The sequence below is a fragment of the Lytechinus variegatus genome, chromosome 4, assembly GCF_018143015.1.
Source record: "Lytechinus variegatus isolate NC3 chromosome 4, Lvar_3.0, whole genome shotgun sequence".
Taxonomy (NCBI): Eukaryota; Metazoa; Echinodermata; class Echinoidea; order Temnopleuroida; family Toxopneustidae; genus Lytechinus; species Lytechinus variegatus.
This window is the reverse complement of record NC_054743.1, coordinates 28940379-29225433: the sequence shown is the minus strand read 5'-3', so window position 1 is coordinate 29225433 and position 285055 is coordinate 28940379. Positions and strand designations below refer to the sequence as shown.

Sequence of the window (285055 nt, the reverse complement as noted above, 5' to 3'; positions counted from 1 at the left end):
TTTAAACAAATAAGTTTCAAGAAATTGTCTAGTATCTCGACTTTTTTTTTAAAGTATGCTGCGCTTCACTACCGGTCACTTTTAGACTGAGAATACACAAGACTTTTTGACTTTATATGACTGTGTAGGTCTTTGGAATTGAATAGACTTCTGCTCGGAGTCATCCCACATCAACTTTTATTATCCCATAATGTAGCTGCTGCTTGACTACCTAATGTTTTATTGAGCGGCATTTATAAGTGAGGTGACGTTAACGAGCGGAAAACACTCAATTATAATTAATTTGTTCGATTTCCCCCAAAGCAACCCCGTTCATTTCCAATCGAATTGTGTATGGGATTCGTTGATAGAGTTGATGAGTGCTATTGCGTAATAAGCCATTTGGATAACTTAGTAAGCCTAAAGCTGAAAGGCCAAAAGGTGCGTGAACATCAGATAGTTTATAGATGTTTGGGTTAGATATTCTAGAATAATTATTTTGAGTTATGGTGAATGAAGGCAAACAAAACAGTGAACAGAAACATATACCTATTCTGTTTGCTTAGGATCAATATATATTTTCTCCTCTCTTTTGCTCTTTTCTCTTGCTTCTTAGCTACTGCCTCAACCGAATTCTTTGGGTTTTAAAAAAACCGATTTATGTTTGCATATGTATGGATGGCGGGGGGGGGGGGGCTTGGCATGCATTAAATAAACATTTGAAGGTAATTTCTACGTTTTCATACACTGTAAAAAGGTTGGGGCTGAAGCCCCAGACCCCCAGCCAATCTGGGACCCGGGGTCATGAACTTGGCACAATCTGGGTATGCTCGCATGTACAAATAGTAGGCCTATATAATATTGGTCTATACTATTTGACAGAGTGGCAAATCACCGCCTTTGGATCAATCAATTAAGGACTGACCGATTTTTTGTCAACTTAGGATTTGAATGAAGGCGTATTATAGTGTATATGTTTTTAGCAATTTGCTAAAATCATCGATTCACCAAGAGTGACTGACATACAGGCGCGGATCCAGGATTTCGTAGGGAGGGGGGCCCAAATTCGACCTGATTTTGGCGCCCCTGTGTAATTTTCGTGAAAATGGCGGCCCCTCCCTCCCCCAGGCAATCATAAGTGCCTTAAATGCATGTTAAATTATCTTATTTCATAGGCACATGAATCAGGGGCGGATCCAGCCTTCTGAATTTTTTTCAGCCATATTTTCCCCGATCGGCCGCTCGAAGATGTTTTTTTTTCGTTTGTTTCTTTGAAGGGGGTAGTCCTATAAGTCACTTCTTAGCTTTATTCTTTAAATCAACATAAATGTATACTATCATAATCCTTATTTTATAATGCCTGCGCGAAGCGCGAGCAATTTTTTTTAAATTGTATTTATTTTTCTTAAAATTTGAACATTCTGAAAAAAGATGTGCCTGCAATAATTACTGCGAACGCGAAGCGCGATTAGAAATTTTTGATAAACGTTTTGAACTGATCGGAAAGCTAGGCCTATCAGTCCTGTTAAAGATTGCATAGTTAGCCATGAAGACGTTATATATTTCAACAATCAAATAATGCGAGCGCGAAGCGCGAGCTGAAAATTTTTGACATTTCTACATAAAGAATGGAAAACTTTAATCAGTTTTTGTAATCATGAACAGGATAGCTATACAGTATAACTAAACAATTTTATGCGAGCGGAAAAATTCTAGATTTAGACCTAGAACGGGACACTCTATCCATGTTTCCTAAATCATGAAAAAGAGGGGATCTTCCCACATTAATAATGCGAGCGCAAAGCGCGAACAGAAAATGTTTGTATACGTTTTAACTGATCGAAAAGTGCCTTTTAAGGACTGCTTGCATTTAGCCATGAAGACATAACATATTTCATCAATCAAATAATGCGAGCGCGAAGCGCGAGCTGAAATTTTTGACATTTCTACATAAAGAATGGAAAAATTTAATCAGTTTTTGTAATCATGAACAGGATAGCTATACAGTATAACTAAACAATTTTATGCGAGCGCAAAGTGCGAGCGGAAAAATTCTAGATTTAGACCTAGAACGGGACACTCTATTCATGTTTCCTAAATCATGAAAAAGAGGGGATCTTCCTACATTACTAATGCGAGCGCAAAGCGCGAGCAGAAAATGTTTGTATACGTTTTGAACTGATCGAAAAGTGCCTTTTAAGGACTGCTTGCATTTAGCCATGAAGACATTACATATTTCATCAATTAAATAATGCGAGCGCGAAGCGCGAGCTGAAAATTTTTGACATTTCTACATAAAGAATGGAAAACTTGAATACAATTTACTTAATTACAGAAAAAACAATTCGAATTTGTACTGATCCCAAAATTTATCACACACAAATCCATTATTCCATAAACTAAAGACTCTAACAGTATTTGACATAAATACACTTCAAAGTTTACTACTTATGTTTAAGTACGTAAATAACATGCTCCCACCTACCTTCATTCCACAATTTTTATTCTCTGAATACATCTATTCATTCATACCCTACCCGTAACTCTTCAAATTTCCATTTAATCAACCCAAAACTGCTTATTGCGCAGAGATCCATAAGACACCATGGTCCAGATTTGTGGAACTCTCTACCAGCAGAGTCTGTAAAACAATCTTCGTCTCTTCACTCATTTAAGGCAAACGTTAAATCTATGTTATTATCAGCATATTTGAAGTAAAATTTCTGTGTCGTATCCTTTTTATCGTGAATTTATTCCTCCTTCGATTTAGTCATTACCAATATCTTCATCATGACCACCATCATCTCCATGGCCTTCATCATCATCATAATCATCATCATCAACATCATCATATCACCGTCACCCTCAGATTTATCATCTTCATCCTATAATATTGCATGAATTCATGTTTCGTATTTGAAAATATATGCCAATTCTGCTTTATAAATGTATTAATTCAATTAGTATAAGTTTGGGATTGTCATTTTTTCAAGCAATCTGCTTATGATGACAATCCTCCTGCAAATTGTGAATATCATATAGTTAATTATTTTTGTCTGGAATTATTTTTTTAGTACTCTTTATTTATGATTCATGCCAAAAATGCTAACATAATGTGATTATGTTGTGAAAAATGTATTATGCGAATGTTATGGATGCAGTCATGCAGAAGAAAACAATAAATCAAATCAATTGATGCGAGCGCGAAAGTGCGAGCGGAAAAATTCTAGATTTAGACCAAGAACGGGACACTCTATTCATGTTTCCTAAATCATGAAAAAGAGGGGATCTTCCTACACTAATAATGCGAGCGCAAAGCGCGAGCAGAAAATGTTTATATACGTTTTGAACTGATCGAAAAGTGCCTTTTAAGGACTGCTTGCATTTAGCCATGAAGGCATTACATATTTCACAATCAAATTATGCGAGCGCGAAGCGCGAGCGTAAAAAAAATCGAGATTTCGACCTTGAACGGGATACTCTATTCATGTTTTGTAAATCATGAAAGGGATGAGAAAGGGGATCTTCCTACATTAATAATACGAGCACAAAGGGCGAGCAGAATTTTTTGATATTGTGATCTGAAACTGGATAACTGAATGAAAATGCGCGCGCGTGTTTCAGATTTAGACCTAGAATCTAGGCATTCTAAACAATCTTTTATCATGAAAATAAAAGCGAGCGCGAAGCGCTCGCTTTTACGTTTGATATTCCGATCTGTTATTTAAAACACTTTGTAGAAAACTTCTAAGGTGGATATAAATCGCACTTGATAAAGAGCTGATATGTTTCATTATTACTTTAATTTTGAGACATAGGACCTTGACATCCTTAGGACATGTTATCATATGAATATGATGACTATATATCTTCCTATTCATCTTGCTAAGCGCGAGATAAAACAAAAGTGACAATTTAATTAATAAATTGATATATTAGTATTAATGCATAATGAGGGCGCGGAATCTGATGATATTATGGCCTGAACACTGAACATTTCAAGCACCTTTTTATTTATGAATAGGATGCATCATTAATTAGTTGATATATTTTTAACCATTAATGCGAGCGCAAATCGCGAGCCGAAATTTTTGATAAACTGTCATGAAAAGGGATTTTAAGTAGTTTGTTATACAATCAATATTGAGACATACATAACCGCCAATCAAAAATGCAAGCATAGCAGCGCTAGCTGATGCGTTTTGCAGGGGCGTCGATCCATTTTTCAGATTGGGGGGGGGCAAAAATCATGAAGCAACTTTCCAAAGGCAAAACAAACCAACACACACACACACACACCCATATATATATATATATGAATCATGAGATAGAGACACACATCACAGAAACAAATTAATGCGAGCGCGAAGCGCGAGCTAAAATTTTTTGATATACTGACCTGATAACAGGAAAAAGGTGCCTGTTTAGGACTGTTTGTAGTAACTCATGAGGAGAATACATATTTCACTACACAGATTATGCGAGTACTGCCGAGACCGAGCTGAGACCTGAAAGCTTGATATTCTAAGCATTTTTGGTACCAATGATTAAGATGGGTATCTACAAACCAAACAATAGATGCGAAGCGCGAGCTGAAAATTTTGATATTTCGATCTGAAAAATATTGAGTTTTTAATAAAGAACAAGATAAATAAAATAAGATCCAACAAAAGATTATTGCAAATCGAGGCGGGAGTTCTTTTGGGGTTTAAAACTGAAAACGGGTCATTCTGTTCACCTATTTAATCATGAAAAGTAAGGTTTTTTGCTACAGAAATGATGCGAGCGCGAAGCGCGAGCTGAAAATTTTTATATTCCAATCTGAAAAGCGGACATTTTGAGCACGATTTTGAATAAAGAATGAGTTGTGTATCTCAGTCTCGCTTGCTTATTTCTGTGTAACACTACAATCTTATTTTATTTTTTGCACTTGCGGAATTATTGGGGGGGCAAAACGATATGTTTGCCCCCCAATATTTTCATTGGTGGGGCGATCGCCCCCCTGCCCCAGGATCGACGCCTCTGGCGTTTTGACAATCAGACCTGAAAAGGGATATTTTGAAAACTTTATGGAATACATGAAAATAATAGGTACCTGATACATCACAATTCGCGAACGCGCAGCGCAATTGGAAAATGTTAATATTCAGACCATAAAACTGACATTTTTACAGAGCACTTTTTAAAAATCAATATATAAATCACAAAAATTAATGAAAGTTCAATTTCCAAGGAGAAATATGTTTTGTATACTGACTTCCAAACTTGATATTTAAGCTCCGTGTTGAACAAGATATGTGGATCACTTAACAGGCAATGCGAGCGCTAAGCGCGAGCGAAAATTTTATATAGTGACATAAAATATTTTGTCCAAGTCTTCCTCTCATCTTATTTTATTAATTCGTCTTCCTCCTTTCCTTTTTTCTCTTTTCTTTTCCTTCCTTTTTCTTTCTTTCCCACCTTTTTTTTGCTCTACCCATAGGGGGGTCCGGGCCCCTCGGGTCCCCACCTGGATCCGCCTATGCATGAAGAAGAGGCAATTGAATAATGGTTTTAAAATGATGTGTTCATGAATAAATGTAATATCACTTTAAAAAATAATCAATGCGAGCGGGAAACTCGATCGATTTCTATTTTAACCATTTGATGCTTTCAATTTCGTTTAAATTCTCATCAGAGTAGGCCCTGATTATGTTTAAAAATTGAACACTGCGGTTGGGGTTCAAAACTGCACCCCTAAATTTCAAATTGAACCCCTAGGGGTGCAATTTTGAACCCGCAGGGTGCAGAAATGAACCCCAACCGCAGGGTTCAACTTTTGAACCCCAAATCAGGGGTTCAATTTTTGAACCCATAGGGTGCTGATTTTGCATCAACCTTTCGGGGTTCAATTCTGAACATTTATTTCTTAGTGTGTGCAAGTAAACTTCAAAATTTCTGTAAATAATATCTGTCAATATATCCATCAGTGTTGTAAGTCAAGGCTCAAACCTCCAAGGCCAAGGCTTTAATATCCAAGACCAAGGCTTTAATCCCCAAGGCCAAGGCTTGGAAACCCAAGGCCTAAAAACCTCAAGGCCAAGGCATTTCAAACTTTCAATATATGGAACAATGAGCCAACAACAAGGCGAGAGTTCGAATATGAGTTCGGCGCCCCTACATGTAGGTCGATCATCAATTTGCCCCCCCCCCCGTTCGAACATCAATTCGGCCCAGTTCGAACATCATTTTAGCATCCCTTCGAACTCAATTTGCCTTCCCTAGTTCGAATATCATTTCGCCTCCCTAGCTCGAGTATCAATTTTGCGCCCCCCAAGTTTGAACATCGATTCGGCGCCCCCTAGTTTGAGTATCAATTTGGCGCCCCCTACCCCGAAAATCGATTCGGCCCCCCTCCCTATAGTTCGAGTATCAATGTAGCGCCCCCACTTCGAACATCATTTCGGCGCCCTCCTAGTTCGAATATCAGTTCGGCGCCCCTACATGTAGGTCGATCATCAATTTGCCCCCCCCCCCCGTTCGAACAATATTCGGCCCCCAGTTCGAACATCATTTTGGCATTCCTTCGAACTCAATTTACCTTTCCTAGTTCGAATATTATTTCGCCCCCTAGCTCGAGTATCAATTTTGCGCCCCCTAGTTTGAACATCAATTCGGCGCCCCTAGTTTGAGTATCAATTTGGCGCCCCCTACCTCGAACATCGATTCGGCCCCCCTCCCTAGTTCGAGTATGAATTTGGCGCCCCCACTTCGAACATCATTTCGGCGCCCTCCTAGTTCGAATATGAATTCGGCGCCCCTACATGTAGGTCCAACATCAATTTGGCGCCCCTACATGTAGGTTGATCATCAATTCGCGCCCCCCCCCCCCGTTCGAACATAAATTCGGCCCCCGGTTCGAACATCATTTTGGCATCCCTTCGAACTCAATTTGCCCTCCCTAGTTCGAATATCAATTTTGCGCCCCCCCCCCCAAGTTGGAAACATGAGTCCGGCGCCCCCCTCTAGTTTGAGTATCAAGTGGCGCCCCCCTCCCCAGTTCGAGTATTAATTTGGCGCCCCCAGTTCGAACATCATTTTAACATCCCTTCGAACATCATTTCAGCGCCCTCCTAGTTCGAATATCAATTCGGCGCCCCTACATGTAGGTCTAACATAAATTTGGCGCCCCTAGTTCGAATATCGATTCGGCGCCCCTACATGTAGGTCGATCATCACTTCGCCCCCCCCCCGTTCGAACATCAATTCGGCCCCCAGTTCGAACATCATTTTAACATTCCTTCGAACATCATTTCGGCGCCCTCCTAGTTCGAATATCAATTCGGCATGTATTCGGCGTGTATATATATTTTCTTTACTTATGTTTTCTTTATGTTATGAAATATATGTTTTTTGGTATTTATGCAGAGCCCTGTGGAAGACCAGCGATTTTTAATGAATTTTTTAATTGTATATATTGTGTAATTTTGCATATTTGTTTGTATAAAGCTGAACAGGCTACTCTGGATAAAGATGTGAAATAAATAAATAAATAAATAAATGTAGGTCTAACATAAATTTGGCGCCCCTAGTTCGAATATCAATTCGGCGCCCCTACATGTAGATCCAACATCGATTTGGCGCCCCTAGTTCGAATACCATTTGGCCCCCCCTAGCTCGAGTATCAATTTGGCGCCCCTAGTTCCAACATCAATTTGGCGCCCCTACGTCGAACATCAGTTCGCACCCCCGTTCAAACATCAATTCTGCCACCAGTTCGAACAGCATTTTGACATCCCTCTTCTTTTCCCCTCTCCTCTCTCTCTTTTCCTTTTTTCTTTCCCCCTTTTCCTCTCTTTTTTTCTTCCCTTCTTCTTTTTCTTCTTTTCTTTCCCCTCTTCCCCTTTTTTCTCTTTCTTTCCCTCTCTCTTTTTTTTGCCGAAGGGGGGGGGGGCAAGGCCCCCTCGGCCCCCCATGGATCCGCGCCTGCTGACATACGTATAGTTATTTAAAAAAATCAAGAGACCATTATCATATTCTTTTCTATCTTTACAAAGATCATACAAAATATTTTGCAAAATTTGAAATTAAATTACCAAAATTTTATGAAACGAAGCCCCCCGCAATATTAATTCTAATCAGATTAAAAAAATATAATTATATATTTCATATTCAAATGAAATGACATAAAAGACTAAAACACACTGAAAAAAATCAAACCGATAATCAAGAAATTATTTTGTGAAAGAACAAGTTGATATCTTCTTTAGATCGCCTGAGACAGTATTTGGTCCCGTTCCATAAAACTTGTTATTTCTATCAATTGCAAAATTTCTAGGAACTGTTAATGAATAAATTACAAAAGCCAATCAAACCGCATGGTTCGAGTTGTTTTTATCAGTTTTGATAAGAAGTTTTACGACATTCGGCCGAGAATATATTGTCCGCTGTGATCAGTAATTTGATCCGTTAGGAATAAGATTTTGTATTGGTGCATGCTGGACAGTCTGTCGTAAAGGCCTATCACTTTGCTTTATACTCTGAGACAAAATAAGAGTTTTAATATCATTATGACAAGAGTCTGACGTATTATTCACATGGAAATTAACTGTATTACAGTAAATTTCCTTGTGAATATCACACAATATACAAAAAGCATGAAAACTAACAAGGAAATCGGAAAGTTTCCCTCTGGAATGCATGGAGGTGTACGTGTGTGTGCAAGGGCGGCATCGGGATGATTTATAGTTATGTGACTCTTTTTTATGTTCTTCTTTAAGCCTCTTATTTTCTTCCACATTTTCATTACTTGAAAATAAGCAGGGAGTGCCTTTTCCCTTGAAGCACCACCCCTTCGTGTGTGTGTGAGTGTGTGAGGGGGTTCATGTGTGTGTGTGTGTGTGAGAGAGAGAGAGAGAGAGAGGGAGGGAGAGATGAGTGTGTGTTTAGGTGGGATACGTTTGTGTGTGTGAAGGGAGGGAGGGGTCTGCAGCTCAGCAGCAGCTCAAACCCCCTCCCCTGAATGCGTGCCCTCTGCAGAGCAGTTACCCCCCAGCATTCACACAATTTTCAAAATTGTGAAAATTTTATCTTACAAATCAAAGAACAATTCACTTCTATCAGTGATAAATCAACTCACTGCCCTTATTGATTTTCTTAATGCATGTGGATTCCAGCGGAAAACACAAATCTATAAAAGGCTACTTACTTCCAGCGAACTACACCAACTGCACAAACAACCGACTGCATTATGACATCACTATTAACGAGTCGTGTTCAGACGTAAGATTATAAATCAGTATTTTGTGAGAAATCATCATCTGAACATCTCGCAATTCTTATTAGGTTCTGGAACTCGCAACAGAAGACTTGCAATAAATCACAACTTGATTTTAAACCAATCAAAGGTGTTTATTTTGGACTATTCGTTTGTGTTTTAGTGTTTTTGTGTTTAACTCTCAAACTCATCTTTTTTCTGTGGTTACACAAACATCATAGTGATAATGACAAAGAGGAAAGAGTTTTCTTCAATCTTATTCTAATTCTTCATTTTGTAATAAAACATTATGTTTTGATAGTAATTTTTCTGTATAAATATTTTATTAAGTAAACCCCATTTTTTAGCTCCCATTATGTTTAAAGTTGCATGCGCACTAATCGGTTTGTAAACTTTGGTGCGATTCGAACACACAGGCTATGAAATTTAGCCATAACTAATATGCTTCTAAAGAAAAAATGTGAAAATATGTATTTAGGAACGAACCAAAAAGGCCTATAACTTTAGATAAACTGTATTGATACATAGCAAAAACTGTGGTGTTAACCGGTGTACAAAGAGGACCACACAAGTTATTTTACACCGGTGTTAAATTGTTGGTGTTAGTTTTACACCTATAGGTGTTATTACAACACCTTTTGTTGTTTCATTTACACTCTTTGGTGTTATATGTTTATCCTCTAGGGTGTAATTTTAACACCTCAGGGTGTGGTCCTCTACTAACACAAATTGGTGTCAGTTTTAACACCACACTGGCTTTTACAGTGTATCAGTGGCGGCACCAGGGACATATGGAAACACTCACCCGTTGCCTTCCCCATCCAGCTCCTATTATCATAGTCAGAAGAGGCGTACCAAGGGGAGAGGAGGGGGAGGGGGGGGGGGGGCGTGTAAGAAAGTTACAGCTTTGCCATTTCATTGGAAGTGCCAGTGCCACCTCTGCATTTCAGGAAATATATTACTGCGTAAAGAAGTTGACTGTTCATACAACACTGCTAAATACAGGAAGCTATATAGATATGTGAATCTATATTCAGTCAATCGAAAGGGGAGAAAGGCACGCTTGAACGAGACGCGGTGAAAACGCCCTAAATCGATCCTTTTCAAATTCACAAAACTTTCAAGAACAACAAAAATCCCCACTCTACAAATGTACTTAAAATGCATGTATTTTGTAGTTTTTGGTTGCGGCGGCGCGAGTAGACTTTAAAATAATTTCACTTTCCCACGCCATAGCTTTTCCCATGGCCTTCTTAAAGTGATGTACGGGCGTGTACACCGATCGATTGTGAATTCAGTCATCGCATTGTGAAACAGCCTTTCGTTTAGGCAAGGTGTTAAAAGTTGTTTCAGTCTAACGGTATTTAGGTCGCAGATGACGACAGCATTTTGTTACTTTCTGTTGTTTTGATTTGTTATTTCATGATTTGATGATCGGCAGCTTCACAGCTGTTGTCAGTACGTGACACGTGTTTATCAATACAGCAGCGTATACTTCATGCGACAAATAGGCCTACGTGAAGTTCCAGATACTAGCAGTCTATATATGTTGTTTTAATTGTTTCATAATTAATTAATTTTATGACACCTATAAAGTGAATGCTATCTTGTATCTAAACAGATTTTTATAATCTAAAAGTAAACTTTCAGACATATCAAGATTTTGAGGACAATGATTTGCTTTTCGCTATTGTTACTCTTTATGTGAATGAGTAAAAGTAAAAGATGAAATTTTGGTGTCAGGTCTGTGGTAGTACTCTGATAATATGCTGAGGTAGATGATAGACAGATAGATAGATAGATAGATAGAGAGAGATAGAGAGAGAGAAAGAAAGAGAAGAAGAAAAAATGGAAAAGAAGGGAAGAAGGGAAGAAGAAAAATTAGAAGTAGAGAAAAGAAAACGGGAGAAAATGACGTTATATTGAAGAAATATATATATTTAATGAAATTTTACTGTCAATAAAGAATATGAAATACTAATTCATTCATGAAAATTAAAGACCATATCTAGGTTGGTTCGAATTTCAAATAAACAATAAGTTATGCACACAGTGGTAGACTTCCCACGTAGTTATGTAGATTGACACTAAATTGTACTAAAAGCCGGAGAGATACATTCTTAAACATAACCTGACTTCTCATATGCGAGTGACATTTCTGTATATTCATTTCATAAATACTCTCACATGCACACTTCATTTCGGAGCTAAACCCACTTTAAATACCTTTTGCACCGGGCAGCCAGGAAAGCAATATATTAAAAAAGTAGCTGTATTATTCATCTTTAACACCAGCTACTCAATAAAATGCGAATTTGATGTCCTTTTATGACTTGCAATAAAACCCTGAATTACCCCCTACTACCGTTTTGACTTGAAAAGAAGCCTATTTGTCAAATGTCGTATTTCTTTGGCGTTTCCCACTTGCATTTTTGTCTAATTATTATGTCGTCATCAAAATGGTTGTGAGTAATGGTGATTATAATAATCTTAGAGAGAATTGGTTACGATAGTTCTATTAACAAAAGATAGATTGCCATTATGTGAAAGCTATGCGTGTTTATGTCTGATGAGGCGGGAAAGCTGGATTATTATATGGCATGTTATGCACATAAATTTCTCCTCTTTCTTTCTTCTTTAATTTGTTAATTTTCATTTCATTTTCACTCAATTGTTATGTCCCCGCAGACGAAATCCGGAGGGTGCATTTAAGCGTGCCCCTGTCCGTCCCCCCACTTGGTTTTCGCGCAATATCTCGAAAAAAATTTCATGGATTTAAAAAAAAATGGTGTGTAGGTAGATGACATCAAAATACAGGCCAAGTTTGAATTCGGAGTCCGCAGGTCAAAGGTCACAGCTCATTAAATATGCGAGTTGGTTTCCGCATGATAACTTATGAAATATTCAACAGATTAAAAATAAATTGGGTGTGTACGTAGATGACATCAAAATACAGGCCAAGTTTGAATTCGGAGTCCGCAGGTCAAAGCTCATTAAATATGCGAGTTGGTTTCCGCATGATAACTTATGAAATATTCAAAAGATTAAAAATAAATTGGGTGTGTAGGTAGATGACACCAAAATACACGCTAAGTTTGAATTCGGAGTCCGCAGGTCAAAGGTCACAGCTCATATGTGCGAGTTGGTTCAATAATATGGTATGAATTTCTGATCGCGTTAAGCGGGGTCATCTGTGTCCTTTGGACACGTCATAGTCTCTATTCTCTCTTTACTTCCACTATCATTGTACTCGCTGTCTTCTCTCTTTTCTTTCTTCTCACATTTTGTTCGCACTCCACTCTCTCTCTCTCTTTCAACCCATCTTCCTCTTTCTCTGAGCCTTATTTGTGTGTGTCTCTTTCTCCCTCTTCTATATCTGTTTCTTTCCCTTCATCTCTGCCTCCTTCTCTGCACTCTATCCCATTCTCCCTCCACCCCCTTTGGTGCTTATTTCCTGTAAAGGAAAGCCAGCTGAATGCAATATGGTGTCCTCAAAAAGTGATAATAAACACGATAATCTAGGTCAAGACAAATGGTTCCATAGTAAAAACATATAGCATTTATTAAAAAATATTGTACAAATATCATCACCTCAGTATTCACACATGGCATCAATCTCTGTTAGGAGACTCGGTAAACCACCGCTAATGGATAACTTGCCAGTAAAAACTTTTGTGTTGAAAAGAGATACGAGCATTTTGAAGAACTGATATGAAAGCTAACCAAAACTTCCAATAAAAAATGAAATTTAGATTTGATATACAATTTGGGTTATCTGTGAAGTATACATATGTCCACCACAGAAGGTGCTTAATGCATTCTCATATACTCTGTTTGATTCATGCCCTCACTCCTCAGCAGTCAGGGAATTCTCTCCTGTCGATATCCATTTTGTACCTGGGTGGAGAGTGGCAAATATAGATTCATGCCTTGTAAAACAATGGTAGTGCAGTGCAGAGATTTGAATGAAGAGCCTGATGATTCATCCATTCGATCAAAACACCTTGAGTGTTTAAATGTTGGTGTTAAAAGGTGGTGTTTGTGTTGGGTTAATATTAACACCACCCACAACACTTAACTTATCATTACCAGCACTGTCCTTGGAAAATCACCGAGTGACCTTTCAAACCACTAATCAAAAAAGAAAGTTCATTAATGATTGCAGTTCAAGTGTGATATTTTGAAATGTAATAAAATACTGATCTACTATTTTGCTCGCCTATACTCTCGGTTGAGGCTACTGCTTTTGGCTTTTCTGTTACGAGTCTGGTTCGAGACTACAGTATGCAGCCGCTGTTTGTAGTCTCCCCACATCAGACTCAAAATGGCAAAATAGTTGCAGTCTTCATCAGATCATACTGCAGGCTATTATTTAACAAGTCTATGATACATTGATATTACTTAACATACACATAGGTATATAACAACCTGATTGTTTGAGAGTGTTAACAGAATTGTGCATTCCATATTAACCTGCAACAAAAAGAGGAATCTAATCAATATTTGCGACTGATTGTGACATTTTGATTTGACAGAGACTAACAGTTACGATTATTTTTTACATATTTTTTTTATAATTGATTGTGTTATTTATTAATTTCTTCCTTTAGAAAACAGTATGAAGACTTTCTAGTAAACGATCATTTTCACAGTTAATATCATTGCATTACTTGTACCGTATCTTCCCCCTTCAACTTGTGTTTTTGTACTCTTAGCGTTTTTTCTCCTTTTTCCTACATTGAATTTACTATAATGATATATATAAAATTTTGTTTATTAACATTGTTGTGTTTTTACTGTTTTGGCGATCCAGCCTTACAGGTTTCTTAAAACCTCCATGGAAAGCCATGCAATTAATTTTATTATCTAATTACATTATTTGATGTTTCTTTGTATTTTTATCCTATTTGCGAAATAAGAATTGAATTGAATTGTTACCAATTCAACAGGTAACAATAAGAACAACAAGCTTGCTAAATTGAGGGCAGCATTGAACGATCATAATTATACAAATACAGAACTTGTCCAGAATATGGGTTATTTCTTTATAAATATGTTGATTAATGTGCATTTGATCACATGGTTTCATGAAAAGCACCACAGAAAAGACTGATGTACATTATTCACAGTGGCGGACAGTGAACCGGAGGAGACAAAGCATTGGAGGGGCACAGCATTGTTCACAAACAATACAGTGCCCCTCCAATCATTGTCTCCTCAGGGTCAAGGTACGCGACTGATTATTCATTCACTTGAGGAAATTTCCAACCTAAAGTAGGCAAGATCAAAAGATTACTTCATGTAGCCACATTTCACACAAATGTATTCTGAAGTCCACTTCAATTAGGCAATGGTCTAACTAACATAAAATTGTGGGGGAGACCGACTAAAAATGTCAAATTTTTGTGTACATTGTACGTTTCTTATGTTAACTGTGTTCTTTCCCCATGGTGTAAAAGTGAAAAAAATTATTCTAAGTTAATTTCAATGGTTTAAAGAATGACACAGAGAGGTTGGAATTTTATTGTAATGGGGTGGTGCGATAGGTCAGAGTAGAGTCTCATCAATATTTTTGTCCGACAAGTCGGATCTGACAATCTTTCCTCAATTTTGATTAGCTGAGAAGCAGTTCCTATGGTAACTGTCGGATAAAACAGACTTGTCAAATAAAATGCCTGACAAGTCCTGTCATAAAATGACCCCACATAGAAATCAGACTACAAGAAGGTTTGGATGCTCCTGAGACTTCACTGTGGACCCATTCATTCAGTTTGTCGTCATCATACAGACAGAAACATTGTACAAATCCGTCTAGGATCCAATCTTGTCTTCCATAAAGTTTTCACCAGCATATACCTGGATATGTACGTCTGTGCGATCATACTGCCATACTTTCTGAAGAGCATCCAGGATGTCACACTTTCCGCAGCTAAAGCAGTTTCCGAGGTTCCTGCACTGTCCCATGTACTCACTATGATGTTGGTTTTCATTAAATACATCAAGTCCACTGAGCACACATACAACAGTCTCAGTCCCAGAGTTTTATAAGTCCGTCCCATCCACATGTTATAACTTTTGACGTTTCATGGGGGTGCCATAAACAGCCAATGCAAACGCCGTCATGTGCCTTCAACTTGGTGTATAGTTTCGTGGTCTTCCAGTCCCACACATTCAATTTTCCGTCGGCATCTCCAGATACAATGTAACTGTAGATAATTGTGAAAAAGAACATAGATGCATTGGATTACTTTATGGCAGTTGACTGTCAATGAAGTAAATGCTGAGAATTATCAAGAGGAAAATAAGTTTGTATGCTGCTCTGATGGAAAGCTAGTGAAGATGGGTGCTATCATAACAGGGGCTGCTGAAGCGGTCTTTTAATTTCTTAGGTAAAAGGAAAATTGACTAATGACTGGTACTAACAACTAGTTGTATTGACCAGTTATCATTTTTTACAAGGATAATATATCCAATAACCAGGTTCCTCATCACGATCTTATTTTTTTCCAAAACTGTGTATAAAACGTAAAACTTACTGCATGATTGTGATTTTTTGCATGGTCAGCCCCCCCCACTTTGAAAACCATTCCACGGCCACTGCATAAGATTGGAATTTGGGGATTGTTTGATAAGAACTAAATTGGTAACATCATAAAAGGATTTAATGAAGTGAAAATAGGACTAGGATCAACAACAGCTTTAATAATGCCCGAGCAATGTGATGTGCACAACATGTTATATAAGATCATGATGAGGAACCTAGTTATTGGATATATTATCCTTATACAAAACGATGACTGGCCAATACAACTAGTTGTCAGTACCAGTCATTAGTCAATTTTCCTGTTACCTAAAAAATTAAAAGACCGGTCATGTGAGAGATTTTAGCCCATCATTTTATAAGGTTCCATTTCATATAAAGAAATAGAATAGCTTTTGTCCCCGTCCATTCATAGTGATAAGAATGAAAATGTGATTTGTACTGTTAAACAAGTGGAATGCCTCTGGCGGTCTCACCTGCATCACGCGATGCAATATAGCAGCAGTGCTGATTTTGAAAACTACTATAACTTGCACAAGATGTTCAGTGATACTTGGTTACTCTTATTTAAACATTTAATGAACTAGACCAATACACTTACAGAGATATGATGGTAATTCAACAGATACCCCCAACATGGCCAAAGTTCATTGACCTTACATGACCTTTGTCCTTGATCATGTGACCTGAAACTCGCACAGGATGTTCAGTGATACTTGATTACTCTTATGTCCAAGTTTCACGACTCAGATCCATAAACTATCAAAGTTATGATGGTGATTCAACAGATACCCCCATTATGGCCAAAGTTCATTGACCTTTGACCTTGGTCATGTGATCTAAAATGTGCACAGGATGTTCAGTGATACTTGATTACTCTTATGTCCAACTTTATGAACTAGACCAACACACTTTCAAAGTTATGATGGTAATTCAACAGATACCCCCATTCGGCCAAAGTTCATTGACCCTAAGTGACCTTTGACCTTGGTCATGTGACGTGAAACTCATGCAGGATATTCAGTAATACTTGATTAACCTTATGGCCAAGTTTCATGAACTAAGTTCATATACTTTCTAAGTTATGCTGTCATTTCAAAAACTTAACCTCAGGTTAAGATTTGGTGTTGATCCCGTCGGAAAAGCGGCGCCTATATAGTCTCACTCTGCTATGCAGGTGAGACAAAAACTTGCTCTCTATCTATCATTATTTCAAACTCTTTCTCCTAATACGATCGCTCACTGCGACTTCTCGTATTCGACTCTAAATTCTTACCTCATGTCTGGGGCAAAGTCCATCTGGCAAGCATAGCCAGCAACCATGTGACCTTTGAAGATCTTTTTCCTGTTCTGTCGGAACCTATTGATGGCGCTGTAGATGACGATCTGGTTATCCATCGACTGGCAACCCAGCCACTTCCCTACAGGTAGACAGAAAAATTGTATCCAATTCATCATATTTCAAAGTTACCTTCAAAACATATTAAAGCAATCAGTATGGTTAACCTGTTGACCACTGAACTCTGTGATTCCCATATACTTTGTACAGATACCAGCAGGTAATATATGTTTACTAATTTGTGACAATCATGAATCAAATATAGTTGATTCTTTACATGATCAGCATTTCTACTTCAAATTGGCAACACTAAAACTTTAATTTTCAATGCTGCATATTTCCTTTCAATGTTCATGAGTCAGAAATAATAAAAATTGATAAAGAATAGAAAAGAATGTACCGTTCTTTTTGCTAAAACAGTGATTTATACTAACTTCATATTGCTAACCGATAAACATTTCTAGTTGCATGTATTAAACAAATCATGGTGTGTTAAAAAAGTATGCATAATACAGTGTAATAAAAAATGAAGCATGAAGTTACATGTTTAATAAACAAGTGTGCAATACAGGAGTGTAACAGTTAACTTCGTGACCCCTGTAAAATCGGTCACACTTCGTAATTCCGAAACACATAAATTGCCTATACCTCGATGTTCGTTACTCCGAAAACGTAAAAGGGTTCGTTAATTCGAACATTTGTGGCATTATTCCGAAGGTTTGTCATTCTGAAGGTTCGTTAGTCCGAAAACGAAATAAGGTTTGTTGTTCCGAAGGCTCGTTAATCCGAAAACAAAATAAGGTTCGTTGTTCTGAAGGTTCTTGAAAGGTTTTACGGTAAACACCATGTATGTAGTCCTGAAAAGGACTGTTTGTTATTCTTTCTTCAATATATGTTAGCTCTGAAAAGAACTGTTATCAACGTTTCGACCAGCGTGTTTTCCTATAATTCCTGATGACCACCAGAACACGCTGGTAAAAATGTCGATAACAGTTCTTTTCAGAGCTAACATATATTCAAGAAAAAATAACAAACAGTCCTTTTCAGGACTACATACATGGTGTTTACCGTAAAACCTTTCAATATTCTCTCCACCATGGAAACCTTCAAAGATCATCTTGTTCTGAAGGTTCGTTAGTCCGAAACGAAATAAGGTTCATTAATCATTACGTTTTCAGACGAACCTTCGGAATTACGAACCTCATTTCGTTTTCGAATTAACGAACCTTCGGAATTACAAACCTCACTTTGTTTTCGGACTAACGACCTTCGGAATTACGAACCTCATTTTGTTTTTGGACTAATGAACCTTTGGAATTACTATCCTTCGGACATATGAGCCTTTGGAATAACGAACCTTCGGAATATCCGAACCTTGGGAATAACGAAGCTTCGGAATTACGAATATGTGCTGTAAAATCACAGTCAATCATCCACTTACCGTTATGACTGAGTGAAACACTTGGCATACTGTGCATGCTGGGGTCTGCAATGTACTTGAAATCTACAGGTATGTCCCATTCCCACACCCTCAAACTCTTGTCGTCGGATGTCGTCACAAAACGTTTGTTATTATCGACGAACGTGATGGTGTTGACAGCACCCAAGTGGCGGTCGTATTCCTGAACGATCTCATTACTTCTAATGTCCCACTGTAAAAAGCAAGCGAAGTGCAAAGAAAAAAATGGTTTTATTGCATTGCATATGTAAACTTGACATCATTCTGAATTCTCAGAGTGCATGTACTATTATTTCCTCTTGTATTTTGTCTTGCTTATTTTGTATGCCTTGAGTGTCATTTTCGACAGATATGTGTGTTACATGTATAGATAAATCTTAAATCATTTCTATTAATTTTACCCTTTCCATTAATTTTGTATTATATACATCAACATATATCTCAAATAAATGAAGGGAAAGTGAACAAGCTCACTCTAAATGAAAATTGGAATTGGAAATAGAGTTTCAAATGGGCATCCCATTTGGCACCTCAGTAGTCTTCCATACCATGACAAAGAGATATTTGTGAACACCTATTGCGAGACTAACAACTAAGTATAAAGGGGTTATTAAAAGTGTGAGGGGAGAAAGAGATTGATTGCAAATCATGAACAGTAAATGATGTTTCCTATGACACATTGGTTCTGTGATCTATTGCTCACATAGAGCAACCCGGGTGAGGTGAACGGGTACCCGGTAGGAAGAAATTCTTTGAATGCTCGAGCGCCTTGGCAGCCCAGCTAAAGCCGGGGTAATATCAATAGCAGGGCCCGCTTGGAGAACAGTTTTCAGAACTGAAGTGGCTTCTCTGGGTAAATATATTATTATTATTATAATTATAGAAGAGTCGTCAAATGAGACAATTTCAAGTAGAAAAGAACAAATTGTCCCCCACACCCTTAGCAGTGTTCCTTTAAGTCGCTGAAGTTAAGTGCACTGATATCATTCCTTTACTGTACATGGAGCTTTTTACACATTGTCCTATTCTCTAGGAAAGTTCACGTTAATGAGCTACCCAGCAAGATGGCTCTGCGGTCGAGCGCCTGCGTCATGAACAGGGTGTTTGATCCCTGGTTGTGTCATATCAAAGACTGTAAAAATTAGGAGCTTCTGACTTCTTACAATTAGATTGAATAAGGATAATAATAACATATGTTATGCAGGCTAAAGAGGCTAAAATGGGGGGAAAATGTTATTCATTATTATTATCTTCATCAAAATTAATAATAATAATATCAATGGCAACAAATCTACTATATTTTAATATTATTTAGCTAATTACCATAATATTCTACAAACCCATTAAGCCTGCCATAATCAGGTCACTTGTAATATCATGCATAACTTTACCAATGGTTTTATGAAACCAATCCCTTGTCAACCTACCTGAACTATTTTTTTGTCTGACATGCCAGCAACAAAGATGTGTTGTTTGTCTTCCTCTGGGTTGAACTTCACGCAGTACGGAACCTTACGACTTGTAAACTTCTCAATACATTGTCCTGAAAACGGTAGAACATAATGTGGTATGAATTAACAAATTAAATGAGATGCTACACTCGTATAATTCATAATTTATAAGGTATCAATTTCACTGACAGACTGATTTTTATAACAAATCATACAGTGACCAATTATTAATTTCCATTCAAGAAATAATACACCATAATTCACTCATGATAAATGATAACCTTTATTAAGATCCCAAATTATTCCACAACTTCATGTTATAATGATGATACATAGATTGTTTGTGATATTCATTTATCAAATTATATCTTTTCCTCTAGTCTATATTTCTTTCGTGTCGACAAATTACAGGCAATTTGCAATTTTGTGATAAATAAATTGAATGTATCTTCATCTTTTTAGATTTAAAAAATCTTAACTGGTTACATTCCACATACTAGTAAAAGTTTATAAAATCTGACAGAGTATGAAATTACAGATTGGTATGTACTTTCTTTAAGAGGTCAAATCTTTGAACAGTCCCATGACAAAAAAAGTATATAAAACAATCTGACTTGTGAAGAAAAATGAAGGCACATACCTGTTTCTGTGTCCCAGAGCTTGATGTATCGATCATAAGCAGCGCTAAGGAACTTGGTCCCATCGTTGTTAAAGCACACATCCCTGACTGCCTGTTTGTGACCTGAGAACGTTCGAACTAACCTCCTTTGGTTATATACCTCCCATAGCTGAAGGAGAAAATAACAAAACAATTATGGAGTCATAAGATACCTAGATAATGAGTTATACAATTTTGACAACAGAATATCATCAATCTTCAGGAAAAGCATAATTTAGGAGATAATATCATTTGTTTTCTGCATTTTCTGCACAAGATATCTGAGGTTGATTCTTCTTGATCATAATAACTTTTTCAGAAGTTTTGTTTTGTGTTAAATATCTTGTATTAGGGTGATTATGCTAACAGCACTCTTTTGAGCCTGTGAAGTCTGAGCATACACGGTGCTCATGTGAAATGCACTTTTGATCTTTGTTGCCTTCACATTTATGAAAGAAACAGCTGAAAATTGCTAGACCTGACCATCATGATACTTCCTCTATATTTATGGCAAAGATGACATCCAAATTAATTCAGTGAAATTCATTATATTTTCGCATTTTCCTTTTTTTTTTAAAGAGTCAATTAATTTTTCTATCAACCTTTTCAGCGCAGGATGAGGATCAGTTTTACTTTGTGAATGAGTTGACAATTGGCACTCAAAAAAAGTGTGGTCAGGGACCAGTTCAGGGATGGATCCAGGATTTTCAAAAAAGGGGGGCAAATATTGACTATTACTCTGAAAAGGGAGGCAAAGGTCAGAAATGGGTGATTTCAAGTTCAGTGTTGACCTTTTGGAGTTGGTGTTAGGTCAATTTTCACTCGATTATAACACCAAACATACATGTAAAATGAAGATGGTCCCGAAAAGTCAATCACTAGCTAATGAGATGTCCAAAATGTGATCTGGATCAGTTTCACAAACTCTGAATAAGTTCTGGAGCTAGGGGAAGCAATCAAAATTTCAACACCAACACCGGACTTGAAATCACCCAATGCCCCCAACCCTCCCCCCCCCCCCGATCTGCCACCGTCTGTAAAGTTAACCCAGGGTAACCCGGGGTAAGCTAAACCATGGCTATCAGTATACTAAGGAATATCAAAGTACCTTGATTTTGCTGTCCATGCCACAGGAGATGAGAAGATGTCCAGAGACTGGCAAGAGCCTGATGGCCGCCACACCTTTAGTGTGACCAGTCCATTGGTGAATGGTCTTCTTGGGGAGATAGCACTTGTCTGGAGGCAGCTCAGACCTGAGATCCACGTCCAGGTCTTGGGGTATGTGAAGGTAGGATCGACCCTGGTAGTCGTAGGCATCTTTGACTGGAAGAAAGGTTTTTGGGGGAGGAAAAAAATTGGTTGGTCACGTAGGTGGATGTTCAATAGGGTATTTGTTGTTCTGTAAAGAAGATCTAGGCAAGTTGAATCAGTTTCGAAGCTTTCCATGGTTATTGAACAACATAGTGTTGTAAAGGTCTCACTGTACTGTGTATGTTTTCTTGAAAATGAAATTTATTTGATAGAACCTATCAAAATGTGATAGTTTCAGTCAATATGTACCAACTGGCTTAACAGAAATCAGATCAAAGATGAGGAAAGGTTTTTAAAAACCCCACATTATTCTCAAAAGAAATCATACAATTTAAATAGTTGGATCTATAATGTAGACTTGTATGTTTTTTTTATACTTTGTTTCCTTGGAATCTCATACATTCATCAATCTCTAAAACAAATTTGACACCTGATAAGCCCAAATGATTCGTCTTAGATTTTTTAGATCATATGAAGTGACAGTTTAAAATTATTTAACAGTTTGTCATATGGAGTAAAACTAAGGGTCAGACTTAAAGAAAAAGGTTATTTTATAGAATCACCCTTGACCTGTAAGCTAGAACTGCTTGATACGAACAATGAAGATATAATCACATACAAGATAATCTGGGCCCCGTCTTACAAAGAGTTCGATCGATCCAATCAACCGTAACTCTATGGAAATCCATCAGTGTCATAATTTCTTCTTCAGGAAATTTGTAAAATGTCCTTTGTAAACAAAGGAGAACATACCAAATTGTCAAGAAATCAATGAATTTATTCATACACATTCATATATAGAATTTTTTTTGCACAAACATGCATTTTATATGTTGACGTTGCTGGCCGTCCATAGTTGTGATTGATCAGATCAATATCAACTCTTTGTAAGACAGGGTCCTGGTGGTATGACTTACTGTGTAGTGTAGTCTTCTCTTCGGCTGGTTTATCATCCATCATCTTGCCTCTCTTAGCTCTCTTAGCAAGAATCTCATCTAACTCTGTCTGCTCTTCCTATTGAAAAGACAGAGTGAAAAAAATTACATTTCAATGATTAATCTATTTTTGTAATATTATCAATTCATTACCAATTAAAGGTCAAGTCCACCCCAGAAAAATATTAATTTGAATAAAAAGAGAAAAACCAAACTAGCATAACGCTTAAAATTTAATCATAATTGGATGTAAAATAAGAAAGTTATGGCATTTTACAGTTTTGCTTATTTTTCACCAAACAGTGATATGCACAACTCAGTGTCATGCAACTGAGTCAGTCGATGTTGTCTATCGCTCACTATTTCTTTTGTTATTTATTGTTTGAATTATACAATATTTCATTTTTCACAGTTTTGACAATAAGAACCAAGTTGACTGTAACACATAGTATAAAACAATGTTAATTCCACATGTTCAGGGAGGAATTAATCATTTCACGTGACAATGAGGAAAACATTAGAATATTTCATATTTCCTATAATAAAATACAAAAGAAATAGTGAGTGGATGACGTTGACAGTTTCCTCATTTGCATACCGACAGATTGGGCATCTGACTGTTTTGTGAAATTAAGCGAAACTTTAAAATGTCATACTCTCTTATATTTCATCCGATTTTGATGAAATTTTCATTGTTGTGCTTGTTGGATTTTTGTCTTTCTATCAGCTTTTTGTTGAGATGGATTTGTCCTTTAATAATTACAATATTGATTATACTTCCTTATCTATAGGGTTCATCACTTAAAAGAAGTCTTTAAGCTATCTTCAAGAGTGAAACCTTAGTTACATGTACCCCAACTTTAGTAACACAGCTCTTGACAAGCTTCTGTTTTACAAGGATCAAATTCCTGTTAGATCGCAATTTACCTCACCTAGGTTGAGGGCAGCAGAATGTGGATAAAGCTGTTGCTGAAAAAAAAAACCCTGCCATGGCTGGGGTTTGAAACCATGACCCCCTGCTTGAAAGGTCCAAGTCGGAAAACCACTAAACCGAAATGCTTCCACAGATAAGGATGATAAGAGTAAGTTGTAAAATGATGAGGCTTACCTCTGATGGTTTGGCTACTGTCTTCTCATCCTGATATTTCCCCCACGGACCCTCAAAGCCCTCTATGTCTGAGGCATCTTTGTTCTTCACCCTCTTCCGCTTGTCCCCTTCCCTTAATTCAACCTTCTCAAAGACTGTCTTACCTGGGAACAGTAATACAATAATGATGTAATAAAAGCAGCCGGTATGAACATAATAACACTGACAGTATTACAATGATGATACCTCAAGGAACAGATAGCCTCCTATTTAAAGCTCAAACACACCAAGGGGAATTGATATACATGTCAAGGATTGAAATAAAGAACAGAGAAGCAACATAGTGATAATTGAGGGGGGGGGGATGGATTGGAGGGGCTGAACTATCAGAACATAACATAATGAGACTTCTCCATGAAGACCTAATATTCAACGGAAAATTTCTAATTTGAAGAACATAGGGAGTTGACAAAGGGTTTTCATTCTGTTTTGAATAGCAATATATTCTAAAAGATTATTCTCTCTTCATCCATGATTTTAACCTCCTTTGAATACTTTACAAACCAATGCAACTATTGATCACATCAACTCCTTAATCATACAAGAACAGAGCTGCCAAGTTGTATTTTGCATTTTCAGTATTCTTATCCCCCAAAATCAGTATTCTTGAAGAAACCCATCACTATTATGGTATTGCGAGGGCTAGTACAGTCTCTGAAAAGAATCTTGTATCAGTATTGAATGGGTTTCGTTTACACACAATCACAATTTCTTTTGCTGTTTGTGCTCTTAGTATACCATAGAACCTACCTTCTACAGGCTTGGTGCCCTCTTTGTTTGATACAATGTGCTTTCCACCTGTATCAACACTGGGATCAACAGCAAAACCTAGTGAATATCAGGGAAAATAAATACAAGAATATTGCAAAATCAAGTGTTAAATTGATTGTTATAAAGTTCCGGTACAGATCATATCATAAACAAACTGAATGCACTTTTCATCAACTTTGGATATTTGGAGATTTTATGCAATATTAATTATTATGCAACCCTATTTTCTTAAGTTGGTGGAAAAAAGGAGTTAAAGTTTATTGAAAAGCATGCCTAGATAGGATTATCTTCAGAAAAATATGTGTTTAAATCAGTCACTTGACAACTTGCAATCATATCAAATTCAAATACACCAAATTGCAAAATTAAGATTTAAAGAAAAAAAATGCATCTCAGGGACAGTCATCACATTAACAATACATCATTAATGTAGCTTATTGTAGCATATTACAGATTTTAACAATGTATTACTAATGAAAAAAGAATGATAGTTGAAAAAGTGAGAATATATTTCCTACCATAGCTTGAGAATGTCCTTCTTTGGTTCTCAAAATGGAAAGGATTGAGATGGGCTGGTTCTACATAGCCAGATAGAGTGTTCTTGGCAGCGGTCTGTTGTTGTGTCTTGAATGGATTCACAGGTCCTGCCTAAATGATGTAATTTAAGTACAATTATGAAACATCAAAGACCACATCAGAATAATGAACAATGGACATCGGTATGAGTAGACAGAGAAGCAGAAATAGAATATAGGTGATATAAAGCCAACCTTTTAGAAGGCAAATATTTGCCAAAGTCAAGCAATTTTTTTATCCTACAAATATCCTACCAGACCAATCCTAGGTAGCCTCCTTGGCTTCGGATAAAGGCTCATATCTTGTTTCAAGTCTTCACTCTAGTTTTTAAAAAGCATTAATTGGAATGTCCCTGTTCACCTCAGTTAAACTCTTTGTTCACAATCACAGGATATTCTCACTGAAAGATGTGTAAACTCCAAGACTTTTGGAAACTGAGCTCTCTGGGGAACAGGGCACCATAATTGTGGAACAATTATGAGATTTCAATAGATAATAATGTCTGCATCCTTAAATTCTGATGTTAAAAAAAGTAATGACATCTTAAATTTTCGTGTTTTTTTTATATTTTTTTTACAAAACTGTAGGCCAATACCCCTGTTGACCAGTATGCAAATGAATAAGTCAGTCTGTGATGTTATGCAATCAATATAGATTCATTTTGTATTTTATTTTACATGGATATACAAAATGAATTCAGATCTGATGATAGGAGGATCTCTGCCACAATCATCATTTGTAGGGTAATCATGTTTTAAAAGTAATCAAAACCATTTTTGAATATATACAATGTATCAGTACAGAAAATAAATTGATACATGTGGCGCAGTTGTGAACATCAATAGTTGATGCAATTTAATGTATACAATTCTATACTTTTTTGTGTTACTTCAGATTTATATTTTATTTTTGGCAATTCTAAGCGCTGTGATACTTTTTGTGTATAGCGCATATAAATAACCGTTACTATTATTACAAGTGGGTGAAAACACAAGACAAATATACATCAGCTTACATATATTACAGCCATTAATAATCAAATATACTAAAATATCTGACCTCATACAGCCCAGCAAGGAAGCCATCATTACTTACTTGTGGCTTGTACATCTGATCATACTGAGGATTATAAGACACAGTCTTTGTGAATGGGTCTAGTGGCTGGTGGTAAGGGTTGCTTCCAAACTGCATGAAAAATTGAAGAAAAGTACAAAAAAGATATTAATTTCTTAAGTAAATTATCATTACTTACCGATTTCTAATTCTATATATCAAAATTATTGATTACGTAAACTAATATTGCATTTGTGCAGCTAAACAGAAATAAGTTGTTTCTCAACAATTCGGTGATTGTTTTTTTATCTAGATTGAGTGCAATTTAAAACAGGGATGCCACTAGGTCACCTAAAAAAAAAACATTTCCAGAATGATTAATATCTTATTCAAGGCTCCACATTGACTTTTTTTGGTGGTGGCCCGTTCGGTCCACCAAAACCTTCAAATAATTTTTTTTGGTGGCCCATTAGTAAAGTTTGGTGGCCTGAAAAATATACAGAAAAACATTAATTAAAAAATGAAACTTCTGAAATATTCTGCAGTCATTACTACTATTCTTTTTACATCTCGTATGTAAATCATGCTAGCTGTTATTTTACTTTGCTTATTTTGTGTATAAATTGTTCTATCATCGTAAATATGAAATGATTGAAAGAGAAAAGAATTGTATCGTTCCCAGGTTGTGTGGACTTTTAATCTCCATATAGGCACACATTCATAATGGTTAAGTAAATAAATAGTGCATATTAGCAAACTCTGATAGATTTACAAAACAATGATTTTTCCTTTCTTCCTTTTTGATCGTAAAACTTAGATTATGCAGGCCCCAAATCCAGTTTATTTTCTCTTATCCAGCATATTATAGCAGGAGAAAATCACAGAAAAATATGCTGCAGAATGAGAACAATGTTTAAAAGGGGGAAATAAACAAAAATAATTTTTAGAATAATTTAGTATATTGAAAAAAGAAAACAAAAAATGTAAAATGAATAAGTGAAATAAAACAAAAGAAAAAACAAAGAACAGGAAAACAAAAATTGAGAAAAAAAAAGGAAATGTAAGAAAAATGAATAAGACAAAATTATCAAAAATGGGGAAAATTATTATTATTATTATTCAGTAGAAACATATATTTTAATCGGGCACATTCAATGGGAAGGGGTCAAATGGTTTAATCACTGTAAAAAAATGAAAGAAAAAAATAAGAAAACGGCAAAAGTTATCTGGAAAAAACAGTGAGAAAATTCCTTCCCTATATTTGACAAAATGATGGAAAAATTCCCATTTCATATCAATGAAATGCCTTCCCAAAGTATTTACTTCCTTAAAAGTGGTTTAAGAAGTCATTTATAAACAAGAAAGAAAGTAGCTGTCTATTTATTTTTTATTAGAAGAGACACAGCTTCGAAATAAACCAAATATCAACATACATACAAATGCACATGTGGGACTGTGATGTACTCACCTATGTGTTTTATGTGCATTAATGCATTTGGAAATCGGTCTTTTTGAGTCAAAAGAGAGGTCATAATTCCTCCTTTTAATGCTTGCAAATAATCAGGTTTCAGTAATATGGACTGTAGAAGGGCATTTCATTGGTGTAAAATGTGACTTTGACGTAGATTTTCAAAGTTCTGGGGAAGATTTCTTAGCAGTAACATTTCGTATCGCAGCTCCCGAGTCTGAATAGTCTGCTAGCGCACAGCTAGCTGCAGTGGTTTCATGCATGCCAAGCTCAGCCAGACAGCCGGCACGGCCGGCTGAATAATAGTTACTGTATTCTAGCGGTAGGCCTACATACTGTCATGACTATGCAATCTTTGTGTGTGTGTATTTGTGTGTAGATTAACAAAAAAGGCGCATGACGAATTGGCTTGCATTTTGAACTGTAGAAAGTTGATAAATGCATGCAAAATCGGGAGAAAAATTGCGCTACTTTGAAAATTATTGGTTGCCCGATTCGGGCCCGAGATGAATTTTTGGTGGCCCTGGGCCACCGCTAATGTCGAGCCTTGTCTTATTTATAATCAAGTTTTAAATTTCATTATTTGTAAAACAATTATTTTTATCTAGGCATATGATTTCGAAGGTGTATAGATAAAATAAAAATCAATGAAAAAAAAAACAAATTTAGGGCTACTTTTTTCTAACAAATCTAAATTACCAAAGCCAAAGGGAAATCCATCTTTCTTTGTTGACAAGTCTCGCTTAAATGCATATGGCAAGGGTTTCAAGGCAAGGAATAAGTATATGTCAAAATATTTAACACATATCATCACAAAGTCCTCAAGGCTATGTAATAGTAAGCTGTAAGCCTACACATGAAATCAATTGACAAGGTCGAGGGTAGACAGCTGGCAGCCGTCTGTTTCGAGGAGTTTTTTTCTACATTTTTTAAAAATCTTCTCCTCGTACACAGACGGCTCGCTATCGTGCAGCCACCATTAGGGGAATTGCAATGCAAAATCCCCCCGTCGGGGCTCTTCAATTTTTGTCTTTAATGAATAAAAATTTTGAAAATTAACACGACAAAAATGCAAATTAATATTCCCTCTTGGCATTAATTGCCAAAAAAAGGAGAAAAATCAAGTTAAAAGGAACTAAAACATTGACTAACCTGTCACGCAAATTCACTTCCCTGTTTTATCCAATCTTAAGTACATAAACATATGGCCATTGAGTCCCCTGTACAGATCGCGCTAGAACTTCGGTCTCTGTATTTGGTGAGTGAAGCCAACGGAGTTCAGCTGAACAACCAACATAACAGAGACCGAAGCTTTTGGTCTAGGTCGAGGGATGCACGTCCTTTTTAGTATTTTTACCCGGGGGGGGGGGGGGCACTTGACCAAAAAAGTGGTGGGGGTATGCCGGGGGCAAGACAAAAGAAGGGGGCCTTGGAGCCGGCTTATTGTAAAAAGGAGGGTCCTCGGAACGTGCTTCGTAACGACAAATGTTTGTGAAAACGGGGGGCTTGGAACGGATCGCCAGCGTGTGAGTGCGTATGCATCCTTATGGAACGGTCATGCGTGCATGATGCAGCTAGCGCGGCCACCGCCGTGGGAGCTCTGCGGCCGCTTTTCACCAAAATTGCAGCTCATTCAATGCGATCGGAGCGGCCAGCGGCGTAACGAAAAATATGCGAAGCTTTTCCTTTGGAGCGGATTTCTCTCTTCTTTTTTTCTCGATAAGAAGAAAATGCTATGCCTTGGAGCAGCTTTCTTTGTTCTTTTTCTCAACAAGGCAAAAATGCTATGCCTTGGAACGGAAATTTGAGTGTTAAAATGGGGGTCCCCTCCGAGGCACATACCCACTATGCATTAAGCCATTATATACTGAGTGCCCCCCCCGGGATTTTTACCAACATCAAGTCAGATATATGGGACAACATTCAAAATACTCACGTCACTTGTTTCGTCCACTGTTGGTGCTGCGTTCAATTGTAGTTTCACTTGCAAAGATTTAATGGTCCCATCCTTCTCAAGTGGTCTGAGATGTGCCGTCGCATCTTCGGAATTGGACTCCTTGTCACTAATATCTCCATCACTTTCGTCACTTCCATAAGCCTGCAAGGCTGCGATTGCTGCCATTTCTATTTATTTCCGACACAGTGAGGACACCCTCTACGTTCATATATTTGGTATCACATCATCACTGATCTCCATAGACATTAAAACTATGTCGGCCTATATACATCTCTTTGTTTTGATGAAACAAAGGGTCATTCATTGAAAATACCCAAAGTATGCTATCTTATTTAGAATGCCGACCCATTCGAGTCATTAATTTCCAACCATACAAACTAAGAAAAGATGGATATCAGACCGGCACGAACAAGAAAAAAGCAAAGCAGGCAATAAAGAAGTAAAAAGGAAAGAGAAAATACAACAATAACAAAAAGAAGAAGTTAGATATGAAAGAGGAGGTACATTTTTTGTAATAAAAAAATGAGTAGGAAGAAAATAGACAAAGTGACCTCCAAAAAATATAAAAATAATGTGAATGCTGCATGAAGCACCCCAAGAGTTTCCTGGGGGTGCTGCGTGTGTTATTCTCCAGTCCATACAATGGGTTTCCGGAGAGTGTCAGTCATGAACATTTTCATCCGACCGTGTTGTCAGATCTGACATCTTCCTCTGATGTTGATTGGCTGAGAGGTACTGTTACTATGGTAACTGTCAGATAAAATGGGACTTGTCGGAAAACGTCCGACGAGTCCTCTCATGAAACGCTCCCTTTATAGGTGTGGCAAAGAAAAGAAAGCAAAATAATGTGTCTGGCCCTTTTTTGTATTTTTGCTTGTCAAATTTATTTTAAAAATTACCTTCATTTACTTCAACACCCCCCTGTAAAACAAAATCGTTCACAGGGTCCTGCCTGCATGGAGAAAGAATAAAATACATGTTTTTTTTTTAAATAATGCCTTATACCTGCTTTTTAAACATAATATATTTTAATATTGATTTCTTTTATAGATATATTTTTTTCAGTGTTATTATCTGCCAAAGTTGTAAAAATTGTGATTTTTTATGATTTACAATGAAAACATCGGACAAAATGACCATAATACGGCCCCCTCCTTGAGCTCGATCGTGTATCTCATTATTTGAAATCATTATAAGTAGGTTTGTTGTTTTTACCATTCAGAAAAAATCGCTGACAATTAGATTTTTTTGTAACTTCATGTTATGCCAGTTCTATATCGCAAAATGTTCTCTCCGAATATAATATTTTCACGCTTAGTTAGACATTACTGGATTAAAAAAAATATATAGTACGTCTGCATATGCAACAAATTCAGACTGTTCACTTTACTCACTCATCCACTTTTCAGATAGTGCGTTCCGTTAAGAACAATTTAAAGGGAACTTGGAAGGTAATTAATAATGTTTTGAAAAACAAAAAGAAATCTGAATTTCCATCTCTGGTGGTTGATAATACATGTTTAACAGAACCTGGTGATATTTTGTTGCATTTTAATCAATATTTTGTTTCTATTGGAGATAGTATTCTTGATACAATACCTCCTTGTACCAAGAATCCATCAAACTTTTTAACTACTGTTTACCCACATTCATTTTTTTGTACAGCCATATCTGAAGCTGATGTTATAAATGCTGTATTGGGATTAAAAGATGGCAAGAGCCCAGGGCATGATGAAATCGATAGCAGAGTTTTAAAAAGTCAATTCATGTAATAGCTCCAGTACTGTCACATATATTTAATATTTCTATTGAAACTGGATGCTTTCCAGAATCTTTGAAAATAGCCAAAGTCTTGCCTTTATTTAAAAAAGGAGATAAACATTTGTGTACAAACTACCGTCCAGTTTCACTTTTATCTATTTTTTCAAAGGTATTTGAAAAATTAGTTTATAACAAATTAATGTCCTTCATAAACAAACATAATATATTATACAATAAACAATTTGGATTTCGATCTGGACATTCTACATGCATGGCCCTGTTGGAATTTATTGAAAATCTCAATACAGCATTTGAAAACAAAAATATTGGGTTGGGTATATTTCTCGACTTGTCAAAAGCTTTTGACTCAATAAATCACAAAATTCTGTTATATAAACTTCATCATTATGGTATAAGAGGTACTTTTTTAGAATGGTTTAAGAGTTATTTGAGTAACAGACAACAGTTTGTATCCATCAATGGTATAAATTCACAATTACTGCAAATAAACACAGGCGTGCCGCAAGGTTCAATCCTCGGCCCCTTATTATTTTTATTATATATCAATGATGTCCAATATGTTAGTCATCAATTGTGCCCTATTATTTTTGCGGATGATACAAGTTTTTTTTTGTCAGGTAAAAGTATTGTTGATTTAAATTCTATCCTGAATGTAGAAATACCTAGGATCGAAGAGTGGTTCCTTGTAAATAAGTTGGTTATTAACTCTTCTAAGACAAATTATATGATATTCAAAACAAAAAATAAGAAACTTCTTGACAATCTCAGTGATATCTTCATGAACAATAAAAGCATATTACAAGTTTCTACAATTAATTTTCTAGGAATCACTCTAGATGAAAACCTGTCATGGTCTCCTCATGTAAATGTAATTTTACAAAAAATATCTTGTGCCATTGGTGTTATATTTAGATTAAGACATTTCATACCACGTCAAATTCTGTTATATATTTATAATGCAACAATTTTACCACATTTATCTTACTGCACAATGACATGGGGCAGCTGTGCTCAAACACATTTAAATAGAGTCTTTATCTTACAGAAGAGAGCATTACGAGCAATTAATAACTCCAACCCTAGAACACCATCTGGACCTTTGTTCTATAAGTTTAAAGTACTTAAGATTTTTGATATTTATAATTTCCAAATAGCATCTTTTATGTATATGTTTGAGCACCAGTTGCTTCCTCCCATATTTACAAAATATTTTAAATTAACTGCAAATGTCCATTCATATCCAACAAGACAATCCAGTGATTTATATTTACCTTTGTTAAAATATGAATCTTCTCGAAATTCTGTTAGATATTCTGGAGTTATGTTATGGAACAAAATACCCAAAGAAATAAAAAGATGCCCATCTCTTGCCTCCTTCAAAAACAGCTATAAAAAATTTCTTATTGATGCCTATATATAAATCTGAAAGTTATAGGTTATAATTGCCTCATTTACTCCCACACACTTTACATTCTCTCTCTCTCTCTCTCCCATCTACAATTATTATGATTTTATTATGGTCTCGGGAGCCCAGCCTTAGAAAGGCCTTTGGCCTATGCTGGCTCCCTCATATTCTCATTTATTCTGTTGTTGTTCTATTTTTGTATCCTTATCTGTATATACATGTAGTGTATTCTTTGATTTGTATGTTGTATGTTTTTTAATGAGAATTTGAAATAAATTAAATGAAATGAAATGAAATGTACATTGTTATCTACCAATCTGTTCAAGTATTTCAGAAAAAGTTCGAACTCCTATATAGGCAAGTTAAGATTAGTGCCATTATGCTTCCATAGTAGAGAAATATCATTTCACAGTTAACAACACATACACAAACAATGACGAAAAACAAAAGAATCTTTTCAGTCAAATGGCACAGTTTAATACCCTATTTGTAAAACAACCGTTCTTTTCTTATTACTATCCCAGGGGCGGATCCGGCTTTCGCCAATGGGGGGGGGGGGCGATCATTCATTTCACCCATCTCAGATCGGCGCGCTCGAAAACAAAAGCAAGGACAATTTGTCATCATATGAAAACGATGACTATCTATCTATATATATATATACTATTATCTTCCTATTCCTCTTCCTAAGCGCGAGATGAAACTTGTCGATATTCCACTTTGAAAAAGGGGGAAAGTTTACAAAATAGGAATTCATGAAAATATTTGTATCGTAGTTATTAATCTAGCAAGCCCAAGGATGCATGGTTTAATACTTTTTTAACAATTAATGCGAAGTACACAAGAGAATTTATATGTATACTATACAGTGCGTATAAAAAAAGTTTACACTTTGAAAAAATCCTGTAAAATTACACATTTGTAATATCCTGAAGATTTTTCCACATTTTAACATTGGTACAGATCCATTTAAGCAAATGACGATATAACTGTCGAAAAATATTTCCGCTTGAATGAGCACCACTTACTTTTGAAAAGTTAGTGAAAAATGATTTGCGCAGAACTTTGAAATGATTATGCGAATAAAAGTAGACCATAATAATGAAGAACATGTGGAATTTCGCTAGTAAAATTGATTTGAAGATATCTTTTACCTTTTTTGACTTTTTTCCTTGCCCAAAACACTTCGAAGAGTGTATTTCGCCCCACCCCACTCCCCCACACACCGAGGCCATCGGGACGATATTTGCTTTACACTGAGCTGTGATTTACATGAAATGGCTTAGGCTTGATTTTCATTTTGTTAATCATTGTCAAGCTTGGGAAAAGTGAGGAGAAACAAGTATTTAATGAACAATGAAATGCAAACCCACTTTAAATGATAAAAACTTAGTGAAAAAATGCTGGAAATGTCTGACATAAACGTTTGTTCAGATTCAGTTATGTCCTCAGATCCAGCTGGCACAAAAAGGGTGAAGGTTGTGCTTACTAAGTGTTGAAATTTCAATTTGGGTGGCAAAATTGTTACAAAATGCTTGAATGTATCCGTTTTATTTCAATTGACTAAAAGTGCAAGGGAAATGTGTGAAAAATGTTTCGCAGGGTAGGTTTGATTTCGCCCTTTCCCCTTGACACAGCGTGAAAACGAGCATTTCTGCGCAAACAGATTTCTGCGAGCTTTACAAAAATGGACAGTGCTCACTCAAGTGTAACATTCTGTCAAAACTTTTACTTTCATTGGATAGATGAGACCCAAACCCAAGGTTATATGTGGAAAAATTGCCCACATGTTGTATATTTTTAATTCCCAGGGCTTTTTCAAAGTGTAAACTTTTTTTAGATACGCACTGTATAGTGACATAATTTTTTTCAATTTTCCAAGTTTTCCCCTCACCTTATCATTATGTCATTCTCTTGTCTTCCCTCTCTTTTGTGTTTTCCTCTCCTTTTTCTTCCTTCCTCTCTTTCCCCTTCTTTTTCCCTTTTCTTTCTTTCTCCTTTTTTTGCTACCTCCGCCGACGGGGGGGGGGGGGGTAATTGATTACTAATCTGCTCCTTGAAACAAGAAGTTTAATCTGATTTGCTAGTATACCCAGTTGTTGTGTATCCGGACGGGTTGTGTGTCCGGACGATCAATTTTAGAATGTCATTTGGAAAAATTTACAAGCGAAGTTTCATCAATTTTTAGTACAAAACGTTCGGAAATATTATAAAGAACAAAATAGATAATGATTACAAGTTATGAATTCATATTTTTAGTGTAATCCACAGACAAAAAAGAAGGCTTCAAAAAGATAAGTGTCCGGATCGACACCCGACCCCCATCCTATAATAATATAACGATCTTTCAGTTGTAAAATAATAATTTGAAATTGATCGCAAATATTTTCTTGCAACATCCCCTTAGTCTTTTGTTGTAGGGGTGTCCTTGTTTTCCCCGTCGTCTTTCTTTACTGATCTAACTTGTATTACTAGTATATTTATTTAAGTTCCCTTTTTATTTCCCAATTTTAATTTTAGATATTATTTTCTTTCAATACCTGTTTTAGTTGCCCGATGTGCGCATGCGCATTTGGCATATAGCAACCATCGTCGTCTTGTTCTCGCGCGCTAGAGATAAAAAAAGTCGAAACAAATTTCAGCTTTTAACCATTGTTCGGCACCGATATTACTGCATTTACGTTTGCGGAAGGAAACCTGTAGCTACAAATAATAATGACAACATACAGGGTAAATATGATTGATGTTTTGTGTGATCTAAGTTACATTTCATTTGGATAGTGTGGCAACTATCATTGACTTTGTTTGTGCCGAAGATTCGGCCGCAGTGCCAGTGCCTCGCTCGGCAGTGCTAGCGCGAGTTGCAGCTAAATCTACCCCAGGCCCAGCCGCGGCCCCATCCTGGAGCTGGATGGCGCTGCGCTGGCGATACGTTGTTGTTGCCGAGTGCTGCTTCGGCTGGACTCATCCTTTTTCGCCTTTCATTATGTGGGTGTAACTGTTTTGTAATTTTTATCCTGATACAATGTTATTGCTATGCTAGTCTGGAGAACAATAGATTGTGTGATTAATTGAAAAAATGAATTGAAGCCAGGTGAAAATGAAAGCTGAGCCTGAAGCCAAGGGCAAGGGCGAGGGCCAGCCCAAGCCAGGCCAAGGCATGCAGGCAAGGGCAGGCCCACTCATTCAATGAACAAGGTTATAATAATTAATATAACCTTGTTCTCAGTTATATCTCCATGTGTGACAAAATAAGGGTGGCAATATTTGGCTTATTTTCTCTTTTTCTTTTGGGCAAATGCTTGATGATTATTTTACACTGACAGCTTCCATTAGACCTGTTAATTCATACTGCTTGGCTCTTAAGTCTTATTTAAATTTGATTCTTTATATCATTTATTCTTAATTAAAAATAGAGATAAAAAAATGAAAATTTTCTTGCCACATTACTTTCCACCAATAGAGGGCGTACACAAAAATATGCCCCAAATTCAAATTTTTGAGCGCTCTGGTGAATACAAAAATTATTCCCACATTACTAATGATAAATAAATTGCAACTGTATGGAAATTAGTAATTTTGGTCACAAAAGTGATATTTTAATGATTTTTAAAAGTGTGTGTTCTATACAGCATTCGCATACCATAGTCCTACCTGTAGATTCTCCACAGGCCAGATGGTAGCAGTGAACAAGTGGGCAGGCCTAGACAGCTGGCAGCCGTCTGTTTCGAGGAGTTTTTAAACATTTTTTTTATTTCTCCTCGTACACAGACGGCTCGCTATCGTGGAGCCACCATTAGGGGACTTGCAATGCAAAATTCCCCCGGCCCCGTCGGGGCTTTTCAATTTTTGTCTTTAATGAATAAAAATTTTGAAAATTATAGTGACCAGAGTGCCAATTTATATTCCCTCTTGGCATCAATTGCCAAAAAAGCGAGAAAAATGAAGTTAAAAGGAACAAAAACAGTGACTTACCTCGGCTGTCGCGTGTCGCACAAATTCACTTCCCCGTTTTATCCGATCTTAAGTACATAAACATATGGCCATTGAGTCCCCTGTACAGATCGCGCTAGAACTTCGGTCTCTGTATTTGGTGACGTGAGTGAAGCCAACGAAGTTCAGCTGAACAACCAACAAAACAGAGACCGAAGCTTTTGGTCTAGGGCAGGCCAAGCCGCCCAAAAGTCAAAACCCTAATTTTTTTAAAGCCTAAATAAATTTTTAAAAAGGCAAGCAGAGCCAAAGCCCAAAGGCCCTTTTTAGATTTTGACGTAATTGAAATTTAATTTAGCCAGAGCTAATAAAGGGCTTTCGGTTTCGTCTACGGTCTAGTGGAACAATGACTGGTGACATTTAGAAGGGGGGGGGTAGCCTTGTCCTTGAGGACTGCATGATGGCTGATGCTATTTTAAAATATTATGTCTTCATCATGGAGCCTTGAAGTTGAACTGCCTCCCATATACCGGTTTGTATGATGGGGGGGGGGACCTAAGCTACGCACTTTGTTTTCCAAACAATAAAAACTATCCCAATTTTTATATTTCAACAAATTATATTTCACTAATTTGTGTCAAACATTGTAAAGATCATAAAAAAAATATCGCAAAACATGCCCTGTTTTCGGAACACCTCGATTTCGCCGCCCGATGTAGAAGGGGTCCTAAAGCTATGCACTCGATTTATCATGCAAAAAAATAGTATTACCTGTGACTCAATTTCGAAAATATTTCAAATTACTATAGGATAAAATGAAATTAAAGCGAATATAACTCCAAAATTCCAAACAGTTGTTGGTTTTCTCTGCATTTAGAGATTTACTGCAGCCTCTGTAGAAAAAATTGAATAGGAATCGTTCATATTTCTGCAGTCACAGTTTCACACACAGAGTGCGCATTTGCCATAAAAACTGCATGCGCGATGAGTGGTGCGTAGCTTTAGGACCCCCTACCATACAAGAGACACATAGATGGATTTCCCTAGGAAATCCATCTTTGTCTTTGAAGATAGAAATCACGTAAATGTTTGTGATTTTACTTATTTTTACACCTTCATACGCCTAATGGGTATGAAGGTTCCAAAAATTGGTTAATAAAAAGGTGAAAAATTGAAGGTTTCTTACCAGACCGATCTCGTGTAGATCCTTCGATCCATTTGTACACAATGCAAATACAATAGGCTTGACCCCTGAACTGCGTACCTTTGATTAACAATGTTTATTTATTTATTTATTTTATTTGTTTATAAGTCTTTTTTTAGTAGGGTAGCTCCATCAGTAATTGATATACTGTTGTCCTTGGAGGCCCTACAACAAAAATACAAACATATAACAAACATGAGTATAAACAGTGTACAATGTAAGTTGAAACAAACAAACTGTAAAGAAAAGAACAACACAAGGGGCCAGTTTATAAATTAAGACTGTTATAACGCCAAAATAGAAGACTAAATGAGGATTCGGATTGAGCATTTCTTAAAAAATTAGGTAAATTGTTCCAAATGAATGCACCAGCAAAAGAAAAACTTTGTTTGCCCATTTCTGTTCGAACTCTGGGCAAAATCAATCCTGTGCTTTGTGCACTACGAGTACGAATACTATGTACAGTTTCAGATTTTTTAAAGATACTTAACAAATAGGCTGGATTTTGATTAAGAAAAACAGAAAATATCATTTTACATTTAAAATATTTCCATCTATCTTCGATGGGAACCCATTTCAGTTTGCTTAAATTAATTTGGGTAGGAGTTCTTAAATTGGATCCCAAAATTATCCTGGCCATTTTCTTGTGTTGTTTAATCATGATATCTTTTGTGTTCTGAGCACAACTTGACCAGGCATTACTGCAGTATTCAAACAAAGGTAAAATCAATGCATTAGCAAGGAGTTTTAATCCTTCCAGAGGTAAGTATTTTCTTGAACGACCAAGTAATGCTATCCTCGATCCTATTTTTTTACTTGTTTTTGTGACATGTTCTTTCCAATTTAATGAAGGATCTAGCCAAACTCCTAAGTATCTGTAAGTGTATACCTGTAAAATTTGCTGTTGTTTAAAATGCTGTTCTGAAAAAAAAATTATATGGTCTACATAAAAATTACTATTCAACAAGAAATGAAATTTGAAACTTGATTAAAAAGAATTACACCTATTACATGTATAATAATAATTATTTATAATCACGTATTAGATTTTATTACTTGTTGAATAATAATTCCATGATGAAGAAGTATATGTCAAAATATTAAAAAATATCATCATGGAGCTCTCAAGGCTAGCTGGCAGCCATCTGTTTCAAGGAGTATTTTAACATTTTATTTATTTTTTAAAGTTTCTCGTACACAGACGGCTCGTGATCGTGCAGCAGTCATTAGGGGGTTAACAGTGCAACATCCCCCCCGATGGGGCTCATCGATTTTTGTCTTTATTTCATAAAAATATTCATGTATATAAGAATCTGACCAAAATAAAGATTGTTGTTCTGTTTTGGCCTCAAATGCACCAAAACAGAAAAAAAATGAACTTAACAGAAAAAAAAACAGTCACTTCGGCTGTCGTGCTACTCCTACTCCCTAGTTTATCAGAATTTAATGCATAAACATATGGCTATTGAGTTCCTGTACAGATCGAGTTAGAACTTTGGTCTCTGTAATTGGTGAGTGGAGCCAACAGAGCTCAGCGGAACAACCAGTATACCAGAGACCGAAGCTTTTGGTTTAGATGTAGCCAGGCCTACAGTTGTAAATTAAGCCATGAATTGTTTGCTTAATAACAATTAAAGGGGAAGTTCACCCTGAGGAAAACTTTGCTGTAAAAATAGCAGAAAAAATCGTAAAAAATGTTGGTGAAGGTTTGAGGAAAATCCGTTAAAGAGTAAGAAAGTTATTAGAGTTCAAAATTTTGGATTTGTGACGTCATAAACGAGCAGCTGCCCCATGTGTTATGTCATATAAAATGTATGAATTTCAAATTTTGTATGGTTCCTGATGACTTAATTTTGTTTTCTTTTCATGATCGGGTGTGAAATGATTTGTCTATTGATATACAAAAGGTACAGTGAAAACCATTTTCATTTTTCTGAGAAAATGACATTTCGTTGATTTTTTACCATTCGCTATGTAGGAATGCTGCTCGCATATGACGTCACAAATCAAATAATTGAAATTCTAATAACTTTTTAATTATTTGATGAATTTTTCTCAAACCTTCGGCAATATTTTTTATTATTTTTTCTGCTATTTTTACAATAAACTTTTTGTCAGGGTGAACTTCTCCTTTAACAAGGAAAATTTTTGAAACAGGTAATATAGTAAGACAAACAACTTTTTAACAAATATTTGAAGTTCAATAATTTGTGAAATTGACATCTCTGTTTTGAAGTCCCAGGTGAGGGGGGGGGGTACTTAAACAAGATATTCCGTATTCTGAAAATGCACCCCTTAACAAGTATTGGCGTATGAAACCCTGCCCTTAACAAGTACATGTATTGGAAACAAAATGGTACCCTGACAAGTAATTTCTGCATTGACCCCCTAGACAAATACAGCAATATTTTGAATGACAAGTTCACCCCAATAAAAGTAGCCTTAAATTGAAAGAGAAAAATCAAACAAGCATAGCACTGAAAATTTCATCAAAATAAGATGTAAAATAAGAAATTTATGAAATCTTAAAGTTTTGATAAATTTCATGTATTGTATATTCACATCCTGGTCAGTATGCAAATGAGACTGATGACATCACTCACCATTTCTTTTGTATTTCATTACATGGAATATGAAATATTCTAATTTTCTCCTTGTCATGTGAAACAAAGTTTTATTCTTCCCGAACATGGTGTAATTATCATTGTTTTAACATTTTGTGGTTGTAACAAGAGGGTCCTTATTGTCAAATCTGTAAAAATTGTATAATGCAAACAATTGAAAACAAACGAAATAGTGACTGAAGGACATCAGCGACTCTCCTATTTGCATATGACTGAGTTGTGCATATATGTATGTTCTGTTTTGAGAAAAATAAGCGAAACTTAAAATGTAACTTTCTTACTTTACATCTAATTTTGATGAAATTTTCAGTGTTATGCTTGATTTATTTTTCTCTATTGATTCTAATCAACATTTTTCTGGGATGGACTTTACTTTTTATTGTTAAATATGTCACAGACGTGATCACAGATGTTAGCTTTACCTTTTATTGCATTGGGTTTAGTACAGCCCCACCTCCCACACCTCGCTCAATTCAGACCCTCAACATACATGTAGTGTTGTGGCAAAAAGAACATCCTTTATAAAGCATTTTAATCTTTTTTTATACCTTCGCAAATTTGACAGTAAACATGTAGCTTTACTAGCGAAAAACCCCCTTTTCAGTATTTTAGTGTTTTTGACACCCTTATTACCTTACGTTTGTATTTTACGCAATGATAGACATGAGCCCTATCAGAAATTATAATCGATGTTGTGAGACTTGTTTTAACCCTCCTCCCCTCTTTCCATTCTCCCTTTTCTCTCATTCCACAGCCTGGAGATTCAAAGCGGGAGGAGTTCCGAAAGTACCTGGAGAAAGCTGGAGTCTTGGATGCTCTCACAAAGATACTGGTAGCCCTGTATGAAGAGCCAGAGAAACCAAATGATGCACTAGAGTATCCTTAACAAATTAGTGGCAATATTGTGGAAGAGCCGTGGTGTAGTGGTTCTGACTCTCGCCTTGTAAACAGAGGGTCGTGTATTTGAATCTCATTGCGGTCTAGCGTCTTTGGCAACACGTTAATCCACACTTTGCCACTCTCGACCCAGGTGCTAAATGGGTACCCGGCAGAATGCGAAAGATATTGTATGTTTGAATTTGCCAGCACCATAATGAGGCTGCGATGAATGCAAGGAATGCTCCCCAGGAAGTGGAAATTGTGCACTTTTTGTGCGGGATTGAAATGAATCTAATGACCGGGGTAATAATATGCTGTAACGCACTTTGAGCCATTCTGGGAAAAGCGCTATTTAGAAATTGGCTATTATTATTGTTTTTTATAAGTCTGTATATTTCATTTGTACATTTGATTATGATATAAAATGAATTACCATTTTCATGTAAAGCTGATTTCATATTGAGAAAAATATGCAAATATACCATGATTGACTTTTCATAGAAAATTGAATCATAATGGACTTGGAAAGTATGTTAAAATATTTTTATCAACATTATCACCATGGATTTATCGATGGATAGGGGAATAGGAAAACAAATTGATAAAAATAGGTCCTAAAGTTTTGAAGGCTTTATCAGTTGTTTCTTTTTCAGAGGCTCTTGTATAGGGCATTTCATAAAATGGTTTCTTGTCCTTTGGATTGCTTGGAGCAGATTTGAAAGCAAATAAAATGAAATAAAAAATGAAAAGATTTGGAGCAAATAAATGAAAGGAATAAAAAAAATGAAATTTGAAAAGAGGATCTTTCCAGACCCAAGTGGGAGAGTACATATTCAGGGTTCCCACAGTCATGGAAAATCCTGGAAAAATTTGTGGTCATGAAAAAAGTCAGGGAATCTGGAAAATTTGTAAAAAGTCATGGAGTTGCATTTACCTCTTGGCTATGGCAGCTTTCCAGTTTTTCGTGTCTTGCAACTCTCTTACTCTGTGATCATACTCTGCTATTATAATTGGTGTTCATGATTTCTATTTTCCAAGTTTTGTGACATCCCAAATTCTACATAACTCCCGGGACATCACGGGAAGTCATGGAAAGCAGCAAATTAGTCATGGAAATGTCATGGGATTCTGTTTTCAAATTTCTGTGGGAACCCTGATATTCCCTTGAAACGCTAGATTGCTGTTTGCTAAAAATAATCATGTTGGAAACCAAATCGGGTGACTAGTTTTTTTTTATCTTAGCTAAATTTCATTTACCTTGAATGGATTTAAAATAAATATTTGAAAACCTGAGGCTGGTGTACATGTAGTTGCAGCTTGTTGTGTTGTCTTTGTGAGTTACTCCTATTGTGTTGCTACATTTCAAATCAACGATCACCCAGAATGTCAATTGTAGGTCCGGATGATTGTTTTAAATTATTTTTTTAGTGTGTGGCACAATATGCATCATTGGCTTCTCCAGTAAGCAATGTTGTTGTTGTTGACCTTAACTTGACCTTGATTGCAGCTTCCTGAAAGCTCACATGGGTCAGTCAGGACCAGACACGGCTGATGTAGAATCTCTAAGACTACAGGTCAGTGAACTGATGCAGAAGGTGGAACGGCTGCAGGATGAGAATAGGGAACTCAAAGCAAAGGTCAGTACCTCACATCTATACATAATTAGGGTTCCTGAAGATCATGTTCATATGAAAAACTATGATATCCTTTAAAGGGAAGGATTAACTTTGTTGAAGGCAGAAAAATTTGCTTTTGACGGATTGAGAGATGAACTGTATCTTTTTGAGGACATGTATGGCATAACTGTAATCAACAATCCCTGAAAGACTGATGGAATGTAATAAGTTGTAAAATATCCAGAGAGTGACATATGTAAGCAAGGTTCTCTGTGCCTGAAAGTTTTTTTGCATTTCAGATTTTCACTGTTTTTTTTATACTTGAGTATTTTGCTATTGAAATGCTGAAATATTTTGAGGAATGTGTGCCTAAACAATGGGTATTGCTCTTCTCATAGGTCTGAATTCTAATTTAATGATTATACGTATACATCATGCACTGTGTTGATTTCCTGTAACATAAGGAAATGTATTGAAGATAATTTCCTAATTTCTGTCATCTCCACAGGTTCAGATGGAAAATCCGGAGGTTGAGCCAAGTGCCGAGAACTGAACTGATGGTGAACCTATGGGTAGGGGTGTTGGAGTCTGGGTGTGGCTGGGGTGAGGAGGGGGAAGGGGAAAGGTTGGGTTGGGTGGGTGGGTGGGTGTACATAGGGGAAAGGTGAAGAGTTATCATGTTATGCCTTTTCAGAAGCTGAATTCTGATGTATTTTGTGTGTGTGTCTATTTTATCATATTATTTAGCCTTTATTACCCCTGATCGTTGATCATTTTACAAGCAAGATTGAGGCTTCTCTTTTGATTACTTTCTAATAATCACCAGCAATATGACTAGAATATCCTTTTTATCATCCAAGATGATTGCAGATTTAATCCATCACTACTGATTTCACATGCTGTCCTGACAACACTATAATTTCATTTATACCTGTACACTTTCTTTGATAATTGATCCTTTCAACAACGAGATGAGAAGATTTCCTTTCACAATTTACACGCTCAGATATGCATGGGGAAATGGAATTCCCAACTTGTGGCCTCTTTGAAGAGTATATAGCATTTGGGTGCCATTTCATAAAGCTATTTCCTGTTTGTGATTTCAGCACAACTTTACTTCTGACCCTTTCTTGTGTTCAATCAGAAACTGTCAATTTTCTTTTTTAGCACGAGAGTTATTTTCTATAACGCTGATTAATATGGGAAAATAATGGATTTTTCCATTCAGATGTACGTTTTTATATACAAGACTGGATTTCAACTCGGCTGATGGAAATCAAAAGGATTGAGAATCTGATTTTACGCCAAAGAGATTGTAGCCAGTTGAGCTTAAGGTTGGTGTAACTTCACTCGGACAGCTTTGTGAAACGACACCTATCCCTGTGAAAAATGCTTCTCGTTTCATGCATTTTCTTCAATATTGTGTTTTCCATCAATGCGTAAGATTTCCGTCGTCTTGCATCACAGTCATGGCATTGACTAATACTATGAATTAATAATATATTTATTTAGATTTTATTATTATTATTGTTGGTGTTGTTGACAGAAACGTCTGTTTTGGGAAATAAAATACTGACATTTTTAGCATCCCAATTTATGTAACAAGATCGTTCAGAGCCAGACATAGTATCAGTTAGACCTCCCAGGATATGTACACAGAGACTGAAGTCTTGGTTCCTCTCTATCGTATTGGCAATGGGTAAAGATTTAAGAATAAAGGAATGGTTGATTTCTTTTTTGCTCTTCCATTGTTATAAGCACATATTTTTTTGTGGAAATGTTGGAACTCTAATCATTAGAGATGTAATTTTCAAGTCAGTGGCAACTTTTCTTAAGGGAGGGTTCTGCATTTTATACATGGAGGAAGAAACACCATACGCGGTCAAGACAAGTAGCAAATGAGGTTCAATAGGAAGGGTTTATACTTTTTAAATTTTCTCTTTATTTTCATCAAACATTCCATGTGTATTGTGTAAAAGGAAGCTCATTAAAACTGACTTTTAGTTGTTTTCTGTACTTTTCGAAACAGGCGAAACCTGTTATGTTATGTCCGACTACTGATGTATCTTGCGGGTTGAATATTTCATGTAAATGTGTACTATTTATTGTATCAAGATATAGCAAAGTAGAGTTGCTTTAATGTACATTTGGACATATCAACAAAGATTTGCACTATTGATTTTTGTAATTGCCCTGTTTTGAGGAAAATACAAACCCTGTATTTAAGCATAAACCTGGATTGATTGTCATTTATTAAGTTTTGTGTTGTATTATTGCTGAAAATTGGTAAATGTAGATAAAATATGAATTTACAGGAAATCTCAAAAAAGGCTATCATTACACAGGTCTTATTAAAAAAAATGCTGAACTCTGATTCGTTTTGTATTTAATATTCATAATATGGATAAAAAAAACACTGCCTGAAAAAAATCTAATCAAATTCGGGAAGACAACAAGCTGAGTACATAAAAAGTGAAATGGTTTCTTTGTTCACTTTTTATTTCACACTTATGAAGCACTAAATAATGATTTTTATTTATTTATTTTGCATGGCTTCATTTTTATAAACATACATGTATCACAAACAGGGGCGGCGGACCAAAGTTGAAAGGGGGGGGGGGGGGCGGGCACAGGGAAAAAAGGGGTACCTTTCAAAAAGGGCAATATCTTAAACATGGCAATATGCAGAAGTTTTTGGCTGGGGGGGGGGGGGCAGCACGCGTAATCTTTTTTGAAAAAAACTTGAAAGCGAGGGAGCAAGGTGACCAAGCGTATCATTGAGATGCTTGAGCAGTAAAACAATGTGAGTTTTCAAAATTTCAGGAGAGGGGGGCAACTTTCCCCTGCTCCCCCCCCCCCGCCATGCCCTCAAAACAAAGAAAAATTGCCTTTTTTTTAATTATGTGTTTTATTGGTATTCAAAATCACATATAATCACAATATTTACAGGTAATTGGAATGATTTGAAACAGTTCAAACGCAGTAAAATCACAAAAAAAGATGAAATAAAAAAATGAATGGAAAAAAAAATAAAAAAGGTGACATAAATAAAAATAAAACAATGGACGATACAGGTTACTCTAAAGGGAATACACATCGAGATAAATGAAATAAATGATATTGGTGTATTTGGATCTGTTTGTAGGAACTTTGTTTTAGCGTTTTGGTATTTTCTACAATGGAGGACATATTGTTCAACATCCTCATTGGTTTTACAATGCAAGGGGAATTCAAATAAGTTTGACGAGATCACCACGAAACTCCGCTATTAATTTTAGTCTCCAAGAGCTCCTGCAGATCATTACGCTCTCCGGTGCAGCAAAAGCTATAGCACCATCTACATTTGATGCATTATAACCAAAACCGTATTCGCTAGAGTATCATTGAATGAAATTCTTAATGTAGTGATATGAATAACAGGTGCAGGCATAACTCTTGGAAATAGAGCCTGAAGTGAATGATGGAAAGTTACAGGTCAGCCTGTATTGTATGCCTGCACCTGTATGCCTGCACCTTGTAGGCAAGGTGCTTAGAATGAATAGAAACAATTTTTGGTTTGGTTGCTAGGGTGTGTCCTGCATGAACAGGACCATTGATACATGTATTATTGAGAGAGTAGACAACATTTTTACCATGCTAAGAAACCTGGCAGTTGACTCTTCATGCTCTTCAACCTTGTACATGTACATGTAGTTTGTCTGAGAGCTGAGTATTTGTGAATTCTGAAGACCATTTAAAAGTTAAAAGCTGAATAAAGTGAATATCCAAATGATTTTCTGCTTTCTACACCTGCATCATTATTTTGTACCCTGTATGTTTCAACTGGTAGTACGGATGGGGTGCTAGAAACTGGATAAAACTCCTTGCTGTCAGACAATATGTGTGAATATTCAAGAAACTGCTACTGTGTGCATACAACTCTGATAACTAGTGAGGATAGCGTGCTTTTATGGAAAGCATACAGTGACTGTTTATCGCTCTTGCATGCACTGCGTTACTGAAGAGTCAGGACAATATGATGTCAGATGGTGCTTTAGCAAGAAGAGTGGAGGACCAGTGGTGCAGTGACATCTATCCTCTGTGTCTGCAATATCAACTAAAGGTGGAACTGGGAGCGGCAGTTTCGGAATACCGGTTTGTGATGTTTACTCCTTCTTTTTGAGACTGAGAGTAAATTCTTCGTTCTGTGAAAATCATTTGCTGACTGAGGAGCCCAGCAGAATTTGTTTGAGCTGTCTATAGCTGTTTCATCATCTAGAGAGTAGCCTTTGTATTTTGGAAAGCATGGATATTTAGGGAAGATGAAAATAGCATTTGACCGCTATAAGGAGGTTCAACACTGTGAGTAAATCTAGACCTAGAAGTACTGTGTTGAGTTTGCAACTTTTGTGTTACAGTGAAGTTTTAATCATCTTTCTGGTGCAGAATAAATGGAGTAGACTCTACTATAGAATTGCATGATTTTTTTTACAAGTCACATCAATTTGGAAGTGTACATGAATCTGAAGAACAAGAAGATTATTTTGAGAAATATGACAACCGCATCATTAAGAGAAGACTTTGAAACAATATACAATATGACATTTTGAGAGGAGACTAGTCTGTTTTTTAGTTTTGATTAATTGTAATCTAGTGATCAAGATGGCTGAAAGTTCTGATGAGTTAGTTGACAAATTGATAACGGGTATTACTAATGCCTTAAATGTAAAAGGGGGTAGAGTGACACATTTGCGTGCCCCAAAATTACCACGATTTTCAGGTAAAACTTCTTTGGGAGATTTAACATTATCACAATGGTTGGAAGAAGTGGATATTTTTTGTGATCAATGTGAGATTCCAATAACACAGAAAGCCCAAGTTATTTTGAATCATTTAGATGGGCCTGCACGCCAGGAAATCAGGTGTCACTCTGTCTCTTCAGATGATCTAGATACTTTGCTTTCTTTGTTAACACGTCATTTTGGATCTAAAGATACCACTCAAACCCTCCAGAAGAGATTTCATGAAAGAGTTCAGAAGGAGGGGGAGTCTTTGGATGAGTTTTCAAGGGCTTTAATGTGCTTGTATGATGCAATCATAGATGTAGCACCAGATAGGGAAAAAGAGGCACACAAAGGCCTTAGGGATTCTGCCCTTATTGACAAGTTTGTAGCGGGTGCACGTAGCAATAGCATACGCCTCGAGTTACGGCGTATCCGATTGGCTAACCCTGGTAAAACATTTTTAGAGATCAGAGATTATGCCTCAGATTTGTTGGAAAGCTTTGACACAAAGGTAGAGGGTACGTCCAATAAACGTGGATTGGTATATGAGGTGTCAGTTGATGATTGTCCTGAAGGGATAGCTAGTACTAGTAACATGCACGCAGATAGTAGTTTGATTCATCATTTGGTACAACAACAAGCTGCATTAGAAAAATGTGTATTGCAGCAGCAAACTATTATGGAGCGTCAGCAAGAACAATTATCAGAATTATTGGCTAGGAGACCCCAAGCAACTCCAAAGTATACCAGACAGAAACGTAATCGAAGTTGTTTCTACTGTGGTAGACCTGGTCATATCCAAGCACAGTGTTGGGAGTTACAAAAACAATCACAGAATAGGAATTATGAGTATCAGAATTCAGGTGATTTAAACGCCAAACCCCCTCTCTAGTACAGGACCGAAATGTTGAGGGGGAAACTCAGTCGGTCCCTGTAGGTGATGTCCATGTTCCTAGCACTCAACTGACACCCGATGAGATATTAGATAAGTTGGTTAAACAGAGCCCCAAAGCAGTTGTTGATTTGGCTGGTGTTTCAGTTCAATGTACATTAGATACTGGGGCAGAAACTTCTCTGATTAGTTCATCATTTTATCATGAGCATTTGGCTGACAAATTAAGTCCACTAGGGAAAGTATGTGTACAAGTTGTAGGTGCCAATCACCTACAAATTCCAATTGAAGGATATGTGGAAATTCCTCTTTCTGTAAATGACTATACCTTAGGTGCCCACTTCTTAATTGTTGATGACTCTGCCCATGGGAAGGCCATTATTGACAGTAAACAAAGTCATGTATTATTAGGATGTAATGTATTGTATGATTTGAAAGACCATGTTAATGATTTGAATGGGTCAGATGCTGAGGCTTGGAATATTGTAATGAAGTGGTTAGATCTTACTAAGCCTGTTGATTCAAATAACAAGAGTCAAAGAGAATGTAAACCAAGTCATGTTGTAAATGGTAGAACTGGTAGAAAACCTGTAGTCATACATTCTAGACAAGTGCAGACTGTAGTGTGTCAATTGAGAACCCCGCCAAATGCTTTGAAGGATAAAATGGTTGTAGTAGAAGGAAACCATGATATTGGTGAGACTTGTGTAATTTATGATACTTGTGAAAAGAGTAATGGCAAGTCAGTTACAGTTTTGATTGGGAATCTTGGCTCCCAACCCTTGGTTATTCCCCCATTTAGCAAATTGGTGAATGTGACTGAAGTGTTAGATTCAAATGAAATTATTGTAGAACCTCAAGATCAACATCTCAGTGTTTCCATCTTAAATGTACTAGTAGAGTCACCCAGTAAGGTTCCTCATAGATTGCAGAATGAGCAGGAAAAGGAAAGTAATCCAAAAGATGTGTATACTTTCATTGATGGAAGTCAATATATTTTGCCACCAGGATTAAATCTGGAATCTTGTAGGGTTTCTAGGGATGAAAAGGAAAGAGTGGTACGCCTCATTCAAAAACATGATGCTGTTTTTTCTAAGGGAGATTTCGATGTTGGTTTTTGTTCGGAAGTACCACATGAAATAAAGACAACTGATGATATACCGGTTAATCAACCATATCGTAGAATTCCCCCACATTATGTCAAAGAAGTGAAAGACACTTTAAGGCAATTGTTAGATCAGGGGATAATAGAGCCAAGTAATAGTCCTTATGCAAGCCCTGTAGTTCTTGTCAAGAAAAAAGATGGTAGTTTGCGCATATGTGTTGATTATCGTCAACTTAATAAGAAAACATTGAAAGATGCTTTTCCATTGCCACGTATAGAAGAATCTCTAGAGGCCCTTAATGGTGCAGTTTATTTTTCATCTCTTGATTTAGCTCACGGTTATCATCAGGTTGTAATGGATGCTGACTCTAGAAAGAAGTCAGCTTTTCGCGTTCCATTTGGTTTATTTCAATACAATAGGATGCCCTTTGGTTTGACCAATGCCCCGAGTACGTTTCAAAGAGTGATGGAGCGATGTCTAGGTGACATGAACTTGACAGAGTTGTTAATTTATTTAGATGACATTCTTTTATTTTCTCCTTCAATTGATGTCCACTTAGATACTTTAGATAAAGTTCTCACAAGACTAGGTGAGTTTGGTTTAAAGGTCAAAGGAAAAAAATGTAGTTTGTTTCAAAGGGAAGCTACATATTTAGGCCATGTGGTGAATGCTGAAGGCATTTCTCTAGATAAAGATAAAGTTCAAAAGGTGTTGGACTGGCCAGTTCCAAGAAATTCTGATGAGTTAAGGTCATTTTTAGGCCTTGCAAGTTATTATAGGCGTTTCGTTAGAGATTTTTCGTCCATAGCAGCACCACTTCATGATATATTACCTCCAACTGTGAAAGGAAAGTCTAACAAACCTAAACAATCCTTCTGTTGGACGAAAGAGGCTCAAAGAGCATTTGATGAGTTGAAAGTAAGACTGGCAAATGTTCCAGTGTTGAAATACCCAGATTTTTCAAGGCCATTTATTTTAGAGATTGATGCCTCTTTGAAGGGACTAGGTGCATGTTTGTTACAAGAAGATAATCAAGGTGCCCCACATCCCATAGCTTATGCAAGTCGAGGATTGAGAGGGGCTGAGAAGAATTATCCCGATTACAGTTCCTTTAAACTTGAACTCCTCGCATTGAAATGGGCAGTTGTTGATAAGTTTCGCGACTATTTGATCGGAGGTTCGTTCACGGTTCTGACAGATAATAACCCGCTTGCCCATATTCACACTGCTAAGTTAGATGCTTGCGCAATGAGATGGGTTGCCCAGTTAGCAGCGTTTAATTTTGATATTAAATTTCGTTCTGGTAAGAATAACAAATGTGCGGATGCCTTGAGCAGGTATCCCGAACATTTCTGTGCAGTAGAAGTAGAGCAGGTAATGTGTGCAGTACTTGGTACCACAGGAACAGGTATTACTAGAGCTGAACCTTGTGTTGCAGCTGTGAATCAAGGAACTTGTAACATTCCTCCAGACAAATCTTCTCCAGGGATTTTCCCATCTCTATCTCCAAGTCAGGTGACAGCATTACAAAGGTCAGACCCCGTCCTTAAGTATGTTTGGAAACGTTGGGATAAAGGCTTAGAGCCAACAGATGTAGTTAGTGGTATCAGAGAGCCACCAGAAGTTAGACGATGGTTGTGGCAGTGGTCAAGGATTGTTGAGAAGGATGGTGTTCTCTGTAGGCATGTAAATGATCCTATACACGGTGAAATCTTTCAGTACTTACTACCAGAGTGTCTTCGTGTAAGGGTTTTAGAAGGAGCCCATGATGGTTGGGGTCATCAAGGGGTCACTAGGACCTTTTCTCTTCTTAGAAGGCGTGTTTATTGGCCAAGGATGTCAGCATCAGTGCATAAGCATGTTAGTAATTGCACACGGTGTGTAATAGCTAAGGCCTCCCAACCACGCACCAGAACGCAATGAGACATCTAATAGCTTTTCGACCACTAGAGGTAGTGGCAATTGACTTTGTGAAAATTGATAAAGGACTAGGTGGTGTAGAAGATGTGTTGGTAATCACTGATGTGTATACCAAATTTACCCAAGCAGTGGCTTGTAGGGACCAACATGCTGTAACAGTTGCAAAGGTACTTAGAGATCATTGGTTTACAAAGTTTGGTATTCCTAACAGAATACACAGTGACCAAGGCAGAAATTTTGAAGGGGAGGTGGTTAAGGAGCTTTGCAAATTGTATGGGATAAGAAAGACTCACACGTCCCCATATCATCCAGAAGGAAATGGTCAAACAGAAAGATTTAATCGTACATTATTTGGATTGATTAAATCCTTAGATCCCAAGGCAAGGCATAGGTGGCCAGATATGTTGTCTCATTTAGTGTTTGTGTACAACACAACCCCTCATTGCACGACTGGAATAGCTCCATATACTCTAATGTTCGGTCGAGAGCCACTCATACCACTTGATCAGATTTTGGGCCGTACAGATTGTGATTGGAATCAAGATTTTGTTAGTCAACAATCTGAACTCCTGGAGCAGACTAATCAGATTGTGCAAGAAAGAGTTAAGCAATCTGCTGCACATAATAAAGGGCTGCATGATGCTAAGGCCCCAGCATTTGGTAAGGGCATTCCTATTGGTACCCAAGTACTCTTGAAAAAATGTGCTTTCCCTGGTAGACACAAAATCAAAGATGTATATGAGAGGGATCAGTATGTTGTCTTATGGCATAATAGAGAAGAAGATGTTTACGCTATCAGGCCTGTCAGAGGAGGAAATGAAAAGGTGGTACACCGCCGACTGTTGAGAATATCCCCAGTAATGCAATATGATGATAAACATGATGATGTTGGTTCTGAGGAGGTATCGATGTCAGATAGACATAATTCTAAGGCCCATGTTGACAAACAAAGTAGGGGAGACGCATTTTTCCCAAAACTTTGATCAATCAGATGATTCAGAGTCAGACACAGATGAAGTGTTAATTAGGGGGTGTAAACAAGGGATTGAAGATCCAAGTGTTGTCAATGTAGGGGAGATTCCTTCCACTGCCCCCATGCCTGTAATTCAGTCGCCTGTTGCCCCTGTGCTCCGTAGAAGTACACGAGTCACACGGGGTAAACATCAGAATCCATTTAGACTTCCAAAGTCTAGCATTTGAAATGTGCTAAAGACATACAAAACTTTACCTGCATTTCAATTGTTTTGAGATAGGTAATTTATGTATTTGATTATTTTTTTATAAATGTTTGATTGGAAATAGAATGTGAAAATGGTGACTTTATTCCCATGCAACCATGTGCCAGTATGTACATTGAAGAAAAAAAATGCATATCAATTTGTAATTATCAAAAAAAAATAAGAGAAGAAAAAATTCCTGAAATTTATTGATCAACATTATTTGTTTGCATGTTTGACTTCACCATTATTCCATTTTGAAGTTATAGGAAGCAGTGTCTATATTTGAAGTTGAAGCTTTGTAAAGTTGAAAAAAAAGAAGGAAAAAAATGTCACTCAGTTTTTCACTATTCCAAACATTTATAGATTAATAGATTACTTTTCTAATTTTACCAAAAAAAGAGGTCATAATACCTGTGAAAAATAATCAAACCATGCTACAATATTGAAAGTGCATGTACTATTAAATATTGTAGATTATTATGAATCATATTTCTTGTAATCTCCAGGAGGAGATTATTATAAAGTAGGGGAGAATTGTAGTGATATGAATAACAGGTGCAGGCATAACTCTTGGAAATAGAGCCTGAAGTGAATGATGGAAAGTTACAGGTCAGCCTGTATTGTATGCCTGCACCTGTATGCCTGCACCTTGTAGGCAAGGTGCTTAGAATGAATAGAAACAATTTTTGGTTTGGTTGCTAGGGTGTGTCCTGCATGAACAGGACCATTGATACATGTATTTTTGAGAGAGTAGACAACATTTTTACCATGCTAAGAAACCTGGCAGTTGACTCTTCATGCTCTTCAACCTTGTACATGTACATGTAGTTTGTCTGAGAGCTGAGTATTTGTGAATTCTGAAGACCATTTAAAAGTTAAAAGCTGAATAAAGTGAATATCCAAATGATTTTCTGCTTTCTACACCTGCATCATTATTTTGTACCCTGTATGTTTCATTAAGAAAACATGTTGAAAACAGTGGTGCTGCCCCCGTAACAACACTGTGTCTGCGTGGTAATACTATAGTTATTATGTCAGTCTAATTTTGTTTTCCTTATCCCGCAGACCATCCTCCAACATAATCTAACTCCAAATACAACCACAAACACAATCACTGCCACTATCAGCAGAAGAAACGCCATCACATCCAGCATAAAATACTCTATTACAGAGAGTTCCATTGCAGATGATTTGAGATACTGCCCGCCATATTTGATCACATGCTCTATCCAGAATGCAGCTCGTTCTCTTGCCTGCATTGGCCTTTCTTTAATGATGGCAGAAACCGTTTTAGCCACTTCTGTGTACCTTTATGATAAAAAAGGGAGGAAAATATTTTACAGATTATTTCTTGTTTTGTATATAAAAACAAAGAACCACAAGCCACACCTGGTTTCCCGACTTTAACCCACATTTGTGCTAATTTTGCATCAACCTTTCGGGGTTCAATTTTGAACCTTTATTTCTTAGTGTGCACTGAGTGGTACTCCGAGTTTAAAAATAATATCTAACTGAAAAGAATATAAATCACCAAGCAAAATTGGATCAATATATGAAGAGAAAAAGTTATTGACATGAATATTCATCGGATGGGCTGCTGCATGTTATACATTCCAACGTTTCCTTTTTTTGTGTTATAGGATTTTTATTCATCTGTTCAAATCATATCATTTCAGCCAGGAGTACCCCTTTAAATAATGTTTACCTGATCTTTCTGCTAATTTAGAGATTCTACTCTTAATTTGAATAAGAACTTACTTTGGATTGCTGATGACGTCATGTAAGGCGTTGTAGATTACGTCCGCACTGGCAGCCATTTTGTCTATCTTTCTGCCCATCCCTCGCGCTTCGACTCTGGCTGCTACGTCGAACTGATCCCCATGAAGCGGGACGACGACCACGGGGACGCCGTGGTAACAGGCTTCTTGGAAGCCGTTGTTGCCTCCTTGATAGAGAAACACTCGTGTCTTAGGATGGCCTGTGACGACCAGAAGAGATATAAGAAGACGATAAGAGATGATACTGAATATATCATCTGCTAAAATTAACTGTATTACTATACTCAAACAAGTCTAAAGAGTGTTTAAGATAAGTGTATGAGAGGTTAATGCATATGGAATAAAGGTTGATTTTCGCCCTATTTTCTGGTTCATTAATTCTGTTCTAAACGTGAACAAAAAGTTTGGTCAATATTCAGGGCTCGTTTTGTTTTATTGACTTGCTTTTGTTGTTTTTTTTCAAATGAGAGTTGCCAGGGATGCCCAAACACAAAAAATTAATAGCAATAAAGCAAAAAAGAGTAACGAACCACCTAGTGACTTACATCATCATCGGGGGGGGGGGGGGATCAAAATCTGCATAATTGGCCATATATACAGCGTTTATTCTTGTCCTAACACTTACGTCAGTGATTCCAAGATTCCAAATATTGGTATTAATAAATCATATTCAGCACAAGTGTAATATGCGCCAACTTCAAGCAACAATCGTCACCATTAAACACGACAGACTACCATTTCACACCCACCAAGAAGATCATTCTGAGGAACCCATGGCATGACCTTCACATTGGAAGGAACTTTGAGTTCACCGATCGGATCCTTCACTTGCCATATCACCTTCTGCGGCAATCTTTGGAAAGCTTCGGCAAACTCTTCGGCAAATCCCGGTTGAACGATCGTGATCTCTCCGAAGTACGTGCCGAGAGTGAACAAAATAACACCATGGTCGCCTGAGCTCTCCATGAAATCTTCCAGCTCCTGAAGATGAAAAATCGGTAATGATAAAAGGATAAGAATTTTGAGAAGAAACGTTCATATATCAATCATTGAAACCGCGAACTACAATCATGTACAGGTCGATTTTGAGAGATATGAAAACCATATAGATATGCAAACGTTAACTCAACGGATTTGGTTGCATCCTATATTATTATTACCGGGATGAATTTAAGTCTCCATGAGACACCATTTTAAGTAGGCCTACTGTCGCATAATAAATGCAATTCAATGTGAGCCGAAATGAATTTGATTAAATCTCCTACTACCAGAATTATGTATCTAATTTTCCATTCTTAATACTTCACTTGCTCTATACTGCTTCAGCAAGATTTACTGTTGAAATCGATCATATTCGTTTGTAAATATTAAGATTTACACGATAAATTACGCTAGAGGGATGGCTGGATGAACAAAACCCTACAACCAGAAAGTCAAAACCCATGGCCTATACCCAATACTATACACACCTTGTCAAGTTCTGCGGGTGGCCATGCTGTCAGCCCACCGCCGACAGGAATCACGTTTGGCACAATCGGGAAAGGGAACTCCATGACGAAGTCAAAGTTCTGGAGATGCAAATCAGCAAGTTCATGATAAAGAGACATCTTGTAGTTAATGACATTCTCAAGCCCTGTATTTTTCCCTACGCGTACATAGGCTGGTATGGCCACTCCCCCACCAAGCAAAGCATAGACAACGGATTGTAGAAGGTTGGCCGTCCGCTGGAAGAAACTCATCCTGTTGGTGAAGCCTGTGTTGAGTTCTGGCTGATATGCCGGGTTGTACGGCGAACCGTAAGAGAACAACGCCATGGCCTGAGGGGTGATTGGCGTCAGGGTCACAAGGGCTATCCTCTTGCTGTAGTTCAGGTTGCGTTCCAGCGCCGCCCGGATCATCACACCACACAACCAAGTCATATCAACGACGACGGCGTCTACGACTTCCAGACGCTTCATGAGCTCGACGTCGAGGAGGATGTCTTCACAGTCGTCTGCCATCGACTCGATCAAGAAGAAGACGGACTTGATGAGACCGTCGTTGCTTTTCCCCAACGAAAGGGCTCCGAACTCCTTCCAGAAATCTCGAATCTCTTGGACGGACCGTTTGTGATGATCGAAGACTTCGAAAGACAGATTAGAGTACTTGGGGTTCCTTGTATGGTGTTTGAATGCCCTGCTGATGAGGAGTGTTGCGTTGTGACCTCGCTGGACGAGACCTTCACCGATGGCTGCCCCCGAGGAAGAAGTGACTCCCTTCTCCGTACATGGAAGATATCAAGACATTGCTACCGGAAGCACAGGGTGATGATACAAAAAAGACAAGATAGATTCCAGATAGAGTTGTATAAATAACGCGAGATATATTCACATCCATCTTAATAAGAGTATCGGCCATTAGCCCAATTTTTTTAAATTTTGATCTTGTGATGACTTACTGAAACTGCTGAAATCTTGAATGACTAGCCGATCGATCGAACCTCACATAATTACCTCGCCTCCTTATTATAACATAGAAACCGATTTACGCTCATAGAACGTACAATATAAATGATATAGTTCGACAGCAGTGTTCTCAGAGTGCATGTGGTTCTATTATTTACATAGTACACTGTTTGATTAATGAGCTTACGTAATTCCAATCGCTAAACGTAATAGTGTTGGCTTACGATTTAACAAAAATCGAGGGGGGGGGGGATAATGAAGATTTGATAACATCTTGATACATGCACATAATTGCGGATGACAAAGGATTCAGTGACGTATATAAGAATTTTGGATTAACAATAGGGCACAGTTTTGATTCAATCCAATTCAATTCATTTATTAGGTAAAAATCGCATGAGTAGATATATACATTGTAAAATGTGAGGATCAAACACCCTATAGGAAAGCCAGAGGCTTGAAAAGCAGGGGGGATACAAATACAGTAAATAACTTACAGTAGGACTAAAATACATAGGAAATAGCAATTGAAATAATACATGAAACAAGTTACAATATTTACACTACATGACAATACAAGATAAAATAATATATATCATATAACTGTATTTGTTTAGTTTTGGTTCAGTTTAAAGGAATCACTTATATGTGGCAAGAAGATGCTTTTAAATTTAGCTTTAAATGAGGAAAGGGTGGTCATTCTTTTAAGTAGTAGGTCAAGACTTCCAAAATTGAGCCCTTTTGTCGCATTTTAATCGTGAATATGGCACATATATGTTTTTCTCTGTCTTGTATCAACACTCTGTTTTTATCAACCGTAAGATAATTATCATTGAATATAACTGGCAACATATTATTCATATATCGAAACATAAAGAGTGCTGCCTTTATTTTTATAGTAGATTTTTTTTAAATAGAGGTGGAGTATGGGCAAGATAATGCGTGTTAGAACATAGACGACTTGCTTTCTTTTAAAGTACAATCAATCTGCTGAAATGACATGAACTTGGTTTGAGCACGGAGATCCTGGGGAGGTAGAACTAAAAGTTGTGTATCTTGTGGAGGTGGACCTCAAGTGTGTGGAAAGATAGCTTTTGAAAGCAGAAGAAGGGACGCATATTTCGTTTTTACTCCATTGCCTCAGAGGAAGTGTGCACGTGCACACCCCCCCCCCACATGCAGCCTACATGCTATAATAATCATTTTAGTGGTGTCAGGGCACACGCCACTAACTATTTCCCTATAGACTCATGTGTTGAAAATGAGATATAAAAAAAATCGCCAAAATAAGTCTTAATAATTACATCATCCACACCTTTATCATTTGGTAGTTCATCCAAAATCCTTTAACCGCTAAAAACATGAAAGGGGGGGGGTATTCAGCATTTTTTTCGCTCTAACCAAGACCACATGCAAACCTGGTTGCAGTCACAGTGGTAAAAATGGTAGAGGTCGCGAAATGGCAGAGGTAAAAATGGCTGAGGTAGAAATGACAGAGGTATAAATTGCCAGTCTTAAACCCCCATGCCCAAAAATCCAAAAAACCCTCCATGTACAGTAAATTAAATAAGAAGGGTTCTGAGAAGAAATAAGAATTATTATGTTGGACTATATGGAAAGAGTAACATTTTTAAATCATACTTCAGATCTTCTGTACCAAATTGATAGCATTTGTGTTGGTATTTTTTCCTGGATTTACATGCACGGCCTTCTCAAGTCAGTTCACTTTTATAATATTCAAATTTGAAGCACACTTTGGATCCCATGCAAGTATAATACTTAAATTATTAAAGGGGAAATTCACCCTGACATAAAGTTTATTGTAAAAATAACAGAAAATAATTAAAATGATATTGGTGGGGGTTTTAGGGAATCCATCAAAGATTTAAAAAAGCTATTGGAAATTTATATTTCAATCGTGACGTCTTTTCCGAGCAATTTTCCCCATACATGGTGTAATAAAGATGAAATGTCATTTTCTTTAAAAAAAAAGTTTTTTTATATATACCAAGTTAAGTATATTAACATATCATTTCACATCCGCTCCTGAAATCATTTTTTTTTCAGCAATCACGAACCACTGATTAAAAAAGTGATAAGTATACATTTTGGTGCATAAAATACGGAGCTGCAGCTGCTCGTATATGACGTCACAGATCACTTCATTTTCTGTTATTTTCACAGTAAACCATTTTGTCAGGGTGAATTTCCCCTTCAAAATACGTCGATAGAATGGTAGAAACGCCCATAAATTTAAAGCTCTGATTCGCTACACATTTCAAATTCATAAGGTAGCAGTTATCATAGAAACTAGTTAAGAAACCTGACATTCTCTTGGACTAGGTGCAATGAGATATTGCTCTGAAACCTTAACATTAATAATAGTTATATCATTTAGATTAAAGTATATACTTATCATATCAATTCTTTTCGGATCCATTATGATGTTGGAATATGAATAATTACCTTCACTGTTAGAAGAAGTTCCTGCAGCAGAGTCTCGAGAACACCTGTAATCTTACCAGATTGCGTAATCTTACAGGAAATTGGTATTTGGTGTGTGTAATCTTACAAATTTCCTTAAATAAAACACTCTTTTCCCCTTTTTCTAACAGACCTGTTCTGTTAAATTGCAGAAAAATTCCTGTTTCATGAATTTAAAGAAGGATTCTGGTATTGCTTTCTGCAAAATCTTTTTTTATTTTTCTGTAAAATCAGGGTTTTTTTAACAGTGTTTATTACAGAACGTTTTGTATTTTTTCTGTCATCCAAGTTATGCAAGTGGTTCGAAAAAATACCGATTTTGTCTATTTCAGCGTGTTAATGGTAGTGCACATTGGTGTTTATAATAAAATTTGTTGGGTATGCATTGGAAGAAGTGCTGTTCTACTATACGAACTGGCCAAGATAAATCCTTTCATCACTCACTAATTGAAATCATTTTGGTATGAAAATGTTTTAGTTCAATCATATCAACGATATAGTATTGACCTAAGATGATGACAAAAAAATCCAAGTGATATCTAATCAGTTCATAATACTAATTTCAACGATAGGAGTCCATTCAAGGTTAATGATTATGACTGATATTACCTGGAAAGGCTCTGTATTTTCCTTGTTGATGTAGCATGTCATGATCCTTACCTCTGTTATTTTTGCCTCTGCCATCTTTACCTCTGCCAGTTGTAACTCCGTCATTTTTTACCTCTACCATTATTACCTCCCCGGGGGCAGTTATATTTATTGCTGAACATATGCGTGACCAAATTTTTTCCATCCACCCCCTACACGAGTTTTCCTAAATGTGCAAGATAACCCCCTAAGTTTTTATGGTTTTAAGATTTCCTTCCGCAATATACATGCTCAGATATGCATAGGGAAATAGTATTTCCAACTTGTGGCCACTTTGAAGAGTATGTAGCATTTGGGTGCCATTTCATGTAGCTGTTTCCTGTTTATAATTGAAGCACAACTTCTGACCCTTTCTTGTGTTCAATCAGAAACTGCCAATTTTCTTTTTTAGCACGAGAGTTATTTTCTGAATGCTAATTAAAATGGGAAAATAATGGATTTTCCATTCAGATGAAAATGTACGTTTTTGATAATACAAGACTGGATTTCAACTCGGCTGATGGAAATCACAAGGATTGAGAATCTGATTTTACGCCAAAGAGATTGTAGCCAGTTGAGCTTAAGGTTGGTGTAACTTCACCCGGACAGCCTTGTGAAACGACACCTATCCCTGTGAAAAACAATTCTCATTTCGTGCATTTTCTTCAATATTGTGTTTTCCATCAATGCGTTTAATAATCAGATTTATAAGATTTTCGTCGTCTTGCATCACAGTCATGGCATTGACTGAAACTATGAATTAATAATATATCTATTTAGAAGATTTTAGTATTATTATTAGTGTTGTTGACAGAAACGTCTGTTTTGGGAAATAGAATACTGACATTTTCAGCATCCCATTTTATGTAACGAGATCGTTCAGAGCCAGACATATTATTTTTTTAGACCTCCCAGGATATGTACACAGAGACTGAAGTCTTGGTTCCTCTCTATCGTATTGGCAAAAGGTAAAGTATTAAGAATGAAGGAATGGTTGATTTAATTTTTGCTCTTCATTGTTGTAAGCACATACTTTTTTAGTGGAAATATTAGAACTCTAATCATTAGAGTTGTAATTTTCAAGTCAGTTGCAAATTATGTTGTTTGTTGAAAATTAATGGCGACCAGTCATATTTGACTATTACTGCCAACTTGTTAGGCCTTAAGGGAGGCCTAACGAGTATAAAATGCAGGACCCTCTTAAGGGAGGGTTCTGCATTTTATACATGTAGGAAGAAACACCATGCACGGTCAAGACAAGTTAGTCCGGGTTATAATTGAGCAAGGTGCCACACGGAAAAGGAGAAATTTTCATATAGTGCTTCTAGACCAGTTTTTTACGCTGAATATGAATATATGAGGTAACCAGGCTGTATCCTGAAAATTAACCCGTGAGGGCGCTTTTTTCAAAATGGCCGCCAAATTTTCAGAACATTTGAATTTTCATACATAGATTTTGACATAAGCATTCAATTGCCACAAAATTAGTGTCATATGAAAGACAAATAAATTTCCTACAATTTGGTACCATTTATAGGGGATAAGTAGGTCATATGGCTGAGATTTTAAGTAGAAAAGTGCATTTTTTGTCATTTTTTCCCAAAAATTGAAAATTTTGCAAATACATGATTTTACATAATTCTAAGAAAAATGAATCAATGACCTTGAAATGTTCCAGAAAACTTTATTGATATACTATTATTATGTGGATGAAATTTCAACTCTGTATCATTCTTCTTAGCAAATTTATAAGGTATCAAACTTGAAAACTTCAATTTCAGAAATGTCGCTTTTTGTATGCATTTCCATAGACTAATATGTATAACATGTATAATATGTATAATGTATACTGTAGTTAAAATGAAATCAAATTATCTCCGCTCGTTAGTCACTTGGATAGTTAAGAGTAGGCTTTTCTCTATCAGCTACATAAAACAAAATGTTGGCACATCAAGGCCTAACACTCTCATGGGGTGGGGAAGTTGAAGCCTCCCCCCCCCCTTTGGCTATATTATGTTGTTGTATATTGCCTATGTTCACCCATTGAGGCAAAAAGCATTTTTGCTATACAGTACAGCCACTTTAATTACTTTGAAACCACTTGGAGAGGAAAAAGAGTATTAAGCTTTGTAGCTACATCGAAAGTAGTGACACGTACATCGAAGCCAACCCCTCTCGGGGGGGGGGGGGAGGGTCAGCCCCCCTTTTTTTGCTTATTGCCAAGTTATTTGGAAATTCACCATTTTGGACCCAACATTGAGGCAAAAAAAGCGTTTGTGCATTATAGTATTTCATTGCTTTGAGAAAGTAGTGTGTTCTACCAGCTACATAAATAAGCGCTAGCACATCGAACCCTAGCCCTCTAAGGGGCTGTCTAAGTCACCCCCTCCTCTATATCATGTATATTGCATATTTATTGAAAATTTCAACATTTTGGATCACCCATTGAGGCATATTAAGGGGCGTTTCTATATCATACAGCCAATTTTATTTTCTTGTAATTACTTAGAGAGAAAAGCGTAGGCTTTGCTCTATCAGCTACATATTATTAGGAAGCGCTGGCACATCGAAACCTATCCCTCTCACGGGCTGATAAGTCAACCCCCCCCTCTATTATGTATATTACCTATTTATTGGAAATTACACCATTTTGAATCGCCCATTGAGGCAAAAGTGCGTTTCTACTATATAGTACAGCCAATTTCGTTTTCTTGCAATGACTTGGAGAGGATAGAGTAGGCTTTGGTCTATCAGATACAAATACACAAGTGCTTGCAAAGAAAAGCCTACCCCCTCCGGGAAGTTGTTGAAATTAACCCATCCATTTTGCATTATAGCATATTTATTGAAGAATTCACCATTTTAAAGCCCCCATTTAGGCAAAAAGGCGTTTCTGATATATAGCCCTGCCACTTTTACTGCATTGAAACCACTTAGGGAGGAAAGAAGAGGTTTTTGCTTTATCAGCCACATAAAAAGAGGTGCAGGCAAATAAAAGCCTACTTCCTTCAGGAGACTGTCGAAATTACCCCCATCCTCTCCCTTGAAATTCACCATTTTGGAGCCCCCATTTAGGCAAAAAGGCGTTCCCGATATATAGTTCTGCCACTTTTAATGCCTTGAAACCACTTAGGGAGGAAATAATAGGTTTTTGCTTTATCAGCCACATATAGAGAAGTGCAGGCAAATAAAAGCCTACCCCCTCCAGGAGGCTGTCGAAATCACCCATCCCTTTTGCATTATTTTGCCTATTTATTGAAAAAATCACAACTTTGGAGCCCCCATTGAGGCAGAAAGTCATTTCTGATTATTTTTCTGCCGTTTTTCACCCTTTAAAACACTTGGAGAGAAAAAGAATAGGCTTTGCTTTAACAGCTACATATAAAGACATGCTTGCAAATAAAAGCCTATCCCCATCAGAGGGCTGTTGAAATCATCCCATCCCTTTTTTATTATTGCTTATTTATTGAAAAATTCACCATTTTGGAGCCCCCATTGAGGCAAAAAGGCGGTTCTAATAAATAGCTCTGCCACTAGTACCGCCTTGAAACTACTTGGAGAGGAAAGAGTAGGCTTTCCTCTAACAGCTACATATAAAGAAGTGGCTCTACTATATAATAGAAACACGTTTTTTTCCTTAACAGGGGTTCCAAAATGGCGATTTTTACAATGAATTTGGCAAAAATCGTAAAAAAATGTGGGGTAACATAATTATAGTCCCCTGAAGTGAGTCAGGCTTCGATATGGCAGCAATTTGTTATATATAGCTGAAAGAGGGGAACCTATTCTTTCCTCTCCAAGTGGTTTCAAGAAAGAGAAATAGTGTGTTTTATACAGCAGAAGTGCGTATTGCCTCAATGGGGCTCAAAAATTGTGAATTTTCAAATAATTAGGCAATAATGCAAGAGAGGTGGGGTGATTTGACAGCCGCCCAGATGGGTAAGCTTCAATGTGCCAGCATTTCTTTATAGAGCAAAGCATGTTGTTTCTTCCTTAATTGGTTTCAAGGCAATAAAAGTGGCAGTACTATTTATCAGAGATGCCTTTTTACCTCAATGGGGGCTCAAAAATGGTGAATTTCCAATAAATAGGCAATGACGCATTGAGGGGGCTGATTTCGACAGCCCCCAGAAGGGTCAGGCTTTTATTTGCCAGCACAAAATTATGTAGCCGATAGAGCAAAGCCTATTCTTTTCTCTCTAAGTGGTTTCAAGGCAATAAAAGTTGCAGAACTATATATCAAAGACACCTTTTTGCTTCAATGGGGGCTTTAAATGGTGACTTTTCAACAAATAGTCAAATAATGAAAATTAGTTGGGTAACTTCAAAAGCCTTCTGAAGGAGATAGGCTTCGATTTGCCAACACTTCTTTATATGGAGCTAATAGAGCAAAGCCTACTCTTTCTTCTCCAAGTCATTGCAAGAAAATAAAATTGGCTGTACTATATAGTAGGAATGCGCTTTTGCCTCAATGAGTGATACAAAATGGTGAAATATCCAATAAATCGGCAATATACATGATATAGAGGGGGGGGGGGGGGGGTTACTTAGACAGCCCCTGAGAGGGCTAGGGTTCGATGTGCCAGTGCTTATTTATATGAAGCTGGAAGAACGAAGTCTACTCTATCCTAGGTGATTTCAAATCAATAAAATGGGGTGTGCAACAAAGCACAAACGCTCTTTGGCCTCAATGTTGGGTCCAAATTATGAATTTTCAAAGAAATATGCACTATTAAGCAAAAGCCCCCCCCCCTAAGAGGGGTATGCTTCAGTGTGCCACTTGTTTGGATGTAGCTGGTAGAACAATTAAAGCCTACTTTTTCCTCTCAAAGTGGTTTCAAAGCAATCAAAGTGGCTGTACTGTAGTAGAAATGCCTGTTTTTGCCTCAATGGGTGCTTCAAAAAATGGTGATTTTCCAATAAATAGGCAATATACAACAACATAATATAGCCAAAGGGGGGGGGGGAGGCTTCAACTTCCCCACCCCATGAGAGTGTTAGGCCTTGATGTGCCAACATTTTGTTTTATGTAGCTGATAGAGAAAAGCCTACTCTTAACTATCCAAGTGATTAACGAGCGGAGATAATTTGATTTAATTTTAACTACAGTATACATTATACATATTATACATGTTATACATATTAGTCTATGGAAATGCATACAAAAAGCGACATTTCTGAAATTGAAGTTTTCAAGTTTGATACCTTATAAATTTGCTAAGAAGAATGATACAGAGTTGAAATTTCATCCACATAATAATAGTATATCAATAAAGTTTTCTGGAACATTTCAAGGTCATTGATTCATTTTTCTTAGAATTATGTAAAATCATGTATTTGCAAAATTTTCAATTTTTGGGAAAAATGACAAAAAATGCACTTTTCTACTTAAAATCTCAGCCATATGACCTACTTATCCCCTATAAATGGTACCAAATTGTAGGAAATTTATTTGTCTTTCATATGACACTAATTTTGTGGCAATTGAATGTTTATATCAAAATCTATGTACGAAAATTCAAATGTTCTGAAAATTTGGCGGCCATTTTGAAAAAAGCGCCCTCACGGGTTAATTTTCAGGATACAGCCTGGTTACCTCATATATTCATATTCAGCGTAAAAAACTGGTCTAGAAGCACTATATGAAAATTTCTCCTTTTTCGTGTGGCACCTTGCTCAATTATAACCCGGACTAAGTAGCAAATGAGGTTCAATAGGAAGGGTCTATACTTTTTAATATTTCTTGTTTATTTTCATCAAACATTCCATGTGCATTGTATAAAAAAAGCTCATTAAAACTGACTTTTAGTTGTTTTCTGTACTTTTCGAAACAGGCGAAACCTAACGCATGGAGGTGTGTTTTAATGTTATGTCCGACTACTGATGTATCTTGCGGGTTGTTATTTCATGTAAATGTGTAGGGGAAGGCGGGGTAAGTTGTGACAGTTTTTGCTTTTTGCATGTTAGAATTGATATGATTAATAATCTTGTCGAAATAAGTACCTTGCTTTGAAATTTAATTCTTCTGAAATATTTTCCACCTATATATAACTTTCTATCCCCACACTGAAAGTCATCGTGACCTTTGAAAAAAACGATGTCAAATGGCTCAACTTGCCCCATATATGGGGTAAGTTTGAGCCACCTTCTGGGGTAAGTTGAGCCACAAAAACTATGTACAAAATGTATGAGGGGAGAACCAGCATGTCAATTTTTTGTTTAAAGTCTTTTCACTTGCTAATTCTCTATAAATGCTAACATCAATTAAAAGGAAAAGAGCAGTCATGTAAATTTGCTCCTTTCAGCCAGCATTTCAATCGATTTTTATGGTTTGTTTGTTTTTTAAGATACATTACCATAGGAATTACCATGGCTCAACTTGCCCCATGCTGTTTGGCTCAACTTACCCCAGTCCGAACTTAGTGCGATAATTTTGTATCCACACATTTATTATGCATCCATCATATAAAAGACTATGACAAGAATGAAGATCCATACCTGGACTAATAATGTTGTTATCATGTCTTTATTATATTCAAAGATGTGTGTGTTTATAAAGCACTTATCTATTTCACACTCTTTTTTACTTTTTTGGCTGAAATTCATATTTTTCCCTCTAAAAAAATACTTTTTGTTTCAAAGTTGAAAACAATGTGGTGGGGTTAGGGGTTATGCTATGGGTCATCAATACATGACACCACCACAATGTCTGACTCATTCATTATTGGCCTGGGGCTGGTGGCTCAACTTGCCCCTATGCTCAACTTACCCGCCTTCCCTACTATTTATTGTATCGAGATATAGCAAAGTAGAGTTGCTTTAATGTACATTTGGACATATCAACAAAGATTTGCATTATTGATTTTTGTAATTGCCCTGTTTTGAAGAAAATACAAACCCTGTATTTAAGCATGAAACTGATTTGATTGTCATTTATTAAGTTTTGTGTTGTATTATTGGTGAAAATTAGTAAATGTAGATAAGATATTGATTTACAGGAAATCTCAAAAGGCATAGGCTACCATAACAAAGGTCTTGTTTTAGAAAATGCTGAACTCTGATTCGTGTTGTGTTTAATAATGTTCATATGGATAAAAAACACTGCCTGAAAAAAATCAAATAAAATTCGGGCAGACCCAAGCTAAGTACATAAAAATTGAAATTGGTCACTTTTTAGTTCACACTTATGAAGCACTTTTAAATTATTTTTGTGTTGATTTTTTTTGCAGAGCTTCATTTTTATAAACATACATGTTTCAGAGACAGGGGCGGCGGACCAAAGTTGAAATGGGGGGGGGGGGGGCATAGCGAAAAAAGGGTACCTTTTATTTTAAAAAAGGGCACTATCTTAAACATGGCAATATGCAAACATTTCTTTGCGGGGGGAGCATGTGTAATTTTTTTTTGAAAAAAATCGAAAGCGAGGGAGCAAAGCGACCAGGCCTATCATTGAGGTGCTTTGATGGTGATCAAATTTTCTGCATTATGTTCTGGGAAATTAACTCTTTTTGAGGTATAATTTAGCCTGGAGCATCCCTTTAAAACTAACACGCATACATTTTCTATTATCATGGCACAGAACAGGGTACCCTTGCAGAGGCCGCGGGAGGGGGGAGGATTGGGGAGCTTCAACCCCCCACTTTTATACAAAACCATGTACAAAAATGTAAAATGACCATATGATTGTGTTTTTTTGCATGGTCAGCCCCCCCCCCACTTTGAAAACCGGTCCTTGGCCCTTGCCTTGAGGCAATGACACTTTTTACCCTTCATGGGAAATACAGTGGTTATACAGTGCACATAAAAAGTTTACACTTTGAAAAAGCCCTGGGAATTAAAAAATAAACATGTGAGTAATTTTTTCATATATAATATTGGGTATGGGTCTCATTTATCCAATGAAGGTAAAGTTTTGACAAAATGTTACACTTGAGTGAGCACGGTCCATTTTTGTAAAGCTCGCAGAAATAGTGGTTTTCACACTGTGTCAAGGGGAAAGGGTGAAATCAAACTTACCCTGTGAAACATTTCTCATACATTTTCCTTGCACTTTTAGTCAATTTAAATAAAATATACATTCAAGCATTTTGTAACAATTTTGCCACCCCAAAATTATATTTCAACACTTAGTAAGCACAACCTTTACCCTGGATCTGAGTACATAACTGAATCTGAACAAAAGTTTTTATCAGACATCTCCAGCATTTTTTCTTTAAGATATTATCATTTAAAGCGTGTTACATTTCATGTTTCATTTAATACTTGTTTCTCCACATTTTTCCCAAACTTGAGAATGATTAACAAAATGAAAATCAAGCGGTAACCATTTCATGTAAATCACAGCTCAATGTAAAGCACATATCGTCACGATGGCCTCGGTGTGTGGGGGAGTGGGGTGGGGCGCAATGCACTCTTTGAAGTGTTTCGGGCAAGGAAACAAGTTTAAAAACTAAAGATATCTTCACATCAACTTACTAGCTAAATTCTATGTGTTCATCATGATTAAGGTCTACTTTTATTCGCATAACTTTTACAAAGTTCTGCGCAAATCATTTTCACTAACTTTTCAAAAGTAAGTACTGCTCATTCAAGCGGAAATATTATTCGATAATTTATCGCCATTTGCATAAATGGACCTGTACCAATGTCAAAATGTGAAAAAATCTTCAGGATATTTCAAATATATAATTTTACAGGGTTTTTTCTAAGTGTAAACTTTTTTTTGATACGCACTAAGAGTTACAAGACTGAGACCTCTGTTTTTTATACCGTGGCTTTATTCCTTTCTATCTGTTTGATTTTTGCTTTTTTTCCTTCCCCTTTTTCACTACTTGAAGAAAGATCATTGGTAAAAAAAAATACACTCTTTAGAACGTCTTCAATACCTTTTTGAAGAATTCGAGAAAATTAAAGGAAAAACTAATATTTTGTGGATGGGTCAGGATAATGACAGACCTCAGACACAGTTGTTTGGGAATTAGTTCAGCATATAAGAATTTTAGGTGTTTACTTTTCTCTTAATGTTATAATAAAAGAGGACATGAATTTCAAAGAAATACTTAGTAAAATAAAAAGATTCTTGGGTTGTTGGTGGAAACAGAGACCTCACACTTATGGGGTAAATTCATTTGTTAAAAGTATATGCATTGTCAAGCTTAAACTTTGTTTTGTCATTTATAGTGGTTCCTCAGTGGTATATTTTTTTTTTAGTAATCTTTTATTCTCTTCTCTCATAAAACAAAATTGAACATAGTAAAATATAACATTCATTACAAAGTTTGATTTGAACTTACAAATATTATGGTTACATTTGACAATTCTTAACAAAAATGAATTTAAATAATGTCATAAATAAATTCTAAATCAATTCAATTTGTTGTAAGTGTCTGATGTACATTCTTTTCTCTTACATTTTTATATATACATAATACATATGTTAATTGAAGAAAAACAAAGTGCAGCCTAAAATCGAATTATTCACCATTTATCACAAAGAAAACTCTGTAAAGAAACCTGTAAGTTTATCAAAATATAGGATTTATGAGAAAAGATTTACTATCTTCGGACCTTCCCGCACACTCACATCCCACCCCCATCACACTCAAAACCGATTCACGCACAAACACCCCCTGCCCACACACCCTAACACACACACACCCACACCCGCACACACACCCTCACACACACATACCTCCACCAGATCAAATGCATTTCATCTGTCCGCATAAGTGTTAAGGCAGCTGTCATGAAAATAAGTGCCATGCATTTATTAAAAACAAAAACAAATGGATTCGGAGTGCCTCGTCATCATGAAGTATGAAAATTGTCCCACTTCCTCAGGTGACCGGATAATTTTCCACGTGCCTCTGCTATTCTTTTTTCCTCCTTTTCATTTTCCAATATCTTTTTCCTTATCTCTTGAGGGGTTGGGGGTCTTCTTTTAGCCTTACTATGCTCAAATATCATAAATTTAATTAGAAAGATAATATGATTTAGTAATTGTTCCTTCCCTATATCAAAAACCTTAACTCCAATATGAATATCCTACCAATTAACATTTTCTATTTGACGTAATTTAAATAAACAACCACAGTCTTTCCATAAAGTTTTTATGTATTCGCAGGTGAAGAATATGTGCTCATATGTCTCTTCACATTTTCCACAGAACGAACATAGATTATGTGTTGATAATTTAAATCTAAACAAATATTTTTTAGTATATACAAGTTCATACAGCAATTTAAATTGAAACTCCCTTAACTTGCTATTTAAGGTAGCTACCCTAGGTCTTAAAAATATTGTATCAGTATCTTTTTCAGAAAAGTCATATATTCTTTCAATGTTTTTAACAGCGCATGACCTCTCAGATTTCATGTTTAACAAAGCTTTATAGATTTTCTTTGATGTAACATTAGCTATTGTGTTCACATTTCCATGAAACATAAATTCGAAATTTAAAACTGTGTCCCTGCATGTGTCTGTTTTCTTCAAGAGACATTTCCACGTTGCTGGAATATTTTCATATACTGTGTGGAGATATTCTATCTCATCTTCTTTTAATCCCATCCTCTGGAAGGCTCTAGATGATTTAAAATTACCCCTGTCATCAACTAAATGATGTATTTTATAAATATTTTTAAGAAATAAGCTTTCTTCAAATAGCATATTTCCGTCCAAACGAATAAATTTATTATTGAAGAATATCTCTTTTTAAGCAATATTTCTTTCGTAGCACCCCATATTTCCAACATGTTTATGTAAAAGCTTGGTAAGGACAATCTGCACAAATTTAAAGATATGTTACTAAAAAGTATTAGTAAACCTCCAAAATTACGTGTCCTATTTATAAAAAATCATTTCCATCCTATTTTCGAATCTCCGAGTATGAGTCTCTTTAACCACATAATCCTTTGTGCAAATACAAATAAGTGAAAATCTATCATTCTAAGCCCTCCTTTTTCGTAATCCATGCACATAATGTTCCTTTTTATTTTGTCTTTCCCATTCCATAAAAATTCAAACATTAACGTTTCAATATCATGAAAAACCCAAGGTGGAACTGGGGTGAGTGACGATACAAAAATTATTTTCGAGAGTGCAAATGTTTTCAACAATTGAATTTTTCCCATTAGAGTGAGATCTCTCTGTTTCCACCAATTCAACAAATTTTTAATTTTGCTTAAGATCTCTTTATAATTTATCCTTTCCTGTACCTCCACATCCAATGAAAAAGTTATACCCAATATTTTAATGACTTCTACTACTTTACCAAAAGGCATACTAACGTTTTCTTCGGAGAGGGGGCCTAACAGCAAAATAAAGGTTTTGTTTTTATTTATTCTCAAACCTGATATTTTTTCAAAATTTTCGAAGGTTTGTTCTATGTTATTTATTGATAATGTATCTTTTATGAAAAGGGTCATATCATCTGCATAAAGTATTTGTTTAACTTCAAAATCACCAAAGTGAATTCCACGTATATCGGAATTTTTACGAATCGAATGAGCTAAGACCTCGATACATAAAATAAATAAATAGGGAGAGAGCGGGTCCCCCTGCCTTACCCCCTTTTCAACGCAGAAATACCCTGTAGATATGCCTCCATTAAAAACACAGCTTGAGGCTTTATTATATAATGTTTTAATCCACCTACACCAAGATGCTCCAAAACCGAAATGACGTAAAACATTTTGTAAAAATAAGTGGGACACAGAGTCGAATGCTTTTTCAAAGTCTATTGCCATTAAATAGCCAGGAATATTATTTTGTTTCGTATAAAAAATCATGTCGTCTATTAACCTTACTGCCTCTCCTATATTTCTGTCTTTTATATATCCAACCTGATCAATATAAATAATTTCATGCAATACTTTTTTAATTCTTATTGAGAGAGCTTTTGCTAAAATCTTATATTCGGCATTCAGCAATGAAATTGGCCTGTAATTCTTAGTAAACAAAGGGTCTTTTCCGTCTTTCGCAAACATAATAATAACTGCTTGTTTTTGATGTGCCGAAAGTTCCCCCTTAGAAAAAGATTCATTCAAAGCTTCTACTATCAAATCTCCTATTATAGACCAAAATACTAAATAGAATTCAACACTAAGCCCATCGTTTCCCGGTGTTTTATTAAGTTTCATTTGTTTTAAAGCTTCCAAACATTCACCTTGAGTAACTTTTCCTTCACAAATGTCTCTTGAAGCCGGTTCTAATTCCGGTATATCTTGAAAAAAGGTATCTTCCATAATCTCGTGTTTTTCGCCTTCCTGTTGCGAGTATAATTTACTGTAAAATCTTTGTATTTCTTGAATTATTTCATTTTGATTAAAACTGATTTTTCCTTCTATCATTAGTTTACGTATTACCGTTTTTCTTTTATTAGATTCCATCAGTTGAGTAAAATACCTTGTATCTCTTTCACCACTTTCATAATATGATGCTCTAGATCTTACCTTCACTCCCTCATTTACGTAATTATAAATTGCTTTTAATTCATTTTGTTTACCTTCTAATAATTCTATTTTTTGCCTGTCTACCTTTCCTAAAAGATCGTTTTCTAAAACCAATATTTCTTTCTCCAATATCTTTATTTTTTCTTTCCGTATCTTAGCCTTTTCTTTAGAATATTTTCTTGTAAAACTGCCAATTTTCATTTTTAGAAAATCCCAGAGAACTCTCTTATCTGCAATTTCTTCTTTAAATTCTTCCTTCAATCTTAAAATTTCTTCTTTCATCTTTTTCTTAAAATCTTCATCGTTACATAAACTATTATTGAATTTCCAGTAAGAACTTTTAAATTTTAAATCAGATGGCAGATTATAGCAATGCAACTGAACTGCTGAATGATCTGGTGCTAAGGATGGAAGTATTTTACAATTTGAAATAATCTCTTCTAAAGTTTCTGATACAAACCAATAGTCCAATCTACTTTGCATGAAAGGGTTCATTTGTTTGTAGGTATATTGTTTTTTAATTCCATTTCTTTTCCTCCATATATCTATCAATTTATGTTCAATCAAAAAATCATTGAAAAGAGATTCAAATTTGGAATTCATATTTTGTTTACAAGTACCCCTATAATCTAGGTCTTTATCTCGTATCGTATTGAAATCTCCTCCTATTATTATGGGGTAATTATTCTCATTTATTCTTTTTAATGTTGTATTGAGCTTCCTCAAAAAAGTTATTTGCTCCGATTCTTTCCCACGAACTGGGAAATAAACGTTTGCTAAAACTAAATCAAACCCCTGTATGTTGCATTTCCAAATTATAAACCGACCTTCTTCATCAGCAATGACTTTTAAAACTTGGGCATCTAGCTTAGCATCTACAAGTATACTAACTCCTTTACTATGACTCGTACCATGACTGAAATATATATTTCCAACCCATTGTTTTTTCCACCTCTCTTCGATATCTTTCGTACTAAATGTCTCCTGTAAAAATACAATATCTGAACGTTTATCACGACACCAATCAAAAATTTTTCTCCTCTTTGATTCTTCTCTTATCCCTTTTACATTTAGAGAGACGAAATTACAATCCATGGATATCTTACTAGTGCTACACTCCATATAAATTATTTATAAGTAATAATATACTTGTCCACATTTTACTGCTTCTAAATACTGACGGCGAGGCACTTTCAAATACACATCTGCTATCCTTGATCCTAACATCATTTTCACTGAGACGTCCACACCCATGCGGACAGAGAGATACATAAAAAACAATAACCATACCTTCCCCACAAAGACACACCTCCCAATTCACACACAACAAAGGGAATCGCCATAGTGTCGTAAGCATTAGAACTTAACCTATAATTCCCGTATTCGCCGCCCCCCCTCCCGACACCTAGGAAAATGAATTTAAACAACAAAACGAGAAAAAAAAACATTAAAATGAAAGGAATCAAATGCCAAAATGTAAAAAAGAAACCAATGCAAATATATGAGACATAAAGAATTGAAATTAAATACCAAAATGATTTGAACTAATATCAAGTATCTTTCATTCTTTTTTTCTTTTATATATTATTTACAATATCTTTAATAAACATGACATGCACGTTTCTAAAAAAAGAATAGATTTCATTTTTTTCAAAAAAAGGGCATCAGACCCGAGAGATTATGACCTGCACCCGCTAACGATCCCTTTCCATTCTCACTATAAACCCCATGTCAGGGACTGCTTCCCCTTTAATAATTGTATCCCATTAAAAATATTTTCGATACAATGATTACCTTTCAAAAAAGCACAATTTTAAATAGACGACATCTTCGCATTCATGAAAGTTAGTTTTCCCAGGGTAATAATGAGGCGAAGTATTAATAAAGAATTAATTATAAACAAAAAATGCCTGAAAGGCCGTTTTGTCAACGGTTTCCTGACTATATCTTAATCGAAATATAGGACATCCCCCTACAATAAGTAAGTATACATAAGTATATGCCGAGGTTGAAAGATCACATTTGGATTTTTATGGTCAGGAAAAGATCGGATAAAGAGAATTATGTACCAGGATTACTCACAAGGTTTAAAAATGATGAATTTAAGTTGCTTATAAAGATTACTTATTAACAATTACTTTACAGAAAACGGGATGCAAGATGGAAGCTGTATTTTGATGTTTGTTTTCGATCAGGGGGGGGGGGGAATTTCTGTTTCTATATGTAACTTTGACACTTCGAAATTAAATTTAAAAATGCCGCCATTTTATTCAGAAATGATGAAGGCTTGGCAAGATCTATTCAGAGGAGGCTAACCCAATTGTATTCAATAATCATAATATTTGTATAAGAGGTATAACAATTTTTTATAGTGATTTTCCAACAAATAGGCAATATGCAACATGATATAGACAAGTGCAGGGGGGGTGACTTCGCCACCTCCACCCCCATGAGAGGGTTAGGCCTTGATGTGCTAACCTCGTTTTATGTAGCAGATAGTTAAAAGGCAGAGGTAATTGTAATTGCAATTAATTTTTAACAATACATTATACATATTATACTATTAGTCTATGAAACTGCATACAAAAAGCGACATTTCTGAAATTTGAGTATTCAAGTTTGATACCTTATATACGTGCTAAAAGGAATGATACAGAGTTGGAATCACATGATAATAGTATATCAATGAAGTTTTCTGGAACATTTCAAGGTAACTGATTTATTTTTCATAGAATTATGTAAATTCAGGTATTTGAGGTATTTGAACAATTTTCAATTTTGGGGAAAATGACACACAAAAATGCAGTTTTTACTTAAAATCTCAGCCAAATGACTTACTTATCCCTTATTAATAGCACCAAATTATAGGAAATTTATTTGTCTTTCATATGACAATGATTTTGAGGCAATGAAATTTTTATGTTAATAATCTATGTACGAAAAATCAAATGTTCTGAATATTTTGCGGCCATTTTGAAGAAGTGCCTTCTCAGGTTAATTCTCAGGATACATCCTGGTTACCTCGTGTATTCATGTTCAGAGTAAAAAACTGTTCAAGAAGCATCATGTGAAAATTTCTAATTATCTGTGTAGCATCCTTATTGCTCAATTATAACCAGGACTATATCCAGTGCACCAAAATCTATAGCTCCATCTACGTTTATTGCATTATAACCAAAACCGGAGCAAACTGGTTCGCTACAGTATTGAGTTTGTGTAAAAATCATTTGAATGAAATCCTTAATAAAAACATTTTGAAAATAGTGGTGCTGCCCCCGTAACAACACTGTATATGCATGGTAATACTCTAGTTATTATGTCAGTCTAATTTTGTTTTCCTTTTCCCGCAGACCATCCTCCAACATAATCTAACTCCAAATGCAACCATAAACACAATCACTGCCACTATCAGCAGAAGAAACGCCATCACATCCAGCATAAAATACTCTATTACAGAGAGTTCCATTGCAGACGATTTGAGATACTGGCCGCCATATTTGATCACATGCTCTATCCAGAATGCAGCTTGTTCTCTTGCCTGCACAGGCCTTTCTTTAATGATGGTAGAAACCGTTTTAGCCACTTCTGTGTACCTAGTAAAACAGGGAGGAAAATATTTTACAGATTATTTCTTGCTTCGTAAATATATAAAAACAAAGGACCACAAGCCACACACCTGGGGCACGTTGCATAAAACTTTTTACCTGAAAAAACTCAGGTTGCTTTTACCAGAATTTTTGCCCTGTGTTAAAGTCAATAGCAGAAATCAGACTAACCTTAGTTTTCAGTTTTTACCAGAGTTTTCTCAGGTAAAAAGTTTTGTGCAACAGGCCCCTGGTTTCCCGACTTTAATCCCAGATTTTTCAACCCTTCTTGGATGGATCACTGAAAATGTAATTATGTTCTCTTTTGGCATTCATGAAATCCTGCCTCGCAAGAGAAAGCTTTATCAAAACAGAAAAAAATCAGTGTTTGTGAAAACAAAACGGAACGTTTCTTATAAATGTCAAAATATATGTAATGTCAATCGTTTTGGTAAGACAGATATGTAAAAAAAAAAGATAGCATTTGCTGCTGATGACAAGCTTGAGGAAATCGAGGAAAAAACAAGCTTGGGGAAACTGATCCAGTCCTCCATCTAGAGAAGAGTGGTCATTTGTATTTATCCATCATCCACTTAGCGGTACTCCGAGCTTAAAAATAATCATATCTAAATTGATAAGAATGTAAATCACCTAGCAAAATTGGATCAATATGTGAAGAGAAAAAGTTAATGAACTTTCAAGTTTATCAATATTTTGTGAAAAAAGTTATATGCACGTTGTCATGAGCATTCATTTGATGGGCCTTTCTTGTGTTATATGTTTATTTATCTGTTCAAATCATATTATTTCAGCCTGGGATGGAATACCCCTTTAAAATAATAGTGCATTCCTAATCTTTCTGCTAATTAGAAAATGTAATTATCTTAATTTGAATATGAACTTACTTTGGATTGCTGATGACGTCATGTAAGGCGTTGTAGATTACGTCTGCACTGGCAGCCATTTTGTCTATCTTCCTGCCCATACCTCGCGCTTCGACTCTGGCTGCGACGTCGAACTGATCCCCATGAAGCGGGACGACGACAATGGGGACGCCGTGATAACATGCTTCTTGGAAGCCGTTGTTGCCTCCTTGATAGAGAAACACTCGAGTCTTAGGATGGCCTGTGAAGACAAGAAAAGATATAAAAAGATTATAAGATATGATCTTGAATATATTATCTGCTTAAAGTAATACTCAAACATGTCTAAAGAGTGTTTAAGATAAGTACATCAGTTCATGAAAGGTTCAGGCGTATAGAATAAAGGTTGATTTTCGCCCTATTTTCTAGTCAAATGGATCGTGGTTCATTGATTCTGTTCTAAACATGACCAAAAAGTTTGGTCAATATTCAGGGCTCGTTTTGTTTTGTTGGTTTGTTTGTGTTTTTTATGAGAGTTGCCAGCGATAGCATTTAGAGTTCAATTAACCCAAACAAAAAAAGTTAAAAGCAAAAAAAAAAAAAAAAAAACCCACGAAAATTGATGGGGGGGATCAAAATCTGCATAATTGACTATATCCAGCGTTTATTCTTGTCCAAACATTTACGTCAATGGTTCCAAATATTGGTATTAATAAATCATTATATTGAGCACATGTGTACAAGCAACAGCCGTCATCAACAATCGTCACCATTAAACACGACAGACTACCATTTCACACCCACCAAGAAGATCATTCTGAGGAACCCATGGCATGACCTTCACATTGGAAGGAACTTTGAGTTCATCGATTGGATCCTTCATTTGCCATATCACCTTCTGCGGCAATCTTCGGAAAGCTTCGGCAAACTCTTCGGCAAATCCCGGTTGAACGATCGTGATCTCTCCGAAGTACGTGCCGAAAGTGAACAAAATAACACCATGGTCGCCTGAGCTCTCCATAAAATCTTCCAGCTCCTGAAGATGAAAAATCGGCAATGATAAAGGGATAAGAACTATCAGAAAAAAAAGTTAATATATCAAACATTGAAACCGTGTACTACATGTACAGGTAGATTTTGAGAGATATGAAACCCATATAGATATACAAAGCAACGTTAACTCAACGGATTTGGTTGCATCATTGATACTACTTTTATTGCCGGGACGGATTTAAGTCTCCACGCGATACCATTTTAAGTAGGCCTACTGTCGCATAATAAATGTAAATATTTTGTGAGACGAAATGAATTTGATTTTCTCTTACTACCAGAAGTATAACTTTCCTTTACTCCACTTGCTCTATACTGCAGCAAGATTTACAGTTAAAATCAATCATATTCGAACAATTATGATAGAGGCTTGGGTTGATGAACAGAGACCTTCAACCCGGAGGTCAAAATGCCTGGCCTACCCAAAACTATACACACCTCGTTAAGTTCTGCGGCTGGCCATGCTGTCAGACCACCACCGACAGGAATCACGTTTGGCGTAATCGGGAAAGGGAACTCCATGACGAAGTCAAAGTTCTGGAGATGCAAATCAGCAAGTTCATGATAAAGAGACATCTTGTAGTTAATGACATTCTCAAGCCCTGTATTTTTCCCTACGCGTACATAGGCTGGCATGGCCACTCCCCCACCAAGCAAAGCATAGACAACGGATTGTAGTAGGTTGGCCGTCCGCTGAAAGAAACTCATCCTGTTGGTGAAGCCTGTGTTGAGTTCTGGCTGATATGCCGGGTTGTACGGCGAACCGTAAGAGAACAACGCCATGCCCTGAGGGGTGAATGGCATCAGGGTCACAAGGGCTATCCTCTTGCTGTAGTTCAGGTTGCGTTCCAGCGCCGCCCGGATCATCACGCCACACAACCAAGTCATATCAACGACGACGGCGTCTACGACTTCCAGACGCTTCATGAGCTCGACGTCGAGGAGGATATCTTCACAGTCGTCTGCCATCGACTCAATCAAGAAGAAGGTGGTCTTGATGAGACCGTCATTGCTTCGCCCCAACGAAAGGGCTCCGAAGTCTTTCCAGAAATCTCGGATCTCTTGGACGGACCGTTTGTGATGATCAAATACTTCGAAAGACAGATTAGAGTATTTGGGGTTCCTTGTATGGTGTTCGAATGCCCTGCTGATGAGGAGTGTTGCGTTGTGACCTCGCTGGACGAGACCTTCACCGACTCCTGTCCCGACGAAGAAATGACTCCCTTCTCCATGCATGGAAGATATCAAGACATTGCTACCGGAACCACAGCGTGGTGATAGAAATAAAACAAGATAGATTCCAGATATGGTTGTATAAATAACGCGAGATATATTCACATCCATCTTAATAAGAGTGTCGGCCAATTGTCCAATTTGTTTTTATTTTGTTCTGATGATGACTTATGAAAACTGCTGAAATCTTGGAATGACTACCCAATCGATCGAACTTTACATAATAGTAGTCTTATACATCTTGTAGGAAGCTTTCCCTCAGACCACTCGCGGATGACAAAGGATTCAGTGAGGTATATAGGGTCACCCCTTTAAAGAATGTTGGTTATAGGGCACAGATTTGATTCAATTCAATTCATTTATTAGGTAAAAATCGCATGAGTAGATATATACATTGTAAATTGTGAGGATCAAACACCCTATAGGAAAGCCAGAGGCTTGAAAAGCAGGGGGATACAAATACAGTAAATAACTTACAGGAGGACTAAAATACATAGGAAATAGCAATTGAAATAATACATGAAACAAGTTACAATATTTACATAACATGACAATACAAGATAAAAAAATATATTAACTGTTTGATTAGTTTTGGTTCAGTTTAAAGGAATCACTTGTATGTGGCAAGAAGATGCTTTTAAATTTCGCTTTAAATGAGGAAAGGGTGGTCATTCTTTTAAATAGTGGGTCGAGACTTAATCCAAAATTGAGCCCCTTTGTGTTTAATAGAGTTCGTCTGTCGTAGTTTTAAGCGTGAATATGGCACAATTATAATTATTCTCTAACTTGTATTAACACTATGTTTTTTTATCAACCGTAAGAAAATAATCATTGAATATAGCTGGTAACATGTTATTCATATATCGAAACATAAAGAGTGCTGCTTTTATTTTTATAATAGATTTTTTTTAATAGAGGTGGAGTATGGGCAAAATTATGCGTGCATGTTAGAACATAGACGAATTGCTTTCTTTTAAAGTACAACCAATCTGCTTAAAGGCATGGTCACACCGCCCGAGCGTTGTTGGAGCGGTCGTGGAGCGGTAGGGAAAGAGGGCCGAATTTCGCTCACAAAATTGGGGGAAAAAATCGAAAAAAGAAATCGAAATCGAAAATGCGATGGTGAACGGTAGCGAGCGGTGATGATTTTTTTCTCTCAGCTCTACGACCGCTCCAACAACGCTCGGGCGGTGTGACCACGCCATAAATGACATGAACTTGGTTTGAGCACGGAGATCCCGGGGAGGTGGAACTAAAAGTTGTATCTTGTGGAGGTGGACCTCAAGTGTGTGGAAAGTCAGCTTTTGAAAGCATGAGAAGGGACGCATATTTCGTTTTTACTCCTTTGCCTCAGAGGAAGGGTGCACGTGCACCCCCCATGCAGCCTATATGCTATAATCGGCATTTTAGTGGTGTCAGGGCACACGCCACTAACTATTTCCCCATAGACTCATGTGTTGAAAATGAGATTTTTAAAAAAATCGCCAAAATAAGTCTTGATAATGACATCATCCACATTCTTATCATTTGGTAGTTCATCCAAAATCCTTTAAACGCTAAAAACATGAAAGGGGGGGGGGGGGTATTCAGCATTTTTTCGCGCTACAGGGGCTCTAACCAAGACCACATGCAAACCTGGTTGCAGTCACAGTGGTAAAAATGGTGGAGGTCATAATGGCAGAGGTAAAAATGGCTGAGGTAAAAATGACAGAGGTATAGATTGCCAGTCTTAAACCCCCATGCCCCAAAATCCAAAAACCCCTCCATGTACAGTAAATTAAATAAGGGTTCTGAGAAGAAATAAGAATTATTATGTTGGACTATATGGAAAGAGTAACATTTTTAAATCATACTTCAGATCTTCTGTACCAAATTGATAGCATTTGTGTTGGTATTTTTTTTTCCTGGATTTACATGCACGGCCTTCTCAAGTCAGTTCACTTTTATAATATTCAAATTTGAAGCACACTTTGGATCCCATGCAAGTATAATACTTAAATTATTAAAGGGGAAATTCACCCTGACATAAAGTTTATTGTAAAAATAACAGAAAATAATTAAAATGATATTGGTGGGGGTTTTAGGGAATCCATCAAAGATTTAAGAAAGCTATTGGAAATTTATATTTTAATCGTGACGTCTTTTCCGAGCAATTTTCCCAATACATGGTGTAATAAAGATGAAATGTCATTTTCTTAAAAAAATAGTTTTTATATATACCAAGTTAAGTATATCAAAATATCATTTCACATCCGCTCCTGAAATAATTTTTTTTCAGCAATCACGAACCACTGATTAAAAAAGTGATAAGTATACATTTTGGTGCATAAAATACAGAGCAGCTGCTCGTATATGACGTCACAGATCACCTTATTTTCTGTTATTTTCACAGTAAACCATTTGTCAGGGTGAACTTCCCCTTCAAAATACGTCGATAGAATGGTAGAAACGTCCATAAATTTAAATCTCTGATTCGCTACACATTTCCAAATTCATAAGGTAGCAGTTATCATAGAAACTAGTTAAGAAACCTGACATTCTCTTGGACTAGGTGCAATGAGATATTGCTCTGAAACCTTAACATTAATAATAGTTATATCATTTAGATTAAAGTATATACTTATCATATCAATTCTTTTCGGATCCATTATGATGTTGGAATATGAATAATTACCTTCACTGTTAGAAGAAGTTCCTGCAGCAGAGTCTCGAGAACACCTGTAATCTTACCAGATTGCGTAATCTTACAGGAAATTGGTATTTGGTGTGTGTAATCTTACAAATTTCCTTAAATAAAACACTCTTTTCCCCTTTTTCTAACAGACCTGTTCTGTTAAATTGCAGAAAAATTCCTGTTTCATGAATTTAAAGAATGATTCTGGTATTGCTTTCTGCAAAATATTTTTTTATTTTTCTGTAAAATCAGGGTTTTTTTAACAGTGTTTATTTTTACCTTGGCCATTTTTACCCCTGCCATCTTTTCCTCTGCCATTTTACCTCTGCCATTTTTACCTTTGCCATTATTACCTCTGCCATTTTTACCTCTGCCATTATTACTTCTGCCATTTTTACCTCTGCCATTTTTCCTTCTGCCATTTTTACCTCTGCCATTTTTACCTCTGCCATTATTTCTTCTGCCATTATTACCTCTGCCATTTTTACCTGGCACCTCCCTCTCTATGCCCATATGAAAAAAAAATGATCAGGGGTCCGTTGCAGAAAGAGTTGCGTTTAAACGCAAGCCAAAAATCAATCGCAAGTCCCGAATGCGCGCTGTTGATTGGTTGAAAATCAAGTTGCGCATGGTTTTTAGAGTTGCGATTGATTGCAGCTCTTACTGTAACGGGCCCCAGATATGCACCATTGATTTTAAAGGAATATTTTTCCAATCTATAGTGATGTGCGTCCGGCCGTCACGGTTCAGTTTTGATTGTGATGCACTTTTTTTTTTTGCTTTTTTTTTTTTAACAAGTGCACACATAGTAAGCAACATTGCATACAGCATTTCCATTTATCTGAAAGCAGGATAAAAGAGCATTCCAGATTAAATGCCTTGCTCATTGGCATAGGTGCCACGGCTGGGGATCGAACCCCGGACTTTCCAAGTATAGCCAGGCGCCTTATACCACTCGGCCACGGTTGGTTTATCTACGAGTGAGTCGAATAAAAGATGATTTGTAAATTGATAATTAAAGGGATGGTCCGGGCCGGAAATAGTCATATCTAAATAAATAGAGCAAAATTCACAAGGTGAAATTCTAAAAATTTCATCAAAATCGGATAACACATAACGAAGTTATTGAATTTTAAAGTTTATCAATATTTTGTGAAAATAGTTAGGTATGCACATTGTCGTGAATATTGATTATGTGGGCTGAAGATGTCATATCCACACTTTTTTATCTAATGTTCTTACATGAAATCATGATTGTTTTATTTTTTGTACATGTGTAAATGACATGTCTCCAATGATTATGACGAAAGTTGCGCAATAAATAACGAATGCACTTAGTCAGTTGTCATTCCAATTGTTTTAGTTCTTGGTACAAATTTTTTGAATAAACCTAATTTCATATAATAAAGTACAAAACAACAAGTAGGGATATGACATTATCAGCCCATCTAATGAATATTCATGAAGACATGCCTAGAACTGTTTCACAGGAATAATGCAAATTATAAAAATTCAATAACTTTGTTATTTGTTATCCGATTTGATCAAATTTTCAGCAATTTGCTTTGTGAATTTTACTCTACTTATTGAGATATTAATATCTTCAACCTGGAGCATCAGATCAGAAAACAAAACTGAAGTACACTTGACAAGTATTACGTTATTATTTGAACCCTATAAACAAGTGAAGCGATCATGGACGTGGTAACAGACGTCGGCTTTTACCGCCCCACCCCCGTCACCTCACTAAAATCGGACACTAAACACCTAAAAAGAGTTGGGGATAATAGGTGCCTCTTTATTAAAACATTTTAGTCTTTTCTAAGCCCTCGCAACTTTGACCGTGAACACATAGCTTTTCTAGCGAAATATATATAATGATAATAATAACAATAATAACAATTTTTATATACCGCCAATTCGCAAATTGCCTCTAAGCGGTTAAGAAAAAGGAAATATGAAGTAAAAAGAAAATAGAAATACCGTTCACAACAAAGTGTATCAAAACTAATATTACAATTTACACCAGATCATGAATAAAAAAACACCATCAAATGGCCCAATAAAACATAATAAGATCAATATAAGATTTAAAAAGGTATACCCTCGTCTGTTTTCAGTATTTTAGTGTTTTTAACAATTGACACTTATTTCGTTACGTACAAAACGTGCCTAATCTTGAAAAAGAGATCATCTTACATGTCTTACGTGTTTCTTTAGACACGCATGGGATCCATTCATCAATGGAAGTGGCCCCGTGGGTCATTGGGGGCGATGTCACATACACTGTAAAAACTGTAGTGTGCGGTAAAACTGACACCAATTTGTGTTAATAGAGGACAACACCCTGAGGTGTTAAAATTACGGTTACACTTCGTAATTTCGAAACACGTAAATTGCAAATACAGTTTAAAATAATTTTCAGGAGAAGCTCTTAATAAAAATGACATCCCCTCCAATACAAATCATATTATCTGGAGGTTACTCGCACGCGACCAACACACTTAATCCCCTGCATCTTTAAACCATTTGCTTGGGCAGTAATTGCTCAGATAAAATCGAAATTAAGCAAATGCTTGATCCGGGCGCCTATGGCCACAACACACACATGTATCATCGTTTGTTATTACTTTTATTGCATAAATTCATGTTATCTTGCAAGGACAACACCGTTTTTTTGCCAAAATGAATTAATTTTATAATCGGAAATACGAACCTTATTCAAATTTCGGATTAACGAACCTTATTTTGTTTTCGGATTAACGAACATTCGGAATTACGAACCTCATTTCGTTTTCGGATTAACGAACCTTCGGAATAACGAAGCTTCGGAACTACGAACCTCATTTCGTTTTTGGATTAACGAACCTTCGGAATAACCGAAGCTTCCGAATTACGAATATATGCGAAAATTACATCCTAGAGATTGAACATAACACCAAAGAGTGTAAATGTAACAACCATAGGTGTTGTAATAACACCTATAGGTGTAAAACTAACACCACCAATTTAACACCGGTGTAAAATAAGTGGTGTGGTCCTCTATGTACACCGGTTAACAGCACAGTTTTTACTGTTTATAATTATCCTTTCTGCTTGAATGATTAGAGAGGGTCAGTCTTTTTGAAGTTCGAATACTGCAGTTCGTAGTTCCTTTCTGTGCATGATCAAAAGATTCTACGCATGATCAGAAGGAGGTCATTTGTACTAAAGTGACATGGTGCTTTAAAATCTAATGAGAAAAGCACCAACTTTGATGTCTTGATTATTCATATATTCTTTTGAATTGTCGTTTTCATTTACATCCACATAAAACAACAATGCTTCCACGAACGACTGGTATTTCACAGTTTGTCAAGTACATTGTGCAACATGCTAAAATATGCATTCAAAGTAGGAATGCAACAAATACCTTCATTAAGTGTTCATTGGTGTGCTATTCTAGTCACCTGGTCTATTCAATTTCTTCATCCTGCTATGTAAGGCAAGCTTACGTAATATCTTGCTTTGAAATCTGCCTATCATGATGCTTGAGTCCACGATGGCATGTGTTCTACCTACGTTTAGCAGCACCCATCCATCTTCTCAGGGCATTCTCCCTTTTCTCTTTTTTTGGGGGGGGGTGGGGAAGGGTGGATATATTTTAGGACGGGTTGTTTTGTCCTATAAAAACTATATTTTTTTTGATAACTTCGTATTTATTTTGTGAGAATTATTTCTCTTTTTTTTCTGATTTGATTACATATGTCTGTATTTGTACTCTGTTATTGGTTTTGTTATCTATTTTTGAGGGGCCCACATTGTACAAGCATTGCTTTTTAGTGGGTCCCTCCATTTCCCTCTTAATTTAATTTCTATTGAAAAATAGTATACTTATTTAAAACCTCCAATGTGTTGCCCAAATCGTGTAAGTTTTTTTTTCACAACATATGTATTATTATTTTTGTTTCTTTGCAATGGATACAAATACTTATGATTATATATATGGCATACAATTTGTTTTTGTTTGATGGAAGTGAAATTAATAAAATTGAATTGAAATAAATAAAATTGAATTGAATTGAAATGAAATGAAAGAAATGAAAGGTAATTTGACCAAAATTGCCCATGAAGTAACTACGAACTGGTCTATTATCATCTGTTCACGAAGAAAGACATCTGACAGCCGGGTCAGGTTATCTATAGGCATGAAGGTCACTATCGGGAAGATTTAATTGGCGGTACGTAGGCCCTCTATATTTTTGGATTTGATATTGTCTGCCATAAAACGAGAGATAAAATATTAATTGTCGATTGATTTCAAAGGTAGTGAAGTCAATTTAACCAACAAATCCTGCGGTTGTATATAAATTGATGTGCCACTGAAACTGGAAAAATAGAAGCAGGTATTCGCGGGAACAGGCAGGTATGTGTGTTAGAGCTATATAGAGCTCCCTTTAAACAGAGATTCGTGCACTGCATGCGTTCATCGTCATTTACACATTCACTGAACACCGGTAAGGAACATTATGCAAAGCAGTGCAGTTGAACTTGATTTTGTGATCATCGGACATTACATCACTGTTTATCGAACTTCGCTTTGGCAACTCAGCTTTTACTTCTTAAATTCAAAATACATACATGATAATGGTATGCAGATGGAAGCAATATGTGCTGTATAGGCCTACTTCATGCTTTTGTGAGCTTCTTGAATTTTCGAGGATGAATGCATATTCGCACGCAAGAGTGTTTATAACGATTATCGAAACATACATCTATAGACCAAAACAACGTAAATTGCATTTGTTAAAGTTATTCATGCACACAAGTCAAGCCATATCTATGGGCTTTATAGGCCTGCACAGTAAATTGAAATTGAATGCAAGAATTCCCATATAATGCAAGTAGTTGGTGCGAGATCATTGCATTTATTCCATCTTGGGAGTCGCACGTCGTTGAATGGAGGAAAACGGTACACAAAACAACGTCATCTCTCATCAATGTCCTACATTATTTGGATTTTTTTGTGAACGGAAAGGTAAGCTTTTGCTATGATATGAAAGAATATTCCTTTTCAATTTTCGTTCGGAATGCATGCAGACCTTATTTTAAAACATAGGCCAGTATTTTCCAGCAGGTAAATTCCCGACTTGGGGGTGGGGCCGGGGGGGGGGGGCACTCAATTACATACAGGGATGTTCTCGCCTTGCATGTCAGTTGTAGTTCCTAGGCATATAATTTCCACCCTTTTTCCATTGACCATCCCGTCCTTTCTAAGCCCCTCATTTCTGGTATCAGTTCAAATTTGTTATTAAATTCCCGAGTTCCCATGCAAGCACCCCCATTTGTAGAGGGTCAATCATTTACTTCTTAAGCCCCTCATGTCATGATTCCACGTATGACATTTTCTACGATGGAAAATTTGCACATTAAAACCAAACCTAAAACCCAGCCTCCTAACAACAAACTATTACTATACCTTCCTGACTCTAACCCATGCATGCCCCCTGAGATATAAAACCGGTGCAAATGTCGGCAGGAGCCTATTATGTCTTGACACCAATAGCAAATGAACTCTATATGGTTTCAGATTTTGGGGCCGCCCCCCCCCACCCGGCACACCCCTACCCTTTGCTCATCCTCGGCTCATTCCTATACGAAAACAGATTTAAAAAGGCACATATCCTAGGGCAATGCCAATGTGGGGGGGGGGGCATGGGGGTAAGGAACCCTAAATCGGCTGACAAATAAAACCGACTCTGAACGATGGAAAACATTTCTTCGTATAAATACCTGTGTTAATGAGTTCTACTAAACATTTGAAGCCACTTCGTAGTTCCACTCTGCACAAGTGCACATGATCAGAGGAAGGTCATTTGTGACATGGTGGTTTAAAATTTATGAGATAAATACAAGCTTAGATGTCTCGATTATTCACATATTCTTTTGACTTGTGTTTTTCATTTACATCCGTAAAAATACAACAATGTGTCCACGAACGACTGGTATATCACAGTTTGCCAAGTACATTGTTCAACATGCTATATTATGTATTCAAAGTAGAAATGCAAAAAATACCTTCATAGATTGTTAATTGATGTACTATTCTCGTCTATTCAATTTCTTCATCCCGCTATTTAAGGCATGCTTAGTAATATCTTGCTTTGAAAGCTGCCTATAAATAAATGAAAATTCATTTGATCAAAATTGTCCATGAACTAACTACGAACTGGTCTATTATTCTCATTGAAACTGATTCGCTGGTGTATCATGTCTGAAAACTGATCCCTTAAACCTAGGCCTCTTGTTGGGTGTTGGTTTGGAGTTCAAAGGCTTCATGTCGTTCGAGTTGTCGTTCATGCACTGAATATACACTATAGACTTTCGTCCGGCTTAAAGTTCAAGTCTACCACATGCATCATAATTATCATTGTTGGTTTAATGAAACGAGAATTATCAAAATCGTTATGCCCTAGAACAAGGCATTTTGTCTTCATGGTTATATTTATGAAGATTCTTTATGCACCACTGTTCAAAATGTCTCTGTTGAAAAATATCATCCATAAACCATTTTGTGAAATAAGCGAAAATTTAGAATGTCATCTTAATATCATTTTACATCCAATTTTGATGAAATGTTCAGCGCATTTTAGTTTTTTGTTTAGATTTCGATTATCTCTTTTTTGCCAGCTTGGACTTGACATTTAAATACTGCTATATATACTCTATGTACTACAATGTGCATGTAGATATGATTTGACACACATGCCAAGTAAGGAGAATAAGGGGAATGCCAAGGGACTCTCATGTACTCGTTTGTTTACTTGTCCCTTGGATGAACGTTCCAAAGGTCTTTCAAGGTGACGACGAACAAGCACATGCTAATACCTTGGTCACATTTGCTCTACGGCGGCCGTACGGCGAGTCGAAAACAACCCTTTAATTCATTTTTATTCAAACCACCTATATTTAGCTGGTACAAAAATGTTAAAACGGCTGTTTTCGACTCGCCGTAGAACAAATGTGACATGGTATTAAAAACATGTTCAAGTTTAATTGTATCTTGAAGGGCATCTTGACGCGATATTATATATTTCAACTACAGCTGAGGTGTTTGCCGACAAATTTCTGAGCGAGCGCAGATTTTTTGAGCTTTTTAAAATGAAATTCTAACTGTGTGGTCATCAAGCATATCTTATTATTTTTCTATTTCCCCTTTCCCCCTCTCATTCCATTTTCTTGGTGGTGGAACTTTTTGGGGCCATTATCCATGCAAACACCCAAATTTCCGTACCTCCGTGTTTTGTATGAGTATATTTGAAGGGCAATCAAACGTGGACTATGTAGGTGGCGGTTTACAACTGTTGCCTCCGAAACCGGGCAACTTTCAAGAAGTTCTTGTGTAGCTTGGCAAAGTTTGATGAATCCGCTTTCAGTGTGTTAGCAATGCCTGTTGGATTGTGATTGCCGTATTTGCAAAATCAATATATGCTCCTACACTTCTCTTTGTTAGCCATTGAAAATCAATTGCCAAAAGTCTGTAATAAAGGGCTACATATAGCCCCCCCCCCCCTGGGGGGGGGGGAGTCAAATGTATTGCTGTACACATGCATGACCAAATTATTTCTAAACAACGCCTAAACGATTTTTTTCTCAGTTTGCACAATAACCCCCTAAACAAGTTTTTCGCTGGCTTCATTTTCAAATTTGGCCCCCAAACCAGTTGTCGCCAGACGCTATCGATTGGGACCAAAGACGAATTTAGTGGTACTTTGACAATTTAGCATATCTTTTGAACTCAAAATCAGCTTAATCAGTAAAACGGGCACTAGAAGATGTCATGAGGTCAACATGGTCAAGGGAAACAGAATTTTTAAATCATAAGACCTAATTTATTTGAGTATTGTTTGCAAAATTACAACTGTATATCGATTTACCATGATGGATTTTTAATTTCTGTGCGAAAAAAGGACACAATATTTAGACTCCGGTCCCGGATAATGAGGGCATGCAGACTGCATAAATAAGGTCAAACTAAATATATAACGAAACATATACGGATTGTTATTGATACGTATGGACATTTAGGCGGGGGGCGGGGCCGGCCGGGGAAGGGGGAAGAGCAAGCCTCTCCAGCCCCTCCCAGAAAAGGCAGCTGGAATTTTTGGGGGACGATATGCAAACTACAATAGATAACGAATCAATGAGGCCGATATATTTAGCTAATCCCTTCCCTCCAAATGTGTTTGTAGGGCCGTCTGCACCATCCCGAGTTTTCAAATTAGCGCGCTATTTCTGATCCGGCAAATTATCCCGATCTGAAAAATCTCGAGATTGTTTGTAATGCAGACGCAATTATCGCGCTAGTTCGTAGGATTAATCTCGAGATTGCAATCCCAAGTCAACTCGGGTTTATTTGCAAAATAGCGCACTATTTACGAATTATCGCGCTAATTCGTAGGTGCAGACGCACTCGGGTTTGGACTCGGGTTAATTTATTCATGACCTTCAGTCCATAATGCAATTCGCGTTCCATTTCCGCCTTGGTAAAAACATAAACAGCGATTATACCGAACGCATGCGAAAGTCAACTTTATCATAGCGTTCATCAATTCCCCAATCAGCAACGATGGTGTCAAGCCCCCCGTGAATGGATTTTGGGAGAGACCAGACCGATGGGGGAGGCGCTCATTATCGACGATGGTCATAGTCAATAACAATACTGACAGCATTGTCGTCTTATTCCTTCGCAAAATGTGAGCAAATAGCATTTCTTTCCTCCCCTCTCTCTCTCTCCCCCTCTGTCGTTGCCTCGGAGTCCGCCATCATATTAAACGAAGAAAACTTCACTCGCTTATAATTATAGCGCGGCTGAGCTGAGAGGATTGTTGCATAACAACGGTCGAATTCGGCGAAAGAGTACATGGACTTGATTGCATATCGCGGGAAGCGCGTTTCCGTTTTACACCCTGGCGAAGGCATTTTCCGGAAAAGTAGCCAAAAAGCGACTAGTGAAGAGTCTACACACGTCGCTGGTTGCATGCAGCGTGCGACACAGGCGAGTCCACCACCGCATGCAATTTGCACAGTTACTGACAGAGTTCCTCGGCACTTCATGTACAGAGAGAGCGGCAGTCAGGAGTGAAATCCGAACATGCTTTTGCAGTCGCGTTGTTTATGATAGATTTTTTTCTAAAAATGAATTATTAACTAAATGAATAGAATGACAGACACAATCAAAATAAACAGATACTTATAATGGAAAGACAAATTGAAGTTTGATGGATTGATACACTTAGAAGCTGCCGAAAGATAGATATAGAAGACGACTGATAAATAGATAGAGACAAGATAGACAGACAGATAGAAATAGAGAGAGAGTGGTGGATAGATAGATAGAAAGAGAGAGAAAAAGGGAGAGGTGGATGGATAGATAGATAAATAGAGAGAGGGGGAGAGACATGTAGAGGAGGGGGGGGAGAGAAAGAGAGAGAGAAGGATAGATAGATAGATAGAGAGAGAGAGATGTTGTAGATAGAAATATGGACGGACAAAGAGAAAGAGAGAAAAAAGACAGGCAGAATTATGCTAGAGAGGGAAAGAGATAGAGAATTTGAGAGACAGATAGATAGATGTTGATAGATAGAAAGATAAAGAATGAGAGAGACAGAGAAGATAGACAAATTAACAGATAGATAGATACATAGATAGAGAGAAATAGAGAAAGACAGACAGATGGATAGATAGAGATAGATAGATGAGAGATAGATAGATATTAGATAGATAAAGAGGGAGAGAGACAAAGAATATTAACAAATTAACAGATAGATAAGTTAAAAAATAGATAGATAAATAGATAGAGAGAATAAGAGAAAGACAGACAGATGGATGGATAGATAGAGAGATACTAGTATTAAATAGATAATTAAAGAATGAGAGACAGAGATTATTAACAAATTAACAGATAGATAGATACTCTAGTTAAAAAATAGATAAATAGATAGAGAGGAATAGAGAAAGACAGACAGATGGATAGATAGATGGATAGAGAGATAGAGAATTTGAGACATAGATGTCAGATAGATCGAGAATGAGAGAGAAGAGCGACAAATTAACAGATAGATACTGTAGTTACATAGGTATGTAGAGAGAGAGAAATAGAGAAAGACAGACAGATGGATGGATAGATAGAGAGAGATAGAGAATTTGAGATAGATAGATGTTAGATAAAGAATGAGAGAGACAGAGAAGATTATTAGATAGATAGATACTGCAGTTACATAGATAGAGATAGAATTTGAGAGATAGATATATAGACAGATAGAGAGAAAGACAGACATCAGCAAATCGGCAAGGCAAACATTCGTATTGAACCTGCAAAGTATAAGCTCAGCTGCATTTGCAACTGCAAGTACAGTATGTTCTGCGGATAACTTCGATACATCTCTATGCTTCGGTGCGGACTTTGGATCGCGCGCTCAGCTGATAATGTAAACAAACGTAGACGTAGACTCTTCACTAGTCGCTTTTTGGCTACTTTTCCGGAAAATGCCTTCGCCAGGGTGTAAAACGGAAACGCGCTCGCGGGAAGTTATTCAAAAGCGCGGGCCGTTGAAACTCCAAGATCGAAAGTGCGCATGCTCGGAATATCGGGCTTGTTGCCTCGCTCGAGCAAGAATCGCTGTTCGTGCGATGGTGGAGACGGGGTTTCTTGAATCTCGAGATTAATCGCGAAGAGGGCTGATCGGGCTAAAATCTCGAGATTGAGCAAACTCGGGATGGTGCAGCACCGCCTTTAACAAGGTGTAATGTGTAGTCTATTACATCTTGTAGAGAGCTTTCCCTCATACCACTGGCGGATGACAAAGGATTTAGTGAGGTATATAAGGTCACTCTCTTCAAAGAATGTTGGAACAACAAGGGCGCAGGCTGATTTGCGCACGGGGATCCTAAGGAGGTGGAACTAAAAAGTGGTATGGGGCATGGGGGCAGAAATTCTAGGGGAGGTGGGATGGGGGAGGGGGGGGGGGGGGGCGTCCCCCTACCCAACATAGTAGGGGGACACAAAATGTTCCCCGACTATTTTTGTTCTTTATGGATAATTTTTGGGGTAATAACCTATTTTTATATTCTTTTTTTTTTGTTTGTCAAAATTATTTAGGTCGAAACGACCTGACATTTGTGGTGATAACCTTCTTTTTTTTGCTCGTCAAATTTTCCAGCCCCTGGACCCCGTACCTTTCGGGAGAGATTTCCGCCCTTGGTATGGGGGAGGGGGGTTGTATCTTGGGTGAGGTGAACCTAAAGTTTGGGAAGTCAGGTGTTGAAAGCAGAAGACAGGATGCAGATTTCGTTTTACTTGCCAACGTCGGAACTCCTCTGCCTCAGCAGCGGTAATGAAGCCTACATACTATAATCAGCATTTCAGTGGAGTCATGGTCCAGGTTTGATTGTGGTGCATCACTGTTTTGGTCCATGTACTAGTGAGTCGAATAGGTAATTTATTAATTAGGTAATTCGTAAATTTATTGATTCGGGAATAAAGCTTGATGTCTAGGAGGTCGCATTGTCTTGATTTGTTGTAGGTTAATGAACATTTATGATGCCGAAAAATACAATTCAATACCAAGTCAAGTTTTTTTTTTCCTTTGAACGGCAGTATACAGCCCGCCACCAGCATGATTTGATTTGATTTCTATCACATAGGCCAACAGAGGCATATATTGAAGGGATATTGGTTTATTGTGCATTTCTTACAGATATCCATCGCGGGCATAACAGACGTAGCGTTATATATTCTACAACAGTGAGTCACTGTACAAGTTGATCCACCAAACAAAATGAAAGGTAAGCGAATGTCAGTTAAAAACGTTATTCTCTTATCCTCCCCACCCCCGGGGGCCACTTCCATTGACGATCGGATACCATGCGCGACCACGGGGTCTCGGAAAGTACCCTAAACACCTATTTTCCATATTCTGAAAATGCACCCATTAACAAGTATTGGTGTGTGAAATCCCGGGTGAAATCCTACGCTTAACAAGTATTGGAAAGAAAACGATACTATTGGCAATTCCCTGAATTGAACCCCTATACAAGTACAGCGACATTTCAATTGTTATGTTACGGACGTCGGTCGTACCTTCACCTATACATCATTGGGTTAGTTCAGCCCCACCTGCTACACCTCGCTGAAATCGTAGTTGGGGCAAAAAATACATCCTTTATAAACCATTTAAGTCCTAATCGTTTATACCCTCGCAATTTTTATCCTAAACACGTAGTTTTTCTAGCGAATATATTAACCCGTTTTTCATTTTTTTAGCATTTTTGACACCCTTATTTTTTTAAAGCATTTTTGACACCCTTATTACACCCTTATTAGGTTACGTACGTAACGTGCCCTATCTTGAAAAAAAAATCCGTTTTACGTGTTTTTTTTTGGTCGCGTATGGTGTCTTTGTCCACTCGTCAATGTAAGTGCCCTCCGGGCGCCACCCCCTGCCTGGCGGCTTATTCCGCTAATTCATATCCCCCCATTTTTTCCAAGGTATACCCTCAGTCCGATGGTTGTTTGCCTGCATGGCGTTCCTAGGGAACTCTGTCGTTCTAATGATGCGACTCAACATCAGCGTTGCCATGGCAATAATGGCGGGGAGTGGTAGTCATAGTCATCACAACTCATCGAGTCCGCCATTTCAGATGACGATGAACGGAACCTATAGTGTGAGCTTATACCCTGCGCCCCCAAGTGACATATCGAATGTTAACACCAGTGGAAGCAGTGCTTCAAAGGTAACGACCAATCTATGTTATTAACTTCAAACTATACCTCTCTTATCTGTGCCTAACAGAAAAATTTAAAACGCATACACCCCCTCCCATCAGAACTAAAAAATGAAAGTAATTACTTATAAACTCATCGTTCATGAATCGTGAACCTCTATTGTATTCATATAAAATAGACCGGAGGGGACTGCTAAAAGATTAAGCTTATCGGTTGAATGTTTTGCCAAAAATAGTTATAATATTTAATCAAATAACATATCTTGTATTTTCTTATCTCAGTGTAAGTACATTTTCTACAGTCATATATTTGCATAAGTCTAACTAGCTTTGTCTTCATAAATTAGTTTATACTATTTCCATATTTTTTGGTGTGTTCTTTTTCTTGTCTATAGTCACAGAATTTTTTTCAACTCTTGAAATGTTTTATAGTAATAAGTTAATATATTTAAAATAGAACAATTACAATCTTTGTATCTTCACGAGCCCTGATTGACTGCTAACGGATGAAAGGCCAATTTGTACTATGTCTGTGAATTGCCCCTATGGGTGGTTTTTCAAACTTGTTTTTATCTTCTTGAATAACTGTCAGTTTTTGCAACGCACTTGAATATGGAGTAAACATGTATGTTTAGGTGTAAATAAACCAAAATCTAAAGCTTTCAATGGCTCATCCGTATCAGTCGCGTACAGATGTGTGTGTGTTGGGGGGGGGGGGGGCTTGGGGTGCTTGCAACCTTATTTTTTTCACTAATTTCGGAAGAAAAAAAGAAAAATTAATGAAGGGAAAGAGAGGATATGATATGATATTATGTCAAAATCTTTCACTATTGGACTTTTATAATAAAAATGTCGAAAATTTTGCTTTCTCGCATCTTTATATATATTTTGCATTATATACCATACCTGGCCCCTACATTTTTTTTTTGGCTCATTACATCACTGATCCTTATGTTGAGAAATGGAGACAACAGTTGAAAATGATCGATGCTCGCGTTCACTTTGGAGGTGTCGTGGCCGAGTGGTCTAAGGCGCCTGGCTATACATGGAAAGTCCGGAGTTCGATCCCCGGCCGCGGCACCTATGCCCATGAGCAAGGCATTTTATCTACAATGCTCTTTTATATCCTGCTTTCAAATAAATGGAAATGCTATAATTGGTAACTAGGTGTGCACTTGTTTTTTTTTTTTTTTTAGATTTGAATTTCCCTCTTGAGTTTGATAAAATTTGTTTAAAAAAAAATTCCCTCTTGAGTTTGATTAAATACAAAGAAAAAAAACTTAACCATTTTTAAAAGTCTCATTGAAATATTTGTTGGTTTTAGATTATTTATGAATAACATAATTTGATGAATAATAATATTCCGCATTTATATAGCGCTTAATACATCGGAGCGACTTATCTAAGCGCTTTACAGATTATTACTACCCCGGTCATCGGATCCTTGCATGCCCGCATACAATGTATGCAACTTCTCGACTCCCTGGGGAGCATTCCAACAAGAGTTCCAAGACTCAATTGCTAGGCATACTACATGTAGGCTTAGTTTCACATCCTACCGGGTACCCATTTAACACCTGGGTGGAGAGTGGCAAAGTGTGGATTAACGCCTTGCCCCGAAGGACGCGAGACCATGGTGAAATTCGAACGCACCACTCTCTCACTCTAAAAAAATGAAGTGCTAATTCAGCTCTTAAAGAGCGTGTATAGTGACTGCACTTCGGAGCGCTGATTTTTCTCGTTAAAATTTGAACTAGACAAAACAGCACTCCGAAGTGCAGTCACTATACACGCTCTTTAAGAGCTGAATTAGCACTTCATTTTTTAGAGTGCTGATTACAAGGCGAGAGTCAGAAGCGCCACACCACGACGCTTCCACACATTATAATAAAGCTCTATCTACGGAGATACGTAAAAGACGTAAATGCCCTTTAAGAAACATGCTGTTGTCGTTACGGGCCCTATTCGTAGAACAAAACGAGTATATACGCAAGACAAAACATATAAAAACTAATAAAATGTAAAAAGATGGAAATACGTCCTTATTTCATACAAAGTATAGACACAATGTATTAAAAGTGGTATAATCATGGACCTAATAGGTCCATGGTATAATACAGCTATAGTGACCACAATGACCCCCCCCCCTCTAGAGTATGTAATTGCTTAGAACAAATTATTCATTTTAGAATATTTTACCGCTCTTGATTGATAAGATTTGGGGAAGAATCCGATATCATCTTCAAAAGCATAATTATGTTTTCCTGTTTAAAAATATCACCGATGCTTCCCTCCCACAGGAGATCGCACAAGCCGAGTCAGAGTTCAACTGGAGTAGTCACATCCAGGAGCTTCTATTAGCTGCATTCTACATCGGGTATACCTTAGGCAACATACCAGCGGGATGGCTCGCAGACAGATTCGGAGGAAAGTGGATCGTCTTTGGAGGGGCATTTGGCAGCGCTGTTTTTAATATTTTGGGGCCGTTAGCGGCTCGATCCAGCGTCGAATTATTTTTTGCAACGCGATGTCTGGCCGGATTTGTCGAGGTAATTTGTACGTCTCCGGGTGTGAAACCCAATGTACCCATAACAGGCAATGGTAAAACACACACAAAAAAAGAAAGAAAAAAAAAATGAAAAAAGAAAGGAATAACTAATTAAAGTAAAAAAAAACTAAGAAAGAATAAATGTAAGAAACAAAGTAAGAAAGGAAGTCAGAAGGAAAGTCAGAAAGAAAGAAAGAAAGGAATAGATGAATAGAAAGACAAAATGAAAGAACGAACCCCCAAAAAAGAAGAAGACAGAAAGAAAGAAAGAACGACAGAAAGAAAGAAAGGAAGGAAGAAAAGAAAGAAAGCAAAGAAAGCAAGGAAAGAAAGAAAGAAAGGAAAGAATGAAGAAATAGATGAATAAAAAGACAAAATGAAAGAACGAACGAAAAAAGAAGACAGAAAGAATAAATGACAGAAAGAAAGGAAGGAAGAAAAAAAAGAAAGCAGAAAGTTAAGAAAGAAAGAAAGAAAGAAAGAAAGAAAGAAAGAAAGAGAAGAGAAGAAATAGATGAATAAAAAGACAAAATGAAAGAACGAACGAAAAAAAGAAGACAGAAAGAATGAACGACAGAAAGAAAGGAAGGAAGGAAGAAAAGAAAGAAAGCAGAAAGCAAAGAAAGAAAGAAAGGAAAGAAAGAAAGAAAGAAAAAGAGGGAGGGAGGAGAGTGAATGACAGAGCGGGTGATGAGACAGAAACAGTACCAATTAGATCTTAATTATTTCAACAAAAAAGCTTTTTACTCAGAATAACAAAATCTATCACGATGCTTTATCTTTTGCGAGAGGAATCAAGAATAAGGCCGTCAAACTGAAAACAAGGCTCATTCTGAAGTGCTGAAATTGAGGGGGTTTGTGAAACATTGTAACAAAAGAGGATTTTATTTCTCGGATGAAACCAATTATGCTTTGTTAAATCAGCCGAGAATCAAATCATTCGAGGTTTAAATCTGGATCGTGCAAGGATAGAAAATATTACACGAATACATTTTTTCTTTTTAAGACTTGATTAGGAAATGAAATATATAATAATGTTTAGGGACCATTTATTTTTGATCTTCGATTGCATTAATCACTTAGAGATGTTGATCGAGTTCAGATTCACCATTACATCTAATTTTGTTCACATCATTGACAATGAAAACACAAACTAATCATAATTGCTTGCAGATTCTAACATCACTTACAATTGTAATGAAGGTCAATTCCAAACATTATTTCCGACTCCAGGATATCGGTGTAAACTTGGCCACCACCACTTCGCGCTTCTCTTCTTCACCCAATCGAAAGGTTCATCGATTAAATGTGAAGTGAAGCAATAATGTTATCATTTCTTTACAGGGTTCCTACTTTCCTGCCCTTTACCCAATGGTGAATAATTGGTCACCAGTCAAGGAAAGAACGCGAATGATGGCACTTGTTGTTGCAGGTAAGAAAGTAAGACGATAACATTCGTATTATTGTATCTTTGCTGTTACAAAATAATAAAAAATGGCTGCAAAGTTTGTAGAATACCAATACAACAATATATGGAGTAAAGATGGAGCGGGCTTGTTTGAGGAAGTGGAGCCTGCCCTCCCCCAAAACAAAATCCACAGCAAACAGAGAGAGAGAGAGAAAGGAGAAGGAAAGGAAATGGGGAGGGTCAAATATCAGTGGTATCATTTTATGTAAAAATCTTTATAAATTAGATTTTTGTACTAAAAAATGAAAAAAAAATTTTACTTGCTGACTTCGTTCATTCACATGTTCTCATAACTCTCTCCTGCCATAACTGGCTCCACTAACGTACCTATAGGGGGAGGGGGCAGGGGGCAGATTGCCCCCCCCCCCTGACGAGTCACAACTGATCCCTGACGAGCCAGTGGCCCCCTCCTTGAAGACTTTGAAGTTGAAGATCTTTTTTTTTATTTTTTTTTATTTTTGCTAGTCAATTTTTTTTCTGGTACGAAATCCTTTATTTGTGGTTGGAGACTTTTTTTGCTTGCCAATTTTTTTAGCGGACGATTTTGCCCCCCCCCCCGGTGGAAAATACTAGGTACGCTACTTCAATGTGTAGGCCTAAATGTTTGCAATTTCAATATTCATTTTGCTAATTATTGAAATAACAAAGTATAGCTAATTACAATATCAGAGCTGGTGGAGACTTTGTTTTGTAAAACAAACTAGAAACTAGTTGGTTTTTTTCTTGATCTTTTTAAAGGGTTTGCATTTGGACCGGCTCTTGGGCAGTCTATTTCTGGAGTAATTTGCGCTAACCTTGGATGGCCTGCAAGCTTCTATTTTGTTGGTAAGTGGCTTGTTATTACCACGAATCTTCCTTTAATTCACGTAAAACATCAGTCTCTTTACTTGTTTTGTACAAAAATGTTAAAATATACAAATTTCGATTGCGTATAGCCCTCGATGTGCACAAATCATAGTAATTTATCAAAACCCATGGAAAAGTCGACTGTTACGTTATGTATTATGGTTGATTATCAGTAGAGAAAAGAAATCATATATCCAGCTATATTTAGGAGCCACATTAGATATGTATGTATATATAAATATATATATATATATATATTTCCGACAAAGGAAATTACAATTGGTATAGTGTCGAAAATCTGACGGTCAATCGGATCGGGGTCGCCCTAGCCACTAACCCGTCTCTGTGGTCGAGCGGTAAAGGCACCTGCATCACCAATTTTTCCAAATGGTAGATAGCTCTGGGGAACCTTGATTTAAGCTACGCCTACCATTGTTCTCTTCATCCATTTCTTTCACACGGTATTTAAATAAAAAGAGTTGCCAAAGCTGTTGTACATGCATAACTTCACACACACACACACATTTATAAATATAAATATTGGTTGATTGTCGTTAATATATCCTCGGAAAACTCAAATTCGAATAACGATGGTAATCTCTGTTTTAATTTTTATATTTACGATGTAATTGTGGTAATTATACAATGTTTGTTACAAATTAACAAGATTTTGTTTTCTTATTTTAATTTCTTAATTCAAAGGTGGAGTTAGTATCTTATGGGCGATTCTGTGGACAGTGACAGCTTATGATCATCCAGATAAACACCCTTGCATTAAACACACAGAACTTGATTACATCGAAAGAACAAGATCAAAAAGATCGGTATGATACAAGAAAAAGTTAAATTATGGATATGTTTTATTGCTCTGTATCCGCCAATACACAGCAAAAACTGTTGTGTTAACCGGTGTACACAGAGGACCGCACCTGTTATTTTACACCGGTGTTAAATTGGTGGTGTTAGTTTTACACCTATAGGTGTTATTACAACACCTTATGTTGGTACATTAACACTCTTTGGTGTAATTTTAACACCTCAGGGTGAGGTGTTAAAACACCAGTTTTAACACCTCAGTTTTTACAATCATGGTAACCTGAACTATGCAGTAAACGTTAGATTACTTGTCACCTTGTTACGCTCGAGACAGTTGGCTTAAATACAAAATGTGGCATAAACATATAGGCTTATCAGAAATCACAAAAAATCACAGGAAATCACAATATTTGAGGAAAAAACATGATCTTTTTATTTGACATACTTATAATGGAATATTACTGATAAAGGGGTAGAAGCATGGTTAGAGTTTATTGAAGAGCCTTATCAATGAAATTGAAATACCAAATTGGCCTGTAGCCAGTCAAATGCACAAATTTCAGTACCATTAACAATTCTTATTGATCGAAAGAAAGAAAAAAAAACATGGCGCCGGCCTGGGAAACATTCATGAAGACTTGTAATTTCTCACAGCCAATCAAATGGAAGGCATTTCAGTATCCCCATTGGAAATAAGCCATCTCGGCTTTCATGGGCAATCCTGTCAAGGTATACACTACTGTTCATATTTTCATGTACTTGTTCATAGTTACCTGACAAATAAAATCAATCAATCATCTTATAACACTATGTTAGTGAAAATCAATTACAAACCTGAAAATTTACCCGTTTAAGAGTGCTTTTTGATAGACATTGACTTATTGTTCAGACATACATTTGTAAATAGTTTTTGTTGTTCAGCTCTCATGCGCATTAAGCATCGAATCAAGATCAGTTAGTGCGCTATACGATTCTCACGTATTATCACTATTATTTTTATCATTATTATGAAACGCTACCCCCATCCCACTACCTTCCGGGGGCATTTCATGAAAGGGCTTGTCGGAAGTTTTATCCGACAAGTCCCATTTTATCAGACAGGTACCATAGGAACAGTGCCTCTCAGCCAATCAAAAGCATGGAAAGATGTCAGATCTGACAACTTGTCGGATGAAAATATTTATGAAACGCTCTCCCGAAGTATATGCGTATACATGTTCGATGTGCAGGAAAGTGAATTTCGTCTCTCATTTCGTCATGTAAATCCGGGGTGTAAATGAACGACTTTCGGAAATCTAACTTAACTTTGAGAATGACACTCGCGTGTTTAGATTTTTTACCTGATGGACTAGCTAAACATCTCGCATCAATTAACCCAGCTGTTTCATGCGAATACCTCATGCATTTCATTTGCTTTGGGGGCCCGGTGAACAATTTTCACTTTAATTCTATAGAAATACCTGGTATAATATTCAATTATGACAACTATCATGACCTGCTAATTGTATTGGCCGGATAATGACTCCAAAATGGCCTTCGATCATGACAAACTCTTAATTGATTGATTAAAAAAAAAGAGAGCAACCGCTGGCATGCATTTTAACACCCCTTATTCTCATAACTCGCATTTATCTGCACGCACAAGGGTAGGGGGATATAGGCACATTTCCCATTTAAAGCTTGACCTGCCCCCCCCCCCCCGAGTTCGATTCCCGGCCCACGATACCTGTGCCCGTGAGCAGGGAATTTAATTTACAGTTATCTTTTTTTTTACTGCATTCAAAATAACAGAAAAAGTTATGTGCGGCCATCTTGGTAACTTGAGTATTGAACTTGTTGTTTTTTCAAGAAAAAAAAAACTACTTCATTGTGTGTTTTTGAGCATGGTCAATATTGAACACATGATTGTGAATATATAATATCATCTCATAGAAGCAATTATCTTTCCTTATGAGCCAACCGGTGTGTTGGCTCGGTTGGTAGAGCGTCCGTCTCACAACCGGAAGGCCGGGGGTTCAAACCCGGGCCGCGTCTGTTAAACACGCGTCAGACCAAAAGACCTTAAAAGATGGGATTTGCTGCTACCCTGTTTGGCGTTCAACGATGAAAGGGATAGAGCCTTGTTGATTTGCCGCTGCACAACGGCTGCCGGGCCCACGAGCAATTGGGCAAAGCAAACTTTCGGAGTATTTCATGTCTATTTCGAAAAATAAACTAAGGATTTTCTTTTTTTTCCATTTTCATTTTTTTTTATATTCCAGAATACGTCAAAGGTACCAATACGGTCGATCTTACTATCCTTGCCTGTCATCGCTTACGCCATTACACTGTTCTGTATTCCTGGATTTGTGTACTTCAATTTGGCGTGCAATCTACCAATCTACTTCAAACACGTATTGCAGTTTGACATCATGTCTGTAAGTGCTTAACGCATGGGCGGAAATCCCAGGGGGGGGGGGACGTATCCCCTACTCAAAATAGTAGGGGGCACAATGTCAAATGTCCCCCTTCTATTTGTGGTCTTTTATGATAGTAAGAAATACATCATTCAAAATCGAAATAAAAGATTATTTTAGGACGAGCTTACTTTTGGGATGATAAACTTACTTTTTTTCGATTGTCAAATTAATTTTCGTCGAAATAACCTTAAATTTGCGGTGATAACCTTTTTTTTGGCTTGTCAAATGTTCGATTTTCCAGCCCCTTGTCTCCCTACCTTTTGGGAGAGATTTCCGCCCTTGGCTTAACGCATTTTCCATTATTTTATTTGTGCTTTGAAGGTTGTTTTACGAAGACTGAAATTTTTAACCATAAAAACAGCAACACTAAAGAGAAATAATTCACTTATGGAGTGTTGCAAGAAACTTGCAATTGATCGCAAGTCAATTTCAGGTCTCAAAGTCAATTGGAAGTCACGGATTTCATTGATCTATGGATGGTCTGCTTTCTGCATCAACAAGTATAAATTAATTTGCTTTAGTTGAAATAATCAATTGTAAATTTGCAACAGAATATTTGCGATTGATTGCAAATATTTTCTTGATTGTAAAAACGGTGAGTGCATGAGTTTTTGCAGACTTGTATCAATCTGGTATGAGTATTTAAGTCTCAGACCGGCATACGTCCAGGGCTCGAACCTCGAATCTCTGCATCAATTTGCACTGTTTAAGCACTTTCCACGGAGTAGCTGAAGTAGTAGTAGTAGTACTACTACTACTACTACTTCTACTACTACTACTACCACCACCACCATCACTACTACTATTACAACTACAACTATTACTACTACTGATAATGATGATGATAAAATAATAACAATAACAACAACAACAATAATAATAATCATTATTGCCATTTTTATCATCACTACACGATTCTCAGCGGTATTTTTATCATTTTTTTCAGGTGGGCTTTCTTACATCAATCCCATATGTGTGTCAATGGACTGCGTCACTGCTTGCGTCATTTATATCAGACGCACTGATAAATCGAAATATCTTAAGTAGAACCTCGGTTCGAAAACTTATCATATGTTCAGGTAAAACAAATATTCTTGTAAACCTTAATCTGTACGTTTAGCCCTAAATTTCTCTGGTATGTCTGACCTGTATTCGTCAAGAAATCACTTCGGTATCTGCAAACGGGCCCGGGGGGGGGGTGTTTCATGAAAGTATCCAGCACTGACATTCAGTGCTGGAGATGTCAGTTGATTCCATGGTTTTGATTGGCTGTGAGGCACTGGCGTCTTCCTTTTACAATGACAATTGTCCGAGAAAGTCCCCAGGCTTGTCTCAGTGCTGACAACTTTTAAATGAAATGTTTCCCTGTTCTGTTAATATTCCCCCCCCCTCTTTCCTCCCTTTCTTCTATTTTCTCCTTTCTCCTTTATCAAAAAAAATCTCTCTCGCTAATTTAAAAACCACAGAGCCCCCCCCCCTCTGGAGAGCCGCCCCTATATCCAGCCAAAAAAACATCTTTCTCTCTTATTTTATTCATCAGGAGCAACGGTAATGGCTGCGTGTTTTTTGTCGATCTCCTTCATCGTGAAAAGCGACTCATCCGTCATTGTTATAATCGTGATCGTCATGTATGGAGCTATGGGCGTCGTCTTCTCAGCCGTCTTCGTCAACGCTATGGACCTCGCCCCCAGCTACTCGGGGACGGTATCCGGTATCAGCAACGCGGTCGCTGTCTCCTCGGGGTTCATTGGTCCCATTGTGACGTCACTCTTCACCGAGGATCAGGTTCGAAATGATATCCCAAACATGGTATATTCATACCGTAAACTTTAATATGGGTAATCATAATGCGGAGGTGTGGCTGTGTGAATAAACACTGGGCGTGCCTTAAGAGGTCAGAATACGAAATTTGCCAAGATAGGCGCTACAGTAGCACCTGTCAGATTCTAAAAGAACATTCCCGGAACTGCAATTCTCAGAAGGAAATGCATAAAACATTTAACTTTTTAAAAATTAAAATCATGACATGCTCAGCAGACAAGTCCACCCTAACAAAAAGTTGAAGTGAATAAAAGGAGAAAATTCAGCAAGTATAACCCTGAAAATTACATTGAATGTCAACTCAGATAGTTATGTCATTTTAAGATTTCGCTTCGTTTCACAAAAAAACTATGGCCAATCCTGATCGGTATGCAAATGAGCAGACTGATGACGTCACTCACCAATTATTCTCTTGTATTTTATTGTATGAAATATGAAAATCTAATTTTCTCCTCGTTGTCATGTGAAACTAATTTTTTCCTCCCTGAACATGTGGAATCATTAAAGTTCATGATTTAGTGAAGTTGGCCCTTATTGTCAATCTGTAAAATTCTAAATTCAAACAATAAATAAAGGAAATAGTGAGTGAGGGACATTATCAAATCTCTCATTTGTATGTCACCGAGTTGTGCATATAAACTGCTTTGTGCAAAAATAAGCGAAACTTTAAATTGTCATAAATTTACCATTTTACATCTGATTTTTATGAAATTTTCAACTTTATGCCAAATAAATTTTCACTATTTATTCAGACAAACATTTTCCTGGGGTGTACTTGATTTTGAAGGAAAACCGCATTTTATCGACTGAAAATTTGAAACTTAAAAAAGTCATGACTTCTTTTCACCCGATTTGAATTTTCAGCGTTATCATGCTTGTTTGATTTTTCTCTATGTACTCGAATAAACAATTTTCTGGGATGGACTTGACCGTTAAGCGGTTTTGAAGTTTTACGACCTCTGTTTTACATGCCTTGATTCACATATTCAAATGCCCTTTTTACACAGGATTTTCTTAACCCTGGACTATCGCTAACCCCGTACTATCCTTAACCCCGTACTATTTTTTTTCCTTTTCACACATGCCAAATTGTTATTGCTAACCCCGGATAAGGAAAGCTTGCTTTTTACACACGAAACTCGCTAACCCCGGACTAGTGGTTTTTGTCGATCATTCGTAGTACAAGTGCTTCACTCGTACACTTTTTACACACGCTACAATTTCCTTAACCCCGTACTATAGGTGGGGCCAAATTGCCATTTAGCCCCACCTATAGTACGGGGTTAAGCTTAGCCCACTTTCGTTTTACACATGCGATCTTAACCCCGTACTATTGCTCTTAGCACCGCAATTGGTGGGATAACCCTGCTTTTTTGCAGGGCCAAATAATCCCGTACTATAGGTGGGGTTAGCCCACTTTGCAAAAACGCTGTGTAAAACGAAAGTGGGCTAAGCTTAACCCCGTACTATAGGTGTAGCCCCACCAATAGTACGGGGTTAAGGAAATTTTAGCCTGTCTAAAAAGGGTAATAGTTACATCGGAAGGAGAAACCTGTGGGTCAATAGTGATTCAGTTTGCTTTTCACCTCCCAGGCACAGGTGATGCCAAAACAAAATAATAATGATAAAAATAGTTTGATAATAATAATAAAAATATTAATGATTTCTTTTCTTCTTTCTTTCTTTCTTTCCTTTTCTCTCTCTATCTTTTTTTTCTTTCTTTCTTTATTTGCTTTTCTCTCTCTATCTTTTTCTTTCTTTATTTCTTTCCTTTTCCCTCTCTATCTTTTTTTCTTTCTTTCTTTCTTTTTTTATTTCTTTCTTTCTTTCTTTTTTTATTTCTTTCTTTCTCTATTTCTTCCTTTCTTTCTTTCTTTCTTTCTTTCATTCTTCCTTCCTTTCTTCCTCTCTCCCTCCTTCCCTCTCTTCCCTCCTTGCTCCCTTCCCTCCTTGCTCCCTTCCCTCCTTGCTCTTCCATTCATCTCTTCCATTCTCTCTTCTTATAATTTCCAGACCGACCCCGCTGGTTGGAGGATTGTATTCCTAATCACCACCGCTGTCACCCTGTTCGGTCCCCTCGTGTTCCTCATCATCGGGTCGGGTGATGTTCAACCCTGGGCTATCATGGCCGACGAAGACGTGAATGAAATGGACAAGACGCGACCGGACCAATTACCAGATGAAGATGTTGCCATGATAAAAAGTGTTAACTCCAATGAAGCGTGAACATGACAAATGAACATGACAAAGTTTGAACGAGAGTGGGAGTTTTGTCAAACTCCCTCTCTCGTTCAAACTTTGTCAAAAGACGGGTCGAGTTATCAGTAGTTACCACTCTGAGGCCAGGCACATGTTGTGGACGACAAGACGACAAATTTTCATGAAATGGAATTTGTTCCCAAGGGAGAAATTGAAATTAGTCGGAGAAAAGCTACGACTATTTTTTTAATGCAGCCACATCAAGCATGTCAGGTGGTATGACTTCCGAACATTAGAATCTTGAAAGATCACAATTCCACATCGCAGCTCTTTCCAATCTTATCATGAGAGATACATATTATGCCCAAAAAAAATTCTCTCAAGATTGTGCGATTGACTATTATCGTGATACAGCAATCAGCGAACGTCTTCCAATTTTTGTATGGTTGTGCAATACTGTGAAATGTACTTTGTTAAAGGGGAAGTTCACCCTGAAGAAAACTTTGTTGTAAAAATAGCAGAAAAAATAGTGTGTTATGTAATATAAAATGTATGAATTTCAAATTTTGTATGGTTCCTGATGACTTAATTTTGTTTTCTTTTCATGATCGGGTGTGAAATGATTTGTCTATTGATATACAAAAGTTACAGTGAAAACCATTTTCAATTATCTGAGCAAATGACATTTCATTGATTTTTTACCATTCGCTATGTAGGAATGCTGCTCGCATATGACGTCACAAATCAAATCATTTAAAATTCGAATAACTTTTTAATTATTTGATGATTTTTTCTCAACCTTCGGCAATATTTTTTATCATTTTTTTCTGCTATTTTTACAATAAACTTTTTGTCAGGGTGAACTTCCCCTTTAACTCAAACTAGCGTTTTTCGCAATTATTGTTACTGCTTTATGAGGTATTATTTTATGATTTAATTCATATATATATATATATATATTTATATTTATATATTTCAGTTTATATATTGTATTCAATTTCATCTAACGTATTTTTGAGGCTTCCTTTCTTCCAATTATATTTTGAAGGTTTTCAAGGTGATAATCTAGTCTGTTGGGCAAACCCTTCACTCGAGTTGAGGGTCTGAATGTGCAGCCTACTCATGCCTTGTGTACTGAAGGCTCAGCAAGTTTTGTATGTGCTAGTCTTTGCGTGGAGGCACACTTGTTGATCAAAGTTCCAATAACTAGCCATATTATTTTGCGCATACAAAGTATTTTACCTTTTACTATAATAGTGTATCATGGTGCTGGCAATTCCTTCTTGGATTTTTTCAGGGAAGTATTAGCCTTGATATGAATAATAAATATCTAAAAAAAAAATAATGAATATATCTTTGTCAATATATTTGCTGCGTTGACTGTTTATTTTTTCTTTCATTCTTCTGCAAGCAGTAAGAGAGATTAAAAAAAGAGAGGAATGGAGAGAGAGAAGGAAAGAAAGAAGCCGACAGACATACAAGGGACAGAGGGAGAGAAAGAGAGGGGGGGGGGTAGGGAAATGAGGTGGTGAATAACTACTTGAACCATGGACCTATATAGGTCCATGCTTGAACATAGGCCTGTCCATCAAGTTCGCGTGTCAGTCGTTGACTGTACTTCTTGTGTTGTACCAATTAATGTCAACTGTTGTAACTTATAGCCTTGTTGAAAGGATTTGTTGTGGAGCTGACATACTGTGTGGTACTAGAAAATGTGGTTGTTGTAGGTGCATCGGTTGGTGAGGGCTGGGATATGAGGTGGTGACGAACTACCATCGAGTTCATCCCCCCCAAAAAAAAAAATCTCAGTCCCTTCTTTTATGCATTCAATAAAGTCGCAATATAAACAAAAAACTGCTGTCGAAGATCTTAGTGCTAGCTTTACTCCAAAGTCTATTTTGTGCCATGGTTAAACTTATTATTTGGAATAATTTAATACGTCTTTTCAAAATATCGCGGAACCTCGTGTCTAAGCATTTCTCATTCCAGCAAACGTGCGAACATTTTCAACTCATTTGACGGAATGTAATAAAATAGTCCGAGACTTATGATCAAGATAATTGACTTCAAACATAATTTATTATTTTTTTAAGCTATAGAGAGAATATAGTATGATAAAAAAGTTTATTTGTTTCTAAAATACAGGAATGTCGAGGAGAATATATACAGATATTTTAATAATGCACTCACCACTATTTACAATAGCTTCTACAAAATATTCACAGCAAATAGACACACATTCACAGTATGGAGTAGATTTTAAGAACACTATTAATTTCTATACGATAAAAAAACCGGTCTACAGGATTGGGGTCCAATCAAATATTAGAATGACAAAATATTCATAAATTTGTGAAAATATCTTACAAAAGTTGTTATTTCAAATTTCTGGATGGGGCAAGAGCATTTATAATGCACTGTCTGGTTTGGGGCTGTTTACCGGATTGTATTCAGTAAAGATGGTGAAATAGCTCATAGGCCGACAAAGCACAAACTACAATACCCATAGGGGGCAGGGAGTCAGTTGCCCCCCACCAGAAATTTTCAAAGCATTATCATTTTTACTAAAAAATTCCACACAATTTACCAGAAAGTGAGTACAAAATCCTTCGATTTCACTACAGAAAATGCAAAAGTGCCCCCAAAGACAAACGCGGTCGCTTCGCTCCTTCGTTTTTGAGTTTTTCTTTCAAAATTGTTTATGCGTCTTATCTTGCCCCCAGGATTATGAGGGGGGGGGGGTGAGCTACCATTGAACTACCATTCCGTACTTGAGACCTAACAAAAGACGGATCTGTGTATGCAAATACTCTCAGTTAATTCTTAGTTAGGCCTATATAATTTTTTCAAGTGTCGGCGGTTGTTGCATCTGTGGGAGTTGCGGTCAACTCTTCAGTTGTAACCTCTGTATTTTCGGTGTAAGCACCTGCTGTAGACCCGGTCTGGTCCGACGAGTCATCGGTGGTCAAGATCGAGGAGTCAACAGTCGTCATGGAATACGTCAGCTCATCCTCTTCCTGTGTTGTGACCTCTTCCTCTGTTGTGACATCTTCGTTTGTTGTCGAGACATGGGAATTGGTTGTTGTTGTGGCTGTGTCAGCCGTTGACTGTATTTCTTGTGTTGTACCCATGTCAACTGTTGTAGCCTTGTTGGATGGATTGGTTGAGGAGCTGACAGATTGTGCGGTACTGGAAGATGTGGTTGCTATTGGTGTTGAGGCCGGGTTAGCAGTTGTTGCAGATGTGGAAGACTGTACTGTAGACTCCGTGGTTGTTGTACGTGTATTTGAGGTTGTAAGGCTTGAACTGCTAGGAACTGTACTACCTTGTGTTGTGTCAGTGTTTGAAGATTGTGTGCTCGATACACCAACCGCTCTTGAGGTTGTAGACTTAGTGGTTAAAGTGGCTGTAGAGCTTTCTGGCTGCGTTGTGACAACTGCTGCTGTAATAGGTGAATTAGTTGAAGTTAACGTTGATGCATCGCTACCAGATGCTGTGGAAGCAACTCCTGCTGTGGCAGGTGAATCAGTTGACCCTAACGTTGCTACACTGTTGTCTTGTTGTGTGGTAGCATCTCCTGCTATGGTAGGTGGATATGCTGACGTCAAAGTTGATGCAGTGCCGTCTGATTGCGTTGTAGCAACTGCTGCCGAGGTGTGTGCATCACTTGATGTCGAGCTTGCTGCAGAGCTGTCTGGGTTTGTCGTGGCAACTCCTGCCGTCATGGCCGTGGTAGGTGCATTTGCCGACCCCAGAGTTGTGGAAGCCTGTGTAGTCGCGGTTTCTGGTGAGTTTACAGGTTGGCCGGTAGTGGCAGCAGCAATAGTTGTAGGAGCATTTGTTGATATAGCTTCTGTTGCAGGTGATGTTGTTATCGTTGCTGCGGTTGTGGTCTCCGATGATGAACTGCCAAATTGAATGTCTGTTGACATAAGATTAAAAAAATATTCAAACACATCAAATTTAATATATTCACATTAGACATGTTAGACGCGGGCGCACTGATATCCTCCATTATTTCGGATAAGTCAAGCCCACACACCTGAATTGATGAATTTAAGTGGGGCGCATATACAGGAAGGGGGAGGGGGCGCCTCTCTTTTGGACCCAAACTTCATACACGTAGAATACCATGTAATATGATTAGTCCCCTCATGTGACCCCTCCACCATTGAGTAATAATGATGAAAGCAATTTCCCCTTTAATATTTGGTTCACCAATTACGCGTTTTCTAAAGTAACATAGACTGATGATGTAATCTTTGTATTGACCAGGGGAGCGCGTTTCAACAACATTTTTGTCCGACTAGTTGTCAGGCCTGACAACTTTCCTTGATTATGATTGGCTGAGAGGCACTGTTACCATAGTAACTGTCGACTAAAACACTACTTGTCTGATAAAACGTCTGACAAGTCCTTACATGAAACGCTCCCCTGGAGAGCCTTTGATCAACATTTTTTGTCCGACAAATTATCAGATCTGACAACTTTCCTTGATTCTGATTGGCTCTGAGAAGCACTGTCTCCATAGTAATTATCGGATAATAAGACATGACTTGTCGGATAAACCGTCTGACAAATCCTTTCATAAAATACTACCCAGATGTGTTCATATAATAGGCTTACATAATTACATTTTTGAAAAAGTACGTGGTTTTGAAACTTTATCAAGTTAAATTTTCAGTCAAGTCAACCAAAGCGATAAAAACAAAACAAACCTGTTGTAAAATAAACAACGACCAATGTTGCTCCCACTATGAGCAGGGTCGAAAGAACAGCTATGGAAGCAACCAAACACACGGTACTCCCTCCTCCCCCGGTTGCTGCTCCACCTCCTGCCCCTGCCCCTGCTCCTGCTCCTCCACCCCCTTGACTAATGGCTCCATATTGGCTCCCGTCATTAATGGGGTGGACCCTCGTGTGATGCCGGGGTGAGTATCGGGGCGCCTCCCGTGGGGAACGTTGTTGGTAGTCGTAGTTATTGTTGTAGTTGTACGGCTGTTGGTCCTGCGTTGGGCTCCATGCCTCCCGGAGAACCCGCCGTGGATTGGAGGATCGCCGATAGCCCTCGGAGAACTCGCTGTAAGAAATAAGGGGGCGGCATGATTGAAAAATTGAGATTAATTCTTCTGTATGTATTTGATAATGAAAGTAATCTTCCAGTTGTTCTGTATAAGCTTATCATGTTTCCCCTTTCTTATTATTCATCATAAAGTTAGCCATTGGGCAGATCATTACAGTATGTTTAAAAAATAATGATATCTTTTAACTTTAGTAAATTGAGTGAATTATGCGGTGACTTTCCAAATACGATCCTTCTATGCAGAAATCATCAAATTGAGGAAAGAGGAAACGAAGAAACCCACTGAACTGATAATTTAATGTAGAGAAATGACACGTTTCCCTCCTTTATACACATAGGCCTGTATTCTGAAGTCGGGTTTAACTTAACCTCGGGTTTAAAGTTGTGGTTTAAGTATGGATAGCCAATTGATGCATAAATAACTAACAGTAGAGATATCATTATTTCAGCTCATTTTGCTCTTAAATCATTCATAATTGTCTAGGAAGTATAAATAAGATGATTGTCTTCACCATCGATGCATCAGGAAAGAGCACAGTAAACATAAGAAACCTCCAACTTAAGAAAAAATTGACACTTGGCTTCCCATAATTTTAGCACAGAGTTAGACCCTGGTCTAAGTTAAGCCTGACTTCAGAATACGGGCCATCGAGTTTTAATGCCTAACTTCTGTTTCCGCTATATAACAGAATTCTTTTAAAATCGACTGAGAGTAATCCAGTCAACCAAAATATTAGAATGAAAAAAATAGAGACAAAGCCAATTAAGTCGATTAAATCTGGTTAAAGGTGTTCAGCCTGTCAGAATATACTGGATTTATAATATTTTGATATTTGAAATAGCTTTAACAAACTTTTTTTTTCATTTAAACTTGCAACTTTAGTAACAAAAATTTACTGAATGTGATTTTTTTCAATATGACACTCATAAAGATTTAATGTGATTGAAGATACAATGAAAATGGAAAGAACCATTGCAGTATCAATCACATGAATTATTTGAAACACACGATATACCACGAATACCCAAAAGATTTAATAGGTAATATGATCGAACAATGAATAATCTAAAATTTGAAAAGTAATATAATGAATGAATATCAGGTTCAGGGCTTTATTTGCATGATCTGAAATATGTATATATCTATTTTATATTTCATATATTATATAAAGAGATTACTGTACGTATATAAGATGAAATAATATACGAGGCCGCCATCATTATGAAGCCTATTCACTCACTATGGCGGTCTCCTGTATTCTTTTAAATTATCATCTTGTTCTGAAGAAAATGTAGAATACAATCTTGTTGAGAATTGTTTGCACTACTAATACTATTATTTTGTTATGTTACCGTTGTATATTGTATACATGTATTTTGAAATTCTGATACTGATGAGAATGCAGAAATCAAATCAAATTAAGAATTGAAAAGATAATCACAGTGTTATTTTTTTTAAATCAGATTTTCTTTCGACCATAAAAACCTGACGGGGATTTACCAAGCTCGAATATTTACCAAACTCTCTGTCGTTCATGCACAGTCAGATAAAAGATACAAATACACAAAAAAAGAGAAAAAATAGGAAAAAAATGTATTATGGTCAAGATGTTAAAGAATTCTACTAACCTTGATGACATGTCCGTGGCCTCTACATGGAGATAATCATTTTATTATTATAAAACAGGAGAATATCAGCCCATCACTCTGTTTAGTCCAATTTAAGGGGCATCATGGAAAAAGTAAATCACATTACCCAGAATTCCTGGGACAAATGCATTAACCACTGCCAAAATGATTGCGTCTATTTAGAGCCGTTACTATACAACTAAATATATACGTAAACATCATCTGAAGATAAAAGAAAGGGGCACTGGTATACGAGTAAAAGGAAGAGTAAATAGGCAAGTTGCTGGAGGGATTATTTGTGGATGGGCTGTGATTTCAATGCGAAGAAAGAGAAGCCAACTAAAGGGGGGACAAGGGGTGAAAGGGAAGGCTAGACGAGAGGGGAAGAGAATAAGAAAGGGGTAAGGACAACGGGATATCGAGATGGATGAGATGAGGGAATTAAGGGAAAGATAGGTGCAGAGAGTGAGAGAGAGAGAGAGATGGAGAGAGGGAGAGATACAAATAGATAGACAGAGACTAACAGAGAGATGGGGTACACTGTAAAAACTGTGGTGTTAAAACTGACACCGATTGGTGTAAATAGAGGACCACACCCTGAGGTGTTAATACAACACCCTAGAGATGGAACATCGCATCAAAGAGTGTAAGTGTAACAACCATAGGTGTTGTAATAACACCTATAGGTGTAAAACTAACACCACCAATTGAACACCGGTGTAAAATAACTGGTGTGGTCCTCTTTGTACACCGGTTAACACCACAGTTTTTGCTGTGTATAGTGTAGTGTGTTTGCATTTTCATGCATGTGTCACAGAAAAGATTGAAGAGCTAAGAAAAGGTGACAGAATGAAAAAGAAAAACCGATAAGAGGGGTCGATGGAGCTAGAAAGGAGTGGGAAAAGTATGAAGGGGAGGGGGGAGGGGAGGGAGAGTGAGAGAAATTCAGAATTGGGCGATCTCGCAAGAAGGTGCTTTATTGTTATCAGACTAATTCTCACGCTATTCTGAACATGTTTTCAAACACCTAACATGAGTGTGCAGATCAGAAGATGCTCATGAAAGAAATGCGGTGTTTGATATTTGCTCGTCAATTCGTGTTTGAATCAGAACAGACGACGATTCAATTGGACAAAAGATCTCTTTGATCGAACCCATAATCATCGAAATATCGAGAGTATTTGCTGATTCAAGGATATCTTAAGCCAAAGGAATCTGAGACTGAAGTAAAATGTATAATTTTCTACTACAAATACCCGCTTTTATATAGCGCTTAATACATCGGAACGACGTGTCCAAGCGCTTTACAGATATATTATTACCCCGGTCGTCAAGTGTGCACATCCTCCACTCCCTGGGGATTATTCCAGTCAGTCGCCTGTGAGGCGCACACAGTACTGGACAAGCTACAATGACTTTCACATCCTCCACCAAATTAAAATAGAATGATGATTTATTGAGCACAATCACAAATGAAACCGGAACTTCGGAAGCATGACTTTGTTTTGTCACTTTTTTGATAAATCTTCACTTATTTTTCATTATGACGAGCATTAATTTGTTTTTAGTGGTAAAAAGAAATGAGACAAGTTGATAATGGAAGTTTAAATTCTATCGGACAAACAATAGGAATGTTATGATTTGTTTACAAGATGTAAACATTAGTAATCACTTTTATTTGCTCCCATGCATTAAATGGCTGAAAAAGTTTTACTTCAAAGTTGAAGTTTTACTTCAAATTATATTTTCAGTTCATGTTTTTTAAGGACAAAGATAATTTTGTTTTAGTATTTATTTCTTTTTCAAATATATTTTGAATATAAAGGGGATAATAGTTTATGGAAATGGGGATACGATTTTGTATCATACTACAGTGAATAATCGATAAATAATCAATAATCAAGGAACAATTTGATTTGATTTTGATTTTATTTCTACATAACAATACAATATAACATAGATATAACAAATTATATTGACAATAAATCAGGCATATATCATTTCGCATAAAATTAGTAGCAGAAGATGGATTGCCATTGTAAGCAAAAAATGCTTGAAAAATATGACAAACCGAAACATGTATTGACCACATAATCATATTATGAGTAGAATGGATAATAACGAATTATTAAAGTATGAATTAAATATAATATAAAAAGAGAAAAAAATCTAACAAGCCAACACTTGCTATAATAATCAAGGAAAAAGGCCAATGATAACGATAACTGAAGATGATGATGATAATAACGATGATGGTGATGATGATGGTGGTCATGGTGGTGGTGAAAGTGGTGACGGGGGTGGTGGTGGTGGAAATAATGATGATGGAAAAGGAATAATAGAACACGATTATGACACAAGAAAGTTTACTTTACATATTCCGATAGTAACATGACCAAGAAGAAAAAAAATAAAACAAAATCAAGGGACAATTTAAGTTTTCTTCAAGATGAAAATCGTGAAAATACCCCGCGTCATATTCGTTAACAATAAAAAGACGCGCAAAACGCTGATTACTACTGTACGCTCTATTGTTACGTCACCAAGTGGTGTCACAGTAACAAGTGTTACGCGTTACTGTTTTACAAACAGTTCATTTCTGACTTGTCAGAGCTTATGAATGGTTCTAGCTGATTTCTCTGCGAGAATATAGCTTTTTCCTTACCTTTCGGAGTGTTACAATTCGACTTATCATGGGTACTTTACAGAGCAAGTACCAGGCACGCTACAAATATCTGAAAAATAAGAAAGATGCGGTAAGATTTGAAAAAGAAATGATTTGACCGAGTAAAGATAACACCCCTGTCATTAACATAAAATCTATTTCTTAAAGTGCTTTCTCTTTGCTATGGAATAGAATTCCTCGTTCTTACTCATTTAATGGATTTCTCAAGCATTTATTTCAAAATATTGAACTATGTTGGGCATTATCAAAAGGTGTTTTATTCATTTGTGAAAATCATCGAGGACTAGATCAGACTATGCGAGTGTAATTCAAATTGATTGGGCAAGTTAAATTGCAACAGGCCTCCTGAACTTAGCAAAGTCCATCGACTTGAATAATTTAATATATCGTATTTATGTTGCACTCACAGTTTCATTGCGACGCAAAAAAACAGTCATGAATATTTGTTTCCCAGCAAGACATTTTATAAAGATTCCGTGCTACAATTTGTTAATTGCCTTTCTTCTTGATGTATGAAATACGGAAATGTAATAATCTCTTTCATTCGAAATTGATATCTAAATACAAATTACCCCCCCCCCAAAAAAAAAAAATGAAAGTACAACATGGATTGGGATACAGGCATCGCTTATTAAATTTTACAAACTAGTACATGTTTTATATTAAATCGAGAAAATAGATTTCATTCTTTTAAGATTTTAATGAATAGAATAGAACTGGGTTGAATTTAATTCATTCTTAGATTCAGGATCTTGATCGAGAAGAGACAGATGACTATCAAATCCAGTCAGAAGGTAATTAATCCTCTCCTCAATCATCATACATTCATGCATTAATCAAGTAAAGCCAATTAGATGTTTTATTCATAAATGATTTTGTTTATTTATTAATATATTTTTTATGGGGGGGGTGGTAAACTCCATTCCATCGACTTTTGTATGAGGAAAAAAATGCCAACTAAATTATTTATGAATCTAATGGTGAGGACAAAAGTAATCTATACAAAGACGTGTATTTCCACGTTCTACCATTGACTTCTACCATCAATGTTTTTTTCTTTCTTTCAAATATTATTGTAATCACATGTCAAATTCCTTATTGTTTTTATTTGATGCTGTCTCCCTCTATCTCTGCCCCAATTACACAAAATCCAAACTGCACACAAAAATGAACTGATTTTATTAATTCTTAACTAAAAAAAAAATACTCCTCACCCTGTCTTCTATCAAGGGCGGATATCAGGAGGTATACCAAATGGTTTACATATATATTTTCTCCCAAGCTCCCCCCCCCCAAAAAAAGGGATAAAAAAAGCCCTCGGCCTCCTGGGTCTGCTCCTGCTCCTTTCTTTCCTTCTCTCGATATTTCTTTCTCCCTCTCTCTCCCACTCTCAAGCTTTCTCAACCCATCCTTTCTCTTTTTTATACGAACTACAATCGTCACCTTTCACGACGTCATACACTATTAAATTATTTAAATTTCTAAACATTTTTTTTCTATCAGTTCCTACTGAAGTCACTGGACCTTGTGTCGCTCCCTTGGCCACCATGGAGGATGTAGACGATATCCCTATCTCTCCAAGTCCATCTCTCTTTTCAATGCCTCCATTTGATGACGTCATCAAACGAATGACGTCAACCAATCAGAATGCAGATACAACCGACCCGAGTAAGTAGTTAGAGAAAGTTATTTTTTTCTCTGTATTATCCACAAGATGTTCTTACCTTTTTATTAATTTGTACAAGTCATGATCGTTCTGAAGTTCGCCTAAATAATGATCCTTTTTGGGATGAGAGTATACCCATGTGATTTTGAAAAAGGGTAATGAACTTGTATTTTGAAACCCGCCCTTTAATCTTTACTCTTATTTGCACATTAGGATATGGAGCGATATCGGTCATGCAAATTAATCAGACGAAATCGTATTGATTCAGTATGTGGACATATGCATTTTTATTATCACTATCAATATTTACTGCCTTTATAATAAACTTAACAAAGTGACACCTGCGTTCCTCAACTTCAGTCCGAATTATTTAGCGGAAATCATTCCATCGATGGAAACGCCATTGAGCTTTGACAACACAACCATTAGTAAAGTGTTTCAATAAAAATAAATTATTCACCTATACCATCATGTTTATTTTGGGGGTCTTGATCAGATGACTACGACGGGGAATCCATCACTATGAGCGAGTTTAACGAGGATTCCATCTCCCTGTCATGGGCGACTTCCTTCAGCAGTAGCACGGACATCGATGATCGCCTCAACCAAACCCCCACCGACATCGTCTCTGAGATCGATGATGATGATGACGAAGACGATGAGGCAGTCGAGCCTTGCCCTACGAAGCAGGATAAAAACAAGCCGCGCTCTATCAGTAAGTACACATTCATTTACTTTATAGACAGGAGTGGGTCCAGAATTTTCTGGGAAAAAATCTTCTGACATGCAAAGAATGGAGTGTTAGGGGGACTTTCTCATTTCCTGATATATATGAGGCATAATGATAATTTTCTTTTACGATTCTTTAACAAAAATAATGGATTGGACGCATGCCCCATGTGACTTCTTGATCCTGACCACATTGTAAATATCTGCATGGCGCCGAACCCGGCTCCGAATATAGCATCTTTGTCACTTAAAATGCTTGAATAATTACAGCTTTCATGGCACGCAACAAAAACAATTTAAGTCTTTTGTGTAGTTTTGGTATTTCAACTATAATTATGCGTTATTTCAAAGGGTGATGTATTCAGCCGTTATTTCATTTTCTTTTTTACATTCAACGTTCTTTATCACTTTCTCTTTCCAGTTAAGGGTTTTCGTAAACGCCTCCGTCGTTACAGAGAGAGAAGGGATCGGAAGAAACCCAAGGGATGGGTTTGGTGGACGCCAGAGGGCACTCTTTGTGTTTGTGTAAGTAAAAATAATTATTACTTGGCCATATAATAAACACTTCATTCGAAGAAAGTAATAGATTTAGATGAAGAACGAGCAGGAAGAGAAGAAGATGATGAAAAAAGGGGAATTTACAAAGGTAATGGGGGCGGGGGTGTAGAACCTACGTAAGAAAATCATTTTTCAACAAAGCTTATCACTATATTTTTGATAAAGATTCTCGCTTGATGCACGTTAAAGTGGATTCACCGCTTCCAAGAGTACGGATATGTTTTGAGTATTGCTAAAGTAAACTATGTCAAGTAAAACTCTCATCAAGCCTAACATACATTTCATGTTTCCACGTATCCTTCTTTCCCTCTCTCCCCCTCTCAACCTTTCTTCCTTCTCTCCCTCTTTCTTTCTTTCTGCCTTTCTCTCCCCCTCCCTCTCTGTTTGTCTGTCTCTCTCTCCAGGATGAAAATGGTGAATTCTATCAAGAGCATCACGTGGTTGATAAGATGAGGTTTCGACGAGGTGGTAGAGAGATCCTTCGCTACTGGGTTCCTCAAGAATGCCGATGCTCAGATTAAAATCATATTATCGCCTCAATTTGCATTTCATTTGCAGTTCATGTCATCTTATCTGCATTCAAATAATAAATGTATTTTGCATACATTTAAATCGATTTATATTGACTTTTATTTTGTATATTGAAGGCTGCCTTTGTGATTGATCAGAGGAAATTATTAATGAAAAACTAGATTGTAAAGAATGTGAGGTGTGAGAGAAGGGGTCGTCGAAAGAGAAAATCAGTGGTAAAAAAATGATAGAAGAAATTGGGAAAATTCATTGTTATAAAAGCTCTTTCTGGAAGAGAAATTCCACAGAATCCGATGTGCTTCCTGTGGTCATGTTTATAAATTACATTCGTCAGGTACAGAGATCTTCTTCAGAATTGAATCGGTAAATGATTCAGAAAGAGAGAGAGAAACTTTGGGTTGAAATGATATTAATATCCCATTTTATATAGGCTATAAAGAATTAAAAATCCTGAAGTAGCAAGAAAATGTCAAAAAGAATATAGAAATGAAAGAAAGGAAAGTCGTGCTAATATACGTAAATTCTATTGACATTTGACGACACAAAATCAAGAGACATACAAAAAACATTCATTAGATTTTTTATTTTTTCAAGTGTACAAAGATCATGTTATTGATAATGTTTTACGAATAGGTCCTGCATTGTAATTAAGGGAGAAATAAATGTTATCTTAAAATTGCAACACAACATTGCATAAAATTTACATAGTATTTGGTATCATATCACCCAGCAAGCATACATGTTCCCATTTTACCCAATGTTGGGTAAACTGTTCTTAGAATGTAGAGCATATCAATCGAAATGGATTTATTTTTTTGTGGCGGACCAAGGGATCGGGCGATATCATACAGACGGCCCTTGCCCTCCAAACTTAGTGTCAAAGTATACAAAAAAATAGTTTGCCATAAGGTATACAGGGTTCGGAAAATGTTGCTCGCTCACTTCGCTAACTCACGATTTTGTTTCTACGCCGTATTTTTGTCAAATTTGTCAACACTTACGTATTGACCACCAGAGGTTTCAACTCGATGGCAATTTTTAATTATTTTTTGTGTTGGATTGACCATCAACCTCAGCCCCTCCCGCTGCCCTATAGAGCCACGCCTCAGGTGCTGCATTAGGTCTATATATACTTCAACGTTTGTTCTAAAATGGTTCATGTAGCTTATATACCTAAAGGGGAATCCAGCCTTGTCAATGATAGAGAGAAATTAATAAAACAGAATGGAGAGGGTTAAAAAAAAAAAAATCAGACAATAAGAAAATCATGGTTGTTTCAATGGACAAGTCCACTCCAACTATTACACTGTAAAAGTGGATTTGAGTAAAACGAGAAAAATCCAACAACACATTTTTTTTATCAAAATCGGATGTGGAATAAAAAAGTTCTAAGATTCTAAGGTTTCCTTAATTTCACATCTTGGACCGCATGCGAATGAGGGGAGTAATGACAGCTGCATCAACCACTATTTCTTTTGCATAACTCTATAAGAAATATTATAATTTTCTACTCGGTACTCATCTGCTCACTGTCATGTGAAACAAAAAACTATTCCTCCCTACACACGCGGAATTACAATTGTTTTAACAATTTTGGGTCATTCAAAATGGTCATTACTGTCGAATCTGAAAACTCGAAAACTTGTATAATTCAAACAATAAAGAACAGGGAAAATTGAGAGAGACACATCGTCTACCTTCTCATTTGCATATCATCGAGTTGTGCATTATTTTGTATTAAAAAATAGCGGAACTTCATAATGTCATCATTCTTATTTTACATTCGATTTTGATGAAATTTTCAACGGTATGCTGTGTGATTTTTCCTATATTGATTGAAATCAACATTTTTCTGAGGTGGACTGAACTTTTACAATTAGCATCCCTGAGACTATGTAAATTTCAAATCGGCAACTGGGTAAATAACAATCCACAGGTCACTTAATCAGGGAATTGTAGTTTTCTCTTAATTACCTATACTGCTCGGGCAGTATTATAATCAGAGTAGAACGTTCTCATGAAAGAAAAATAATTATAATTTGAAATGAAACTGTTGTAGAAATGTGACATTTAGCCATTTTATGGATCGGAGTAAATGGAAAGAGTAGTCCTTGCCCTGCATCACTATACGACATCTCATTATGCAGCCAATTTCAAGTCTCCAGTGATATAGTGATTATCATTTTTTAGATTTAAAAAAATGATAATTTCCTACTGATTGTCCGGTTTTGAACAACCTTTCATTTCATTTCATTTATTTTTCGATTTCCAACAATCATTTACATTTACGATAGTTTTGTTGCATACATCTTGATATAATTATAATCAATAAGACAAAGAAACTTATTATGTATAATAATCAAGATGACAGGACGGAAACGGAGGATGCTGCTAAAAGGCGAAGCTTGTAGGATGCAACCTCCTATAACATATACGTATGAACAATGTAAACAAAACAGAAATACAACATGGTAGAAATTTGAATTTGAACCTATCTGAATGAAAAGTTTAAAAGAAAAAAAGGAAAAAAAGCAAGATCAATGGTCTTTCACATATTATATCTACTTCTCTGATTTTAGTGTTTCCTCTAAAACCTCTTTTTTATTTGGGTTGGATTCCCATTTAATGCTAATAACAAGAACAACCATTCCTTCTAATCAAGAGCGGTTACTAAGAGATGATTCCCTCCGTCTGTCAGGACAGTTTCCCCGGTGGTAAAGGACGAGTCACTGGACGCAAGAAATGCAACGAGTTTAGCCACTTCTTCAACAGTCCCAGTTCTGCGCATGGCATGAGTTTTCTTATGGAACTCCAGCCACTGAAATACATAAATCAGAAGATATGTATTAAAGGTCAACTCCACCTCAGAAAAACGTTGATTGAATCAATAAAGAAAAATCAAACTAGAATAACGCTGAAAATTTCATCAAAATTGGATGTAAAATAAGAAAGGTGTGACATTTTAAAGTTTCGCTAATTTTTCACAAAACAGTGATATGCACAACCCATTGGCATGCAAATGAGACAGTCGATGATGTCCCTCACTAAATATTTCTTTTTTTTATTGTTGTAATAATACAATATTCATTTTTTTTACAGATTTGACAATGAGGACCAACTTGACTGAACCGTATAGGGTATTAAATAATGCTAATTCCACATGTTCAGGAGGAATTATTCGTTTCACTTGACAATGAGGAGAAAATTAGAATATTTCATATGATAAAATATAAAAGAAATATAGTGCATGAGTGGATAATGTTATCAGTCTCCTCATTTGCATACCGACAAGGATGTGCATAAAATATCTGTTGTGTGAAAATAAATGAAACTTTAAAATGCCATAACCTTCTTATTTTACATCCGATTTTGATGACATTTTCAGTATTGTGCTTGTCTGATATTTATCTTTTTATTCAAATCAACTTTTGTTGGGATGGACTTGTCCTTTAAATATACTTAAGTATTTTTATGATATTCATTCTAATACATAAAATTCAAAAGGTAAGCCAAACGAGCCAGCATGAATCAACATTTCGGGTAATCATATCGGTTTCTTAATGATTTTGTCATAAACTTTATTTACATATAAAGATGCAGATGCAAAATAAAAGCTTGAAGTGAGAGTGGTCTAACTCCATCCACAAACTTTGTCATAAGACCGTGCCCACATGTGAAAAGACATACTCTCACGATTTCGCGGGCTTGCTGAAATTATCCTACACAATAATGAAGAAATGAGTATATGCATGTGCCTAATGCAAGGGGAGGGGGCACCATGCCCACTGTCCTTTTAGGGTTATACTGTTAAACAACTGATGTGAGGTTCATATAGCATGTATAGTGAACAGCGTTGTATAAACTATTAAACACCGTTTTTATTGTGTAAAGGTAACGGAACAACACACCTCTTGGACTTGCTCATCTGAAAGTCCTGCTCGCGCCGCTATTTGAGTAGGAATTACACCAGGGCTGTAAAAAAAAACAATAAGCATACACACGTCTTTCATTGGTTGGGATGACGAAATGATAAGATATTGAAGCATTTTCAATAAATCCCCGGGGGCCACTTCCATTCACGAGTGGATACCATGGGGTCTCGAAAAGCAACCTAAACACGTATTTTCCATATACTGAAAATGCACCCCTTAACAAGTATTGGCGTGTTAAACCCTACCCTTAACAAGTATTGGAAACAAATGATACTTTTGGCAAGTATTCCCTGGGGAGCGTTTCATCAATATTTTCATCCGACAAGTTGTCAGATCTGACATCTTTCCATGATTTTGATTGGCTGAGAGGCACTGTTCCTATAGTAACTGTCGGATAAAATTGGACTTGTTGGATAAAACGTCCGACAAGTCCTTTCATGAAACGCCCCCCTGAATTGAAGCCCTAAAACAAGTACAGCAATATTTCAATTGTCACAGGCGTCAGTCGTCGGTTTTAACTTTACCTATTGGGTTTAGTACAGGCCCACCTCCCACACCTCGCTCAAATCAGACTCTAAACATGTAGTGTTAGGGCAAAAAGGACATCATTTATAAAATATTTTAATTTTGTTTTATCACCCCCGTAAATTTGACCCTACACACGTAGCTTTCCTCGCAAAATAGATACCACTTTTTCATTATTTTTGTGCTTTTGACACCCTTACCACGTTACGTACGTAACGTGCCCTATCTTGAAAAAGACATCCTTTTTACGTATTTTTTTGGTCGCGCATGGTATCCACTCGTCAATGTAAGTGCCCCCCGGGACTAGATCATAATAATTCACCACTTTCACCAGCGTATACACGAAGGTAATAATGCTAGCTCATCATCATCACTTGTCCTTTAAGAAATTGTAAGTGAAGGACATCGACTGTCTCATTTGAATGTCACTGATTTGTGCATATCACTGTTTTGTTAAAAATAAGCGAAACTTTAAAATGACATAAATCTTACATCTGAAATAGTAAGTGAGGGACATCATTGACTGTTTCATTTGCATGTCACTGAGTTGTGCTTATTATTGTTTCGTGACAAAAACTTCCAACCTTACATCTGATTTTGATGAATTTTTCAGCTTTATGCCAAATTAATTTTTCTCTATTCAATTCAAATCAACATTTTCCTGGGGTGGACTTGACTTTCAAGGAACTCCGCATTTTATTGACTATAAATAGGAAAAAATACTATTGTTAATCACATATTGTTTTCTTTCAAATAACTCTCAAACTATGATAATGTGATTTTTTAATTCCATATTTTTCAAGTTTTTTTTAAAGTAAAATTTGGTGGTCAAAGGTATCTAAGGCTTGCTTAAGTCCATAAATACTCATTATATATTCTATGTTTGCCATTATGTTTGTAGATTTATCGTATAGGGCTAGTCAGTTGAATGTCTTTTCCTGAATCTTGATTTCGTTTGAATTTAGAAAATAAAAAGTATCTAAGAACTTAAAAAAATTATGCTGCAATTATTCTCTAATATTTTGGATATGCTTCCTTTACATTATTTTTCAAGTAAATAAATTTATTGCCGAATTTAGACCCCCTTTATCATTACCATGATAGTGACGTAACAAGCCAAAATCTTAAGGGGCTAGGTATTGGGTATCGGGCAAACTTTCTATATAAAAACAAAAATGCGAGCAAGCAAACAAAAAATTGCGAGAGATTTTGACATAATCCGAAAATAATGAAATATTTCCCCCTATACTTTCTGACTTTCCCTTTCTTCCCTTTCTTTCTTTGTTGTCTTGGTCTTCATTCTTTTTTTTTTGGGGGGGGGTAGTGCCTCTAAGGCCCCATCTGTACACCAATGGACTATGATTACCATAATTTTCAGGTCCTGAATTGTCAGAATAACTTGTTTTATGATGAAAATTAAATTGATGTTTCAAATGAAAAGGATTCAACTTTGCGAAAAAAAATCTTCGCAAACTTACTTTACTGCATTAACTCTGACTCCTTGAGGTGCCAGTTCTGTTTCGTGAAAAATAAAACGCATTAATAGACGAACGAAAAGAAACAACCAATATGTATACATTACATTATGACAGTCCACTATCTGCCCTTCAAGGCGTTGTAGCATAATGGCGCTAAATCACTCAGAAAAGAAATTGTCGAATTTCTCGGTAGCAAAACGAGCTTCATTTTGCAGTGAAATTTTTTTTTTCTTGTCAAATTTACTTCAGCACCCCCAGCAAAAACATCGTTGCCAGGACCCTGTAAGTTCTCAAATCGTACACAGACTACATCTCTATGATCATAATGTTTAATTTTTAAAAATAAAAATATGATTGAAACACCCGGACTTTGCAGGAACTTTCGCATGGCAAAAATAAACAAATATTCGAATGGTTACCTTCTCATACCGTCATTTGCCCTTATCCACTTTTTTTTAATTTTAGAAAAGCACAGAGCTACATGAGTCTTGGGAGTGACCAAGATAAACATACCTTCAGCGATACACCTTGTCATGTGATTTAGGGCTGCCTTACTTAAACCGTAGCTTAACGCCCTGATCGGAGGCTAAAGAAGCAATGATAAAGATAGTGGGTATGAAATTTAAGAAAGTAAAGTAAATATTTACAATCACAATTTCTGTTTCTGTTTAGGGTAACTCCCGTAGGAACTCGGCTGGACAGCGTTTTTGCTGGTAAACGCCAAGCTGGTATGATATCAAACTAAAAACTTCAAATAAGTAATTATTTTCGACTTTGAACTAAAACACGACAGTGGACTGGTGCTATGGGCAGATAATGCAGATAGGATATTTTGGTTGTAAGGTGACAATAATGCATATTTTAGATTTTTCTTGTGTCTTAATTCTCCCTACTTTCATCAGTCTAAGACCTCACAGTATAAGCTCAAATATTTGGGGAAAAAAAAACAACTAAAATTTTCTTGGTAAAATAAAAATGTAACTGTGCCGAGCCCCTAATCTTATAACCTTTGATGTACTGCACTAAATATGTCTTCTTCTAAGATTGATCAAATGCGTTTTTATAGAATATTGTGTACAAATTCAAGCGGGCAGTCTTTTTTTCATATCAATGTAAGTGTACTATTCCATTTAAAGTAGAAATATATTGAAAATCGTAAAACTGGAGAATCATATATCACAATAAAGGAGAAAATAAGGAGAACACGATGGTGTACATCATTTATCATGGAGACGGATGAAACTCAGTTAATTGATAGTTTAAAGTTCTCTCTCTGAATGCTTCAAACACGCAGAATTACGTCCGCGAAATTGGGGATTTTTTATGACGTCACTGTCTGTACGAGAGGCGTGATTGGCTCTCCCACGTGAAGCTCCACTTGCATGCAAAACCTGTTGCAAGGGTACATTTTCTCCACATTGTCACTGAATACTTCGATCCCGAAATGATCGAAAGAAAACCCAGAATTTTATCTAGATTTGGATTTTCAAACTGATGATTTTGAGATGAAGAGAATGATGATGAAGTGAAACAACACAGTGACGTAGTTGGAGGTAAATTGGGGGAATTACGCCGATGATGATGATGAAAATTCAACTTGCAACACAATCACAAGTAAAGTCATGTACATACCGATTCGCTACCAATTCATGCTGCTGGAAGTGCTAGCTACACCGCGCGGGCCAAATTGAATTCATGCTGAACATGAATAACCACATCCAGACAGTCTATCATAAGAAGGAAAATGATATAACTGTACTTACAAACAAGTGAATAATCCGAACCTGAAGGCAAATCAACTCAACGAATAGTACCAGACGATATGGCATATGCACTGACGATAAACTTCATCCGGCTGGATAGATTGTCACTCGTTCTGTTAGATGTAACTTTTATCTCATTAATTTGACAAAATTACGAAACTCGGGGAATTATTATTCTATATAAAAATATAGTAACATCTCATCATTTTTTGAATTACGATAAAACCTGTTTTGAAGGAAAACGTTGAGGTAAATTAGATGTAAAAGATCATCCCATCATGCGTAGCATTATGTGATCGTAAACAAACCATCACAACAACACATGCCGTATTGTTTGCTCGCCTTGGCTGAGACTGAGAGAATAGATCTATGCACGTTTTGCACAGCTCTCAATCAGCAAGGAAGGGATACGTGCATGTTTGCGATGGTTTGTTTGCAATGACATACAAGCTACGCATGTGGGGGGGGGGGATTTAAAAGTAATTTTAGTTTATCTCAACGTTTTCCTTCAAAAGAGGTTTTATCGTAATACAAAAAATAATAAGAGATGTTACTATATTTTTATATATAGAAATAATTCCCCGAGTTTCGTAATTTTGTCAAATTAATGAGTTACAAATTACATCTAACAGAACGAGTGACAATCTATCCCAGCCACATGAAGTTTATCGTCGGTGCATATCGTCTGCTGCTATTCGTTGAGTTGATTTGCTTTCAGGTTAATTCGGATTATTCACTTGTATGTAAGTACAGTTATATCATTATTTTCCTTCTTATGATAGACTCTCTCTGGATGTGGTTATTCATTTTCATGGATTTAATTTGGCCCGCGCGGTGTACGTATAGCTACCACTTGTAGCAGCAGCTGCATGAGTTGGTAGCGAATCGGCATGTACATGACTTTACTTGTGATCGTCATGCAAGTTGAATTTTCATCATAATCATCGGCATTGTTCCCCCATTATTTACCTCCAACTACCTCACTGTGTTGTTCACTTCATCATCATTCTCTTCATCTTTAAAATCATCAATTTGAAAATCCAAATCTAGATAAAATTCTGGGTTTTCTTTCATTTCGTGATAGAAGTATTCAGTGACAGTGTGGAGAAAACGTACCCACGCAACAGGTTTTGCATGCAAGTGGAGCTTCACGTGGGAGAGCCAATCACGCCTCTCGTACAGACAGTGACGTCATCAAATTCCAGTCAATTCAGAGACCGATGCGAGGCATATTTCGGAGGGGCATTTTAGCGTTTTTTAATCGGCGATTTTCACCTTTTTGTATTATTTTCGGTATTTTTGAATGACCCACTGATGATCCCCACATCATTACCTTTCCACTGATATATAATAAGACCACATTCATAATCAATATATTTCTCCTTTAAGGTTGTAACTTCAGGCTGTAAAAACTCCATTCATTTAGACACATTACTGTGTTTCTTCCCCCCTTCTATTTTCCAAATTATTTTAAGCAAAACTAGATTAATGCAAGACGCATGAATGCAAATTACAAGAAACTAATTAAAAAAAATAACGATTTACACTCACAGTTCTGATTCCATAAACGCTAGAATTATTAACAACAGTGCCTGTCAAAATAGACGAATAAAGTTAATGTTAAAATGATTGTTATCATGACCATAGATCAAGAAACTATACCCGACTCCCCATAAAGTTCTCTGCTATTGACCACATCCGGGGATAATTAAAGCGAACATTGGCACGTGCATCGCATATGACGCTTAATCTCCAAGATTTTTTTTTATTATTCGCTTAATAATTATATCGTCTATCATGAATATCATATTCTAGGTGTTAAAATAACTTTGCACTAACCTTCAAATATTTCGTTTCCAAAATAGCTTTCTATTAGAAACTGACTAATATAACTGTTTTTCCTATGTTCACTTCTTAATGAAAAGGGGGGTCTTATGATTTTTTAATAAATAGATATTTGCTTATCATTGTTCAACCTGTTGAACGAAAATCATTCATTCCGACCTTTTGACGCGATTAAGTATGGAGTTAGAAGATGGGTTAGCTGTAGGGGTGCTCTGACATTCACTGCAAAGGTCGTATCAAAATTTTCCAATGATAACGTCTCTTCCAAGCCTGCTTCAAAGAAAGCAGTTCCTGCGTTGTTGACCTATAAGAAAATAATCAAAAGTGATTTCAGAATGTAATGAAAAGAGGAATAGCCCTTGTATTTTACTAGCAACATGCCATTCGTTGTTTCATCAAATCTATAGAACCTTAAAGGTATTGTTTAACTTTGTGAGCAGTCGATTTAAAAAATTCTCAAACCAAGCTGAAACATGTGTACAAGTGCATGTATTAGAACTAATAAACCCTGAAAACAACCATTATTGAGAATACAAAGCTAAAACCAGAAGGCAAACCCTGATTTTGTAAATAGGTGTCTTATAGACGCCTAAATACTACACATAAGTGTATGGGATGAATTTAAAATGGTGTTTCCGGTCACTTTATATTTCAATTTTTGAAGCACGAAATAATTATTTTCGAACGCAATTTTTCTGGGCTTCATTTTTGTAACATATCACAGACACAGGTGACAACCCGGGTGACAAGTGTGATCTTCTAGCTCAGATTTTTTTAAAAGTCAAACAAATGTTAACCAATATCACTTTAAGTGCCATGATTATACAATTGTATGATTCATCGCCGAGACATATTAACTCGTTTCCTAGACTTATCACTCGATCCACAACTTATTATTCTTGTTGAAGTCATGGGGATGTGTTTGTAAGTCGAGGGAACGACTGAGTAAGTTTGGAGTTTGGAGAATGAAAATGTTAATGTAACATCGGGGGCTTTGTCACAGCAAAATTGTATGTTGTGTGACCCCTCGCTTTTTATCTTCTTCCTCTTCTTCTATTTCTTTTTCTTCTCCTTTTTATTTCTTTCCTTTCTCTTCCTGGTGTCGTACAGACCTGTGGAATGTCTTGGTAGTGTATTTACCACACCTTTACTTTGTGCGGTGCTGATTAACTAGTACGCCGTGTTACAATGTCAATACACAACGGAGTTACAAAATGTATCTATGCAAGATAAAGATGATCCTAGTGCTGGCGCTATCCAAACAAATAACCACCGATTACACGAACAGTCGACCTGTGACGTTGATTAAAGTTTGCCACCTTCAAACATATTGAATTGAAATAAGCAGCAGGTTTAAAAAATAATTGTTTTCATGTGTGCTGACAAGTTTGAAACCATTGCCCTGGGTCACTTGCCCTTTACACATATGAAAGAGGTGGACAGAATGATGATCAATGAACAACATAATCAGTGAAACATGAATGTACAGATTTTTGAACGACTTTGTTCGAATATCAAGACCAATTTTGGCACATCTTACCAAAATGTCAAGCTGGTTGAACTTCTGTATGGTTTGGTCTGCAGTTTTCTTCACATCGCTTTCAACCTCAAAGTTTGCCTGAATTGTTAAGATCTATGTGATTGGAATTACGAATATAAGAATCTTGAAAATTAAGATTAGAAAAAGTGATTGATTTTGTCATTCGTCAGTTTGATAATGTTATACTGTCTTGAAAAAATATTCATATGTAGGCTAACTTGTATTCCACCCAACCTACGTAGTCCTATACTATTGAAGAGTGTTTGTATATCTTCACAAGGAGAACTTCTTGCTCCTATACAAAGCATTGATTAGACCTCATTTGGAGTATGCTCATGCAGTATGGAGTCCATACTTAAAGAAACATATTCAAGCAATAGAAAATGTACAAAGAAGAGCCACTAAGTTGGTACATGAGGTTAAGAACCTCCCATATGAACAAAGATTGATTCAACTAAAACTTCCTACATTAGCTTATCGCCGTGCGCGAGGAGACATGATCGAAACATACAAGTTATTTCACAGGTATGACCAGGAAGTAGTGCCAGATTTGGGACAGGTGCAGGGGCCTACCAGGGGTCATGATAAAAAATTGTACATTCCGAGGTCAGTAACTGAGAAACGTAAGAATTCCTTTTACATAAGAATGAGGAAACCTTGGAATAGCCTAAGTAATGAATTAGTAAATGCACCCAGTGTCCACAGCTTCGAGAATGGATTGGATAAGTATTGGAGATGTGAACCTGTGAAGTTCAAGTTTGATGCTGACCCACCAGGACATGACCCGGCCAACCTAAAAAGGAGACAGAATTTGGAACTGAATATAGAGTCTTAAACTGCGTTCAGAAGCATCCATAGGTATCCATAGGTATAGTGTATGTTCTAACATGGGCCATACTAATCAGACATTACAGGGAATATAAGTTTTATAATAATGATAATAATAACGTTTTGTTTACTTAGGGTAGCCTATTTAGTAAGGACCTGCACAGCATGTTGTTATTACCCTTCTCCAATACTACTGAGCGCCGATAGCAAAAAGGCAAGGTCCCATTTTGGTCCAGTCATTTTATGTTTTCACTTGGAACAAATTGCAATAGAATTTATTCCAATGCAGAACATTTCTTTGAGGTCCATAGAAGACCATACTAAAAGTCCCAGAAGATCCGAATAGGGGAAAGTGTTCTAATTTGCATAAACATATATGGTTAATTTTGGTCATATTCGCTCATTAATACGTAGCAGACGACGCTAGTGTATACTATGTACTCAGACCCGATTACAAATCATGTCAATTTCGGCCTCGATATGCTACACACATTGACTTCCTTAAACTATCGCTATATCATAAATATCAGTAAGCAAAGATTTATACTACAAGAACATTGTTACTATTAACATGAAATGCATAAATTCGATTCTATTTGGACTGTATTAATTGTTTAACATGAAAGGGTCTAGGTACAGAAACTATCATATGCTAGTCACGTGACATTGTACACCAAAGTAATGACATTTTCTGCTTGCTCGATCTCAGAGTTCAAGAGAAGAATAAGATGTAGCTATTAGACCTGCAACATCCTCTTATACTACTATTAAACTATATACCGAAGTCACCTTTTCCGTATTTCGATGCGCCGTATTTTGCCAATTTAAGGGAAAATCTGTCAATTTGGAGTCCCTGAAGAGGGAAAGGTCGATGCGCTGATAGACTAAACCTACTCATCTTTGAGTTTCAAATAATAAAAGTGACTTAACCATAAAGTAAAAATGCCTTTTGCCTGAATAGGGGGGGGGGGGGGTCAAAAAATGCGATTTCGTTTTAAGAAAGAGGAAAAATTAGCAAAAAGGATGGAGAGACTTCGGGAACCCCTAAGGGGAATAGGCTTTGCTGAGCCAGCACTTCTTTATTGTAGTTGATAGAGGAAAATCTACTTTTTTTTATCTCCAAGTGGTTACGAAACAATGAAAGATGTTTGCTATAGAGCAGAAACAACGTTTGGCCCCAACAGGGGCTCCAAATTGGCAGATTTTCCCCATAAATTATAAATAAAATAAGGAGGGGAAAATAAGCAAAATGGGTGGGGAGACTTATGGAACCCATGAGGGGGTAGGCTTTGCTGAGCCAGCATTTATAATGTAGCTGATAAAGGATTTTTTTTATCTCCAAGTGGTTACGAAACAATGAAAGCGGTTTGCTATATGTATATATATATATATATATATATATATATATATATATATATATATATATAAACATTTTTGCATCAATGAGGGTTCCGAATTGATAGATTTTTCCATAAATAGGCAAAATATGGAAAAGGGATGGGTGATTTCGGTAAACCCCTGAGAGGTTGGGTTTGCTGTGCCAGCACTTCTATGTATGTAGCTGATGGAGGAAAATCTAATTTTGTTATCTCCAAGTGGTTCCAACGAATAAAAGTTGTCTAGTGCAAAGGGGAAACGCCTTTTACCTCAATGGGGCTGCAAAATTTTACAAGAAATGGGCAAAATACGCTAAAGGGGTGGGGTGATTTAAGCAGCCCCCTAAAGGATGTAGGCTTTGATGTGCCAGCACTTCTTTATACGTAGCACATAGAAGAAAGGCTACTCTTTTGTTTCCAAGTGGTTTTAAAACAATAAAAGTGGATTAAACTGTAGCAGAAACATCTTTTGCTTCAATGAGGGCTCCGGATTTATAGATTTTTCCATAAATTGGCAAAATATGGAAAAGGGGTGATTGACTTTAGCGAACCCCGTAGGGGATAGACTTTGCTGTGCCAGCACTTCTTTAAATTTAGCTGATAGGAGAAAATCTATTTTTCATCCCCAAGTGCTTACAAAACAATTAAATCGGTTTACTGCAAAGGGGAAACGCCTATTGCCTTAAAAAAAAAATTGTGTGAATTTTCCAAAAAAATGAGCAAAATACAAAAAGGGGTTGGTGACTTCGGAAGACTCCTGAAAGGGTAGGATTTGCTGTACCATCACGTCTTTGTATGTAACTGATAGAGAAAAGCCTGCTCTTTCGTCTCCAAGTGATTTCAAGACAATAAAAGTGTTTTTCTTTGTAGCAAAATACCGCTTTGTCACATTGGGGGCTCCAAAAAGCACGATATTTTTAATAGATGAACTACGGATAAGGTGGGTGACTTTGACAAGCTATTGCGGAACTATGCCGTGATGTTCTTGAACGTACGTAACTGCATGCAGCATGCAGAGCAATGCATCCTCTAACTTTTTCTAAGAGATTTCATTAACATAAAAGTTACTTTAATATGTAGAAAAAGCCCTTTGCCCGCATATCAATTTAAGTTTTGGTCTGTAGGCATGGTAGAAATATTTAATTTCAAACAAACGAGTTTATTGTATTTGAGAATTGTGATGGTCAAACCATCACAATTAAGTAAAAGCATATTTTGTTTCTCATTATTATGCTTACTGTTCTTCATGAATGGTAAAAATAGCTCTATTTATATCACTTTAATTTTTTTTGGTGTGTAATCATACTGTACATATACATTGTAAAGAGCACAAAACAAGGCATAAATCATTCTAGGGCCTCGAAACATTTAATTAGTATTTATATTTTGTACTTTGGCTTAGTAAACTGATTTTGTTACTCCAATCTTTGATAAAAATATCTATTTGAAGATTGTACATTTTATGGGAAAGCAAATGATAAATTGTTATTATGTTTATCTCTGGGTGTTTTGATTTAACCCATGACCTGTATGATGTATCATTGCAACTTCCATAAAGCACTCAGACTCACTAGTCTCTTATTCACAGGTGATAAACAGTCCTAAGTGTAACTTAGGCCATGACGATAGTCCGTAGCATTTAGTCCAGGATAGAAGAGGCATAACCTTGTTTTTTTATATATACAATATTTTTTGATGGTTTCTTGTCAATTCGAGGGTGCTGATTACGAATCTGAATGATGCCACTCGTGTAACCTTGAGCATTTTCCGCAAATTGGCAAAATCCAATATGGCCGCCAAAATATGCAAATTACCCATGAAAATCATAAAATTGTCCGCACATTGGCTGTGAAATGCATGAAATTGTGTGGCAGGAGTGAAATACAATCTTAAAAAATAATTTTTGACAAAATATTTATCTTCCTGATATTCAAAATGGCCGCCATAGGCCATTGTTTACACTATCATGTACAATATGAACTTAGGGAAAACTAATTTTCACAAAAATGAGCACTAAACTGCAAAAATCGCGATGTATGAAGAAGTAATATATGCAAATCATCATTACTAATGAGATATATTACTTATTATGTCAAATATGGGAAAATTGCAGTATTTTGATATCTAAAATAGCCGCCACTGGCCCAAACAGTATTGCGTACAATGGCAATGGGGGCCAAATAATTCTCAAGAGTGATCACTAAAATGCTTATTATGAAGATTAAACAGTTGGAATACTGACTATAAACATAATTATTAACGGAATATATTACTAATATGCCATGTATGTGGTGAATGTTGTATTCTGATATTCAAAATGGCTGCCAAAGGCCCTAAAAGTATTATACAGAAATGAGAAATGAGAGAAAAGAAATCACAAGAGTGAGCGCTAAAATGCATATATATGTGATAAATTAATTGGATACTGTCTAAAAACTTATTTTCTTACGAAATATATCATTCAGGTTTTAAGTTTGTGTTAAATATTGTATTTCGACTTTCAAAATGGCCGCCATCGACATTAACCGTATTATGTACAATGCAAAGTGGGAATCCAATATTCACAGGAGTGAGTACCATAAATGCACGTAATAGTGATCTATGAGTAAAATATTGTCTGAAAGCATAATTTCTATTAAGATATATCATTCATTCTGCCAGTTAGGTGATAAATACGGTTATTTTTAAGTTAAAATGGCCGCTACAGTCCCTTACAGTATTATACACAATATGAATGGGAACAAATCATTTGAACAGAATTTGGCTTTGCTTGGTCAAATGGTGATGTATGAGTGGAATGTTGTCTGAAAACATGATTTATAACAAAATATATCATATCTTATGTAATTTAGGTGATAAATACTGTATTTCAACATTCAAAATGGCTGCCATATGCCCTTTTTGTGAACATGATTTGTCTCCACCCAAAATGTATAATATTATACGATAAGTGCCTATGGTGGCCATTTTCAATTTAAAAATGCAGCATTTATCACCTTAATTACACAACATTATGATATATCTAGTTAGAAACCATGGTTTTAGACAATTATTCACCTTTACATCACAATTCACAATTATATGCAATATTTAGAGTCAAGCAAAGCCAAATTCTGTCAAAATTATATGTCCCATGTTACAATGTACACAATACTTTTAGGACCTATGGCAGCCATTTTGGATTTCAAAGTACACCATTTATTACAATAGACAAAGACAATATCTTTACCCATACATCACAGTTATATGCATTTTATGATTCTCACTCTTGTGAAAATTAGTTTCCCTGTTCGCATGTTACATAATTTAGTTAGGGCTTGTAGAGGTTATTTTATGTTATGTTTCTTACTCGTGTTAAAATTAGTTTCTCTATTCGCATTGTACATGATGAATATAGGGGCTATGGCGGCCATTTTGAATTTCAAAATACAGCATTTACCACATAAATGGCATATTATGTTTTTAGTCAGTATTCCACTCGTTTATCTTAATAATATGCATTTTAATGCTCAATCTTCTAATTTTTTTGGCCCCGGCCATTGCCATTGTACATAATAGTGGCAGTGGCGGCTATTTTAGATTTTAGATATCGAAATACAGCAATGTTCCCATATTTGACATAATAAGTAATATATCTCATTAGTAATGATGATTTGCATATATTACTTCGTTCATACATCGCGATTTTTGCAGTTTAGTGCTCATTTTTGTGAAAAATAGTTTTCCCTATTCATATTGTACATGATAGTGTATACAATGGCCTATGGCGGCCATTTTGAATATCAGGAAGATAAATATTTTGTCAAAAATTATTTTTTAAGATTGTATTTCACTCCTGCCACACAATTTCATGCATTTCACAGCCAATGTGCGGACAATTTTATGAATTTCATGGGTAATTTGCATATTTTGGCGGCCATATTGGATTTTGCCAATTTGCGGAAAATGCTCAAGGTTACACGAGTGGCATCATTCAGATTCGTAATCAGCACCCTCGAATTGACAAGAAACCATAAAAAAATATTGTATATATAAAAAAACAAGGTTTGGTCAATTTCCTATGGGGCCTATCCTGGACTAATTGGCCGCATATAATGTACAACAATAGTCTACGTAATTCAAATGCCTTCTTGGTTAAATCATAGAGCTATTACTAGCTCTATGCTTAAAAGTCTCCGTATTTTTAGTACGGTTTTCATTGTCAATGTGAGTAGCAAGTAGGATGAGATTCAATGTACAGACTTCACTTTGTCGTACTTCAACATTTATTTATTCAGTTAAATCTTAAAGTACGTTTGTACAGCAGCTAGTTTTATAATTAGATATTAATAATAGGGCTGGATGCTTTTAACATCAGTTAATCCTTTCAGTTACGAGCCTTACTCTCGCATAATTTTGTTTATAGACATAACATTTTTTTTTTTAAATCCTGAATTCAGGACTTAGCGCAGGTCATTCCAATATGTTATTGCGGCCAAAAATGATTGTTTTGTTCCATGTTCTTGTTATTATGTCTTGTTTTCATGTTACCCTTTTTTGTTTTTTTCCTGATTTTATATCGTGTTATGCAGCTAGTCAACAATGTCTTATTTCCATATTTTGTTGCAATTTACTGTTGAGATTAAAGAGCTATGAATACTGTAATGGCTGAATTACCTTTTGCTGAAACAAACGACCTTGACTTGGACATTCTGTTTAATTCGTTGCAAACTGCTGATCATAATCCTTTATGTGAACAAAAATGAGAATTCAATATTTTTCAATCCAACCAATTAATCAGAAATTTTACAAATTGTGAAAAATATGAAAGACAAGCGAAGTATGGGACATGATGAAGTTAGTAATTTCTTGCTGAAACATATCATAAATGAAATTACTGAACCTCTAGAGCACATTTTCAATTTATCTATAAGTCAAGGTGTTGTACCGGATGCAATGAAAATCGCTAAAGTTATTCCGATATTGAAGAAAGGTGATCCTTTAGACTCCAATAATTATAGGCCAATATCACTGCTATCGTCAATTTCCAAAGTGTTAGAAAAACTTATTTTTGATCGTACTATGTCGTTCTTTGTAAGTAATAATGTTTTCGCAGATTCGCAATTTGGTTTCAGACAAAAACTTTTTATAAACTTTTTCACTACGGTATTCGTGGGAAGGCCTTGGAGTGGTTTAGAAGCTATCTCATAGGAAGGTCTCAATTCGTTTCTATTAAGGGTGTTAATTCGTCTTTTAAACAGCTACCTTGTGGTGTCCCTCAGGGATCTCTCCTTGGACCTTTACTTTTTATTTTGTATATGAATGACTTTCAAAACTCTTCTCGGGTCCTGTCATTTACCCTATTCGCTGATGATTCTTCCGTTTTCTTTTCCCATAAAAATCCAAATATCCTATTAGAAACAGTTCATATTGAACTCAGACTTGTTGGAGAATGGATATGCGCTAACAAACTTTCCCTTAACATAAATAAAACTCAAGGTATGTTTTTCAGTAATTCTATTTCACAGTTACCCAGTAATGTTTACATTAATAATACTGTTATAGATATAGTTGATTCGTTAAAATTTCTTGGTCTTATTATTGACAATAAACTTTCTTGGAAAGAGCATAATTTGAATTTAAGTAAAATGCTTGCGAGGAATGTTGGGGTAATCAATAAACTAAAATCGTCATTTCCTATGCATATTTTGAAAGGTTTGTACTCAACACTTATCCTACCTTATCTGAACTACGGTATACTTGCATGGGTTAAGTCACACAAATATTTTATTTTTCAACAATAAAATATTAAAGGTGCATGATTTATATAATTTCTATTTTATAGGGTGTTTTATGTTTCAATTGAACTCAAATGCTCTTCCTCATGCTTTTACATCACTATTCCAAAAGAATCAACATTTGCATACTTATCCTACCCGACAGTCGTCATTCTTTCACTTGCATAGGTTGAGAACAGTACTTAGGAAAAGGACGATAGTATATACTGGTCCAGTTTATTGGAATTCCTTGGATATGACACTTAAGCAACTACAAAATTACAATATTTTCAAACATCACTTGAAAGCAAAGCTTCTTCTTCGATATAATGAAACAAACTGAAATTGCTCTTTATTGGCATGCTCTATTGTATTTTTGTCCACAGAGCTTATTATCCAAAAGTTTCTAAAATTCTGTTGGATGGCAGCTGCTTATTATTTTTTTCTTTTATTTCTTCGTTTCTTTCTTTCTTTCTTTCTTTTGTCACGTTTCTGTGTTGGTTTGTTTTTGTCAGTGTAATTTGATTGATAAAATGTTGTCACGTGTATTATTATTAATTTGTTATATCAAAAGTAATGTATAAAAAGGGAACCTTATCTACAGCAAGCATTTTGCTTCTAAGGTTTCCTCCACTTTTCCGTTTTATGTACTTAAACATGTATTAATATGTATTGATTAAGAATGCTTGCTATTTATACTTATATAGTCTACGTGTGCATTGGTTGCTCAGCTTAGTTATGTTAGTTATCAAAGTTTTGTAACATAACGGATTTGTGGAAATAAAACCTAAATAAATGAAGTAATATACACCTTTGTATCGCTATACGTCATTGTATAATACGCGTGTTAGTCACACCAACAAAGGCGAGGCAAGGCCGATTTAATATATTGTACTGTCTTCAAAGGCATGCCACCGATCGCGTTGTAGTCGATCTAAAAGAATGACTGGGACACGAGGTTGGTTTTTGGTGTCACTTTATCGCAATATCGCATAATATATTCGGATGTATTTTACATTTACATTAGTTGTTGATGCTAATGATAAAGCAGAAAGATTTCAACGCACATGTAATTTTTTGACCGAAAACATGGAAATTTTAACATAATTTCTCACATTTTGCGAAAAATATAAACCGGACAGTCCCAGAAACGATTGCAATCGATTTATGATATCTTAATCATAGTGAATTGCGTAATCATTTCAAGATTTTTTCATTATCTGTACAAAAAAATATTAAGGATAAGGCATATCAATTAATATTGGCAGCCATCTTGGATTTATGCAAATTAGATGCCTTTCCCCTATTCTGCAAGTTTGGGACTTTTAGTATATTGTACTAGGGACCTCACAGAAATGCATTGTGATAAAAAAATTCTGTTGCAATTTGTTCCAAGTTTGGTCAAAATTTGGGCTAAAATGACTGGGCTATGTCTATAAAGTCTCTGGTATGACTCGCCCGAGGATCGAACCCACGACCTCCCGTTCATGAGGCGGACGCTCTACCAGTGAGCCACCATGACCGCCCCCATTGTTATATATTGCTTTCAATAGAGAAAATTCAAGTATTCAATGGCTTGTAAAATTCATATGTAGAATTAATGAATTGCTCAGAGTCATAATCACTTGATCTCTTTCTAGACCTCTCTCGATACATTCTTCAACAACTGCTTGAAGATTATCCATGTTCCGACCTGTCAAGGCTAGTCGACATCCAAGAGAGGCGAAATAGCGGGCCACACCTGCTCCGATACCCGAGCTAGCTCCTAAAATGATTATCCAAAGGAAACAAATAGAATATAATCATCTTTGAAAAAGTAAATATACCTTCAGTATAGTAAAAAATTATTTTAAGAGGATGACCTGTAATGTTTAGAATTAATGTAGGACAAATAACACACTTAACTTTTAAATTGCTATTCTACTAGACAAAATGGCTTCGAAGTTTCATCTTGTTGAGTCGACATAACTACCACATCGTATTATTATACAAATAATGCATGCAGCCGATGATACGAGTGCGTTAGTTAATGCAGAGCACGCGAGGTTTCTATAGATAGGTGACGCACTGTGCACGAGCCGCTGGCGGTCAGTGCCCAGTGTGCACCATCTGAAGAAACCGATCGAGCTTTCTCTGCATTTACTTTTACCCACGACAGAGCAAGTGCATTATTTGTTTTTATAAAATAGCGACTCAGAAACAAATTCATAAACAATTGCAGTACAGTTTTGTTGAACTTTTCCCTGGACTTCTACCGCACTGGTATGCCTGAGCGTGCAATGACAAAATAAAGTTGACATATACAAATATTACATAATATTTTATTATTTATTTGGCGTCACCTGTGCCTGGGAGGCGAAAAGCGAACTGAATCACTGTGACCCGCAGGTCTCTCCTCCGATATAACTGATTGGGGGAATGGCAGGTGGACCACTACACCGGGGTTTCCCCCTACTCTTATACGAATAGTGCAATGGGTTCTTAACGTGCAAAGGTGGTGACTCTCCTCTACACGGGGCCTCCATTTAACGTCCTATCCGAGGGACGGAGTGTTTTCCATTGTAACATAGCCTGCATCTATGATACATGGGAGAGACGTTTACACACAAACGCACTGGCTTCAGTCATCCGCCCGGGGTGGACTCGAACCCACGATCTTTGGTTCGACGGGCAGACGCGTTACCGACTGAGCCAACACCGCTCTCTCGTCAATATGTCAAAGTGGCAACCATCAAACCCTTAAACTTGAGACCACCATCAGGCCGCGACAAGATTGTTGGTCCTTCATGGAATTTTAAATCAGTTCAATTACATATAAGTTATATTTCACTCAATATGGTATCGAACTCATTGCATTATCACATCATCAACTGACCTGGGGAGCGGGCGTTTCATCAACATTTGCTGTTAGTCCAGGATAGAAGAGGCGTAACCTTCATTTTTTTTTATATATAAAATATTTTTTAATGGTTTCTTGTCAATTCGAGGGTGCTGATTACGAATCTGAATGATGCCACTCGTGTAACCTTGAGCATTTTCCGCAAATTGGCAAAATCCAATATGGCCGCCAAAATATGCAAATTACCCATAAAAATCCTAAAATTGTCCGCACATTTGCTACGAAATGCATGAAATTGTGTGGCAGGAGTGAGATAATCTCTGAAAAATTAATTTTTGACAAAATATTTATTTTCCTCATATTCAAAATGGCCGCCAAAGTCTATTGTATACTCTATTATGTACAATATTTTTTTTCATTTTTCATTTATTGGTTTCTGCAACACTTTTTCATGAACATATCAACAAAGAAAATACAATAATAATATACATATAACTGACAAGCAAAACATACAAAAAAATTTGCATTTTCGATTAAAACATCGATTATTAGAAGGTTGCAGGGGTTGTCACTATAAGCTAAGCTTGACTGCGTGGCAACCCCACGCAGTCAATATATAAAGAGGGAAAACTAGCTTTCGCAAAAGTGAGCACTAAACTGCAAAAAATCGCGATGTATGAACGAAGTGATATATGCAAATCAATATTACTAACAAGATATATTATTCATTATATCATAAATGGGAACATTTCTGTATTTTGATATCTAAAATGGCCGCCACTGGCCCAAACAGTGTTGCGTACAATGGTAATGGGGGCCAAAATAATCACAAGAGTGATCACTAAAATGCATATTATTAAGATTACACGAGTGGAAAACTGACTAAAAACATAACTGTTAACGAAATATATCATTAATATGCCATGTATTGTGATGAATGTTGTATTCTGGTTTTAAAAATGGCTGCCAAAGGCCCTAAAAGTATTATGCAAACAATGAGAAAGAGGGGCAAAGAAATCACAAGAGTGATCACTTAAATGCATATATATGTGATAAATTAATGGATACTGTTTAAAGACATATTTTCTAACGAAATATATCATTCAGGTTTAAAGTTTGTGTTAAATACTGTAGTTTTACTTTTTGGGCGGTTTGGTGCTCATTTTTGTGAAAATTGGTTTTCCCTATTTGTATTTATTGTACATAATAGAGTATACAATGGACTATGGCGGCCACTTTGAATATCAGGAAAATAAATATTTTGTCAACAATTATTTTTTCAGAGTGTATTTTACTCCTGCCACACGCTTTCATGCATTCCATAGCCAATGTGCGGACAATTTTAGGATTTTCATGGGTAATTTGCATATTTTGGCGGCCATATTGGATTTTGCCAATTTGCGGAAAATGCTCAAGGTTACACGAGTGCCATCATCCAGATTCGTAATCAGCACCCTCGAATTGACAAGAACCCATCAAAAAATATTGTATATATAAAAAACAAGGTTTGGTCAAGTTTCTATCATGTCTATGGGGCCTAGCTATCCTGGACTATGTCTGGTTATTTGTCAGATCTGACAACTTTCCTTGATTTTCATACGCTCAGGACAGTTCATGATGGTCTGACAATATAGAACGAGACGGTTTTTTAAATCCTTATCTTACATTAAAAATATATACTCCATTCATACTCTTATATGATCATTTTATAAAGTATTCAGTCAGTAGTCACTTACCAGTGATAAGGGCCACTTTTCCTTTCAAGGATGCCCCAAGAATAGATGGACTTCCAGGTGGTGCTGACATTTTTCAATCCGTTGAAACCAAGTTGCTTAGCTTGCCGAGATATTTATGTATAGGTCCATGGATAGACTGAACTGCCTATAATTTTTGCCGGTAAAATACCCAACGGACTTTGATCATATTATTAATGTTAACAAACCTCTTTGGTTCTGCATGTATGTATATGCGCAGATTTTGATAAAGGAGTGTAGGGAAAGGCGGGTGTGAGCCATTGAGCCATTTTTTTGCCTTTTTCATGTTAAAACTCTCTGATTTATAATCTTCTAGAAATAATTACCTTGCCTTAAAATACAATTCTTGCAGAACATTTCATTACCTATATATTCTTCCTATAACATTCTACCCCCACACTAAACGTCACTGTCACCTTCGAAAACAAATGAATTTCAAATGGCTCAAATTGCCCCACACATCACACATGGAGTAAGTTTAGCCACCTTCTGGTGTAAGGTGAGTCACGAAATCTATGTACAAAAGGTATGGGACAAGAACTAGCATGGTATTTTTTTTTAAAAGCCACTAACCCGTCTCCGTGGTCTAGTGGTTAAGGCACCGGCGTTCAAAGCTGGGGGGCCGGGTTCGATTCCCGGCAGACACACTTTTTTTCGGTATTACCAATGGTAGATAGCTCTGGGGAACCTTGATTTAAGCTACGCCTACCATTGTTCTCTTCATCCATTTCTTTACAATATATATATATATATATATATATATATATATATATATATATATATAAACCCCTCAAAAAAGTTCTGCAACTCAAGTTTGAGTGCTAATAAATTTCTTAGTGTGCCATCATTTGTAAAAGTGCTATCATCGGAAAGTATGATTATTTCTCTTTACGATCATGTGTCATTTGTAATGCTAGTGTTATCATGAAATACACATGACATGATAAATATGCAGCAATGTAAAAAATTAAATGTTGCAAATTTCGTTGCCATGCCATGTTTGAGTTCTGCAACTCAAACTGTAAGTTTGAGTGCTAGTAACTTTCTTAATGTGCCATTATCATGTGTAAAAGTGATATCTTTAGAAAGCATGATTATTCTGCTTTACAATCATGTGTCATTTGTAATGCTAGTGTTATCATGAAATACATGAAATACATAGACAAGATAATACGCAGCAACGTTAGAAATTAAATGTTGCAAAATGCGTCGTTTCCAATAGCGAATTTCTAATTGTTTCGACGATGGACCGAGTGCATTCACTGTCACCTGCATGTTAGAAATTCTATACAAATGGAGACTCTTGTTAGAAATCAATGCATTTTGCAACATTTTACTTCTGACTATTCTCCATGTTCAGGGTGACTGCATATTCCATGATTACATATTCACAGTAAATAGCATGTCATTGTAAAGAGGAATAATTCAGCTTTCCAATGATACCAGTTTCATTTTTTATACTGCATTAACCAAAAAGATATCATTCCCCAAAACTGAGTTGCAAAACTTTTTTTGAGGGGTTTATGTGTGTGTGTATGTGTGTGTGTGTGAGAGAGAGAGAGTTTGTTTGTTTTGTGTGATCGAGCGCCTTTGAAAGTTAATTCATGATTTTGCCCCCCCCCCATCTGAAAAACAGAACGACGCCCCTGCCAAAGACATCCTTGCGGCACACCACAAATAATAATGTATAGACCGGAAGAGCTGTAGTTCAGGTGACAGGTCGGTAGAAGGCAAGAAGTCCTTCACAATTTTAATACATTGTCAGGTAAAATCATACTCATGATGTGAAAGTTTTTATAGTAATATCAGTATATCGTAGTTTATCATGATGTTATTTTTTCCATTTACAATTTTCTTCAGATTCTGTATAAAAGGTAAACGTAATTTGAAGTAGGTCTACATTACGATTCATATTAAGTGATAATGATACGTTGTAATTTCTTTATATTATTGAAATAAGATGAAAGAAATGATACAAAACATTACGATAAATATAATGCTACATGCCATGTTATTCTTTTTTTTATTGGAAAATAACTTATTTTAAAACGAAGAATCTATCGAAAAAGGTAGCAGTTCGAAAAGAGTATATCTGTTATATTGCTAGCCCATCTGTTAGCAACGCTGACCGAATAACACATGCAATAATCATAATGGACGAGAAAAACCATCCTGAGTCATATCAGTTGAGTGGATACCTGTTTGAGCAAGCAGTCACCTCATCAGTACATTCTGCCTTGCTGTCGAAACTTGGTGTAATGTTTCATGTATTGCCTTCTGTAAGCTAACAAAATAATGATTATGCTTTCATTGCCAATAAAGTTTTTATTGTTCACTCACAGTAGCGGACGTGACTCGGAGGAGGCAAAGCATTGGAGGGGCACTGTATTGTTTGTGAACAATGCTGTGCCCCTCCAATGCTTTGTCTCCTCCGGGTCACGGTCCGCCACTGGTCCTCCGGCTTCTTCATGAGTTTCAATGTGTGGTATCAATCCAGAGAGCGCATCCTCAGACAGATGTTGCTACTGATGACGGGCTGAGAATGCGCGCCCTTCACAGAAACAAATATAGTAATGCTTGCTTGTGAAATATATATATATATATCATATTTTAAATGTGCTTTTGCAAGGTATGCTATCAATTAATTCGACCTTCAGTGCACTAAACTGCATGTGCGACTACCAAAGAAGAACAAGATGTTTGCAAATTTTAAGGAGCCTTTTGTTAGGGATTCTTGAAGCCACCAGATAGATCGAAGTAAAAACATAAACAGAACCCTAACTTTGAATAAATACATTATCAAACTGGCATTAAAACACATTTCAATTTAGATTCTTGTAAAAAAGAGTGGACTGTATTCGCTCAAATGACAAAATAGATCTTTACGAGCATGACAAGAGAAGTTGTAAAGTCTGCAAATACATATAATTTTTTGATTTAGATATAAATTGTTTCATCATTTTTTTTTACAGTGGGCAGCTTCAAATCAAACTCACGTGTTCAGTAATTTCTGAATCGGGTGTCTCTAAAATCTAAATATGTCTACCTAAAGTTAAAGTATGCCCTGACATCGCAACAGCTTATTGCATGCATGATTCCCACCGGAAGAGTGTTCTTCTTCAGGAGCCTCTCATGCATGGCAGCCATGAGAAAAGTGGGGTTCATCATTGTTGGCCGATTAAAAAGAACTAGAGTAGTTTGAGCAGCATTGACGAAAGACATTCAGTGTTGTTATTTCCCAAAACGCAACTGAATACAAAGACTCATCGTGCGCGGCGCCTCTCACCCGACTCCAATACCCCTTTCATTAACCCATCCTCAAAATATCCGCCTAAGAGTAATGCGGATAATTCAATAAAGATTGCATTCACAAACTCCGAAAATAATCCGCAGTATTTTCTTACGAGCGCCCGACCCGAAAAAGGCGGATAATTGTCACGGCAACTGCACACGCCCCCTCCGATGGGGTTGCGTTGCAAAAGGGTGACCTTGAGACCGCACCATGGCAATTATCTGCATTACTTTGGAAATGCGTTCATAAAGTCAAAATCTGGTCCCGATGCTGCTATTATGCGGATAATTGCAGCATCGAAATAATGCGGATAACTCTGGTCCTCCTCCGATTTTACAACCAAATAATGCTGTTAAAATCCGCATAACTGGGTTAATGGAAGGGGTATTGGTCACCTGCTGTAAATAATGTAGCCAACAATGATTGAAGGCTCTCTCGCTCAAGTGACAATTGTGCAAGTCTTGTGTGAGGGCTTACTAATACCCCTTTCATAAACCCCATTAAAATGAATTAGGCGGCTAATAGCAGCATAATTTGGTCGTAAAATTGGAGGAGGACAAGAGTTATCCGCATTACTCTGATGCTGCTATTATCCGCATAATAGCAGCATCGGGACAAGATTTTGAGTTTATGAACGCATTTCCAAATTATGCGGATAATTGCCATGGTGCGGTCACAAGGTCACCCTTTTCCAACACAACCGCATCGGAGGGGGCGTGTCCAGTTGTCATGGCGATTATCCCCCTTTTTCAGGACGGGCGGTCGTAAAAATAATGCGGCTTATTTTCGGAGTTTATGAACGCAATTTTTATTGAATTATCCGCATTACTCTTAGGCGGCTAATTGGAGGATAGGTTTATGAAAAGGGTATAAGTTGTTGATCGAAGTTTCAATCAGGGTCAGTGCTTGCAGACTAGTTAATGGTTCCATGGTCCAGCGATCACCGAAGCTTTTTTTTCTCACCCTCCTCGGCAGACAAGCTTTGTGCGAGGCTTTATAAGGCGACGAAAGCAAGCAAAGCTTGAACGTACGCTGATCCCAAAGGTCAGAAATCCGGAGCAGTTTTGTATGCTGTGTACAACCAGCGTGCACGTGAACTTCATTATTCTTGAATTTTGTTTTCAGGAATGATTTGATATCTTTTTTTTTTACTCACTTAACTATCGCTATCTAAACTTAACATGGGGATGCCCCATACTTCAAAGGTCAGCATGAATATAAAGGAATCGTGTACCCTAATGTCGTCTTGGATTCCAGTATCGAACGACTTAAGTCTTTTCAAGTGCGAGACAGTGACATCTGGATTTTGACTTTCCCCAGAGCCGGTAAGTAGGGAATTCCCCATTTTCGATAGTTGCTTTGACAATCTGAAATCTAGAAAGCTCTGTAAAAGTTTCATGGTTGTTGGGCAAGGTAATAAAAAGGGGAAAAATCTGATGTGTCTCATGCCTCAATTTGTTTATTGATATTGTTTAAAGAAAACTGAATAATGCTTTATTTTTAATGTTTTGTTCATTCGGTCGATTTTCTTGAAATCGCAAGCCGTCATTAAAATTGCATGTGTGGGACTGGAGAACGATTAAAACAACAATGCAAATGCACAGGGGTTACGGATTTTTCACAGTTTCATTGAGGGGAAAATATTACTGGTATTACAAAAAAGCGCTATGTGTTATCATGTCTGCTACAGCCTACGGGCTTAAATTGGCACTTGCGTTATACAGCTAATTTACTACCAAAAAGTCTTCAAAACACAATCTAAAAAAATAATTTATAATCTGGAATCTTTCATCGGTTGGGGATGGTCAAATACAGCAGACCGGACCTACAGAATTTTTTCTACGATTGATTCCATTGACTACACTGTACAATCAATCGCAAAAATCAAGCATACGATCAATCGCTAACGTTTGTGTAATGGAACCCAGGATACACTGGGGGATATATTCAGTCGCTGATTGCGTGATCACCGTGAAAATTTGCACACTCGTACAGCCGGATATAAAGATTGTGTAGTAAGATAAGAAAAAGTTTTTGTTTATATTTTCTACGTACTTGATTAAGCAAATAATCGTATGAATTTTGCGTCAAATATGTATTTGCCTTTAACTTAATTTATATAGCTACATGTAGTATAATGCTAATGATATTACATTTCTAACAAACATCTAAAAAAAATGTCAAAACATGATTAATTTCCTTTGTATTTTATTGTTTTATTCTGTGGTATTTCTTATCAAACTTTTTTTTTTTTCGATGAAATTTGTCGGGAACCCTTTTGCGTTTATAAATATCGTTGAAAAAAATGTATTTGTACCAATAAGGTAAAAATAATCATACATTTGTGTTTTGTTTTATTTTTGGTTGAAAGCACAATTTGCTTTGAATGACGTCTGTTGGGTCGGACATGCACTCACAAAATGTTGCGTAATTTCGGAACCGCGTCGCCGGGCGCGAATTTTTTTTCCGTACTTTAATGCGCAATAAACCCATGTGCGCATGCGTTTGGACTTTGTGCCAAATTTGTACTTCGCCTCGTTCTCAAATTCAGCGCACACGGCGTAGTCTTTGAACACAGACTCTATTTTCTAGTATGACGATCCCACGTGGAATTATATGGTACTATACGAGTCTGCATAGTTGTATGATTCAGACCCTAATGTATACAGGCAGACTTTATTATTCAGACCCTGCAAGCTCCGTGTATTGGAAATGTATTTCAAACCATAAAATTTCATCAAAATCAGGCAAGGAAGAAGAAAGTTATGATCTATTTTAAAGTTTTTATCATTTCGGTGAAACAGTTCTTTGCATTTCTTCATGAATATGCAATAAGCAAGCTAATGACGTCATATCCTCACATATTATTTTGTATTTTATGATATGAAAGTATATTCATTCAAATTTTGTTCACCAAGAATAGAAAAGATTTGATTGACATCTGATTTAATGTGTTGAGTAATCATTGCTGCAAATTATTCTGTTAAAAGAGAGACATATCATACACACATGTATGAAAAAAAGAAAGAAAGTAATCTAAGAAAAGGGAAAATGGGTACATGATGCCATTAGCTTATACCTCATGAATAATCATGATGGCGCGCATATATACAGGGTATCCAGTCCATCAGGGAAATCAGGGAATTTTGATTGGCCAAAATATCGAACGAGTCAGACTAGTATTTTATACTACAAAAATTTCTTGGCGAAAACAGAAAAAATCAGGGAATTTCGTTTTCTTGAAACGAATCCTGATATAACTGTTTTCACAAAATAATTTGCTAAACTTTGAAATTTGATAACTTAATTATTTGTTATCCGATTTTGATGAAAATGTCATGATTTTGCTCTCTGAATTTTCTCTTTTACGGAGTACCCAAGTACCTACGATGTAATGTAGACATTAGGGTCTGAATCATACAACTATGCAGACTCTTATAGCACCATATAAGTCCACGTGGGCTCGTCATACTAGCCAATAGAGTCTGTGTGCAAAGACTACGCCGTGTGCGCTGAATTTGAGAACGAAGCGAAGTACAAATTTGGCACGAAGTCCAAACGCATGCGCACATGGGTTTATTGCGCATTAAAGTCCGGAAAAAAAATTTGCTACCCGGGGCTGCAAACTTGGTATCAAACGATTTGCAAGACATGAAAGTAAAGTCATTGAGCGGCGTGGTCTAAGAATTTCGCGTGGCGGCGAAGTGACGAAATTCTTCGTTCGGAGTTATGTTGACCCTCACCCCCAAAAAAAAAATATGTAAGGGTTAATCACTCTTGTACAATAATATTAAAGCTAGTAGAACGATTTTTAAAACTTTGAACTTTTGTGGAAAACTTTGGAAACTTTGTGAAACAGCACTTAAACCATACAAACTTGAAACTTTGACCAATAGGTACACATTGGATGATGGAGATTATTGGCCTTATTCTCAGCGGTGGTGACCCAGACAAAACAGACCGATCTTTATACTGCAGTACTGTAGAGATGATCAACTTAGATCAACATTTCCCTCAAACCAAAGAAGAAGAGAAGCTTCACCCTCTCGACATGTCCCCGTTCTTGGACGTTATCGAGAGGGCGCCCTCCCCAAGAGTCATGCTTACGCATCTGCAGTTTAATCTTCTACCACGTGACATACTCAAATCCAAGGTTTGTGTCAAAAGATTTCATTTTTTGTTCTCTTATTTAACCACCATAAAATAGTGTACATCTTGATAATTTATCGACTAATCTTACTATGAGCTGAAACGATAAACTATGTTTATATTTATGAAGAACTATTTCTTAACCAGTTTATCCATCCTCGGTCGACTTTTCATCTTGAATTCGACTCTCATTTTGTCACAGCAATGATAAGTCATTTGGTCAATTTAAATCGAACCATGGACAAACCATAATCACAAAATTAGCTTTTCTAAATATTTGTTCGTTTTAGGGTTAAAAAATGGCTTATGTACCCAGTTTCCTTCCCATTTTTAAAAACGTAGGTGGCGCATATGTGCACGAATTGAAAGGAATTGACAAGTTATTACTTCTCATTTCTTGTGAATGTTACAGATCGTCTATCTGGCCCGTAATCCGAAGGATATGATAGTTTCGTGGTTCCAATTCGCTGGGAAGAACCCGGCCATTCCATTGACCATGGATAGTGCGATTGAACAGTTCGTCACTGACAGTAAATACTCCAATCTTCATCAATATATATTTTTAATGGAAGCTTAAAAATGCCACTCAGATGTTCAGACAATCATCTTGTATGTCTACAATCCTTGAAAAGTTGATGAGATGATGATATCTTGGAGCCCGTCATGTCTACATCGCGTGGGAGAGATAATCAGGTGTCATGATCTCGTAACTCGTCATGCCTACATCTTTTAGAAGAGATGATCAGATGACAAGTCATGATCATGGATCCAAGATCTTGTCATCTGATCATCTCCACAGGACGTTGACATGACGAGATCCAAGATCTTGTCATCTGATCATCTGTCCCACAGGATATAGATATGATGAGATCCAAGGTATTGTCTATGATCACCTTTCCCACAGGATGTAGACATGACGAAATCCGAGATCTCTTCATCAGGGGCCCGTTGCAGAGAGAGTTGCGTTCAAACGCAAGCCCCCCCCCAAAAAAAAAAAAAAAATCGCAAGTCCCAAATGAGCGCTTTTGATTTGTTGAAAATCAAATTGCGCATGATTTTTAGAGTTGCGATTGATTGCAACTCTTTCTGCAATGGGACCCTGATGGGTTTTTTTTCTCAGGGACGTGTACATAACAAGTTTATTCTCTGAACATCTGGGTGGAACTTTTAACCTTCATGATTATCATTGTTATCATATTATCTATGTAATTTCTCTGTAAGATTGGTTGCTGGCTCTATCCGTATTTGTTTGAAGTGAGCATTGCAACCCCCAAAATTCTATGTTGCAAAATCTATTGGGGAATGGCGTCTGTGGTGATTGCCTTAATTCTTTTTGTTATTAAAATTTTTAGTTGGTTGCTTGGCATAACTTGTTGTCTATACCACTGCCTCATTATACCAGACTGGTCAGTATTACTGATGTAGTTTTTTACGAGCTATTTGGATATGTTTCTGCCTCCGTTGTTGATAAAGACAAAACAATGCTGAAATGGTTAAGATCTACCCCAAAAATTGGAATTTTGAAAAATATGGTTTGAATTGGACGAAAGGTTGTTTAAGTATATAGGAGTACCATGACTTGGATAAAGTTGTGAAATTTTACTTTGAAACAAATTTAAAAAAGAAACGGAGGATAGTAAACAATTAGAGGAAAAGAAACCAAAAATTATGGGAAGAGTACTCATTATCAAGATGCTATTTTTTAGTCAAATAATTAATGATGTTTTGCTCCATTACCTCGTCAGATTGTGAAGAAACTTGAGAAAATAATTTACCACTTTTTGTGGACCTCAAAAGTTGACAAAGCTAACTGCCTTTCGACGATAGTGGAATTAAAATGTTTGACATTCAGAAAATGACAAACAGTTTAGGATTGAAATGGGTTGGCAATAATTGTTGATGCTACTAGTTGTTTTTTAAAGGATTTTGCCTTATTGAATTTTGAATCAATTGGAGGTGTCAGATTCGTCCTTAACTGTAGTATGGATAATTATCAAACAGAAAAATGGTTTTGGGATGATTGCTAAAGTTTTATATTGAAATTATTGAACGGTGGTAGCACCTGAAAGAACCGGTAAAAAATTTGTTCTCAAATAAACAGATTCTGTGATAAAATGAATTTATTGTCTATGATAATCAACCACTTTTTATCTATTTATTTAGAATTAAACTATGAAACGAATGTACTTTTCATATCACAAATCTTTTAATCTAAGTTGTTTTCAGAGCCAACACTGCTGCATTATTGAAGCCAATTTATTTATTTCATTGTTTAATCAGAAATGCAATGGGGTCCATGGCCAGTACATGTTCGTACGTTCTGGGAGCTAAAAGATCACGAGAATGTCACTTTTCTTTTCTATGAGGATTTGAAGAAGGTAAGTCGTGAAATTTGTGACTCCCAAGCGTGATGATATAAACTGTGTTGATCTCCCCATCACCATGGTGGTAGAATCCAATACAGATCCATGTAGGTATATAGGCATTATGGGGTGAACTGATTGGCTATGTGTCCCGGGGGGCCACTTACATTGTCGAGTGGATACCATGCGCGACCAAAAAAACACGTAAAAAGGATGTCTTTTTCACGATAGGGCACGTTACGTACGTAACGTGATAAGGGTGTCAAAAACACAAAAATAATGAAAAAAGGGTATCTATTTCGCTAGGAAAATTACGTGTTTAAGGTCGAATTTGCGGGGATGATAAAACAAAATTAAAATGTTTTATAAAGGATGTCCTTTTTGCCCCAAAACTTCGTGTTTAGAGTCCGATTTGCGCGAGGTGTAGAAGGTGGGGTCGTACTAAACCAAATAAGGTAAAGCCGACGACCAAAGGACCCGTAACAATAAAACATTCCTGTACTTGTTAAGGGGTTCATTTCAGGGAATATTTGCCAAGAGTATCATTTTGTTTCCAATACTTGTTAAGGATAGGGTTTCACACGCATTTTCAGAATATGGAAATTACGTGTTTAGGGTGCTTTTCGAGACCCCATGGTCGCGCATGGTATCCACTCGTGAATGGAAGTGGCCCCCCGGGCTATGTGTGTTTCTGCGAGTGTGGGTGTGTGTGTGTGCGTAAGGGTGTGTGTGTGTGTGTGCGAGGGTGGGTGTGTGTTGGGGTGCGTGTGTGTGTGTCTGCCCTCGTTCGCGTGCGGCTAGTGGACGTGTGAGAATCACTGACCTCTACTCGTGGTTTGGGTCACCGATCTGCGTATATACAGATATGTGTATACTGATCAGCATGATCAGTGGGTCAGTGGTGTGTGAGGCGTGGTTTCGTGTATGTTTTGGGGCAGACAATTGACTTGGATAATACTTGTTGAGCTTTAGGTTGTATATGAAAACTATGGTTTGTTCTTTACTTTGTTGTAAATGCCACAATTCTGATTACCATTGCCGGAGTAGTTGTTGGTGTTTTTATCGTCTTATTTATTCATAGGAGCCAGCAAAATACATTGAGAAAATCGCCAATGGTATTGGTCACCCTCTGTCGGTAGAGGTTCTACAAAAAGTGGTAAACTTTAGCCATATTGACTCACAGAAAGCTACTTTCAAGAAATTGGAGGACACTGGAAAAGTAAACTATGTAAAATCATCCGGCGCGTATGCTTTCCTTAATAAAGGTAACACTTTTGTATTTCACAGTTATAGGTCAAGTCCACCTCAGAACAGTGTTGATTTGAATCAATAGAGAAAAATCAGACATGTACAATGCTGAAAATTTCATCAAAATCGGATGTAAAATTAAAGTTATGACATTTCAAAGTTTCGCTTATTTTTAACAAAAAGAACGAGCCAGTTACATTCAAATGAGAGAGTTGACATCACTCACTTTTTCTTTTTTTTGTTTGAATTGTACAATATTTCAATTTTTATGAATTTGACGATCAGGACCTCCTTGCCTGAAGCAAAAAAGTTAAATAATGGACTTCCACGTGTTCAGGGAGGAATGAAACTTAATTTCACATGACAATGACGAGAAAACAAAAATATTTCATATTTCATATAATAAAATACAAAAGAAATAGTGAGTGAGTGATGTAATCAGTTCCTCATTTGCATACCGACTGGGATGTGCATATAACTGTTTTGTGCAACGAAGCGAAACTTTAAAATGCCATAACTTTCTTATTTTACATCCGATTTTTATGAAATTTTTCTCTATTTATTCATATCAAGATTTTGTTGGGGTAGAATTGTCCTTTAAGGACGTTCCACTTTTATGTTTGTGTGCATCATGATCTGCGCATATTTCATACTCTGAGCGCTGATATCACAATGGATGAACTGGTGCTAATCAGCTGTAGGGATGTGTCATGAATTCACCTGGGGAGCGTTTCATCAATATTTTCATCCGACAAGTTGTCAGATCTGACATCTTTCCAGGATTTTGATTGGCTGAGAGGCACTGTTCCTATGGTAACTGTTGGATAAAATTGGACTTGTCGGATAAAACATCCGACAAGTCCTTTCATGAAACGCCCCCAGAAGACATGATTTGTTGACAATAAGCCTATTCTTACAATACCATTTTCAAATATAAATATATATACAATATATATAATGTATACATTGAATATTAAGTTTTTCTGTTCATAATGGCCAACCATATAATGTAAAATTTGTATTATCGTTAGTAAACGTGCACGTCGGAATAAATATGATACCATCCTACTATGCTTGTGAATAATCTTGTCGTTTTTTCCATTCCATCTAGGAGTAAGTTTTCGTTGGAAAGAATTCTTCACTGTGGCGCAGAACGAGGCCTTCGATGAATGGTATCAAAATAGGATGGTTGACACCGATCTCAAGTTTACATTTGAATGATTAAGAACGGACTCTAATTCATTATTATTATTATTATGGAATCTGAATGCAAATCTGGAAGCTAATTTTGGAATGAATTTCGATGACATACTTTCATTAAAGCCGTTTTCGGTTACAAATATTTCGAGAACTTAAACAGAACATTATCGGTCAGCCGACCTGAAACCATTGTTACAATGGTGACTCGTCATTTTTTTCAAAACAAGATGCAGGAATGAAGGAAAGACAGTCCCATTCATTAGTATGGTCCGCCAAAAGTTTCAAATGGAAAAACAGTAAAGGAAATATATTAGTAATGGTCATCATTGACTATCATCGAGATCATAAAATGGGTCGGACATACGCCAATCAAGCTGAATGAATGGGGATCGATCGCAATGATTGACATCACTTAACAATTAAAGATACATATCCAACATAACCATACAGTTGTAATCATCGTTTTTTAGTCAGCAAGTAGTGCTTGATTTCATTTTTAAAGAAAATCCGTACGTAATCGATTACAAACTATTACTGAATATCCCTATTATACATGGATTAAAAATTATTCAATTAACGTTATTTGCCGTTTCAAAACCATGCGGAAGATATTTGAATAAACCTTCTATTTTGTTACAGTATAAATATTCCTACTAAAGAATGCCTTGAAGGCATACACAGAGAAGAAATCGACTGGATCCTGTTCGAGGTTATTCCACTCCTAAATGTTCTTAGGAAGAAGGAAGAGGCATAGGTCTGATGGCTGCTGCAATGTTGTGTCCTTGATCGAGATCCGGGGACCGTTTCATCAACATGTTTGCCCGACAGGTTGTCAGATCTGAAAACTTTCCTTGAACCTGATTGGCTAGAAGGTACTGTTATCATGGGAAGTGTCGGATAAAACGTCCGACAAATCCTTCATGAAACGCTGTTGTTGTTGACAGCTCACTGAAGGACTACAAGGTGATATCAACTATAGGTTGAAGCAGATACGATACACTGTACGGCATATCAATTAAAGGCGGCTGTGAAGGCGTCTGGTGTGCAATAATGGCCACTTCAGGTTTTCAAGCATGGCTGTTACGCTGGATGTTCGGTTGAAGTCACAGTTTACGTAGCGTGCACACCTTCGTTGTACCATTTGGTTGCACCATTTCAATCTTGTTGACGTTCCTCTGTGTGTGTGTGTGTGTGCGTCCCATGCTGTTCCAGCATATTCCACCACTTGGTGTATAGTGGTGTGACCATATTTCGCGCGTTACCTTATTTTGCGCACTTTCGCACATCCAAAAAGTAATGAAAATCTGATGACGACCAACAGAAAAGCGACCTTGAATTAGGTGAGGCCCATGGAAATCCAGCTTCCACTTTCTTTCTCATTCCTGCAAGCTATCAAGGTCTCCATGTACAGTCTCGTAACGGTGACCGTCCTGATGCGTCTTTACAGCATGTAGTCATCAGCAAAGAGGCGTAATTTTAAGTGCATGACACAATCTGGCAGGTCATTGGTGTAACTGAGGAAAAGCAGCGGGCCGACAGTACTACCTTAAGGCACTTGATGTAATCATCGTCTCCTGACTACCCTGACCCTCGAGTAAAACCTGCCGAGTACGACAACTGAAAGCTTTTGACCCACTGCAGAGTAGAGCCACGTATATTAAGTGGCCAACCTTGTGAAGGTTGAGAAACTTTGTCAAAGTCTAGTAAGATGCAGTTTATTTGCTCAATTTTCATAAATCCTTTGATATCTACGATATATTAAATCAACAATCAAACCTAAATAAACTTTGTGATGTTTTCTGTTGGGTACGGATGTAAGATGGTGACTGCTTAAGTATGAGGAAATGAAAAGCCATTAGAAGAGAGGGATTATAAAAGGGTACATTTTGAGAAGGACAATGGGCCTACAGGTAGGTTAACATGAGCAATGACCAGGTGATGGCACTCGCACATTCTTATTTTGTGACAAAGTTTATAAGTGGATAAGCCTCCAGACTCTCAATCACAGGGTCCCAGACTCAAATCCAATATTGACACTCTCGTCCTTTGACAAGGCATCATCTACAATGGACACTCTCCATCCAGGAGTAGTAAATGGGTAGGGTTGAGCTAAAGGGTAAGTTCAGCCACCACACCAGGCCAATTACAATTGACTCAGACATTGCAGTGGTGCAATATATTGATTATCTCTAACGCCAACACATTGTTTGAACAATAAAATAGAGTATAGTGTTTGAGAGAGGGAAAAAATTTCAGCCCCCAAAAGTGATAAGTGTGAAATAGATAGCGCATTATATATACCCACATCTATTTTTTTAAATACAGTAAGGACACAAGATGACAATATAGTTAGTCTAGGGGTCCGTTGTAGAAAGAGTTGCGTTTAAACGCAAGTCAAAAAATCAATCGAAAGTCCCAAATGCGCGCTGTTGATTGATTGAAAATCAAGTTGCGCATGATTTTTGAGTTGCAATTGATTGCAACTCTTTCTGCAACGGGCCCCAGGTATGGATCCTCATTCTTGTCAGAGTCTTTTACATGATAGGTGCACGGGAAATGTGTGGATGTGGAAGTACATGTATGGCATGAAGCCAATGATGTGCAGGCAGAAAGGACCAAATTAGAGGTCAATTCAACCCCAGCAAAATATTGACTTGAATGAGTACAGGAAATCAAACTAGCTTAACACTGAAAATTTCACCAAATTCGGATGTAAAATAAGAAAGTTATGGCATTCTAAAGTTTCGCTTATTTTTTTCACAAAACAGTGATATGCATAACTCAGTAACATGCAAATGAGCCAGTCGATTATGTCCATCACTCACTATTTAGTTTTTTTATTGTTTGAATTACACAATATTTCATTTTTTAAAAGATTTATTCACAGGGACCGACTTGACTGAACCATATAGTATTAAACAATGCTAATTCCACATGTTTAGGGAGGAATTAATCAATGTTTCACCTGAAAATTATGAGAAAATTATATTTCATATCTCATATGATAAAAACAAAGGAAATAGTGAGTTGATGATTTCATCAGTCTCCCCAACTGCATACCGACCAGGATGTGCATATAACTGTTTTGTGAAACTAAGGAAAACCTTGGAATATCATAACTTTCTTATTTTATATCCGATTTTGATGAAATTTTCAGTGTTATGCTTCTTACATTTTTCTATTTTTATTCAAATCCATTTTTTTGTCGGGGTGAACTTGTCCTTTCACAAAACAATTATTCTACTTTTACATGTTTCAGGGGATGTTAGTATTTATTGATAATTAGCAAGTGAAAATACTTTTTAAATCCAAAATTGTAATGCTGGTTCTTGCCCTATAGCCTTTTTTACGTAGTTTTTGTGCCAGCTAAACTTACCCACAATGTGGTTCGACTTACCCCACGGGTCGGACAAGATGAGCCATTTGCATTTGAAAAAAAAATGTTTTCCAAGAATTAGATTCTAAGCAAAGATACATATTTTAGCAATATTATTAGTCATATCAGTCCTAACAGAGCACCTAATCAGATAAGCCGTGCTTAACCCGGAGTAACAGTATGCAGCTGCTAGAATTTTTTTTTTTAAATTGATATTGGTATTATCATCATTTTCAGCATATGAAATAGATCATGCGTCTTGCTCGAGTGGAAAATGAAGGCGAATGATATAGGAAATTAGGAGCCTTCAAATTTTTATCCGATTAACAACTAGATAAGCCACAGGTGGTAGAACTTGAAATTGGTGCAATTCTAGTGCTCTCCCAGCCAAAACAATGTCTACATGATTTTGACTTTTCTTTTTAATATCTGCCTCATATTTTTCATGAAGACGATGCACCTGATATAATCCTATGAAATCATCATTCTCATGAACTATGCTTGCAAGCGTAAAAAATGTTTTTAATGCATCTACGGATAGGATCATTGGATTGATATAGTATATTTATACAATATTGACTGGCCTTGAGGGGAACATCAAATATATTGCCTGCAAAAGAATCATATTGGCCCGAGTCTTAAGACGAGGGCAATATGGGTCTTTTAAGGGCAATATATTTGATGTTCCCCGAAAGAAGAGCCAGTCAATATTTTTATTATAATCCAAATCAGATTTCTAGAGCAAAATCATGATAATGGTGATATTTCTTTTAAAAAATAGAGTTCTATTGTGTCATGTTAAAATCAGGGTCTAGGCTCTGCACTTTACCATTATGACGTACTTGCAAGCGCTCGGATCCAGTGATGTCTTTATTACATGTATGACGTATATTGTTGGTGCGCAGATCCTTATGAAGCGTATCTCTTTACACGCATCCTCAAATGCCCGGATGTGAGACCAGGGAAAATACAAAGGTATATTTTGCGTCGTCTCTGCATGCAAAGTAAATATGCGCATTGAGACCGAGGAAAATACAAAAAATATACCTATCCCTTCGCGATATAGGGCAATACGCTTTTGTAAATGACCAGCTCAGATGTCTGATACGGGTGATAATTAGTAATATGTTATACACATAAAGGAAAATCTATATGATTCAGAATCTGAAATACTAATGTATTTTTTAAAGCAACCTCTGTCAAAATCCAAAAGAGCAACGGAAAACTTTGTATCCAAACATCGTTTTAAAAAAATCCCAATAAGCCAGTTCGTAGTTCCTTTCTGCGCATAATCAAAATATTCTACGCATGATCAGAAGAAGGTCATTTGTACTAAAGTGACTTGGTGCTTTAAAATCTAATGAGATAAGCACCAACTTTGATTCTTGATTATTCATATATTCTTTCGAATTGTCGTTTTCATTTACATCCACAAAAAACAACAATGCTTCCACGAACGACTGGTATTTCACAGTTTGTCAAGTACATTGTGCAACATGCTAAGATATGCATTCAAAGTAGGAATGCAACAAATACCTTCATTAAGTGTTCATTGGTGTGCTATTCTAGTCACCTGGTCTATTCAATTTCTTCATCCTGCTATGTAAGGCAAGCTTACGTAATATCTTGCTTTGAAATCTGCCTATCATGATGAAAGAAATGAAAGGTCATTTGACCAAAATTGCCCATGAAGTAACTACGAACTGGTCTATTCCAAAAAGGAAACAAATGGCCTGTCTATGTTTATTGGTCCCTGACTATGGTGTATTGAATCATAATAGAACTATACAAAATTGTCAGAACAAGGTCAAACTCCATATACATGATATAGTTGACCTGTCCTGTAGAATTTCAATAGGTCGGATTTTAGATCAGATTGCTTAGAAAACAATTCAGAACCTGCAGAAAACTCTATGGAACAGATTAAAACAATGTCGGCACCATCTCCAGTTCCATCCACTCCTGGGCCTGGGACATCGTTGAAGGGGAAAGTTGCCCTCATTACAGGTAAATAAATAACTACCGGTTGAAGATAAACATACATTTTGTATGATCTTGCTCGAGTACCTTTGTTCAGAATAGAGTGTTTTGAAAAAGCAAAATAATACCGGCCAGTTCTACACGTACATATTGTGCTTGTAAAGTGCGTCACTTTAGATTATACATACATGTGATTAATGTTATGGTACTGCAATGTAAAGATGTATCACTCGGTGACGTAACCAGCGCTAAAGCAGTCATTTCGATTGTGTGGGTTATGATCCCACTGCTGCCACCACACCAATACCTTTTATGTTTATTGTTGGCCAAGTTCAACCATTTGCCAATATGTGTTACGGTGGTCGGCTGTTTTCAAGCATGTTCAGTCTCAGATCCTAAAAAAGATGGATTGACTTTATGTAAAGTGTCTGATGTGTTTGATTTCGTCTGCTTTGGCGCAGCATTTCTTAGGACATGTAGGATGGATGAGGGGTCCAATTTGAAAATTATGAGAAGATAACTTGTTTTTGCGTATTCCGATCAATATCATGGGGACGGTGTGGGCAGTCAAAGACATAAACACGTATGGCTATATCAGTATGTTACTTTTATTTAGCGTTCCTATTGAGCTAGCTGTCTTTGGATATCACCGAGTTGGGCCTTCTGCTAAAATATACTCCCCTGTGAGATTTTTGTTCTTAACCTTCTTTTGGTTACTTCGATAGGAGCTAGCTCAGGTATCGGAGCAAGTGTGGCCCGCTATTTCGCTTCTCTTGGATGTCGGCTAGCCTTGACAGGTCGGAACTTGGATAATCTTCAAGAAGTTGTTGAAGAATGTATCGAGAGAGGTCTGGAAAGGGATCAGGTAAATATACTACCATTCATTGGATAAAGTATCGGACACTCTCCCCAGGGTGGGAATTTGACTAGTGGACGTACCTATCGTGTTATTGTGTGTAATATACCTAGGGAGAGTTTCATCAACGTTTTTGCCCAACAAATCAGATTTGAAAACTTCCATTCTGATTGGCCAAGAGGCACTGTCGGATAAAACGTCCGACAATTCCTTTCGTGGTAATATCATTGGATGACTATGCAGGGTGTGCGTCTAATCTAGATTTCATGTACTAGCCTACGATCTTTTCAGGTCACTACTCAAGTCCTATGAAATGAAAAGTAGGATATTGCTTGACTGTTAACTGTACGTCGGATGTTGGCAGTACATGGCTTTGGTAGAAGGGGAAAGACTTAAAGGTGTTGCATCGCCTGTATCCTATCTGTCATTGCAATAGTCCCGCCAACCCTGTTGTGGCCCCATTATACATTGGGGCTTTGTATCGTCTTATTCCAGACATTCATCATCAGTAACAGATTATTTTATCATGTTAACATTCAAAAATTGCAATTGGAATTGTGACAGGAGTCGCAGGATGAAGTAGGGGTTTATTCCTATTTGGTCTAATTCCAATTCGTCCAATTGCTAACTCGTCTAGTATCATTTGTTCTACCATCAGATCGTCCAATATCCACATGGTCTAATTGCCATTTTGTCCACTCACCATTTCGTATAATGACCAGTTGGTCAAATAGCCATTTAGTCCATATACCATTTGGTCTAATTAGAGTAAGTGTTAATTGTGCAAAATGAATAAAAATGAAACAGATATCAGACTAACTGGTTATGAGACGAAATGGTCATAGACGAACTTTTGATTAGACGAAGTGATAATTGGATCAAATGGTATGGACCAAATGGTTGTTAGACGAAATGTTGATAGACAGAATGACATTAAATGAAGATAGGCCATGGGATGAGTGGACGAGTTGGCAGTAGACGAATTGGCAATTTACCGAAGTAGGCGTATTGAAGGAACCAACGCGTCGCGACGTACGTGAACGTTCCTTCTACGCCTCTCTGACGTGCAGTCTTATTATTGAAGAAACAATGAAAATGAAAAAAAAGAAACTGAGGCAATCCAACTGATTTTCTGAGAAAGTGATTAATTTTCATGTATTTCCATATACATAGATATTGCTCATTCAGGCAAATTTTGAGGATGAAAGCGATGTGAAGAAAACTGCTGACCAAACCATACAGAAGTTCAAGCAGCTTGATGTTTTGGTAAGCCTAAAGCATTCCTCCTTGAATTTTATTTTTAAAAGCTGAATTAGTGGATCCTAATGATTGTGATTGGTTGCGTGCGTGCACAAAAAGTCGTCACCTGTGATTTAAGTATAATCAAGAAAAACATCGTTATGTAATAAAACATTCAATACACATCATTTTGCTTGAAATTTGAATAATAAAACTTTTATTTAAACGCCCTCAACGATGCGTCTTTAAAAAGTTGACTGAGTGCATTATAAATCCATCCAGTTCTATTCGACCACGTATCAGGTTAAACAAAACACTGATAGACATGTTTCTTTAATCGTACGTAGATCAACATATCACCTGAAATTCCTGAATGTGTGTAATGGACTAATTGCAATACAAATATTTACCACGCGCTCATTTCAGTTATCTTTACTCTAATTTTAAGGTCAAAATGAACAAGTCAAACTAATCTAAAAAGTGATAATGAAACTTATGATAGAAAACGACATTGTTTCTTTTTTTTAAATTTATTGTCTTGTTCTCATGTTACTTGCTTTTTATCGGGTACATTTCCATATCACCATGATCATTGGCGGCGGAAGCCCAAAAAATTAGAGGGGGTCTACCTGAAATTTTGTGATGGACACATGTAAACAAATTTGACACACAAAAAACGGTCATCAACTAAAAATTTAGGGGGATCGTCCCCCCACCTCAAAGTTTTTTTGGGGTGGAGGGGGGGGGTCTGTCCCCTCCCCCCGCTTCCGCCGCCTATGACCATGATCACATATTTATCAATAAAGTTTCATACATTTCCTTTCACATAGGTTAACAATGCAGGAACGGCTTCTTTGGATTCAATCGAAACATTGAAATTAGAAACTTTTGATACGATATTTGCCGTGAACGTAAGAGCACCCCTTTATCTAACCCATCTACTGGCTCCACACTTAATCGCATCAAAAGGTCAGAATAAGAACATTTAATGCATCTTCAACATAAAAATGCATTTTTTAGGTTCCCCCACATTTATTCAAACATGAAAAATACACATTTTCATGTGTTACTTCTTTGCACAAGTTTCCTTTAGAAATTAATATGAGGTTATTTCCTTAAACATGTTCGGAAAAATAAGATGGTCGAACAGTCCGAAGTATCCTTCTTTCAATAACACCCATTCTTGGTTTTGTTTATTTGTTACCAAAAGCGTCAATATCTTTAGAAAAGTTATTTTTCAAAGTATTTTTTCGATACCTTCTATTTGTGTTCTATTTATTTTTCTGTTTCGATAGTTACGAAAAAAAATATGTGTATAATTTAAACAGTTATCTTCTTCGGAGTAATTTGAAAAGTATTTTTGGAACAATCATTAAGATGTTTTCTTTAAATCTACACGTATTTCTGCATTTCGTTACCCATGTACACTCCCCTCCAAAAGTTTGGGAACACCTGCCTTCAGTGTGTGTTTTTCAAACTTTGGTAGACTTTACTGAAGTTAAGCCTCATAGTACAGCTGTATTTTTCTTTTAAAGTGAAGGCTATACACCAGCGTACATTTTATCATTGATTCAAACAAATTCAAAGGTCTTAAGAGACGTGCAGCTGCCAAAGAGGGCAGGCTACCAGTCAAGATGGCATTCTCTAAAAAAATGCTAACTTCCTTTAACATTGTTCTGTTTGTGGTTCTATTCTGAAATTCTTCCCATTATTTTGTGAATGTTACAGCAGATGTCCTCAGAATTTGTTGCTCAGTATTGTTCATAAGACAGATGAATTATGGCAATCTGATTTTTTTATCCTGGAAAACATCTGAACTTGACAAATGCCTAATCCTTATTTAAAGAAAATGCATGGAAGTGGAGTAGACATCAGTGCAATTTGAAATTCATGAATTCAAAAGTTATTCAGAGTTTTTTTACACTTATTCCAGTGCACCTTCATTTTGCCTATTCAGTTTTTCTTAGTCAGAAGTCAGTCACAAAATTAAAATGGCTAATACAAGACAGTTTTCTTTGGAAACCCGTCAGTCAATTGTAGTTTTGAGGAAAGAAGGCTACTCCATGCGATAAATAGCCAGGAAACTCCAGATCAGTGTCCATGCTGTTCACTACAGCCTGAAACACAAATTAAGAGGCCACTGGGTCTAATGGGGACAGGAGACGAAGTGGTAGGCCAAAAACAACATCTCCTGCTGAAGATAAATACATTTGGGTGAGCAGTGTGCACAACCGTTGTCTGACTTGCCCACAGATTACAGCTGACCTCAACAACACCCATGAGATGCCTGTATGTTCTTCAACTGTTAGAAGACGTCTCTGTGTAGCAGGGCTGATGGGCCATGTGGCTTCAAGGAACCACTCTTCAAAGAAAAGAACCGGAAGAAAAGGCTTGCTTGGTCTTTGGAGCAGTGGCAGAAGGTTCTTTGGCCTGAAGAATCAAAGTTTAAGATGTTCGGCAGCAAGCGACATACCTATGTGAGACGGCGAAAGGGAGAAAAGATGATACCCCAGTGCATCAAGCCAACTGTGAAACATGGTGGTGGTAATGTCATGGTTTGGGGTTGCTTTGATGCAGGAAATGTAGGCAGCTCGCACAGAGTAGACTCGGGTATCCTCAACCAGCATGGCTATCATTCAATCCTACAGCAGAAGGCCATCCCTTCAGGGAAACGCCTGATCGGAGAAGGGTTCGTTTTCCAGCAGGACAATTACCCAAAACACACGTCAAGACTATGCAAAGACTACTTGAAGAAAAAGGAAGAGAAACAAGTCCTGGAAATCATGGATTGGCCGCCCCAGTCCCCAGATCTCAATCCCATTGAGCTGGTTTTGGAAATATAGACAGGAAGGTTCGAGAAACTCGCCCAACAAGTGAGACTCATCTGTACGTGGGAGATACTACAGAAGGCATGGCAGGGTATTTCAAGTGACTCCCTCAAGAAGTTGACCAACAGGATGCCGAGAGTGTGTCGTGCTGTTATTGCTGTCAAAGGAGGATTCTTTGATGAGAAGGCAGTCTAATTGGAACACTTTGAAAAAGAAAGACATGCCTTTACGTTAAATTTCATTCTAGATTTTATTTTGTTTGTTAAAGTATCACAAAAACAAAAGAATAAACTGTAAAGCCTTTTTGCAATAAATGAGTTTCCATGATCAAGAAAAAAAAACTGATGCCCTTTTGATTGTTATTGTGGTTATTTAAAAGAAATATATGATTTATTGTCTTTTATGTTTATTCAATAGAATTTATTTAAAAAAAAGTTTCCATATCAGTGACACACGTTCTTAGTATTGTTTAATTTCATTTTTGTGTCTAACTTCTGACTAGGAAAAGGAAAAATGAATGAAGTTGCACATGTATTAGTGTAAAAGCTCTGAATAACTGCAATAACAAAAGAAGTTAGCATTTTGAGAGAATGCCATCTTGACTGGTAGCCAGCCATTTAAGAGAGTATAAATTTGTTTGAATCAATAACAAAATTTACACTGCTGTATAATCTTCACTTTAAATCAAAAATTCACCTGTGCTATGAGCCTGAATATCAATAAAGTCTACCAAGTATAAAAAACACACACTGAATGCAGGTGTTCCCAAACTTTTGGAGGGGAGTGTAAGTGTAGGAAAAATATGATTATTTATAATACAGATACACAGTATGGATATGAAATAAATACCTCCCTATATATGTCTTGGTTCCAATAATTATGCCAGTCAGTTTAAATAAAATAATCAGTTTATTGTTTTGAAAAAAAAGACTAAGTATCACTCGAAAACATTTTTCTAAACAGTGATCATCCAACACTAAAGTTGATGATACCGATTTTATTCTTGTTTATGAAGGCAGTTTCAAAATGTTGACTCTGCGCTGGGTGTATGAAAGAGTCCTTTATCGAAAAAAAAAGCAACAGGCATCACTGGAAACTCCAAAGAGAATTGCCCTAATTTGTAGTTGTATATCTAACGACAATTTTGATTGACCGTGCTTCTATTTTGACAGGCACTGTTGTTAATAATTCGAGCTTATATGGAATCAGACCCGTGAGTATGATTTTGAAACTTGCAAGTTCATTCTAGTGCATAGTAAAAGTCTTCATTTTAATCGTGGGTAAGAAGGGGTCGTAGAAAATGTGTCTTTATTTTAGATATTTTTTTACGATGAAAAATCAAAACATGATAAAGATGATAAAAAGGGCAAATAATACTAGATTATATACAGTTTAGATATTGGATTTGATTACACTATCCGAACTCATACCACATCCCAACTTTCTTTATTATTTTTGAACTCTTTTAGATGCCATCGATGACAAGCTACTCTCTAAGTAAGAAATCATTAGATCACATGACAAGATGTATCGCTGAAGGTACGTTGATAAAATGGGTACAAATGTTCTTCACAATTAGGGATTGGATGAGGTCACAAAATATTACAATTCATCAATTTGTTGTTGTTTTTCCCCTTCGCAAAGTTGCTTTTAAACCTTTTCCAAGCGTTAGTGTCGTTGAGTACAGCCTACGTGTGAAAAAATGGACTAGAGGTGGGTGAGTGTGTGTGTGTGTGCGTGAAGGAGGGTGAGTTGGAGGTGCCGTGGCCGAGTGGTCTAAGGCGCCTGGTTATACATGGAAAGTCCGGAGTTCGATTCCCGGCCACGGCTCCTATGCCCGTGATCAAGGCATTTAATCTACAATGCTCTCTTATCCTGCTTTCAAATAAATGGAAATGCTATATGCATTATTGGTAACAAGGTGTGCACTTTTTTTTAAGTGTGTGAGTATGTGCAAGAGGGTGCGCGTGTATGTGTGAGTGAAAAGACGTGAAGAGATGTGTGAGTTGCGTTCGTTTGTCAGGGCATCCTTTAAGTATGAATGTCAGAAAATTTCATAAATTCCATGCAAACGTTGAATAGTATTTTATACAACAAGCACATTGAAATGAATCTTAACAATAGTTTAACAATGGTTTTTTTTCTTTTAGACAGAAACTAAGAAAGTTAACAGTCATGACAATAAAACACCAAGGAAACACAAACGTTAAGAAAAGATAAGGATTTATTTGTAAAAACAGAAGGGTAATTTATAATGGAACGAATCCAAAACTGAGGTCAAAGTTGTGCAAACATTAAACATAATGATAACTTTAAGATAAGAAATAATGATAGTCTTCTCAGTAGTAAAAACTTTTAACGAATTCCAACAGTGAATAAAAATGAGCAGCATTCAAAATATTTACTTAGTATATTATGTACATAAATGTTCCCTTTTGAAATATATATCATGTAGTTCTTTTTTCTTCTTTTTCACAATTTTAATAGAATTGGCACCTTATGGAGTCAGGGTTAATGCAGTGAAGTAAGTTCTCAAATATTTATGTCTTCGCCAATCGAATGCAACAAACAATGCCCTTTATGAATCAACCTAGACCACTTGGGTTCTCGTCCATATTTCATTTATAAATTTGTCGAGTTTTGGTTTATTAGTAGCATTGCTTTCAGTTCACCACCCCAGTTTCATACTTTCACGTGCTCTTTCTTATACTGCTTTTCTTTTGAAATGTAAATCCGTATATATCTCATTTATATTACTTTGTATCATGTTTGAATAAGGAATAAATAAGGAACTGAATAAAATTTGTTCGACGGATGGCAGAATGTGACGTTATTTGGCTAGATCTGTATTTGAACCAAATTGTAGAAGGTCTATTACACAAACTCCCAAATACTGTTCAACTTGTTAACGTGCCATAAAAGCATCAGTAGGTCTATCATTAAATCAAGTACAGTGGAGTTGTATACATTTGAAGAAGGGAGGGGCATTATTGCAATAATTGGTTTTATGTACCTAGGCTTTACACAATGACGTGATGGAGCGTAAAAACTGACCGTGATCTGTTGATGATCATTGAACCTTATCCCGAATAATATATATATATATATATATATATATATATATATATATATATATATATATATATATATATATATATATATATATTATACATACACTGTAGAGCGCTTAGAGACTTCTGACAAAGTAAGTATTAAGCGCTATATAAGCAAGTATAATTATTACTATTATTAATATATATATAATCAGTCACGTATAAATTCCAGTGGCGGACGAGAATCAGGGTCATCTTGGATATATATTTCAATGTTATGTCTCAGTTTCATGGTAGCAAAGTTTGATTCAATCACTGTATGACATTGATTTTTATTTTATTGGAAATTTGTTTTACTGGCGTGTTTTTTTTCTGTTACCACAACTGAGAGCTTAACTGTGTGATAATTCTACAGGGTTCATTTAAAAATCTGCTTGAAACTTGTATTTTTTCTTCCCCATCCTGTGTTATCCTCATTTTTTTCATAGCCCTGGTGTCATTCCTACTCGAATTTTAGAGCGAATGGGAGTTACAGATGAGGCAGTTCAAAAGGTATGTTCACAAAGCCCATGACTCACAAAGGTCTTTATTTGATCGTAAGATAATGAAGAAATAAGAGAACGATTTCGATTGGTAACTCGAATATAATTATGCTAATGCAGTATATGTCTGCATGATTGAGCTTGGTTGGAAATTGTCATTTAATGACTAATTGCAAGCTTTGTTAAATGAACCATATAATTCTAACCATGTCAACGTAGAAAGTATTTTTTTACAATCGATAACCGATGTTTGATCTGGACTTAGAATTACTGCAATGGTAGACGAAATCTTCATCCTTTAAATAGTATGGACCCTGCAAAAATAGTTGCTGAACTAGCGACGGGAATGAAATGTATGCCTTCACTCCCTAGGCATCTAATATATTTTTTATATTTAATGTGATCTAATATGAATCGATTATTAATTTGATATGATTCACGATCTATCAGAAATTTATTAATTTACCAAATATATTGTTCGCTACTCGTGATTTTTTCCGGAAGCATGAACTGCTTTGTTTCCTCCCTCCCCCCCGACCCGTCAATAATTTTTTCAAAAATTCAACTGCAAGTCTTTAATGCGCCGGTTGAATGACAGTTGCGATTGATATTTTTTTAGTCACGTTTAATTGCGATTTTTTCTGCGACTGGCCCGGTACTGCAATTTCTTTTTTCTTGTAAAGTCTTTTTTTTTTCATGTGTGTATTTCAGACCATGTTTGAGTTTTGTAAGAAAACTCATGCCATGCGCAGAACTGGGACTGTTGACGAAATCGCTAAAGTTGTTGCTTTCCTCGCATCCAGTGACTCGTCCTTTACCACGGGGGAATCACTCCTAGCAGATGGAGGGAGTCATCTCCTAGTCACTACAGTCGATTAGACATGCATGGACCTACTACATGAACTAGTAGATCTGCACTATTAACAGAAAAGTAGATTAAACAGCAGCAAGTATATTGTCATGATTGTAATCGCAGTAATGTAAGAAGCCTCAATTTATTCAGTTCTGCACAGTTACCTATAAGCATTTTGAATAATAAAGTAATAAGAATTCTTCGTTCAGTAGCTGACATAATTAAAAAATACAATATTCATAAAGAATTTCTACGACTGGAGGTATTTTAACAACGGCCTCAACGCTAGAGAGAATTCAATCGAAATTCTGTCTGTCTTGCATTGTAAATACAGACTGCTTACACTCCTGTGTTAACAAACATTCACATATTTTACTTTCATTTGTTGGTTGACGATTTGATTTGTTTGTTATGATCCTTTTTGTATATTATCAACTTATGTCACTTTTTTCTTTTATATATATTTTTGAATGATTATTCACAACTAGTTTAAGAATATCTTTAAAGTTCGGATCACTCTCACCCCTTAGTTTAGTATTATTTCCTTTATTTGTTTTTAGCACTATTTTTGTTCTTACACTAAGAAGAAGCAGCACTAATTAAAACATTTATCTTTCATCCATCAATCTCATGTTATCACCACGAACATTATCATTGAAATGTTTATATTGTATTTATGTTGTTTTTATCAGCCTATTTCAGGTTTGGGTGTGAAATAAAGAAGAAAATAAGTAAAATAAAATCTCAATTTCATTACAATCATACTTGCATCTTTTATTAGTTTTGGTGGTGTAACTTTGGCATTTACTTCAAACATTTCCCAAATTATGAGGTATAATGACAATAATAATAATAGCCAATTTTTATAAAGCGCTTTTCCCAGAATGGCTCAAAGCGCGTTTTAGCATATTATAACCCCGGTCATTTGATTCATTTCAATCCCGCACGAAAACTGCACAGCTTACACTCCCTGGGGAGCATTCCTTGCATTCATCGCAGCCTCCTTATGGCGCAGGCAAAAATCAATCATACAATATCTTTCGCATCCTAGCGGGTACCCAATTAGCACCTGGGTCGAGACTGGCAAAGTGTGGATTAACGCCTTGCCAAACTGCCAAAGGACGCTAGACCGCGGTGGGATTCGAACACACCACCCTCTGTTTACAAGGCGAGAGTCAGAACCACTACACCACGGCTCTTCCACAGCATCGTTTGTAAACTACTACATTTTAGTCAGTTTTCATAATCTATGGTGCGGGCAAGTGGAGGCACAGATCCTTATTGGAAGGGGTGAGGCATTACCCCACCCCGTGTCGCCACTGCAGGGCAGGCATTCTTGCACTTTGGCATATTTCTCTCTAAGTCAATTTTAAAAGCAATTTGAAATGAATCCTAATATATTTTTTTTATTATTGGATATGGATTATAACATATGGACAGTCAATTTCAAACATTTAAACAATTTAATAATTTCAAACTTACAGTCAATGATCAATCAAATACTGTTAGTTTACAATCAACATTTGGTATTACAAACGATTTGTTTTTCAGTTCTAAGAATCTTTCATAAATCAATATCAAAGCGCTGTTAGTTAAATAAGTTCAACACTTTAGCATTTAAATTTAGTTTGTAATTTTTAATCATAATTTATTCATATGTGATTGATTATAATTTGCATGTATGAAACCACTAAGTGCATTTGATATCAATTACATATTTCGAATATTTACAATTGTTTTACAATCTTATTTTTGTTCATATGAACTATGACATACACTTATCAATCAATAAGTCAATCAATCATGATGACAATTAAGTCTACCAGAATATTGAAGGGAATCAAGCATGTTTTAGTGGCGCCGGAAACGCAGTTTCTCTAAATAATAATTATAAATCAAGACACTTATTCAGAATATAATTAAGCATTTGAGAAAGTGGTCATTATTTTCGCCTCTCAAGCAGGGTGAAAATGCAAGTTTCATATTTCGTCCGGCTCTCTAAATTGTTCAAGTGCCCGCTCAAGCCTTCTCCAACAACGCTCTTCATTGAAGTTCTCCCACTCCAGGGTGACCAAGCGATCGACTAGGACTCTCAGGGTTTCTGGCAGTTCATCCAAGAGTACTGGGTCTAAAATTATCAAGATCAGTCCCGTTTGCTTCAGGTGCGCTGGCCCAAGATCATCCCGATGCAAGAACTCACACGCCACTTCAAGTGCCTGCTTGCATCTGGCATCTTGGACAAATGCCTCGCTGATGACGAAAATGGCGCACCTACTGGCGATCATGGATTCGCGCAGATTGTTCAACTTCTTTGCACCTAGACGGAAATCGCGGGTCAACGGAAGGCATAGATGGAAGTCGTTCGGTGGGTCTTCAAGCCTTGGTCGGAGACGGTCGTCGACAAAATTGCTCTCCCGGACGTGGTTATAAACAAGAGCATCAAACCTGATATCGGGAGCCCTTCTGTTATTGAAATTGACGAACCCGTGTCCAGCAAAGATAAAACCTCGATGAAGATGTCTCAAGCGACGAAATGCGATGAAGGCAAGGAATCCAAACATAACACCACCACTACTAAGAACACCCAAAACTATTGATATAACGCGTACAGATTTTCTGTTCTTCTTAATAACCACCGGTACTTCGGTCGGTAGGTCTAAGCTCCTGAGGCAAAGATCTCCATAAACATTGTCAAAGGTTTTTCCCAAGTACCTAAATGGATAGCCACATGAGTAGGTACATTTTACAGACCCCCATGTAAAGTCCAGAAGATCGTACGATGAAAATGACAGGTATAATTTGGCATACAACATAAAATCACAAAGCGCCTTGTTACATCGGAAAGGGTTGCCGCAAAGTCGGATATTGACTAAATTTGATGAGTTATACAAAACATCTAAAGAAATATTATCAATTGTATTGATTGCATTTCCTTGGAGTTTCAAAGAGGTCAGGTTTGGCATGAATGCAATAAAATCAAAATTCCGCAAATCTGAAATGTTGTTGTAACTTAAATCAAGTTCTACAAGGTGGATAAGGCTTTTCATCGTAGAAGGTATTACATGAAGTTTGTTAAGGCTCAAATCGAGACTCTGAAGATTCTCAATGGGATCAAATACGCCATCATCAATAGTTCTTATATTGTTATTCTGAAGAGTCAATGTCTGCAATTTACTTAATCCACTAAATGAGTACCTTCCGATTTCCAAAATGCTGTTGCTGCTCAAATCTAGTGATGTAAGGTTATAGAAGTCATTCATCCCGTTAAAATCGACACTCGTCATCCTTCTTTGGTAAGAAATTTCTAACTTTTGCAGAGAATTCGCAAATGAGTTTAGAGCTGTTGGAATATTTTGTAACCCATTCTTAAAGAATGTTAGCTCTTGGAGATAAGGCATCTTTTCAAAAGCCTCATCATCTATCATTCCAATGGTGCAAGTTGAAAATTCTAAAGAGTGTAGGTTTGGAAAGGCTCTCCCCAACAAACCGTCTCTGAGATATAGCGATCGGTCTTCATCTGCGTCACGTTGTGTGATGAACAACGATGTTGCGTTTGGAGCGTTTATGTTTGCAAAGGGGTATGAGGTATTTAGCTGGTCCATAGAACAAACAATTGATGTCCCGTCGTATCGGCAGCTACAAACTGGACACGTATAGTCATCATCTTCAGCAGCAGAAGAAGATGCGATCTCATTGGTTGTTGGTTTGACACAAAGTACACTTAAGATCACAAGCAGAACAAGAACCTGAATAAAAAGATTCGAAGTCATTTTCAAACAAACACCTTTAGTGGATAATGAAGTCATTTTTAGTCTTCGGGTTTCAGTCACTCTGTAGTTTAGAGTAGTGGAGGAGAAACACAATTTCGAGCCTTTTCTGGCCGTTCGTCTATTTTGCTTTCGCTGTTTAGGGTTTTAGGCAGGGCACTATGAACAGAGACAGCTAGAGTAAAAGAAATAAGAGAAGGAAACACTTGAGGACAATGACGATGGTGATGATATAATATTGATGATAAAGACAGTAATGATAATGGTAATGTATTATAAGTGCCTTTTTGGCTTTGTCCCGGCCCCAAACGGAAATAGTTTCACCGCCCCTGTAACAATAATAATCATGATGACATACACTAATGAAATTGATGTTGGAAATAAGAACGAAAATGATGATAGCGGCAACAATACAATACGTTAATAACACTAACAGTATAATTTTATGATGATATTTAGATTTTGTACAGCGTAAAAAACGTGCATGATTAACCTTAAATTCAATAAGAGAAAACACAATTACCCATTTTGCGAAAATGAATGCAAGGACCTTTTTGATTTATAACCCCCCTACAGAGATTCAGCATTATCAAAAGCAAAATATTCATGTAATTCGATCCAGAATTAATTCCCCTGTGATGTTTGATTTCTTTTTAAAAAGTCAGATGCTATGTGATGGCAGCTGTGTATGACTCTAGTCAAATAGGAATAGAGCAACAGTTTCACCCAGTGCGGCCCAAGTATAGGCGGAGGAATAAATGGTAGTAAACGGGTTAATTTGTAGTATCTGATACATAGCAAGTTTATCGCGGCAATGCGAGCTTTAAAAGAGACTTCTGATTCAGCATGATATTCCTTTTATATTTCTAAATGTTTAATATATTATGAGCATACGATATCGTTCAAAAACTTATTTTGAATTAGAAATACATGCCTCATTAATATCGACTCTTCTTGAGCATTATATGCCTATGGGATTCATTCTTACAATACTATGCTCAGTTAGTCAACGATGGTGGGGCGAGCGTGGGTTCCGGCTTGGGTTATACATCATTAATGTCCAATGAGTGAATAAACAGGGGATAGAAAAAAAGGGGAAAAAATCAAAATATTGCCCCCCCCCCCTGTTCCGCGCAGTCCCTGATTATAATTGCTATCAACAGCCTATTCTTGCAAATCATACAGTCATGAAAGTGACTCGCATGACCCATCTACAGCCTAAGAAATAAATGTTCTTCACCATGCATGTTCACTCGATAATATTGGCCCGATTGTGACAGACCAACCCCCTGCTCCCCGGCCTCAGGATTCCCGTTGACACGATTTTGAAGGTGTATCACAAAATTTTCCATAGAAAAGGACATACTTACATTTCGCTTCTGGCGTAGGTATAATGGTCAATATTATGACAATATCAGGCGAGTCAAGTTGATGGAGATTAAATACACCAACATTTACATCTGCATGCTAAACTGATTCGTAGATTGGGAAATCAACGCACAACCTTGTAACAACCGCGCCTCTTGTGAAACCAAAAAATTAAAGGTCTAATTCAACAAATAAGAAACAACCCTTACCTCTCTTTTATTTGCCTATTTATTCAGGATATGCAACAAGAACCCCCCCCCCCCCCCGAAATTCGAAAATAGGGAATTTCCATCGCCGTATTCCTCTAATATTGAAGCACCCAAAAGTCAAGATGTACTATAACATTCTTCTTTTCTTTACATTTCCAATGTAGACCTATGTTATAAAGCATCAGTAGAAATATTCATATTTTACAACCATCATAATTATTGTCATATTGCTCTGGAAATGGAATGATCGGTTGACTGAAATGGCTACTGTATATGAGAGGAATAATCTGACAGCTGTGGTTTAGGTATCCCTGTGTCAGCTAGTTGTCAACTCGTGTGGTACCAAAAATGAATCCCTGCAGAAAAAAAAAAGTTTTACAAAATATCATCGTGTACATATTTGAAAATAAAACAAATTTTCATGAATTAATTGGTGCGTTATTTTTAACATGAATATGGAAGAAATATTGTGTAACCCAGCATTAGCCTACCCCTTAGTGCATGTAAGGCCTATAGTAATTAAAATCCAGTTTAGACTAGGGTTAAACCAAGATTTGAAAAAGGATGTGTTTATAATGCGGGATGCAACTTTAAACCACCGGGAAAACGTGACTTCCGTGACTATTTATTTCGAAGGGGGAAACGAAACCCTGAAATTCATATAAACACAAGTAATTATTGGACGTCAAGTGTTTCGATGGGTTTCTCTTCTTCATTGTCTTGGGGTTTTCGGTGTCCACCTTAATTAGTTAGTTTTAAAGGAAACCAAAACCCAAGAAGAGAAGCAATCTTATTGGAAAGAGTAAAATGAGAGGAACAACTTAAAAAAGTTTCATCAAAATCGGTTATGAAGTAAGCAAGTTATGGACGATTAAAAAGTCTTGTTGTACTTACTATTTGGATCCTCAAATTGGCAAACGTGCTTCAGATTGGCTGATTTTGTGGACAACTCTCCATTTGTTTTGTACACATATTTTCAGATTTTCCCCTTTATTTTACATATTTCACATTATCTCCTCCTGACCTTGACATATATGGTGTGGATTATATTTTCCCATGACATATGTTGTGCTCAGAAAGAGGCAAGATGCAATTTGAAAGATAATGAGGAAAATCTGAAAATTTGTGTACAAAACAAATGACAAAATCAGCTATTTTGAAGCACGTTTGCCAATTTGAGGATGCCCATAGATAGTACAACAAGAGTTTTCAAACTCCCATAACTTGCTTATTTCAGAACCGATTTTGATGAAACTTTTTTCTAATTGTTCCTCTCATTTTACTCTTTCCAATAAGATAACTTCTCTTCTTGGGTTTTGGTTTCCTTTAATAGTCACAGAAGTTTTACATTTGGCATTTGATCAACCCAGGTCCATGGCACATATAACAATGACAATATAGGCCTACATGTACTTGTGCAATTAGGAAAGGGTATACATCACGTGTTACATAATACTAGTAGCATATAAGGATACATAAAGTAGAAAATTAAACTACAAAAAGAGTAGTAGGTAGCTGCATTCAAAATAGACATGAAAGATGGGAAAAATAATTCTAAACAAAATATTTGTAATAACTTTCCTAAAAATGATATAAATTGTCTTCAAAACGTCGAAATAGCTGTTTGATACTAATAATAGATATGTAGGGCCTATATGTCTTGTCAGGTTAAAACATTATAGTACATTGTCATCATTTCGGTAAAATATCACCCCCCCCCCCCTCCAAAAGTGCAAAAACAAAAACAATGATAAAACTTCACTAGTCTGGGAACACAGACTCGAAATAGTCCATTTACCGTATCGATGCAGTTCGAGACAATGACATGGTATAATCTGTTAAAGAATGAAGATTAGACTCAGAACTCTCTATCTATTTAGAATGAAAAAAAAAACACCAGCACACGAATAAATCTAGCTAGCCTATTACTGATTCAGACTCTACTTATATGCAAAACCGAAAATGGGTCTAGGTACTAGGTATCTGCAGACTACTCAAACTCCGAGCTTTGCGAGTGAGGTACGATACCAACGAAAATGATTATGATGACATGCATATCTTTCCATTATCATTGAGACAAAATGGATCGAAATACCAGCTTCCCAATAATAACTGGCCGAAGGACATTGGCATTATCGTGATCCAAGTCCCCGGTGACTCGGATCCACGGACAATTTTTCACAACGTAAAACATGTCCTACCTGTTTCTACCAACCTCCATCGTAGTTGTGTGTGACTTGTCTCTTTTCAGTCTCCACCAAAGATTGTAGAGCGCCGCGTACGCGCGCTCTACAATTTTTGGTCCATCTCAAGTTCACTTTATTGGCGTTATAAATCAGATCGAATTGCATCTATATACTTCTTTTCAATCGCTGTTGCTTTAGTTGGTAAATTATACTTTTCATATAAATAAATCATATTATATTCATCTTTTTATGTTTCCCACACTGTGAAATTTGCTTTATTTCGTTTTCATTTTTACTAAAATCGGCCCCAAGTATATCCCTCGAACAGTCTCAATTGCTTTATTTCGTTGATTCCTAATTTACTAAATAAATCAGGATTGAATCATCTTTTCAATCTCCATTGCTTTATTTCGTAAATTAGTACTTTTCATATACATAAATCAAGAGTATATTCATCTTCTTATGTTTCCCACACTATGAAATTTGCTTTATTTCGTTTTCATTTTTACTAAAATCGGCCCCAAGTATATCCCTCGAACAGTCTCAATTGCTTTATTTCGTTGATTCCTAATTTACTAAATAAATCAGGATTGAATCATCTTTTCAATCTCCATTGCTTTATTTCGTAAATTAGTACTTTTCATATACATAAATCAAGAGTATATTCATCTTCTTATGTTTCCCACACTATGAAATTTGCTTTATTTCGTTTACATTTTTACTAAATAAATCGGTCCCGAGTATCCCTCTTCTGCAGACATTGCTTTATTTCGTTTATCCCTAATTTACTAAATAAATCAAAATTGCATCTACTTCTTTTCAGTATATATAGGCTTTATTTCGTCGTACTTTTTAATTATACTATGAATAAATCTCATTATGTTTGTCATGATTATGCTTTATTTCGTCTATCACGATTTTACTAAATAAATCAAAATGCATATCTCTTAACTGTCTCCATTGCTTTATTTCGTAAGGTACGTAATTAGAATGTCGGTCTATAATTACTCCTCGTGATTCAAGTCCCTCTTCATCCGAATTAAACCACTGTGTCACTTGTTTCCTATTTTCGATGATGAATTATTAAGATCAATAGAATTGAATTAAAACAGTATATATACTACTCCTCGTGATCCAAGTCCCCTCTCCTAAAAATTCAAAACGGCAATTAAACCGTTGATATTCATCTACCCCTCATTTCCCTCCTCTTCAAAACCACTCTGCCACTTTTAGACAGTTTCCTAGAGATGATTAATAAATATTTTCGATAATAAGAATCATTAAAATCAATGAAAATCACATTAAAGACACTATTTAACTGTCTAAAGAATTGAATTAAAACAGTATATACTACTCCTCGTGATCCAAGTCCCCTCTCCTAAAAATACAAAACGGCAATTAACCCGTTGATATTCATCTACCCCTCATTTCCCTCCTCTTCAAAACCACTCTGCCACTTTTAGACAGTTTCCTAGAGATGATTAATAAATATTTTCGATAATAAGAATCATTAAAATCAATGAAAATCACATTAAAGACACTATTTAACTGTCTAAAGAATTGAATTAAAACAGTATATACTACTCCTCGTGATCCAAGTCCCCTCTCCTAAAAATACAAAACGGCAATTAACCCGTTGATATTCATCTACCCCTCATTTCCCTCCTCTTCAAAACCACTCTGCCACTTTTAGACAGTTTCCTAGAGATGATTAATAAATATTTTCGATAATAAGAATCATTAAAATCAATGAAAATCACATTAAAGACACTATTTAACTGTCTAAAGAATTGAATTAAAACAGTATATACTACTCCTCGTGATCCAAGTCCCCTCTCCTAAAAATACAAAACGGCAATTAACCCGTTGATATTCATCTACCCCTCATTTCCCTCCTCTTCAAAACCACTCTGCCACTTTTAGACAGTTTCCTAGAGATGATTAATAAATATTTTCGATAAAAAGAATCATTAAAATCAATGAAAATCACATTAAAGACACTATTTAACTGTCTAAAGAATTGAATTAAAACAATATATACTACTCCTCGTGATCCAAGTCCCCTCTCCTAAAAATACAAAACGGCAATTAACCCGTTGATATTCATCTACCCCTCATTTCCCTCCTCTTCAAAACCACTCTGCCACTTTTAGACAGTTTAATAGACATGATTAATGAATATTTTCGCTAATAAGAATCATTAAAATCAATGAAAATCACTTCAAAAACACTATTTAACTGTCTAAATACTCCTCGTGATCCAAGTCCCCTTCCCGTGTTAAGTTCGTCCAATTTCCCATAGGAGGGGACTTGGATAACGAGGAGTACTATTACTCGTGATCCAAGTCCCCTCTCCTAAAAATACAAAACGGCAATTAACCCGTTGATATTCATCTACCCCTCATTTCCCTCCTCTTCAAAACCACTCTGCCACTTTTAGACAGTTTAATAGACATGATTAATGAATATTTTCGATAATAAGAATCATTAAAATCAATGAAAATCACTTTAAAAACACTATTTAACTGTCTAAATACTCCTCGTGATCGGAGTCCCCTTCCCGTGTTAAGTTCGTCCAATTTCCCATAGGAGGGGACTTGGATAACGAGGAGTACTATTACTCGTGATCCAAGTCCCCTCTCCTAAAAATACAAAACGGCAATTAACCCGTTGATATTCATCTACCCCTCATTTCCCTCCTCTTCAAAACCACTCTGCCACTTTTAGACAGTTTAATAGACATGATTAATGAATATTTTCGATAATAAGAATCATTAAAATCAATGAAAATCACATTAAAAACACTATTTAACTGTCTAAATACTCCTCGTGATCGGAGTCCCCTTCCCGTGTTGAGTTCGTCCAATTTCCCATAGGAGGGGACTTGGATAACGAGGAGTAGTATTACTCGTGATCCAAGTCCCCTCTCCTAAAAATACAAAACGGCAATTAACCCGTTGATATTCATCTACCCCTCATTTCCCTCCTCTTCAAAACCACTCTGCCACTTTTAGACAGTTTAATAGACATGATTAATGAATATTTTCGATAATAAGAATCATTAAAATCAATGAAAATCACATTAAAAACACTATTTAACTGTCTAAATACTCCTCGTGATCGGAGTCCCCTTCCCGTGTTGAGTTCGTCCTATTTCCCATAGGAGGGGACTTGGATAACGACTAATAGTACTCCTCGTTATCCAAGTCCCCTCCTATGGGAAATTAGACGAACTCAACACGGGAAGGGGACTCCGATCACGAGGAGTATTTAGACAGTTAAATAGTGTTTTTAGTGTTATTAAATTTGTCTTATTTAGTGTTTTGATCATTGTTTCATCAACTTGGAAGAATATACCGCCACAAGAGTGAAAAGAAAGAGACTATTTTTGTCGTTTGAAAAAGTGTCCGAGTCAGTTGTTATTGTGTCAATGGGAAAACGTGTGGTGGAAGGAAGTCCCCGCTCAGTGAGAAGTTTCGCACCGTTTCGCATCGCGAACAATAGATTTCTTTTGAAAATCTTCCAACCGTGGATTCTATTGAAAGATTGCTGATATTTGAGGTGTGTCTCAAGTTTGTCCCCAGTGACTTGGATGACGATAAGGCCAGGACATTGAGTTTCAGGGATGAAAGGTCTATCCGTGAGGCTGTGTTTGGTAAGAAATTACATTGCCTTCGATACCTTTTTCGTCGCTGTGTCCCACGTATTGGATACGGTGTTAGCATTCCTAATCCTATCGCAAATACATTGCATTGCATTTTTTGCAATGCATGCCATTGTTCACTTGTCCATTGCAACCATCCTGTCTTTGGGGAATCTACAGGTAGGACTCACTCACACAACATGCGAGGTTAGTAATACTAACCTCGCACAACGCATGTGATTTCATAGTGGACTTTGACATTTTCATTCATCACCAGATCACATGCACACACGAGTCGAATGTGAGGGAATGAAACACGCCACACTTTTCCATATTTCTCCACTATGACTCTTGCAATTGAACATTCGTATCTTAACTTCATTTTAAAAAGTAATTATTTATAAAACTGTTTTTATCGCTTACCTCCAAATATCAACCGTTCAATCCGTCCTTAGTTATCCTTGATACTGCGGTGGAAAGTACGCAAACAACAATCGAAAAGCAGTTTTTCCTATCAAACATTCTCGATTCAAGTCGTCAGCGCATAATAGGAAATTATACCAAAAATCAACAGGTTGCATCTCATGTATATACTTATTGGTAAAGTACGCCATCTTTTGACAAGATGATGATGAAAGTGGATTGAACGAGCAAGAAAATAATGCTGATCGCCTAGAATGCAGCTAGCTTGCAAAACCGTAAACAAAGGTATACCGTAAACAAAGTACCGTAAACAAACGGTAGGCACTTAAGAACCAAGTTTGAAAGGACACTCGTAAAATTACGTCACTCTCGCTGATGAATATTCATTAGATCGTGGTCGTGCGTGTTCAATACAAACTCTGCATGCATGCACTCAGTGTGTATTGAACACGCACGACCACGATCTAATGAATATTCATCGGCGAGAGTGACGTAATTTTACGAGTATCCTTTCAAACTTGGTTCTTAAGTGCCTACCAGCTTGTGAATAATATCGCGCGCCCTCTTTAGGCAAAAATTGATATCCACGCTGAGCAGAAGGTATCTACGTGAAGATCACGAAAAATGCTCTTATTTTCTTTAAAAAAACAGCAAAGAGAATTCAACAAACGATCCATATGGTTCAGTAAGTATCATAGCACAATTAGAATTCTTAGCTATTAGGCCCGTTTCGGGTACACGTGTACACGCACGGTCAAGTCAGTGCACGTGTACTAAATTCCATCACCGTGTACACGGTAGCATCTGCATAAAGCTTGCGTGGGACTGTAAAGTCAGTGAACAAGCTCACAGCCTCACATTAATTCTTAGTTCTCAGACACTGCACATGTTTTAATCACTAATATGTCAATATATTTCAATTAACCTAGAGTGAGTTTACTTCCAAAATCGCCGATTTAATCCACATTTATTCTGGAAACTCAAGTTTTTGTACCACACGAAATGGGTATGCTCCGGTCAGTGCAGGGCCCTAGTTAGCGCCGACTTTCGTTGGATGGCATTTTGCATACTGTACCGTACATGCATGCACAGATTGCTGCAGAATTGAGTGTAACTGAAGTTATCGATTGATTTTCATTATTTTATTGCCAATTTGAGGAGCGTGTGTTTGTAGGCTTGTAGCACATGTTTATAAGCGTATAACACGTAACTGGAGCAATGATCGCTGTCACAATTGGTGATTCTCAAATTGGCTCTAAAAGTGATTGAAGAACGCTTTCTCGAGTCTCCAGTTACGTGTTATATGCTCATACACATGTGCTACAAGCCTACAAACACACGCTCCTCAAATTGGCAATAAAATAATGAAAATCAATCGATAACTTCAGTTACACTTAATTCTGCAGTGATCGTGGTCTGTGCATGCATGTATGGTACAGTATGCAAAATGCGCATCCAACGAGCGTCGGCGCTAACTAGGGCCCTGCACTGATTTACTTTTGCATTTTTTATTAATTTAATGCGCTGCTAAGCTGAGTAAACTTTTTAATTGCACCAGTTTTTGTGGATTGATACTTCTAACTTCTCAGGTAAGCTTTAAAACCGTGACTTAGGCTACATGTAGGAAACACTGAAAAAATACCGTAACTCACTCTCACTCAGTGTTTACAACGTGTACACATGTACACGACCGAAAAACATGCCGTGTACACGTGCATCAAAAATGGACTTTCAAACCGGGCCTATTAGCTATGATGTAAAGTAATAGTTATTTTAGTAAAAAGGGTGTGAAAGATTCGCGTGCACCAGGTGCATATGAATCCTTTGCATGCGAGATGATTTGAAACCATGGGTGGGTAGGACTATGGTATGCCAATGCTGTACAGAGCACACACTTTAAAAAATCATTAAAACATCACTTTTGTGACCAAAATTTCTAATTTCCTTACAGTTGCAATTTGTTTTCATTAACATTGACAAGTCATTAGACTTGACTTGGGAATAATTTTTGTATTCACCAGACTCCAGAGCGCTCAAAAACTTGAATTTTGGGCATATTTTTGTGTACGGCTTCTATTAATGGAAATTATGTATGGCAAGAAAATTTTCAATTTCAATGTCTATTTTGAATTAAGAAAATGATAATTTAAAGAATCAAAATTACTTCAGTCAGAGCCAAGTTGTATGATGAATAGGTGTAATGAAAACTATCAGTGTAAAAAAAAATCAAGCATTTGTCCCAAAGAAAGAGAGAAAATAAGCCAAAAATTGCCACCCTTGTTTTGCCACCCATGGAGATACAACAGAGAACGTTGTGGTGCGCGCCTGTAATCCACGTTATGTGGGGAAGTTACAAATTAATGCAAAGCCAGAGGTCCGAGCCCTGGTCACGTCTTCAGCATGTTCGGATGTAGACAGCTGGCAGCCGTCTGTTTCGAGGAGTTTTTTAACATTTTATTCTCGTACACAGACGGCTCGCTATCGTGCAGCCACCATAAGGGGACTTGCAATGCAAAATCCCCTGTCGGGGCTATTCAATTTTCATCTTTAATGAATAAAAATTTTGAAAGTTATCACAACCAAAATGCAAATTAATATTCCCTCTTGGCATTAATTGCCAAAAAACAGAGAAAAATCAAGTTAAAAGGAACAAAAACAGTGACTTACCTCGGCTGTCGCGCAAATTCACTTCCCCGTTTTATCCGATCTTAAGTACATAAACATATGGCCATTGAGTCCCCTGTACAGATCGCGCTAGAACTTCGGTCTCTGTATTTGGTCAGTGAAGCCAACAGAGTTCAGCTGAACAACCAACATAACAGAGACCGAAGCTTTTGGTCTAGTTCGGATGTATCTCGAGCGAAGTTTGTGCAGGCTCCACTCCACTTCACTACCGCTACACTACTCTCCACCTAACCGAACTTTGAGACCGTGAACTCGATCTGATATTCCGACAGAGGTGGGATTTTATGGGGGGAAATATGAAATTCATGCAACATCACAATCTTTAAAAACAATTAAAACTAATATTCTTACTTTACACAAAGTTTCACCTCTTCAGAGATGCCAAGCTAAAAACGTTATGCGTGAGATTTTCATGACTCGACGACTCTGTGCGCGCGCGGCCAGTACTTACACTCGTACGTTGCAAAAAGGCGCGCGCGCATGAGAAATGGGCTTCAAAACCATGCGATGCACGCACGCGATTCATCGTATCACGTACTAGCTGTGCGCTGACTGCACTCTCGATTCGTCTCGAGTGCTGGGCTAGACGCGAAGGCGGTCGGCCAGTCGTATAATCTGGCGTATAATGCTACTTTTTCTTTTTTTTTCTGTCGGGTCCCGATGCGTGAGAAAAATGGGTGCCATGCGTGAGATCGTGAGACGGACCCTGAATGCGTGAGTCTCGCGCACAATTATGCGTGAGACTTGGTAGCTCTGCCTCTTTTCCATGCTTCTATCAGTCTCAAAATTGGTGATTTAGAGCCAACATGAAGTTCCTGACACATAAATAATTGGCTGCCGATTTCAAAACATCGCATGCAGATGCGATATGCGCGAGGTACCGGATTTGGTCTGAGCTCGGACCCTCGATAGATCCAGCAAATTAACCTTGATATGTTAAGTAAAGTATGAACATCATGGGATATACAGTAAATTAACCTTGATAGAATGTACAGTACAGTGTAGACAGTACAGTATGTCTCTATGTATATACTTGCACTTAATGCTTTTATATTCAGATGTTTCTATTTCACTTTTTGAGGACCTGCTGACTGACTGTTGTCGATCTGCATGTCAAAACCTGCAACTACAAAATGAGATGCTGTCAGCATTTTAAAGTTAAATAATGAGAGAGTTTAAGCTGAAATAATGCACTACTGTAATGCACTTCCATATTTTGTGTGTGAATTGTTCTTAATGCTTGATTGGTGTTTATGTTTACATGTGGCAATGTTTTGAATAATTTTCTAAAAATGTGTTGTTCATCCAAATACAGGCAGTAAGGACTTTGTTCAACGAATGAAGCTTGATACAACACTTGATGTACATAGGGGATGTGTAAGTCTTTATTGTATTCTGATCACATTACTTCCCCAAAGAGAATATCTTTAGGATGGAGAGTAACTTATGGGTAATAATATAATGTATATCTTGATACAATTGCGTAGGTTTGATTATAATGAGAATTTGATTTCCTCCAATGAGTCAGATGGCAATGAAAATGAGTGAAAAAAAAGTAGATTGAGATAAAATAGATGAAATTTATCTTCATTAATTGGATTGCATTATTAGGAATTATCATTATTCATCTGTATTTTTCTCTTGTGCCACTTTTCTTCATTTTCTTTTGTTCATCCTCATTTTTCTTGTTCCCTGTCTTTCAATTTGCTCTTTTATCTCAAAATTCATTGTCCTTTAAAGGGGAAGTTCACCCTGACAAAAAGTTTATTGTAAAAATAGCAGAAAAAATAATGAGAAAAATTCATCAAATAAAAAGTTATTAGAATTTCAATTATTTGATTTGTGACGTCATATGCGAGCAGCATTCCTACATAGCGAATGGTAAAAAGTCAATGAAATGTCATTTTCTCAGAAAATTGGAAATGGTTTTCACTGTAAGTTTTGTATGTCAATAGACAAATTATTTCACACCCGATCATGAAAAGAAAACAAAATTAAGTTATCAGGAACCATACAAAATTTGAAATTCATACATTTTATATTACATAACACATGGGGCAGCTGCTCGTTTATGACGTCACAAATCCTAAATTTGAACTCTAATAACTTTCTTACCCCTTAGCGGATTTTCCTCAAACCTTCACCAATATTTTTTTACTATTTTTTCTGCTATTTTTACAACAAAGTTTTCTTCAGGGTGAACTTCCCCTTCAGTTTTAATTCATGCCAGCTCTTAAATCAATCAAAGGCCATTAAAGCCTCTGGCCATGGTTGCCGAGTCTGCAGGCCCAGACCCGATTGACACTTTGATCAACATGTTGGTCCTTACACAAGACTAGCACATTGCTGTTTCAAATGTCAGAGGCCCTCCAGTGCATAAGTCATAGGTTATGTATTCAGACCTCTTAACTCAAGTGGAGGGTTTGCACTGTTAACTGCATGTTTGTAATGGATGCCCTTTTGACTGGCCTTGATGCCTCTTCCGCTGGTTATTGAGATTGTTGTCGCTCTTTGTACTGTTTTCCCATTTTTGTTGTTATGACCCCATTGTAAGAGTGACATTGCTCTTAGTACACTGTGTAGAGATTTAAGGCTCCATGTCATAATCTTATCCTACTTTGTAAAACTTTTTTTTCCTTTTTGTATGTTTTCGTGAAATAAATCAACATAATTTCATATCTACAAGATTTGAATCATTCAAAATAAGTACAAAATTAAAAAAAATAGTGATGTAAAAAAGTTTAAGCATTTAAAATATTGATAAACAGTGATTCAAAAAAATGGGGCAGAAAGAAGAACTGACATACCGGATATGGTTTCCCCTAATTTACCAATTCTCCTTTATTCCTTGCTCCCCAGGTCAACACGATATCATGGAATGACCGAGGTAGTCTCCTTTTGTCTGGATCAGATGATAAAAAGCTCTGTTTTACAAACCCATACACCAAGCAAGTACAGGCATCCATCCCGTCGGGTCATAGGTCAAACATCTTCAGTGCAAAGTTCCTACCCTTTTCAAACGATAGGCAGGTAGGTGGAAATAAACAAGATGGAGAGAGAGGTGAAAAATGTGATTGGAAATGGGGAAAATTACTTTTAGGACTTACTACAGATACAGTTCAGGAAAAGTTCATCCTGATAAATTGGTTATTCTCATTGCTGTCAACATCTATACTCATGTTGGCAGTTCCAAATATAAAAATTTAAAATCCTCAAATTTGTTTACCTTTTATATTGTGTTCAGGGGAAGTTCACCGTGGGGCCCCGTCTTACAAAGAGTTGCGATTGATCCAATCAATCTCAACTATGGAAAGCCATCAAAGTCAAGATAAAAAATTCATGTTTATTTAAAAAATTCTAGATACAGTGTATGAATGTATAACCATAAATTAATTGATTTCTTGACAGTTTGGTGTGTTCTTTGTTTACAAAGGACATTTTGCAAAAATCCTGTAGAAAATATTATGACACTGGCGGATTTCCATAGAGTTACGGTTGATTGGATCAATTGTAACTCTTTGTAAGGCAGGGCCCTGCTGTTGACAACTTAGTTATTCTCATGTTGATAGCAGTTATTGTTCCTGGCAATTTTACTCAAGTAAAAGAGCAGCTTTACTCACGTTGGCAGGTTCAAAAATAAGATTTTATAAATCCTGTAATTTGTTTGCCTTTTATATTTTGTTCAGGTGGTTTCTTGTTCCGGAGATGGCTGTATAATGTTCAGTGATCTGGATAATCCAGACATGTATGGGCAAAACTCCTTCAACTGCCATTACGGAACAGCATACGAGGTAAGTTAGAAGGACTCCTGAAACCCCCCACCATTTTGTCAAATAAGCTTTTACTATATCTTTACATGTATGTTAGTTTTTCTAAGAAAGATAATTTATGTAGCAAACAGTGCTTGTGTTTAGGGATGTCACTGCGAAGAGCCTTGATACATGGCGCCAACTATTATTACGTTGGAAGAATAATTGGCAATTTTTACCTCCTGAAATGCATGATTTTCTAAAGATTCCCCAACAAAAAATCAAAAGTGTTAAAGTATTCAGCTTCTGTGAAGATTCCTACTTTTTACCTAATTCATTGTCGTTTCTGGTCTAAAAATGTTGGCAGCTAAGTGGGTATATGATTGGCTCCATCTATTCTGCTTGGGAGGTCAGGGGAGCTTTTCATGAAAGGACTTGTCTGATATTTTTAACTTACAAAGTGTATGTTGTACTGGACAGTATTAGTGAAATGCTCTCCAGATCTTGTGGGTTGGTTTTTTGGTTACTTATGTTTGTCATAGGGCAATCAAACATTTACTTGCCCAACCTTGCAGAATGCCAGCTGGCCATATTTGCTATCATTCTGTCCTGTGGGGTCTGGCTATTTTAACTGCTTTAGCTAATTAGTAACTGTATCTGATAAGAGTAACAATGCTTTTTTTAATGTTTTTTTAACCCCAGGTTGTGACCTTACCCTCGGACCCCAATACATTCATGTCATGTGGTGAAGATGGGAATGTTAGATGGTATGATCTACGAATCAAGACTAGCTGTTCAAAAGAAGAGTGCAAAGAGGTATCACTTATAAAATGCATTTATGTGTAATCTCTTGGGTTACAATGAACTTGGTAAATCCTGAGGAAAATTTAAGGAATGAAAGCCGAAATGGATGAAAACATGGATGATCGTAGACGATTTTGAAGCTGATGCAGGAAGTGCATTTGCTGTTGCATCATTTAAGTTTGAGAAGTTGTGGAAATATGGTTTTTGTTCTTTCTCTCACAGCCATAAACTATAATACACACAAAAAAAATTGTGCTGTTGATTTCTCATCTCCATATATCCTTTTAGAATGATGATTGCCTTAACATTGTCTTGTTTGGTCATAAAAAGGTAAAAATAAATAACTCCAAAGGGTCATGGAATTTAGAAACTCATACAGCCATCCTCTGTTTTCATAGTTTTATATCAGTGACTCTGAACAGGAGAGAGAAGAAAGTGATAGAGTCATGAAATGTATAAAAAAACTTCTACAAATACAGAAATAAAAAATCCTTTATATCTTGTGGGGATTCATGTTTCTCATTACAAATTATAGAAGAGATTTTAAAGAACTACTTTATTTTCTTCCCCTGCTACCCTACAGTCACACCAATGATACAAACTCCAGGGGCCCCATTTCATAAATATTGTTGTAATAACACATTTACAACAACAGTTAAAAGCTACTGAAATCTTTCAATCTGATTGGCCGAAACTATATTTTGTTATAGAAATCATGCATTTGTTATTGTAACATTTCTTGATGATACGGGATCCAGGAGCCTGTTTCATAAAGAGTTTTAACTATTGTAGCTTTGTCATTATGACAGGTTCATCCACCAATAACAATAATCGCAAATTTACAATAGCTGTAAGTATTTGTGAAACAGGCCCCAGGCCAATCATTTATCTAGTCTGTGATTTCTAATATATATTTTCCAAGATATCATCAGTCGGTTTGGAGTCAGTTTCATTGATTTGACTGACTGGAGCATAAACTGCACTCTATACATTTTCTTATATGATGTCTCAAATCTTGACTCCCCTTGTTCTTCAGATTCCTTGTTATAACGATTAAGAGCATCCGAGGAAAGTACCCTCGTGCGTCTTGAGCATGATGAACCCCAACAAACCTTTTCGGTCACTTCGGTCATCTGACAAAAATCTCTTGGTCCTACACAAGGCAACATATTTCTTACACTTCAGTTGTGGCTCTCTTCCTCGTAGCTTAAGATCTCATTCCTCTCTCAGTTCCTTTGAAATAGCACTTAGGACACATCTCTTCCGCAAATAGTAACCAATCTGATTTTTACAGTTATTTTGTTGATAGTTAAATTGGTAGTTATATTATTTAAGTTAGTTTATAAGTTACGTTTAATAAGTGATGGAGTTTGGTTAGTTAATATAATCCATTAAGTTTTAGATTGTGTAATGTAAATCACTTAGGGTTAGAAATTTGAATAGCCGCTATATGAATGTTGAATTATTATTATTTACAGGATGTCATGATCAATTGTCGTCGTGCTGTGACAGGCATCTGCGTGAATCCTATCCTACCTTACCAGCTTGCCGTTGGTTGCTCAGATAGCTCGATCAGAATCTTTGATCGGAGGATGTTAGGCACCAAACTCTCAGGTACATTATCAGCTTAAACCACACTTAGACTAGGGTTTAGCTAAACCAGGAATACAGGCCCTAGAGGTTTGCATGGTGAAGAAGAAGAAGATTGTATTGGTTTTACTGTACACCATGTATTCTCTCGTGGGAATCAATATCAGCTCATTCTGCTGTGTGTGTGTGTGCAATGTCTGTTGTATGCACTTAATTATGCCAACCTTATTAAAGACAACCTTCCCGAGATTAGATAATTGCTTAAATTTTCAAATTGGATTCGGCTTGGTACCAAACTCAAAATGTTCATTCTTTTTGTGTTTTTGAGGTTACAATTTCTGCTGTATACAGTTCATTATGTAGTCGACTTTCCATAGACTAAAAAGTCCCTGAGTAAGTTTTCAGGTCACGTTATGCAAAATATGGGTTGTTTACTTCTGGTAAGCCAAATTTTGAAGTGAAAATATTGTGTTCCCAAGAATTTTGAATTGGCAGAGTTGAATTCCAGATTATGTTGTACATTCAATTAGATTTAAGGGCAAGGCTGCTTCTACAGGGCACATAATTATATTACAGGACAACTGGGATTTTTTTTTAAAGGGTACCAACATATCCAAAGCTAATGAAAGGTGCAGTACAAATTGTCAGTAGAAAAAACAACTGTTTGAAAGACCACCTCAAATTTCATTGGATTGCACAGCCATCACCCGCTTTCCATTATGACATCACAAGCGTGATAGTGTTTTTGCTGATACCAGTAATAACATGATTCTATTGTACAGGGAACCACGTAGGGCGTGGTATGCAGGGTATCCTGTGCCGCTTTTGTCCGCCGCACCTGCAGAACAAGTACACCCGACCTACCTCTCTGTCCTACTCTGCCAACGGTCAAGACATGCTGGTTAGCTATTCTTCAGATTATATCTACCTGTTTGGTACCAATGCACGATACAAGGACCACCATGAAGCAACCTGCGGGGCGGAAGACGCTGGAATCGATGTGCTAGAAGCTGATGAAGACGATAATGATGAGGTAAGGTTCAGTATGACATCAAGGATGAAGCGGATCATGATTGATATATCGAGAATGCGCATTTGACCAGGGGACTGTTTCATGAAAAGTTTTGTCTGTGGTTTTCACTGACTTTATTTGCTTTTATCCAATCAGATGCGTGGATTTGTGCAGTTGGTGAAACCACTGAGTATTTAGTTCAAGAACACCCCCCCTGACATTTATTTTTCCAACCATGCAATAACCTTATGACTTTTCATGACTGGTCATAAGAAAACTTAAAATCATTTTTTTTTCCAGTCATGACTCTAAGAAGACAATGATTTTATGAAGACCTATATCATTCATTGAAGAAAAAAAAATTCACATTTTATTTAGCATTATTCACACTCATTAGCTACAAAAAAGGTCAAAACAATGTAGTGTTTTTCATAGGGAAATCTTACTTATACGTGTACTGTCACTGATGATTATTATCCATATGACTTCTTTAGTGAGTATTAGATTGCAGACACTTTCTTTGAGTCATGTAAATATGTGTAATTACATCAGTCTTAAGGTCAAATCCACCCCAGAAAAATGTTGACTTACATGTAAATAAATAGAGAAAAATCAATCTTTCTTAGTTTATATCTTATTTTGATGAAATTTTCAGTGTTATGCTCGTTGGATTTTTATCTTTTTATTCAAATCAACTTTTTTCGGGGGTTGATATGTCCTTTAATAATGATGCTTACAATATTTTCAAACACGATGCCTTATATGAATTCTGAGTGATCCAAATCTTTAAAAAGCTGAATTTTAGTGATTTTAAACTTACATTAGGTACTTTAACTATGGATGTGATTATTGTTGATAAGTCTTGATTCCAAGCTAAGCTTGTCATTTGACTGTGCTTACAGGATACCGGTCAGTATTAGCAGGTTGTTTCTAAGCATGGCAGTTACCAACACATTTCCTTTGCAAAGGACGCAACGTGAGTGACCACTTTGACGATCCAACCTTTGAAAGGATATGAAAATGCCTTTGACTATCTTCATTCTAGTTGATACTTAAAGCCAAGATACAATGGGTGATTTAAAGTTTGGTGTTGACCCCTCAGTGTTTAATAGTGCAAAGTCAATTTTGACACAAATTCAACTAGGTTTTGAGCTTTCAATCATAATGAGTTTTCTATCATTTTGGGAAACTCAGATTTGGCTTTCCAACGAGAAAAGACAGCCTAAATTGTATTTCCAACACCTGTACCAACACTAAACTTGAAATCACCCAATGTCTTTGATGTTCATATGTTTTGATATCAAGCTTGCAGCTGGTAATCCAGTGAAGAGATTACGATTGAGGGGAGACTGGTCGGATACGGGGCCTAGAGCTCGGCCTAGGAGTGAGCAGCCAGAAGGTATAAACAAATCTCATTATAATATTGGAATGTTCAACAGCTATTTTGTTTGCTTTATATTGGAATGGGAATTGCCCCCCCCAACAAAAAAATATTAATATTAACACTAATGATAAATAAAAAAAAAAATAAAAGAAAATAAGATAAGGTGAAATGATTAAAAAGAATAATTGAACTAAAATAAGAAATGAATTGAAAAAAAATGAAAAGTTGGAAATTTAAGAATTAAAAGAAACTTAATTTGTTAAAAAAAAGAAATTATGCAAGAAGTCAAGCACATTGCTGAAAATGACATTAAAATCAGATTTACTGTAAAATGAATAAGTTAACACAGCATTGCTTATTTTCTCAAAACTGTAAAATGCACAACACAGAAATGTAAAATATGAGGGAGCCAATGATGTGACAGTTTCACTTTTTCCTTTGTTTGTTATTATATGAAATGTAGATTATTTCAACTTTTACAGATTTGACGATACTACCCTCTTGATTAAATCAAATAAAACAATGGTGGTTCCACATGCATGTATAGTATTCAGTGAGCAATGAAAATAATATGTTTCACATTAGAAAAATAAAAAACATCTATATGGTAGACTTTCCCCCTTAATTGTCAGTTACAGTATTCAGTGAGCAATGAAACTAGTTTGTTTCACATTATGAGAAAAATACAAAACATCTATTTGGTAGACTTCCCTCTTAATTGTATTTAACCCTAATTCTCCCGGGGGGGGGGGGGGGGCATAATGGCCTCCCCCCTCAACAATTTTCGCGATATATCTGCTGCGCGAAATTTTTTCACCTCGCAGCTCACTGACTTTTTACATTCAAGTCTCGCGCAAATTTTGAGACCAAAGTTGTGACGCCCGGGTATGCGGTTACGACATTACGCAACATTATGCAAGTGCATGTCAGACCCAAAATTGCTCATAAACGTGATTTCATGTACAAATCCAATGCAAATTGCGTATTTAGCCAAAATTCATAAATGTATCATTATTTCTACTTTTACTGATTAAACTCAATTAATTTTGCCTTGTTTATGATCAGAATTATGTCTGGAACAATTTCCATTGAAAAAACAATAAAAAACAAAAAGTAAAAAAACAAAGAAATACATAAGAAATTCATAAAACAATAAAATACATAAGAAATTTATTTCCAAACCAAAGTTTTTTTGAATTACGATTGTTAAGAATGCTACAAAGAAAATTTTTACCAAAAATTAGCATTCTAGGAGCTTTATTTAGTGAATTAGAGCAAAAAGTATGATTTATGCATAAATTAGCATAATTAATTCATATAAAATAAAATCTCATTATTTTGGAAAATTTTACCATACAGCCTTGTAGATTACATCGCACACTACCAGCATGCAAATTTTTGCGTCGCTCGCGCGATCGGCGGCCGAGATCTTAAGGGGGGGCCATAATGGCCCCCCCCGGGAATGACAAGAATAAAAATACCCCGGGAGATTTAGGGTTAAAGGAGAACACCTTTTGTTGGTAGGTTGGAAACAGTAATTGTGAGTTTGCAAGGATTTTTTATTATGTAGGTAGAATATTGTTGTATTCACTTTAAGTGATTGCAATACCGAAACACATATGCTTAAGTTCAAAATATAGATAAACCAATACCTGTAGCCATAATATTTATGAGAGTTTGTTTTGCCTTCATTATGTCTGTATCATGGTAGGTGAGCGACCAAGATCAACAATGGTCCAGAGGATGTCTGAGATGCTGTCCCGCTGGCTGGAAGAATCATCTTCATCGCCACGAAGGCCTGTCAGATCTGGTCAGCCGGGTGTCATAGGCTCTTCCTTCTCAGCCTCTTCTACAGCCACATCAGCAACACAGTCAAGTACAGTGGTAGCATCAGCGACAGCTTCAACAACAGTGTCAACAACAGCAGCAGCTTTGGCAACAGGTTCGACAACAAAATCAAGTACAATGCTAGCGTCAGCTTCAACAACAGTGTCAACTACATTAACAGGTTCGACAACACCTTCAACTTCAGCGGCCGAACCAGTGACAACCGAAGCATCAAGTTCACAAGCTCAGCCCAGTAAAAGGCATGAAAAGTTTGAGGAAAAGGTTGGGCCATCTGGAGCAAGAGACTCGTCAAGAACACAGGACGTTGTTCCTGAAGCTGATTCAAAGATGCAAAGGCAGTCCGGGAGGATGCCAGAGGTTGATGAAGCGAAGGAAGAGAAGACTCGGAGGGAATCACTTGGTGCAATGGATAGTGCAATAAAGAAGGAGAGAGGGAAGGAGATGGACAGAAGAGTTCATCATAGAGAAGATGAAGGACAAAATGACTCAAAAAGGAAAAACCAAAGAGCACAAAGCGTTCCGGAGGCAGCTACTAGACGAAAAGATGAGGAAGGGCCAGAAAGTTGGAGGAAAGGGCTGAAATCGAGAGGGGGTCCTACAGATAGTCTAGAAAATAGATCTCAGAAAGGTTCAGATGGAAAAGGCAGAGAGGCAAAGTCGTATGTGGAAACGCAAAAGTCAGAAAAAGAAAGAAGAAAACAGGATGAAAAGAAGAACGAGGAAGAAGAGAAGAAAGGCATCTTTGCTCTTGGTGAGAGGATGGAAGACAGGAACCCTATGGTAAGAAGTTGACAGAGCGTGCACTTTTTACAACAAGGATTCCCCTATACAGAGATGCTTTAAGCAGAGCTGTAAAGACTCCCTGATTATTTTTTGAGAATATCTGAGAGTCAAATAATTTTATTATGATAAACTAAACATGGTGATTTTCAATTTCTCTTCGAATAATTCATTGACTACCTTGAAAGATTACTATTAAACACACAATATTATTTTGTATTTTTAGACAACTTTAAAGAGCAAAAGTCATCTAGATGTTAGTTCATGGTAGAGGGTTTTTCAATATTAATATGGGGGGGGGGTATACATTTATTGATAAATTGCATATTATTTCCTTTTTGTTGTTAAACTATTGAATTTTGTATTCATATTAGAAAATTTTGTGGGAATTTATTTATATTCCACAATTAGCCTAGGCTTACTAAACAAGACAGTCTTGAGCACTCACGATCACGGAAGAAGAGCATTCTTGAGAACCCTCCCAACGTACAAGCTTACACCAAACCCTGCCCTGACAAATCTCAACCGACATCATCTAAAGCTGAGGAGACCAAGGAGCAAGGAGGGGACCGAGAAGAGGGGAGTCAGGGGGGTCAAATGGAGGGTGATGGGGGAAGAAGAAGAGTTGACAGGAGAGAAGAAGATGAGAAGGAGGAGAAGAGGAAGAGCAGAAGTTCAACCAGCTCCATGCAGAGCACTGAATCAGGAACTTCACAAAGGTATGTATTTCCTTCATCAAGACATTGATCCACATTGTGCTGCCATCTACCCAGGTGAGGTGAATGGGTACCCAGTAGGATTGATAGAGCACACCATAGATAATGTAATCATCACCTCATAAATAGTATATTTTGTTAGTCTTCAGTCGTATTTCTTTCAGATGAAAGGGTTTCTGATTAAATCACTTCCCATTATTCTTCCAGCACCTCAGCAAAGTATTTCTTGATATAAGATTTTCACTAAGGATGCATATTGCATGTATGTTTTTGTCTTGCGCAGCAAAGGTGAAATGCGAGACTAAACCCGGTGCTCACTACACGATCCGTTGCAATCGGATTTTCAAAGAAACTGTATATTATTAAACAGCGTTTGATATTTGGTGTCTTGGTGATTGGTGGTGATTTTTACCTGATTGCTAAGAGAGCATTAATGCCTGTATGCAAGCAACCAGAGGACCTAAGGCTTAAGGTCCCCTCCGAAGGACCTGGTACTGAGGATTAATGCCTTACCAAAGGGCACTAACGCACCGATTGGGAATCGAACCCTGGTCACCGGAATACGAATCCCCCGCTCTACCGACTGAGCTATCGCGCCTCCAATATGAACATTCCAACCTATAAAATCTTAAAAATAGTGGTATGAAATAGTGGAGTCAAATTCCAGCCCATTTAGAGCCTCCATGAAGGAATGAAAGCAAATGAAATTCCAAATCCTGCTGTCGCCATCATCGGCTGGGACTTGAAGCCGATTCGGACTTACTTCAACCACATGGCTTGAAGCAAAGTAGAATTCTGACTTTATATCTATATCTTGTTACAATGCCACCAAGCTATTTAATTGATTCTTTTCCTTCTGTGTTCTACTTGTGAGTAGCAGCCAGTCCATGACTTGTAGTGAATCTGACAGTGATGAAGAATTGGAACTAATGGGAGCAGAAAGACAGAAGAAAACACCACATCAGTTAGATACTCCTACTGAGTGAGTAACCCATGGATATTACCATATTCTCTAGGCTCTTATACGTACAACTTGGAAAACCAATCTGTTATAATGGGACTAAATTTTCTTCTCATTTCGAGGAAATATAATCAGGGGTGCGAGAGTTTACTTTTTTTATTGTTAACTTATTTCCAGCTTTTTATGTACTTTCTCTGTACAAAAGTATAGGAATTTGTTCAATTTCAGCTATTTTCATTTGTGGTCCCCTATTTGATATAAACAGCTCGTCTTCATTATATCCCTGAATTAATTTAGCATGTAGAGTGTTAGTAAACATATTTCACAGTTATTCAAAAGTTTTTGTTGCGTGAGAGGCTTAAGTTCACTTTAATTCTTGTCTTCATTTCTATCATGCAATTTGTTTTAAGGAGTTTTAAGAACTCTAGAAATGTAGATTAGGTAATAGCAATCCTCCCTATTTATATAATTGCAATCACTCTTTTCGTTCTCTGTAAGCAGACCTAGACAGCGTGTGAGGTCAGAGGCCGAGATGAGATTGAGGGAGCTCTTCAAGACGAAGAAAGAAGAACGGGAGAAAGAAGCAGAGATTATCAAGAACGTCCACTCCCCATCCATCGAGATGGTTTACAAGGGACATAGGAATTCAAGAACAATGGTAAAATTATGGTTGCATTGGTATTACCAGGAATAATTTTGCCAATCGATATTGATTGATTGCAGTTTGCCCTTTTATGACAAAAAGTGGTGCCAAGCACAGAGCTGCCAACCTGAGAAGGAGCATTTCACTATTTTTGAAGCTGAAAATCAGTATTTCGGTGAGGAAATCAGTATTTTCATAAAATACCATAGGACCACACATACAACTGAAGCTTTACAAATCAGTATTTTACATGAAACTATCAGTATTCTTCTCGCTTTTCAGTACTAAATACTGAAAACCAGTACTACTTGGCAGCTCTGCAAGCATCATCGCAAGGTTTTAAGAGACAACATCTAAGGTATCACAAAAGTATATGCAAGACTCTCTGTGCAGCAGTCATTCAAACAATTTGCAGCAAATTGTGACAAGATACCAGGAAAATTATTCCCTGGTATTATGCATCTCATTGATATGTTTTTATTTCTGAATAAGGTAGTCTCCTTTTCCAGTGGTATGTGTCATTCTGAAATTTGACATTGTTAAGAGTTAATAAGTAGTGATTTCCAGTTCGGAACATCAATTGTTTGATAAAGTTTACTTTTGATTGAATAAGCTACAGAGCCTCTCTGACTCTGTCTCAGCAAAATATTATTGATAGTTTTAAGGTAATAAAGATTTAGTCCATCCTTATATCAAGGTGATCCTCATGAGAGCAAAAAATCAGTGAAAGTTTCAAAAATATTCTGACTAATTTTTTCGGGACTAGTCAAGAGTAAACTTGTGGTTGATTTCTGGATTTCTTTTTTTGTTGTTGTTGCTGGTGTGATGTTTTATTTCACCAATCATCATCCTCACAAAACACATAAGCATGAAGTATGAACAATACGCAAAAACAAAGTCCTTTGCGATAACTTCGCTATCCAAATGACATTGTGTGGTGGGATATAATGCAAGTGCCTTGGTGTGATTCAGGAAAATTTTTGGCCTAAGAGCGTCCAGCTCCACCTCCTTCACCACCACCAGCTCCTCCGCCGCCACCTCCACCTTGCCTGTTCTGACCAGTAATGGCCTCTGTTTATCATTACTTCCCCCAGCTATTTTCAATAATTATTTTCTTACGGTTGATAAAAAACATAGTGTTAATAGAAGACAGAGAAACAATATATTTGTGCCATATTCATGCTTAAAAATACGACAGACGAATTCTATTAAGCACAAAGGGGCTCAACTTTGGAACAGTCTTGACCCACTACTTAACATGCTTAAAAGAATGACCACCGTTACCTCATTTAAAGCTAAAATTAAACAACATCTTCTTGCCACTTACAAGTGATTCCTTTAAATCAAACCAAAATTAAACAAACAGTCATATGATATATTTTGTTTTGTCTTGTCATGTATTGCAAATATTGTAACTTGTTTCATGTATTATTTCAATTGCTATTTCCTATGTATTCTATTCCTACTATAATTTATTTGCTGCATTGGTATCACTGTAATCTATTTGTCATGGATCCCCCTGCTTTTCAAGCCTCTGGCTTTCCTAGGATGTTTGATCCTCACATTTTACAATGTATATATCTATTCATGTGATTTTTACCTAATAAATAAATTGAATTGAAACGTTTTATATAGATTAAGGAGGCCAATTTCTGGGGTGATCACTACATCGTCAGTGGATCAGACTGCGGACATATATTCATCTGGGATCGATATACAGCTAAACTTGTAATGCTGCTAGAGGGCGACAAACACGTCGTGAACTGCATTCAGCCCCACCCTGTTGATCCCTGTAAGTTCTTCATGACCGTAATGGACCGTAATTTAATTATCACAGTTGATCCGTGCCTCAGAAGTGTCTGTGGCAGAATGTGCATCGATGAAAATAGTTGCCTTTTATTTTTGTTTCTTTGCTTTTTTAAATTATCCAAAGAAAAATGTTGATTTAGCCTGTATAATGCTCATCAATTTCAGATTTGACATAAAAGTCTCAGATGTACAGTACATGTATCACTGTACAAATATTCTTTATGCTGACTAAACGCCCCAAAAACACAACAACAACAACAACTCTGCCCTGAACAAAATTTTGTGTGCTTTTTTCAGATAATAATAAAAAGAATGAAAGCACATGGAGAACTATTATTATGCACTTTATAAATATCCTCTATAATTATTATGATTGCACAGCTTTCGATGAAGCCAATAATAGCACTCTGAAATAGAAGATATTTTGGTAGAATGAGAAAGAAAGAAATGAACTACATGTATTTGGTATATTTTCTGGCTCAACTGCTTTGTTTTGATTTTCCTTTCACGTGAGGGTTTAGCTTTCCTCCTCCTCTAGCAAACTTCAGAAAAACAGTATTTGTTTCCATGATTAATTGTTTTTGTTTTATAACTAACCGAAGTGTCCATTTCTGTTTTATTCATTGTAGTACTGGCTACTAGTGGTATTGATTACAACGTGAAGCTATGGGCACCCATCGCACCTGAGCCATACTTCTCTGAGAATTCAGCCGAGGTATATTGATTGTATTTTTAATTGGTTGGAAAGATATTTTAGTGTTGCTGGTGTATTAAAACCTTAAATCTCAAAATTAAAAAAGTAAATAAATGAGGACAGCTCAGATGTGGCTTCTTTTTTTCTTTAGTTATAACTTTCATGTACTAAGCAACCTTCTGTTGCCTAGGAAGAGTTCTCTATGGTAATCAGGAGATTGTGTAGAGACTGTAGAGGTAGGAACTATTTAACTTTTTCCAAATAGTATTGATTTTTTATTATTTAGAACTGAACATGAGAACAGTACTGATCATTTTATGCAAAACACTGTTTTCTGAACATTCAGTTTTGTGTATAATTGTCCTATGGTATTTTTTAAATTTCTGATTTCCTGAAATATATACAGAGTTGCAGCTACTAAAATACTGAAATGATCCTGTTCAGGTTGGCAGTTTGGTATTTAGGAACAGGTTGATGCCAATCACCCAAAATGGAATCAAATTTTATGACTAGTATATTTCTTACATAGCCTCATAAAAGTTACATGTCTCCCAGTGCCGGAAAATACCTGAAGCTGGCAATGGAATGTCAATGATGGGACAGGTCAAACTGGTGTGTCTCAATTTTGTTGTAAAACTAGTATCTTAAGGTATTTTCAATACTGAAGAAAAAATAATTGATTCCCATGACCGACATTGATGTTTCTTTAACGTTTTATATCAGGTGATGAGAATCAATGAACTGATGTTGGAGGAGACGAGAGATACTATCACCGTACCACCATCATTCATGCTGAGGATGCTAGCATCACTCAATCATATTAGAGGAGGTAACTATAGCAACATGATGCATTATTGTCATCAGCAGTGGTGGATTTCAAAATAGAGGGGGCGCAGATGACAGTTTTTGTCTCACCTGCGACGCAGAGTGAGACTATAGGCGCCACTTTTCCGACGGCGACGGCGTCAACATCAAATCTTAACCTGAGGTTAAGTTTTTGAAATGACGTCATAACTTAGAAAGTATATGGACCTAGTGAATAAAACTTGGCCATAAGGTTAATCAAGTATTACTGAACATCCTATTAGAGTTTCATGTCACATGACCAAGGTCAAAGGTCATTTAGGGTCAATGAACTTAGACCATGTTGGAGAAATCAACATCGAAATCTTAACCTGAGGTTAAGTTTTTGAAATGTCATCATAACTTAGAAAATATATGGACCTAGTTCATGAAACTTGGACATAAGGTTAATCAAGTATCACTGAACATCCTGCATGAGTTTCACGTCACATGACCAAGGTCAAAGGTCATTTAGGGTCAATGAACTTTGGCCGAATAGGGGATATCTGTTGAATTCCCATCATAACTTTGACAGTTTATTGATCTGATTCATGAAACTTGGACATAATAGTAATCAAGCATCACTGAACATTTTGTGCAAGTTTCAGGTCTCATGATTAAGGTCAAAGGTCATTTAGGGTCAATGAACTTTGGCCGAATCGGGGGTATCTGTTGAATTACCATCATAACTTTGAAAGTTTATTGGTCTAGTTCATTAAACTTGAACATTAGAGTAATCAAGTATCACTGAACATCCTGTGCGCGTTTCAGGTCACATGACCAAGGTCAAAGGTCAATGAACTTTGGCCGAATTGGGTGTATCTGTTGAATTACCATCATAACTTTGAAAGTTTATTGGTCTAGTTCATTAAACTTGTACATAAGAGTAATCAAGTATCACTGAACATCCTGTTCGAGTTTCAGGTCACATGATCAAGGTCAAAGGTCATGTAAGGTCAATGAACTTTGGCCATGTTGGTTTTTTTTTTTAATAACCATCATATCTCTGTAAGTTTATTGGTCTAGTTCATAAAAAGTGGACATAAGAGTAACCATGTATCACTGAACATCTTGTGTGAGTTAGAGTAGTATTCAAAGTCAGCACTGCTGCTATATTGAACCGCGTGATGCAGGTGAGACGGCCAGAGGCATTCCACTTGTTTGTAGATTTAGATGGATTGATATGTAGAATGTGTGATTCTTAGGGGTGCATGCCCCTTCCGCCCCTGCCTGGATCTACCATTGTCATCAGGGATAATGGAAAGGAATGAGATTAGGTTACTTGGTAATGGTTAAGGAGAAGATGAGGGGATTTAGGAGGAGAAAGAGCAATACATGTTCTTTGATGCGAGAAATGGAAGGTGAAACAATTGATATGTTTATGTATGAAATAAGGAGGAAATGTGACGGTTAGGGAGAAAGGAGAGTGGGAAGGAAGGGTGGAAGACCAAGAGGAAATAGAAAGATGAAGATGAGTAAGGATGAATTGGGAATTGAGGAAGAGGAAAAATAAAAGCAGACAAAAAGGTGGGAGGATGGGCAAAGGAAGGTGAGGGGAGGAGGAGAAAGTGGGAATGAGTGAAGGAAAGATTGATAGCAGAAATGTTTTCAAACCCTAATCTTGGCGTATGACATTGATAAACAAATCATACCACCAGTTTTGCATTGCTTTCATTAGACCAGAATTTATTTACAAGAGCCTTAGCTGTATTTCTTGTTGATATATGACTTTTTATCTTTCAGACCGCAGCAGATCTAACGAGCCTCGGTCTACCAGTGACAGCTCCGATGATTAGACCAGATCCAGTGTCATCATGCCTGGTCTATTCAACACTTGAATGCTAGGACCTGGTCCTGCTTGTCTTGCTAGGTGTATCCATCACCTGATTGCAGGGAAAAGGGTTCTGCTTCCTTTTTTTAGCAACACTGCCATGCAGATTGCAAAATCACATGTGTGTCGGACTGTTCTGTTTCTCTATGATTTATTCAATTTATTCTATGGATTGAATAATATACTAATAATGATTGTTTATAAGTGCAATGGATCATTTCATCTTTCACCTAATGAAGTATTCTGTCCATTGCACGAATTAAAAGACATTCATTATTTGGTTTATATGACACCTAAAACAGATTCTTTTTCATATGAAATTTGTGAATTTCGATGCAAAATATGCTCATGCAGTGAGAGCTCGGTCTGTTGATTATCGTGTACATACAACATGTGCACTGCACGAGTGGTGCCTGCAATCTGGGTGCGTGCGTGCAATTGATAAGATCGTATGGATCCAAAATTGCACGATGAATGGATCTAGAATTGATGACGTCAGTGTGAAATGGGCTGAATGATCGATATCAACCAACCAATCAAATGACAAGAATCTCTCTAGGTGTCATATACATGTAGTGCATGATATGCTATTTATGCTGCAAACTGCTAGAAGTAATTCACATTGGAAAGTTTGTTTAATCAGGATAGTTATATTCAACCATCCTGAGTGAATTTCGGTGATGATTGTATTCTTAATATTTCATTCAACCTCATACGTGTACATGTAGCTATTGCTAGAGATATGGGCTGTTATAAAAATGTGTGAACTAGATACTCATCAAGCGATTGGTCAATAGCAGTCATGTGACCAGGCAATATTATTTGCCTATTATGCAATTTTTACAATGTCCTTTGAAGGTTGGTCATAAGTAAAGCTTTATCATAGATCATGGTTTTCAGATAACGATGACATGCCAACCAAACAAGGATCCATTTGATAAATCAAATACTGTGATAATACTCAAAATGTTGTTCCGGCATTAAATATAACACATGTACATGTAATGACCCACACTCGTTACTCATACTTTCAAACTTTGCAAACTATCGCCTTGTGTGTGTATAGAACTGTTTGAAGGTACAGTACTTCGTGTGGGTATGTGTATTATGACATTACACTACTATAATGTTGCTTAATTGTGCCATACAACTTTCCTCATGCAATAAGAAGGGAATGGCATGCATTGAGTAAATTTTCTCTAAGAGCAAATTATATACCTGTGCAGGTGATTAACACTGAAATCAATCAAAGCACTGATATCAGTCCCTAATTATCTCTTTCTGGGGTGAGTAGCCCATATTCCCGGGGTTCACAAAGTTTACTGACGAAAACAATGACACTAAAATGTATACTGCTTACATGTTTAGGGGCGTCAATAATTTGTTCCATGTAGTTGAATATCACCAGCAAAATATTATTTTTTTTAAACAAGTTCACACTTATACCAATAATGCATATAGCATTTCCATTTATTTGAAAGCAAGATAAAAGAGCATTGTAGATTAAATGCCCTGCTCACGGGCATAGCTGCCGCGGCCGGGATCGAACCCCGGACTTTTTCATGTATACATGTAGCCAGGCGCCTTAGACCACTCGGCCACGGCACCTCCAGCAAAATATTGCCAAAAACAGGATATATCAGCTGAAATACTGGAAGATCAAGGAAAGGGGGAATGTACGTAAGTAAGGCTTCTTATGAGTTGAATTATTAAAGCAATACAAAGCAGCTTTTGTGGTCAATAAATGGTGATTGACTTTTCATAATCAACAATATCTTGGTCTTACTGTGTTACCATGATTACCATAATCATAAAACAATTATTGAATATACAATATTTTTCAGATCGCATAGTTTTGATAATTTAGAAATACCGCTCAGCACTATTCCACTCATTGCCAATTATTTGTGTCTTAAGTACTTTTCATCTTAAAGTTTGAAATACTGCTTTGAATTTTTTGAAATATATCTCCATGTTTTGAATACAGCTGAATTCATATATCAAAATGCATGCTAAAACAGGTTTTATTCTCTGAGTATTTTTTGTTACTTTGAAATATTTTTTGGAAATTTTGTACTTCCATACAATAATTGAATATTTTTTTTTTTAAGCCATAGCTTTTGGGGGGCACAATGACACCGATATTACAAGATGAAGTATGAAGGGAGGTTCTGTGTTTGCAATCCTGAATTTCTTTGATATTGCTACCTATATGATAATAATATAATATGTCAATTTATATAGCGCAGTTACTATGTGCATATACTCAACTGCGCTTTGATACATGATATCATATTATTACCCCGGCTGTAGCTGAGCCGCCATATAAATAGATGCTAAAGCATTCAAGGAAAAATCCCACCAGGTACCCATTCACCTCACCTGGGTCAAGTGCAGCACAATATGGATAAATTCCTTGCTGAAGGAAATTATGCCATGGCTGGGATTCTAACCCACGACCCTCTGTTTCAAAGTCCGAAGACTAATCCACTGGGCCACAACGCTCCACGGAATATATTTTATATTTTGAAAGGTTACATGTGAGTGTGCCAAATATCTCACCAAATTTAGAGAAAAAAATCTATTTGAAACTCTACAGGTGTATTTGTTTAAATGAAATGACAGTCTTGTCATTATGAAATGAAAAAAAAACCAATGGTACCCACTGTTTGCACTCCTATTTAATTATGCACACTTCAGCTGTTTCGATGAGTAAGACTGCATTTTTGGCTGATATTAAACATTTTCTGCCATTTTAATGCCGATTTTGACTTATGAATACTGTTCCCTCTATTGCAAGTATAACATTGGCAAAGTGTGTGTTTGAGTTTTGTCAGATGTGTATCAATCAGATATGATTAATATGTCTGGGAATGACCTTCAACGTCACCATCCAAAAAACATGACCAGGGCTCGAACCTCAGCTTCAATTTGTAACTTCCCCACATGGCTCGGATTACAGGCGCATGCCGCAATGCCCAGTTGGAAGAGGTTACATATCAATTTTTTTAGGATTTTTTAATTTATGAAACAATACAGTAATAAAATCATGAAAATCAAAGCAAAATCCAATTTAAAAAAAAGTGCATGTATGTGTGTGAAATTTTGCCCCATCAAACGTGTTCATTAGCATGTGTTGCCAAGCTTTATCTGCATGGAAATTTAGGGATTTTACTAGATTTGCAATATTTAAGATTGCTTTGTCACATTGATTTTTAATGTTACACGAACATATTATGAATCAAGGGCTTGTATTCTGAAGTCAGGTTCAACTTAAACTCAGGTTTAAAGTTGTGGTTTAAGCATGGGAAGCCAAAAGTATCAATTTTTTTTTATTAAGTTGAACGTTTCTTATGTTTACTGTGCTCTTTCCTGACTCATCGATAGTGAAGACAATAATCTATTTATACGTCCAAGACAATTCTGAATGATTTGAGGGCCAAATGAGCAGAAATATGATATCTCTACCATTGGTGATTTATGCAACAATTGGCTATTCATACTTAAACCACAACTTTAAACCCGAGTTAAAGTTAAACCTGCTATCGAATACGGGCCAAGGAGTTTTCAATTTAAGTACATGTTATACCCATAGCTTTTAGAAAAGAACTTGCCATTTTAAACAGATAGCTGAATGAGTATACATATTATTTTCACTCAAATGTTTTCATTTTATTTTCACTTGTCTTTGTAAATTAGGATTTTCATTTTTGACTGAACATATACATGTTTCATCATCCATTTGAAATAAAAATATCAGTTACTGGACAAAAAATTATTTCAATTCTTGTGAACTTACCATGTAGTGATGTAAGTATGCTTTTTTTATTCTTTTGTCTATGCATATTATTTTTAAAGACGGTTCTCATTATTGATATGATAATGAAATGCGTGGTTTCAAAGAATGCCATGAAATTATTTCTCTGAAATTTATGTCTTTCCTACTCATTGTGAACTAAGGTTTGAATTCTTGCTGCACAGAATTAAAAAATTATGCCATTTTGGGGATAGCCAAAACCAATGATATCATCTAGTGATTATGCTCTGAAAATTTTAGATAAGAATTTGCATGGTTTATTCAGTCAAGCTAAAGGGAATTTTTCAATTGTGCAGATTTGCTGTGTTGAACTACATGTACATGTAGGTTATTATTTTATTTTCATAATAATCCATCCAATACATTATTGGAGTGGCATTGAATTTTGGAGTTCCATATGATAAATTGTTAATATTGTTAGATGTATGGAATAATTTGTATCTATTTATTTATTCATATTTATATTTATTTTTTAGCAGTCTTTGCTTCTTCATCACATGCAATGTGATTATGGTAAAGAAGTAATTTTATACTGTTTTTGTTGCATATCTAACTGTTGAAAACAGTAAGGAGAGTTAAATAAAATTCATGTATGAAATCTGCTTCCTCAGTTTGGTATTTGTTAAATTTTTATATCTAACACTTAAAAAAGAAAAAACTATCATGTGAATACAGAATCTGAAAATGAAGTAAATGGCGAGAATTAATTCTATATCCACAGTGTGCACGCACCATATCCAGTGTGGCTGGCTTAAGATATTAATCCTCCCCATCTTCATTTTACATGTCAACTTGGTGAGATTAAAGTATCTTGCCGTGTTGACACACGTTTTATATGTCAACTTGGCGAGATGTTTCTCGCCAGGTTGACATAAAATGAAAAAAAAAAAAGATTATGTCACCATGCTGACATGCACCATTTCATAAGTCTTGTGTTGGGGAGTAGTCGATTTGACATTTTCCGAACCCAGAAATGTTCTTTCCGATGAAGTTTTTTTCTTGATTCGTGTTCCTATGGGGTCCTAGAACAAATTCAGCTTGGTTGCCAAAAGTTGCCGTTTGGGCAATTTTGCTAATTTGCATAAATCCAAAATGGCCGCCAGATGCCATCTTGAAAACCTAACTTTTGAACCCCTGTCCACAAAATGATGAGTAATGACTCGTTTTAGGGGTTTAGAGATGTGTAGAACTGATTTCTGTAATCATTTTTGCAATATAACGTCATCTTTAGGTCAAATCCAAGATGGCCGCCATATGCAATCTTGAAAAATTGACTTGTGTTCCCCTTGCCCCAGAATGACGAGTAATACCTCTATTTAGGGGTTTTGGAGTGTGCAGAATCCATTTCTGCTTTCTATTTTGCAATATAATGTCATCTTCAGGTCAAATCCAAGATGGCCGCCATATGACGCCATCTTGAAATATCAATTGTTGAACCCTTTGCCCCAGAATCATGAATAATAACTCTATTCATGAGTCATTAGGTATGTTGATTCAATTCATGTACTTATTTTGCACAAAAGATAATCTTCAGATCAAATCCAAGATGGCCACCAACCGCCATCTTGAAAAATTACTGTCTGAGGCTTATACGTGTTAGAACTAATGTAAAGGGATTTCAGTAAGAATACTCATTTCTTTTATTAATTCTCAAGTTCATTTCAACATTAATTGCTCAACTTAGAATGAATCCTCTTTAGGTTTGGGCTATCCATTTCGAGTGTATTTTTTTAAGGTCCATTCATACCTTTGTACTGAAGAGGCTTTTAGGGTCTTATTTCAATTTGAAAGTGTTTTATCAATATTATTTTTCTAAATCAATGTGTCCAATGATTGGTAGGCATCAGTTCGCCTTAAAAGACGATAGCGCTAGGCCTTACATTTTCGAGAGTGACTATAATAGAGCTCCACTCTAGAGTGGCAGTCTCTAGAGCAAATTTTTACAGATGAAGGAGGATGGCGCTGAGACACGTTTATATAGAGATGCTGCCCTAGCCTTCCTCCTAGGCCTTTGGTCTGCCAATTTAGCATTCCGATTATTTTCTGACGTCTTGACCCCTGTACTTAGTAGCTCTCCATAGAATGGATGGCGACTATCATCTACACCTTCATAAGTGTTAGTGTCTATGCCGGCAAGTTTTATGTCATATTTGCATGTGTCTTTAAAACGGAGGTGTGATCTATCGATGGGGTGAGACCAATCACACAGCTTACCTTACCTTGGCGAATCCAAGAAGGGATTCGCCAAGGTTTCATGGGGCAAACATGCCCCAACCACCTGAGGTGCCTTTGACTAAGGAGAGAGAATAAGCTTTTGATGCTAGCACGTACGCTGAAGGGCCTCTGTATTTTTCACTTTGTCCTGCCATTTAACGTGCATGATACGTCCGAGGCAGCTGACATGGAAGGTGTTTAGCCACTTTTCTTGGTCGGCGTACGTTTTCCAGGACTTACTTCCGTGCAGGAGCTTGGCCATGACTGTGACAGATTTTACAATCCTGATGCTTATATGCTTGTCCTGTGAAAGGGGATAAGAGACATATAGTCGGTCCAAGGTAGGTGAGGAGTCCACCATAACCAGACGAGTGTGTGCTGTTGATATACATATCTGGAGGACAGTCGGTGTCTTGAGTCTATCAGGATTTCTGACTGTCTCAAAGTCTGATGGATGGTCCAAACCCCTTACATGCGCAAGACAGGCAGCTGTTATGTATGACTAGGTCTTGTACTCCCACTTCTTGAGAGGCAGGGGCGACATCGTTTCCGTAAAACATTTCATGAATGAGAACAATCCTGACCGTGGAACAGTCTTGGGGAGCCTATCTTCTGCAGGAGGCTAAAGAGTGCACTCCTGCTGACCAAGTCAATGGCTCTTGTCAGGAGGAAAAGTCCAATAATGATTATAAAGGAAGTTAATAATTAAATCAATTTTTTTGAAAAAAAATTCGGAGAAATCACTTTTTAATTCAAATAATACTTTAAAGTCATTTCACTGGAAAAGTATGGTTGCACAGAAATAAAAAAGGGATCAAAACTCCCGAAATCATAGCCCAAACCTTGAATGGTTTAATTCTAAAGTAAGCGGTTAATGACGAAATCTATCAACCATCTGACCATCTTAGACATGACTTGACCTCGAACTAAAAATGGAGTGATTAAAGAAATGAATCATTCTCACTGTCAAAATCCCCTTACATGAGCTCCAATACATAACAACAACCTTATTAGGGACAGCACTTCTTCAAGGTTCAATAGTCTCGGAAGTAGTTTTTTTTTCTTAATATGGCGTTTAGTGGTCATGTTGGATTATTTTGACCTGGAGATGATCCTACATTGCAAAATTATGAACAGAAATTGAATAAACATACCAAATAACTCACGAAAAGAGGGATATTATTCATGATTCTGGGACAAAAACTTGAGAATTAATAAAAGAAATGAGTATCTTACTGAAATCCCTTTACATTAGTTCTAACACGTATAAGCCTCAGACAGTAATTTTTCAAGATGGCGGTTGGCGGCCATCTTGGATTTTATCTGAAGATTATCCTTTGTGCAAAATAACTACATGAATTGAATCAACATACCTAATGACTCATGAATGTAGTTATCATGCATGATGCTGGGGCAAAGGGTTCAAAAATTGATATTTCAAGATGGTGTCATATGGTGGCCATCTTGGATTTGACCTGAAGATGACATTATATTGCAAAATAGAAAGCAGAAATGGATTTTGCACACCCCAAAACCCCTAAGTAGAGGTATTACTCGTCATTCTTGGGCAAGGGGAACAAAAGTCAATTTTTCAAGATTGCATATGGCGGCCATCGTGGATTTGACCAGAAGATGACCTTATATTGCAAAAATGATTACAGAAATCAGTTCTACACATCTCTAAACCCCTAAAACGAGTCATTACTCATCATTTTGTGGACAGGGGTTCAAAAGTTAGGTTTTCAAGATGGCATCTGGCGGCCATTTTGGATTTATGCAAATTAGCAAAATTGCCCAAACGGCAACTTTTGGCAACCAAGCTGAATTTGTTCTAGGACCCCTTAGGAACACGAATCAAGAAAAAAACTTCATCGGAAAGAACATTTCTAGGTTGGTGTATTGAGCCTATGAGACTGTCAAATCGACTAGAGATAATGTATCTCGACAAGTAGAGGGCACTTCATAGCTTCTGTTATAAGAGAGAGGGAAAACAAGTTGCTAATGGGTGGTGGGGGTTCAGGGGAAAATAAGGTATGGCTTTCGATGGAGAGAATGGTCTCTTGAAAGTGGATGAAAGAGCAACAGACATCTTTCCATTCCCCCCATTACTGTGTATATATATTTCTATTGTATTCTCTTTCCTCTCCCTTTGTCTGTAGGTGTAATTGAAGAATAAAGGAGGGGGGGGGGGCTCTTTCCCGTTCTCTGTGCCCCTCTTCCTTGTAAAAAAAAAAAATGAATGTAAAGTTCTTAGACCGTAGATGGTAAGAACAGCTGAAGCAGGATTAGAGCAGGAGAGAGGCAAGTGAAGGTTGGCGAGCAAGATAGCAAAATAAACAAAAGTGGATACACCTGGGGTCCGTAGCAGAGTTTTGTTTAAACACAAGTCAAAAAATCAATTGCAAGTCCCAAATGCGCGCTGTTGATTGGTTGAAAACCAAGTTGTGCATGATTTTTAGGGTTGTGATTGATTGCAACTCTTTCTGCAACGGGCCCCTGGAAGGACTCCAAAAAATGGACAAACAAACGAGATAGATCGTAGATATATCTTATCTCTAAACAAGATTTATCACTAACAAGTCACAAAGAAACACTGAAATATTATGTTTCCTTCTTTATTTCCCAATGAACTTCATTCACCATTCCAAACCTACTATAGGCAGCCACATGAAAACATTAAGCCTTTCAAGATACACAGATCCAACACATTGGACAGTTCTCACAAATATAAACGAGACAAATAATTATTCTTTTGATTTTGTGGAAAACGAGACCATAAAGCATATGAGATTTCCATGAGGCTAGAGAAAGTATATAATCTATATACACAAAATAGAAATATAAGATTTCATGTCATAGGAAGGCAAGTACATTTGTACAATCAATTTAAATAAATGTCCCAAAAGTAATTCACATACCAGTACTGACGTTTCATTGAGATCATGTATGCATATACATTTACCAACAATAAAATGAACTATATTTTTCTTCGAAACTCAAAGTTACCTGCAGAAAGAATGGAAAGCGGTAAATATTCATAAAATTCTATTCTTGGCTTAAATGATACATGTACCACTAGACGAAAATCACGTTACATGTACTCTCTACATGTACTGTATAATGTACCTACCTGTAAAATTCTAATAATGTTACTTTCAACTTACTATACGGTACATATGCACCAAAATATATTCACCAATATGTACATATAAATAATATAGTCACTTTCAGTGATGAAAACTATACACCATAACATTAAAAAAAAATGTGGTGGCTTCTTTGTAGCATTTTATGTCTTTCCTTGCTCCAACATCATAATCACTTGCTACTTACAGAGATTGTTTTCATAAAATACGAACCTAGTAATCCTCATGCTTCATTGTCCAAAAGGCAGATATGTTTTTGTACATAAAAACCCAAAATATAATATTAATTATACGCTTCCATAAACAAGATCTAACATCCCATTTGTTTCATATGCATGTAAACTGTATCAAGCAAGCAGCATTTCATATAAATTGTAAAAGGCAGATAATTTTTTTTGTACAAATATGGAACCCCCAAATAAAATTCAACAAATTTGTATAAATTGTCTTTCTTTACATCAGTTTGTTTTTCTTTTTTTTCAATGAAAGTTTTGAGTGGTAGACTCCCTAGATCAACTCTAATTATTTAACTAATTGATTACCACATTCTTGTACCTTAAAATCCCATTATCTTAAGTTTATAACAGCAAACCTAGTTTCTGTAAATAGGTTAAAAAAATCAAGTGCAGTTTGGAAGAAAAAAAAATCCCAAATTAATCTATGTGTATACTTATACCTACAAAAATAATGTTGATTTCTTTTTATTAGTTTACAAAAGATATCCTTTGTATTCATCAAAGTTATTTTGTGACATTGACTCATGCATTAGGATGGAATGATATGAATTAGAATGAAAATGAAAAGCATTCATTACAGATTATTAGTGAAAACAGCATTGTGTTATAAAAGATTTAGACATTAAAATTTTTCCTGTTACAAAATATATATTATTGTGCAAATTAAAACACAATGAAAATATCTGCACGACATGGATTAGCTTGGTCACTATGGTAATATGCTGGACATCTCCACATGGGCACGGTGGAATAGGTTCACGAAAATGGATTAACAATCATATACAAACTCAGTTCAGTGTGTTAACAAATCACTGCTCTGGTCAGATCAAGCTAGACGGAGCATGCAACCTCATCTTCATCTATGAGATGACATGTTAAATAGCATTTGCATATTGGCTCTAAACAACTTTTTTAGTCACACCACATTGTGCAACCCCCCAAAAAAGTCTGAGAATCACCTTACTTAACTCTCAATATCAAATGCCCACATGTACTTTATTAAACCTCTTCGAAATGTTTGGTTAATTTAACAACAGTAATTGTCTGCTTGTATATAGCGCTTAATAAATTGGAACATCTCTAAGCGCTTTACAGATATATTATTACCCCGGTCATTGGATCCTCGCATGCCAACATACAATGTATGCACTTTTTCCATTCCCTGGAGAGGATTCTACGACTCAATTGCTAGGCGTACTACATAGGCTTTTGCATCCTACCGGGTATCTATTCAACACTTGGGTGGAGAGTGGCAAAGTGTGGATTGACGCCTTCCCAAAGGATGCGAGGCCATGGCAGGATTTGAACATGCGACCCTCTGATTACAAGCTGAGAGTCATAACCACTATACCACGCCGCTCTGTTAAGAGCACCTGAAATCAGTATTGGCTAAGGGCAACATTGTGAAATGAACATCAATGCTAATGGATATAATGACACAGTCCCTAGATTTGAGAAGATTGATGATAACTTAAGTTGAATGTTAGCACAAGTGCACAATGCAGACAGATAACAATTGGTAAATGTAATACCAATGACTTACATGTAACTAAAATTAAAGTGAAAATATGCATTACAAAGTTCTTTGGCAGCATAAGACTTCAGACAATTTTTTGTGAAGTATAGATATATCACGTAAAAAATATCTCAATTAATCAATCAATCAACCAATCAATCAAGTTATCTAACAAACAGACACATATTGGGCCTTGCTTAGATCAAGTAACAGCAAATAACATTGATGATGAATTTTTAGGAATGAAATACTAAATACTTTCTCATTATCAGTAACATTATACTTAAACATGTAGAAGAAAATTGGATCAATTATTCAAGGAACTATTCAATCAAAGTTCCATACATCATTTATATCATTTGATTTGTTGGTTAATGAGAATTTGGGTACTACAGTTGCTCTAATTCTACACATTCAATGGAACATTTTTTTTTCTTTTCCAAACACATCCTAAACATGACTGAATATGAAATAAAAATATTGCACTTCAGAATACCAGTGTTGATTAATTATGATCTAAGGTGATGATTTTTTTTTCTCAAGGCTTTAGTATATCATCGGTGAGCTGTGAAACTTCATCTAAGAAATATGAGGACATTTGAGATACAACAGCATTTCAAAATCATGGCTGTAGTGGCAATCTCATACTGTCTAAAACAGTCTACTAGTTCCTGCATTAATCTATGTATACTTTAAATTTTGAGCAATATAGGATTTAACAGCCCACCAACGATGTTCTACAATTCAAAGGAAAAACTATTGTGATGTCACAAATGGCAGACACGTGTAAATTGAGATTTAAATTAGAAAAAGGTGGATACAAGCAAATTTATTCTTGTGCAATATATTTCTAAGGCAAGGCATAATACTTTTGAATTAGTAGATTTTATAATAAATTGTAAGCTACATATATGTATATATCTATAAAATCTTTCAGCCTTGCCACCAAATAATGTAATTACTGATATTCAGGATGCCAGTCAAATAAACTACTGGATGAAGTTTGATGAATGTGTAATGAATGAAAGTCTATCCTGTAAAGGTTTGTCAAATAAATCATTCCAAACTTTTCATACATAATTTCCAAAATTAAAATACCGACATGTTGTTTTCAACTTCAACATAAAGTACAGTAGATATTAAATTTTTTGGACTTTGTAAAAGAAAACTGTTGATGCATTATGCCCAATGCCAGATGAAAAATAACATGAAATTAAAGTCTCACATACACAAATGAAAATCCTCTCATACAAAACAAGGGGTTGTTTCACAAAGATTTAAGTATGACCTAAGTCCCACTTAAGTACCAAGTTGGGTAGGGTATGAAAGGCTTGACTGCATTGGTCAGATCGTGCCATGAGGATGCGCACTACTGCATATCTATCAATGAGATCGCGCGTTGCATATCAAGTATGCATCGGCATTTTAGTGCGACTTGAGTCATACTTTAAACTTTGTGAAACACCCCCCAGGTATCGCTGTACTTCAGGATGTTATTAGATCTTTAAAATGTGACTATTCAAAAGCATGTTCAGATTATATTCTCAAAACCTCCAGAATGCTTTGTACGTTTGTGCAGCATTTCCTGTATTTTGAGACAAGGAAGTTCCTCTGACAAGAATAAATATCAGCTGGTTGTGTCATAAATAACTATAATATAAAGGATCTCTTCCATACAACTTGACCATAACCTACATGTCGTTTTCAAAATGCAGCCATATACATATATGTATGTACATATGATTAAATTTCTACAGGTATCTATATGCATCTATATGCTTTTAATAGGCTAGTTTTCAAATTTTATGTTTACTTCATATTAAAAAGAATCCTTGGTGACCTACATGTATGCAGGTAGTTTGTGACAGGGTTGCCAGACATATCAACAAGTGAAATTCGCTTACATGTATGCATACCAAATACCACATGTTGTGGTTTATTTAGTAAGAAATGTTTAATACCTTGGTATGCATGCCACATTTCACCAAAGGTTTCAATGTGACAAGGTTTCTATTAACTGACATTTACACTAATAGTAACCGAGATACTCCACCAAACCAAACCAAGAACTTTGGTGACTTTGTCTGTGAGTGGATGATTTGTCAATGATGTCAACGTTCATGAAATGGTCTCTAGATTCCTGGGAATGAAACAGCTATGAATCTGTACTACTCAATATTACAGTGGTTAAGGCCAATAAAACCTTACTATGTTGGATGTTAACAATGAAAAGACAGAGCACATACTGTATTTAGAGTGCGATTCCAGCTAAAAGACGAAACACAGACATTTGATTAGTTGCCTAATGAGATTCACTGACTGGGCCTGTAAATAAGACAAAACAAGCCAAAAGCTCTATACGTACTGTACAATACAAAGCCTGATCAAACCAGAACAAGCTAAAACAAGCCACAACAAGCCACAGCCCCGTGTGTACTGTACAATATAAAGCCTAAGAAAAAGCCCGAAGACTAGAATCACTGGCTTAACCAAACTTGCTTCCTCATCATGCTATAAGGAGGAAATCTCTTTCCACCAAATGCTCAATCAGCTCATCGTCAGCCATCGCAGACTGGACACCGTTCTCCTGCTTCTCCATGACGATCACCTCCTCCCCATCGTCCCTCACATTGTTTTGCCTGTTGTCATGGCTACCAGCGGTCACGGTCAGTCCCTGGGAGGTGGTCGCAGGTCTCGAGGCGGACGGCTGCCGCATGTTGCACAGGGTATTGAAGAAAGGAAGGAGCTCTTCTACCGACCGGATGTGGTGCATGGTCAACAGGGGGCGCCCTTGGCTCGCTCTCTGCATGATGGTGTGATTCAGGCTCGGATCCTGAAATACAATGCAAGAATTTGGACTTAATAGCCGGTATTCTGAACTCGGGTTTAAGTTAAACCCTGGTTTTAAGTTGTGGTTTACATGTAACTATGGATAGCCAATCGGGGCACAAATCCCTAACAGTACAAAGCTACATGTACTGTACTTTACACTCAAGTTGTTCATAATTATCTGGAAATGATAACCGAAAGTAATTTTCTTAATTATGAAAGCAAAATGAAACGAAATAGTAAACAGAATTTTTGGGTCCCAATAATTTAAGCATCTAAGTGAAACCTGACTTCACAATCGAAAGGTTGTTAGTATCAGTTACAACTGAAGTCCATGGCTTGATGGGAAACCTGAGCTGGGGCACAACATTTTTCTGCCAAGCTAACAAACAACCAAAAAGGTCAAAGATCACTATTACAGCAACTGCCAAAAAGAAACTGACAAAAAAGAGGTCAAAGGTCATATAATTTACACCCCCAAATCAGGAAGTCAGAAGCTGTCTTGATCATTGAGTGAATGCATTACACCTACCTGTTTCTTCCTGGCTCTAAGTAGTTTGGTAACTCTGGCAATATGAGGTACAAATCTGGTCTGGGAATCACCTTCATTACTCTCACCAACAAATGCCCATTTGTAACTACAGGATAGAAAATATAGACAAAAAAAAGGGTTTTAATGATAACCTACGGACCATATTTCATTAATAATGATAATAATAATGTATTTTACCCAGGGAAGCCATTTCAGTTCTAAAAATTATTCTCCCAGTGGGCCCTGCTTAACACGATAATGTTATTACTCTGGCTTGAGCACGGCTACCTTGATCCGGCGCTTGAGCATTCAAGGAATTTTTTCCTACCAGGTACCCATTCACCTCACCTGGGCAGCACATTGTTACATGTATGATCTAATGCCATTATTTGCGATACTGAATTATTTTGAAACACTGTATTCTGTATTATCATTATCAAAAGTATTGTTTTGTATTGTGTTGATATTGCATTATTTACTCAGTAAAATATGAGAATAAATTCAATCAATCAATTCAATATTTCATGAAACTTGAAATTATCATCATCTAGACTTACACTTGGAACTGAGGAAGGGATTCAGAAGGCAAGCACAGTGCAAGATCAAGGAACTTTGAAGCAGCGAGGTAGAGATTAAGGAATGTCTTCAATGGGTTGCCACCGTTAGAACCAAGCTGGAAGAAACTGACCAAAGCTGACCGTTTAGACCCGTCCTGGGCATTCTTAGCCAACTGCTCCTCCATGTGAAGAAATACTTGCACCTAGAGAATCAAAACATGTAATCTTATCAGGAGAATATAAAAATTTACAGAACAACATCTATCTCGACATACAGTATATTCCCATGGCACAAGTTGTTAACACCACTACCTCATCTTCAGCTCAAGCTGCTGATTAATTGAAATCTGCTGTAAAGTAATGGTATTCAAATGTCCTTGAAATCACACATGTTTTATCACTGATATCAGCTAAGATGATTAGGCTTAACCTATATAGCCCCGGCTATTTTGAAATTTCATAGCCGGGGGGGGGGGGGGGGGGGGGGGGGCCTATTAGGCCCCCCCTCAGACCTCGGCCGTTTATCGACCGATCGCAACTAAATTTGGTGTGTGGGTGTCCCATTATGTATTTTACAAGAATGCGTTGTCAAATTTGTGATATTTATTATCATTTTTTATTTATCTAATTAATTATGCAAATATTCAAATTTTTTCAAGGAATTTTCATTTTTTGTAGTTTTCCCCCATTTTTTGAGAAAATGCAATGGAATCAAGCATGTTAGTAGCCAGTCATGTAATCTAAAAGACAGCTCACTCAACTGTATTGAAATTGTATAATTATTAGATTATAATAGTAATTATGCGCATATGCTAATTTTTAGACTTTTAGGCTATTTTGTTGGATAATATTCTTGTTTCCTTCAGTGTTTCCAAATTCTTATGTATTTCTTTGTTTTTAATTTATTATGTATTTCTTTGTTTTGAAATCTCTATTTTTTATTGTTTTTTAAAATCTAGAATAGTTGGTGATAGCCCAAAAGAAAGTTATGTGAGGAAAAACAGAAAAAAACATTCATCTGACAACACTTTTTGTAAAACCCATACATTGTACACACAAAAGTCGATGGAAATTGCCATTTTCGGTGACATTGGTCACGAATATGTGCTATATCTCCGCGAGTGTACCCCCGATTTTCGCAAACAGGGTCTCAAAATGTGCGGGAGATGTGAAAGAAAAAAGTCATGAAATTTCAGCGTATTATTTTTTTGCATTTAGAAATTATCGCGAAAAATGTCGAGGGGGGGGGCCTTTTAGGCCCCCGGGCTATATAGGGTTAAAGGTCAAGTCCACCCCTGAAAAACCTTGATTTGAATAAATAGAGAAAAATCTAACAAGCATAATGCTGAAAATTCCATCAAAATCGGATGTAAACGAAGAAAGTTAAGACATTGTAAAGTTTTGCTTATTTTTCCTAAGACAGTTATACATGTATGCACAACTCAATGGTATGCAAATGAGAGAGTCGATGATGTCCATCACTCACTATTTCTTGTTTTTTATTGTTTGAATTATACAACATTTCATTTTTTACAGATTTGACAATAAGGGCCAATTTGACTGAACCAAATAGTATTAAAATAATGCAATTTCCACATGTTCAGGGAGGAATCGATCTGTGTTTTATTTGACAATGATGAGAAAATTGGAATATTTCATATCTCTCAAAATAAAATACAAAACAAATAGTGAGTGGATGATGTCATCAGTTTCCTCATTTGCATACCGACCAGGATGTGCATATAACTGTTTTGTGAAATTAAGAAACACTTTAAAATGACATAACTTTCTTATTTTACATCAAATTTTGATGAAATTTTCAGTGTTGTGCTTTTTGGATTTTTCTCTTTTTATTCGAATCAAGTTTTCACTTGGGTGGACTTGTCCCTTAAAGTACATACAAAAGTTCTCATGTGATTTATAATCAAACCTTTCAGTCACCCTGCTTTGTTCCATCCACTACCCAAATTCAATGCTAATACACAAATGTTTCTTCAATCAATGAGAGTATTTACCATTTCCGTGATCATAGTAGGCCATAGACCCGTCAGATGATGAGGTGAAACTCGAAGGAGGAGAACGCGGAAGAACATGAACACCTGTGTTTAAAGACAATACAAAATAATTGCATAAATGCTTAATTTTTGCATTGAGATGTATAAATAAATGTTTTACGTGAGATTTCATCAGAGTGTCATTATTTTAAGAAAAAATAAAGGGATAAGAACCATGGGTTTAAAATGTCCGCCATGGGATTAAGATATCCTTCATGAGATTAAATTTGATAAAAATGAAGAGAACAATTAAAGGAAATTAACTTTTGCAAGTTATCAAATTAGACAACAAAAAAGTTAAAGTATTTTTAAAGATTAATTTGTTCTGACAATGAGGCTGAATCATAATCATAATAATAATGTCAAGAAATAAGATATTCAAATGCTGTTTGAAAAATAAAAATCTCATTTCTTGTCTTTATCCTCCAACAAATAAATCATTCCTTTGATATAATATTAATGTCATAGTAATGTAATAATCCTAAGAATAATAATAATAATATTAATAATAATAATGATGATGAAAACAATAAATTCTTGTATTGTGTGTTATCATACATGTAATACATTAATAGTAAAGGCCAACATTACAGGGTAACAGTAAAAATCAAGAAGAATCAACAATATCCATCAAATTTTCTGCAAATTGAAAATAAAATATTGAAAAGATGACACCAAGAAAACTAACCTGTTCATGAACAACAGGGCTTTGGCTCAATCTTAGACTCTCAGCCAGTCTTTCTTGTATATCAGGTAACGATCGTACATACTGGTCTCTCTCACTGCAGAACACAACAAAGCTTAGTCTCTTTAGAAGCTGAGCTCTCTGTTCCATCTCTTGCTCCTTGCTGGCAAAGATACTCAGGGATGTGTTCTGCAAGGCTGCTACTCGAGCTGCATGGAGGCAATAATTGTAATGTGTAAGATTTGATAGCTGTACATTTATAATCAAAAGGTGCCTTTGGGCAATTCCATAAAATGATCAAGCTTTTTGTACATCCGATCCCCCATTTTTCTCAATTGTTACTTCACTTCATATACTGACCAATTCATGGCCCTTTGAGAACATTACAGACTGTCAAAGAAACAAGAAATCAAAGACAGAAAATTTCATGAAGGTCCCACGTATAGGGGGTCGGACGTACATATTTCATGGAATTGCCCCTTTACAAAACAAATTACATGTAGGACAGCCTTATTCTGAGATACATGCATGCCAAATTGCTATACTCACTCATAAGATCTTTGAACGTTGTTCTGTCGTGTGTCATGAGATTGTCAATTATGCATCTCCACCTGGAAAATAAGTCAAGGTACAAGAAAACCATTTGTACTCTTATACTCAGTAACAATCTCCATTAATATAATGTTAAAGGCCCAAATTCACAAAGGTGGTTTTGAAAACAATTGATCAAAACCATGGCTTATGCAGATTTCCAGCAAAATTACGCTTATTTACCACATATATTGAAAAATGTCCAATGATGACACGCGCTTTTGTCACATTGCACCAATATGATGCCTGTTGCCATGGTTATGCTATTTTACTAATTGGTCCACTGTTTGAAGAGTGGACTCATTAATTCAAAACAATGGACTCGTGAATTAAATAACATACTGTACCTAACCATGGCAACAGGCATCAAATTGTGCAGATATCCTGTATAAATTACGCTTATTCAAATAAGCGTAATTTATACAGGAAATCTGCACAAACCCTGGGTTCAACCGATGGGTTTAAAAACTACCTTTGTGAATTCGGGCAAGTGTGTTTCAAGATGAGACTGAAGTGAGAGGTTAATCAAAGCTGTTGAATGAATTCCAACATAAGCCTGGTTTTCCTAAAACAAGATGAATTGAACTGAAAGAATGAAGCATCTATGAGGAGATCAAAGGCATCATTCTCTTTAAGTTTTCCTGGAATACTGGTAATCACTATGACTTGATACAAGAGGAAGGAATCCTTTAAAGGTCAAGTCCACCTCAGAAAAATGTTGATTTGAATCAATAGAGAAAAATCAGACAAGCACAATGCTGAAAATTTCATCAAAATCGGATGTAAAATAAGAAAGTTATGACATTTCAAAGTTTCGCTTATTTTCAATAAAATAGTTATATGAACGAGCCAGTTACATCCAAATGAGAGAGTCGATGATGTCACTCACTCACTATTTCTTTTGTTTTTTATTGTTTGAATTATACAATATTTCAATTTTTACGAATCTGACGATTAGGACCTCCTTGCCTGAAGCACAAAATGTTAAAATAATGGAATTCCACGTGTTCAGGGAGGAATGAAACTTCATTTCACATGACAATGACGAGAAAATAAAAATATTCCATATTTCATATAATAAAATACAAAAGAAATAGTGAGTGGGTGATGTCATCAACTCTCTCATTTGGATGTAACTGGCTCGTTCATATAACTATTTTTTTGAAAATAAGCGAAACCTTAAAATGCCATAACTTTCTTATTTTACATCTGATTTTGATGAAATTTTCAGTGATATGCTTGTTGAATTTTTCTCTTTTTATTCAAATCAAGTTTTTGTTGGGGTGGACTTGTCCTTTAATGTACTAGTAATTAAGTTTACCTGCCTTATCCCTGGCAACTTGCAGTACTCATGGATATTACAACGCTGTTTGTGTAAATGACTTGAATCTTTTGTATTGTTCTTTCAATGCAATTCATCTGCAATTTCGCCAAATGCATATTCTCAAAACTTAAGTCTCACCCTCCTATGCAAGATGTATCCATCTGGAAGAATGAAGCATCTACAAGGAGATCAAAGGCATCTTTCTTCCAAGCTTTCCTGGTGTACTGGTAATCGCTAAGACTTGATACCAGAGAAGTGCAGGCACGGAAACTAGGCATGTTTAGGGCACTGTGAAATAAAATGAGAGTGGCAAAGTGTAGATTAGAGTGAAACTTGATCATTTGACATCTGAAAATATGTTAACAGCACTACAAAACCATGGATTATGCACATTTCTTGTATAATCACGTTTTTCTTTCAGCAACCTTTGCCAACAGCATGCAATTGATTGGATTTTTCTCAGTGAACACGATGAAATAAGCATAATTATGTACAAAAGTCTATACACTAGTAATCCACGGTTTAGTATCATGGTACAATTGAAACGTCTTTCAAGAATACAGGCCAATATCTATGGGGGGGGGGGGAGTAAAAAACAAAACCAGATATGAAGCTTGTGAATAATGGATATACGTACCTATGGTTCTTGAGGTATGGTGTAACATTGTGCATGATTGATGTCAGGAGAGGGACTACCTTGTCTTTCTCATCGCTGCCATACACCATGTCTAGTAATGGAGCCATCAACTGTTATAAGAAATAAATATGTGCGATTAAAATTAATAAAATAATATAGGATTTATAGAGTGCATGTATCCACCTTGCTAGGTGCTCAATGCACTCCTATATTACCCCGGCTAAGCTAGTCTACCAGATCCGGTGGTCACAGCTTTTTTGGGAATAAATTCCTGCCGGTACCCATTTACCTCACCTGGGTCGAGTGCCGCACAATGTGAGTAATTTTCTGGCTGAAGGAGAACACACCATGGCTGGGAATTGAACCCCCGTCCCTCACATTGAAAGACGAAAGTCTTAACCACTAGACCACGACGCCCCCACAATATCGAACTCACTAATAGTCTGCTACACTTTTCTGATAAACTACTCTCCTAGGGCCTGTAACACAAAGCATAGCAATCATCATACATGTAGGACTTTTTATGATTGATTGCATTGACTACAATGTACAATTAATCATGAAAATCAAGCATAATAGTAATCGCTAACTATTGAGTTACATGTATGGGACCCAGGTATTTCATGGCCCACTGTGGTTAATTTTTCACTTACAGTATTTGCTCTTAGCCAATCAGATGCGAGGATTTCAGTAGCTTAAAACATCTGGGGCCCACTTCATAAAATTTGTTTCAATAAGAAATTTGCATCAACAGTTGTAAGCTACTGAAAAATATTATGATTTGATTGGTGGATGGTGAACTTGTTATAGAAATTAAACATTTGTCATCATAATAAGTCTCTGTGAAACATTGCCCAGTTGGTAAAAATCACAGAAAAAAACTGTTCATGAAATGCCGCCTTCTTCTTCTCAGAGACTAGTGAAATCTGATAGTGGGCAATTCCACATGGGTGATGTAATTCTGTGAACACTTTTTTTGGAGTATATATATGTACGCGCCTCCTTTGTACATGTATCTTGCTTTCTATTTACCAATGAATCAAGATGAAGATGTCACTTCAATAATGTGAACTCTGTCCATCAGTTAATACAATATTTTGGTAATAAACCATCATGGTTATGGAACACGGTTTGAGGACTTACAGAGAATACAAGAAAATGGCTTCTGAAATTTGCTTGATTTAATTTTACTACCATCTACTTAATATTAAAAACAAATTCAAGATCTTTACCTCAGCAAGCAGAGTGAGAGCTTGAACGCTGTACTGTGAATAGGACTGTTGTGCGGGTGGGGTTGTGATTGGGGGTGTGGTCAACGGACTGTTGCCATTATTGACAGCACCCTCTGTAGGTGATTCTGGACCAACTGCTGAATCTGAGGCTGAAAAGGAGAAACAGGGGCAAAGTGATGGATGAATTTACAGTTTTAGGGAGCCAGGTGCGTGTTTCACAAAGCAGTTTGTTACGAACAACTTTGTGCACGACTGGAAAATATACGACTAGTTGAGGAGGATTAAGCCATACATGTACCAAAAGACACCTGTACATGTACATTCAACTTTCCTTTTTCTTTTTGCAATACAATACCACTGTTTAATCAACTATGTCTCCATGGTGTTTTGTTTCTATAATTGTCTTTCGCATTTGTGTTCAACGATAGCCGACGCAGGAATCTTTCTTTATTCAACTATGACGTACCCATGTACCAGTCCACTGGTGAACCTAGTAATGAACAACTGGTAATCATTTCTTGATAAAATTTTGATGCACACAAATTAACACAAGATAGGATCACCAGTTGTTCTTAAAGTTACACATGTACTAATAACTTACAAACAGCTTTACTGAACACCAATTTGCAAATTGAAAATTCCCTAATGACGTATAGTTGACCTACCATCAGCATCCGATTCTGAGATATGTGAAGCATTGATCTTGACGGAGACATTCCTCCTGAGCCACGTAGTCTGTTCCAGTGATGACCCTGCTATGGTGTTGGCTGCTTCCATCAGGCGTTGGCTGATCTCCTGAAGGTCTCTCTGATCTTTGCGCTCTTCAAATGGCAGAAGCTTGTGGACGATTTCATTTAGAATTCTAAGCAAGAAGGAATGGAATATACTTTTCAACATATATAGGGTGTTTAACAATGCATCAAAAATTCATATTTTCGCCCGCATGATTTGCCTGGGTTCCATGACATCTGCTCATGCAACAATTACCGTACTCCACTATAAATTCCACATCCTAATCAAGTGACTAACTTCAACCCTGGATTTAACACTTCACCTTACCCTAAATCTAACACTAAACCTAACAATATAAAACCTAACATAAAATCCTACTGCAACCCTATTTCTTAGACGAAATAAAGCCTGGAGCAATTCAGACCATATTGCACAAAGCACCGAAATCCGATGAATATCCTATTGGAGCGTTGAGCGTGGAGCTTTGTGGCCCAGTGGATTAGTCTTCGGACTTTGAAACAGAGGGTCAAGGGTTTGAATCCCAGCCATGGCGTAATTTCCTTCAGCAAGACACTGATCCACAATGTGCTGCACTCAACCTAAGTGAGGTGAATAGGTACCGGTAGGAAGTAATTCCTATCGGAAAAGCAGTGTGCGCAATGAACGCCTAGCTTAGCTGGGTAATATACATGTACATGTAGGAGCGCCTTGAGCACCTAACAAGGTGGATATGTGGGCAATATAAATACCCTATATTATCATTATTATTGTTATTATTGGGTACTATGCACAGATCATGCATTTCAATATGATACCATATTATAAAATCAAATACCCATGTGCGAAATATATTACGAGCACAGTGCAGTGGTACTAAATGATGTCATGAAGATCTACATGAAAGCCGCATTTCGCGGATAAAATTTATCTCATGAAGTGAGGCCATTATACCAACTGATTGTAGTGAGCGACATGATTTGTTTGAGGGAGAGGATATATGAAAACAATTATACTGGATGGCTCCATTTCATGGAATACCAGGGCAATGTCTTCCAAAGAGTTACGATTGATTCGATCAATCGTAACTCTATGGAAATCCATCAGTGTCACAATTTTTTTAGACGAAAGTCTTGTACAATGTCCTCTGTATGCAAAGAGAAGTGCAGTGAGCTTTCAAGAAAACAATGAATGCATGAATATACATCAGAGCTATAAAATATTTTGAACAAATATGCATAATAGATGATGATGACATTGCTGGCTGTCCATAGTTACGATTGATTGGATCAATCATTTCTCTTTGCAAGATGGGGCCTTCTTGAAATATCTAATATCCCATTCTGAGCCACTTGATATCAATAAGATAATGATTTTGGGGTTGGCCAGCATATGCCAATTTACATGTACAGTACAGTTCCATTCAGTTCAGTGGGGCATGGCAATCCGTGAATTTGACCATGACGTTGATTTTTTTTAAATCAAGCAATCAAATCCTTGATATTAAGCCCAGAGCAATTTTCGAAGGAACTAAAGGTTGTGTTTGTAATAAATGTACAATGTCTGTAAATCTACTATCAGCCAATCGGGTTGAAGGATTCCAATAACTTTTACATGTAACTCTTGATGCAAATTTGTAATAACAAATGCACAAATCAATTTCTGTAACAAAGTTACATTCATCCAATCGGATTGAAGAATTCCAGTAGCTCTTAGCTGTTGTCGCAAACTTGAAATCATAACAGGTTTTATGAAATGCCCCCCCCTGGTATGACACCTACCCAAGGAGTAAGAACTGTGCAGGAGCAGAGAGGTTGAGTTGTAGAGCATCCTTGAGTAGTCCTAGGATAGATGGCCAGGAGTCCCTGAGAGGAGCAACAGCCATCTTCTGAACATAGGCATACAGGAACTGTAGCATGCTAACCTCCAAGCCGGGTTGGTTCTACAATCAAGTGAAGAACACCATAATATAAATAACAGTTGCATTTATATAGCGCTTAATACTCTGTGTTTCTAAGTGCTTTATATTGTAATCATTATTATCGGATCCTGGTATGCCCACAAACAATTTTTTTTCTTTTATTATTACATTGAAATGAATCAATTGAAATGATAATTGCTGATTGATCCATGTTATATTTCAATGTCAAGTGGACTCGCCAGTTTCAGTTGTATACTTTTAATTCATATGTTTCCTTTTATGTTCTTATACTGACCTGGATGGAGGTAAAGGGGTGTGGGAAGACCTGTGGGTCATGGTACATTAGTTAACCTTTTCCAAACCCAGGCAGCCCCTTCATCTCTATTCCAGGTCTTTGGACTATGTCACGTATATCCTATTGTTTATGTAATTTGTATATTAAATATTAATAATAATAACAGTATGCACTTTCTCCACTTTCTGGCAAGCATTCCAACTGAGAGTTCCAAGACTCAATTGCTTAATGCTAGGCATACATACATGTACATGCAGGCTTTGATGTTTTGTCAAAGGATACTAGGACGCGGTGGGATATGAATACACGACCCTCTGATTACAAGGCAAGAGTCAGCACCGCTACACAACGCTTCCACAACACTCCAAAAGACCTTTCACAGATAGAGTAACACATGGCAATAGAATTATTCAAATTTAATTAGGACACTTGGCTTTTCAGTCTCACCTTGTCTCTGATTGTAAAGGGTGGTGCCTTGAGGACCAGTTTGATGGTCTGTACTAGGGTGTCAGTTGGTAGGGCTTTGATAGCACTCACTAACTGGACCAGGACTAACTGTTCATTAGAAGGCTGGGCCAAGACCTGGGAAGAGAAGTGGCAAATGATATAGAAACAATTCATCAACTACATCTTCAGAGATTGTCAATTATCTTCCCCTTGTTTTTAAGAATGTTCTTTTGCCTATGTCCAATGAAAGATCCAAGTAATTGTAGTTATCGTTTTACAGTAAAACATCTGTGGTGCAGGATAGATTGTACTACTATTTTAACATTGATTATAAATTTGTATTTATCAGTAATGATAGCTTTGTGAGCTTTGTTCATTTGTATTAAATTCAAATTTACAGAAATAGAGGCATCCTCGTAGGGGTGTTGCAAGTAAATGTTTTGCAATCAATTGAAAATTTCTTGCTGCAATTTTACAATTGAAAAATCAAATCTTGTTGACCGCTTTATCTGAAAAGTCCTGTTTTATCAGCCAATTAAAATCTCGATAAGGTATCAGATCTGACAACTTGTCAGACAAAAATACTGATATAATGCTCCCCAGCAATCAATTGCAAATTTGCAAATACTAGCAAGACATAGGATTAATGTGGGACCCCAAAAAGATAATCTATTGTTCGCAATTTTGTTGCAACACTCCATTTGTGAAAACACCTTTATCACCTTTCCCTTTGGTGGTTTATGCCTGCGTCTGCTATCGCTCCAGACGACTCCTACAGCTGCTAGAAGATTGGTAGAGTGATGCAAGGCTATGGGACTCAATAACTCCATGATCTGCTGTCTTACAGCCTGTAAAAAAAAGGAGAAAGAAACCCAGTCAGAAACAGTTCTTGCATGTTTTGCATCTTATCATTGTAGAAGTTTCTTGATTGACTCTGCGAAGAGATGGGTCATTTGACAGCTTAGATTAAAAATAAATGCCGGTTATGGTGAAGATTTAGAAATGAGTTCGCGTGGAATCCAATGAAATTACCACTGAAATGTTGCATGCAAGATTAAAAAATTTGTGCCCCAAAATATGAAAGTAGTTATTGTATAATTGCTGCAATATCAAAACTTCCCCAAAGTTGCAGAATTAGCCAGTAGGTTGAGAAAAGTAGCCCCTCAAATTTTTGTTTACAACATATTTTTTGGCCTTAACCATGACTGAACATACATGTATTACATTTAATGGAATTGCCCTGTTGTAGTTCACTTGCCTTTGGTGTTCCCATGCTATAACAAGGAGTCTCCTGATTCTTCTCTTGATCATCTCGACCGAGTTCAGCACCCTGCACTGCACTCCATAGACGGGATATACTGGCCATGATCCTGGGAAGCATACCGAGCAGTCCTTTCCTGGCCTCGGTCTTCGGGCTGCTCATCGGGCCACTGGTCGGTGTGGTGGCACCCTGAAAAGGTAAAAAGGCAAAGTGCAACAAAAAAACCTTTCATAACAAAATAAGCACTGGGCATCATGGTGTGAGCCTATAATCCAACTTATATTGGGGAAGTTACAAATAGACACAGATACACAAAGATGTCGCAGGACACGGCTCGTGTGGTTTAATGGTTAGAGCATTGGACTCATAATCTCAAGGTTGTGAGTTCGAATCCCTACTCTGCCATTGTCTCCACTTTGATAAACAGGCCTGAGAGTAATATATCTGTCGTCTATAACGTCAGCCACTATCACTGATTAACCTAGACGTAAAATGTTTCCGAGGTAATTGGTTACATACCAGCTTGGCGTTTACCAGCAAAACGCTGTCCTGCCGAGTTCCTACTGGAGTTACCATAAACAGAAACAGGAATATACAAAAGTAAAGGTAAAGATAGATGATTACTGACCTTAGTTTTATCTCTTGTCAGAGCACCAATCAAACTGCTGAAGATCTGAGCTGTTGGAGTGGATTCGCTCTCATTGACTGGACTGGACGCACTGTGTCTGGATGTCATCGATGACAGGCTCGATGACGACTCCAGCAAGCAGAAGTGGCAGATGTTGGTTAGACCTTCAAGCATGGTAATCACATGATCAGGGGGAAGGTCTTCCTTGTCACTGCTGAAATGATGGAGAAATATGCAATAATATGTCCTTCATTTATCACTTGCATACAGGATACTAACATATGTACATAAAGAATTACGTTCTCAATCAAATTTGTGTGCTGTGTATAGTTTAGCGTAACAAGCGTTTGGGGAATCAATAGATAAAGTTAACTTCAAGTGGAATTCAACAAGGTACATACAGGTAATGACAACTATGAAGGTACAAGTACTTTTAATCATTTCAAAATTGAGTTGAACATCTACTAATACTATTTGAATTATTGATGGCCTAGAATGAAGCTCGACTACATGTACACTTAATATATTCAGGCAATTACAATGAGCTTGACAATGATGTCTCAACAGAAATTGTTATAAAAATTATCTATATCTTTGACTATTCATAGATTGTATCAAGGTCACTTCAACCACTTGCCGATATGTATGATAACATATTATGTTTTACCTTTTACTGTTCTCTTGCATTTTGTAGACACCAGCAAGGGATTCCAGATTACGACATAGTTGACTTGTTAGGGGGATTCCTAGCTTAGGGAGACCTCTCTCCAAGTAAGGTAATGAGTCTGTTATGAGGGCTATCCAGTGCCGGTGCATGTTGGCATTATGGTGCTGCTTGAGGGCAGTTTGAACCGCAGTCAAGAGAAGACCCTGACAGGACAATCGCTCTGACTTGAGGAAGCCCATTGCAGAGTTCTGGGTCTGGAACTTGAGATGGCGGTACTCCCATTCCCCATCGTCCGTTCCTGCTGTTGTTTCTAGCGAAGAATCCCTGAGAACAAAGAGGTGATCTTCCAGAATAATGATGGTTAGGACCAGTTTCAAAAGTTGAATCTGGAAAGTTTGGGCACCCTCTGTGAGGAGTTCTGGACAGGAATCCTGTATGATTGTCTTGTCCTTGTCTGGAAGTGTAGACTTGGACTTCCTTGCACCATACACCGATGCTAGCAGACAGTACACAACAGCCTTCTGGACTTTGCACCTGACAAGGAGGTCACTGATAAAGGTTGCTAGTCCTCTACCACCATTCTTAACAACATCTACTAGTTCAAACAAAACATGCTGGAGGACTTCCATGCTTGCTGTCTGGACATCCCGGTTCCCAAGAGCATCTCTCTCTGTGGCACGGCCATCCTGCGGGTAATAGCTTCGCATGAAGTACACACAGGTGAGGATAAGAACCTCAAGATAGGTGGTGCTCCTGAAACTAAGAAGTGCTTCTTGCTCCAGCTGAGTGTAGAAATCCCATCCCGTGATGCAACGCTTATGGCGGGCAAGTAGCTGTTGGAGCTTGATCAGCTGGGGAGTGTTTGTACTGCTGATATTCGTAGATGACATTGCACAGACAAACTGCCGAGGGCATGCATGAAGGATTGATTTTAACCTAGCAAGAACATGCAAGATTTGCTCTTCATCATACACTTGAACGTAGAGCAGGATATGCTGCTGGAGCGGATGCAAGGAAGTCAGTTTCGACTCTGGCAAAAGGCGGATGCGTTTCTCATCAAATGCTTGACAGTATTCCTGAGGATATCTCCAAGTGATTTCTGAGTCACTTGTTGGTTCAGTTTCCATGCCTGACATGACCCCTTCTAGATCGTCCAACATGAACTCTTCCGATCCTTTCACAGGGGAGGAAGGTGCAACAGGACCTCCTTTGGCTCTCACATAGCCTTTAGAACTATGGTGGGTACTTGCTGGTGGTGAGGATACAGGGGGTGCTCGTCTAACGGTAGCAGAATCTGATTCATCAATTTCCTTCTCTTCAATGTTTGAAACAACCTTATCCACTAAGGCATACAGAATACTTCTGACAGCATCCTCTATTGATTCATCTACCTCTTCATTATACACATAAGAAGGTTCATCATAGCCGTCGCTGACTGATAGGTCATCAGTGCTTCCCTCTCCACTACCTCTAACCGGAGTCGCAGTGTCTGAACCCGAGTCTGTCTTCTTATCTACAGCCACCTTCCCTTTAGTACTGATGCTTAGCTTGGATTTATCCCCAACATTTGTCCCACCAGAAGTCCTCCTGTCTGATGACCTATCTGCAGCCTTTGAGGTTGGTGCACTGGCATCACTATCAGAATCACTGAAGGATGCATGCGCACTCATACTCATCGGATTGATAGTCACACTGAGGGGCTTGTGATGGAAATCTGGTGGCTGGCTGAATCGTAAACCAAGGTTACTCCGCGTCACAAAGTTCATCTTCTCATCGACGCTCGTGCAGGCAAAGACGGGATCCTGCTTTCCAGCATTCATGACAAACTTCTGCTCTCCGTCTTTCAAGACATAGAACTTGATCTCCCCGTCGACGGAGCCAATACTGTAGATACGATTCTCGATGCTGTCAAGGTGCTGCTCTCGCTCACGGAGTTCCTCCTCCATCTGCTTCCTTCGCATGGCATCCGCTCCAAGGAACTGAACAGATGCCCTGGCTGTTGCAGGGTGTAGCAGGACTAAAAGAATCGGTTCAAGGAGCCTTGCTATGTCACCACGGTTGATGGCATCCAAAAGCCAGCTCTGTGTGGTAGAACGTATCATACTGCTAGGGTGTTCCATGCTGTCAAGGACCACTAACAAGGATCTGTGAGAACAGAATCACAATATTACAATGAAAACTATCAAATTGCCACGCAAGGAATTCTACCGAGATGATAGGACTGTGCATATGTCTAACATGCATGCATTTATGGACAAGTGACAATTACGTTTTCAGGATATGCTTTGAACTGCAACATCTCTCCTATAAGGCAATTATAATTCAAATCATTTTAAGAACAACAAATTATATTGAACAGTGTTTATGTACCACTACAATAGATTACAACAGATTATGTTCATCTCATATCATGATTGTAATGGCATATGCAGGTGTATTGTTTTTGATATTCAAAATCATCTTGAAAAGTCATACATATGTTTTATGTTATGGAATTCATGGTAACTTGCCAAACAAAATAACTGCAAATAAAACAATTATCGAATAACTTATATTTACAAAACATGAAAGATAAAAATCCATATTCTCTTGTCCGAAATGAAATCTGAAAATAGAAAAACTCTGAAAATTCTTTTTGCCCAATTGATTGTGGGCCAAACAGCTACATGTACCATGCAGCATGAGATCTAGCTATAGCCCATCTTTTAAATGTCTTTTGGTTTGACACCACTGGGTTTGAACTACCGACCACACGGTTGTGAGACGGATGCTCTACCGATCCAAAGCACCGGTTAACACATACCAGTTCAGCCAATATTATACATCAACCAGACATGCATACAGTCTACCAGCATGAAGATGATGGTTTGTGTCTTACCTATCAAATGTCCTGATCTTTGAAGCAGGGCTGCTTGATCTTATCTGACTTCGTATCAAGTGCCACAGTAAAGCAAATTTAGTATGAGCTTCCAACGATCCAGTCTGCAAGAAATCAAGTGATATAGTTGGTCATTTGGAACTTACCATCAAATACAATTAATTTTTTTGTAGGACATCAATGTTATCAAAAAAACATGCATGATGACTGCTACACGATACGCACTTTTATTACTCTGTTACTATGCCAAGTTTTTAATGTTTATATCAAATGAGGCTAATAAATGAATTTTAATGCTTTTCATGAGGCTTCTGCACAAATGCACAAGAGAAGGCCAAACTAGTAATGAAAGTACAAAAGAACTATACAAGACTGCCGCCTTTCAAAATAGTATCCATAAGCTAAAAAATTTATTGCCTAAAGTCAGCACAATATTTAGTGTTGCCTGAAAAAAAAAAAGAATGCAGATTTATTCATTACATGAATATGGAATAGGTCAAAGGCCACACAAAGTTTGAGGGATAAGGGTCTGATAAACATAAACTTTAAGCATTATTTATGGAATGCTATCATAATGGATACATTGGGATATTGCAAAAAAAAATTGTTCAATGGTATATTACTGTCAAACTAATGTTTGTGATAACATGCATTTTTATATCCTTTCTATTCATGTATCTTCTTTGTAGTATATGTATACACTTGATTTATCTTGTGTTACATTTGCATGTTTCTAATAAGATGAATGGGGTAAAAATTGCTGGGATCGTACAAAACATCAGCTAGATAATACAGTATCTAGACAACTGTCTAGCAATTTTCCTCCAAATTTGAGATTTCAAGGTTGCCTCACCAACATAAAATCATGAAATGGGACCATGTAAAACCAACCTTGATATTATTTGATTACTAATTACAGTTCATTTCTTACCGTTTTGCTCTGGACCAGTGAGTTGCCAATGATGTCTTCACAGATGTAGGCATCAGGTGTAGCATTGTGAAGTTGATGAAGCAGATCTGCGCTGCGGGAATGGTAGACTGGTGTCTGAGGGCTCATGTGTGACCAAAGACATACTGCAACTCTCTATGGAATAGCAAATAGAAAATGGTAAATACAGAGTTTGCAGTGTCCTTTCTAGATCTGCACCACAGGAATGGTGCAATGGCGTCATATATGTAGGGCTCAGATACAAGCAGAGACAAACTGAAATTCTCAAAAAGTTTAGTGAACAATTTCAAAGGCTAATATTTATCATCTCCAGGGTGATTTGCCCTAAAAGGAATGGCCCAGGCTGGAAATATTTATATCTCAATAAATATAGTAAAATTCACAGAGCAAAAAAAAATCATAGATCTTTTCAGCCCAGACCATCCCTTTAAATGCCCATGGAAAATACTGAAATGATTTGCCTGTAGCAGTTAGACAGTCTCCATCACGAGCAATTTTCAGAAACGCATTAAAACTCTGTCTTTTTTGCAGTTTGAAGTTTCAAGCTTGAATCCATTAAGTGAAAAGCGCTTCGAGCCGAATACGAAAAGCGCAAGTAAAAGTACTATGCAGTATTAATAACAAATTCCTAGCCTTTATCTCACCAAGGACAACAAATAAGACCTCTGTACCTGGAAAAAGCTGGAGCTGTAGTTGAGGCACTCCAAATGTTTAGATGAGATAGCTGGGATGAGTACTACTGATATAGTCCCCGACTCGGACCTAGGTGAGTTGGGTGGATTGGGTAGAACCAGCTTACTATCTGAACTTGACATGACTGACTTGGTCAAGGTAATGAGCTCCAGAACCGTTGAGATGGCCATGGTCTGGGTGTCAAAGTCCTTGAGGAAGCAGCAACAGGTCAGAAGGTTCTGTAGCCAGTCTGGTAGGCCTAGCATACTCCCTGTAGTAGGAAATTGAAAACATATAAACATGTATGTGGGACTGTATAAATGTTTTCTACAATGTACACTGTACATTCTTGAATGTATAAACTGACTAATAGTCACTTTTGACTAATAATAAAATCAGAGAAATAATAAGCAATTCGTTTTTGTTAAAGGTGTCAAGTCACTTAAACCAATGGTTCGTAGGCCAATATGTACAAGAATGTCTGATCCTTATATCGAGGAACTTTGTTTCTGATTCCTAGTTCAAATGATAGGTTGTAATGCTCTCAAATTATCTTGGTATGAGCAGTTCATAAAGTGAATTAAGAATGGAAAAAATAAGAAAAAATAGGAAAAAAGGTAGATTATAAACTGAATTGCTCTGCAGGTATATATAAGGGTTGCAAGATCTCACCTTTCATTCTTGGTGCCTTGAGTAACGATGCTGAGATGGTCTCATTGCAGTACATTGGAAAGCAAGCAAACTCAACCAGTAGATTGCATGCTGTACTGAATGCCTGACATAGCACCTTGGATGAGGTACAACTGATAGTCACATCGACTTCATAAGAAAAAAATATAACATTTTGACTATTAAAAGAATTAAAAGAAAATATCAATTTCACACAGATTTCATAATAAATTTATTGTCAAACATGTAATACAAATATAAATCAAGAAATATATAAAAGTATCAATTTAATTCAATTTATTAAGTATTAAAAAAAAATTGATTTTAAAATCACTATTCATGTATCGGTATTTTAATCATAAAATATTCCCTTGCTATCATCCTAAAACAAAATCACAAACAGAAGGAAAAACAAAGAAATTCTGTGTTTACAACTTTTAGAATGTGATAATTATAACAACATTCCAAGGGCCAATAGACATAGAATTATTTAAGTACACTGAATTTGCTCACCTAAATACTGCCTGGCAGCCTCATCACTTGTCAATGCAGAGTCTGTTCTTGTCCTGACATCTTCAACCTTGTCACTCTTTGGTTTCCAAGGCAAATCTTCCCAGGATTTCCTCTTCTTCTTTTTACCAACCTCTGTCTCATCACTGTCTTTGTCTAAAGCATCACCACTCTCTTCTTCCCCATTCTCAGAGGGGTCTTTGTCAGGGGGAGCAACGTCACCAACCTGAAGCTTGGTCATGCACGACTTCACGATGTCCGCGTTTGGCAAGATCTTCTTGGTGATCAGTTTTGCAAAGAAAGTCTGGAAACACTGGACGCAGGCCTGCATCAAAAACATGGGAGGTCCATCCTTCTCACTCTCGCTGTTCCCCAGAGAAGATATGCTTGGATTAGGCGGTTTCCGGTCCTTTGCCTTGGCTTGTTCTGGAGTGTCCAAAGGCTCCTCCAAGAGGGAGTCCTGCCTGCTGCTAAGGCTTGTGGGACGGCGCAGACGGGTGGGAGGAGGGTTGTTCTCGCTGAACTTTTGAGGTTGCGAGGAAAGGCGGTCAAGCGATTGCACTGTCCCTAAGTCATCATCATCACTATCCTTATCTTTTGCATCAATAAGCTTACTACTCTCATCATCTTCATCCTCCAGGTCTTGGTCCTGCTTTTCCCCTTCCTTACCCTGCTTTGGTTCTTCTACACCCATCCCTTTTCTTTCAGACTGGTCAACTTCTCTTCTATGGACAGAAGCACCACCTTGTTCGCCTTCACTACGTTCATCTTCTATGACATCATATCCATTCTCTATCCCCTCCAACTGCTTCAGGAGTGCTTGAGGAAGCTGTTCTGGGTCAGCATGCGGTATCAGTCCAGTCTTGGGCTCAGGACTGGTCACCATGGATGGCTGGACTTTGGTCAGCAGTTTGAGGCACAGTCCAAGGGCATGGTGGATGTCACTCAGGTCCAGGTAGCCACAGTAGTTGGTCAGAGTCATGATTATCTTGCACAGGAGCTGTGGAAGGTACTCTGTTGGGGTTTCAGGGTAGGTTTCCTGTATCAATAAAGAGGTTGTGGAATTAATAATTAAAAATGGCTGAACAAAGCAGCTCTAAATTCATCTATACATACAAGCAGTCAATAGAAATGTCAAGTATGATTGAAAATTGTCACAGAATAACCTTATTGAGGCCATGAAACATCTTATCAAGATCAAAGGAAAAACATTAGTTGAAATTAGGTCAGGCAAGCCAAGCCTTTGAGAAGTGTATTCCAAACCCTGCTTGGGTTAACTCTGGTGATTTTTACTGCAATCAAATCAAAAGAGAATTACAAAATAAATACATTAATTTTTATGGATGATATAACTGGGTAAAAATGTTCCTTGATTTATTTAAATATTTCCAAAGAAGATAAAATACCTCTGTAACAGTTCATGCATATTTATTTCTTTATCATTTTCTTAGATCTAGTCTATTTAAAATGTATTAATAAGACATGGAAAGGAACTCACTAAGGCCACAATGTCCAGTAGAAAACTGACAAGGACGCAAAGTTTGGTACAAGTAAAGTTAGTACTAGTAGAGCTGGTTGAGACAAAGCTCTGTGCAGTACTTCGAAGCACACTATGCTGACAGCACAACTCAAACTTCTGGGCAATGTATTCCCAGATGAAGTAAGGTTCAAATGAGTTAAAGAGTAAGTTAGCAGTCTTGATCAGCTCGATGGGCTTCTCCGATCCTTGAAGCATTTCCCAGTTGGCAAAGTCTGCTTCCTTTTCGGAGGCCAAGGGCACAGAATTATCTGGTTTTGAAGGTGCCTTCCTCTTGGTACAGTGGGTGAACACTGCCAGGAATACCTCAAGGAGAATCTCATCAATGATGGGAGTGCTGATCTCTGGTTTATCCAGAAGACTGATCAAGATACGGTAAGGTTTGAAGAAGCGTTGCTTGCTGTCCATGTTGTAGGGATCCTGGGGAGGGTCGTGGAGCCACTTCCGCAAGCCCTGGATTAACAACTGCTTAGAGTGCATCTCAAAGTACTCTGACCCTTCGTCCTCGTTGCTAACCATACTATCATTTGTAAGCACACTGTTTGTCCTGCGGTGCATCTTCGCAGAATTGTCCATCCCGACAGGAGGAGCAAGAGGCAAGCTTGGCAGCTTCTTACCGTTCTCGATACCCAGCAACCAGGAGAAGAGTCTTCTATTCAAGGACATATCCCGGCGGAGTAGGACACTGAGAGATGCGGTGAGTAGCTCAGCGAGTTCATCAGACTGCAAGCCAGAGTTATGGATGGGGAAGCAGATCATGATGAGGTCTAGCACACTTCGTTGTACGAGCACCACTGCATCGTTGATTGCTGCACATACAGCTTTTACCTGCAAAAGAATTAATGCATTTGTTTCAATTAAAAATGATACATAAGATATATAGTATCACTTATTTTATTTTGTTGAGCTACATGTACCTGTAGGTCTAGCCCTCATTCAATGTAATAAAGATCCCAATAGAAAGAACTGGTGGACTGAATCATATAAACCAGTTGACTTACTTAGCGGGGCAGTATACTCAAAGCATGCACCAATTTTCAAAAAGCACCCTGATATTCAGATGTCACTTTGCTTCATTCTAGCATATCGTTTGAACATTTTTTTGAAGAAACATATTTCCCTGCCCTCTCCCCTCCCCCTTGAAAAAAAATATTGAGTAGAGAGATGTCACCTGTTCTGATTCAAAATACTTACACAGTCAAATTGGTTGGTTGCTTTACTTGCACTGTGATACATGTACTTCCATACTTACCCTAAATATCGAGGAAATATGAAAGTTCACAAAATTTTATTTTCTTTAGCAATTGACATATCACTTTATAGGACCGTACATGTATTTATCCATTCTCCTCACAACACAGTGGCAGCTACATGTACCTACACAAATATGCTTGTACATGTCAAAGGTCACATAGTCATGACCTGTCATCACAGGCAGATGCACACTTAAAATTTTAAAAATGTTTAGAACAGGTTGCCTTAGGAGGAATAACTCAGTACTCTACTTCAACCGAGTCCTCTTTCAAGAAGAATCATTCAAAGATTAAAACAGAGACAGACGTTGGTACTGACCATAATGCATTTATTGTTGCCCAGGAAGTACTTCTGTTCACTGATGGGCAGTTTCCTGTCCACCTGAGCCAGGATGAAGGAGATGGCTGGAAGTCTGACCACTGGACTGGAGAGTACACACTCCCACAAAGCACCATAGAAATTTGATTTCACCATACCAGCACATAGCTGCTCCAGTAAGGTGTTGGTCCTAGATAAAGCAAAAGAAAGAATGGGTGATTTCAAGTTCAGTATTGATCTCATGGTGCAGGTGTCTTGGTGCTGATGTTAAATTTCAAGTTTAGTATTAACCTTTCCTGGGCTGGTGTTAAATTTAAGTTCAGCATTGACCTTTTGGTACTGGTGTTAGGTCAATGTTTACAATAGCATAGCGCCAAACATAAATTGATAAGTAGACATTGAGTTGCATGCTATAATTCATGAAATTGGACAACAGAAGATTTTTCAAAGAATTCCTTGCATTAGCAATTCATATTAGTTTTATGAAATCCGTTTCTATTGTACATTCATTTGCATTTAAAGTTTAATGAAATCTGTTTCTAGTGTATATTTATTTGCAATTAATAAGTTTTATGAAATCTGTTTATAGTGTACATTCATTTGCAATAAATAAATTTTATGAAATCTATTTCTAGTGTGCATTTATTTGCAATTTATAAGTCTTATGAAATCTGTTTCTAGTGTACGTTCATTTGCAATTAATAAGTTTTATGACACCTGTTTCTAGTGTAGATTTATTTGCAATTAATAAGTTTTATGAAATAAGAAGTCTAGACAAAAATTACTTGTCACTGGTTTATCTATCAGAAGTCAGCAGATAGATCTTATGGACACTAACCCATACCTTCACACTAGTGAGAAGCCTACCACTAAAGTATTCATTAGTGATGTACCACTGTCTGTTGCCAACAGTGACATAAAGTCTACTTTCATAAAAAGAGGACTAAAACCAGTAACTGAAGTGAAATATGAGTGTGCGAGAGATTCTGACGGAAAGCTTACTCGTTTCAAAACGGGGAGGAGGTTTATCTTCATGGAATTACCGTTGGCTCCGTTACCCAATATGGTTGAAATCGTAGGATTTCGTGCAAAAATCTACCATAAAGAGCAAAAGGAATCGAGTGACAGAAACAACATGAAAGAAAACATCAGATGTAACAAATGTTTGAAAGAGGGTCATTACGCTCGCGAGTGTCGAGAGAATCAGATTACATGTTACGATTGCTCCCTTCCAGGGCATAAGAGAGGCGACCCCCGGTGTGCTGCCTTTACGGAAGGTTCTTCCCAACCAGACGACAGTGATCATGTGGTCGTGAATGCATGCAATGCGCAGATGGCTCCCGCTTCCAAATATGCCAGCGAAGATATTTGTGATGTACAGGTAGCAACTCCGCAAAGATCGACAGAAGAATTACCATACACACGCACCAGTAGTCTCGTTGGTGAAAGGTCAGGCACTGTCAAACAAATAACGCTTGACGAAGTCATCAAACAAGCGCGGGCCCGCAGTAACGAGAATCAACATCGAGTAAAACAGAAGAAAAAGAGAAAAAGAAGGCATTCTAAAAACACGCCAGAGAAAGAAGAATCTATTCGACTGAGTTCCGAAGAAGAATATGAAGATGCATATAACACAGCTTAAGAAACATTAAAACGATGGAATTAAGTATCTTGACAATTAATTGTCAAGGATTAAGAGAAAGGAAAAAGAGACTAAAACTTTATAAATGGGCAAAAGATAATAAAATTCAAATTCTTTTTCTTCAAGAAACTCATTTTACAAAAGAAATCATTCAGGTTCATGATAAATTTGATTGGAAAGGTCAGTCCTACCACTCTGTTGGAACTTCTAACAGTTGTGGTACTAGTATTCTAATAAATTGTCACTCAGTTGAAGTTCTTAATCATATATCCTTCCATGAAGGTCGATCAAATGCTGTTAACATATTATATGGTGGTGAGTCGCTATGGCTACTTAATATTTATGCTCCGAATATTTTGACAAGTAGAAGGATTTTTTTCAAGTCTTGTTTTGCCTTCTTAGATGACAATATCCTTCCTAGTGATTGTGTAATTTTTGGTGGCGATTTCAATACTGTTTTAAACTATACATCTGACAAAAGAGGAGGGATTTTGAAAGATTTTTCAGATGCAAAGTACCTACGAGAACAGTCTGAGTTAAGAGATTTCGTTGATATCTGGAGACTCAAACATCCCAACTCTATTGAATTTACTCATCAACTAATACGACAGTCTCCTATTGAGACTAGAATAGATTTTTTCTTAGTTTCTGATAGACTTAAGAATAATACTATCAGCTGCAATATAATAGGGAGATTTTTATCAGATCATAATCCAGTTCTTATAAAAATTGAATTCAACAAATTTAGAAAGGGCAAAGGTCTATGGAAACTCAATAACTCTTTGTTACAAGACTCTGAATACAAAAAAATAATTATTGCTTTAATAAAAGACCTTGGGGAAAATATTAATAATCAAGTAGCTGATATAAGATTACTTTGGGATTTATTCAAAAAAGATGTCAAACAAAAATCAATATATTTTTGTATAGATAAATCTAACAATATAAAATGTAAACAAGTATATTTACAACAAAGACTTGATTATCTTACCAAGCAGAAAATTATATCTACGAAACAGAATCAAGAAATTAAAGAAATACGAAGAGAACTAAATAATCTTTATGATTATAAAGTTCATGGAGCTTTAGTAAGATCCAAAATCAAGTGGTATGAAGAGGGGGAACGTAATAACAAATTTTTTCTAGGTCTTGAAAAAAGAAATTATCAACAGAAGAATTTGTTTAAAGTGGAACACAATGGTAAAGTTTTCACAAGTCAAAACGATATCTTGACTGCTGAGGTGGAATATTTCTCAGAACTTTTTTCAAAATCGGAAAATATAGATAGTAAGGATATTGATGATTATTTTGAAAATATTCACATAGAAAATTCATTAAACGAAAAACAAAAATTAATGTGTGATAGCACACTGACAATTCATGAATGTAATAAAGCTATCCAAAATTCAAAACTTGGTAAAAGTCCAGGTCCAGATGGTTTAACGTTTGAATTTTACAAATGCTTTTGGGATCATTTAAAAACTATTTTGTTAAATTTATTTAACCATTCGTTATCAGTTGGGAATTTATCAGTTAGTCAAAATAGAGCTGTTATTACACTTTTGCATAAAAAGGGACGAAAAGATTTACTATCCAACTGGAGGCCTATCAGTCTTTTAAACACTGATTACAAAATATTGGCATCAGTTTTGGCAGAGAGATTGAAACCAGTATTAAGATCATGTATTTCGTTCGATCAAAATGCCTACTTAAAAGGCCGTTTTATTGGAAACAGTATAAGACTTATTGATGATGTGATAAATTATATGACAAAACATGAAAAATCGGGGGCTATTTTATTTTTGGACCTAGAAAAGGCCTTTGATAAAGTTGATAGGAATTTTCTTTATAGAGCCCTTGAAAAATTTAATTTCGGTAATAAATTCATAAGTTATATAAAAGCCTTATATGCTGATGCAGAAAGTTGTATAATGAATTTAAATTGGCAGTCAGTTTATTTCCCTCTAACTAGAGGAGTGAGACAAGGTTGTCCAGTGTCTGCCCTGTTATTTTTAGTAGTTGTAGAATTTTTGTCAATTGATTTGAATAAGAATAATAACATTAAAGGTATTACTTTGACGAATAATGTAAATAATTCAGTTGAGATCAAGATAAGTCAATTTGCTGATGACACCACAGTATTTGTAGCGGATGAACTGTCTTTAAAAAAAGTAATGGAAAGAGTCCAAACCTTTTGCAAAGTTGCTGGACCATCGTTAAATGTTTCGAAAAGCTCAGGTTTTAGCTTTGGAAATTTTAATTGCAATTTTTTTCAAAAGATTGATTGGAAAAGTGTGTTTATAAAAACTCTAGGGGTGTATTTTAGTAAAAATATGTTTGATGCTTATGAAAAAACTTGGAAAGAAAAAGTTACAAAAATTGAAAACCAAGTATTATTGTGGAAATGCCGGTATTTAACATTTTTCGGAAAAGTTACTGTATTAAAATCTTTAATTCTTTCAAATATAACCTATTTAATGACTGTATTTCCCATGCTTGATCACATTAATAAAAAAGTTGAACAAATTATATTTAAGTTTATTTGGAAAGGGCGAGATAAAATAAAAAGAAAAACAATGATTGGTAGAACTGAAAAAGGAGGAATAAATATGCCTGATTTTGTCTCACAATGTAACGCCCTAAAAACAGTTTGGCTAAACAATCTATTTGAAAACAAGGATCACAATTTTAGATGGAAGTTCCTTCCTGAACTACACCTCAATTACTTTGGACCGAATTCACTTGTTCTTAAAATGTCTTTTGAAAAAGAATGTCAAATGCCTGAAATGAAACAACTTCCATTATTTTATCGTCAATGTATAATTGCTTGGAAAATGTGTAATAATAAACCCTCTTTTGAAAATACAGGTGAAGATATTAGGCAACAATTGTTATGGGGTAATAAAAACATTTTGTATAAGAATAAATGTTTGTTTTGGAAGCATTGGGTATGCTCAGACATTCTTGTTATTGGAGATATTATTAACAGCGATGGACTATTGGATATATTGCGTATTCATGCAAAATTAAAGAAAAAAGGAAATTATTTATGTGAATCGAAATTAATTTGGAGTTGTATACCAGAAAAATGGAAAAACATTTTGGTTAAAGAAAAACATTGCTTAAATCATTCAATTGTTAGCTACTTTCAATTGAAGGATCATGATCCTGTCATACATATAAAACAAAGTAAACATTTATCTTTTAAACTTTCTAAATTATTATACAATTATCTTGTGGATAAAAAGTTTATAACCCCAAATGTTGAGCAATATTGGTCACTTTATTTCAAAGAAAATCTGATTTGGAACAATATCTGGAAAGAAAAAGTTACTTTCATTGAAGAATTTCGTTTAGCTGAATTCAACTTTAAATTTTTGTATAAACTTTTGATGTCAAATGAATATTTGTTTCGATTTAAATTGGCAGAATCTCCACTTTGTCTTAAATGTAAAACTATTGACAACTATTATCACTTATTTTATGATTGCCATTATTCTAGACTCTTTTGGTTAAAATTCAGTAACTTTTGTGTTACCATCAATCTGAATATTAAAAATGTGGATATAAGTTATAAAGACATTGTGATTGGTAGACATGGTGGTAATGGACAAAACGTTATATCTTTCTTTAATGTATTACTCAATTTAGCTTCTTATACAATTTTTCAACAAAAAAGAAAATCAAATTTTAAAGAAATATTTGAAATATTCATAGAAGAAATAAAATGGAGAGCAAATATAAAAAGAAGTATTTTTTGGAAAAAATGCAAAACAAAAATTGAATAGTCAATTTAGGCATTATGTTTGCTTACTATTGAACATGTATTTAAAATTCTTTCTTGCTATATTTATAAAATGTTTTTTTTTATGTTGATTTCTAATGTATATCATGATGTTGATTTTTTATTTTTGTTCTATGTACAGTGACGATGTAAATGAGAACATACAAATAAAAAAAAAAAAAAAAAAAAAAAAAAAAAAAACAAAAAGTTTTATGAAATTTCTTTCTAGTGTACTGAGATTGAATTGTTTGCTCAATTTGGATACTCTAAAAATCAACGACATAACATAACACTCAACAATAATGGTAATTTTGCCATCCAGTAGTAACTCCCACAGGCCCATATTCTGAAGTGTGGTTTAACTTTGGCCATGGCCTATTTCTGTGATAATGTTATGGGAAAAAAGAATTTCAAAATTGCATCTACATTACATGTACATATGTTTCTTTACTTGGCTCTTTAATCATTTATTAATAATGAAGAGAACTTTTTTGGTACTTATTCCCAGTGAATTATGAATGATTTGAGTGTCAATAACCTGACAAATCAAACTTGTCCTGTTTATTAGAGATACCTGTCATATGCATGACGAAAATTTTGCGTTTAAGAGCAGTATACCCCAAGTTTCCCTTATCATCAAATCTCTTCTCAAAACCCTATTGCCCTCAAGCATGAAATTTAAGTATAGAAACACCTGTTTCTTGACCTCGGTCCGAAGATAATACACCCTAGCATCAACGGTCACAGCAGGGGGCCACACACGATGGATTGCATTCTGTTGAGTGCATGGAGTTCCATGTATACACGCGTTGATAGAAACTTTTTTCTTCCTTTCTTTCTTTCTTTTTCTTTCTTTCTTTCTTTCTTTCTCTCTCTCTTCCTTCCTTCCTTCCTTTCTTTCGTTAAGACTGTATCGTTGCGCGAGTGAACGGCATGCATCCCATATTTTCTTGCTGTACGGACAGAAACTAGATGGGATGCATCGCGGTCCTTGCATGCTAAGCATACCGTAATTTTTATTCCGCATACTTTCCTTATTTCGAGGTCTATTTTCTTCGTTCGAAATTGAAAATGGACTAGTATTGGATGTCTGAATGTAATATGCCTTTGAAAACGTGATTAATATCGAATACAATAATTTCATTCCGAAGATCCTTCTACAGGCAGACAAGTCTTACGTAATAGCACAGCTGTTGTTTATCATTTCGTCCTTGGCTCAATGCTCGTTTAGCTGGCCCGTGGTGGTGAAATCGAGACAAGGGGATTACCTGGCCAAGATGGGTTTATCGGGGTTGGAAAAGTTGTTTGAGATTTGCAAACGCAAAACGGGGTATGCGACCGCAGTTTGCAGTCCGAAGTGAGGTCGAGAATCAAACGGGAAATTTTCGTAATGTGAATTATCCATGGTTAAACCGCAACTTTAGACCAGCGTTTGAATTAAACCATAGATCAGAATGCTGGCCAGTCATTGATTCCAACTGGAAGTTGAGCATTGTTACCACGGTAGTTACCATACATGGTAAAGTTATATGTACATTACAGAAAACAGAAACTCTACAACAGTAGTCTGCGTGCACAGTCCCTTGGTTTTCGCAATTCACATAGCGCATAATGCGGAGTCTGAAGTACCAAGACTACACACACTATACATGTATGTATGTACTGTGGCTGCCCAGGGAATAATTTTGCTTTAATTCAATACGAAATTGAATAGCATTTTGGTCATAAGAGAAAAGCTCCAAACTATTAAAGTAATGCACAGTCCTATGTAAAAATATGCGATACAAGAGACTTTATGCATAGCGGTCTTTCAAAAAATGTGGAGCAAAGTGCAATGCACTATCGGGAAAATTATTCCCTGCTGCCTGAAAGAGAGTTTGGCATCTACTGTAGCCTTCACTCAAGACATGGTTTAATTTTTTTAAGTGTCAAACATGAGTCTGTGCTTGCAGACTACTGCAACAGGGCCTAGGAATCAATACGATACCTGTCAAAGAAATCAGAACCTTCCTCTAAACCTGGAAGGATGCCTTGAAGAAGACCAGTGAGGGCGGGCTTCAGGTGCTCTCCTAACGGCAGATAATGCTCCTCGTATATATTGAGGAGAACTGGCTTGACCGACATAGAGGCATTGCCCAGGAGAGGGAACAGGCCTGCGCTGTAGATAAACATATCCTGAAAGAAGAGGAATGAATGAATTTATAAAACCTGTATTTCAGAACATTTCAAAATGTTACAATAATTTGTCATCTTTAATGTAGATTTGTATGATCACTTAATAGCTTTTCGGACTGTGCTGTATGACAGGTAATCTCCAATCCAAACAATGTTTCATCTATATTTCTGCAATTCAAATAATCTTGATATACAATGGCGCTAAAAAGTTAGTGAACCCCACCAGAAAATGAACATATTTAAAGGTCAAGTCCACCTCAGAAAAATGTTGATTTGAATCAATAGAGAAAAATCAGACAAGCACAATGCTGAAAATTTCATCAAAATCGGATATAAAATAAGAAAGTTATGACATTTCAAAGTCTCGCTTATTTTCAACAAAATAGTTACATGAACGAGCCAGTTACATCCAAATGAGGGAGTCGATGATGTCACCCATTCACTATTTCTTTTGTTTTTTTATTGTTTGAATTATACAATATTTAAATTTTTACGAATAGGACCTCCTTGCCTGAAGCACAAAATGTTAAAATAAAGGAATTCCACGTGTTCAGGGAGGAATGAAACTTCATTTCACATGACAATGACGAGAAAATTAAAATATTTCATATTTCATACAATAAAATACAAAAGAAATAGTGAGTGATGTCATCAACTCTCTCATTTGGATGTAACTGGCTCGTTCATATAACAATTTTGTTGAAAATAAGCGAAACTTTAAAATGCTATAACTTTCTTATTTTACATCTGATTTTGATGAAATTTTCAGTGTTTGCTTCTTGAATTTTTCTCTTTTTATTCAAATCAAGTTTTTGTTGGGGTGGACTTGTCCTTTAAAAGTGTTCAAGCTCTGCCATCTTTTAGATATTTCATTGTGAAGTCAGATGATAAAATGTTACATTCAATGCGGTTAGTTTCTCTGGGCTTGCCAGACAATGGTAGTTTTGGGTACAAAAACTACATTCATCACTCAGCATGAAGGAAGGCATTTTCTGATGGGGTTCACTATTAAAACTTTTACTGTAGCACCACTGTATATTGCATCAAATGTACCAAAAACTGTGCATTCATTTCTGTCATGAATTAAATCTCACTTCAGTATGAAGGCTTGGTAATATCAAAATCTACATCAGAAATTCTAGATCTATAGATTATGACATAATAAATTCAAGAGAATGAACCACATAGCCTACATGTATTTTTTTGTATTGAAGGTGATCCATGTTCATGATGTATTTTGTACATCATGGAGATAAAACCAACAACTGAACATGTAACATCTGAATTCAAACAAAAGTGAATAAAAATACCTTGTAACAAATATGTGCAAACAAAAATATTGAACCATCTGTTGAATTCTACCAGATGGTATAAACTGCCACATTCCCACAATAACAATGCAACGATAATGCAGACTTAAATGAACTATCGAAACATACATGTACCATTTAAAATTCATAAGCACCTGAAATGAGGCATTGCAATAGACTTGCTCTTGTAAGTACCGGTACATACATGTACGACCAAACGTGCAATGTACAATCCCTCACTCTTGCAATAAATTTGTTGTCAAAGCATACTTTATATATACATGTATATGTAAATATAAAAAGCAACATAGCACTGTACTACCAATCTGTCAGATAAATGATACCAAAACCACAAATCAAAATGAGTAGAACCACGAAGGTATACTGTAATTTCTTATTCCAAAGATAAATGCAAGTTGTAGTAACGAATCTCAAAATGACTTTTTACAGAATCCAATATCAAAATATATGTGCCAAAGGATTCTGGAAGAAATTGTGCAATTGCTGAGAAATAAGCAAAATAAGCTCGGATTAGGGCTCTTCCGTCGGGTCTTTATTCCAGCAATAATAATATACACTGTCCCACATGTGCCTACTGTATCTGTGTTGGCAATCTCCACTGTGATTGTTTTTCAGCTTAGATTTTATGATTGAATCACAAAGTTCAATTTAACTGTACCAGATCTAGATCCAAGATGATGTAGTAATACTTAAACCTTAATAGTTTTACATACTTTCTCATGAAATCAGTGTTTTACTGCAACTACTTTTATTTAGCTTAAATTTACTCTAAATTTCCAGGAAATAATATGAAAGTTCACATTATTCTATTCTCTTCAGCAATTGACATATCACTTTATAGAATAATTCCTTTCAAAACTTACCTGACATAGTAGCTTTGGTCCAATGAATCTGAAGATAAGATCATACGTTTCTAATGCCTTGAGATGAACACCGCTAGGGAGGGCAGGGTGTGTGCACTGAGCCAAACGTTTGCCGATCAAGAGACGCTTCGGTATGATCCGGTATCGAGAGTTTGTTTGCAAGACCTATACATGTAGATATTGATACAAAATAATATTTGAAAACAACATGTAATCATTCAAATTCAAAACTTTTTTAAAATTTCAATTGATATTTAAGAAGACAACACATGATGTGATAGGGGCAGTTATCATGGTGCCTTTCATGTGAAATAATAAAAAGTACTAGAATTGAAAAGATTACATTTTGAATCTAACCCTTGTGACTGGAATAAAGTCTCTCTAATATTTTTAATAAGCATTCTATAATTACATTTATAAACATGGAACCATGTGTTGTAACTAGTGTGTAGATATGAATAATGATTTAAACTAATACAGTTATTCACTGTACATACATTGCAATTCAATACACCATTGACCTATTGCAATATCTTACCATATTTACCATATTATTGGAACCGAAGGAGTCTTTATGAAACTAAAAATGTGTACCTTAGGTATCGAATACTTTCAATTTAAAGATAACTTATTCAACGATTAGTCCAAATTGTCATGTGACACTTGTACGGTAATTAGCTTATACTCATACTTTGGAAAGCAATTCAAAGTGAAAATGAAACTTGACAAAAACAGCTCCATTTTGTTTTCCTATAATTGATGTGTTCAAACATGTACAAGGTGTCCAAAAAAGTGAGATGACATTGTTTAGTACTGTGCACCTGGCTTATTTCCATTAACATGTGAGGAAACAGTTTCATTACACAATCAACATACAATAGCTTGCATTGTTGCAATATTCAGTTATTCTTTCTTTGTGAACACCCCCCCCCCCGACTGAACATGTATGGATATGATCTACAATATTTGAAATCATAAAGAGTGGCCTCTCAATATTCATGAACAATGTGTACATGTAGCAAAAGATGCCAGTCTCTGACAATGGATTTTATAAAAAGATTACTCTCCACTGAAACATATAGTAGTAATACTTTTAAACATTTTTCTGCCATGCATTGTATAAGATAAATGGAGTATTTATATCCTCTTTTTAATAAGGGTTAAATTTGAAGGACTTTTTATTTCATAAAAAGTCCAAAAGATAAGGGAAACAACCCACACTCAGTATTGTCATCAGTTCGCAATGGTCCAAAACATGAATTATCAATACCTTGTTCAACTTGCCCAACGCCGAGATAAGATCGGCCCATTCGCTTGAATACTCAAAGGCCTTGAGGGCTTTCTCTACCGCAGTGACGTAGGCCCGGTACTTGGGCTCCGACAGTAGCTCGTTCTCGTCCATACTCATGGAGTCCGGTAGAGCTCGATGTCCATTGGGTTGACCAGCGATGAGAGGTCCCAGGCCAACCTTCGGCAGGCTCTTCACCCCGTTGTTAATGGCAGTAACTCCCTTCCTGCATTTATAATAAATTTACAATAATAAAATACATTTGAATCGATAATGGGGTAGATTTAAAAAAAAACATCCTCTTCAGTATATTGCTGAGTCCTCTTCTAAACACCTAGTTTCAATTATAGCTTTCTTTTTTTCCGGTTGGAACTTTACATGATGCATTACATACATACTTGTTGCTATATATCGGGAAAATCTCAGGCAAGGTGTGGTTAGCTTGTAAATGAGCATCCATCTTTGAGAATGCCTTTCCAAATTAGACTGACTGTTGTTCAAGGAAGTTCACAAGTCTATCCCTAAAATGTAAAGTATACTCTTCTCCTTTGTTTTCAAAATTATATCAACCTAACAGTATTACCCAAAGGATTTTTCATATACTGCATTAAGTCATTGCTTGGTAGGCCTGCAAGGATGTGATAGCCGATACACAGTATGCGTAGCAATGGAGTCTTGAACTCTTGTTGGAATGCTCCCCAGGGAGTGGGGAGAGTACATACATGTACATTGTGTATGTGCAGGCCAGGATAGATCCGATTACCAGGGTAATAAACTCTCTTTATAGTACACAAATATTTTCCCGATCATTAATAATTTGGGGTAATAATAATTACTAGCAATGTGCTTCAATAGAAAGAAAAATACATGTAAATACATGAATTACAGTAAAGTTCCAGCAGAATTTACACAAATATTTGATTATAGCCAAAATGAGAAAAACATGCACAAGTTTACCTTGAACTCAAAACCATGATAAATTTCACTTTGAAGTTTGACATTCAGTAAAAAAATAAACAGTACTGGGTGGAATACATACATGTAGCTCAACTATAGGACACAGTCACGATAATGAATGAATTGTGAAATTATGAAGCTGAATTTAATAGTGAAAGCAGAGAGAGAAGCACTGGACGAGGATATTACCATAATGCAAACAGGATCAATACTGATCCATTTCTAATCCTGCTAATCTTGTCTTATCCCAAATCACATACATGTAATAGTGCAAAAGCTTTGTCAATAATCTCCTTTTCTCTCTCTCTCTCTTCTTTTACCATCTCTCTACTTTTCATATTTCATGAATGCAAGAGCCAAACTCTTTTTTATCAGATTCCCTAATTTGGGATGTTAGAAATATCTCCATCTCTAAAAACAGCTGTGTCTATTAAAAGATGTCACAATTAATCAATGAGTTTGAAATAAAATGAGACACAACATTAATATTCCATTTTCTTTAAAAAGGGATGTTCAGTTTATGGTCAAAACTGTCTTTATTGTTACGCAAATATTTTCTTGATCATTTTAATTTGGGGGTAATAATAATTACTAGCAATGCAATTTAATAGAAACAATTAATACATTTTAATGTATTTGGGAGCCAGGAAAAATCACAGGCTACTTTTTCTCAACCTGCATACATGTAATGCACAAATCTGCAACATTAAAGGCTTTACAATTATAAGTGTAATGAATGGAGATTTCCAAGGCTCTTTACATCAGGCACTTTTCAGCATTTGGCAGTCTGACAAGCATTGATCTGGAAAGGTTATGGGCTGTTTTTATACAAATCTTGTTTAGATTTATAAGAAAGTGTGCAGAAAATTGTCAATAAACAGGTCTAAAAGTAAAGGCAAAAAATATTCAAATGGGTCATCTACTTTTAAACAGAAGACTGCAAACAATGTTGATTTAATGGTCCAAGATTATTAGAACATGAAAAATTAGTGATAATACTCAGTGTGGTGATCAAATTCTATATATATCATGGTATGTTACTGCATAAAACAGCCATAAACATTAAATTGCTTCTATTTGTTTACAGCAAAAAGTGCTTTTTAGCCAGGAATCAATTTACGTTACATATGGCCTGACATAAGAAATGCACTTAAAGAATAAAAGCATACGAGTAATTCCTCTCGGAATATTCTCCATTTGGAAATTGAAACTTCCACCAAAGTTTATCTTTTTCAGGATGAGTTCATGATGTTAAATTTAAAGATGCTCAGGGGCACAATTTTCATTATTTTTTTCCTTGATTTTTTTATTCAATTTTTCTCTCTTCAAATGAAATAAATGGAATGCTTTTATATTTCATGCCATGTTTTATTCCAATAAATCCTTTATCGACTTTATTCAACCGACTCTGTGACATTTCAAACATTTTTTGTTGTTGTTAATTCAGAGGTTTTCGTATTCTGTTGTTCGGTCAAAGATCATCTATTTATACTGTCGGAGGCAGACTCAAACACATAAAGAAGAAAATTTTTTTATGCAACTAGGCTTGAGATACAAGTATGCTGACCTTGAAGAGAGCCAGTCACCCACACAGCAGGGCAGGGAAGTTTTTAACTTGCCAAGGATATTTCTTAAATGGTTTTTAGGGAGGCATGATGACAGTAATATGATGACACATCAAGATATCAACGGAAAGATACATCATCATTTTCTTCCACCTGTGCACCACCTGTAGTCTACATTCATCAGACCTTTATACTCCTCTAGTCTAACTTTTTACTGTACTGAATATGCCTACAATGTGTAGGCATACATGTAGGCCTACATATATGCTCACTGAATAATTTTAGTAAGTGTATTTTTTAATACATTCATCACCTACAGTATATGCTCTGGTGTTACCTTGCATTAGTTCTTCTTTGTATCAACTAGGATTCGTTGCGGGTTTTCTATTTCATTTCAAAAATTGCCACCACCAATAAAACAAAACAGGAAGTATTAAATGTAAGGCTGGAGTGTGATGTATCTTGCCGAATCACACGTATTGCTGATGTTTCACAAACATTATTCTGCATCAGACTCGTCAAGGCAAAGACAAAAGCTGCAGCCTTCTCCTAGAATATAGTGGACTGTACACGGCCAACACAAAACAAAACAATGAATTTACTTACATGTATCGCTTGCGGACATTAATTCCGACATGTATATCCACAGAGGCATACAGGAACGCACTCTCACGTTTTAATTTCCTTTTTTATCTCACACAACTATCAATTCCCATAATGAGCTCCTGCAATCCTTGCATTTGACTGGCTATTAAAGACAATTTGTCCAAGAAAATCATAGATAGAACGCTCCTCAAATATTACATGTAGATCGACATGTGTATGAGGGTATCAAGCTGCTCAACAGTTGTCACAAGACAGAGTAACCTTGTCTCAAGTGGTAACCAGTATATATGTACACTGTGTATACATGCAGTCCTACATGCACCACTATATACCAGCAGTTTATCAAAGTTGCATTTCAACAAACACAAACCAGCATATTATTGAGAGTTTCTTCATCCGCAACTGATTGTAGCCTTGTACACAGAGCTCTCCAACTTGTATGAATATGTGAGGAGCATAATTTTTTTCTTTCATTACAAATGTTTACTGACATGCACATAAATGGTGACTAATCGTAGGCGTGAGCGACAGTGAGCCCAACATTGTTTATAGATCTGAAAATGCTCGAGACTAATAAAATGATACTGGGATGGAAATCACTCTCTGTGCAAGAATAATCACATCAACTTGACTTTGTCGGCAAAGAGAGAGAGAGAGAGAGAATGAGAAAGAGATGAGAGGTGTTTACATATTTCAATAAGTGTACACTTTGTGTTTTCTTACTATGTTTTTTTTTTCAAATTATGCAAGATACAGCTGTACACTTTATAATAAAGCTCCTCCCCTCTCCAAATCTGTCACACAAATCAACGCTTGAATACAACAAACTGTCCTGATATGCCTCTTTCCCCTCCTACTCCTTCTCTACTCCCCCTCCCCCTCCACCTCCTTCATTAGCTCCTCCCCCTCTTCAAATTCTCTACGGACACTTGAATAAAACCCACTGGCCTCCTGCACCTCCTTTACATTTTCCCCTCCCCCTCTTTCCCCCCCCTCCCCCTCGACCTCCTCCTCCTTCTCCCTGTTCTTCACCTACAATGTACTCAGTGCTGAAGATTTGATCTCGTATGATATAGTTAATCATTAAGCTCTTTAATTTTGTAATATGATCCCTGCTGTGCTCAAGTATTTCTTGTACATGTACAGTATGTAGACAATTGTATTGTTTTATAGAAGGAAGGCAATCTAAAATGACATAATTTTTTGTCAATTCAAGTTTTCTTCTTCCCCACCTCTCTTTCTTTATTCACTTTAAAAACAATGAATAAATATTAAAAACCATAGCCCCCCCTCGTAATGCCACTAAATTACACATTTTTAACCAGTAAAATATTGCAAATGTTCTTTACAAATTAAAAAGAAACTGAATTTGTATTTCACATTGTGAAATATATCAACCATTATACACCTACAGCTATAAAGGGGTAAATACCAGCATATCTTGATCACATGTGCACACTCCAATACTATTCACTGTATGACATATGAGAATGAAATATGATCTTTGAAATATGAGACAGGTTTTAGTTTCACAAAGAGCATATCACATGTATACAATAAAATATTGGCTCATATAACTGCATTGTTTGCATTGTGTAGTTGGGTAAATGTTAGACAGGCTTTTAGATTGTCAACATCTTCAAATAAAAGTTAAATAGGTTGATTATGATAATTTTAAAGTTCAAATTAAAATGTAGGGTACTTGTGACAGCAGTGTTTGCAGAGCGGAAGTGGGGTAGGGATGGAGTGGGGTGGCCGCACCCTTTCAGGCCATAGGGGGGGGGGGTTGTGGGTCTTGAAAGGGTTGGTTGAGGGAGGGGAGTCAAATAAACACACCCATAATCATGTGGTTGTCACGAAAATACTTTGTATTGCAGGTTTAAAAATATGCAAAATTTGCTGAATTTTTAAGGAAAAGTTCACCCTGACAAAAAGTTTATTGTAAAACTAGCAGTAAAAATAATAATAAAAATGCTGGTGAAGGCTTGAGAAAAATCCATCAAAGATTATTAAGGCTATTAGAAGTGTAATTTTAATATTTATGACTTCCTATTTCCATGTATCGTGAATTTTAAAAAAATCAATGAAATGTAGTTTTCTCCAAAAATTGTTCAGTTTTTAATGTACCTACACAAATCGTTTCACATCTGCTCCTGAAAGAAAAAATGTTATATACCATAAAAAAATTTAAATTTGATATTCATGCATTTTGTGGCAACTGCTGGTTTGTGACAGATCAAGAACCTACTGTTCTAATAACTTACTTAACCTTTGACAGAATTCTCTCAAACTTTCACCATTATTTATTAAATATTTTTATCTGGCATTTTTACCACAAAAATATCGTCAGGGTGAACATCACCTTTAATTTGGCCACAGTGGGCATTTGGAAGTTCACATTTACATGCAATTCACACCTATCATCATACGTCATTTCATGTGTATAGTGGAGGTCATTATGTGTGACTGACCGATAAAACATTACCTGACTTTTTCCTTCATTGCTGATGCAGTTCTTTCACTTTTCTTCATCATGTTTAATGCCTAGGCCTTATAATATCCTTTATCAATCCAATATGTTTAGTAATCTCCAATCGAAATGATATCCCACAATTATTGCCTGGTATTATAAAAGAATCATCTGAAATACACTGTACACAAGCAAAGTCAACTAGCAAGAGGTCAACATTCATAAACATAAAAGTTCCCATCTCTAAATATAAAACAGATTAAAGCTGGAATGTCAAAACTGTATGCATCGTGGCACTGCTATAGAACTGTGGAGTGCTTGTCAAAAAGTTATTCTATAGCACAGAATAAAAGAATCCAATGGCCAAGTCTGATGAATACCATTGCAAGTAAGTACTGTTCAATTCAGAGAGATACATTTATTGCTGGGCAAAGAGACAAACTGGCATAACCCATCCATGGACCTTTGTTGTAGGTTCATGGATAACCTCTGGCTGCATCTCCTGAGAGAGCAAGGTGCCCACACAAATACTTTTGCCTGTTTGATAAGATTTGATTCCCCAGCAGAGAAAAGACTTCTTTGGCCTCAGCTGTTCAGTAAAATTTCTGAAAAAATATGTGAGTAGGCTCATATATATGCAGAGTTGCAGTAAAGCCAGACATGCCTATGAATTTCAAATTCCTGCATGATCGTTCATGTCAAGAATTAAAGAAGCATTCATCTCTACTTATTGGCTTGCATTCAAGAAACACTGATAATGGAGCGCTCTTCTGATGTCACTTCAAAGCAATGTCACCATCCAATCCTAAAGAAACTTTTTATTTATTCCTCTGCATATCAGATTGTCCCTAAAGTTGCATTTCTAAACTGACCACCGCTTCATACATGTATATTAAATTCTTTTGACAGGCTGCATAAATTGTACAGAGCACAGTACATACATGTACAGCTGAACTACATGGTTGTGAAATCAATTTCCTCGGAAAACAGCAAACTAAACAATACTCAGAAACATCTTCTTTTCCTCTTAAAAAAGTGTTGACTGTCTAGTATTTGCGAAGCTGTATCAAAACTAGTTTGCAGTTAATAGTATGGGGTGACGTTTTGAACTGAAAAGGCCTGTTTAACAGGCATGCATGAGTGGCTTGGTGCAGGAGGCGTGACGTCAATCAATAAAGATCCTCCTGACCCAGTCTCAACTTTGAATAGAATTGTTTGAATTATTGAACTGTCATTGATTCCTGCTTGGCAATTTAATCTACATGGCTCCGTTTCAACTCTTTATGCACAATCTTAACAAGATCAGCCAATTAAATTGCAGTACTGTAGAATAGTTGTTATTTGGCCCCTAAAATGTTTAAGAAAAAGGTAAGCTTAAACACTCTTCACCTAGGACCTTATCAGGATGTGTACTTTTGGCTAGAACAGTTTCCATTATGTGTCAAATCACATGGGACAATCTATTCATAATTTTCAAACATTGTCTACAAGAAATGTGAGTACATGTACACATGTAGTACATGGATACTTGCCAGAAGAAAATTATCAAAACAATGAATATATCACAATTCAGCACATCAAAATATCAGAAATTTACACATGAACAAATGCATACAAGGACTTCAAAAACTGCAGTAATATTGGGGTGGTATAGGCACTAATCTGTGAGAAATAGATTCCTATTATTTAAAATAGCGAATCTGATGGATGATCGGCTGCACATGGCGTCTTTCTAATTGTTATGGAAGACACAGATACAGACATAATCTATATAATACACTGTACTGTACACAATGTACAAGTATCTAAAAGAATTACAATGAAAAAGCACATTTGAATTCATATTTCATTATATGCTGGAGACCCCCCCCCCCTTTAATCATGAAATTCATTACACAATTGCACTCATATTGAAATATTAATCTCTATGTATGTCTCCTTGTCTCTTACGTACTTTTTATAGGACTCAGTGAAGAATACTAAAAGGCATCTGTTTATTGAAGAACTTATGAATAGAAGTGCCAGCTGTATATACATACCAATGTCATGTACATACATTGTACATGCTTCACAGTAATCTACATGCCATCCAATGACAATAGAATAATACCATTGACTATAGAAAGAATGTCTCTGCTCTGAATTTCCAAGCCACTTCACAACCTAGCAACCAAGCAGAGAGCACCTCCCTAAAGTCTCAGGTAAAGCCTTCGTGTTCATGTGTACTTGAGATATAACAGCATCAGCGAGGTGTCCAGGTACTCTGGCAAACATTAAAGAGGAGTATTTCTTCCGACTTCTTAAACAACCTCGCAGCCAAGCAGAGAGCACCTCCCTAAGTCTCAGGTAAAGCCTTCATGTTCATGTGTACTTGAGATATAACAGCATCAGCGAGGTGTCCAGGTACTCTGGCAAACATTAAAGAGGAGTATTTCTTCCGACTTCATAAACAACCTAGCAGCCAAGCAGAGATCACCTCCCTAAAGTCTCAGGTAAAGCCTTCGTGTTCATGTGTACTTGAGATATAACAGCATCAGCGAGGTGTCCAGGTACTCTGGCAAACATTAAATAGGAGTATTTCTTCCGACTTCTTAAACAACCTAGCAGCCAAGCAGAGATCACTTCCCTAAGTCTCAGGTAAAGCCTTCATATTCATGTGTACTTGAGATATAACAGCATCAGCGAGGTGTCCAGGTACTCTGGCAAACATTAAAGAGGAGTATTTCTTCCGACTTTTTAAACCACACTGAGGAATCGTTACAGTTCAGTGTCAGAGCCTTCATTGTTCTCCTTGCGATGGACATCATGGAAATCAAGAAGGTAACTTGTGAAAACAAACGAGTACCAAAGTCGATGCAAAAAAATGTTTTTATTTTTCATTTCTGAGTTTTTGATAGCATATTTTGACCATGATGAGATTAGCCCCATTGAGTACTGTTGGCATGATTGATGATTCCTAACATTTAAAATCAGATGCATGATTGATTTGAATGGGGCTAAAATACATACATGTATGTATTATGTATAATATAGGAGCGCCTTGAGCACCTAGCAAGAAGGAAACGTGCGCCATACAAATCCTACATTATTCATAATTGATAATTTTTGTAAGTTCTTCAAAGGGATTATAAATAAAAGGGGTGAGTTTTAACATCAAGTACATTTTTCTTTTTAAATTCCATTCAAGCTATCTAAAATCCACCAAAGCCACTATTACCAAAGATATATATCTAACGTTATAAAGTCTCAGGTAAAGCCTTCATGTTCATGTGTACTTGAGATATAACAGCATCAGCGAGGTGTCCAGGTACTCTGGCAAACATTAAAGAGGAGTATTTCTTCCGACTTCTTAAACAACCTAGCAGCCAAGCAGAGATCACCTCCCTAAAGTCTCAGGTAAAGCCTTCATGTTCATGTGTACTTGAGATATAACAGCATCAGCGAGGTGTCCAGGTACTCTGGCAAACATTAAAGAGGAGTATTTCTTCCGACTTCTTAAACACCCTAGCAGCCAAGCAGAGAGCACCTCCCTAAAGTCTCAGGTAAAGCCTTCATGTTCATGTGTACTTGAGATATAACAGCATCAGCGAGGTGTCCAGGTACTCTGGCAAACATTAAAGAGGAGTATTTCTTCCGACTTCTTAAACAACCTAGCAGCCAAGCAGAGAGCACCTCCCTAGATTCTCAGGTAAAGCCTTCATGTTCATGTGTACTTGAGATATAACAGCATCAGCGAGGTGTCCAGGTACTCTGGCAAACATTACAAGAGGAGTATTTCTTCCGACTTCTTAAACAACCTAGCAGCCAAGCAGAGAGCACCTCCCTAAAGTCTCAGGCAAAGCCTTCATGTTCATGTGTACTTGAGATATAACAGCATCAGCGAGGTGTCCAGGTACTCTGGCAAACATTAAAGAGGAGTATTTCTTCCGACTTCTTAAACCACACTGAGGAATCTTTACATTTCAGTGTCAAAGCCTTCATTGTTCTCCTTGCGATGGACATCATGGAAATCAAGAAGGTAACTTGTGAAAACAAACGAGTACCAAAGTCGATGCAAAAAAATGTTTTTATTTTTCATTTCTGAGTTTTTGATAGCATATTTTGACCATGATGAGATTAGCCCCATTGAGTACTGTTGGCATGATTGATGATTCCTAACATTTAAAATCAGGTACATGTACATGATTGATTTGAATGGGGCTAAAATACATACATGTATGTATTATGTATAATATAGGAGCGCCTTGAGCACCTAGCAAGAAGGAAACGTGCGCCATACAAATCCTACATTATTCATAATTGATAATTTTTGTAAGTTCTTCAAAGGGATTATAAATAAAAGGGGTGAGTTTTAACATCAAGTACATTTTTCTTTTTAAATTCCATTCAAGCTACATGTATCTAAAATCCACCAAAGCCACCATTACCAAAGATATATCTCTAACGTTATAAAGTCTCAGGTAAAGCCTTCATGTTCATGTGTACTTGAGATATAACAGCATCAGCGAGGTGTCCAGGTACTCTGGCAAACATTAAAGAGGAGTATTTCTTCCGACTTCTTAAACCACACTTAGGAATCTTTACATTTCAGTGTCAAAGCTAGCCGTCATTGTTCTCCTTGCGATGGACATCATGGAAATCAAGAAGGTAATTTGTGAAAACAAACGAGTACCAAAGTCGAAGCAAAAATTTTTTTTTCATTTCTGAGTTTGATAGCATATTTTGGTGAAACGTGAGATTAGCCTCATCGAGTACTGTTGGCATGATTGATGATTCTTAACATTTAAAATCAGGTGCAAGATTGATTTGAATGTGGTTAAAATACATACATGTATGTATTATGTATAATATAGGAGCCCCTTGAGCACCTAGCAAGACGGAAACATGAGCCAGACAAATTCAATACTATTTATGATTATTCATAATTGATAATTTTTGTAAGTTCTTCAAAGCGATTATAACTAAAAGGGGTGAGTTTTAACATCAAGTACATTTTTCTTTTAAAATTCCATTCAAGCTATCTAAAATCCACCAAAGCCACCATTACCAAAGATATATCTCTCACGTTATAAAGTCTCAGGTAAAGCCTTCATATTCATGTGTACTTGAGATATAACAGCATCAGCGAGGTGTCCAGGTACTCTGGCAAACATTAAATAGGAGTATTTCTTCCGACTTCTTAAACAACCTAGCAGCCAAGCAGAGAGCACCTCCCTAAAGTCTCAGGTAAAGCCTTCATGTTCATGTGTACTTGAGATATAACAGCATCAGCGAGGTGTCCAGGTACTCTGGCAAACATTAAATAGGAGTATTTCTTCCGACTTCCTAAACAACCTAGCAGCCAAGCAGAGAGCACCTCCCTAAAGTCTCAGGCAAAGCCTTCATGTTCATGTGTACTTGAGATATAACAGCATCAGCGAGGTGTCCAGGTACTCTGGCAAACATTAAAGAGTATTTCTTCCGACTTCTTAAACAACCTAGCAGCCAAGCAGAGATCATCTCCCTAAAGTCTCAGGTGAAGCCTTCATGTTCATGTGTACTTGAGATATAACAGCATCAGCGAGGTGTCCAGGTACTCTGGCAAACAAAGAGGAGTATTTCTTCCGACTTCTTAAACAACCTAGCAGCCAAGCAGAGATCACCTCCCTAAAGTCTCAGACAAAGCCTTCATGTTCATGTGTACTTGAGATATAACAGCATCAGCGAGGTGTCCAGGTACTCTGGCAAACATTAAAGAGGAGTATTTCTTCCGACTTCCTAAACAACCTAGCAGCCAAGCAGAGAGCACCTCCCTAAAGTCTCAGGTAAAGCCTTCATAATCATGAGTACTTGAGATATAACAGCATCAGCGAGGTGTCCAGGTACTCTGGCAAACATTAAAGAGGAGTATTTCTTCCGACTTTTTAAACCACACTGAGGAATCGTTACAGTTCAGTGTCAGAGCCTTCATTGTTCTCCTTGCGATGGACACCATGGAAATCAAGAAGGTAACGTGTGAAAACAAACGAGTACCAAAGTCGATGCAAAAAAATGTTTTTATTTTTCATTTCTGAGTTTTTGATAGCATATTTTGGTAGAGCATGATGAGATTAGCCCCATTGAGTACTGTTGGCATGATTGATGATTCCTAACATTTAAAATCAGGTACATGATTGATTTGAATGGGGCTAAAATACATACATGTATGTATTATGTATAATATAGGAGCGCCTTGAGCACCTAGCAAGAAGGAAACGTGCGCCATACAAATCCTACATTATTCATAATTGATAATTTTTGTAAGTTCTTCAAAGGGATTATAAATAAAAGGGGTGAGTTTTAACATCAAGTACATTTTTCTTTTTAAATTCCATTCAAGCTATCTAAAATCCACCAAAGCCACCATTACCAAAGATATATCTCTCACGTTATAAAGTCTCAGGTAAAGCCTTCATATTCATGTGTACTTGAGATATAACAGCATCAGCGAGGTGTCCAGGTACTCTGGCAAACATTAAAGAGGAGTATTTCTTCCGACTTCCTAAACAACCTAGCAGCCAAGCAGAGAGCACCTCCCTAAAGTCTCAGGCAAAGCCTTCATGTTCATGTGTACTTGAGATATAACAGCATCAGCGAGGTGTCCAGGTACTCTGGCAAACATTAAAGAGGAGTATTTCTTCCGACTTTTTAAACAACCTAGCAGCCAAGCAGAGAGCACCTCCCTAAAGTCTCAGGTAAAGCCTTCATGTTCATGTGTACTTGAGATATAACAGCATCAGCGAGGTGTCCAGGTACTCTGGCAAACATTAAAGAGGAGTATTTCTTCCGACTTTTTAAACAACCTAGCAGCCAAGCAGAGAGCACCTCCCTAATGTCTCAGGCAAAGCCTTCATGTTCATGTGTACTTGAGATATAACAGCATCAGCGAGGTGTCCAGGTACTCTGGCAAACATTAAAGAGGAGTATTTCTTCCGACTTCTTAAACCACAATGAGGAATCTTTACATTTCAGTGTCAAAGCCTTCATTGTTCTCCTTGCGATGGACATCATGGAAATCAAGAAGGTAACGTGTGAAAACAAACGAGTACCAAAGTCGATGCAAAAAAATGTTTTTATTTTTCATTTCTGAGTTTTTGATAGCATATTTTGGTAGAGCATGATGAGATTAGCCCCATTGAGTACTGTTGGCATGATTGATGATTCCTAACATTTAAAATCAGGTACATGTACATGATTGATTTGAATGGGGCTAATACACATATGTAGGGGAAGGCGGGGTAAGTTGTGACAGTTTTTGCTTTTTGCATGTTAGAATTGATATGATTAATAATCTCGTCGAAATAAGTACCTTGCTTTGAAACTTAATACTTCTGAAATATTTTCCACCTATATATAACTTTCTATCCCCACACTGAAAGTCATCGTGACCTTTGAAAAAAACGATGTCAAATGGCTCAACTTGCCCCATATATGGGGTAAGTTTGAGCCACCTTCTGGGGTAAGTTGAGCCACAAAAACTATGTACAAAATGTATGAGGGGAGAACCAACATGTCAATTTTTTGTTTAAAGTCTTTTCACTTGCTAATTCTCTATAAATACTAACATCCTTTAAAAGGAAAAGAGCAGTCATGTAAATTTGCTCCTTTCAGCCAGCATTTCAACCGATTTTTATGGTTTGTTTGTTTTTTAAGATACATTACCATAGGAATTACCATGGCTCAACTTGCCCCATGCTGTTTGGCTCAACTTACCCCAGTCCGAACTTAGTGTGATAATTTTGTATCCACACATTTATTATGCATCCATCATATAAAAGACTATGACAAGAATGAAGATCCATACCTGGACTAATAATGTTGTTATCACGTCTTTATTATATTCAAAGACGTGTGTGTTTATAAAGCACTTATCTATTTCACACTCTTTTTTACTTTTTTGGCTGAAATTCATGTTTTTCCCTCTAAAAAACTTCTTTTTGTTTCAAAGTTGAAAACAATGTGGTGGGGTTAGGGTTATGCTATGGGTCATCAATACATGACACCACCACAATGTCTGACTCATTCATTATTGGCCTGGGGCTGGTGGCTCAACTTGCCCCTATGCTCAACTTACCCCGCCTTCCCCTATGTATTATGTATACATGTAGGAGCGCCTTGAGCACCTAGCAAGAAGGAAACATGCGCCATACATCATAATTGATAATTTTTGTAAATTCTTCAAAGCGATTATAAATAAAAGGGGTGAGTTTTAACATCAAGTACATTTTTCTTTTTAAATTCCATTCAAGCTATCTAAAATCCACCAAAGCCACCATTACCAAAGATATATCTCTATCATTATATATTTATTTATTTCCTGATTTGTATTCAACAATTAGATACATGTAACTTATATATGGTATTATGCTACACCTTCTTTATGTTAAATTTCAATTTGTCATTTCTCTTTGTATATAGATGTATATCTTTATAATGATTGGAAATCTATGTATGTATTGATGTATTACTGATTTATATGACATACAGTTATGAATGTTTTTGTTTATGTTACCATTATATTTTCAAACAAAATATTCATGCCATGTGAATGAAGTTTGTTGATAAATTCAATTCAATTCAATTCAACTCATAAATACCAAAGACCCCCATGGAATGATCCCTACCGAATTTTGGATGTGGAGGTATTTCACCATATCCAAGAAAGGGGCCTGGACACACAGCAGCGTACAGACATAAAGTTGCCATGGAAAACTTCAACAGGTGTGGAACCCGATTCGACAAGATACAAAAAATTTGACAGCATAACGTCCACACCTGGCATTCTGGCAACTTTTAAAAAGTGTCACAGCCAACCAGCAATGGCCATATCCATATTGCTCTTGCAAAAAGAGTAATTTTTTTTCACATACGAGGAAATCCCATTGTTATCACCTGTTGTGATTCAATAATCAAGTTTCAACAGAGTCATAATTCTCAAATCTGAAAAAACTAAAAACCTATTACTGTGACAGCACTGGCTCTCTTTTTTCCCTGTCATTTGTGAGCTGTGTTTTGTACTGTTTTGTATAAAAAGTGCAATTAGAATATTGTAACTTGCCCTGGAAAAATCGTAATTTTCTTATTTTACATATGATTTTAGTTGAATTTTCAGCTTTATGCTTGTTTGTCTCTTTTTATCAATTCAACTCTTTTTGTTGGATTTAGTCTCTCCTCTTAGAATTGTTCTTTAATTATATGCAAATGTAGTTCTACTAGTTCATATGTGTCAATCAGACCAATCCCAATATTGACAAATGATAAGTTTTGATGTAAAAATGGTAAATGCAGAAAAATTCATAAAAAATGCTGATAAAGTACATTTAAATCCTAGGAAAGATACAAGAGCTACATGTATTACTAGCTTGGTTATAAAACACATGAAACAGTCTGTAATATACTGTAGTCATTCATGTATATTCAACTGTCTATTTTGGAACAAACTTGACATCAGGGTTAACTTTTTTTGACACAAAATATATATGGATACATGTATGATGAAATCGAATGACCTTCCTCAATTGGCATTTTCATTTTCTTTTTCCCATTTCTGACATCTTTCAGAGACGGATGAGCCTACAGTACTGTACATACATGTACATTTATGGTTGTATGTTCAAACGACGCATGCAAACATGGACAATTTTTTCACTTATTTAGTGAGGTGGGACTCAATCACACCGACAACTGTTCAACATGAAAAAGACGACTGGTACTGCTCGGCAGAAAGCCAAGAGATGAAATGATCAACCATGTGCATTTCTGCGAGTCTCAAAACGGGCCATCCGAAAGTGGAATGCAGCAACAGTGAATGAGCGTATGGTAAAATCTTCCACCTCAGCTGCCTGAAATTGAGAAATTGCCAGGTAAATATTTCTTTTTCATGGTAGAATTGAAGCAAAATTAACCATGAAAACTTTGTCTTGTCCCATAAAATGGGGCCTACAGCAGAGAGAGAGAGTTTAATCTATAAAATGCAATTAAAACGCTACATATGTATGCTGCTTCTGATATGTTAAAATCAAGTTGCCTTTAATATTAGAGCTATTTCAAAGTGGTTGCAATAAACACTGACCTCACAGTCACAATCACACACAAACACTCACCCACACCCATGATTATAACCATGAAAAAACCTTAAAGATTATTCATTTCTTCTATTACTTATTATTGTTTGATCTGAATTCTCTCTTTCTCCATCTCTCTCTCTCTTTTTACATTTCTATTTTATTCATTTATTTTTTAATTTATTTTTTATTTTTATTTATTCATTTATTTATTTATTTATTATTTTTTTTTTTTTGGGGGGGGGGTTCATTGTTCGTGGTTCATTAAAGATGAAAAATAAGCCCATGTGTAAGTGGTTGTAAAGGGGATGTGGAGTGAGGGTGTCAAAACACACTTAAACATTTAAATCTGATTTATGTTTGAATAAATCTATTACTTAGCATGCTATTCATGTACTAATTAAAAAATTGCAGGAGCTGCGCTTACTATATCAACAAATTTGCAGTGTGGTTCACACTTCACAATCATATTCTTTTTTTTTTAAATTGCCCCTGGTTCCAGAAAATTGCCCCCAGTTCCTGTAAAAAGCCTGTGAGCCGGGGCAATTTTGTTTGAAAAATTGCCCCTGGTCTGCAGCTGATTATTTCAAGGCTTGCAAGCAACACTCTTCAAAAGTAATTTATTTTACTCAAACATCTGACTTTTTCAGGAATGTGCCTGTTTGATTTTCTCAATTTATCCAAATAAACTGTCATTATTAGGAAAAAAAAGAGAGAGAACCATGACAAGAAAAAAAAAAGAAGATCTAATGTTCCATGGGTAGATAAAGACTTAAGGAAATTAATGAGAAAAAGAAATATATCCTTCAAGAAAGCCAAAAGGACAAATAAGAAAACCCATTGGGAAAAATATAGACTTTTGAGAAAGTAAAAGAAAGTGAAAGTAAATTATTTGCGAAATGTTATGTAGCAATCTAAAACATAGTCCTAAACGTTTTTGGAATTTTATTAAATCTAGAAAATGTGATTGTGGTACGATAGATTGTTTAAATGTAAACGGCACAATTATAATAGAAGACCAACAAAAAGCTGATGTTTTTAATAAACAATTTAATCAAATTTTCAGTAATCGTTCAAGTCAACCCCAACCAAAATTAAAGAGTAATGTTCCTATTATGGATGATGTTCAGTGTACCGAAGCAGAAGTTTTAAAGCTGTTAAAGAATTTAGATGTATCTAAAGCACAAGGACCCAATGAATTAGCACCACGCTTGTTGAAAGAAGGTGCAGAACAATTGGCACCTGCTCTTTGCAAGCTCTTTAACATGTCTTTGTCATCAGGTGTATTGCCAGATGATTGGCAAAGGGCTAATATATGCCCACTATATAAAAAGGGTAACAATCAGGACCCTGGTAACTATCGCCCGATATCCCTTACATCAGTTGTATGCAAAGTCTTAGAATGTATTATTTGTAAACATCTTATTGAACACTTTAACAAAAATGACATATTATGTGACAATCAACATGGTTTCCGTCTTAAGAGAAGTTGCGAAACACGACTTATAGAAGCAATTAATGATTGGAGTTATAATATGGAGTCTGGTTCAAGCGTCCATATTGCTTTTCTTGATTTTGCAAAAGCGTTTGATAGTGTGCCGCATGCACTTTTAAGAACAAAACTTGAAATGTACGGTGTTACTTCTTACAATTTAGAGTGGATCATGAATTTTTTAGAGAATCGATATCAAAGAGTAGTTACAAATGGCGAATGTTCTTCATGGTACAAAATTAAATCAGGTGTTCCCCAAGGGACAATCTTAGGTCCGGTATTGTTTTTATGCTTTAAAAATGATATGCCTAATAATATTTCATCAACTATTCGATTATATGTGGACGATTGTACAATATACCGCCCAATCTATAACATAAATGATTGTAAGAAGTTACAACACGATTTAGAAGTTTTAAGCAAATGGTCTGAAAAGTGGATGCTCAATTTTAACGTACATGTATCTAAGTGTAAAATTATGAATACGTCACGAAAACATCACGATATGCATGTAACATATACATGTATGTATTCTATAAAATGGACATGAATTTATCAAATGTAAAATGTGAAAAATATTTAGGTCTTGTAATAAACGATTCTTTAAAATGGAACGACCATTGCATGGATTTACATGTATATAAAAAATGTAAAAGGATTATGGGAATCATCAGAAGGAATTTTGTTAATTGTCCAAAATCTATTTTGAAATGTCTTTTTGAAACACTAATTCGTTAACGTTTAGAGAATTGTTGTACGGCATGGGATCCTTATCGAGCTGCACACAAAGACATGATTGAACGTACATGTATTCAAAACGCTACGTAAGGATGATGTGCAAAGATTGGTTTACGAGCTATAACGTATTGTTAAAAAAGGTTAAACTGAATTCATTAGAAAACAGACGAAAATACCATAGACTTGTTTTATACTATAAAATTGTAAGATTGTTAGGAGAAAAAAATAGTTGCACACAAGCGAATAGAATAGGAAGAAATGATACTTTTAAGATGAATGTTCCTTATGCCAGTACAGACTAGTATGAAATCATTTTATCCTCAAACAATGAGTGGAATCACCTCCCTGAAATAGTAGTTAATAGCCCATCTCTCAATACATTTAAATCTTCCCTGTTGAAACATCTCCAATTAGACATTTGATTTATTATTTTAAGCAATCTTAGTATTTTTAAGAATCATTTTTTGTATCCATGGTGTTGTACTTGAACTATAATCTTTTATATGTATTTGTTTTACTTGGTTAAAATGTCATCGATATGTTTTGTACTTCGTTTTATATACCTGGGATGCCAACTTGTATGGGTTTTCCTAAACCTTGTTTGTCAACGCGAGACATGTAAATATTTTATTTTTCTGTCTGAATAAATCAAATCAAATCAAAGAAATCTATTTTACACTGTATAATTTTCATGTGAATAGAAAAGAGGATCCTAGACCAGTCTTGACTTACTCAGAGTTCTTCATGACACTCCATTGATGGCCTGGTGAAAACATTTTGATTTCTCTTTTTCTAGTTCCAACACAATGGAAAATCTCATTCCTCCTCAAACACAACTACACACAGTTCAGAAAGCTGCTATGCAGGCATCCTTCTTCCACTTCAATAGAATATATATTTCCATGAATGCAAAATTAGGGAAACAACGCTTTAATACATGCAATGCACTTGCGCATTATTAGTGATAATCCATATGAATAATAATCCTCATGTTTGAATAACATTCTGTATGATCCATACTACTAGTCGGTTTTGTAATATGCTTTCTTGTAGAGATGAGACACACACTAGCAGAATCCAAATAATGATAATTTGAAGTTTGAACTGTATACATGAATGTGAAGTGCTCGATGTACATACATGTATGTCTTTACAACTTTGTAACTAACACCTTCAAGCCTTACAATGAGAAACTCCCCTCCAATATTATAGATAAGGGTCTATCAACCTCATTAAGACTGATAAAAAAGAACCTTATCTTTCCTTAAAATACCATCATTATCTTCTGTTACGTCTGCAAGGCCATGGGATCTGTAATTATATAGCCCTCATTTTGTAATATCGCAGCTCCTAGATCAACAAGTTAGTCAACAAAATAATCCAATCTGTTTCAGACCATCACAGGTGCATGCTGTGTGGATATTTTACTAATATTTACTGGGTTGGAGCAATTTTATTCATCAATGCTAGTTCTCCCTCATGAAGTAAAATTATGCTCATTTGACCAAAGAATCAGCAATCTTGTCTACAATGTCCAAACCAGAACTCGGCGGTAATTACATGTACATGTCAAAATTTAGATTTTTCTTGAATGCAAGCTATTGTGACAGTGGGTTGACAGAAAAATGTTTCAGAACACAAACTTTTTCTGCCTTTTGTGTTTGTCTATCGAAATATGATTACTTTTATAGCTCCGAAGCATGTAACTACATGTACATATATCTAACTAGCAAAATAAAGAAAAAAAATTATCAAAATGGTTGTCTTGAATGAAAAAGAGAACATAATCCCATTAATGCTACATGTACCTGTATACCACCTCTTGATTACAGTACTTTGATATATGTACATGTACATGTAGAATGCTATTGTGAGTACTTTTGTCATTACATAAATAGTGTACGGTACCATCACTTCCACGTGTTGAAATGATGCTATTGTCATTAAATAAACAGTAGCGTACCATCATTTTCACGTGCTACTACTGGGATATATTTAGATGTGATGACATTCTGCTTTATAGGCTGAGTGCTCACTTAAAACCAATGGGTGAATCTGCAAATTAAGTGCGTGCATGGGGAGACAAAACAGCAAAGTGATGAAATCTAGGCATGTATTAATTATGACATAGATGATGATTTATACAAGTAATCCCATGCAATACTCTATATCTACATGTATGTATGTAGAACAAAATAGTTACATGTACATAAAGAGACAGGCTGTCCTGCCTACATGAATGTTGTAAATGTACATGTACACAGGTTAATTGCCCTTAATGCTTGAATTCAAGTTTGCATAAATCCAAGTGCACACTGTGCGATACTATGCGGCATGATTTTTTATCGCATTTTGCATTAATTGTGAAAGTTCCAAGAAGTAATTTTTTTTAATTTGAAGTTCGGCATAATGTTTGGAATGATAAAATCATAATTTTGCTTTACGGCAAGCCCTGTGATCTGAGTAAAGTCCAAATTAGCTTCAAGTCGCAGCAGACTATGACTTCATTACGATTTTGATATGTATTTGCTTTATTCCTACAGGGAGGCTCAAACTACATGTAGACCGAATTTCATTTTCAGTAGTCCTACTGTACCACTATTCTGAACTCTGATCGCTATTGATTTTATTGTTTGGAATGTCCATATCAATGTTAATACTGTACAATTTCTTTGAAATACGGATCGCAATGAATTGCACAGAAATTGCAATTTCTCAGACTTACATATTATGAAACACCCCCAGGTTCTCAAAATAAAGAGGGGACATGTGTCCCTTACAACCCTGTCTAGATCTACCACTGGATATTATAACTTTAGGTTTTCGCTGTACACCTTTTAGAATTTCATTGTTGCATTTAAATACAAAAGAACAAGTGGGGATACAGTATGACATCATCAGCCCACCTAATGAATATTCATAAAGACGTGCCTAGAACTGTTTCACCGGAATAATGCAAATCTTTATTTTGGAAAAATGAATTTTGTTTATCTTATCTATACGATATTTTTGTTTTCATCTAGATATCTTTCATCTTTTGTTACATTGTTTATATGTAGTCATTGTTACTGAGTATAATAGTAGACTCAGGATTAACAAGTTAAGAAACATGTTACTATCTCTCTGGACTAGAAGGGGCCAGACTTGACTAGCATTCCTACTATTTTCTGGTTCCTATTACCCATGCTTTTTTATGTATTCATAACTGATTGTCTGTAAAATTGTAAATTGGTATTATCATTGCATTGGATAATAAATAAAATTCATTCATTCTTTAGAATTCAATAACTTTGTTATTTGTTATCTGATTTTGATCAAATTTTCAGCATTTTGCTCTGTGAATTTTACTCTATTTATTGAGATGTAAATATCTCCAGCCTGGACTATCCCTTCAATAAGGATGACAGGTGAAACTTTCTTGCACATTAAAATAATCACCAATGAACATTTAATGATGAATTTCATTTTACAAGAAAGGATCAGCCTGTCATTCTTAAATTGCTCTTTTAACTTAATACAAACAGCTTTAAGAAACAGGTGTCAGAATAAAGAATTTTTATAATATTACCAAGAATGCAAGCCACAGTTTAGGGACAGTGATTTTTTTTTCAATTCCCTTATTATTCATGTTAATCACGAATTAAATTTCAGTATTTGTGAAATAATAATTTTCATTTATAACTTGTTCTTCAAAACGGCATCGCTAACCGGATGTACGTCATAACGAAGCGGCTCAAGGGTCAGGCCTATTTTCTTTGCTTTGTTGACAAACAGATCGAGGGATCTACAGGAGATCGGTCTGGTAAGAAAAGTCTAATTTTTACCATTTATAATGAAATAATTATTATCCCTTTATATGCATCAGGTGCATATCCGCATGAAGGTTCATAGTAAAATTCACCCCTACAAACTGATTTCACCCTCTAACTATCTTTGTGTACATGTGTCTCTTAAATATATATGACCGGCGGTTCAAATTTAAGACTCCATTATGAAGAAGTATATGTCAAAATATTTTTTAAAATATCATCAGGACTCCAGAGTCCTCAAGATCCTGAAAGTGGAATAAGAAGCGGTTCCTATTTTCACGATAATGCCAGCCAAACATTGCCAACCTCATTTCACCACACACAGGGTTCTAAGTTCTTCTAACTTAGGACAAGGTTATATCACATCCTTTTATTGGACGAATGTTTGCATTATCGTGATCCAAGTCCCCGGTGACTCGGATCCACAGACAATTTTTCACAACGTAAAACATGTCCTACCTGTTTCTACCAACCTCGTACGTAGTATTGTTTATCCCTTTTTTTTCAGTCTCCACCAAAGATTGTAGAGCGCCGCGTACGCGGTGCTCTACAATCTTTGGTCTAGTTACACTTTACTAAATCAGAATTGCATCTACTTCTTTTCAATCTCTATTGCTTTAGTTTGTGAATTAGCACTTTTCATATAAATAAATCAGGATTATATTCATCTTTTTTGTTTCTCACAATGTAAAATTTGCTTTATTTCGACTGCGTTTTTACTAAATAAATCAATATAGGCCCTATCCCTCTTCAGTCTCCATTGCTTTATTTCGTAAACTCATAATTTACTAAATAAATCAGAACTGCATCTACTTTTTTTCAGTCTGTACTGCTTTATTTCGTAAACTAGTACTTTTCATACTATAAATCAGGATTATATTCATCTTGTTATGTTTCTAACACTATGAAATTTGATTTATTTCGTCTACGTTTTTACTAAATAAATTGGCCCCGAGTATATCCCTCAGAGCAGTCTCCATTTAATATTTTGTTTATCCCTAATTTACTAAATAAATCAGAAAAGCATCAACATGTACTTCTTTTTTAATAGTTTAGCTTTATTTCATCATACTTTTTAAATCTCATTATATATGATTGTCATGATTATGCTTTATTTCGTCTATCACATTTTTACTAAATAAATCAAATTGCATATTGATTGATTTGATTTTGATTTGATTTATTTCCGTTTCACAGTAATATGATAAACATAACAAAACAAGGTCGAAAATACGACAAAATATAACATAATCATAGATCTAAGGAACACAATTCAGTAAATAAATTTATCTCAAATGACATTTGTATTTAAAAGTAAAAGGGAGGGACTTGCCGAAAAAAGCAAAGCTTGTACAAGAGGCAAGCCCTTATCTTGGTTACATTACAAAACTACAACAAATGAATATTGGGTCGTAATAATAATTTTGTTTAAAAAAATAAATACAATTTTTGTGCACTTGACAAAAACGTAACTGATGGATCATGTGAGAAAATATTTACGTTATACAATATTGTACAGAGAGGGGGAGGTGAGAGGGAGAAAACAGAAGGGACAAAGGAGTGCAGTACAAGAAAGAAAGATGGTGGGCAGCAGGAGCAGGTACTTTGGCTAATTGCAATTTTAAGACGGAAAAAAATGTTAAACAACATAATATACAGTACATGACTATATGTATACATATAATATAAGCACATATACACAGAAGTCGAGTATAATCAAATTAGTCATTCAGCTTGACCTGTTTGCAATGAATATTGGTTAACATTTTTTCAGCTTGCGTTTAAATATATTTACATGTACATTAGGGGATTCTTTGAAATCTTGAGGCAGAGAGTTCCAGTAGGCAGGCCCAGAGAAGACAAATGAGTGTTTTGAAAATAAAGTTCTCGTTAAAGGAAGATGATAACATTGACGTTGTCTTGTTGGGTAGCAGTGTACGAATGCATTTTTACGGAACATTTTAGAGAAAATGGCGGGGAGATCGTCCCTGCTTAATCTAAACATAAATTAACTAAGTTCGAAAAGATGTATGTCATTTACTTTAAGAATGTTATTTTCAAAAAATAAGATATCAGTATGTGATCTAAAGTGTGTTTGAAAAATTATTCTTAGAGAGCTTTTTTCTGGAGAAGTAATATTCTATTTAGTTGTGTTTGTATTGTATATCCCCAGGCAATAATTCCATAATTAATATATGGTAGAATAAGGGTGTAATATAATGTTAACAATGTGCGGGAAGGGAGAAAATGTTTGAGTTTATTAATAATTCCAATGTTTCGAGAAATTGTTTTACATACTTCGACATGAGGTTTCCAGGATAATTCCCCCTCTTCTGTCTCCATTGCTTTATTTCATCAGGTAAAAAGAATGTCTGTATAATTACTCCTTGTGATTCAAGTCCCCCTTCATCCGAATTAAACCAGTGTCACTTTTAGACGGTTTCCTATTTTCGATGATGAATTATTAGAATTGAATTAAAACAGTATATACTACTCCTTGTGATCCAAGTCCCTCTCTAAAATAAAACAGCAATTAACCAGTTGATATTCATCTACCCCTCATTTCCCTGCTCTTCAAAACCACTCTGCCACTTTTAGATAGTTTCCTAGAGAAATGAATATTTTTGAGAATAAGAATAATTAACATTAATGAAAATCACATTAAAAACAACATTTAACAGTCTAAATACTCCTCGTGATCCGGGTCCCCTTCCCGTGTTGAGTTTGTCCAATTTCCAATAGGATGGGACTTGGATAACTAGGAGTATATTACTTGCGATCCAAGTCCCCTCTCCTAAAATACAAATGGCAATCAACCCGTTGATATTCATCTACCCCTTATTTACCTCCTCTTCAAAACCACTCTGCCACTTTTAGACAGTTTCCAGGAGATGATTAATGAATATTTTCGATAATAAGAATCATTAAAATCAATGAAAATCACATAAAAACACTATTTAACTAACTACTTGTCATGATCCGAGTCCCCTTCCCGTGTTACATAGGGAGCTCCCGCCCGCTGCGCGGGAGCCCAGGACCTTACTATGTAATTGACCATACTCACAGGACTAGCGTGATTTATGGTCTAAATATTTCTCCAAGTGAATTGTGAAAAAAGAGAAATTATGCACTTACCATGATTGTATGGACGAAGGTCTAACGAGTGGCAGTTTTCTTGACATCTGGGCCACTCTGGGCACAGACTGGAACCTCAAAAAACGAAAAGTTCTCTCCTTCTACCCCCGTTTCGATCGGCCATTTTGTTGCAATTCTTAACAAAAATGGCCGATCGAGAAGGGGGTAGGAGAGAAGTTTTCGTTTTTTGAGGTTCCAGTCTGTGCCCAGACATGCCAGATTTCAGGAAAACTGCCACTCGTACTTCATTACTTACTTAGACCTTCATCCACATGATCCATATGTACAATCATGGTAAATGCATAATTTCTCTTTTCACAATTCATTTGGAGAAATATTTAGACCATAAATCACGCTAGTCCCGTGAGTATGGTCAATTACACGGCAAGGTCCTGGGCTCGGGCGGGAGTTCCCTGGGTTACACTCCACACAGAGAGAGCGCAGAGCCGAGTGTCAATTACAGGCCCCGCATGCAGCACAAAATCAAGTGTCTGGGACTGAGCTACAGAATTCTGTCTGCATGATGTGATATTACCGATACGATGTTTTCATTATTTCACTTCTGCATCATGAAACAATCTTCATAGTATCAAGTACAAATCTTAGATATTCATTCTTACCTTAAAATCTGGAGTTTCAGTTAAGTAAGATGAATAAGTATTCAACAGCAAGGGAATTCTCCACGATCTTTATAATAAATACAGTTTCAGAGGATGACGTATGTTCTCGAACAACTCACCATTGAAAAACAAAGATAGTCTTGAAGTTCAGGCATATATAGCGCGCCTATAGATACAGTGCGCCCCCCCCCCCCCTAAAAACACTTTTGAATTGGCTGCCAAATAAAAAATATATCACTTCGGGGGAACACTTACATATATAGAATCCAATAAGTCAACTTTCAAATGACAGCAAAAGGTTGGAAAACTATTTATGCTTGAGCGAGCTCTGCCCACTGAAACAAAGGGTATGAAAATTAGGGTGGGCCTGGGGAGTGGGCAGGAATTAGCCTTCTAATTTCTTTCAGTTTTTGAGTTGCAAAGCTGAGGGTGTTTTGATAAATCAATGATCAAGCATTATCAATTTAGGTTTTTAGAGAAAATTTCAAGAATTATTGAATTGAAATTTAATGCATGATTGAACATAAAATACAATTTTTCACTTTTTGGGACGCACTGTATAAGCGTCGTAGGTATCCAGTTAAAACCAATTGAAACCTGTTGGAAATCCAACTGGTTTCAATTGAATTTTGGTCCTGGGTTCTTTCTTTCTTCCTTCCTTCGATCCTTCTCTCTTTCTTTCTCTTCCTTCCTTCCGTCTTTCTTTCATTCTTTCCTTCTTTCTCGTCCTACCTTCTTTCCCTTTCTCTCTTTCCCTCTCTTTTCCCTATTTGCCCAGCTAGTGAAATCCACGGGGGGGGGGGCAGCTGGGGCAAGCTAGCTGCCCCCGCCTGCTACGCCAATGTCGTCAGCCCCTGGCTGAAAATAAAATTACAAAAGAGAACATATATAACTGATAATATATGTTCTCTTTATTATGTACGTTATAATTTTGAGAAATATCAAAGAGTAATAAGTTTGCACATGATGCGACAGTGTGACGGATACTTTTCTCTTATAACATCCTCAGTAAACCAAGGAGTTAAGCTGAGACTGAGCTTGGTGTGGCCTTGTAATTACGGTTGAAAGGGATAACTTTTTATAAATGGGCTCCCTTTTCTCTTTGAAATCAATAAAAGCCATGGAGGTATTAATTAAAAGTGAGTTGTACATTTTTTTTCAATGATTTTAACAATAATAATATAATCAACAACAAAAATAGAAGATGACAACGCAATGTACACGAAAAATGCAGCTCATATCCATGTACAGATATACGAATAAACAACCTAATATGATGACAGTCATCTTTAATTCTTGTAAACTTCTATACGCTATAAACATATCATGATCTTGTTCTACAGACCATGACAAACACAAAGTTTAATGAACATAAATCAAATTCCAATTTTCTTAGGGGATTCATTTTTAACAATACTATATTCCAGGTTATTATTACAGGCAGTGTAAGTATAGTAGCTTTTAAAAGATGGTGATTTTGGAATTCAAATGTATAAATATAATCAATAAAAGTCAGTGAGTGGAAAGAGAGGAGGGCTAAAACATTCTTGGAGTTATTTACAAATCATGCAAACAGTGGTCCAAATTTCAGACAGACCATTGTGATATGGTGATTTTTTTTTCCAAATCTATATATATTATCATCATCATCATCATGAAGAAGTGGGAAATTTTCCATTTCACATCATTTGGCAATGTTTTTCTGAGTCAAATATCAATAGGTCTATTTTATTTATATCTCAAAATAAAAAAATTGCAATATATATTTTGAAAGCCTGAAAATGCTCTTAAATAAACTGAGTGAAAAAGATAAAGCCCTAAAACTAGTAAAAATTCCAGATAATAAATAAGATAAATTAATATGGGATTAAACAGTTTTGCATTATTTTGTAAAATAGTTGTATGCATGTCACCATAAATATGCAATAGTGAGCTGATGATGTCACATCCTCAATTTCCCTTTTCTTATAACATTCCAAGAAATATCAGTTATACAAGTTTGCCAAACATGTACAAAGATGTATCCCTTGAAACTGCATTTTTAATTTGAGCAAAATCGTGTTCTTAAAGTAATGAAATGATATGTACAGAATCACTTCACCAAAATAATGGAAATATTTCGATGTCAGAAACAGATCAAGAATTTTAAAGCACATTGGAAAAAATAAGAAACACAGATAGCAATTTTCTTAGATTTGGCTTCATCAACAAGACAGTACATGTATGTTCATAGGAGGATTCTTTAATCTCATTCTCAAAGTGTAGAGGGGGCAAATGTCCCCCTTACTCCCCCTGGATATCTACCAATGCATGACTTAGTTATTTTCAGTCCACCTTTGATGTAAGTTTAGAATTTTCATTGTTTGATCAAATCGGGATGTATTTATTTGAAATTAATATAAGGTTTTTGATAGTCATAAATATCTATGTTTATGACTATATGGATTAACAAAGCAAGAGACAGGAAATGAACAAAAGAGACAACAGAATTGAGTAGAATGGTATTACCAAAAGAATGACAAATTAACAACTTGAAGAAAGAAATAATAAATAAACATAGCATGCAATGTTCATTAAAATCTTCAAATGTTTCTTTATTGTCATTTTCTTTGACATAATAAAATTCACAAAATAACAAATTAAAAAGAAATTGTAGTACCTGATTCTATCATAAAATCAATTTATTTATAAATGTTTTTTTTAAGCTGCTCAACATTTTGCACTAAAATTCACTGGCTATAAATTCAATATTACACATAAAATTTCAATTTCATGGATCAAACTTCAGCTGGATTGATGTAAATCTTAGCATTGCCTACATGCTGTTAATCAATTAAAGTTAGTGTAGATAATCGAAAATGTGAATAAGCATAGTCTAATCAATACAGGTATTATAGTATTTTTATATATCTTAAAGGAGAATGAAACCATTGGAACAAGATAGCCTGTGTGAAAACAGAAAAATCAAAGAAACAGATCAACAAAAGTTTGAGAAAAATCGGACAAATAATGAGAAAGTTATGAGCATTTGAATATTGCGATCACTATTGCTATGGAGATAGCAAATTGGCAATGCGACAAAGATGTGTGATGTCACTGATGAACAACTCTCCCCATTACTTTAGTATATATTTCACTTGAATTGCCTCTTTTATCACATCTATCCATAGATCATGTGTTCTTTCTACATGAGGGCATGTAATACATATTTTTTAATACATAATGGATAAAGAGTTTGTATCATCGTAAGAAAAAGCAAAAAGAGACATTTTGAGGGTATTTTATAGTCCACCAAAGGGAAAGTTGTTCATTAGTGACATCACACATCCTTGTCGCATTGCCAATGGGAGGATCTCCATAGCATTAGTGATTGCAATATTCAAATGCTCATAACTTTCTCATTATTTGTCCGATTTTTCTCAAACTTTCTTTATTCTTATTCTTTGATTTTTCTGTTTCTACACAAGCCTATTTGTTCCAAAGGTTTCATTCCCCTTTAAGGTATTGTTACAGCTGATGTTACAAATATCGGTAGTTATTCCCAAATTCATTAAAAAGAACAAAATGAGAACAAATCATATGTATGCAAAGAAAATAACATACATGTAATACCAAACATCATGATCTTGTAGGAATGCCTGTGTGACAATGGAAAAAATTCTTAAGATTTGCCATAAAGCATAATCTTCCAAAGATTTATTCTGTAAAAATAAATCAATCACCTGGTATGCACACCCCTACCCCCCCAAAAAAAAAAGAAAATGAAAACAAAATACATAAAAACATACAAATTTCTAAAAATACACATCATGGAGGCAGCTGACTATCCCAATAATCAGAACAATTTTGTGATAGATATGCATTTCATTGTCTGTTGCAAAATTACATTAAATAAATCAATTTAAAATACATGAATAGCAAATCAATTTGAACTTCTTGTTTGAAAAACCGGAACAGCAAATTTCAAGACCAAAGACTGATTTGGGGACACAAATTGACTTACAGTTTCTTGCAACACTCCATTACAGATTGCAATTACAAGAAAATGTATAATGATCATTCTCATTATTATGGTCATCATCATTGCGTCTGATTTACGTAGGGTTGTGGATTGTCCTATTTGTGATAGACACTGTTATAATTATGTATCATCAATCCATGGTTGCTTACTGTTCCCTTGTGAACCTACCTCAGACGAGGGAAAAAATAACACTTTTGATATTTCATAGCTTATCTGATTTCCCTGGAGTACTACGATGCTGGTCATTATCAGAGATGTAGGCCTCTATAATGTGCATTACCTACATGTGCATGTAAACATTATGACAATGCTCTGCTTTCTCTGATATAATGGTGAAGGAGAAAACAATTCATTACAATTACTATATTTGATTAAAAGATATTTTCCATAAACCAATCACCACATTTCACACAGAATATACAATATTAAAGATTTGATTTAAAATAATGTAGAAAAATCATAAAACCTGCACACTTATTCAATCATATTAATAGTCATTTTTCTCTTGAAAAAAAAATTGCAAAACTTGCACAATTACATTATTCTATTCAATAAAATATATATCTTATAGATTCACTGCATCTATTACACTTTTTGGCTTGGTGTAGTATTTGCAACTGGATAAAAAGAGGCAATTAGATTGTCATAGACAAAGTTCAGCCTTCAAGAAGGTTATACAGAATACACAATGGCACTGATCAACTCTTATATTTGGCAGGATAACAAACTTTGTTAGTTACTCAAAATATGCTTGGAAAAATCATTATATGCCATATAAAGGAAGTAATTATTAATAGCAAACTTACAATTGACAAAATAAAAATTTCTCAGTCAGCATATTAATCTTACATGTACTTTCTCAATTTCCAATAATTTGCAAGACTGGATTTTGGGAATGAAAATTTTCTTACAAATTATTTTTTTTCATTCAACCCTCAATTAGACTGTTTAAAACAGAATCATGCTTCAATCATTATTTTCTTTTTGCAACTAGAGCATTGTACATGTATTAGGCTTATGATAGAAATGCACATATATGTGTGTATGTCATAGACCAGTCTTCTTACCCTATTAAAGTTCCACTTTGGTCAAGTGGTTTAGTGGTTAAGTAACAACGACCAGGGTTCAAATCCCTTGCAGCATCAGTGAATGATTAGCTTGGCAAGATATTTATTATCATATTAAACACAGAGTAGGATTCAACTCATATATAGTTTTGCTTAAATATGTAAAAATTAGTTGAATTTTAAATGTCCATGAATTTTGGCATTACATTTTCAAAGAAGGGTCATAAAACTTTCGAAAAAAGAAAGAATCATTATTCAGTAGATCTTTGATATGGCAAGAACAATTCAAATGTTGGTGTATAAAAGGTTATAAAGTTGAGTTCCCTGTTACCTGGGGGAAAAGTCTTTCATGAATTAAAGGGGAATGAAACCTTTGGAACAAATAGGCTTGTGTAGAAACAGAAAAATCACAGAATAAGAATAAAGAAAGTTTAAGAAAAATCGGACAAATAGTGAGAAAGTTATAAGCATTTGAATATTGCAATCACTAAGGCTATGGTTATCCTCACATTGGCAATGCGACAAGGATGTGTGATGTCACTGATGAACAACTTTCCCTTTGGTGGACTATAAAATACCCTCAAAATGTTTCTTTTTGCTTTTTCTTATGATGATACAAACTCTTTATCCATGATGTATTCTTAAAAAATATGTATTACATGCCCTCATGTAAACAGAACACATTATTTATGGATAGATGTGATAAAAGAGGCAATTCTAGTGAAATATATATACTAAAGTAATGGGAGAGTTGTTCACAAGTGACATCACACATCTTTGTCGCATTGCCAATTTGCTATCTCCATAGCATTAGTGATCGCAATATTCAAATGCTCATAACTTTCTCATTATTTGTCCGATTTTTCTCAAACTTTCGTTGATCTGTTTCTTTGATTTTTCTGTTTTCACACAAGCTATCTTGTTCCAATGGTTTCATTCTCCTTTAATATACAAGTCTCACAATCAAATAACTGTCATTGTACACATCATATCACTACAATGAAAGCATAATAATGCAATAACACTGATTTGATCCAGCAAAGAAAACTCCAAATTAATTTACCTGATACAGATGATTATATTTCAACAATCAAATTCATCATAACTTGTTTGAAAATATTAAAGATCAATTAAGAAAATAAACCTTTCATATGACAGGCATAATTGAAGGTCAAGTCCACCTCATAAAAAAATAATTTGAATCAATAGAGAAAAACCAAACAAGCATGACAATGTTACCAAAATCGGATGTAAAATAAGAAAGTTATGACATTTAGAATTTTCACTTATTTTTTAACAAAATAGTCATATGTACAACTCAGTGATATGCAAATGAGTGAGTCGAAGATGTCCCTCACTCACTATTAGTATTACTCTTTTTTTTTATTATTTTTTTTTTCAAACCACAAAATGCTAAGACAATCATTGTAATTCCAATCATGATAATGAGAAAATTAAAATATTTCATATATCATCTAAGAAAATACACAATAAATAGTAAGTGGACGATGTCATCAGTTCCTTCATTTGCATACTAACCAGAAAGTGCAAAAAAATGCTCTGTAAAATTAAGCAGAACATTAAAATGTCATAGCTTTATTTTACATCCAATTTTTTTTCATGAAATTTTCAGTGTTGAGATTGTTGGATTTTTCCATTTGAACTCAAATCAACTTTTTGTTGAGGTGAACTTGTCCTTTAAAATACCAATACCCAAAACAATACATCCTTTCGCTATGAAAAATGAACTTCTGCAGTGGAAATCACAAAAAAAAAATATCTACATGTATATATTAATTTGTTCTTTTTCCTTAGAATCCAAACTATTCCTCTCATTTTGAACTTCCATGAATAAGCTCTGATGCTCTGACATTGTTCTTTTCATTCATAAAAATGAACAGGATTTTAAATTGAATGGACAGGATGTACCTACATGTATATTAGTATGCTAACTCATGGTGGGGTGGGGGGGGGGGACTTGATGACCCCTTTGAAGATTTTATTAATCTTAATCCTCTTTTTGTTACATTTACACAATCCTAGCAGGGTACATGTAAGTGTGCTTCAATCAACTGTCTAACTTTAATCTCTTATTATCAAAAGCAACATACTATGGTAGTGATAGTGAACATTCATCTGTACAGTATAGTTGGTTTATCACCCGGTACATTACATTGTATTTCAGGGTGAGACTCTCCATTTTCAGACTGGAAGTTTGGAATTTTAAGTTAGAACTCAATGGTGGCTTTGAATGAACTAAAATTCATTTCTGACAACTTTTTGGGGTAAATTTTTAGGTGCCTGGTCACATATTAACAAAAACATAATCTTTGTATCAGATGTGTCTGAGAACAGAACCATTGTTTTCAAAATAAACCGTCATCATAATACATCTTAATTTCTATGATTGTAAAGCTCAATAAAATTGTAAATATAAAAACTGCAAACTTCATACACACACTGCATGATTTCATCAAGTACACTAAAAACACAAATATACAGCCAATGACTGTTGATTTTAAAACAAGATGAGTTGATCAATTTTGGATCTTGGGTGAATAATTAAAGGTTTTGTATCTACTCTGATAAACAATTTTATCTAAGCTGATCTACTTTTATTTGCCTCTTCTTCCTAAGACCACAGCTGCCACCAATTTGTAGAGAGGTCAGAGTGGTAGGCAAAGGGGTGCGGTTCTAACTTACCGTTGCAATAGTCTGAGAGACAGAGCAGATGTTCTTATACAATTGACAAAGAACTGCAAATAGAAAGCTGTTTGGATGTATTTTCCATTTCTTTCTAATAAAATACCTTAGCATGGCAATATTTACATGTAATATAAAAATACATGGATTCCTTCCTTTATATTCTTCACATTTCAGATAAGATTACCATGAGTTGTTGTAACATATACGTACACGCAGTTTTTAAAAATATCACTTTGAATATATAAAATGAAAACAAAAAAGTGTTCTACATCAGTCTCGACTTTAAAGATTGCCACCACAGAAGAATTCACTTCCCCTCTCAAAAACATATCATGAAAATATAAATTTCTTAGAATACATCAACAAGATAAACAAATTGAGTACCTGTTTCAAATTGCTGTGATCAATTGCACCTGATCTTTTTCAGTGTTCTTTTTTTTTAGAAAATCAGAATCAAGTCAAGATCAATAAACATTGAGTTGCGGCAGTTTTATCATTGGCAAATAGAAAATTACATGAATTATTTGCTCTTTCTGTAACTGAACTCATGTTTTTCAAGTAAAGTTTGTACCTCATGTCTTATCAAATTTCACTCTACCTACTTGGACGAAATTATAATTTTGGCAGAAATTTTAGATACTTTACTACTGTATACTCTGAAAAAAGCATAAATCATGTTTACATTATTACTTGTTCTCTATGTTGGTTAGGATAACACAAATGATCAATACCTAGTAAAAACAGTGAATATTAACATGAATAAGAACTTCACAATGTACATCAAACTTAGCAGTCAAGTAACTC

At 36.4% G+C, this 285055-nt stretch overlaps 10 protein-coding genes, 1 long non-coding RNA gene and 2 pseudogenes across 18 annotated transcripts; 6 read left to right on the top strand and 7 right to left on the bottom strand.

Moving 5' to 3' along the window:
- Nucleotides 1-12771: 12771 nt before the first annotated feature.
- On the bottom strand, nucleotides 12772-30102 carry LOC121413789 (pre-mRNA-processing factor 17-like). Its single transcript, XM_041606742.1, has 12 exons — nucleotides 29881-30102; nucleotides 26519-26608; nucleotides 25366-25495; nucleotides 24827-24904; nucleotides 24038-24180; nucleotides 22912-23008; nucleotides 21792-22006; nucleotides 20666-20813; nucleotides 20002-20117; nucleotides 18557-18767; nucleotides 17053-17197; nucleotides 12772-15441 (listed from the first exon to the last, which is right to left on the bottom strand). The coding sequence occupies exons 1-12, from the start codon at nucleotides 30064-30066 to the stop codon at nucleotides 15264-15266; spliced, it is 1737 nt and encodes a 578-aa protein (XP_041462676.1). The 5' UTR covers nucleotides 30067-30102; the 3' UTR covers nucleotides 12772-15263.
- Nucleotides 30103-35649: 5547 nt separating this feature from the next.
- LOC121413788 (c-Myc-binding protein-like) lies at nucleotides 35650-45577 on the top strand. Its single transcript, XM_041606740.1, has 4 exons — nucleotides 35650-35818; nucleotides 41604-41725; nucleotides 43236-43365; nucleotides 43853-45577. Exons 1-4 carry the CDS (start codon nucleotides 35804-35806, stop codon nucleotides 43895-43897), a joined length of 312 nt encoding a protein of 103 aa, XP_041462674.1. The 5' UTR covers nucleotides 35650-35803; the 3' UTR covers nucleotides 43898-45577.
- An 8635-nt stretch (nucleotides 45578-54212) lies between these two features.
- On the bottom strand, nucleotides 54213-57697 carry LOC121413787 (annotated as a pseudogene).
- A 17525-nt stretch (nucleotides 57698-75222) lies between these two features.
- On the bottom strand, nucleotides 75223-80016 carry LOC121413786 (UDP-glucuronosyltransferase 2B13-like). The gene is made up of 4 exons (XM_041606739.1): nucleotides 78963-80016; nucleotides 78279-78510; nucleotides 77517-77736; nucleotides 75223-76620 (listed from the first exon to the last, which is right to left on the bottom strand). Exons 1-4 carry the CDS (start codon nucleotides 79866-79868, stop codon nucleotides 76347-76349), a joined length of 1632 nt encoding a protein of 543 aa, XP_041462673.1. The 5' UTR covers nucleotides 79869-80016; the 3' UTR covers nucleotides 75223-76346.
- A 6847-nt stretch (nucleotides 80017-86863) lies between these two features.
- Nucleotides 86864-107876, top strand: LOC121413784 (sialin-like). Of its 5 annotated transcripts, none has more exons than XM_041606736.1 (11): nucleotides 87362-87448; nucleotides 94170-94257; nucleotides 94961-95205; nucleotides 97497-97745; nucleotides 99089-99176; nucleotides 99951-100037; nucleotides 100761-100882; nucleotides 103136-103291; nucleotides 104280-104412; nucleotides 104874-105118; nucleotides 107168-107876. In XM_041606736.1, exons 2-11 carry the CDS (start codon nucleotides 94251-94253, stop codon nucleotides 107378-107380), a joined length of 1545 nt encoding a protein of 514 aa, XP_041462670.1. In that variant the 5' UTR covers nucleotides 87362-87448; nucleotides 94170-94250; the 3' UTR covers nucleotides 107381-107876. The 5 variants fall into 5 exon arrangements, with proteins under 5 accessions (XP_041462672.1, XP_041462668.1, XP_041462670.1 ...); XM_041606737.1 differs by lacking the exon at nucleotides 87362-87448 and adding an exon at nucleotides 93662-93893; XM_041606735.1 differs by lacking the exon at nucleotides 87362-87448 and adding an exon at nucleotides 93662-93906.
- A 2190-nt stretch (nucleotides 107877-110066) lies between these two features.
- LOC121412632 (serine-rich adhesin for platelets-like) lies at nucleotides 110067-114292 on the bottom strand. Its single transcript, XM_041605411.1, has 3 exons — nucleotides 114066-114292; nucleotides 112072-112433; nucleotides 110067-111275 (listed from the first exon to the last, which is right to left on the bottom strand). The coding sequence occupies exons 1-3, from the start codon at nucleotides 114074-114076 to the stop codon at nucleotides 110200-110202; spliced, it is 1449 nt and encodes a 482-aa protein (XP_041461345.1). The 5' UTR covers nucleotides 114077-114292; the 3' UTR covers nucleotides 110067-110199.
- Nucleotides 114293-119605: 5313 nt separating this feature from the next.
- On the top strand, nucleotides 119606-120316 carry LOC121413175. Its single transcript, XR_005969682.1, has 2 exons — nucleotides 119606-119671; nucleotides 120109-120316. It is a non-coding gene; the product is annotated as an uncharacterized LOC121413175 (long non-coding RNA).
- A 2238-nt stretch (nucleotides 120317-122554) lies between these two features.
- LOC121412934 (uncharacterized oxidoreductase MexAM1_META1p0182-like) lies at nucleotides 122555-143923 on the bottom strand. The gene is made up of 9 exons (XM_041605696.1): nucleotides 143854-143923; nucleotides 140904-141043; nucleotides 131319-131411; nucleotides 129938-130082; nucleotides 129485-129525; nucleotides 126684-126756; nucleotides 126171-126207; nucleotides 124144-124207; nucleotides 122555-123053 (listed from the first exon to the last, which is right to left on the bottom strand). Exons 1-9 carry the CDS (start codon nucleotides 143921-143923, stop codon nucleotides 122889-122891), a joined length of 828 nt encoding a protein of 275 aa, XP_041461630.1. The 3' UTR covers nucleotides 122555-122888.
- A 4399-nt stretch (nucleotides 143924-148322) lies between these two features.
- Nucleotides 148323-157434, top strand: LOC121412933 (annotated as a pseudogene).
- Nucleotides 157435-161283: 3849 nt separating this feature from the next.
- On the top strand, nucleotides 161284-171577 carry LOC121413783 (tropinone reductase-like 3). Its single transcript, XM_041606733.1, has 9 exons — nucleotides 161284-161506; nucleotides 162205-162344; nucleotides 163509-163601; nucleotides 164405-164543; nucleotides 167575-167615; nucleotides 167872-167941; nucleotides 168890-168926; nucleotides 169944-170007; nucleotides 170709-171577. The coding sequence occupies exons 1-9, from the start codon at nucleotides 161413-161415 to the stop codon at nucleotides 170874-170876; spliced, it is 846 nt and encodes a 281-aa protein (XP_041462667.1). The 5' UTR covers nucleotides 161284-161412; the 3' UTR covers nucleotides 170877-171577.
- Nucleotides 171578-172819: 1242 nt separating this feature from the next.
- Nucleotides 172820-174224, bottom strand: LOC121412631 (toll-like receptor 3). The gene has a single exon (XM_041605410.1). The coding sequence runs from the start codon at nucleotides 174132-174134 to the stop codon at nucleotides 172830-172832; it is 1305 nt and encodes a 434-aa protein (XP_041461344.1). The 5' UTR covers nucleotides 174135-174224; the 3' UTR covers nucleotides 172820-172829.
- A 4001-nt stretch (nucleotides 174225-178225) lies between these two features.
- On the top strand, nucleotides 178226-204708 carry LOC121413782 (DDB1- and CUL4-associated factor 6-like). Its single transcript, XM_041606732.1, has 17 exons — nucleotides 178226-178319; nucleotides 181992-182035; nucleotides 186447-186508; nucleotides 187991-188161; nucleotides 188818-188922; nucleotides 189583-189696; nucleotides 191163-191298; nucleotides 192057-192307; nucleotides 193592-193685; nucleotides 195382-196298; nucleotides 196710-197017; nucleotides 197892-197996; nucleotides 198477-198633; nucleotides 200254-200410; nucleotides 201057-201142; nucleotides 201845-201950; nucleotides 203708-204708. Exons 1-17 carry the CDS (start codon nucleotides 178276-178278, stop codon nucleotides 203758-203760), a joined length of 2910 nt encoding a protein of 969 aa, XP_041462666.1. The 5' UTR covers nucleotides 178226-178275; the 3' UTR covers nucleotides 203761-204708.
- A 12427-nt stretch (nucleotides 204709-217135) lies between these two features.
- LOC121413781 (protein dopey-1-like) lies at nucleotides 217136-276562 on the bottom strand. Of its 4 annotated transcripts, none has more exons than XM_041606731.1 (27): nucleotides 276458-276562; nucleotides 250966-251209; nucleotides 249696-249860; nucleotides 247314-247501; nucleotides 239901-240090; nucleotides 238290-239156; nucleotides 236795-237830; nucleotides 236285-236431; nucleotides 235612-235883; nucleotides 234923-235075; nucleotides 233992-234095; nucleotides 231114-233258; nucleotides 230447-230660; nucleotides 229816-230007; nucleotides 229280-229405; nucleotides 228558-228692; nucleotides 227676-227836; nucleotides 225831-226027; nucleotides 225166-225314; nucleotides 223934-224043; nucleotides 223435-223584; nucleotides 221931-221992; nucleotides 221385-221590; nucleotides 220658-220741; nucleotides 218643-218845; nucleotides 218086-218191; nucleotides 217136-217557 (listed from the first exon to the last, which is right to left on the bottom strand). In XM_041606731.1, the coding sequence occupies exons 2-27, from the start codon at nucleotides 251101-251103 to the stop codon at nucleotides 217231-217233; spliced, it is 7827 nt and encodes a 2608-aa protein (XP_041462665.1). In that variant the 5' UTR covers nucleotides 251104-251209; nucleotides 276458-276562; the 3' UTR covers nucleotides 217136-217230. The 4 variants fall into 4 exon arrangements, with proteins under 4 accessions (XP_041462665.1, XP_041462661.1, XP_041462662.1 ...); XM_041606727.1 differs by lacking the exon at nucleotides 276458-276562 and adding an exon at nucleotides 256597-257479; XM_041606728.1 differs by lacking the exon at nucleotides 276458-276562 and adding an exon at nucleotides 256597-257479 and having other exon boundaries at nucleotides 230447-230657.
- Nucleotides 276563-285055: the final 8493 nt, after the last annotated feature.

Excerpts from the sequence above, each read along its gene's own strand:
- LOC121413789 (XM_041606742.1), bottom strand. The coding sequence starts at position 30,066 with ATGGCAGCAATCGCAGCCTTGCAGGCTTATGGAAGTGACGAAAGTGAT. Across the intron at positions 20,814-21,791 it reads GCATGGACAGCAAAATCAAG|CTATGGGAGGTATATAACCA; the intron begins GTACTTTGATAT and ends TTTCTCCTTCAG. Across the intron at positions 18,768-20,001 it reads CAGACAAAAAAATAGTTCAG|TGGGACATTAGAAGTAATGA; the intron begins GTAGGTTGACAA and ends TGCTTTTTACAG.
- LOC121413788 (XM_041606740.1), top strand. Across the intron at positions 41,726-43,235 it reads AAACCAAATGATGCACTAGA|CTTCCTGAAAGCTCACATGG; the intron begins GTATCCTTAACA and ends CCTTGATTGCAG. Across the intron at positions 43,366-43,852 it reads ATAGGGAACTCAAAGCAAAG|GTTCAGATGGAAAATCCGGA; the intron begins GTCAGTACCTCA and ends TCATCTCCACAG.
- LOC121413786 (XM_041606739.1), bottom strand. The coding sequence starts at position 79,868 with ATGGATGTGAATATATCTCGCGTTATTTATACAACCATATCTGGAATC. Across the intron at positions 77,737-78,278 it reads TCCTCAGAATGATCTTCTTG|GCCATCCTAAGACTCGAGTG; the intron begins GTGGGTGTGAAA and ends TTGTCTTCACAG. Across the intron at positions 76,621-77,516 it reads GACGTCATCAGCAATCCAAA|GTACACAGAAGTGGCTAAAA; the intron begins GTAAGTTCATAT and ends CTGTTTTACTAG.
- LOC121413784 (XM_041606734.1), top strand. The coding sequence starts at position 87,370 with ATGGAGGAAAACGGTACACAAAACAACGTCATCTCTCATCAATGTCCT. Across the intron at positions 100,038-100,760 it reads TGCAAGCTTCTATTTTGTTG|GTGGAGTTAGTATCTTATGG; the intron begins GTAAGTGGCTTG and ends CTTAATTCAAAG. Across the intron at positions 103,292-104,279 it reads TGCAGTTTGACATCATGTCT|GTGGGCTTTCTTACATCAAT; the intron begins GTAAGTGCTTAA and ends CATTTTTTTCAG.
- LOC121412632 (XM_041605411.1), bottom strand. Across the intron at positions 111,276-112,071 it reads CGTTGTTTATTTTACAACAG|ACATTCAATTTGGCAGTTCA; the intron begins GTTTGTTTTGTT and ends TTATGTCAACAG.
- LOC121412934 (XM_041605696.1), bottom strand. The coding sequence starts at position 143,923 with ATGTCAGCACCACCTGGAAGTCCATCTATTCTTGGGGCATCCTTGAAA. Across the intron at positions 129,526-129,937 it reads ATACTTAATCGCGTCAAAAG|GCACTGTTGTTAATAATTCT; the intron begins GTCGGAATGAAT and ends CTATTTTGACAG. Across the intron at positions 124,208-126,170 it reads GTCAGAGTTAATGCAGTAAA|CCCTGGTGTAATTCCTACTC; the intron begins GTAAGTTTGCGA and ends TTTTTTTTACAG.
- LOC121413783 (XM_041606733.1), top strand. The coding sequence starts at position 161,413 with ATGGAACAGATTAAAACAATGTCGGCACCATCTCCAGTTCCATCCACT. Across the intron at positions 161,507-162,204 it reads GAAAGTTGCCCTCATTACAG|GAGCTAGCTCAGGTATCGGA; the intron begins GTAAATAAATAA and ends TTACTTCGATAG. Across the intron at positions 164,544-167,574 it reads ACACTTAATCGCATCAAAAG|GCACTGTTGTTAATAATTCG; the intron begins GTCAGAATAAGA and ends CTATTTTGACAG.
- LOC121412631 (XM_041605410.1), bottom strand. The coding sequence starts at position 174,134 with ATGACGAGTGTCGATTTTAACGGGATGAATGACTTCTATAACCTTACA.
- LOC121413782 (XM_041606732.1), top strand. The coding sequence starts at position 178,276 with ATGGATCGAAATACCAGCTTCCCAATAATAACTGGCCGAAGGAC. Across the intron at positions 200,411-201,056 it reads GCCCCACCCTGTTGATCCCT|TACTGGCTACTAGTGGTATT; the intron begins GTAAGTTCTTCA and ends TATTCATTGTAG. Across the intron at positions 201,143-201,844 it reads TCTCTGAGAATTCAGCCGAG|GTGATGAGAATCAATGAACT; the intron begins GTATATTGATTG and ends GTTTTATATCAG.
- LOC121413781 (XM_041606727.1), bottom strand. The coding sequence starts at position 256,646 with ATGATGAAGAAAAGTGAAAGAACTGCATCAGCAATGAAGGAAAAAGTC. Across the intron at positions 237,831-238,289 it reads TACTGGACATTGTGGCCTTA|GAAACCTACCCTGAAACCCC; the intron begins GTGAGTTCCTTT and ends TTATTGATACAG. Across the intron at positions 218,192-218,642 it reads TCCCTTCCTCAGTTCCAAGT|TTACAAATGGGCATTTGTTG; the intron begins GTAAGTCTAGAT and ends TCTATCCTGTAG.